This window comes from Uranotaenia lowii, chromosome 3, assembly GCF_029784155.1.
Source record: "Uranotaenia lowii strain MFRU-FL chromosome 3, ASM2978415v1, whole genome shotgun sequence".
NCBI classification, from domain to species: Eukaryota; Metazoa; Arthropoda; class Insecta; order Diptera; family Culicidae; genus Uranotaenia; species Uranotaenia lowii.
In genome coordinates this window covers 281,622,926-281,835,382 of record NC_073693.1, presented here as the reverse complement: position 1 = coordinate 281,835,382, position 212,457 = coordinate 281,622,926, and the positions used below count along the sequence as shown (strand labels likewise).

Genomic DNA, 212,457 nt, shown 5'->3' with positions numbered 1-212,457 from the left:
TCGATTTGTCCTTATAAAGCTTGGAACATTGCTGGTCCCACCATGGATTAGGAGGCCTTCTAGGAATAGATGAATTTGGGATCGGTTTTGTTTGAGCGCAAAGTGCACTTTCATGTATCATACGTGAAAGAAAGTTATACTCCTCTAAAGGGGGTAAAACATTCATAGAATCGATGGATTTTGTTATTTCGTCCGAGTACTTTTTCCAGTCGATGTGTCTTGTAAGGTCATATACCATATTTGTTGAATTTGAAGAGCTGGCCCCATTGGTGATTGTAATTTTGATTGGCAAGTGGTCACTACCATTGAGATCAGGGATTACCTTCCACTGGCAATCCAATGATAATGAATTTGAGCAGAGTGAGAGGTCAATTGCACTTGGTCTTGCAGGAGGTTTAGGTACTCGTGTTTTTTCACCCGTGTTCAAAATTGTTAAATTGAAACTGTCACAAATGTCATAAATAAGAGAAGAACGACTATCGTCAGTTTGTTCTCCCCAAACAGTTCCATGTGAATTGAAATCACCCAGGATCAACCTTGGCTCAGGAAGCACTGAGCAAAGGTCCTCTAGATGACTTCGATCCACTGCAACTCTATGAGGCCAGTACAAACTGACAACACATAAGTCCTTACCTCTTATAGTTGTATGACATGCAACAGCTTCAATTCCTCCTGATAAAGGGAGGTGGATTCTATAAAAGGAGTGGCGCTTATTGATCCCCAAAAGCACCCCTCCATAAGAATCGTCGCGATCCAGACGGATAATGTTAAAATCGTGGAAAGAGATGTTTGATTGAGAAGAAAGCCATGTTTCAGAAAGGGCAAAAATATCGCAACTAGTTTCATAAAGAAGAAATTTGAACGGATCCAGTTTAGGGATAATACTACGACAATTCCACTGTAAAACAGTGATATCTCCGACCTCTCGGCGTAAATTAGCCATCGAGAGAGATAAACACTGAAAGAATGGGCCAAGTTTGCATCAACTGCTTTAAAAATGTCTTTACTATAGGGAGCATCGCTGATACGATGTCTCTTATCGATTCAGATACGTTTAAAAATGATAATATTCCATTTAAGATGTCACTCAACTTAAAAATTCCCGATTGAATAGATGGATCAGTCGAGACTGCGGTAGGTTTTGGGGTTTTCGAACTCCCCGCTACTTCTGGTTTGTTCAGGGGTACAAAATTCATGGAAAATCCTGGCGGGACTGCTTTTTCTTTTCCTGAAGTAGATGGTTTTTGTCTACCGTTGATTGAGGAGTTAACTGTAGGTATTTTTTTTGGAATTTTAGGGATCTTTGGAGCTGGTTTAGAGCGTTTTCGGGAGTTGGCTACAAAAACAATAGGATGATCTTCATCAGTCGTGTCAGTATCTCCATTGTCAACTGGCAGTACTGAAAAAATATTACTAGGCTGAGGCTGAGCCGGGGGAGAAGCGCTCTTCAAAATAGCGGCGTAAGAACGATTTGATCGTTCTTTCAAAGAGCGCCTCTCCTTATCCCAGCGACTCTTAAATGCCTCGCACACAGAGATATCATGAGGAGAGCCCCCGCAATAGATACATTTCTGCTCTAATGCTGAGCACGCTCCTTCCTCATGATTCTCTCCGCAACGAGAGCACCGTGCTTTGTTGCAACAATGGGACTCGGTATGGCCCAATTTGATGCACCTTTTGCAACTCATTGGGCGAGGCACAAAGAGTCGCACAGGAAGCCTCAACATTCCGTCAATCAAGACGTAGTGAGGGAGGGCGGTTCCCGCGAAGGTAACACGAAATGAGGCTGAAGGCGAATACCCTTTAACTCCATTTACGACGTTGGCAGTTTTAAGTTGACGACAATCCAAGATTTCGACCGAAGTCGAATCAAGGCCTTTAAACTTACCAACGCCCTTGGATTTAATGTAGTCTTCCTCCAGACTCATTTCCGTTATCACACCCTCGATCTCTACGTTTCGAGACGGAATGAAAACATGGTACTCAAGCCGAAAGAAATTGCTGGCAACAATTTCATTGGCAGCTTTTCGATCAGCCACAACAACGCGCAACTTGTCTGGTCGCACCTTGGTTATGCTGGTCACGGAGGTCCACCTCGCCAGATCTCTGGTTATCTGAACCACGTTAAGTCGTTTTCCACCGGTTTTGGGCCGGATGAAAACCACCCAAGGCCCATTAAAAGTTGAACCATCTGTGTAGGTTCGGAGCCGGGTAGGTCTACTGTTAACTGTGGGTGATGCAAGATTATCATCCATCGGAGCATGGGAAGCATTTGAAGGACCAGCAACAGCTGAATCCTCCAAATGCTCCTCATCCTCGTAGGTGACACTTTCGTCATCCACAGTTAACGGGTGGGGCCCCCCGCCTTCGCTCATATTTTAAAACAGAGACACGAAGGCCTTCCGTGATAAAAATATGAGCGAAGCAAAACACGATCAAAATATAAAGGGAAAGAAGATAGCAAGTAGAAAAAGTTAAAATAGAGTAAAATAAACTTACAGGTTTTCAAGCACTTCTTAAAGATAAATTATTTTCAGTGTTTTTTCTTCTTTGTTGTAAACAAAACAAAACCACGTGGTCCTCCGTTGATCGATATTGGCTTCGGCGATGACAACGATGACAACGGCAACGAATCTTTGGCGAGCCGGGCAATGCACCCGCTATCCGTTCACGGTAGACAAATTCGGATCCGCCGGATAAACACCCAAACGGTACACAAACCTTCTTATTTGTTGTTGTAGTTGATCCAGTGATGATGATGTGGCTTTGTTTGGTGGCCACCCTTCGCTTGGTTGGGTTATATCAGCAGTCACCAAACGATGGCCTTGACCAACCACGTGGTTTGGGAGGAACAATACCTTCCTCGGTTGCCACTAATTGGATCAGCTCCAATGGTCCTTTGGGTAAACGGCAACAGCACGAAAATCCGAACCCAATGGTTCGTCAGCAGGAATGCCCAAACGGTGCGAAAAAGTCCGGATGTGTCGGGCTGGAAACGCGACGCGTGAAAAACTAACCACACTTATTGCACTATTGTTTTGAAGAGCGGGTAAAAGTGCGACTGCACGCTTCGACGTCAACGTTTCGAATGATATTATAGGGTTTTTGATTACGAAAAAATGGGATCTTTCCAGCGATTGCAGATCGGAAGGAAAAAAGAGGTTTCCGTACATGTTTTTTTAGCATAAATCGAGTATTAAGTATTAAGTAATAGAGACAATAGAATATGAGGCAGGTTGTTTGCGTACGTATCATTTGAGACCCTCACTTCAATCTCGAAAACTCATAAGAAAAATGGAACGAAATGTTACGTTGTTTAGATACTAAACATGTGTCTATAGTAGTTCGTGAGCCCTTTCCCCCTCTTGAAAGAGGTGAGTATCCATACCAGTAAAACATTCATTTTGAAATCATTAAATAATCAATGTAAAGCCTTTTAAAAACAGAGCAAAAAGGCAGATATTTGAAATCTAATTTAGAGATCAAGTTTCAGAAAATTAGATTGAATCATTCGTAACTCCAGTCGAAGCTCTTATTTCAGAGCGGTTGCTTCTGAACTATGTTGAAATTTAATTTAAAACGATTCTTGAAATCAATTAAATTTTAATAATTTCCAAAAAATACATTTATTTTCAAAAAGTGTAGCAAAGTACACTGGGTCAGCATAGTTATTCAATAAATTTTGAGTCCGCTCTTTTGGATTCAGCCTGTTTTTTTTTCTCTCGCATATACTGATATCTTAACGTCAAGCTGTAATCAGGCATGGATAGCCTTAAATGGACCGGCTGATTATTTTGCAAATCATCCCTTTTTATACCCCATGCTGAAATTTTCATCATTCGAAAGAAATTTCATCGCATCAAATATACCTACTATTTATAGCGAAAAAAACAGTCTCATAGGTCATGCACATACTTCCCATATGATTGTTGGAGTCCAACCAAGCTCAACGTAAGATCGTTATTTTGCTACCTAATTCTCAAAGTTCGTTCATTACCTCACTTACCTTGGGGTGGAGTTGATTCAATTTATCATAAGAGCATCCCGGTAAAAAAACATCAATCATTTCGTCATGCATCAAAACAAACCAACCAATTTTCACTACCCAAAACCGGCTCAGTTCCAAAAATCGACTCAGTTGTTTTCGTGAACTGACCGAGCAAAGATGGAGATCGGGCTGATAACGCTTGGGTTAATTTTAACCGCGCTTGTGCTTATCTATCGGAGGATTACCCACAAGAATGACTACTTCCACGATAAACCTATTCCGTCGATGGCGGTCCAGCCAATTTTCGGAAGTACGGCTGGGCCAATTTTGAATCGGACTACCTTCAGCGAATTCATCGGGAAGATCTACAACAAATATGCGGGTGTTAAGTGAGTTAATAAATCACTAATTTGAAAATATAAGAGAATAATATGCCTAAATTGCAGAGTTTTCGGTTTGTTCGACATGACCATGCCAATGTTCGTGATTCGAGATCCGGAACTTATAAAAAACCTCGCGGTCAAACATTTCGACCATTTCGTTGACCATCGGCCGTTGTTCGAGACTTCGAATGAAAGTCCGGATATTTACTTCAACAAGATGCTGATCAGTCTGACAGGTAAGAGCCATTTGTATCGTGTCAATCTAGAAAATTCACATGCTATCCAGATGGTTGAGAAATTCCATTGGTGATTTGAATTTGCGCTAAGGGCGTCGACTATTTCATCATGGGTAGGTACAAAGCACTTCAGACTTAAAAGCGTGATTTGCACATTTCAAAATCATTCATTCGGATAGCTTCATAGTGATGGGATACCATCCATATCATCGTTAGAATCATCATTCATGACAAAATAAGCTTATCAATTGATTTAAAAAAAAATAAAAACAAATTTCTCTTTCTGCTAAAACCCCTTTCATTCACGACGTTTCTTATACGTGTACGTACATGGAAATTTGGAAAAATGGTAAAATTTTAATATTTTGAATTCAACCAGTTCCGAAAATAGTTGTTGAAATTATTTATATATTTCAATACGATTTTCAATGTTTCTACAAAACGCAATTTTATTTTAGTGCAAGAAGATTTTTATGACTTATTGGGACTTAAAAGTTTCTTAGAATACCAAATCTGTTGAAATATAGGCTATTTTACAAAAACAGCTTTTTTTCAAAAAAAAAAAAGATAATAATAAATAAATAAATAAATAAAATATCGACAATTTTTTGCATATCTTCTTCGATGTTTCACAAATGTATTTAAAACTGTAAAATAACATGGGTATTAGACTGCCCCATAATATGTATGTAGATTTCAAGCTTGTGAAATGTTATGCGCTGCAGGCTTAAATTGATCTTAAGCCTAGTACAAGGTCTCATACCAAATTTGGGCCAGATCGGATCACGGGAAAGGGTCGCTCAACGAGAAAAACCGTTTTCAAAAGAAATCGGCCGAAGGGGACAAAAGTTATTCATGAAAAACTGGATTTGTATGTTATTGTATGTATGTATATTGTATGTATTTGTATGTAACCAACAAGGTTCTCAAATGACGAAAATATTATAACTTTTGAGCACCGGAAAATAAGCTCAAAGTTTTTTTCATTTTGTCACTACAATCAATTTCAAAACGCGTTTCTACTTTAACTTATTGACTTGGGGCGTTAGAGCACAATTGATCGGGGTACGATGAGCATTTTCTGCCGTAGCATCTAAAGCTATGATCATTTAGTATCCGGGCACTTAATTTCGGTGATAGCACTGACCACACTGACATGACACTTAGAACAAAAATTCAACGATTTTCTGTCTAATTTTTTGTTGTCAGATTTTGCAGGTTCGCTATATCGACGGCAGGTGGCGAACCTGAAATATTTGACCAAAAATGCCCTGTAGGAAAAATCGTCCTGTTTAGCCCGATTTTATCGTAGATTTTGCCTTTTTGTTTTTTAAAAGTCGGGTGGCATTTCCTAACTGGGATAGCATTTCTTCAAATCGATCGATGCGCACTCTGGAATCGACATTGCGTACTGTTGGAAAAATTATCCAGAAAACGAAATCGAGTGTCCAGTCAGTATGGTCAGTGGTGATAGTTACGTTACTGGAGCTCGGATATGCAAAACTATAGCAGCGTTGAGCTAGTTATGAAAAAGATTATATAGCCTATTTTTATCAGATTTTTAGTAAACGTGTGTTTGAGATATTTTCGATGAAAAGGACATGGTAAAATAATTTTGCTGAATCGCCTCGAACATTCTTCATTGTCAACTTAAAAACTAATGAACTGTTGATTTTTCTAGTTTTTTTTTGGCTCAAAAGCTACAGCTTGACTTGTTTACATCTGACGATTAAGCCTATTGGTTAGGAGTCGGAGAGGTAATTCAAAGACTGGAGTTCGATTCCTGGTCGAGGTGATTTTTTTCATTTACCCTTCATGATCGATTATTTTGATTGTTGGATTATACTAAGGTTGCCAGAATTTTTTCCACTCCCATCCGCGCTTAGCAATTCCAGGCATTTTTTCAAAAAAACCTGGCAAAATCCGGGCATGGATTTCAATTTTTCAAATTCAAAAACCGGGCAAAAACCGGGCAAAAACCGGGCAAAAACCGGGCAAAATTTAGATGTAATTATACATAAAAGCAAAGAAAAAATGCAAAAAAAAAAAATGAAATTCATATTTTATTAATGTAATTGCAGACTTCCAAAAACTTGTTGGAACACTTAAATATTTAAAGCTTTATAAAAGTAAAACAGTGAAATTATGTGAAATAACCGTTGAAAATTTCCATACCGTTAATCGATTTTGCCAAAGCTTACTCAAAAACTTTGATTTTTTTTGGTTTCTCTGTGAAAAATCCGGGCAATATCCGGACTTTTTTCACGATATCCGGGCAACTGGGCCGGACCGGACCTTATCGAAATTTTGCATCAAATATCCGGGCAAACCCGGATAAAACCGGGCAATCTGGCAAGCTTACATTATACGGATAATAGCATCATCTGCCAAACACAGCATTAGAAACATAATGTACGTGTGTGTATGGATTTTTTGTATTCTACAAACAGACATACATATTTCTATTATTGCTTTGTTTGATAGATCTACGATTCACCGTTTAGTGCAAAATGCATCGATTATGAATGGTAAATAAAAAAAATCAACTCGACCAGGAATCGAACTCAAGTCGACTGATTACCTCCCCGACATGTAACCAATAGGCCAAAACGTGAGATGAAACAAGTCAAGCTGTAGCACTAAAATTCAGTTGACTTGATCGAGTTGAATTTGCTGCTTGATTCGACGGCAGAAAATGCTGATTTTCAGCTTCTGGCAAAAAAAAATTAAAATGCACTTTCAAACGTTTTTATCGACTTTTTCAAGTTTTAGCCCGTTAGGAAATAGACTTTTTTAGTGTCTAAACACGAAACGATGAAGTCACTGACAAATTATAGCTGTTTTCTATGGTTAAATTTGCGTCCTTAGCTCCCTTTTGACTCAAAAACACCAAAGCGTTTCCGAGATAATTTGATATTAGTTCGTATTGCCTTAAAACTTTGCATGAAATACAGTTATTTCTTATTAGATATCTATTTTCAAGATAAAATTGGTTCAGTCTGGAACTTAGATTTTAAATCAAATTATTTTTCAAATGGTTGAAATATTTTTTTTAGTTTAAGTAGAGACACTTTACCATCTTACCATCACTTATGGCATTCGTGTCTTGATAATGATTATGATTTGGAGTAGGTACAAAGATTATGAGATTTTGATTTAAAATTCAGATTGAAATTTAAGATCCAAATTTAACATTCCAATTAATCTATTAGCAGCATCTAACATTTAAAATTTTAAATTCTGATATGGAATGAATTATTAGCGATGATATTAGATATATTCGTCCGGCCAAATACTGCCAAAAAATACAAATGAGAAATAACACAAAATTGATGCGATGCATCATAAACTTAGTTTACGTGATAAAAACTGTAAAATGAATTTCAAAATTATTTTGCGTGTATGGAAAAAAAATTTTAAAAAAATTAATTACGGCAATTGGTTTATGCGTTATGACATCACCCATTCCTTTTTCTTTTTATTTTGTCTTTATTTGAGAGGTTTTCAGCCGCAGGCTGTTTTGCCTCTGACCCCTTTTTCTTAGTAGGGTTAAAATCACCTGTTTTTGTAAGTTTAAAAATAATTTGTGGAAACTAATAGTTTTTATAACTACGTTTATTTGATGTCCCATCAATCTCAAAACTTTTGAAGTGCAAGCGGTATGATAAGTTAACAGCTTTTTTGAACCAAGTGAACTGAAGATCACTTTTAATGTGAAATCGGGCATGGAATCCGAACATGAAATTCTTAAAATTCTCAGTAGAACAGTTTTTAAGTTATGCTCCAAATATGATATTTTGGAAAAAAATTAAAAAAGAACTTGAACTTGACTGCGTAACATTAATTCGAAATCTCTTTTCTGCATATCAAAGGGGAATAAATTTTCTATCGATCATCTGAATTTCACTTTATGATAGAACAAATGATTGAAAACGCATTTAAAAAAAAAATTTTATCCGCGAAAGTTTTAGAATTGAACGAAACATTTAAAAAATCTAATTTTCATTTATACTTTAATATCAATTCAAAACACAGAGGTTATGTATAAGAATCGATTGAAAATTGAAGAAATTATGTTTACTTTACCATACCAGTAGTTTTTGCTATTTGGAATAATTTAACAAAAAGTGATGTAGGGCTAAGTGCGGTAATTATGAACAAAGGGGAATTCCGAACAAACGCCATAAGCGCCGTTAGGTTCATAGTAGGGTCTCAAATCTGATCAAATGTGCTAGTCTGTCATTCTATTGATAACTTACAGTAATAACTTGCAAACTAACTATGTAAATTATGTAGTTACAGTTATTAACAAAATTCATGTCTCTGAGAATCGAAAATCATTTTGAGACGTGGCTTATCAATTGACTCCCTCGTCAATGTGAATGAAGATAAAATGTTGTTTTTTTAAAGTTTTACGTTTGGTAATTGATGGTACATGTGATGTGATATGATTTAATGTTTAAAAAAATTTCCACCCACGCCCTAAGAAGTGTTTATATTTTCCCCATACTTTTCAAGATGCAGGGTAATAATTAACACGCGGTTTCTCAGCATTCGTTTATGATTAAAATTTAATTTGGTGGTAAAAATTACTGGTATTCCTATTGCTTTTTATGAATAGTTTTCTTCAAGCCTAAATTGATACAAATATTTCACTTGGAGACTGCAACACGAATGGAATTGGAACAAAAAAGTTATAACGGTTCAAAGATTATATAGGGTGATACGGTCAAAATTTGGTCAATATCAACTTGACGTATTTCTTTCAATTTTGCATTTTAAAAACCTGAACACCCCTCAGGTGTGTGTGTGTGTGTGTGTGTGTGTGTGTGTGTGTGTGTGTGTGTGTGTGTGTGTGTGTGTGTGTGTGTGTGTGTGTGTGTGTGTGTGTGTGTGTGTGTGTGTGTGTGTGTGTGTGTGTGTGTGTGTGTGTGTGTGTGTGTGTGTGTGTGTGTGTGTGTGTGTGTGTGTGTGTGTGTGTGTGTGTGTGTGTGTTTTTCTGGGCCCCAACGTTTTATTTAACTTAAAAAAAAATTAATGAAATTTTTGTGGCTGTTTGAAGTATAAACTACGAGTTTTCACGAAAAAATCCGCCATTTTTTATCTGTTAAAAAACCCCCCAAAGTAAAAACAAAAAAAACAACGTTGGGTACTTGTATTTTATATTTAGAAAATATGTTCTTAATTTGAAAAGAATCGAATAAGTACTTTTCAAATGACGATGTCCACGGACTTTAAAAATGTGCTTCCGAGAAAAACGGGTTTGAAGTTTCTGCTCCTGCTTTCTTGCAGTATTAGATAGGAGGAGATAAAGGCCTGTAATTTCTACAGTTTTGCTTCAATTGACTTGAAAATTTGACACAACATTCTTGAAATGTTTTACAATAAGAAAAAAAAAATCGATTTTTGGAAAATGTTTGACTCTACCCCTCCCCCTTAAGTCCCTTACAACGTACATATTAATCACTTTTACAACTTTTAAGTTCATTCATGAGAACATGTAGTTCACTCATGGGAATTGGGCAAAATAAGTCACATATATGGTACATATTAATCACTATTGCAACTTTCAATTTCGTTAATGAGTACATAGAGTTCACTCAAGGAAATTGGGCAGTTGATTCTCTTTATCAGTCAATATGTAACTTTCAAAGCCTTCATTCAAGTAAATTTGTGACTTTTGGTTGCTTGAGTAGCGAAGAAAAAAGTTAATAATGAAAAGCCAGTATTTTTTATTCCTCCTGAGCACAATATCTTTAAATTCTATTCACGTTTGAAACTCAAGATACCCCTCCCCTGGGTCATATCTTTGGCATGTGACCTTCTGGTAAGATAAGTATTAATTTTGACTTTGAGTGAGTGAGATTTATCATGTTTAATTCTTCCTATACTCGAAAAGTACACCACAGTTCGTTAAATTATTCAAAAAGGCAAAAACTACTGTTAAGATAAAGTTAACATAACTTCTATCCACTTGAAATCATTGTTTTGAATTGATATTTAAATATAAATGAAAATTAGATTTATGAAATTTTACGTTTGAGTCTAAAACTTTCGCTGAAACAAAATTTTCTCTTTAAAATTGCGTTTTCAATATTTTTATCTATCATAAAGTCACTAATATCAACAATATTGTTGATCATAAACAAGAGTGAAGTTCAGATGATCGAGAGCAGATTTTTCCGGAAAAGAGATTTCGAATAAATGTTATGCATTCTAGGATATTTGATTCTGAGTACCAGTATTTTTTTAGTTTTTCAAAAAGATCATATTTGAAGCATACATCAAAAACTGTTCTACTGTGTTTTTTTGAATCTCATTTTTGGATTCAGTGCCCAATTTTACATTTAGAACATGGGTCAGACAATAAAGTTCACGATTTTTTTTTTTAAATTTGTAAACTAGTGTTATCTGTGGACATTGAGTTTTTAGAGGCCATTGAAGTTGAAAGTGTTGCATGATGCCCCAGTTGACGGTACTTGAGATTTAAGCTTATAAGAAAAATTTGGAGTAAGCTTCATGGAATAAAAGCGTCATAATTCAGAACTATGGTGATTTGCAAAATTGTTAAATTATCTAATTCATTTTCAACTTCTTTACATTGCAGGACAAAAATGGCGAGATATGAGAGCCATGTTGAGTCCAGCTTTCACCGGCACCAAAATGCGTACGATGCTGGGACTCATGACGGGATATAGTGAACAAGCGGTTTCCATCCTGAAGCAACAGGCTTCTCGTTCCGGGGGATATTTACATTACGAAATGAAGGATCTCTTCATCCGGATGGCCAACGACATCATCGCAACGTGTGCCTTTGGACTGAAGGTCGAATCAATCGAGAACAGCGAAAATGACTTTTTCCGGATGGCACAGCGCATGTTTAATTCGAACAAACTTAAAATGATGGCACGCATTTTGACCTCTAGAATCTGGCCCGGTCTGTTGTCGAAGTTTGATATCGACTTGTTCGATCGGGACATTACCAAGTACTTTTCCCAAATTATTCGGGAGGCAGTCCGGACCCGCAAAGAGCAGGGCATCGTTCGACCGGACATGATCAATATGTTGATGCAAGCCCAGCAAGGAACGTTGAAACATGCCCAAGATCCCGCCACCGAAGCGGACCAGGATGCAGGATTTTCAACTGTTGAGGAATCAAATGTTGGCAAACAATCGATTTCGAGAGCAATCAGTGAACCGGAATTTATAGCTCAATGTTTGCTATTCTTCGTCGGTGGGTTTGATTCGATTTCTTCGATTTTAACGTTCGCGTCCTACGAGCTAGCCGTGAATCCAGATGTTCAACAACGGCTGTACGAAGAAATTCAGGAAACCAATAAAAATCTTCAAGGTAAACCTCTGGACTACGATACCCTCCAGAAAATGAAATACATGGATATGGTCATTTCCGAAACTTTGCGTCACTGGTGTGCTCCAGCCCTAGATAGAATTTGTGTGCAGGACTTCCACTTCGACGATGGCAATGGGCTGAAGTTCACCATTGACAAAGGAACCAGCATTTGGATCCCGGTTCATGGACTTCATCACGACCCGAAGTACTTCCCCAATCCGGAAAGGTTCGACCCAGAAAGGTTCAACGAAGAGAACCGAAAGAACATCAACATGGATGCCTACATACCGTTTGGAGTTGGACCTAGGAATTGTATCGGATCCCGTTTCGCGCTGATGGAGATGAAAGCTCTGCTCTTTGCGGTACTTAAGGAGTTCTGTCTCGAAAGAACTGCAGAGACCCAGGTGCCGCTGAAACTAGCCAAGGGATTGATTTCACTTAACAGCGAGAAGGGAGTTCATTTGAGATTATCATTGAGACAGTAAATGTTTGTCTACGGAACATTCATCCATATGCATTTCTTTTTCAAAAACATGTTTACTATCAAGACTTTTGAAATGTTTGAATGTGTTAAAAGTTTGTGAAATCAAATTGAAGTGATAACAAACATATTTTGACCAATTGTAACTGAAATTCAATAGATATTTACTTTTTAAAATATGTAAAGTGATTTTTAAACGCAATTTAAAATAAATTCATTTCTTATATTTTATTCATTTATTTGTTTTTCAGTTCTTTTTTTTTTAATGTTCATACGATTGTTGGAACCATAGGGGCATAGGGTGATCTTATTCCGTTTTCATTTTTCATCATACAATTTTGGAAAAATTGTCGCTGCCCGTGGCGTAGAGAAAAGCGTTCATTTTCTATGCCAACGGTCTTGAGATCGAATCCCGAACACGGCAAAAGTAGTGCACTTTATGTGGGTTGGTGGTTTTAGCATTTGTTAGATGCTAGCCATAATACCCTCGAAAGATGTACGCTTAGTGTTAAGTTAATGGAATGTCTTCGAGGAAAGATCAAGTCTGATTGAAATCGCAGACATCAGATACCATACCCAGAAAGTTTCTTCTTGCGTTGTTTTCTGGTTATCGGTATTTTTGGCATTTGTTTTTTTATGGCTATCGTTATTTTTGACATTTGGTTTTTTATAATTGTGTTTGTGTAATATATCTAATACTGAGGCAAAGAAGGTGTTGAGATTGTTTACATCTGTGCGTGCGTTGGTTGACTGTATTCTTGGTGTTAAATATATGACACATCTCTAGAAAGTTTAGAGTGTGTTTGTTGAAGCTACTATCCAGTCAGATGGCGGCAACGTTACACGATTTGTCTATGTATCGTGTGACCAACATCGTTTAAATAAGTGGTCGTGAATCTTGTTTTAAGCTTTTTTTTTGCTCAGGTTTAAGCTTTTTTTTTGCCTTGAGAGCATAGGAGATGAAAGCTCAAATCTGAAGAAAAAAGCTAAATCTGTCAAAAAAAGGGGAAATCTGAGAGATGTGCTCCATACGGTTTGTATAACATTGCCAGGTCTTACTAAGGTTGAATGTGTGCCCTGTCTCTAAACTGTGTTCGATGAGAGCTGTGTTGTCTTTCTCTTTCTGTCTATTGGTTGCTGTGGTGTTGTTGACATTTCTATCTTGTTTTGTCCCAAGTACTTTCATGTTGCTACGATGTCCTGAGAGTCGTTGGTCAAGCGTCTAATGTACAGGGTGACAAAAAAGTCCGGTCACACACGCAAATCTCAATATTTCAAAGAATAAGAAGAAAATCAGAATCTGGTTTTCATAGCTTTATTCAGTAACTCAAAAAGATACTTCACAGACGGTATCTTGGAATTACACCACCTTTCTCTGATCTAACCAGCTTCAGACGTCTCGGAAAGTCGTCGCAGGCGGCGCACACGTGCTCCATCGGCATCTCGTCCCAGATTTCCCTGATAACTCGCTCGAATTGCTCCAAATTTGTTAATTTATAGTCGTTCGATTTGACATCATATATCCCCACACGAAATAATCCAGTGGATTCAGATCCGGAGACGACGGAGGCCATTCATTCTTTGGAATGAAATCTGTCAAATTTTCCTCACACCACGCCTGAACAACCTTTGCGGTGTGGGATGGGGCACCATCTTGCTGGAAGCAGTAGTAATCGTCTGCAAACAATAGTTCAGCTTGAGGCAGAACATTTTTCTTCAAAACCGTGTCCAAGTAGTACGCTGCGTTGATTTTGACCCCTTTATCGATAAAAATAAGAGGCAGTTTACCTCTCTTGCAAATGGCTCCCCAAACCATCACTGACGTCTTATTTTGGAACCGGGAAACGTTCAGCTTGTCCGCAGGAGCTTGCTGGAGGCTCACACTCCAAACTCGATCATTTTGACGATTGACTGTTTGCTCCAAAACGAACAGTTTCTCGTCCGAAAAAATGATCTCGTCATCTGCGCGCCAACCGAGCAATTCCCGCGACCGTTGATACCTCTTGTCCATTGTAGCTTTGGTACCCCATGAACCACCTGTTTTTTGTACGGTGTACGTTTTAAATCCTTGCGCAGAAGCAGGCGGATTGATTCTCGGTTAATTTTGAGGTTCCTGGCCAGCTTCCGTGCAGATTGGGCGGGATTCCGTCTAATCCGGTCTCGAATAATCTTTACCAGCCTTGGAGTTCTCACAGACCTTGGTCGTCCAGATCGTGCCTTGTCCTCGGTGCCTCCGGTCTCTAGGTACCGATTTATGGTCCGGTACACGAATTTCCGGTTGATTCCGAGCGGTTTTAGATGTTTGAATATGTGTCCGGGTTTGAACCCTTTCACATATTCAGCGATAACAGCTGCTCTAAACTCTGCCATAGCTCACAACTCAATGTAAACAAACTGCACAGAAACGAAACTCTGCCACTTTGGGCAGCGAAGTTAGCCCTTTCATTTGACATATAGAAGGCACCAGAGAGATGCAACGTGTAGGCTACAGGCGACCCCAAAAAAGTGTGACAGGACTTTTTTGTCACCCTGTATACGCATGGACAGGGCTCTTCACATGGGATCTGGTAAACAACATTGGATTTCTCTCCGATACTCTTTGGGTCTTTCACACGTGTGTGTAGATCTCCTCCAGTTAGGTTCCTCCTGCTGGCGATTCTGACGTTGGGGTAGTCGGTGGCTAGACATTGGAAGAGTCGTTCGGTGAGCACTGGAATATAGGGCACCGAACGAGAAACTTTTTCTGTGCTGGATATGTGGTTGGATGATTCTTCATTTTTAACAAAGTTTAGAAACAGGGCACTTAAAGATAATTGTGACTTAAAGATAATTGTGATGATTTTGCTAGGATCCTTTGCCAATGTTTTAACAAAATAATAAATACAGGACGGTATCCTGATACCCTAAAAAATATCCAAAGTAGTACCTATTTTCAAATCAGGAGACAGCTTCAATGTTAATAACTATCGCTCAATTTCCACATTAAGTGTCTTTAATAAGGTTTTCGAGAAAATTCTGATCAACAGAATAAACAAACTTTTAAACAAAAATGACATAATATATCACCTAAAAGGTAATACCCCAGACAACCATTTGGTGGGTATATCAAATTTGCAACACAAATATACGTGCAAATATACGTGTAAACATATCGTATATACAGATCCCTGCAACGTTACACGATTTGTCTATGTATCGTGTGACCAACATCTTTTAAATATGTGCTCGTGAATCTCGTTTTTAAGCTTTTTTTTCCTCAGATTTAAGCTTTTTTTTGCCTTGAGAGCATAGGAGATGAAAGCTCAAATCTGAAGAAAAAAGCTTAAATCTGTCAAAAAAGGGGAAATCTGAGGGGAAATTTGAGAGATGTGCTCCATACGGTTTGTATAGCATTGCCGGGAAGTGCGTATATAATGCAGCAAAACCAGTATATACATACGTATCATTTGGAGGCCATATAGGTACATTACCACACATATTTTTGATTTGGATTGTATTGTCGTAATAAAATCATGCAATGTATTTAAATACGCTAAAGAATATGCATGGGACGCACATTGTAGGCAGCGTTACCACATATACAGATTTTTCAGTAAACATACAGATTTTTTTGAAATTTTCAAACCAAGAATCTGTATATACAGATTACAGATAATTGGAAATTTATACAGATTTTATACAGATTTTCAGCAAATGAAAAAAAAACAACGATATTTTGATTATGCTTTGTGTTAATCGAGAATATTCTCCTTTGATGATCCAATGTTCAAGCCATCAATTGTCATGCTCACAAATGAGAAAAATCTTCCAGATTATAGTTCGGAACTGCATCAATGCAAGGGTTTGAAAACAGTTTTCAAACCTGTGTTCGAAAATCATATACCAAGATCTGACATTGCATTACACGAAATGTAACTTTTAATGGTACCTAGTTGAATATCATTGACTTACTTCAGCTGCTGTGAATATTTTTCTTGCAGTATACAGTGATTACAACTAAATACAGAAACTGATCAGAGACAATTGACACAATTTTCAAATCCCATCTGATTGTTAAACCCCGCTTGGACAAAGATCGTTGCGTTTTACGAAACATATCCACTTTAAAGTTGGCGTGACCTTATTTTTTACATGTAGCGGTAGCGGATATGTATTTTGTTCGTTGTACTGGAAATTGGATTTCGTGCAATGTTTCGAAGTCGCAATTATTTGTACAAACAAACTAAAAAGCGGATTGCATGTAGCAAAATCACAGGATTAACACTGATTTGAAAGATCGCAGATATGTCGCAGTTCGCAATAATGAAGAGGGTAACTAGATTAGCGTCCCACGCATTATAAAAACGGTCGTCGTAGTGCAATGTTAGTATCTGGAATCAAAAGTTAAGATACAGATTTTAATACAGATTTTTGGGATTTTATACAGATTAAAAAGATTTTTTGCCTCGAAAATACAGATTTAAATGTGGAAACGCTGATTGTAGGTGCAGATATACGAAAATGAGTTCAATTAACATTCATACGATATAATCTGTAGAATAATATACGACTTCTGGTTGTCTGGGACGGTCAAAATTTGGTCGAGGGAAAACGCGTGTAAATCGGTTAAATCGATTATTCAAAAAATAAAATTAAATTTCTTTCTCAAGTTTAATTAGTATAAAATTCAGGAAAAATATTCAGTCAGGCTTGGTTGCTGGGCCTTACGCTTAACCCCTGCCATCAGATTTTGTACAGCCACCCTGTCCACCTTCTTCGCCGCAGAAAGCCAGTTTGCCTTGAACTGCTGCCCGTCCTTAGCAGTTTTTTTGGTCTTCTTTAAATTCCGCTTGACAATAACCCAGTATTTCTCAATTGGGCGGAGCTCTGGCGTGTTGGGAGGGTTCTTGTCCTTGGGAACCACCTGCACATTGTCGGCGGCGTACCACTCCATGGCTTTTTTACCGTAATGTCAAGATGCCAAATCCGGCCAAAACAGTACGAAACAACCGTGTTTCTTCAGTAAAGGCAGCAGACGTTTATTCAAACACTCTTTCACGTAAATTTCTTGGTTGACAGTCCCGGAAGCTATGAAAATGCTGCTTTTTAAGCCACAGGTACAGATGGCTTGCCAAACCAGATATTTCTTCGCGAACTTTGACAGTTTCATGTGCTTGAAAATATCTGCTACCCTTCCCCTTCCTTTTTCCGTATAAAACTTGTAACACGGAGTTAGCTCAGTGGGTGGAAATTTGGGAAAGGTAAACAAATGGGAACTCAGGGTCGTTTTGATGGTTTATGCAACGCGACACTTTCTTTCCGCGGAACTCGCAGCAGAGTGATCCAATTAGAATCGAGTCGACCAGGGGCGTACACGGGTGATTACTTCGCATGCTAGAAACCAGTCCAAATTTTTAAAAGATATTAACCGAGGCGGACAAAGCATGACCATTCATGAAAGTGAACATTTAAAACGATCAATGGATGGGTATTTATAAACAGGTGTAAATCAACTAAATATTTCTAACAAAATTACTAAAGCCGTAGATTCAAATTTACATAATTTTGGGGTTTATTGTTAACAAATTTTGGGTGTGACGTCACAATTTCTGTTTAGCAAACTTGCGGTTAGTTTTCTGTGCACTTAGCTGCAGCTGCTGGAGCTGAGGAATCGATGAAATATGTTCATTTACGGGAACCATGAAGAACCAACGGATTTCCATTGGATGGTGTTGCTGTTGTTGTTGGTGTGATCGACGAATGCAAAGTCCTCAACAGGCTTCTTTCCGGCGTCCCGGAAGAGCCTTAAAACTTGTCGTTGGCACTTCCGGCCTTGTGACAAGCACCGGGAGGACTTCGTCGATAACCTTGAAGTGGCGTGCAAGGTTAGGATGTTGGTCTCCTTCTGTCTGCTGTTGAATTGGCTTTTTGGTGTCGCTGTGTGTTTAACTGGACGATGTAGCTGGTGAATAGGCATAGAAACAAAAAAGGCCCTCTTGGACCTGCCAAGTAGGGTTATAAAACCTGCGACTAATAACATCGTCCACGTGGTTCACAAATTGTTTTGTTTTTGTTTTACAATCATTTACCTTTTCTATTAACCGTGTTTTTGTTCGGCTTAATGTTCATAATATGTTGTTCTTTTAACGATCTTTAGGCTATAACAAATTTACATTAAGATTTTAACATGTGGTTTTTCGTCGTTATCGTTCCGTGTTAATTTTACTAACCGTACTATTTTCCGCATTTTTTTTAACATTTACACCATACTAATTATCGTGCTTTTAATACGTTTTTGTTTTTGTACTCTAGAATAAGTAGAAATAAATTAACCAATTTATACCACAAACTTTAACAAATTTTACATTACTTTTTACACAAGACGCGCACTTCTTTACTCTAACGAGATCACAGACAGAAAGGACATGCTTAGCGGTGCCGATATTCGCGAGACCTCAAGTTTTGGCCGACACCCATACTTCCTGCAATATTACATGGTGCGTCGTTCTCTGGGTGCCCACACTTCCCCGCGACGACCCTGGTTGAGCCCGACACCTATGGATCACTCAGAGAAAGAGAGTGCCTGTGCGGAATGACAGTTGGGTGGGGTGAAGTTAGCCGTTATTTTGGGTGAAATTTGTTGTTTTTTTCGTCAAGGACAGGGATGATTCGATTTTGTGCCACACAAAAATATGTAACAGACGGTTACAAACTCCTGCCCCGGAAGCTGCTTGTAGTCGGCTTTGACGTAGGTTTCGTCGTCCATTACCACGCAGTCAAACTTCGTCAGCATCGTCGTGTACAGCCTCCGGGGTCGCGCTTTGGCCGTCGTATTTTGTTTATCATCGCGGTTTGGAGTCACTACCTTCAAAGGTCGGCATTAAAACGCTATTCGCTAGTTAGTCCGCTAGATTTTTGATTTAATATTTATTTTTTAACTTTATTTCTAGAGAACTTACGGCTTTAAAAACTGCATCACTTTATAGAAAATAAAATTTATCAGCATTCCTGCTTGAATAATTGCACCTAGTAAAGTTTTTTTTATCCTTTTTTTCTACAGAAATCCCGTGAGAAAATAAATTTATCGACAAAAAAGTAGCGGACTAATTAGCGATTAGCGATTTAACGCCAGACAATTGGAAAAGCATGTATCAGTATTCTTCTTTGACTGATTTCTTGTAGTGACGTTTGTCTATCTGCTAATACAAAAGTTTGGTGAATAAATGAATGAAAACGATAATTATCTAACAAAAACGGAGCAGACAAATTAGCGATTAGCGCTTTAATGCCGAACGCTGACTACCTTCTTGTAAGTCGATAGTCCGGCTCGTTTTTTGGCTCGTTGCACGGTTGTAGACGATACACCCAGCTTATTTGCGGCATCTTGGAGAGAGGTTAGGGTTTCGCTTGAAACTACCGGCAACTCTCTTTGTCGTCTCAGCGGCTTCCGGTTTTCGATTTTCCCCCGATCCAGACTTCCTGGCTGTCGAAAAACGTTCTCAAAACACTTTAATTACATTTTTAACGGTTGATTTGGCATGTTTTAGCGATTTTGCCAGCTTTGGGTGCGAGTAGCTCGGATTTTCGCGATGCGCGAGCAAAATTTTGATACGCTGCTCTTCTTCCTTGGACGGCATTTTGACAACTGAAGAGTGAATTCCAAAATCAAAATAGGAGCAACATTCTATCTAAAGAAAGCGTTTGATACACTAAATCATGACATCCTGTTGCGCAAACTTGACTTCTATGGGATACGTGGAATCGCGAATGATATAATTCGCAGCTACCTAACATGTAGGAAACAATATGTTTCCATTGATAACACATATAGTTCGTTACAAAACATAGATACGGGAGTTCCCCAAGGAAGTAATATTGGACCATTGGCTTTTTGCTGATGATACAGCACTTTTTTATCCAGGAAAATGTCCAAGACATATTTTCAAAAAAATCGAAGACGTCCTTTTGAAGTTTTTCAATGCGAATCTCCTCACCTTAACCTTTCCAAAGACTAAATATATGTTTTTACATTCCTCTCGTAAAATCGTACCTTTTTACGATGATCCAGTAGTCGTTAGATATTTAATCGAAAAAGTCTCTCAAAAAGTCTCAAGTCTCTTGGAAAAACCATATTACGTATTTTTAGAAAGTAAGGTCTCATCACTTTGCGGAATCCTTGGCGAATCAAACAATTTGTACCTAGTCATATACTATTAAGAATTTACTACGCCTTCATTCATTTTATATTTAGTTATCTTATATCATTATGGGGAGAAGCACCGATTTCTCTTCTTCCACGCCTTCAATCATTGCCAAATCGTTGCTTGAAAATCATTTTTGGTCTTCCTTTACTATTCTACCACTAAATAAAATGTGTGATCTACAAACCCTATTATTTGCTTTTGATAATTCACATTCAGAAACGAATAGAAATATTAGCTTTACCATCAGAGAACGATTGCATAATACTCGTCAATCACGTCACCTTTAAAGCAGTATTTCAACAACAACTCTAGGTCAATGTAGAATATCGTTTATTGGACCTACTAAATACAATACATTGCCAAACCATATAAAAATTATAATCAATCGACTTGCCTTCAAATCCAAATTAATACTCTATCTCAAAGAAACTCAAGTTTGATAACCATCAAACATCATATTAGTTTTTGTTATTTTTATCATTTTTTTTTTGTTTTTACCTTCATCTATTTTTAAGACAGCCTTAGTTTAATTTAGTATAACCTTTTTTTTAACTTTTTTAATCTAGTAAATATTTGTTTTGTTGTGGATCTCTTAAAAGAATATTTTATCCACTGAGATTCACATATAACGTTATTATCGTGTTTATTCTCATCCATTCTCTCGGAACTAGTTTAAAAAAAAATCATTGGATCCCAGCATGAGTAGAGTTTTGTTCGCGTTTGTTATTGTTTTTGTGCTGTCGACATGCTGGGAACAGAAGCGTCCATTTCCAGGGAACTCAAATGAGTTTTTTGGTGTAGGGGAGTGTGGCGGGCAACTTAAAGGAAAAAAAAATAAGTGTCGGATCATAATGAATCTAGATACGGTGGTCTCACATGCCAAATCGTACGTTCAGCCATATTGAAAAAAGTTTTGACACCTGGCTGAAATGTTTACGAAAAGCAGAGGACGAATGACTGCAATGGTTAAAATCCTCTATAAATAAAGAAAATTAGAATAAGAATTAGTTTGCAAAAAAGGGAGTCCAGGAACGCCAGGTGTTTGAGATACAAAATCAAAGAAAAAAAAGTCTATGTAGGTCTGTGCATGTCGTAGACCAAAGATTAAATGATTTAAAATCAAATTGGGTTTTAGTTTATTTCCTTAACTACAGTACACTCCGCACTTTTCGGATGGTCCGAAATAGCTGTGATTAACCGTGATAATACGAAGGATCTTTTGAGGATGCACCAAACAATCATAATCCTAAACCGGATGTTGCTTGTCCGATCGATGGCATCAAGGCCAGACTCAGGGTGTTCACCATCGAAGCGGCAGTCGAGGCTACATCATGCACTACGACACTGCCACCGGTTCCCTCGTTCAAAAGGGCCAAAAATTCCATCTGGTTTTCCCAAATGGTACCCATCAGATCCGAATTACTCTATTGGATCTCTGGAGCAGCGATGGCAACATACGGGGGTCCTTATGAAGCAGCTGTTTCATCTCGATGAAGATCAGATGTTCCTGCAGGAAGGCCAGCCGCTTCTCGGACTACGGAATGTCATACCTCGCCATACCATCCGATTCGATGACATTCTGCTGCTTCCAGACTGCTCTTGGAAGAAAATTGTGTTGATATGTTATAAGTAATGGATAATTAATGTTACTCACTGCTACCGACAAAACTGGCACCGTCGTCTATTGGTCCAACGTCTTCCAGCTTTGCTTACCAGCCCGGAATTCAGCCGGAATAATTTTTTCGATTCTATGGATTATATTTGCCAAAAACAAGGTGAAATCTTTGTCTGAGCAATATCTTGATGATTGGCAAAACTCCGTGTTTTACAAAAATCAGAGCAACCCTCCAACCCTCGTCTACTTTTTGCCAAAATGAGATCACCATGTGTCGGATAAAAAAAGGGTTGCCGATTGCCGAGGCGTTTGATGAATTTTTCTTCGTCGCTGGTTGACAAGGTTGCAAATTACCAACACGAAAACTTCGAATTTCAACTGCAATATATTATTTTGATGATCAGCAAAAATGAACGATGTTTTAACAAACATATGTTTTTATTTTGATCAATTATGCTCTTGACCCTCTTTTTTACAATATAAATGATATAAGCTATCTTTTTGACAAAACGTTGATTCAAAAGAACAAAAACAGTATAAATTTAGCTTTGATTCATAGTGCAAAGAGGCACCCGTCGAAATGTGGAAAATCACCGACAGCGGAAGAGGCAGCGAGTCCGACTTTTCCAGGAGAAAAAGCGCCGCCTGGAGGAGGAGGAGCTCCAGGAGCTGGAGCAGCTGCATCGTTCCCAAGAAACACGAAAGTTCTATCAGAAACTCAACGCATCCCACAAAGGCTTCGTGCCGCAAGCCGAAATGTGCCGGGATAAGGATGGGGGTATCCTGACGGACAATTGTGAGGTGATCAAAAGGTGGAAGCAGCACTTCGATGAACACCTGAACGGCGCACATGCAGGAAATCAAGATGGTGGTGGAAGGTACATCGCCGGCGTAGCCAACGACTAAGAGGAGCCACTCCCAACGATGAGTGAAGTTAAGGAAGCCATTCGCCAGCTGAATAGAAACAAGTCGGCTGGGAAGGATGGCATCGCAGCTGAACTCATCAAAACGGGCCCGGACAGGTTGGCCGATTGCCTACATCGGTTGATAATCCGGATCTGGGACATAGAACAGCTACCGGAGGAGTGGAAGGAGGGGGTAATATGCCCCATCTACAAGAAGGGCGACAAATTGGACTGTGAGAACTACCGAGCGATCACTGTCCTCAATGCCGCCTACAAAGTGTTGTCCCGAATCCTACTCCGCCGCCTAACGCCACAAGCAAACAGATTCGTGGGAAGTCATCAGGCCGGCTTCATGGAGGGACGGTCTACGACGGACCAGATATTCACATTGCGGCAAATCCTCCAAAAATGCCGTGAACACCAAGTCCCTACGCATCATCTATTCATCGACTTCAAAGCCGCATACGACACGATCGACCGTAACGAGCTATGGAAAATCATGGACGAAAACGGCTTTTCCGGGAAGCTGATCAGACTGATCAAGGCGACGATGGATGGAACGCAGTGCTGTGTGCGGATTTCGGGTGAATTGTCGAGTTCATTCGAATCGCGCAGGGGGCTTCGACAAGGTGATGGTCTATCCTGCATGATGTTCAACGTGGCGCTAGAAGGTGTTATTCGACGAGCGGTGGGCGAAATGCGGGGCACGATTTTCAACAGATTCAGTCAACTTATCTACTTTGTGATATAGTCGGCAGATCATCTGCGGCGGTGGAGGAGATCTACCGCAAACTGAAACGCGAAGCAGGAAGGATTGGGTTGATGATTAATACGTCCAAGACGAAGTACATGCTGGCCTGCGGATCCGAGACCGACCGAACCCGCTTGTCCAGTAATAACAAGGTCACGATCGATGGCGACGAGCTGGAGATAGTCGAAGACTTTGTCTATCTCGGCTCACTGGTGACCGCAGACAATGACACCAGCCGTGAGATCCGGAGGCGAATTATCAGCGGAAGTCGTGCCTACTATGGACTCCACAAGCAACTGCGGTCGAGAAGACTTAGCCCTCGCACGAAGTGTAACCTGTATATGACGCTTATTAGACCGGTTGTTCTCTACGGGCACGAGACATGGATATTGCTCGAGGAGGACCTACGTACACTCGGAGTATTCGAGCGACGAGTGTTAAGAACCATCTTTGGCGGCGTACAGGAGAACGGAGTGTGGAGGCGAAGGATGAACCACGAGCTCGCGCGACTCTACGGCGAACCCAGTATCCAGAAGGTGGTGAAGGCTGGCCGGATACGCTGGGCGGGACATGTTGCGAGAATGCCGGACGACTGTCCTGCAAAACAGGTGTTCGCTACGAATCCAGTAGGAACAAGACGAGCGGGGGCGCAACGAGCGAGGTGGTTAGACCAAGTGGAGCGTGATTTGGCGAACGTGGGGTGCCCGAGAAATTGGAGAACGGTTGCTATGAACCGAGTGAATTTTAGGAATTATGTTCGTCAAGTTATGTCGTGAGACGGAATACTATGTAAATAAAATAATAATCATGTGAAAGTATTTAGATACAAACGATGAATAATAAATTTAAAGATTTTTTCTAGAGTTATTTTGTGTCTTCAATTTCTCAACTTCAATCGCAAGTGGACACCATTTTCACTGTTCAGCGAAACAAAACCTTTAGCCAGCTGGATCGGCACTTGAGTTTTCTCATTCCTTTCGATGCGAAACTCCAACAACAGCGCGTACACTAATGTCTTCATCTCCATCAGCGCTAATCGGGACCCGATACAATTCCTAGGTCCCACCCCAAAAGCCATGAAGGTATCCGGGTTGATGTTCTTCCGATTGGTTTCGTTGAACCTTTCCGGGTCAAATCTCTCCGGGTTAGGATAATATTTAGGGTCTCTATGGATTCCGAATGCAGGAAACCAAACACAAGATCCTTTGTCGATGGTTACTTTCAATCCATTGCCTACATCCAGGGTGTAATCTTTAACACAGAGCCTATCGAATGCTGGAACTGGCCATAATCGAAGAACTTCCGAAACAACCATGTCCAGATACTTCATGTGTTGTAATGTTTCGTAGTCTAGGGGTTTACCTTTTAGGTTTACATGAGTTTCGTGGATTTCTTTGTACAACCGTTGCTGAACCTCGGGATGTAAAGCTAGCTCATAGGTCATGAACACCATCATAGTTGAGATTGAGTCAAAACCTCCAATGAAAAATGATAAACACTGCGCAACAATTTCCGACTCTGTCAAAGCCATGGTTATAGTTCTTCGGCCAATTTCTGACTCCTGGGCAGTTGCAAATCCTGCTTCTGGTTCTCCTGCCGTTTCTGCGCCGTGTTTCAAAGTTCCTTTTCCAGCTTGCATCAACAGGTGAATCATATCCGGCCGTACAATCCCTTGGGCTGACCGTGTTCGAACCGCTTCACGAATAATGTCCGCAAAATATTTTGTATGACTCTTATCGAACAAATCTATTCCGAACAGAGTCAACAATCGTGGAAAGGTTCTGGAGCAAATGAGTCGCGCTATTACACCAACCCGATTGAAGTTGGTCAAATTTTTGCCCATCAGATAGAAATCATTTTCGCTATTCTCGATGGACTCAACTTGCAATCCGTAGGCACAGGTGGCAATGATGTCGTTTCCCATCCGGGTGAACAGGTCTTTCATTTCTCGATCCAGATAGCCTTGTGAGCTTATGGCTTGTCGTTTCAGTATCGGAATCACCTGGCCGCAGTAATCGGTCATAAGTCCCATCATGAGACGCATTTTACTACCGGTGAAGGCAGGACTCAACGTTGCCCGCATGTCCTTCCATTGTTGACCTGCAATCAAATAGATATGAAAACAAATGATGCCAAAAATGTTTTTTTTTGTTGTAGAAGGCAAAACTGTGAGGGCTTTTAAGATCGGAATAACTACAGGCAACATTAAAAGCCTTTGTCTATAAATTTTTTCTCCGCTTTCTTCTAATGTAAGGTTGCCAGAATTTTTTCCACTCCCATCCGGGCCTAGCAATTCTGGGCATTTTTTCAAAAAAAACCTGGCAAAATCCGGGCATGGATTTCAATTTTTCAAATCCAAAAACCGGACAATAACCGGGCAAAATTTAGGCGTTATTAAATATAAAAGCAAAGAAAAAATGCAAAAAAAAAAATGAAATTAATATTTTATTAGCGTAATTGCAGACTTCCAAATACTTTTTGGAACACTTAAATATTTAAAGGTTTATAAAAGTAAATCAGCGAAATTATTTGAAACAACCGTTGAAAATGTCCATACCGTTAATTGATTTTGCTGAAACTTACTCAACAACTTTGTTTTTTTGGTTTCTTTATGAAAATTGTGAAAAATTCCGGGCAATATCCGGACTTTTTCACGACATCCGGGCAACCGGGCCGGACCGGACTTTCTCGAAATTTTGCATCAAATATCCGGGCAAACCCGGATAAAACCGGGCAATCTGGCAAGCTTATTCTAATGCGCATTCATGTGGAATTTTAGTTAAGCCTATTTGATTTTGTGTGAACCAATCTAATTCAACCAGCCAATTATCAAACAAATGAATGATATCTTACCCGTCAGAGCTATTATCATTTTGTTGAAATATACGTCTGGATTTTCGTCCGAGCCATCCCCGAACATACGCCTTCGGTCGGTAAAATGGTCGAAATCTTTCACGGCAATAGTCTTGATCAGTTCCGGATCGCGGATCACAAACAGCGGTGTGGTCATATCGAAAAGGCCAAAAACTCTGAAATCGAGTCCATTTGTATTTAGGAATTACTTCCAAAATTTGTATTCAATTCCCATACTCACTTGACGCCGGCATACTTATTGTAGGCAGAGTGTATGAAATCGAAGAACGAAACGCGCTGCATGATCATATCCGAGGTGCTTCCCAGTAACGGCCGAACGGCCATTGACGGAATGGGTTTGTGATGGAAGTAATCATTATTACGTGTCAGCCGCCGATATATCAGACCTACGACAATCGCGACTAGCGCTAGGGTAATCAAGCTTAGATCCATACCGGACCGGAGTAGCCGAGTGACTGAGGGTTCTCAACGAGGCGTTGTTTTTTCTCTATCTTATCTGAAGAAGCTAGGAATACGTAAACCGTATGTGAAATATTCACTCACAGATTCCATAGCGATGTATTGTTTCGATCAAGTGTTGTTTTTAATTAATAAAATACCGGTTCTTGGTTTGGAACGGAGCAGTGTGACATCAGCTAGGTGGCGGTGAATGGATATTTTGACAATATTAAACAGGGAAATAATTTAGGGAGAAGTGTACAGAACACACTTCAGTAAAGGTGGATTATTCTACGAATATTGTTGTATCAAACTTTTATCAAATTAGATGAAAGTACAAAAGTTTTTTGTTAATCGGAAAATGATTCGAGCTCAGACAAAAAAGTTTATCAGAGTTGAAGGGAGATGTCTACAGCTAAACTGCCTCTATTCGCATATGATTCTTTTTTTCTCAGGGATTTGAAAACAAATGTGCCTTTCCATCGTTCTTTAGTTATCGATGGAAAACGCTTCCTTGTAGTCCAATTAACCTATAAAACAGGTTTTTGTTCGAAGTTTGTGTCCAAAAATTTGAAAGAAAAATGACCCCTGGTGTGTCCCATGTGAAGAATATTCGCATATCAGTCCCATGATCAAAATTCAGCGCTAGAGCATACAATTGAAGGAAACTGTATAGTTAGAAAATGAAGTAAATCAATCTATCTACATATATATAAAAAGCAATTTCTGTGTGTTTGTTTGTTTGTTTGTCCTCTATAGACTCAGCCGTCTTAAGAGCTAGAGAGCTAAAATTTGGCATGCGTTTTCATTAGGACCAGGAATGATGAAAAATGTTTTCAGATATTTTTTTCCGGTAAATCAGTCAAATTTTAAAGAAAAAAACGATATTGATTTCTATTCCAACGTTTCGGTGTCGTTTAACATCATCCCCAGGGACTCTACAAGTGTTATAATGTGTTTACAAATTAATAAATAACACTAATTAAACCAACAAACACTATTTTTAATTTGTAAACCCCATTATAACACTTGTAGAATCCCTGAGGATGGTGTTAAACGACACCGAAACGTTGTAATGGAAATAAATATCGTGCGTTTCTTAAAAAATGGGACTGATTTGCCGGGAAAATTAACATTAAAATATACAGTCGACATCTAAAAAATAACATGTTTTCAGATTTTCGGATGACCCCTTATGAAGGGGGTCGTCCATACAAGACAAATATTGTTTTAGCGATAATGACGTTGATATAACATCGGATTGTGATGAAAAATAACACATGAGTGTTAGGAGGGACGAGCAATCGATTCCAGGTATCAAATTTAGAGTCAGAGGTCGGCCAAAGGAGTCGTTCATACAATACAAATACTGTTTAAGCCATACCCAAGTAACAATTTTAGCTTTATTATGGTCAGCAAAATGTCGTTTGGACTATCTTCATAAAAAGCTAAAGCGCATTCTATAACATCACCTGGACTCTAATAAAGCCAAAATCAGGCTAATTGGCCCTACCCTAGGAACGTCATCAGGACGTATAAGTGTTGGTCATCAATGTTGGTCACCAAAATTTTTAAAAAGCTATTATAAAACATGTTATAAAACATAATTTTTGTTTTTTTCGGTTCTGTCAGTTCTCGGAGTTTTTTTTTTAACTTTTTCCAGCAACCATAATGGTTGATGAATGATGATTGCATTATTCAGATATGATCTGGTAAAATTAATAGCTAAAAAAAACCAATGTTTTAACCATATATTGAGCTTCTTTTCTACTGCCAGTCAAGATTTTAGGTAAAATGTATATGAAATAGTATCTTAAAATAAATGCGCCTCGTCAAATCTGATGGTCAATCATGATGGAATTGATGGAAAAAGGCCTGAAAAAATATTTTCCAATGCTTGCATTGTGAATCCATCAACATGGCGTCATTTTGTGCCCTTCGATTTTGCAAGCAACATGGCGTGAGTCAATTCATAGTTTTATTATGGTTTAATGATGACCCCAAAAAAAGCTACGATTTGACGTTTCTCTCGCAAGCCAACCAATTACACGCTAAGGTTGAGTTCCTCATTTCTGAGTTGTTAATCATTAGTACAGTAAATGAGGACAGACTTTTTGAATGAAAAGGGATTGGTTTTGAATGACCCGTGGAATAAATCATGAGTTGAAGTCAAATTTCGTTGTCTGACGCCATCTTGAAATCCAAGATGGCGGCTTCCGCTGAACTTTAAAATGGTGTAAATGACTTGAAATCGCATGAAACCCCAACAAAATGGGTATCGGGTGAAAGGGCTAAACGAGTAGAAGTTGAATTTCGCTATCAAACGCCATCTTGAATTCCAAGATGGCGGCATCCGCTCAACTTTTAATGCTTAATGCTGACAAAAAGTCGCATTAAACCACCACTATACGGGTATTGGGTGAAAGGGCTAAACTAGAAGTCGATTTTTTTCTTTTCGACGCCATCTTGAAATCCAAGATGGCAGCTTCCACTGAATTTAAAATACTGTTAATCAATGAAAATCGCTTGAACACAACTTTTTTCACGAAATACTACATTAAAACTACTATTTTAAGACAATTCAGATCATTTTAAATCACTTTTATTATTTTTTCATTATGTTTCTAATGCATTTAGCACTTTTCTTGTTTTGTTTATAGTTTTTGTTTTTTTTTTGCCATTTATGTAATTCTATTATTCCTATCATGCTATTATGTTTAAATTGTATTGGTCTTATTCTTGCGAAAACTATAAGGTTATGTTGTTTCTGTTAACCGTCTGATTTAAGCACATATCCCAAATTCGATGTTGCCAAAATCGAATGTTGCCAAAAACGAACGGGGTCTGTATTGTGGTGGTTTTTGTGGAATTTTCAGTCACTTACAGATTTTCAGAGAAACGCGAAAAGAGATATTTGACTTCTATCATTTAGCCTTAGCACCCAATACAATATATTTGGGAGTTTCATGCTATTTTCATTCATTTACAGTATTTTTAAGTTCAGCTGAAGCCACCATCTTGGATTTTAAGATAGCGTCAGAATGCAAAAATAAACTTTTTATAGCTTATCCCAATTGACAAACACCCATATTTTGGAGGTTTCATGCGATATTCAATGATTTAGAGCATTTTTAAAGTTTATAGAAAGCTGCCATCTTGGATTTTAAGATGGCGTAAGATAGCAATATTCGACTTCTACTCGTTAAGCCCTTCCACCCACTACCACCTGGGTTTCATGTCATTTTAAGTCATTTACTACATTTTAAAGTTTAGCTGAAGCCGCCATCTTGGATTTCAAGATGGCGTCAGATAGCGAAATTCAACTTCTACCGGTTGATTTCTTTCAACTTATACCCCTATAATATAGGTTTTATGCGATTTTCAGTCATTTACAGTATTTTCAAGTTGAGTGGTAGCCGCCATCTTGGATTTAAGATGGCGACGGGCAACGAAATTTGACTTCTACTCGTTTATTACTTTCACCTAATAACCATATTGTGAAGGTTTCACGATATTTTCAGTAATTTACAGCTTTGAAAATAAAAGCGGAAGCCGCCATCTTGAATTAATGATGGCGTCAAGCAACAATTTTTTTCCTACTATTAGGGCCCTTTCACTCAATACTCATATTGTAAAGATATTCATACCACTTTCGGTGATTTCAAGTTTTCAAAGATGTATTTTTTTAATTTTAACTCAAAACCAACACGCATAACTTACCAAAAATGTGTAAAAATGGGAGTTCCAATTCAAATATGTGCTATCTAATCTGAGCGCGTCCTGTTTTGACATCTTGATCGAGAACTGTCACTAAGTTTTATGGCGGTTTAATAATCATGCACTGAGTGCTATTATAGAACATGCAAAATACAGCTTGGAGCAAACTTCTAGGTTTGTGTTTTATTATAGTTTAAAAAAAGCATTCACAACTCTTTCAAAATAACTAAAACAGCATGTTTAATAAAAGTTTTATTAGCGTTTTCAAAACCATCTTAAAACATATGGTCGAAAAAAAATTATAAGCATTCTGCATGACTACATTAAAACCGCCATAAAACGAGCTGCACAAAAAATGCCATAATTAAACCATAATAAAACTTCCTAATGCTAGTTGGCATAATCTGTGTTACTTGGGTATTAACGTAATTATATACATTGGATTGAGTTGAAAATTAGTACACGGGTGTTTTTAAAGACGGGCAATCGATTTCAGGTATAAAATTTTGTGAAAGGGACCGGCAAAAGGGGTCGTCCATGTTAAACAAATACTGTTTTAGTTATATTGACGTCATTATGCATCGGAATGAGATAGAATTTGGCACATGGAAGTTTTCAGGAATGATCAATCGATTTCAAGTGTCAAAATTTGTGTATGGGGTTAGCAAAAGGGGGCGTCCATACTAACAGTTGACTGTTTTTGTGATATTGACGTTATTATACATGGGGTTGGGCTGCAAATTTGTGCATTAGGGTTTTGAGGAATGATAAATTGATGTCAGGATTCAAACTTTGGATCAGGGGTCGGTTGAAGGGGTCGTTCATATAAACTTTCCACAATTTTAGCGATATTTTCGTTATTATGTACGTGGGAGTTTCAAGAGGCAGGCAATTGATTTTGAGCATTCAATCTTAGATCAGGGTCGGAAAAGGGCCGTCCATCTTGATTGTTTATTGCTTTTTCGATATTGTCGTAATTATGCATCGGATTGAGATGAAACTATGAACATGAGGGTTTTGAGAGACGAGCAATTTATTCCGGGTATGGAATTTTGGGTCGGCGAAAGGGGTCGTCCATGTTTCAAGCGAAACCGTAACCTCTCTCTCCGAGATGCCACAAATAAGCTGGGTATATCGTCTACAACCGTGCATCGAGCCAAAAAACGAGCCAGACTATCGACTTACAAGAAGGTAGTGACTCCAAATCACGATGATAAACAAAATTCGACGGCCAAAGCGCGATCCCGGAGGCTGTACACGACGATGCTGACGAAGTTTGACTGCGTGGTAATGGACGACGAAACCTATGTCAAAGCCGACTACAAGCAGCTTCCGGGGCAGGAGTTTTATACGGAAAAAGGAAGGGGAAGGGTAGCAGATATTTTCAAACACGTGAAACTGTCAAAGTTCGCGAAGAAATACCTGGTTTGGCAAGCCATCTGTACCTGTGGCTTGAAAAGCAGCATTTTCATAGCTTCCGGGACTGTCAACCAAGAAATTTACGTGAAAGAGTGTTTGAATAAACGTCTGCTGCCTTTCCTGAAGAAACACGGTTGTTCCGTACTGTTTTGGCCGGATTTGGCATCTTGCCATTACGGTAAAAAGACTATGGAGTGGTACGCCGCCAACAACGTGCAGGTGGTTCCCAAGGACAAGAACCAAGAGCTCCGCCCAATTGAGAAATACTGGGCTATTGTCAAGCGGAACCTAAAGAAGACCAAAAAAACTGCTAAGGACGAGCAGCAGTTCAAGGCAAACTGGCTTTCTGCGGCGAAGAAGGTGGACAAGGTGGCTGTACAAAATCTGATGGCAGGGGTTAAGCGTAAGGCCCGGCAATTCGGATTTGGAAAAGCGGAAGCCTAACTGAATATTTTTCCTGAATTTCATACTAATTAAACTTGAAAAAGAAATTTAATTTGATTTATTAAAACGATCTCACCGATTTACACGCGTTTTCCCTTGACCAAATTTCGACCGTATCACCCTTTAAACGTTTGCTTATCACAAACGTATCCTTAATTTGGGAATATAAATCTTAAATTTAATGTTTTTTAAAATAACAAAATATTTGGAAAGTTTTCAAAGTTTTTCTTTTTTATTTCATAAATTTTCAGAACTTTAAAAAAATCTTTATTCTATGAGTTTTAAAAGGTTTATTTTAAAAATCGACATTTCCAGAAAACATTCACTAAATCTTGAAAATATGTAACTTTTGAAGACAAATTTTAAAGTTTCGTTATCCATCTTTCATAGTGTCGACTCATATCTGGTAATAAAATTCCCTGATTTTCCAGTCGTTTTTCCAGAAAATTCCAGGTTTGAAAAACACCCTGAGGAAGCAACTTAAAGTTATAAAAAATATATTTCCCCCGGAAATAAACGCACAGAACGCTTTGTGTCGAGAATACTAATTTATTACGACAATTTTAATGGAAGTATTATTTGTGATATTAAACATAAGTCAGCCAGTTCGGATCCACTTGTAGGAATTCTTATGATTTCAGCAAAACAATTTTCTCTTGCAAGCTATCAGCCTTCTTCAGTGCGTTTTCCAAAATTTTCCTCCGTTTCACCTCAAGCGATTTCGCTTCCGCTTCTCGATGACGCTTCATCAGCTTAGTTTGATCTGATTCAAGAGCTTTCTTTTTGCGGCGATCTTTGTCTTCGAAATACAGAGCATGGCTGCTAAATACTTAATGTCCTCAGATAATCATACCGATTGGTCATCTGTCAAAATGTGTTTGAATAAAAAACCATAAGGGTGCTGCATACCTTTAGGGGTAAAAAAATACTACAAAAATTCTTGTAGCTGAAATCATATTCCATAGTATTCCAGCATATGGAAACGAGATTCGAAAGGTGAATCTTTGATTTGCAATTTGATGCATTAACTGGATTATTAAATAAATTATTTAAAAAAGTTGGTAACTGTCCGAAAAATATTTTTACAACAACAGTGTTGGTGTAGGATAATAAAAGCAATATGAAGTTTGTAGGTGATATGATTAAGTCAATCCGTCATACTGGATAAAGTATTCTACGGCATCGAAAAATGTATAAATTTGTACATCTGTTAAACTTTTTTTTTAATTTTCTGTGAGAATCAAAAACTTAAAAAAAAACTATCTCACGAAGTGAGAATCTATGTCATCATCATTTTGTTATCAATAAATGATAACTAACGAACATCGAATGCTTATCAATAAATTCTACCCGCTCATTTTTACCAACTTTTATTTCTTCTAACTTTCAATCTGTCTTTAAAAATTTCATCTCTTAAGATGTCCTTTCTAAAAACTTTGTCATTTCTGCTAGCATCCTAAAAAAAGGTTCATGGAATGTACCTGAACGTAAACGCAATACTCTGCAATAAATTTTACCTGAGAAGCACAACGCTGACAGACGCAACTATTCACTAGATATGACTAGCCGAATCTCATTTCTTCCATAAAATCAAAAAAAAAATCCAAATCGCGGCAATTTCCATTTGATAAAATATGCAAGTATATGGCAAGTTAAGATAAGCCATAACACTTCACCTAGGAAAATGGATTCGTCAGCATGGTATTGGAAAAGAAGCAACATTTCGGATTATTTATACCAATAAAACCCAACATGCACATGTTTTACATACATTTATAAGACTTTATTTTGATCGTTCGATTCCTAGCAAAAAGGAAAGTTATAGTGTGTACAAGATATTTGCAACCATCGTCATCTTGATCATTAGCATACACAGTTTCAACCGTTCTGTGTGTTTTTTTCAGGATGATCATTGATCAGGTTTACTTTTTTTCATACCATAGTTTTTTGCTTTTCCAGGAGGGATACTTTTCATTTCTTTTGCTTTTCTCTTTAGTTCCATAGTTGTGGCGATATCAGTAGATCGCTTTTAGTTTTGATTCCACTTTTTCGATTAAACCTTATGGAGATTCGAACTCTCCAAACTAGTAGGGCTGTACCGTCATTCATTTTCGTACAAATATAACTGCAACCTTTAGATTTTTGCTAAACTGTTCGTAGGTTTTTTTTTATTTCTAGTTTTCTTCTTTATTTTCCATCGGTCTTTCTAAGAAATAGTTTTGATAGTTTCATGCTTTTTAAACCACATTTTTCGGTAAAGGTATCTTTTTTCATGCACTTTTTATCTCTCATTTCGATTTTTTTTTAAAGTTTTGTTTACATCTACGTTTACGACGAAAAGGTTTGAAATTTCTTCTAAAGATTGAAGTTTTCGATAAATTGTTTGTTCAGTGTATACTTGTGTGTTTATTTGTGTGTGTGTTCAGGATCTGTGAATGTCTTATCATATCTCAATAATGTGTTCTTAGCTGGTATCAAATCGAATTTGACATTAACTTGACGTTGCATGCAGCATAATGCTTCCATCAGCATAATGCAAATTGGTATTGTGAAGGTGAAAGTTGAACGAATCATTGTAGGATTTCGACGAATTTGTGAGAAATCAAATAGATCACGTGGTTCGTTGTTGAAAGCTTTCATAATTTGAAAGCGAAAACAAATGAGTTACATTTCATTCGAACAAACCCCTAACAGCAATTGATAAGAACGTGTGCAGCTTCAAACGAAAATAGTCTAAAATTAAAATCAACTTAGTGTGTTCATGTCGATAAAAAATGTGGTTCTCTTTTATGCATTAGTGACACTGTTTTACTTAAAAACTTTCATTCAATTATCTTCATTATTTTATCACAGTTCTTAGAAAATACACTTGTATTCTTACGTTTGTATTTTTTTTTACACAAATATTTAATAGGTTTTGATAAGAGTGATTGATGTTCTGAAAATTTTACTTATTCGTCACCTTTTCAATAAGGTTTTTTTTTTATAGGTATCCTACGGTATAAGATTTCTTATAGTTCACATCTTTTGAATATTTAGTTTTATCTCTTCCGTTTGAGGATTTCAACCGACATTCATACTAGTCGACGATCTTTAAGTTTGCGTTTATAACTTTCCTTTACCTTTCTGTTAGAAAAGAAACAAAATGCTTCCAAATGATTTCACTAACTTAGAGTAGTTTTGTTTTACGTACACATCAGATTATATAATAATTATTCCCATACAAAGATTCTTCTTTCATAAGATGGACGGTCAATAAGATTAGTTTAAAATTGCACAGCTTACTTGTGTAGTGGTTTAGCGCTAAACTGGTTAGAGTTTACGATTTCATTTTTCTAACAATTTCGTTTCCGTTATTGTTTCCTTCTCTATTGAGCGTACAAATTGCAACTAAAATCGATCGGTGCCTGTTTGTTGTGATGGATAAAATTTCATTACTTAGAACAAATTAGCAGCAAAACAATACAAACGGGAAACTTAACTAATTGTACATTTCATAAATGCTTACAGTTGTATTTAGAAACAAAAATATCAAGAAAATGAACCAAGTTAAGAACTGTTTGTTTGAGAACCAGCTTCAACTTTTTTTTGTGTTAGCCTCACTGCATTTGTTTGTTTGTTTTCCTTCTATGTTCACACAACTTGTTCATCTGGAATTATTGTAACAGAACTTTAGCCTGTTTCTTCTTGCATTCTTTAATTTTATTCTTTATTTACAATAAAAGTGTGATCTTACACCTCTTGGCTTAGTTTTTAAATGCTGTCTGCTGTCTTAAGGTTAGTTACGAACGAAAAAAAAAATCTAAGGAACATTTACACCTCTTAGGGCCTCGTTTTTTTTGCCAAGTTTGTGTCGTTTTTCTTTTGTCTTTTTCTCAAATTGCCTTAATCGTATAACTCGTGTTAAATAAATCGTGTTTGCTGATTATGATTTCGTATCTGTCGATTCAGGAACAGAGACTTTGGAAAGGAATTCTGTCGAAGAACAGTTAACTGGGTCAGAAGATCAATGAAGATGAACTAAAAAGTCCCGGAATAACTTTAAAAGTAAAAAAAAAGTTTAAGGTTCGTAAAGTTTTACAGTTACGATGTGTTCTAAATGACATTTTAACCGTGCGATTCTAGTGACTGATGGAACTGGCCTTTAAAGGAGTGAAATTGTTGAGATTCGTCTCATCAAAGCAATCGTTGAGGTGAATAGCAACACTCGCATGGTGGTGTTATTAGAAATAAACAATTAGGAAATGTAACTATAGAGATGATTTTTGTATAAATAAGACACAATGTATTGTAATAAAGTATTCCAAGTTTTACCTCCAAATAGTAAAGTCTATCCTTTCAACTGCCCAAGTGCTGCACAACAGGTTATAAGCCCAGCACTAGTTGAAAGGAGGAAAAGCGGAATCAACAGTGGCAAGAAGTGCCAGCGCCGATGGAAGGGCAACAAGCCGAAGCCCGAAAGGACAACGAACCAGGAACCATTTGGAGGTCATCGAGGCAGGAACCAGAGCCACTGGAAGGTCGTCGGTACAGAGCCATACGCAGCTCGTTGAGCCGGAGCCACTGGAAGGTCGGCGAGCAGGAGACCATGGAAAGTTGTCGGACTAGGAACCAACTGGAAAATCATCAAATCGGGAAGCTAGGTGGAAGTCGACAAGCTAGGAAACACGGGAGGTCGTCGGACAGGTACCACTGAAGGTCGTTTGGTCGGATCCTTAGAAGGTCGGCGAGTCGAGAGCAAACGGAAGTGCGGAACCAACAAAGTCGTCGGACCGGAGTCACTGTGAGATCGTCGGACCGGTTCCATGGAAGGTCGCTAGACAACGAAGCAGTCGTCGGGCCAGATTCACTGTTATGTCGTTGTACCGAAAGCCATGGAAGGTAGGCGGCGGTATCATGGAACACCGTCAAGTCAGGAACCAGGTGGTGGTCGTTGGGCCAGGAGCCTCTGGAGGACTTACGAGCGGGGTACCACGGAAGATCGTCAAGCCGGTTCCATGGAAGGTCGTTGGACTGGAACGCCAAGTGAAGGTCTTCCTGCTAGACCACTAGAAACATCAGGCCTCAAGAAAGGAGTCGAGGTGGAAGGGAAGTGTCAAGCCGCAGGAAGAGCGCCGAGACCAGAGCCATGGAAGGTCGTCGGGCCAGAGCAATTGGGAGGTCGTCGGATCGGAAGCCACTGGAGATCGTCGTGCCAGATCCCGGTGGAGGTCGTCGAACTGGTCCTATGAAAGGTCATCGAGATGCAACAGGGGCGAGCGCGTGTTCCGGTACGTCCGGTAGCTCCATCCTCAGGAGGAGACGCCGAAGGCAGTCAGGAGACTGCGAATGCGTTTGTTGAGGAGGAGTGCTGAAATTCGTCTCATTGAAGCAATCCATGAGATGAATAGCAACACAGGCATGGTAGTGTTATTAATGGTACCATAGAGATGGTTTTAGTATAAATAGGATATAATGTATTGTAATAAAGTATTCCAAGTTCTACCTCCAAATAGTAAAGTCTTTCCCTTCAACAACAGACATCTAGTGGGAAAAAGGTAGCGCAAGCGTTCCCATAATGCTGAAGCAATTGCTGGAGGCTGACGAATGATTCGTAATAGAATGGAGAACGCGAAAAGAAAGGTCGTCATGAAGCCAGAACCACCTCCAAAACTCAAACCTAAACGGGTAATTTCCAGGAGGCAGGCCCTTATCGTGAAAACAAAAGAAGGCACAACGTATGCTGACCTATTCCGGAAGCTACGCGCAGAGCCAAAGTTACTGCTCTTGGCGAGAGCGTCACCAAAACAAGACGCACCCAAAAAGGCGAACTGCTTTTCGAGCTAAAAACAGACCCGTCGGTAAAAAGCGCCGACTTCAAGGAGCTTGTTGAAAGCACTCTAAGCGATGAAGTTACTGTCCATAGCGCTTGGATAGCGCAGGTCGCATTCCTTGGTCGCAGGTCGCAGGTCCTGACATTTACCAAGGATGAGTTTACCACTGCAGAGGAGCTCGAGGAAGCACTCTTCAGCATACCTGGCATGAGCAACGAATCAGTAGTTATAAAACTAAGAAAGGCGTACGGTGGAATGCAGATTGCGAAGATTGGTCTCTCATCAACAGCGGCCAACACGCTACCCAGAAAACAAAAAATCGTATCAGAAAAGATAAACTAAGTCGTTTACTATGGTGATGCGAATCGCAATTCCAACTGCATAGTAAAAAGATCGTATAAAATGTCGCCTGAAGTCAGTTTAAATCGTATATGAAAGAAAATCTGCCATATTTTCCAATTTTGAAATGATTTTGCTCCCGCGCGTGCTGCAAGTGAGAAAATCATCGTTACGTTCTTTCTGCAACCAGCAGTGCAACCAGATGGCAAAAAATCAGTTGGGAATTGAGTTATGATTAGCCAATAAGAGAACTGGAAAATATTGTCTCTGCAACGATTTCAGGCCATGAGAGCAAAATCTTGCGTTCTCTTACATTCTTCCGTCAGGTACGAATAAGGTGTCGGATAACGTCCAGTTGGTGTAGTTTTCGTCGCTTTAGAAAGAAATAAAATTTAATTATGTATATTGCTTCCACTTTGGTATGTAAATGTATAAACTTTAATACGATCATTCAATAATGTATATGGAACGTATATCAAAACAGAATTAGAATATAGCTACAAAAATGTTTGCTGAGTTGCCGCCAGTATTAATATTTGCTGCTTTTCTCATTGGACAATTCTTTCGAATACACTGTCTAATTTGCAGAGAGAACAATATTGATGATTTCTCACTTAAAGCCGATGCGGAAGAGCAAATTGAGCGATATGGTCTTCAAAATCTGCAAACACGGCGGAATTTTTATCATATCCGACTTTAACCGACTTCAAGTAATCATTTTTACGATTGTTTACTCGTTTGGATAGAATTGCGATTCGCAGTAACGCTGTTAACGACATGATCTATCATTTCTAATGCGATTGTATGTTTACTAGGAGCGTCTGCTACAGCAAACGGTAGGAGAAAAGAAATGCGATTCGGTGCTTTTGTCAGAATCATACAGAATTCCGTTTGGAAATGGTAACTGGGTTTGGCTGGTCTGGCTTAGCTGATGTCTACCTCACCGGGCTTTTTCCATTCAGGAGTTAGTGACAGGTTCGTGAGTGCAGAAATTAACGGCATCTTCTTCTGCAGCTGCTACGCTCCACCAAGATGGACGATCGGGGAGATCAACACAATGTTGGATGAACTCGCTCACAAATTGACAGGGAAGGCCCCTCTAGTGATAGGAGAAGACTTTAACGCTTGGACGGATGACTGGGGTAGCAGGTGCAATAGCCCTAAAGACCACAACTTACTAGAGGCATTCGCTAGACTGGAGGTTGAGCTGTGTTACACTGGAGTTACCAGCTCCTTTCGCAAGCATGGAATACCTAACACAACGTCAGTGATTGATGTCACATCGATCACCAAGTGATACGCTATAGCGTAAGACGCCGAAACCTTGTTGTTGCGAGACATCCGCCGGTCCAAGAGCGGAGATGGAAGACAAATGCTTTTGATCAGGAAGTCTGCGTCGAAGCTATAAACATGCAGGGATCATCGCAAGTGCAAAACGCTGAACAGCTTACGACAATGAAAGTAGTGGTGTGCGACATGACCATGTCCAGGGTCAAGCCTATAGAGTTACACTAGCGAGATTTGGTGGCTCGAGGTCGCCGACCGAAAAGTGTCCGACGCGGGAGTCCACGATAGCAAGCCAGTAACGTACGAGGAACTTGTGGACATTGCTAAGAAACTTACGGTTATGAAGGCCCTTGGCCCGGACGGAATCCCGGATTAAGTGATGAAAATGACGATACAGACCATTCTAGATAAGGGAATCCAAAAATCGTTATCCTCCGATAGAATTTGCCGATCAAAACACCCGTGAGAGAGATTTTCATCCTCAAGAACACTATACCTAACGCTTATCAACTTCAATTTTGCTCTCGATAAGTTGTGCTTACCGATTCAAATTTATCGTCTCTCGTAACGTTAAGGATATGCAACAACAATCTGCTGGCACCCAAGGAGGACACTCACAATTGCTTGATGCACAAGGTGCCGGCCGACCCGACCGGTAAACGCACCAACAAAATTACCAACAATTGCTTGATGGCGCTCAAGGTGCCGGGCCGGGCCGACCCGATCGGTAGACGCACTAACAAAAAATACCAACAATTGCGCGGGGCGCACATCAAGAAATCTGAAGTTCGAACGAGTTATCTTGATCGGCATTGGAAAGGAATAAGAAGTCATCACGTTCTCATATTTATCGCTAAGTGTTACACAAGTGATAAACCAGTTATCGTTATAAGATCGGTTCGATTTGCTTCCCTGTTCTAGATACTTTCAGAGTGGTGTTACAAAAGTGTCTCGACGAGGAATCTTTCCTCAACCTGTGGAAAACTGCGAAGCCGGTGTTACTACCGAAACCGATAAAACCCCCAGGGCATCCGTCATCTGTCTATTGGATACCCTTGGTAAACTACAAGAGAGGTTAGTCTTGTACAGACTAGCTATCTGCACAGAGGGTGAAAGTGAACAGTTGAACAGATAATTCGGTTTCCGGAAAGGGAGATTCACAGTAGACGCCATCCGAATGGTGCCAGAACACGCGAAACGCGCATATCAAAAGAAGAGGAAAGGTGTTCGTCATTGTACCGTTGTGACGATTGATGTTCAAAATGCCATTCATCAACGCTGGCTGGGAAGCTAGTGTCAAAGCGTTTCACAGAATGCGTGTTCCCGATGAGGGTATCAGGCAGGATAATAGAAAGCATTTTTGTAAATCGCGTCTTAACCTTCTGTGGAAACCACATAATGCCAAACTGATATTAACCTGATTGGTGACCGGGTGGCCACAAATAAGGTCTGTTGTAATAGTGATGCATAACCACGACTAGCGAGTTAGGGGGAAGGGCGCTCATATATGCATAGGGCATTAGTAGTGTTCAGTATAACCCACACATTCACCCTCCTCTCCCAAAAACAAAAGTACTGAAAAAAACAGTAGTATCTTTCGGTTGTTGTAATGATGGTTGCAATGCAAGGAGGAGTTCACCAATATCGAAGGTGTCCATCCAAGCTTCGACCGCTGCACTGGTTGTTTCTCCTTTACCCGCCGGAGCAAAGGGAATAACGAACCATGATTGCTTGCCGTGATGATCATGGTGTGCTGCTATAATCAATGTGAATTATCGAATGGATCATCAATGCGCTTCAAGAATGACTTAAACAGCGCAGTCCTTTGTCTGAACAGTGCCAACTAACGACCCACAGTCGTAAACTTTCATTCTGGATTCTTGCATTCCCGCATAGCACTCTCTTGCCGGCATGAGCTCGACGCTGGCAAAATTGACGATAGCTTCATTCAACGAACAACCTCTTCGAGGAACTGTGTGGGACACCCTAATGTAGTGATGAGACCTGAACATACATATGGTGAAAGCTCGAGGCACGGGCCCTTCTAATGAGCACTTTTGCTCCGGGCTCTTGGTAACAGTCGCCATGCTGAGGCGGGCTCTTGATTCCCGACGACCGACGAGGCAAGACGTGTGGCCCGAAGTTGCTCCTCTAAGCGGTCCCTTTCCCGGCATAAATCAGAATTGCACAGGAACACATAGGACAAATGATCGAGCGATCATCACAAACCATGCACGTTTAAGTTTGAATGCGCCTAACAAAGTATCATGCACGGAAGCTATATTATAAATTTCTCTGCGGATGTTTGTTCAGCTTTGACCACATTGACCGAGTTGTTTGGTATTTGCATGTTGAACATCCAGTTGCAATTCTTTTATATTGCAGATTTTGACGTTCAGATTCGCGTCACCTCCCTTTTCCCAAGACATGCTTATTGCACAAAACTGTGCATCATGCAGCTGTTCAATCTAGGTCTAGCGCAGTCATTCAAGCTCGCTTGCTACGCAGCATCTCTAGCTCTAGTTGGCTCATTTGTCGCACAGCCACTTAAACACGCTTATCATGCCGCAATTTAAACTCGCTAAATTGCCACTGATCACTTAACGCACAAGCACTCCACGGCCACTTAGACTCTTAGACCACTTGAGTTTGCTTAACGCGTAACTACTGAAGCCCGCCACATGCGCAGCCATTCAGGCTCGCTTCATGCGCAGCTACTTTAGCTCGTTCAATGCGCAACCGCTCCGGGCCGCTTAACGCACGGCTACTGAAGCTCACTTAATGCCAAACAACTCGGGTTCGCTTCATACGTAACCACTCGGGTTTGTTTAAAGCGCAGCTAGTCAAGCTCGCTCCTTACATGCGTATGTATTCTGGCTCACTTCATGCGCAACCTACTTGCGCAGTCATTCAGGTTCACTTCATGCGCAACCACTGAGGTTCGCTCATTGCGCAACCTTTCGGGTTCGCTTAACGCGCAGCTATTCAAGCTCGCTGCTTGCGCAGCCATTCAGGCTCGCTTCATGCTCAACCACCGAGGTTCGCCCACGCGCAGCTACTCATGCTCGCCCAATGCACAACCATTCGGGTGCGCTTAACGCGCAGCTATTCAAGCTCGCTACTTGCGCAGCCATTCAGGCTCGCTTCATATACAATTTGAAATATTGTACTTTGTATTTAAATTACATTTGGATTAACCATTTTCCATCGACCATTTGTTTTTAACTCAATAGTTGGCCCAAAAATTTGGTTCCTGGAAGGATCGCCATTGTGGAAACCACATAATGCCAAACTGATATTAACCTGATTGGTGACCGGGTGGCCACAAAATAAGGTCTGTTGTAATAGTGATGCATAACCACGACTAGCGAGTTAGAGGGAAGGGCGCTCATATATGCATAGGGCATTAGTAGTGTTCAGTATAACCCACACACCTTCGAAATCGAAACCGGGTTACAATATGGTCTAAATATGGAACCACAGGGTTCCATATTTAGACCCATGCTCTGGAATACAATGTATAACAAGGTGTTAACGCTGAAATAACAAGCAGGCACGTAGATGGTCGGATTTGCTGACGATATCGTGCTAATGATCACCGGCGAAACAATTGAGGAGGTTGAAGACATTGCATCGGTGTCTGTAGAAAGGGTTGGTATAAGCATGGAAGGAGTCAAGCTTCAGATAGCTCACCATAAAACCAAGGTACTATTCGTGACCAACAAACGAGTTGTGCCGCACATAGAGATTACTGTTGGAAGACACCCCAACTCACTCCAACAGTTGAAATACTTCGACAGCCGCTTAAATTTCGGTGTACATGTCAAATACTGTTGTGATAGTACGTCGAAAATCATCAACTCTCTGGCCTGGATTATGCTGAACTGCCATAATCCAAAGCGTAGCAGGTGACGTCTCCTTGCGAGCGTGACACTATCGAAACTACGATAAGGAGGAGCGGACTGGAGCTTAGCTTTAGAGGTGGAGCGCAACATATATAAATAACGGAGCACACATCGGCTGATAGCCATGCGAGTTTTCTGTGCATATAAGATCATCTCAACAGATGTAGCTTTTGTCATCGCGGGCATGATTCCCATCGACATCACTCTGGCGGAGGATTAAGAATGTTGCGTAGCAAGAGCTGTTAGAGGAGTGCGTAGAGCTCAACGAGCAGCATCAATGCTCGAGTGACAGGAGCAATGGGACGCATCGAGCAACGGATTTCAGACTGGGTAAACCTGAAGTAGGGATAGGTCAACATTAGGCTGACGCAGTTTCTTTCGGGTCAAGCAATACTTTCATCGGTTTAAGCTTATCAGCTCGCCATATTGCCCGGAATGCGTTGATACGGAGGAATCGGCAGAACATGCAATATTCTTCTGTCCCAGGTTCATGTCGAGGCGGAATAAAATGTGTCACGACGAACGTTTATGGCGGACCATAAACGACGAGATCTCGTAGATCATGTGCGATTTGTTACGAATCAGGAGAGAGGATGAACGGAGAGATAGTCAATCTAACTTAATAAGCTAAAGGAAGGTCTTGGGCCTCGTATGACACTACGAATCAAAAGCAACGCAATTTTAGGGCGCGGTTTAGCCCTGATCAGGACTCATACGTTCGGTGAGACTTAAAAGGTCTCATCTTTTCTGCAGCAAGAGGAAGCGGAGAAACTATCCGGGGTGGTCGGGACGGGATTCTAACTTGGAAGTTTCCCAATCGGCCATGCCCTGGTGTTTGGAAATGCTGTGACGGGCGCGAGTTATTTTGAAAGTGTAATCTACTCGGTACATGTTTCGGGATTCTACATACCAGTCTGAAGTTGGCGAAAGAGGGAAAGTAGAAGGAGGATGAAGTAAAAAGGGTGAGATGTATAAGTGCATGAGCATACCCTACCCCTTGATGTAGTATCATAGGATGAAACGGTGAAACCAAGGGAAATATCTGGTAAACCAAGCATAAAGTGGTTTTAGTGGGACGAACCCACTCACGGCAGTAAACAACCGGCTGTGATGGTTTAAAGTCAAATTTCCATGTTGTAAAAAAAATGATGAAGCAATTGTAAAGTTTGGAGGATGATAGGATAGTAATCTAGAAAAGACCAATCGATGGGGGAAAAGTTTTAGATTCAAAGTTTGTATAGTACCAATGTTGCTGAGTCGGGCGAGAACGATTTATCTTACGAACCCGACCGCCTCCGTTCGGGATGTGGATAAGAAACTGCACCTAAGTCGAAATTTTGTGCAGAAGGCAAAAACTAAGGCTGGGCTTCGAACGTTCAAGGTACAAAAAGCCTCTTATTGCGACGAGAAGCAGAACAAGTCCGCCAAAACCCGTGTCAGGGATTTGTACCTCAACATGCTGACGAAATCATGGAAGTACTGGGCGATTATGAAGCACCACCTTTTTAAACGACCTAAGGTAGTGAAGACAGTCGAGGAACTGAAGAAAATATGGGTTTTCATGCAAAAAACGGTTGATTCACAGGTTGTGCAGAATCTTATGGCCGGGGTTAAGGCCAAGATGCGGGCATTTGCGTATGGACTGTAAATAAAATACGAGGAAAATGGTAAAATGAAGTTCAATAGTTATTTTTCAATCCTTAAAAATTCGATGGCCATCGGATGAAAACTCCAATTTTCCGAATCAATTTTGTGTGTGGCAATTTCATCGTGGACAACATTTAGCGAACAAAATTGATGGTGTGCAAAAGTTTTTGAACAAATCTTGAAGTTTTCAATTCTCCCTAATAGTTTGAACCAATATCAATTTCTCAAATCTGAAGCATTTTTTTTTGTAATTTCAGATATATTGATTTTCTGACCCAGTACAATCTGTTACAACTTAAAAAATATAAATTTAAAAAATTCTGCTTTGAACTTAAAATTTTCAACATCAATTTACAGTTTCACATTCCATTCGAAATTTCGCCACTTGTCTCTAACTGCCGGTGTATCAACGCGCCAGGTTTCTAACCCTTATCCTTTCCACCGGCACCTACGGTCACTCCCAGCAAATTCTCTCCGGTGGCCATCAATCCTCCACCCGGTTGATGGGCGTAGTTACGGATCTGATGCAGCGAGATCAACTGATTCGGAAAGCTAGCTCCGGGACCAGTTTGATTTCCACCTCCTTGGTGATTCAAGCCTCCGACCTTGGCCTGCGGATTACCACTACCGGTAGGAAAACCGATGGCATCGTACAGATAAGCCGGTGGCCTCTGAGCCAGCTGATGGTGAACCGAGGGATGGTGATGGTGCTGCAGGGTGTTCAGATGCGGTGCCATCGCGTTGATCGGAGTGAAAGCGGAATTGGTTGGCGCAGACGAGGACGTGGCCTTCACGGCTATGCTGTCGTAGCTGGTAGCGGACATTGGCGTCGAGGATGGTGGGAGCGAGATGGTTCCGTTGGGCGTTGGATTCGGTCCGTTCATGGTTGATGAGTTCTGTCGACCTCCGGACGATACCAGATCTTCAACGTTTTCATCCCGGTGGTGGTGCAGGTCATTGCTGTGCCCGTTTGGCGTTTGATTGTTGCCGTTTTGATTCAGGTTGAAGTCGTGATGGCTCGGTTGGGTTTGAGATTGTTGCTGTTGAAGCACATCCGTCATGTTGGCCGCTGAATCGGGACTCACTTTTGGCCAGTACGGGTTGTCTCCTCCCGTTGCGGTGCCTGTGCTAGTTGGCATCGAAGAGGCCGGAGTGACCGTGGTAGTGTTGGAGTTGTTATTCGTGTTCAAGTTGAGAGTGCTGCTACTACTTCGGGTTCCAATCGGTGGTCGCTTATCGGTTCTCTCAGCATGTTTCTGCATGTGCTTGGATAGGTACGTTTCCTGCGTGTAAGACTTTCCACAGTACTGACAGATGTGTGTCTTTAGGTGTTTCGATTCCTTGTGCTTTGGAATGTGATCCAACAAAGCAGATTCATCGGTAAAACACTTGTAGCAGGAATTGCATTTGAACGGTTTATCGGTCTGATGACAGCGGGAATGTGACTGCAGATTGGATAGTTGGGAAAATGCTTTCATACAGTTCTGGTGACGACATTTGTACGGTTTGTCTCCGGTGTGCGTTCGGATGTGCTGCTGTAGGTGCGACAGCTGGGTGAACTTGCGTTGGCAAATTTCGCATCGGTATGGCTTGATGCCCAAGTGTATCCGGGTGTGCTGGGACAGGTAGCTAGAATTTGCGAACGCTTTCTGACACTGGGAACATTTGTAGGGTTTCGCCTCGCGCATATGAATCTGTGTGTGCAGCTGAAGATCGGCTTTCGATGTGAAAATCTGGAAATGAGGAAATGGAACTTATGTTAACAACAAGTTTTAGGACCATATTTACATTGGCATTAATTATCTCAAATTGCTAGCGAAACACGTTTTATTTCTCAAACTTAAGTTCACTTTGGTAATAAATATTAATAAGTCAGCAGATAGTGTATGAATCACACTATTTATAGTGTTTTTAATTGTCACCGTGTCAGATTGTCCTGGAAAGTTCCAATAAAACCATGTGGCATTACCCATGGTTACACCACAATTTGTCATCTGTTGAATCTAATATGCAAAACAATACCAGATGATACCATTTCCATCAAGATCCCAAATTAATTATAACAACTACAATTAAAAATTTTTGATAATTGTGAGCCCCGATAAAGAAAAGATTGAAACCTCAGCTATTGTAAAACATAAGCTCGAGTTTCACCGCTCTCACTAGCATTGAAATTTCTTAACCCTTTGAAGCATCCGGGAATAAGCTGAATTTCCATTTGTTTATCCCAAGCATATGATATCGACTCCTTCTCTGGTCCTGCCATACTAAGACTTGTTAAAAAACTCTCATTGGCCCATTTTTTCTCCTATATCTGGTTGTCTACCATCCACGAATAAGTTTTAAAAATTTCCTCGAACTATCATCCTTCACTGGATAAAAATTCTATCAGCCAATAGAACAGCTCTGATTATCCGAGCGCTGTTCCAACTTTTCTCAAAAATACCACCCCCACTCCGGTTGTATGAAAAAATTCCTCCCCCACTTTGATTGTATGAAAAAGGTGCTACTTTTCCTATTTTAAGTGCTGTAAACGGGTGCCGTCGATGCACAATTTCTCATTAGCTAAAATAAACTAGGCAAAATTTGCACCAATGAGCGGCGATGCCTGAAGTTTGCTTCCCCGTCTCATGGTTTCTTATTTCAATCTTTTCTAGCAAGAGAAAGGGAAGTTTTCACAGCAATCCGTCATATACCTACATTGTAGCTACCTATCATGGAAGCAAACTCGCTATCCTATTCATCAGTAGCTGAATGAAAATGTCGACACACAATCCTTTCGTCGAGGTTTCGTCTAACCAAGCTAGGCGTTACCCAACGAGATGATTTAATTATTCAAATTTGCGCAGACTCTTTCTTTTAATTTTTTTCAGGTAAGAAAAGCATTGAATTGAATGCCTTGTAAATGCTTGTGTTACAGTATTTTTTATTATTGGAATATGTAAGACCAAAATTTTTGTATTCTACAGTTTAAAATGTAATTTTTTCTGTGCTTTGATGATTTATTGCAAGGAATAGATTTTATCTTTTATAAGCAAACAAGTCGTTTCTACAATGGCAACTGAGGTCGAGAAGACTTAGCCCTCGCACGAAGTGTAACCTGTACATGATGCTCATTAGACCGGCTTTCCTCGACGGGTACGAGACATGGATATTGCTCGAGGAAGACCTGCGTACACTCGGATTATTCGAGTGACAAGTGTTAAAAACCATCTTTGGCGGCGTGCAGGAGAACGGAGTGTGGAGGCGAAGGATGAACCACGAGCTCGCGCGACTCTACGGAGAACCCAGTATCCAGAAGGTGGCAAAGTCTGGACGGATACGCTGGGCAGGAAATGTTGCGAGAATGCCGGATGACTGTCCTGGAAAACATGTGTTCGCTGCAAATCCGGTAGGCACGAGACGAGTAGAGGCACAATGAGCGAAGTGGTTAGACCAAGTGGAGCGTGATCTGGTGAATGTGGGATGTCCGAGAAATTGGACATGGACATGGAGAACGGTTGCCATGGACCGAGTGAATTTTAGGAATTATCCCAAGCAACTAAAAGTCTCATATCTACTTAAACTCCTGCCTCCAAAGTTCGAATTTTGCTGAACAAAGGTTCCAAAGGGATTTGGTACCGAATTTTCTCGAATGTGAGCATGAAAGTTACAAAAGGTTCCTCAAATAGCACTCTATGGCCTTGAAGTTCCAAAAAGTTCCTCAAATATCTTTTTTGTGACATGTCAATCGCACCGACACAGTATAAAAGTTACAAATTAGGGCTCAAATAGCCTTCTGTGAACTTCAAGTTCAAAGAAGTTCCTCAAATAGCCTTTTTTGTGACATGTCAATCACATAATTCAGAATAAAAGTTACAAATTGGGTTTCAAATAGCCTTCTATGGACTCGAAGTTCCAAAAAGTTCCTCAAACAGCCTTTTTTGAGACATGTCCGCCATTTCAGGAATATGAAATGTGAACGAACATCACGAAAGGGCATGTAATAAATAAATCATTTTTTTGAGCTTGAAAATTGTTTTAATGTATAATTTATATTGAAACTTCAACTCAGAACAACTTAAAGCTAGCTAACTCGCAAATGTTTGTTTTTGAAAAGAGTAAATATTTTGACTTTATAAAATTTTGTCCAAATGTATTTACTTACAATTCATTAATTAAATATCAAGATAAACTCAAGAATTTGAATAATTTTATGCTTAACAGTAATACAGGAACTCATTTTTTTTAAAAAACCGATATTATAACGGATGATTGATTTATACGCCGTTTCGTAATGTTTCTTAGTAATAATCAACATGCGTCTTTGCTGCTGGCCGCTGACTACCCTTGCGGGTATTCTAGGAACCTTATAACCACTTTGAATTTTAGCTGCCGGCAAGGCAACATCTTGGCGTGGCATCGTGGCAGCGTGTTTGGCTATCATCTCGGAGGATCGGGTTCAAATCTGGTACCAGGACTAATTTTTCCATTAGGTTGTTTGATTGCTTCAGTAAGCGAATCAAATAGTTGTGTAACAGAACTGGCGTGCGTGCTGGCATGTATCGAACAAAGTTAAAAACAAAGCAATTAAGTAAGATCAATTGAGGGAGGTGATGGGAGGAATAAAGATGGATGCCGAGAAACCGGCAGCACCACATGGGCTGGTGGTGACCAAAATAAGAGAGGAGAGGAGAATTATTTTTTTGTTTTTGCTGATTAAACTTTTACTTGTGGGCTGAATAGAAGGCCGTTCATATTTGTAATGGAACTTCAAAGTTTCAATAAGAGCTTAAATTTTGGGCTGAATAAAACGAATTTCAGCACATTGATTATGCCGATTAAGCTGTGTTCGACCTTTTTAACGAGACTTCTGGTTGCTTGGGATGTTCATCAAGTTAGGTCGTGAGCCGGAAAACAATGCAAAAAAAAATAAACAGAGCTCTCGTAACTGTGATGAAATACATCATGGATGATGTTTTCGATATTTTTCTTTCAAACATTTTCACTGTTCCTCCAAAACAGTGATATTGCTGTGATACATTGAATGATGATAATGATAAATCTTTGTAAAGCCAAATGGCCCAAAGTGTGTTACTTGGGATGGTCTAATTCTCCACCTGAAAGGCCAGCTTCGGTTCGAGTATCTTGTGCTATTTCAAAAGCGGTTTAACCGTTTGTAACGTAGTGTTTCACGACTGCTCACTTCATGCTAGCGCAAGAATTCATTAAAAACACACGCTACAAAAATTTAACATCTGTGCGATGCAAGTCAATAGGATACCTAGGGCAGATAAGGACATAATGGCCACCTTAAGGAAGACGCTTATTTGACCATAGAAAACAGCTATAATATGTGACTTACATCATTGTTTTGTGTTCAGACACTAAAAAAAGTCTATTTCAGAACTGTATTATATTTGAAAAATGAGATGAAACCGTTTAGAAATGCATTTTAAAATTTTACCGAAAGCTGAAAATCAGTTACTGTAGGGGCATAACGGGAACCCCCACTGGGGCAGTATAAGCAACATTAATCGGGGCACGATGAGCGTTTTCTGCCCTGGAATCTAGCAGCGAATTTTACTCGATGAAGTCAACTGAATTATAGAGCTACAGCTCGATTTGTTTCGTCTGACGATTTGGCCTATTGGTTAGATGTCGGAGAGGTAATCAGTAAGCTCGAGTTCGATTCCTGTTCGAGATGATTTTTTTTTTCATTTACCATTCATGATTGCGGCATTTTACACTAAACGGTGAGGCGTAGATCCTCAAACAAAGCAATACTAAAATAATGTATGACTTTTTGTAGAATGCAAGCAATTCACACACCCGTCAAAATGCTACTAGTCATATAATCCAACAATCAAAATAATCGATCATGAATGGTAAATGAAAAAATAATCTCCTTGAACCGGAATCGAACTCGAGCCTACTGATTAACTCTCCGACATCTAACCAATAGACCAAATCGTCAGATGTAAACTGATGAAGCTGTAGCTCTATCATTCAGTTGACTACATCGAGTTGAATTCACTGCTAGAAGCTACGGCAGAAAACGCCCATCGTGCCCCTATAAATGGTGCTCGCCTCGATTCAACAAATTAAAGTAAAGGTGGAGAAGCTAGGATTACATCACGTATTGACATACTTGTCGGAAGCCTTGGATCTTCCTAATAATAAGTAAATTTTCGAAAAATTTGAGGAGCTTGAAAATTCTGCGTCAGTTGTTGGCGATGATTACTCCTCTCACTTCATGCCAGCACGAGTAATCCACTTAAAAAGCATGCCACAAAAATGTACCTGCTGTATCACGTTAGCCCTACTTTTTTCTTGTAATTCCTTCTTTTTAACGGCTCATACATTGAGGCTATAAGGAGCCAAATTCGTTTTGTCAGTTTACAATTTCTTGTTTAGGTCTTGATCATCACTTTTTTAAGAGAACAGGAAATAGATAGCGAAATATTTGCAAATAAAAAGAATTATAGACGAAGATCAGAAGCTTTTAGGAAAAGGTATATTTCAAACATGTAATCAGGGACTATCGCAAGTAATACATCTCTTTCAGGGGTGCAGGAAGGTTTTCCTCGGGCCGAAGGGAGACTTTTAAATACGCTCTAGCGGCTATTTAGGTGGACCAAAGGACCCGACCAAAGAATACCTACTAGACCAGTGGTCGGCAACCTTTTGAGTTGAAAGAGCCAAAAACTTCAAATTTTCATAATTTCAGAGTTTTAAAGAGTCACATTAAAGATTTATGGTTTTTGTTTTTAATTAAAAGAAATCAAAATACACAATTGAATGATCAATGAACATTAGTTTTACGAAAATAATTCTAAGCCCCTCTAACTTTAAGTTTTTTTTTTCTAACTCTTTTTTTTCTTTTGAATCTGTCTCTGATTACGATTAAGTAGGGTTAGTTGCCCTACTTTGGACCCTTTAAGCGGCGGTTTTTAAATAATCACGCTTTTCTCATAAACAAACGGGAGCTTTCTACCTTTCAAGAAATTTATTTATAGTTCATTATCTTATCAACAAGTTTCAATGAGAATTTTCAACACAGGTTGCGCGTTTATTGAAAGATATGCATAGATATTGATGATCAAAATTTCCATCTTTGAACCTACTGTTCCGATTTTGGTACTGTACTTGTACCTTTAATTGGACCTATATCTAAAATGCTTATAAAATGTATGATTTTTCGAAAATAAATAAAAAAAATCATTAAAAGTGTAATCTTTAATTAAAAATTACCATAAAATAGTATTACAGCTTTTTAACGACTAAAAACTTTCATTTCTGTCATGAATATTTTGAACACTTTTATTCTCCGTTAACTCTTTCAGCAAAAAATATCTGAAACTTTTATAAGTCTACTAACTTATAGTATATTTGCGTAAAGCTAACAAAAAACGCAAAAAATGTTCAATATTGGTTCTGAATTAGGCCCCAATTAAAAATTCGCACCTTTGTTGATTTGTTTGGTATTCACATAAAGTTTTTGTGATAGGTCTAAAAATGGAACATCAAAGTCAAAGTCTCCTATATTTGGACCCTTTACAAATTTTCCGGGTTTTCCATTGATTTTCATTTATTTTAGGAAAAATAGGTAATCTGGTTCATATTCTCCATAGTGAAAGTAATTACCTTTTAAACTTTGGCTTGGACACTAAAAAAACGTGAATTTTCCTTATTTCCTCTCATTTCTCAAAACGCGCCCCACTAATTGAGCTGTCGAATTTACCACTGAATAGGAGGCACATTTCAAAAATCGTTAAAAATTTTATCAAAAAGATTTTTTATGGCAAAAAGCGGCATGGAAGGATTCAGGAAGAATAAGAGTTCCTTGTGCACATAGCAGCATCTTTATCCTTTGCAAGCAAAATTAATTATTTACAATTTTTGGTATTTTAGGACTAAAGTAGGCTCTAGGACCAAAGTAGGAGCACTCACCCTACATGGGTTTTCACCTGAATCATTAACTCTTTTCTAGGTTTGATGTTATATTAATTTTAATACGTTGGCAAATATCGAGTGTAGAAAATTTCATATAAAGCTTATATGAATACTTTGCATGACGTAAAGTGAAAGATTTTAACATAACCACATAGCAGACTATTTATAATTTCTTCGTCAAAGAGAAGCTTAAAAAAAGTAAATGGAAAATATTTTCTTAAAATTATGAAACTTTTTTATTACATTCTTCAAATAGCCAATCCTTTACAAAATCTAGAAGTATGAGATAAAATTCAATTAAAATGTATGTAGTCGAAACCTTAAAAAATTATGCTCCTGACAACTGGCAGAGTTTTCAAAATTCAGGACATCAAATGAAGGTGTCTTCAAAATTTTATGCATCTGGAAAATCCAAAATCTCATTTTATGTCACATGTGATTTTCAGTATTGTGCGTCCAATTAAATAAAAAATGAAATTCAATACATTGTACATTATTCAGCAATGCCTGCTAAAGCTTAGATAATAGAAAAAATAAACTTGTGGTTCGACCAGTATAAATCTGTATAATGTAATTTTAAATGACAAAATCAATTCAAAGATTCTTTCATAGTCTCAAAACAAAAATTAATAAAAACAAATCGACGGTGATTAACTCGTAATTTAAAAAAAAATGTGACCGTTACGGGAACTTCATTGAACATTTCAGTGCTTTTGGTAAATATTGGCTGCAGGCATCACACTTAAAAGTTTAAATATGTTCAAAGACTCAAAGGTTTACTTAAAAAAAAAATGATGATGATTTATGATTTCATTTTAAAAGAGAATGCTTCGAGGTGTAAAGGTCAATTTTGATAATGATTACAAGTATTTAGCCTGTGATTTAGTTTTCAAATATATTTTCAGAATTGAAGTTTTCATTCATTCTCAATCCTGATACGAGTTTTAAAAACTACCAAACTTTAATTTTAAATTCTCAATTCTTAGTTTTGTATTTTGTATTTGAATTTCGGGTATCTATTGATTTTTTAACCCGATATTTATTGAGAATGCATTCCAAATTTTGGCATTGGGTTCCTAAATTTTAAACTCAAAACCGAACAGTATCCGGGCAAATCCAGCCAAAATCTACGCATGTTACATTAAAAGGCAAGAGAAAAGTTGAAAAATGGGCAAACGAAAATCTTCATAATAATCATTTTACAATTTCAAAAAATGCATGCGCTGAAACAAGTTAAAATTTTGGAATTAGGAAAACTGTGAATAATTCTGTAACTAAAACAGGGCCTTTTTCCTCGATATTCCATTCTATTTTTTTTTTGAAAATCTGGGAAAGCCCGGTTAAATTCGGGCATTCTGGATTGCTAATGAGTTATCTTTATTGAATTCAAATTAATTATATAGGATTAAAGTGGTTTTTCCAATATTTTTATGTTGTGACGCGTCAAAGTTGTGATTATTTTTCAAAATGGTTGATCAATTCTAAGACGATTTTGGAAATTTTAATTGATCAATTTTCATACGTTATTGCAAGTGCTTAAAATATACAATTTGATGAGGGTTACGCAGAGGCTGTATAACAATAAACACAAGTTTTGGAAATAAATAATTTTATTTAAGTTTTCGTTGCTCTAAAACAACAGTTTTTCTTTGCATTCACGGTTATCGATAAATTAAATCTTTATCTCTAAGCTGATGCAACAAAAACAGTGAAAATAAAAAAAATGCAAAATTTTGTCGAGGACTAATGACTTTAATGGAATAGATCCCTATCAAAATGAAAATAAAAGTAAAATTAGGCTTCAAAACTCTATTTTGCCATTTGGTCCTTTAAGCTTGTTCCTTCAGCGGATAAAATCTTAAAATTCACTTCTGGACCTATGTAAATATGTGTGGCAGGTCACAAGACTCACTTATCGCATCAGCACGATATTATAAATATTTTATTCAAAAATTCATATAATATTAGCGCAGTGAGCTAAAGAGCCGCAGCTTTACATCAAAAGAGCCGCATGCGGCTCGCGAGCCGCAGGTTGCCGACCTATGTACTAGACTAAAAAATGTCTGAACTAACCAAGAATACTTCCTCAGAAAATGTTTAAGGAAAACTGTTGCAAAGACAGCGTATGATATGACCCAATTGATATAACTGCATGTTAACAAATTTAGAATGGTTTTTTTGCAACAAATTGAGAGTGTTATAATGAATTTTTAATGACATACGTAAAGAAATTAGGTTCATTCTTTTGGAAACAATACGTAGAATAGAAGATTTACCTAAGTACAATCCAATAAAATTTCGATTAAAAAAATCTATTGCGTAACCATGAATCATTTAGAGGTTTTATGTCTATAATATATTTTCCCGGTTAGGGAAGATAATACGTGAAGAGTGAGACAAAAGCAATCGCTAATGAATTGTGTAGTTATGTAATAACTAGACTGACGAAACATGATTAAAGATAGCTCGACCACTGAAACCTGCGTTGAATTACTCGTTTTCAACAACATCTTTTTTTTTCGGACGGAAAGTTGATGACTCTGAAGGCGACATCGAACAAGCAAAATGACTGTGTTCATGGAGCATATTTTTGTGCTTACCAGCCGTTAAAAAGCAGTCGAGCGAATGTACGTCATTTGGTATGGTTCGGGGAAGAATTTCGACAATAAGGAAATTACTACCTATAACTTCTTATTGATAGTGGCGTGAAAATAAATAAGAAGTATTACTTTTACACATTTTTAAAGGCCAGTTGCATCCTTGCGCCATAATGCTACAGTTTTTGCTTTCAGTGCATAATCAGCTATTTCCTAGCTCGTCGAAAAAAACAGCTGTCAAAAATTTTGTAAACAATGATAAATCTTATTTACAAAATATTTGATTTATGATGGTGCGCTGAAAAACAATAACATTAAGCGAGTTGTGAAGATTGAAGCCAAAATCAAACGATATGTGTCACAATAAATTTTTTTTAAAGAAGATTTGAATTTTTCTAGATTCATAATGAAGCAGGACGATGTTAAACATTGAAGGTTGAACACATTTAGAAACGTTTGGTGAAGATTTGGGGTAAAATGCCATACTAAGTCATGCGTGCGGCTAGCAAAAGTGCCGAAAAGCGTCTACGGGGCGTTACCAAGGTGAAAAATCAAAATTTAATTACTAAGTTCGTAATCTCATTACTTATAGATGATAATGAAATTGATTTCGTATAGAAATAACAAATGGTTTGAGTTTTATGCAATAAAAAAAGTCTTCCACATTCACGTTGCCATCCTGTTAACAAATGCATCGGACTGCTTTATCGAAAAAGCTAAAACAGGCATGTCAAACTGGCCTTTACGGCCCGCTTTGCTTTGCCTTATAAAGAATTAAAATATTCGAATAGTTAATCAAATGTTTAACAATGGAACAATGAAATATTTCTAAATAAACAAATATACCATATATTTAAGAATAGAAATCACCGTGAATATTTTTTATGAAATTAATTTGCGGCTTTATCAGTGAGGGTTAAAGAGTTGAAATGAAAGGCGGATAGAAGATCAGAAGAAAATTCTAAGGTGGTGAAAAGAGCGAAGAGCATTTGAAATAGAAGCTTGGCCACATACTAAATTATTTGTCCCGCACCAATTAACTGTATTGAAGACACATGTACATTCACATGGCCGTCGAACCATCCATAAATAACTGTATCGAAAAACGTAGTGCCTCCTCTATTGGGTACTATTTATTCAATACAGCTTATTGGTGCGGTACAAAGAATTTAGTATGTGGTCAAACTTGTATTTCAAATGCTCTTCGCTCTTTTCACCACCTTAGAATTTTCATCTGATCTTCTATCCGTCTTCATTTCAACTCTTTAACCCTCACCGATAACGCCGCAAATTAATTTCATAAAATACCATATATTGTTGTTAATCATCATATTGCTTCAAATCTACAAGGAAAATCAAATCTACAATGAAAATCTTTCTATTGATCCCAATATGCGGCCCGGTTATCCTCTGCTGAGCTTGACAGTTGCGTTAATAGCTCCTAAAAAGCAGCATCCATTGAATTTTCACCTAAGAAAAGGACACAATTCATTCCCTCATCCCACTATTCGAACAACCCACCCAAACCCGTCGGATGCTCACCTTAGAATCCTTACTGTCGACGGTCCCGGGATTACTGGTCCCCAGACCACCTGCCCCACCGGCAGATTGGTGATGCAACAGGTTCATCCCAGAGGACCCGGACGGCGACGAGGGTGACGATTTCAGTTCCTTCTTTTCCACGATAAAATGCTTAAGCTCTAGGTCAGTGCCGTTGCCACCGCCAATTGCCCTAATGTTTGCGGCAGCTCCGTTTCCGGCTGTATTCTGTTGCTGTTGATGGTTGCCCGTTCGTCTGCTATTGCCATTTGAATTAGCCGTCGCGACCACCAGGTGATTGTTGTTGACACGGTCGTCTATTAAATTATTCCCATTGACACCTGTCCCAGTTGCTGCTGTTCCTGCTCCTACTCCTACTCCTAGGATATTCGACGACGTGTCAACGGAAATGCCATTGTTGTTATTGTTGTTGCTGCTGCTGCCGTTGCTTGATTTGTGGGTGAATTCGATCCGATCATGGTTGCCATTGTTATTGTTATTGTTCGTCGCGTTATTCACGCCGGTGTTGTTTGTGTTTCCGAGCGCACTGTTTGGGTGATATGTTTTGTGATGCTGGGTAAGTTGCTGTTGTTGTTGTTGTTGCTGCTGGGTATGATGGTGATGGATCTGTTGTTGGTGATGCTGGTGATGTTGCTGTTGTTGTTGTTGTTGCTGTTGCTGATGGTGGTGTTGTTGGTAGTCCAGAATAGTGGTGGCCGCATTTCCTCCTCCGGCGGTGGCGGTCGCTTGCAATGGCGTGAAAGTAACCGTCAGTTGAGCGTTTCCGGTGGCGGCTGCAGCCGCCGCCAGAATGCCGCGCTCATTGAGAGACCGTAGCTGGTCGATCGACCGATGGAATTGCGCGTAATCCGGACCGCCAGCTGCGGCGGCGATTTCGCCGATGAGCGGTGAATTGTGGTAGTCCAAACCGCCGCCGGGACGGGAGTACTCAACCAGGGTACGGCCTTCCAGTTTCGGTCGTTATGTAGAAGGAGCTGTGATAATGCTTTTCACCACCACTTGTTTTTTTTTCCGAATGTGGAGTTGTTTTCACACCTTTTCTGGGTCACGATTTTCACTTCGATTTACGAAAGTTTCTTGAACTTAGTTTTAAACACTGGATGTTTCAGTTGATTACTAAAATGTCTTGTTCAGATTTTCTGATGACATTCAATATGTTAAAGCACTATAAAATTATGTATTGGTTAATTTGAAATCAGACTCTAGGTTTACAGTAAATATATTGAACTTTTTTTTCGCACGTTCAGAAAACACGGTAGGTACTTCATCACATAATGGTTAAACATGATCCAATTTTCTTTATGAAATAATAAAAATTTCAAATTAAATTTAAATAGCAGATAATTGTTACGCAACCTTTTAATGTGATTATAGCAAAATAATCTGGTTGTTTTTTAGTTAAATTTATTCAAACGATTAAAACCTATCTCACTCACGATTATTCAAATGTTTGATTGATCTTTGTCGATTTGAAAAAAAATTCAACTGCTTCAAAATTTTATAAGTTAGTCTAAAATGCGGAAGATTATTCATTCTGTTAAGAAATCAAAAGAGAAATGTTCTTCTGTTAAGTAAAGTAAATAAAATTAACTTTGTTTAAACTGGTAATTTTCTTCCTCAAAAATGATCACCATATAAAATTTAAAATCTTACTTGAAGAGATATTATATGAAGGTTTAAACTATGTTTCCAAGGAACTTCTTTTTCAAAAACACAGAATTATTTGTCACCTGTTTTGTTTTTAGTTTAGTGTGCAGACGTGTGAGCGAATTGACAGAGTTCAAATTAGGACTTAAATATACTTTAGACCTATTGTTTTCCAGATTAAAATTTTATGAAAGTGATATAGTGGAATCAACGAATGCAAAATTAAAATTTCATAAATTTTGGAAAAAAATGTTTCAGTCCAAAGAATTCTACATTCACTAAGCTTAAAACCTTCTTGTTTAAAAAAATAAATTGTGTGAAGAAGTGTTGAATTTTTATTCGAAAATTTATTACTAAATAAATTAACTTCAATCGATTTGCAATCAAATTTTTAAAATTTTGTAAAGATAAATAACAAAAAGACATATTTGTGAAGAACATTTGTTTATTGGATGAGCAAAACAGCGCCTATAAATCGCATTAAGGATTAAGATATACCAAAGGGTGAATTATCTTCTAATGTTCTGATTTTTTTTTTAGAGAAACACAACTTTTTAATTATGTTTATAAAAATCTTATCTGATGGTTTCAAATGCGGAAAATTGTTCATACCGTTAAGAAAAAAGAGAAATGTTCTTCTGGTAGAGTTCAGCTTAAGTGAATAAAATTGACGTTGTTTAAACTTTTGAATTTTTTGAAAGCAAAAATTATCATATAACATAAAATTTTCAAATCTTGGTCAAAAATTTATTATATTAAGGTTATTAATCTGTTTATTATTCACATTATTATCCACATTATTATTCACATGTTTCTTTAAAAGTTTAGTTTGCAGACGTGTAAATGAATTCAGTTAAAAAGTTTATGAAAGTGATTTGTTGGAGTTAACGAATGAATAATTAAAATTTCATCATATTTGGAAATAAATTCAATTTTTTCAATTTCAAAGACAAAGTTTTGAGGACATTATACATTTTATTGGATGAGCGCTTATAAATCGTATCAAGAACTTAGATATATCACCGTTCGATATTATATGTATAGTGAATTAAATGCTACAGCTCTGATTTTTTTTCCGGAGAAATCGAACTTTTCACCATTGTTATTTGGCATCAAGGAACTCCAAAATCATTGAAATGTCAAAATCAAGCCGGCAGAACTTGTTTTCGTATATTTGTTTATATTTGGTTGCAAAACAATAAACAGTCGTAGAATTCCGTTGAATAATAGTGTAAGATTTCTACAACACTTCCTAAAAAATGTATGAATACCTATCAATACGGGATGAAATGACTACGTTTTGAAATACTTAAAATTTTTAGTCGTAATTTAAAAAAAATAAGATGTTAAGGCAATCATATAATAGAAATAAAGGACTTTTCATTTACCTTTTTTTTTATTAGCCATATTTTCATATCAAGAAACCGGTATTATAAAAATCGGGAAAATCAGCATTTTCACTGGGAAATTTATATAATTTGTAAGTTCAAAATGATGTATTGTTAAAAAAAACCTTATCAGACGAATTAAATAAAAATGGATGCTTTTAAATTTTACTTGACTCATTATTTATTTGTCAGAAAACACGTAAGCCACATTCGTCAATTATCATTGCTGTTTTCTCAAATCCTGTCTGAAATCAATGTGTAGTTTGCTGTTTAGCTAGTGGCGACCGTCAAAAATGGACAATTTTAACATTTTTAATTACGTTCTAGCATTAAAGACGGTCGCGACCGGTAGACAGTAAAAAAGTCTACCAAAAAAGATTCTGCCTTTTAAGACCTTCTTCTACGGGATTTTCATACCGAAAAATATCACTTTAAACCGTTGATAAAAATCTTATCGAAGACCAAATCAAAGTACAAATGATGAACTTCATCCATTGAACGAATTCAAGAAATCATCATTTTTTAAATAGTAACAAGGTTTGAACGATAGATTTTATTCTAGAGATGTACCGAATATTCGGTACTTGCTTAAATTTATACAATAACAGACTTGTCAAATTTTTCAAATGATTTTGAATAATTTATAAAATATCCAAACATAATGATGAAAAAGCTACACAATCATAACTATCCGTGTATCTTACACTGTAGATAGACCGTACAGAAGAATGCTGACAAGAATCACTTTATACTTTGATTATCGTTTATTCCAGGTTTTCATGATATATCCAAGCTTGCTCATAAATCCGATAAAGAATTCGAGATAGGTGAAATCTGGTCCACATGCTCAGATATTGTTTATTGCTTACCAGATTTTTACCGGGTTTATTCAAACTAAATTTTTTTTTGAAAATTTTTGATTTTCTGTTCAAAAACGATTTATAATTTAACTTTAAATGATTGTACATTTTTGGATTTATGGGCAAGCCAGAATATATCCAGAAAATCTGGAATAAACTCTAATCAAAGTATAAAGCTGTACTTTTCAGCATTCTCCTGTAAGATCTACAGTGAAAGAAACCCGGATACACCTTAGATGTTTTGCTGAAACCACAAGTTTTTAATAATGGTGTAGCTTTTACAATATAACTTTTGGATATTTTATAAATTTAATAAATTATTAAAAATTATTTGAAAAATTTACAAGTCTGTAGTAGATATTCGGCCTATTCGGCCTATTCGGCCGAATACTTAGCTCAACTATTCGGTGAGCCGAATATTCGGCTTAACGGGTTTTCGGCGATATTCGGCGCCGAATATTCGGCCGACCGAATATTCGGTACATCTCTAATAAAAACTTTAAATTTCAAGCAATTTTCTTTCTTTTTTCTCTAGTAAGTTTTGGAATAATGCCTAGATTTTATCCAGTTTTCTTTCTTTCTTTTCGAAAACCGTCCTGAACTGCCCAATAGACTGAGTCGATTTGGAGTCATTTTTGACTTTCTCAAACCCTGGGGTCTAAAAATCTTTGTCTTGGTCCAAAACTCATCCATGATTTTTTGTAGAATTTTAAAGTAACGTTTACATGAGTAAATTTGAACTTTTGGGTTTGTATGGAAAAATTGAATATTTTGTACTGAAAATCAACATCATTTTTGTTTCTTTTGTGGAGCCAAGCCATCTGACAGTTTTTGTGCCAATTTAAAAAATTCCAAAGAAAAAATTTTCCGCTGAACAATTTTACCGAAGACCGTAACTTCGTATCTTATCAGGCAAAATAGTTATTAGCTTTTTAACAGAGGTATGTCTTTTCACATTGATAAACAACAAATTCAATTGACACCACTGCTGAAGCCTCGCGAAGTATTGCAAAAAAAGTAGTCATGCAATACCTCGCTAGAGGCCCTGCAGGGATATCAATTATGTTTATTGTTTATCAATGCGAAAAGACATATCACCATTCAACACCTAATAACTTTTTTTCATAATAAGATACGAAGTTACGGTCTTGGACAAAGTTGTTCAGCGGAAAATTTACCTTAGGATTTTTTTTTAAATTGGCACAAAAACTGTCAGCTGGCTTGGTTCCATAGAAGAAACAAAAACGATGTTGATTTTTCAGTACAAAATATTCAATTTTCCCATGCAAACCTAAAAGTTCAAATTTTCTCATGTAAACGTTACTTAAAAATTCTGCAAAAAATCATGGGTGAGTTTTGGACCAAGACGAAGCTTTTAAGACCCCAGGGTTTGAGAAATTCAAAAATGACCCCAAATCGACTCAGTCTATTGCCCAACCAACTAGTAGAAAGTATACTATGCTCAAGAGCAAGTTCACTCTTGTTGGGAAAGATTGGTAGAAGTTTCGACACTTTGAAAATTTTACCATGCAGAAATATTTTCAAGATCTTTGGGCGTTGATTTTTAACTTGAAGGCCGCAGATCTTCACCCTTGAAGCGACAAGTTACCTGATGTCCTTTCAGTTATTGGTAACATTTTGAAAATCAGAGAGACCCCTACTTGAAAAAGATTTTGTAATGCATCAGGTTCAAAATAATCGACTCAAAAACAAGGGGGGCATTAAAATGAAAAAAAAATTGAAGGAAAATGAAATTGTTGGCCGATATTTGTTTGACCGAAAAATTTAAAAGGTCAATATTAGCAACATCTATACTTTTTTCAAACCAGTAAAAACAACTATATGCAGTAGTTATGCTTAGTTATTGATTCGAAAAGTAGTCCAATTGATTCAGTGAAAGCTTGCCAGATTGCCCGGTTTTATCCAAACTTACCCGGATAATTGATACTAAATTTGGGAAAAGTCGGGTCCGCCCCAATCGCTCGGATTTTATAGAAAAAACCCGGATATATTCACTTTTTTTGCCAAACTAAATGAAAAAAAAAAAAAACAAATTGAGTTGTTAACTGTGCAAGTTTATAAATACAATCATTAAGGTGTTTTTGAAAGTCTTAAACACAACTTAAAATCTGCAAATATTTTTTTCTGAAAATACAATTTTATTTTTATTATTGTTGAGTAATTCCTGACAAAACTCGAGCAACTTTCAAACTGTTTTGATAAAATTTGGCTCTCATATAATTTTTATATTAATAAGATGGTTTAAAATATTATTAAGCGTCAACCGTTTTTTTAAGGCGGACACCCATACAAAATAGACAAAAATATGATAAAACTCGAACCATTTTGTGAAAATTTTCATTAAAAATTGATGTACATTTAAGTTTTGACATGTAGATGATTACTTGAACTTTTTACACACCTGAACTTATTCTATCGAAAAACTTTTGTTATTTTAAAATATTAGACTCGAAAATTACTGGACCGATCAATATAAATTTTTAATAGGAGAGTTTTTGGGGTCGGAGATGGTTTATATAACTCTTACCTCGAAAAGCTCAGAATATTTCCTATACAAAAATACTCTGAAAAATGACAATATCCGAAAGGGTTTAAAGTGAATTGCATTTAACTTGCAACTTTAACTCATTTTGACATTATGAGATGATTTATCACATTAAAAGACGAGTCATGATATAGTTAGACAATTTGTAGCTGTTCTGTAAGATCATTTTTTTTTTTTTAGAAAAATGAAGGGGCTCTTGTACGATTTCTGTTTAATATATGACAGAACTAAAACAAATTTTAAGTGGTTGTGTTGTGATCAAACTTGATTCACATGCAAGTTTTTTTTTATGTAATGAGATAATTTACTGTATTGAAATACGCTTGAAACGTTTTGTGGATTCGCTCATACAAAACGAAATGAGATTTTACATAAATCGAAAGAAAATCAAATGTTTTGCAACAAAAGGTTCAATTAACGATTTTTTACATGCTGAGTATTATAGACAAATATTGTGTTGTGTGTTGTGACAAATATCAACTAAAACAATTTCCATGTTCTTTCACGTGTGGTATACAAGTCAAATTTGATAAGGAGCTGATTAAGCCTATGCACCTATACTCCTTAAATTCCTAGGTGTCCTATTGAAACTCCTATTTGAGGAAGAATTTATGAACGAAAGGGATTTTTTATTATCTGACAGGTTTGTGCCGGGGGTCTCCAGATCTTCCACGAAATTGAAAATTTGATTTATTTTTACGACTTAAAAATACATGTATTTTTCAGATTACTAACATTTTTGTCTTTTCGAGTTAGATTTGGTTGGATTTCTTTGTAAATAAAATAAAGCAGCATGACCTTTGCAAAATTGGATGAAACTTAAAGTCAGTTTAATGCAAACACTTAACCAAAAAATAGTATTTTTACTTGCTTTGATAAGTATTTTTGTTCCAATGTTGTTAGAAACGCGCGCTACCTGCATATGTGAGTGCAGATGTTCGACAATTGTTTGTTTTCGATACAAAAACGAGATTTAATGTCACTATTTTTTTCATAACTCTTAAAGGAATTGATGGCCCACTTTGGTGCCTTCGGGCGAAAGTTGCATCATGAATTGGGCCATTTAATTGTATTTTTGCAGAATATTCGGTGATGCAAACGGTACTGTAAGAAACCGCTTGAAGCTTATTTTCAATTTTTCATGTTAATTTTTTTTATATTTTATTTGGAAAGTTGATAAAATTTAAATGCGTTTAGATGTGCTATTTGATGATTTCCGTTGAAAAATAACAGAGTTAAGCCGCCTTGAATTATGGTTTTATTTTAGTTGAAAAAAAAACTAGCCCAATCTAATTCGATAAATAAAAATGTAAGAAATGAATTAAAACATGGTTTGTTAAGTCGTGAAAATGAACCAAATTTGCAGTTTTGGGAAAAATCTTTAGACCTCCGGCGCAAGTTGTCAGTTATTGGAAAAATATACATTGAACTCTTTTTAAACTATATCGGTAAATTTTCAGTATTCAAATAAAAATAATAAACGTATGATACCTCGCATCAAACGAATTATTTCTTCTTACGCTGCATATTTATAAAATTCCTTAACTTTTATAAATTTTATAAATTTTATAGAATTTTCAATTGGGTCTGCGGGGTAAAGAAGACCATTCTACAAATTACATTAACTCAGGAAATTTATGAGAATTAATTATCAAAAATCTTTATTGAAATTTACCTAATTTTATCTGATATGATCACGTTGAGCTCTAAACGATGGCTGAAGATGAATTTTTAAACCGTTATCTTAAAAATTCATCAAGCTCAACATCTTCAATAGTTCAGTTGCAGTGTATTTATCTTGCTGAAATAATAAGGGTAACTCTTTAATAATACTAAACTGAAAAGGGATAACAAAAAAATCATATCTCATAACCGCCCCTAAGAACTGCTTTGTATTTGTTGTATTAATTTTAAATTGACCAAATATTTTTAAATTTTGATAAAAAAAAAGATAAACTACGAGCATTAATTTTGGCATATGTCAAAACCTGGTGAAACCTAACCACAGAAAATTTGAAAGCTAGCAAGCATATTGAAATTATAAAGCAAATTGGAGTGATTGTTAGTTTTGTTATAAAAGAATTATTAAAAAAAATACATCTTATGCCACGTTTTTCTTCCGAACTACAAAGTTTTTAGTCTGAGATTTACGTAGCTGTGCAATTAAAAAGTTTGACTTTTTATCTTATCTCCTATAAAATAAACTGTCACTAGTAGCGCATAATGAATTTCAAAAGAAATTAGATAAGAAAAGATTAATAGTACTGTCTTGTCTGAAAATCTGAGGAAACAAAACATATTTGTAAACTTTAAAATTTATTAAATAAATTACTTTCTTGCTTGGCGCAATGCTTAATTTTTCTTATTATTTTGGAGATTTAGCTAGCAGAATTTGAAATATTTTAACAATTACAACGAAAATCAAACAGTAAGCGTTCAAATAACTTATCACTGAAATTTTATTATAATAGTGGAACTAATTTTTGAAGTAAAAACATGTTGCTCAGATTGCAAGTGAATACTTAAAATATGTTAATATGTTAGCCATCTTTAACCAAAAACGAAGCATAACTTTTTTCAAATTTTTACAACATATTGTGGTATTGGAGTTAAATGAGTGTAACTGATAATAAAAATCTATTTTTTTGATTACTTACCCCTTGAGATGCTATAAGAAAATTTGAAACTTGGTTTCGAACAGATGAAGTTTTCAGGGCATATTGTTTTCAAAATCCGGTTTCTAAATCTTTAACTTGAAATTTCTTTCAGAACTGTCACACGTTTAATCTATCTTTTACAACAGCGTGTTTGCAGTGTCATTTTTTTTCAATTCATCTTCCAAAAAATTGATATATAAATTTTAAAATCTCTTTCGTTGTGGTAGAAAAATTTGTATTCATTAACCCTTCAATGCATAGAGTTGTTTTGAAACAACACTAATCAAAATCTGGAACGCATGAAAATGTTTGAATTATGTATTTAAAAAAATATTTATAAGATTTAAAGAATTTAGCCGATGGTATTTTTATTACGATATTTTAATGTCTGTGTGAGATATCGAAGAAAGTATGCAAAAAAAAAAATGCAAAAATGAAATTTATTTTCATTTCAAGTTGTTTTTGGGAAATCGCTGTTTTTTTTTTCAAATTTGTAAATTCTTACAAATGTTTTAATCTCCATCAATCGAAAACATCTTTCTGCACCTAATGATCAATGTCTGGAAGATATTTGCAAAATCATATCGGAATAAATCAACAATTTCAAATTTTTTTGTTCAACTTTGATGGGCCATAACTCTCATAAGACTCAACATAATGGCTTAAAACCTGTTCAGTTGTGTAATTGAATTAAAATGTTATCATTTCATAAACTCAATAATTGCTGTTCTCATTTTTAAAAAAAGTAACATTTTGAAACCAGTTATAGGTTTTTCATTTTAAATACAGTATGTTGAGGCTAAACTCAAATTCAAAATTTGAATGAAGGTTCATTTTTTTTAACTGAGAAACGCATCAGAAACGAAATTAGCTCCAGTGCCTGAATGTATACATTAGACCGCTGCAAGCTTTGTATGAAAATTTCAAATCCTTAAATTTTAACACCTCCCATAACTTTTTTTGGTTGTTTTTGCTGCCAGAAATAGCAATAAAATTTTTGTAAGCGATCCATCCAGTCCTGAATTAGCGCAACGATTTATAATTTTGTATGGAAATTTGTATAGGAAAACAAAATTTTTCATTCAAAAATCGCCAGAGATGTTCTGAAAGTTCCAAAAAATAAAACTTTGGATGAAAAATGTTCCTTGATTCTTGCAGTACATTTCATGTGAACAAAGCACAAACCTAAATTGTACCCCAGGAAAGATATTCAATATTTTATAAAATTTTTGTTTTCAAAATTCATTTTTTTTAATTATATCGTTTTTCACTGCTTGTTTGAAAGCTGTATAACAGTATGACGGAAATAAAAAATCTCAAAAAACTGCTTTGCATTGCCAGAGAATTTATTGACATATAAGCCTTTTGCAAAAACATTTCATGCAATTATTAACAGCTCTAGCAAGCAAAGTCTGCCATTTTTTAATACTTTTCAATGAATTCAGATTTTTAATTTTGAAATGGTTATAACTCTTTTCATGAAATTCTTAGCTGCTTGTCATGTAAGCAAAAAATGAAGCTTAAGAATAGTCAAAACTAAAAATTAAAGACCGACTTCATTTCAAGCTTTTTTGAATTTTCTGGATGATTTAATGTGCAAAAATTTCTTCTTCCATACAAATTTCCATACAAAATTGAATCGCGTTGCGCTAACTCACGAATCAACCAAATCATCTAAAATTTTACACTGATGCTTGGTGACCCAAAAGGCATCGAAAAAACATATGGGAGCAAAAAGTCATTTTTTGCAGCGGTCTAGTATACATGCATGGCCGTAGGAACGGGGGGGGGGGGGGGGGGGGGTTTTTTGGGGGTTAAACTCCCCCCCCCCATGAGGATCCAAAACTACTCTACACTCAAAATTTCAAATTCAGAATCAAATTATGATAATAGAGTAAGGTTAATCAAGAGCAACAATCTAGACTAAAAACTCATGCAAAAATCCATCCCAAGTCCAAAATTATGCTTTACTTTTTCAAAATTTTCTCACATGTTCATCGAAATTCAGGCCTGAATATTAAATTCTGAATTAAATTAAATCCATTCCGGAGGTTCTGATGCCATAATTCTTATAACTGAAATTGTATTCCTATTTTCGTAGGTTGGATTCTTTATACAGTTTAGGATTCTTGATTTTCAGTTCGGATAATCATTAGAAATTAGAAACGAAAAGCTGATATTTTGAAAATAGTTTTCCGAATATGAAAGAAGAGAAATTTTGTTTTATATTCAAATTTGAAGTTCTTTACCTTCTTACACAAAATTTAAAAATTCAAAGCTTCGAAATGACAATCCAAAATTGAAAAGTCAGATGCAGATCTTTGTAAATGGAAACTCGGATACAGATTCAAAGCGCAATTTTTGAATTCAGTTTCAGAATACTAATTGTTTTAATGGGTTGATTCTCGGCTTTCAGTCTCAAGAGACTCAAGAGACTGAAAGCCGAGAATCAACCCATTAAAAGTAAACTAAACAGTCGCCCCAAAAAGAGAATACTAATTCAGAATGCAGATTCAAAATTCAGCAAAAGGTTTAACTTGTGTATAAATTTTACAATCAACATAAATTATTGAGGAATTTAAGAGATCATGAACTTAATACATTGCGGACCAAAAACGAGATATCTCGTTTTTTTGCTCGCCAACAGAGTGCTACACATTGAAGAAATAATTCAAATGATCTGAATTTGTGTGTTAAACTTTATTCGACAAAGTGTAACACAATATTTGCCTTAACTAAAAAATCCTAAATTTGTGAAATTTATTCCAGTGGGCTCTGAGATATAGAATGCCAAATTTTGGTGTTTCCAATTAAAGATTTCTTTCCTGTCCTTAATGTGTTAAGATTGCTTGTCATTTCAATTTACAGATTTTAAATTATTAAACAAAATTAGTTTGTAGACCCAATTGAATTGAAAATCTCAAATCAAAGGTAGAATAAGAATTCATTGTTAAATCCGAAAACCTCAAATTTTATTTATTTTATTTTAAATCATACACATGAATTTCATTATGGAATTGATTATTTTTGAAAAATACTTTTAAAAATACTGTTGAAGAAACATCTTCACTTACTAAATCTGCAGGAAATTTTATATTTTTCCAGTGTATTGTTAAACATTATTATTACAATAAGGACAATAAACATTGGCCATTTAAAGTTTCCAATCAATAAGCAAAATTCAAATTGCTAGTCTAATAGAAATATTTGAGTAACGGGAAGCGAAAAAAACGCAATGTGTTAAAATTGCAGTTTTTTTAAAGCCAATTTTCATACTTTTTTCATTAATTTGGCTCAAGTTTCCATTAAAGAAATTTGATCCGAAAATCTGAAGATTTTTATCTATTACTTTTATTTATTTTCATCAAAGGTTAAAGAAAATTGATTTTGCAAAATAGTTTGGAAGATTCGGCTGGTTTGATTTCAGTGTAGAATAAGTATTTTTTTAAGAAAAGGTAGACTGTCCTTAAAAAGTTCATTTTATGCCCAAATCAACTAAGTTTTATCTACCAGACTCCTTAACAAATTTAAAGATTTTACCATTGAGAAAAGCGAATTTAGATCACATTTGAGGTTTAAGACCAATCTTCTAAAGTTACAGTTTAATACGAAAACTTTTAATGTCAAAGTACTCAAAAATAAATAATCATAAAGTCACAACCATAATTTGTTTTTATTTTTTTTGTATTCAGGAATTGTTGGGCAAAAAATCATAGGTAAAAATCAGTCATCAAAACCCCCCCCATGAGTCGGTTCTTCCTACGGCCCTGTATACATGTAATAGTTTGAATGTTATGCAAAATGATCATACATGATATTAAAAATTGACAAAAAAATCCTCAAAATCAACAAAAAAAAAGTAATAACATTTTAAATGTCCAACATCGGCGAAGATTTCTCGCTTGCATCACATAACAGCCCACCACAAAGTTTCGTCAGTCTCGGTCACTTTATAGCATTTTTCATCCCTAGGACTCAGCTGAGGTTTTTTTCTAAACGTTTTTTTATATCAATTGCATGAGAACTTCACGAGATTTTTTTTCTTCAATTTGTTATTTCCACTGCTTCACTAGATTCTTCCGGCGGACAGATTTCCTAGCTGCTGTTGGTTGTGATTCGCTCTGCGCGATTTGTGGATCCGAATACAGATCTTCGTTCGTTTCCGCTTTTCGCTGACCTCAAATCCTAGTTCATCGATGTGTTTTTTTCTGTGTGCCTCCTCCTTTTCCAAGGATTTTATTTCTTCTGTGTTTGCGATTTTTGTTCACACTTTCTTCCGGTTGCGGTCTTCTATATCCGGGTATTTCACTGCTTCACATTCCTTTGTTTTTCACTTATGCCGCCGCCGGTTTGTTTTTTTACCGTTGAAAAACACAGCTGAGTGAGTTTATGTGTTTTTCTCTTTTGTAAAACGTTAGGGGTTGAAATTGAGAAAACGAAAATCACAACAAACAAACATATGATTGGCACACGTGTGGGGAAACTCAACGGTCAAGCTAGGAAAAGTGGTTCAGGTTCGAGTTCCGTTTTTTTTCTATGTTTCACGGTCATGGAACGATTGGGTTTTTATTTAGAGAGTTTAGAAAAGAGTGGAGCATAGAAAAAATCGGGGAGCCTACAATAGATCTAACTCAATCATGGAATCAACACACTGCCGGGTTTTCGAGAATCGAGACAAAAACTTCCGGGCGCGGGCAAAAATATGTGGCACAAACCAGCTAACCTAAATTCCACTGCGATTTTTCCTGGACAAAAAACTTCACCGAATGGCCGCCGGATTTGGAATATAGCGGCAAACGAGGAAAAAAGTACGGCGAGCTGCCGTCCGATTTGGAATCCGACTCGTTTTCCTCTTTTTTGCGACAACTGTCTTTTCAACTTGAATTCGATTGCCACTTGGCGTCACGACGCGTTTTTCGCGGCGTTCCGGATGACGGCAAGTGCGGTTGTTTTGGGGAAAAAATCTTGACCGATGAAAAACGGTCAATTAATCTCTCTCGGCAGCAGCCGCCTGGACATAGATCCAGTCCAATTCGTACGGCAACTGACTGACTGGCGTGTTGGCCCCCTTCTAGGTCGCGGCCTGGAAATCGAGTCGCGGTTTCGCGCTTTGGGTATAGGAAGAAGAATTGGCGCGCGCCAATCACACTTTTTACTTCACTGGCGCAAAATATTCCTCTGTAGAGCCAGAAAAATCCTCCAGAGTCTGGCCAGGGCCCCGATGAAAGTCTACCGCGCGCGTAAAATTTTATGTGTTGTTACTCATTAGAATGTAAAAACTCGACTGATTTTTTGTGCGAAAAATTGAGTGTTTGAATCGGTGTGACTAGGCGAGTTCTACAAGCTTCCCTATTTTTCCGCACGGGAATGTCCTTCCAAGGAGAGCCGACCGCCCCGTTTGGTGGCAGCAGAGGAAAAAAGGCCCGTGCCAGGGGGAGGGAAAAAAATCGGTGTGCATTTTTTCCCTTGCCGACCAACAAGCTCCGACGTTTCGAGAGCAGGACGAAAAAAGCAGATCCCTCACACTCCACCTTGCCATGAAACCAAAAAATGTACCAGGCCCTAACACGAAATGAGTGAATGTAAAAAAAAAACGATGCTGTCTAAAAATGTCCCCTCCAACCTCCTGCCACGGAACTTCCAAAGCCCATGGAGTGCGCGAATCCAAATTTCAACTCTCCCCCAGTTGCCGCCACTCAACAACAACATCAACGGTCACGACTAGAGAGCGTGTAGAAACACGAGTTTATGTGATACACCGGGCTCTCGTCCTACCACCCACCACCCGCGGGGGCTTTCACGAGCTGAAAAAAAATCCAAACTGTGCGAAAGAGAGAGACACCAACAAAACCCGCTACTATTTTTTTCCTCTAACATCTCCTTCCACTTTTCCACCACCCAACCGGCAGCAAACGACGACATAAAGGGAAACCCACAGTAGGTATCATCTGCATCTGAGTTTCGACTTGAACGGACCAACGGCTCCAAGTCTCGATTTTTTATACTTTTTTCCCAAGCAGACATCATCTAGCACCGGACCAGTTGTACCAGCATTCGCCCACCCATCTCGACCCACCCACACGCACACCCTCCCAAATAGCCGATGCGATTTTTTCCTGGCGTAGATTTTTTAATTTCTCGCAGCCGCAACCCTTTCCTCTGCCAGTCGGACAGGCAGCTTCTCGTGTCGTTCAGGTTTGCTTCCTATCCTGGGGAATCGGTTCTTTTCCACAAAGCGGGCAGCATCCCACCTACCCCCACGATGAAGGTGTGCCAGCCAGGCTATGTGCCTTCGAACGGGGAATAGTGTTGACGTGCATTTGGTCCAGGGATGAAGCTGTTACGAAGTAAAATATTGCACTAGCGATAGCTAAGTTGTCACTATAGCTAATGGTACTCTCGAATTCTGATATAACCCTTTTTTTACTGTGCCGCACATGACATGAGGCTCCAATTTCTGTTTTTTCAACAACAGACAGATTTCTAAACATATTCATATGATAGGTACATTGAACAAGAGGTTTAAATTTTGAATTTCTGCATGATCCTTATGATATTCAGAATCCAATTCGGGCACTGACGCATCGTCTGCAGATATGAGTCAGTGCGTGAATTGGATTGGTGGTGATCCAATTGGTGGTGATTGGATGTGAATCCAACCATTTTTATAAACCTCACCTTACAATGGCTGTCAATGCTGTTCAATCAATCGTCCGTGAGATTAAAGGGTGATACGGTCAAATTTGGTCAAGGGAAAACGCGTGTAAATCGGTGAAATCGTTTATTTAAAAAATGAAATTAAATTTCTTTTTCAAGCTTAATTAGTATGAGATTCAGGAAAAGTATTCGGTATGGCTTCCGCTTTTCCAAATCCGAATTGCCGGGCCTTACGCTTAACTCCTGCCATCAGATTTTGTACAGTCACCTTGTCCAGCTTCTTCGCCGCAGAAAGCCAGTTTGCCTTGAACTGCTGCTCGTCCTTAGCAGTTTTTTTGGTCTTCTTTAGGTTTCGCTTGACAATAGCCCAGTATTTCTCAATTGGGTGGAGCTCTGGCGTGGTGGGAGGGTTCTTGTCCTTGGGAACCACCTGCACGTTGTTGGCGGCGTACCACTCCATGGCCTTTTTACCGTAATGGCAAGATGCAAAATCCGGCCAAAACAGTACGGAACAACCGTGTTTCTTCAGGAAAGGCAGCAGACGTTTATTCAAACACTCTTTCACGTAAATTTCTTGGTTGACAGTCCCGGAAGCTATGAAAATGCTGCTTTTCAAGCCACAGGTACAGATGGCTTGCCAAACCAGATATTTCTTCACGAACTTTGACAGTTTGACAGTGCTTGAAAATATCTGCTACCTTTCCCTTTCCTTTTGCCGTATAAAACTCCTGTCCCGGAAGTTGCTTGTAGTCGGCTTTGACGTAGGTTTCGTCGTCCATTACCACGCAGTCAAACTTCGTCAGCATCGTCGTGTACAGCCTCGCGGATCGCGCTTTGGCCGTCGTATTTTGTTTATCATCGCGATTTGGAGTCACTACCTTCTTGTAAGTCGATAGTCCGGCTCGTTTTTTTTTTAGCTCGATGTACAGTTGTAGATGATACACCCAGCTTATTTGCGGCATCTCGGAGAGAGAGGTTAGGGTTTTGCTTGAAGCTTCCGGCAACTTTCTTTGTCGTCTCAGCGGCTTCCGGTTTTCGATTTCCCCCCGATCCAGACTTCCTGGCTGTCAACAAACGTTCCCCAAACACTTTAATTACATTTGTAACGGTTGATTTCGCAACTATTAGCGATTTTTTCAGCTCTGCGTGCGAGTAGCTCGGATTTTCGCGATGCGCGAGCAAAATTTTGATACGCTGCTCTTCCTACCTACCTTGGACGGCATTTTGACAACTGAAGAGTGAATTCCAAAATTAAAATAGGAGCAACATTCTACACACAAACACCTTCAAAATGAGGGGTGTTCAGGTTTTTTAAATGGAAAATTGAAAGAAATACGTCAAGTTGATATTGACCAATTTTTTTTCCGTATCACCCTTTACTACTAAGAGAACTACAAACCCATTTGCAGGGTTTGCTTTGACTACGAATTAGAAAAATAAATTTTATGGCAAAATTTTTCACCCAAAAATGAGGTTGCGTCATATCCAACGATATTAAATTATGTTGAAACTTATGGTTTTCTATCGATTCCTCTGGCATCCGGTAACAGAAGTAAACTTCTGCTGTCACGAGCAGTTTGTTTGTTTTGGTTCTTCTTGCTATGTCCAATTTGCAATCGAGAATAATGAACCAATGATTGCTGATGACAGGTGATGATGATAACCGCGGTACCTGTTTACATCATCACACGGTTAAGCGATACTACTCAAATTGGGTTCGTGGTAACACAATAGTGTTGCCAGATATTCTGGGTAAAAGTATTAAACTACTCATTGATTAATAAGTACTTTCCCGTCTAGGGATGATGATAAGAAGGGAGTGAGACAATAGCAATCGCTAATAAATTGTGCAGTTATGTAATGGCTAGACTAACGAAACATGAATAAAGATAACTCTATTCCACCACCGAAACTTGCGTTTTTCTCGCAACAATATCTGTTTCTTTCCTTTAACTTGCCATTTAAAACGCATCACATCCAATACGCAACTTTAAACGAATGTTATCATTGCATGCTCTGATGCTCTGATGACGTTTAAGATTAGACACTAACAAAAAAGTGTAGTTAAATTGCTGTAGCAAAGAAAGATTAAGAGATAGAAAAATGTACGCTGAATTTTGCGATGCACAAGTCCTTAGATTTTGTATGTTTTCAATTCACATAATTAACAGATTTAGATTTATTTTTAAATCAGCACTATTCAGTGCTAAAAATATTTTCATTTTTTTTTATTCATCAATTTCTATTTTCTTTCCACAGCATGGGGAAGTTATCATTCGGTGCAATAGCTGGAAGAAAAATTCAGATTTAAGTTGAAATTTCCAATTCATTCGATGTCCTTTATACCGTCGGTGATAAGGAAATATTCATATTTATTTCTAATAAGAATAATAAGAAACCTCCTTCTTCTAATACTCATCAAAATGAAAAGGTTCCACCAATCACGGCCGCGATTTCTGACTTTAATGCCTTTCGGAAAGAAACCGTCGCTTCCGACAAGGATTTCTTTTCAGATCGGTCGAAGAGGAACTGCTCGTATTTTGGCGGAATCTTTTAATGATTTTCAAAAAATTTTATATTATTTGAATAATAAAAAACACCAATTTTTAACATACGACACTAAAAGTGATCGTCCTTTTTAAGTTGTACTTCGTGGTGTCACCGGCGACCACACACCGGATAAAATCACAACCGAATTAAATTCTTTGTTAGATTTTTCTCCGATTCAAGTAATTCAAATGAAGAAAAGAACCAACACAAATAATACCAATAGTGTTGATTTTGCTCCTGAGCTTTATTTGATCCATTTTAAAAAGGATCAGGTTAATGATTTGCAAATTCTTGGAATGGCTCGCCTTTTGTTCCATTATTGAGTCAAATTTGAACCGTTTAGAAAAGTTTCTGCCAATTTTATTCAAAATATTGCGCAATGTCGTCGGTGTCAAGCTTTTTGTCACGGCACTAAAAATTGTAGAATGATACCAGATGCATGCTTTGCGGCTCGTTCGATTTAGCGGTGATAAATCATAATCTGAATTCTTCAAGTGTGCAAATTGCGTAGGTAATCATTCCTCCAATTCCATCGGCTATTCCGTTAGAATTTAATAGACCTCTGATCATTCTTGCAAAGAATATAAAAACTATTTGCGTGTTTCATCAGGGGCAATTTAAATTAATTTTTATTGAGCTTTTAAAACAAATGCTATTTCTTATGTGAGATTTTAGGCTATTGGAAGTTTGGCGGCTTGTAACATTATTCGAATGCATCCAAATTAATAATAAATTCTTCAGGAACGCTCAATGAATTATTTAAGTCTTTAATTTTGCATTATTATTTTCCATATAGACGCACCCTGAAAGCCCTGGATAAAAAATTCCTAATCAGACCTTGAGTGTCATTTGAAAGTCCTCGCATAAAACCGCTATACATCTTTTGCTTTTTACATAGTTTTATAGTATTAGCAACCTCGTAACGTAACTCAAATATGTTTGCCGGACAATATTTACCCTCAAAACTTCAGTTTTCCGTTATTCAAAGTCTAAGAAAAATAAATCAGATTAAACATGCTTCGAAAAAAAGACAGTGAATCAGCTAAGGAATGCTTAAAAAATACTTAGTGTCCAATCACAAAAATCTTTCAAATGAAGAGCAAAAGTTGACTACTGTAAGTTTGCTAACGATGCTTTCTTATTATCGATTTTTGTTGATATTTTTCGGTGAAAATTAAGTCAAATTCAAACAACTTCTTTATGTTTCGGCTAACAATATTGTTTCGGCCATCTTCAGAAAAACTTGTATTTCGAGAAAAAAAAAATTTTAAAAATAAAATACAAAAAATTAGAATGCAAGTTTTACACAATTTTCTGTCACTTTTATCTACACTATATGCACTTACAAAAGTTTCGTCGTGTGCTTTCTTAACGGCTGTCTAACTTACTTTGAGTCAGATGAATTCTTCAACTACATTCTGAAAAAGAGGGTAGATGTCATTTACAATTGAATAAGTAGAAAACCCACCGAAAATAATGGCGAATATGTATGTATGTAGAATGTATATACTTATGTCTCACTAACATATATCCCAGGACTTAGCGAAAAAGTCAGTTAAATAAAAAAACTGTTCACTAAAACGAAGGGCCAGATCCCAAAACCTCAACAAACAAATGGGATCTCAAGGGATTTTATTAAAAATTTTGATGTTTTTCGAAGATTAAAAAAATTGGAAGATCGCAGGTCAAACTGTAGAGAATGGGAATTACATCACCTTTTGTATTCAAGATTTTTTTCTTCTAATTTTTTTTAAATAACTTGATTCTTCGATGTGCGATTGAAGGTTGCATGAAAGTTTATTGCACGCAAGCTTTTGTCCAATTTTTTCCAATCTATTGAAAATTTGGATTATTATTTACTATCCACTAAACCCCCCCCCCCTCCTTCCCCACCTTGTGCTGTTTCAACAACTAGTGACAAAAAAGGATTTCAAATTTGTTCCAGCCTTATAACGGAAGCAAAAGTTTTACCAATAGTGGCTCTAGAGAGTACAATTTTCCTATAATATCAGTTTAATATCCAATCATTTGTAAAAATTTATTACAAAATATTTGTTTTTTTATCTTGCTATTTGAAAATTCAATTGAGGTGCTTTGCCATATTGGCAATATATGCAGTTTGTGACTCAGGCCCTTGCTATTGACCCGTCCTTGGGGTGGGGTGGGTCGGTTGGTTGTTTCGAATTCAAATTCACCTAGAAACAAAAACAATCGAATTTCTAATTTTTGCTCGACAGATGAAAATTTCACAAGTTTTCACAAGTATCCTCAAATAAAAATACTGACGTGCAAAAAATTGCTTGTGTAAGCAAAATTAAGAGATGGTTTGCTTAGATTTCCACGAAAACGTATAAATTTTCCAATATGTATAGTGGATCACAGGTGATACACTGGGAACAAAACGTACTTTTCATCTTGCTAAGTTTTTATCAATACTCATGAAAATCATTAAGTCAAAAGTTTTTTCTCTTCAGGATATATGTATATTTCATCTACTAAAATAACCACTGGTCTGAAAAAGTATTGAAAGTTATGTGAGTTTAAAAAAAAACGTAATATTCAGTTTATTCTCTCGCCAAGTGTCATGGTGGCCATTGTTCAAGGCAAAAACAAAAAAATAAATCTCATTAGTTCGACTTTTGAGGGATGGGTACACCCAAGAAATCTATATAAACAAAAATGAGTTTCTGTCTGTCTGTCTTTCTGTCTGTTCCCTATAGACTCGGAAACTACAGAACCGATTTGCGTTAAACTTGGCAGGTGGGGGTATTGAAGGCAGGGGAAGGTTCCTATTATGGTCTGAGACCCCTCCCTTTCTCATGAAGGGAGGGAGGGGCCTGCCAAATAAAAGACTATTTTTTGCATAACTCTCGAATTATTTATTGGTCACTGTCTACGACAATTTAATTTCATACAGACTGATTACTTAATCTTATCTTAAAACTATCCTTTCTTACATTGAAATCAAAATATACATACACTCGGTTGAACAATTTACAAGATATGTCAAACGGGTTATAAAATTCGTTCCTACCATAGTTGTTCAATCTCAGAGGCTCAAAACCCCGTAAGGAACAAGAAGGGACATGAAACGGTATCATTTCCACGAGGCTAGCACTATCAATATTACCGGATATGACGTCGAATATAAACAGACGACGAAGTAGTGTAATACGTGAACCAATCGGTTCGATGTTTAAAACTCATAAACCAATTAAGCAAATGGTATCAAATTTGGTATGGGGTGGTATTTGGGAACGAGGAATATTTCTATGAATATAAGGTACCCCTCCCTCCTTTCAGTGGGGTGATAGGCATGGAGGAGGGTGGCTACCTTACAATTTTTCATATAACTCGAAAACTAATCAAGATTATAGACCCCCACGCTTTACAGTGGGGAAGAAAGGATTTAAGTCATATTTGTGTTGCAATTTGAAACTCCAGCTGTAGCTCTCATTGTATAACGGTTGCTTTTGAATTATATAATAATTTGGTTTAAAATAATACTAAGAAAACTGTAAAAATTTGAATGATTTCTGAAAATATCATTTATTTTTGAAGGGTGTAGCAAAGCACACCGGGTCAGCTAGTATTTTGTAAAATAGAACTTTTTTAGCTTGTGATCAATGAGGTGATGAAATTCCATGTATTTTTGCCGTTATATCTTATTTTTCATTTGCACCCTCTGTGTTGTTATCTTCCCAATGGAGCATATAAGTAGACTAAAATTATTCATCTTTTGTTCTAGAATTTAAGTCGTTAATCAATATTTCTATTTTTAAAACGTGAAAAACCTGTTGGGAGGGAAAGGGTTAACAAGATGGAATAAGACCAACAAACTTGAAATTCATTCGATTAATATCAATTTTCGATTTTAGAAATAGGAATCGATTTAACAAACAACAAAAAAAATCGAAAATTTGATAAATTAGTTTAGTTTTTTTTAATTTTGACAGTTTCATTCTATGAAATACGATCTAATAGTTTAAACATTTTTTGACAAATAGTCTACTAAATTGTGATTTTCACCAGGCCATGAAAATGAAAGCAAACATTTTCTCACGAATTTTTTTTCATTTGACTGTAATGTGGACCAGTCTGACTGGTTTCATAGCAACCTGAAACTTGTAAGTTTTCTTTTAGCAACAAAAAAAGTTGTGGCTCCAGAGAGTTCCATTGAGTTAGACATACATATATACAAAAGACAAATAAAAACATGATGTTGTTTTTTCAACAAAGTGAATGATTTTAAATTATTTTCCAGGAAATAAAACTTAAAACTCTCGTCATTACAGACAGGATTCAACCCATCCAAACAGATTCCCTGTTGTTATCGTCCAAGACCTACACCATCGTCCGTCCGATGATGAGAAAGCGAACGAACGAACGAACGAAAAAACTCATCCTTGGAAAAAATCCAACAGCATCCAGCGGCCCCTCGTTCTCCCGTTTTCCCACTAATACAGAGCATTTTTTCCCAATTTTTGTTAACCGTTTTTTCTTTTACCCATTCATTCACTACGAATCCTCGCCCCCTTCCTCAGATGCAGGGCTGGAAAAAAATCCCGAGGTTTCGGTCGAAAAAATGCTAAGCCCCACCACGAGACGATGGTGAGTGGACAATCGGTCGGGGCGGAAGGAAAAAAAAGTCTCACAAAACACCATGTACACCAGTCAGGCAGGCAGTGGTGGCTCCATCGAAATGCAAGGAAGGGAACACATAAAAGCCAAGCCAGCTCCAGCTCGATCCAGAATGCATCTCCAAAGTCTTCCCGAACGTACAACGCGCGGTGGCATTTTTTTCCGTTTTCCACATCCTGATTCCCCACCCTCAGTCTGTTTGAATCATAGCGAGACAGAGCGAGTCAACCGATAGTGAGAAAAAGTTGGGTGGTTGAAAAAAAAAACCAAGAAAAAAGACTAGATGGCCCCGCGCAACCCTTTTGCTCCATTCATACTTCACCCGCAAAACGTAAACGACTCCTCGGTCGAGGGGGAGGAAAAACTCCTCGGAGGAACGAGACACGCACACTTGCATTTTTTTAAATTTCTGTCCGAAACCTGATGACTGTTGCACCACAACACCAGCACACGCCTTGCCACCCTCATCTGAATTGGGTGGTAAATTGAGGGTGGGATGCTGGGAGAAAAAAAATGAACGAGCACGAGCAAGAGAACCTGAGAGAGAGAACCAAGCCATGCTTTCTTGTTTTCGTTTTTTATGTTTTCGGCAGATTTTTTCCTCTATTTTTGAAGGATTTTTATTTTTACGATTTTCTTTCACGGTCGCCAAATGGGAGGTGGTGGGTGGAAGTTGGGAGACTCAGCTGCAGTGAAATAGCATGAGGGATGCAAACGCATTTTGCAAACAGGACTAACTACGCTGCTGGAACCGATCGGGGAAAATACAGATGCGAATTCGACTCGACACTGACGTTGCTGTTGCGGTGATGATGCTCTTTGGGTTTGGGAAAGTGTGTAGCCTTTTGGGATTTTTTTTTGTTTTTTCATTCACATCTCTCTTTATTTTTACGAAACATTTTGTGTTTGCTTTGGGCTTATCGAGTGCGATGCCGGGACTTGGTTGCACTTCCTCGCACTAAATGGATTGAAAGAAAATAAAAGTCGAAAAAGCGGAAATTTTTCGGCAATGCATGACCGTCGCTGGATTCCCAGACGGTTGTGGAAACGGAAATGGGGGTGTTTTCTTGCTGGTAGAGTTTGAAAAAAAAAACGAATTTGAAAAATTATCCGTTCTTTATTCTCTAGAACAAATAAAAAGGGAGTTTGGACCGATCAATACAATAGGAGTATGACTCGAATTGAAATTACATGATAGAAACATTCAACAATCACATTTGATGGAACTTTCTGGCATTTCAGACTATGATTTGGAGTCAAAAATTGAGTAACACTGTTCACAAAACCATTTCTGCTTTACTAACATCTATCAACAGAACCAAATTTGAGTGATCTTCGAAGATTTTGGACAAAAAGTGATATTTTTCCATGTGTGGAACGTATTCTCCATCATCATTTTCCAATTTTCGATAAATAATCATCAAGTAAAATAGAGGTACAATAAAAATTTGTTTCTTATAGATTAGTCTTGATCCCTTTGGCTTGAACATCTTTTTCCCAATTGAATGGAATAAAATAAGATTAGTTTAAGATAAATACGAAAACTAGTGGCTCCAGAGAGTGCGATTTTCTTATACAGTGAATCCCCATTTTTGTCACCCTCATGACGCATTTCAAGGTAACAAATTGGGAACAGTAACAAAATTGGGTAATTTTAAAAAGCAAAATTTTAATTAATCCTGATGAAATTTATCTGCGAACATTATCTGTAATATAAATTTTAAGATAATTGTCCTGACAGTTTGATTAATCTTATTTATTTCAACAATTCATTTCAATAAGGCTGGAACAAATATCAATTTCTTCTTATGTCACAACCCCCCTCCCCCCTTCTTACAAATTTCCAAAAAACCAGAAGGGAAGACAAAATAAATTTAAAGATTTTTTTTGGAAATTTTGAAAAAAAATTCCGATAGTTTTTAATACCAAAAATCGAATTTTGGAAGATGGGAGTTATATCACTTTTTGTATTCTTGATTTTAATGAAGTTTTCGATAAAAATTTATAGGTGTGCAATGATATAGTATGAGTACAAGCTTTCGTGCAGTTTATTCCAATTTATTTGTTTTTCGCATTATTTTTCAATTTCCCCACTTGCGATGTTTCAACTCAGAGTGACAAAAGAAGGATTTGAAATTTGTTCCGGCTTAATTTATTTTTGCATTTGAATTGAAATGAGATAATGAAGCTATTTTTGAATGAGTTACGGTTAAATGGAATTTTCCGTGTTCAGTGTTATCGTCCACAGAAAATTGATCAAATATGATTTATCCAATCATTTATAAAAATTACTTACAAAATAATTGTATTTCTTTTACCTTGCTATTTGCAACTTCAATTAACTTCAACCAATGTTGCGTTAATTTTGTGAAGTGTTAATATTTATATTCAAAAGTTAAATATATTTTATAGGGTAGTTCTTAGCTAAAAGGAAGCCTTTAAAAGCGAAAACTTCAGTGATTCCACACCCTAATGTTGATCCATTTATCAAGGTTACAAACTGTACAAAATTTCACTTGGATTGGACAACTCTAAGGCTTTCTTCAAAAGATTCTAAGTTGAAAAATTTATGAAAAAAATTTCCATTAAAAATTGTTATGAATTCATGCAAAACTGTAAAAATCCGTTAAAAAATATAAAAGTGAAAATTTTAACCCTTAGAACAACTTTTTAGAAAATCAACAAGTAGTTTTGAGCTAAGCCACTGGGATGACTTTTCTTAGCAATATACTTTAAATTTGAATCTCTTACAAAGTATAAATCTTTAACAAACAATCTGCCAAATAGAAAGAAGCAACTATGTCGTCGGCTCGTTAAGTTTAAACAAATAAACTATTTGAATTAATAAACGATGGAAATTTAAAAAAATCTGTCTTAAATATCATTAAGCGATTATCATACATGAAAAAATAGCCTTCCTCTCCGTTTAAAAAAAAGCCATTTGGCCAAAATTACTATTTAGGTTGTATCTTCAAAACCGATGTTCACAAATTATACCATTTTGGATTCGTCTATATGTTCACTATCAATTCACGACGAAAGAAATGCATTATAATTTTAATGACGCCTGGTAATTGAGCCGAATAACAAAATGGCCGAATAAGGATGGCCTTTTTGATCGAGGCAATCCCGATTTTAATATTGAAATGTCTTTATGTCAGCAAAATTTAAGCTGATTTCAAGATTCATTTGAAATTGCTAATATTTTTGGTTTCTTATGTCATATCTAATGTCTAGAAATATGAAGAAAAATTAAAAATCGTTAATGTTTCTTTGGAAAACCATTGTATTTTTTACTACATAAATAGAATAAATAATAAAACTGAGTCAATAAATTATTAAGTCTTTTAAAACATGAAAACCAAAGGAAACTGATTAAATTAATTTTTTTTGTGATATTTCTATCCCATTAAGAACCGCGAAAAGCACACAATAAGAGATTCCAGAAATTTGCTGAGCTGCTGAGTATTTAAACAAAAAATAATTAACTGTGCAGATATCAAATTCTTGAGTTAATTGAAGTGTCATATTTGATTTCCTTCAATATTATTTTAAAATAAATTTCACATTTCTAAGTATGAATTTTCAGTGTAACAAAAAGCGTGGAGTAAAAGTTGATAAACCTCAGATTTGGTCCTCAATTTGTTCAAATTGACTTTGGGTTTGACTTTGTGTGACGATGTGTGACGAGAGGGGGGGTAGGGGTTCAAGTAAAGCTACGTAGCTTTAATTAAATATCGAAAAAAAAAACCAAAATTATTTTGAGTCATTTAAAAGAGGACACGAAGTACTGGTCATCACTCCGGAGGACGATAGAGAGTGGGTGGAGGCAGTTGACATCGCAGATGCAATTATTTCAGTCGAACAGCCGAGGGAGGAAAGCTGCTCAACGATTTCATTGGAATCCAGAATGGAGATAATTTGGACCGACGCACACAGGGGTTAGGCTGTCTGGCAGCCGCCAAAAGAATACTGCCACTGGGATACTGGTCCATGTCGTACGAGGCGACTTATCCAGTACTTCCGTGATACGTTTATCTCATATTTCTGTCTATTGGAAATCAATTATATTAAAAATTAAAAAAGTTAGTTTTTCTAACTCACTACTAGGTGGATTAATCAATTTTTCAAAAAAAAACCAATTTTTTAGCCCTTGTGATGTTGGTCATTTGTTTCGAAGACACTATAGGTCAAAAACGTACCGTTTCGGCAGAAAACAGTTTTGATCCCCTTTTTCATGTTTTACCCCTGTGTGCGACGCAACTGATTGAATACTTAAATACTAGCTATCCTGTTTGTTGAAAGGTAGCTTGATTTTTTTTGACGGATTGATATGCTTTTTTAAAATTCCATTTATAACTTCTTTCTCTTTTTTTTTTTGTTTTTTTGTATTATTCTTGCAAAATGCTTTTTTGTCCCCCTCCTCTCCCTCCGTAGACAAGTGTGGACATTTGGCAAACCCCTACCCCCCTCCACAGATGTGTGGACAGATTTAAGAATGTTTTTTTTTTTCTAAATCTAATTTGACCGTTAAAAAACACTACTTTTAGCCGTTTTGTTATTGAAATGGCTGATTTAGAAAAAAAACAAATAAGCATTTCCTGATAAAAAATTATTTTAAATTATCATATTTATCACTTGCTTTTAAATGGCTACTAATTGTTGAAACTTAAACTGGATATTTAAGTGAATTATTTCGTTATTTTGATTTAAACATCTTAATATCTATTCAGCTTCGAGTCAAGTTCAGTATTTCGACGTGCACATAACCCAAACCCCAACCCCCCTCTCCGTGGACAAACGTGGATATTTTCATACCCCCCCCCCCCTTAAATTGTCCACGTGGTATGTGAACAGCCCTTGATAATAAATGTAAAAATTAAACACCGATTTTTAAAAATGGGGGGGGGGGGGTGTTTATTAAAGCTTCGTTATTACCTAAGGGGGGGAGGTCTATGACTTTGTGACGAAATGATACGAGGGGGGAGGGGGGGTATAAAAACTCCAAAAAAAGCTACGTCATTTATGGATATTCCCTAAGTCGTTTTTGAATTTATGAAAAATCAAGAATTTTATGATCTACAAAAATGATACTAATTCAAATATGGGATCAAGTTTTGTCCTAATTTTTTATGCAAAGTAACATGGAATTACTCGCTGATAGAAACTGTAGAAAACATCGAGTTGCTAAATTTACCTGAATAAAATGAATGAAAGAAAATTGAGTCAACTACTTCATTCTCGCCTATCATTTTCAACCAATTTTCTGAAAAGGTTCAAAATATTTATGGCAGAATTGTTTATCATTTATGAGCATCAAATGTTAAGATTTTTTTTATTAAATTAAATAAGAGGAAAACTAACAAAAGACAACTATATTCAGAGAGACATTTTTTTTAATACCATTTGTATGCTTCACCCAATCGTAGTAAAGTTCAAAAGTACACTGACATAATTAATTTTGCGCTTGATTCATAGAAATTGATCCCTCTTTTTTTATTATCATAACCAGCTGACGCAGTGTGCTCTGCTACACCTTCCAGAAAAAAATAAACAAAATGTGTAAATTTTTTTTATTTAAATTGTAGGTGAACATCTATTTTAAAGTAAGAACTGCAGCTAGAGATGATTTCATCTTGTTGAGTAAAACTTCATCATTAACATTGTTTTTCAAGGTCTGAAATTTGTCTGTGTTTTTGTAAGATTAATGAGTTCTGTAATAATGCCATAATGTATGATTTGTTGGTATGGATTATCCACTCTCTTCCTCTTCCAAAGTGGGAAGGGATCATGAACTTTTCATTTTCTTGGGCTTTTGTTGGCTAGGGTGGCTCATGAACATTTGAATCCAATTGTTTGATGAGTTTTCGAGTTATGCCAAACAACCTCTCTTATAAAAGATGGTCCCTTTTGATTGATAAGCTAAGGTTGCCAGATTGCCCTGTTTTATCCGGATATTTTATACTAAATTTAGGAACAGTCCTGCCCGGATTTCATTGAAAAGTGCCCGGATTATTTCCCTTTATTTGGCAAATTAAACAAATCAAAAAAAAAAAAAACAACAAAAACCTCCAAAGCGAAATTTTTTGGGGCAAGTTTTATAAAAATAATCATGAAAGGATTTTTGAAAGCCTAAAATACGGTTTAAAATCAATCGATGAGTTTTGATGAAAGAAATTTTTTTTCTTGATTTTTGTTGAGATATTTCTGAGTTTTGACAAAATTTGCCCGGATATTGCCCGGATTTATAGTCGTCAACTTGTTCGCCGGTTTGTTCGGCCTGGATACGTGCTGAAAAAATTCTGGCAACCTTATGATAAGTACCGTAAACCGGGGGAACTTTGATCACTTTTTATATTCGTTTTTGAATATTTTGGAAGGGATTGCTTTTTCGTAAAACCTGAAAGTATTAAAACACTTACTGAGGTGAGGATTATAAAACGTGATCATTTATTGCAGTAAATTCAAACGACATTAATGGTTATAATTAAATATTTTTTGCAAAACCAGATTTTGATTTTCGGAGTAACTTTGATCACTATGATTTTTACGTACCTCAACATCTTCAAAATTATTGTTATGGTGCCATTCAGCACAGAAAGCTTAAAACTTCAATAACAGTAACTTTTGTGAAGAGTAAACTGATTTTTTCAACGTTTTTTTATTCAAAAACATTTATAACCAAAAAATGGACAGTGTTGCTGAATACATCTAGGGGTAAAAATTATAAACATTTCTCAAAATTTTTTGTCCTCAAAAACAATTCAAATTTTACCAATGACCATCAAAATAACACTTAAATTAATCCTTAACCAAAAAAAAAAATTAACTTTCACATAAAACAACCCATTTGTTCCCAAATGCCTAAATTTGTTCAGGAGAGATGTTTGTTTGTGAGCCTTCGAAAAACCAGATATTTTAAGCTTTTAAAATAACATTTTTAGTAAATCTTCTAATAACAACCAAATTCAGCTTATTTGTAACTAAATTTATAGGCTTTCTAACGTAGTAAATAATTTTCAGATATTTTTACTTTATACTTAGTTGATGATGATTATCTGCAAAATTTCATATTGATCATAGTTCCCCCAGTTTACGGTACTCGATTTATACTAAAAATAGCTTTATGGGAGCACCCCTCCCCTTTTTTCCCCATCTTCCTTTACTGAAAAAAAGTAGGCGTTTCTTATAATCATGAACAGAAAAACCCTCCATTTCTAAGATAAGTTCTCGAGTTGGGCAAAAAATTGTATAGGAGCCTTCCTCCTCCCTTTCTATCCTCCCAATGGAGAAGGGAGGGGTCTCAAATTATCATACAAATACTCCTTGTTTTACTTTTGCTTGAAGAGTTTTCCAGTTATTTATTATAAATACAGAAAACTCCTCCCTACCCTTCACACTGGAAGGGTAAAGAGATATCGAAGATTCAGGGAAACATTTATCATATCCAAATACCTTTCCATGCAAAATTTGTTTCCATTTGCTCGATTTGTTATTCAGATAAAAAAATTGTATGGAAGCCCCCTTCCTCCTCTATTATTTTTCCACTGCAAGGAAGAAGGTGTTCCAAATAATTTTAAAACATTTATCGTTCCCAAATATCCTTCCATGCCAAGTTTGGTTCCATTAGCTCGATTAGTTTTCCAATTATGCAAACAATTGGAAGACAGTCCCGCTCTCCTCTATTATACTCCGCAAAGGAAGTACATAGTGATGGGTGCCAAATATTCATTTAACCATTTCTCGTATCCTAATACCATTTCATACCACATATGGTTCTATTTGCTTGATTAGTTTTTGAAATACGTAGAAAAATGGAAGAGAGGCCCTTTCCTTTTTTCTTTCTCTCAACTGGAAAGAGAGAGGGATCTCAAATAATCGTAGAAATATTTCTAGTACCCAAACACCTTCCCTCGCCAAATTTGGTTGATCGGTTCTCGAGTTATGCAAACATTTGTCTAGTAAGTAAGTATGTAAGTAAGTTAGTTAGTAAGTAAGTAAGTAAGTAAGTAAGTAAGTAAGTAAGTAAGTAAGTGAGTAAATAAGTAAGTAAGTAAGTAAGTAAGTAAGTAAGTAAGTAAGTAAGTAAGTAAGTAAGTAAGTAAGTAAGTAAGTAAGTAAGTAAGTAAGTAAGTAAGTAAGTAAGTAAGTAAGTAAGTAAGTAAGTAAGTAAGTAAGTAAGTAAGTAAGTAAGTAAGTAAGTAAGTAAGTAAGTAAGTAAGTAAGTAAGTAAGTAAGTATATAAGTAAGTAAGTAAGTAAGTAAGTAAGTAAGTAAGTAAGTAAGTAAGAAAGTAAGTAAGCAAGTAATTTAAGTAAGTAAGTAAGTGAGTGAGTAAGTAAGTAAGTAAGTAAGTAAGTAAGTAAGTAAGTAAGTAAGTAAGTAAGTAAGTAAGTAAGTAAGTAAGTAGGTAAGTAAGAAAGTAAGTAAGTATCAGAATGGGGGTAGGCTTAATTGTAGCACGTTATCCTAAATATGATTTAAAAATCGATTTCGTCTTTGTTTAGAATTTGATGCTTTGGGGTAATATTGATCAGTCTCTATTTCGACGGTTTTAATGAGTTATCTTGATCATAATGAATACAAAACACCTTCAAAATATTTACAAACGCTAGTTTATCAATTGCTAAGGCAGTTCGGAACAAGCTCAAATGATATAAAAGTAATCATGAAACTCTACAAAATTGAACACAACACTTTTGGTGGCTCAAAAATACTGAAATTGTTACTTTTGGTCCAGTGAGTTCTAAGATATACAATGCTGAATTTCAGTGTTTCTTGATTAAAGTTTCATAGCGGTCCACAAATTAAAGATAAAATACATCGCGGCCCTTAATGTGGTAAGGCCGAACAACAATAAAAATCGAAAGATGGGCAAGGACTTACTCTTGGAAAATGTTCCTTTTTTTTAAATATATAAAATTTGAGGTTAATTTTTGATATTTCAAAAAAGGAACATTTTCCAAGAGTAAGTCCTTGCCCATCTTTCGATTTTAATTGTTGTTCGGCAACAAAATCACTGCAAAACTCTCACATAAATAAATTTTCCTGCTTCTAGATGCTTTGATTTCATTAGGAAGGGCATTTGTTTGTGAGCCTTAAAAGATAGATATTTCAAGATTTTGAAGATACATTTTTACTTACATTTGGAATTTTCAAAAACAAACCAACTTTTTCCGAAATTGAAACTCAACTTATAGGTTTTAAAACGTGGGAAAAAGTTTTGAGATATTTTGACTTTAGGCCCTTGCTCAAGAAATTTCAATCGTGCTTAACCTTTTCGTAGTTTTTGAGTTTAAAATTGTTGAAAACAATTTTCAGATATCTAAATTTGGTTGATGATGAAAAACAGTGATTATGCCCTGTTTTTGTTCTCAAGATATTTATACAACTAACTGCGTTTAAGGTTGATATAGAAGGTACTTAAACACTATGGAATGTCCATATCTTTCGGTTCTGGTCAATATCTAAGCATTTAAGCTTAACTAATTTCATTTTAGTTCCCTGTTGAGGTTGCTTTAGAATTTTGTTTCACAAAAAAATAACAAACGTTTACTCGACTCATCAGAACTGATAAAAGGCGCGAATCCAACGCGTCGAGTGGGTGAAACGAGGGTGGCCTGGAAAAACAATTCTGCCGATGTATTGGTGGAAAAAATCGCATCTCAAAAGGATTGCGGAAGGGTGGGTAAAAGATCCCGAAAACGTGAGAGCCGGTAGGTTGAGCTAGTTTGAACTGGTTGGAAAAAATCCCCCAGCAGATTGAGGAAAAAATCTCATTTCGATGGTAGTGCGGTTTGGAAAGGAAAAAATCCTGCAGAATTTTTTCGCGGGAGTTCGAACTTGCAAACGAAGGTTAGGTGAAAAAAGGAAATTTCGCCGACTAGTGAAACAGAGCAAACGAGACGGAGTACGAGAGTTGAAATAATCGGCAGCCAGCAGAATGATATGCAAAGTAAGAAAAAAATATTGCGTCAACCTCCCAAGTACATGATGATGATGATGATGTTGGTGGAGATGATGATGACGAGGGTCAGTAGCGAAAGAAAAAATACATAATCGAAAATAGGAGCGATCCTCCCAAAAGGATAAGATATGTTGCATTAATTTAAAGTTTGGACTTAAAATTTTCAACTTTTAAGAGTCTGAGATTTTAATCAAACAACTTAAAAAAACCCGACGTTTCGACCTTTTTTGTGTTCTTTTTCAAGGAAGTTATGGTCTGAGAATTTAATCAAACATTTTTTTTTATTTAAAATATCCGACATTTCGCCCATTTTTTTTTTGGTCTTTTTTAAGAGATTTATCTGTCTGCTGTTATTGTCAATAGCATTTTTTTCCAACGGTCGTACACTGGACACCTAGCCGTTGATTGAAAAAAACATATTGACTATAACAGCAGACAGTTATACAAAAAATTGGATGGATACGCTGTTATAGTCAATATGTTTTTTTCAATCAACGGCTAGGTGTCCAGTGTACAACCGTTGGAAAAAAATGCAATTGACAATAACAGCAGACAGATAAATCTCTTGAAAAAGACCTACAAAAATGGGCGAAACGTCGGATATTTCAAATAAAAAAATTGTTTGATTAAATTCTCAGACCATAAAAAGCCGAAAATTATAAGATTAAAGCATCTCCCCGGTTGGAAACATAAATTTATAATTTAAAATCTTAAAACAAATTTATTCAATTGGGGTCAAAGATGCAAAAAGTTATCGTTAAATGAATAAGGTCTCAAACAAAAAAAAAGTCATCATTTCAATGCGCAGTTTTAACGAAAATAATTCATAATTTTGTTTAACTTTTACTCAGTGTAACCTGAACTTTAAAAGCACCAATGGCAATAGGAAGCGTCAACGACAATCAAAGCTAACACCATTGTTTTATAAAGTTAATTTGAAAAGAGCCCAGCACTTTTCCAACTGCATTTGAAAGCCAACCATACTGGACCCGAAAAAATAGGGAAAACCTTGGCCGAGAACATGTAGGAAAAATTTCGTCTAAAAATCAAGAAAAAAAGACAGTGACTCTCCTTCTGCACTTTTGCTGCTGCTGCTTCACTCGCTGTTTGTCGCACGACTACACGCACAAATGCAACAACTCAACTTCCACCGTTCGGGTTCCAATCCAAGTAAGTTGTTATGTAGGAGTGGGCAAAATTGGGGGTGAATTTAAAAAGACATAAAAATACTGAAAAAAAAAGAGTTGAAAGCGGCGTTGAGGTTGGGAGGGAGACACGCTAACCACATTCCGACATCGTCGTCCCCTTGGAAACTGACCAAGCCGGAAAACCTAGCCGAACAGTCAGCCAGCCAGAGGAAAAAAAATCGCTCACGTTTCACGCTTTTCCGCGAGCATTCCCTCTTTCTGGTCCATTGGATTTGGTGCTGGAAAGGGTTATAAAAGTTTGCTGCTTTCGAAATGTGTTGTGTTCGTCCGTTAGTGGGAGCTCACTTTTTTTTCCGCTGTGTATGTAACCAACAGAGAGTACCAGTGTAAAGCGTAATACTTCCACAAGAGGATGAGAGACTCCGAGAGTGAGTCGGTCCGAGAGGAAAACAAAACAACTGAAAGGAATTCCCCTTTGCGAAACAAAGGGTTCAAAGGGAAATTAATCGTTCTATTATTTCTTGATTTTGGCCTATTGTTCTGTGGTAGCTTCGCTTCTCTCGGCTTGCGTTCGTGTGCGATTGCTGTGGATTTAGTTGTGGGTGGCCGATGAGGTTATGTGTTTCGCATCGTAAATGGTACTCAGCTCATTTGCTAGACGATGCTTTTGAATAAATGACTGATAGTTTCCCCTCAAAATTTTGAGAAGTCATTAATGTTCCTTCTAATCTCAACGCCAAGTATGGCATACCAGCTTAAAGTCACAATGAACCCAAAAATGGTATAAACTTTAGGTTACGAGGAAGAATGACCTTAATGGGTTAAATTCCTATTAAAAAGGAAAAAAAAACTTCAGGTTATTCATTATATTGTATAATCTCCTAAAAAAGTGTTAGCTACACGGAGAAAAAAGTATGGAATTTCCAACAATTATCCACTTATATTCAATCATATATCTGATTGATTGTCGACTAACATGGCCGTAGGAACGGGGGGGGGTTTTGGGGGTTAAACCCCCCCCCCATGAGGGTCCAAAAAAGCAAGTGAGGTATTATACTCTACACTCAAAATTTTGAAATCATAATCAAATTATAATAATAGCGAGAAGTTTTTCAAGAGTAACAATCTAGACTAAAACCTAAAGCCAAAACCTCAAAAACCCATCCCAAGTTCAAAATTCAGCTACAGTTACTCAAAACTTTCTCACTTGTTCAAAGGTTGCCAGAATTTTTTCATCACGTATTAGGGCCAGATAAATCCGGGCTAATTTATATAAAAACCTTGCTAAATCCGGGTAATTGATTGAAAAAATTGTCGACCAAAATCCGAGCAATATCCGGGTAATTTTGGACAAAACCCAGGAATTACTTATCAAAAATCAAGAAAAAAAAAGATGAAGAAACCAAAAATTTGGACGCATAAATGGAAAAAATTCAAACACAATTTGTTTTTTTTTATTTGATTTGAGAATGAGATTTAAGCCGGGCAAAATCCGGACTTTTCTAATGAAATCCGGGCAACCGGGTCGAACCGGACTTTTCCCTAATTTTATATTAATCATCCAGGCCAACCCGATTAAAATCGGCCAATCTGGAAACCTTATCTTGGAATTCAGGTCTGAATACTAAATTCAAAATTAAACCCATTTCCATTTTTGAGGTTCTGGTTTCATATCCCCACAGCCAAAATTGTATTTCTACATATTTTCGTTTTTTGGATTCTGTATCAATTTTAGGATTCTTGATTTTCAGTTCGAATAATCACAAGAAATTGGGAATGAAAAGCTGTTTTTAAATCCTGGTCAAATTTGGTTTTGCATTTCATATCAAATTTGAATCATGTTTTCGAAAATCTTATGCATTTTCTATGTTTAGATAAAAGATTTCCGAATATGAAAAAAAAATTGTTTTACATTCAAATTTGAAGTTTTTAAAGCTCTTAAGTGGAGATCCGAAATTGAAAACTTAGATTTAGATTCATCATTTGAAATTCACCTTCTAATTCAAATTCACAAAATAGATTAAAAACAAATAATTGAAATAATGAATGAAGATTAAATCAACTCAACAGAATTTAAATAAAAGATTCACGAATGAGTGCTCTTAAAACGGCTTACAAAATTCTGATCTGTAATTAAGATTCGTAAAACGTATGTTTTGTACATTTCAGAAATCGTATAGAAATTCGGAAAGAGATTCAAAGTTCAATTTTTGAAATCAGGTTCAGAATTCAGGTTCAAAATTTAGAAAAAGATTTAGCTTGTGAATGAGTTTTTCAATCATCTAAAAATCACAATTATAATGTTTATTTTTTTGTTTTGATCACCGCACTTCCTAATGATCCTTTTGCTTCCTTTTCTTTTTTTAGTAATGATCACCGAGAAACATCAATAAAAAAAAATCGTAAATTTAAGGTAGAAATTGAGTTAATTTTCTAAGTTTTGTTTTATGCAATATATCCCAAATAATATTTAAAAAAACCATCCACACGATTTTCATAATGGAATTGATTCTTTATGAAAAATATTTGCTGTTAAAGAAATGTGTACCTGATCTTCACGTAAAATATTTGCACAAAATTTTATATTTTCCCGGTGTATTTTAATATTTTCACGGTGTATTTTTTAACATTATCAATATTGTAGTTTTTAAAAGCCAAGTTTCAAAATTAAAACATAATTTAAGTTAAAGTTTACACCAAGCAAATTTGATCCGATTTTTTTATCTCTTACTGTCTGTTGGGAAAATTTGATTTATTTCATGAAAAGTTAGAAACTTGGAACTTGCAAAAGAGTTTGGAAGATTGGGCTTGTTTGAGTTGATCATAATTTTTTTTTTTAATGGCAAGCTTCTTAAAAAAGAGCTTATTTTATGCTTAAATCAAATAACTTTGATCTACCAGACCCTTGAACAAATTCAAACATTTTACCCATCGTTGAAAGCAATTCCATATTTTGTTTCTAAGAGTCTTATTATAAAAATTTAGCTCACCTTTTAGGCTAAGGACCACTTTTTTAAATTTGATACGAAAACTATTAACGAGTACTTAAAAATAAATAATCATATAGATACAAACATAATTTCTTTGAATTTTTGTTTGTATTCGTTTATTGTGGGAAAAAAATTATAGGTAAAAGTCAGTCACTAAAACCCCCCCCCATGAGTCGGTTCTTCCTACGGCCCTGTCGACTAACTATAACTATAAAAATTTCAACAATACATATTATAGACATCCTGATTGATTTTGTACATTCAACAATATATATAATTCATTCAACTATGATAGTATGATTGATTCTGTGCATTCAACTATAAATATAATAGATTCAACTATAATGTACGATTGATGTCATACATTCAATATTAATCATAGTAAATTCAACTATAATAGTATGATTGATTTTAATGTAAATAAGATAGATTTAATTATAATAATATGATTGATTCAATTGTAAATCTGGTATATTCAAATATAATAATATGATTTATTACCATAAATATGTTGGATTCAATAACATTTATATGATAGATTCAATGAAGTTAACTATAAATATTGTTAATTTAAATTCCGTTTTTTTGCCACCAATGTCAAGAACTGCCGGCTGAGCCCTTAAACACAACCACGATCGCTGCAAAAAACACGTCTCACATTTTTTATTTTTTCCTTTTTGCTAATGAACAAGGATTACAATATGGTATTCAAGTATCACACAATCAATCATGAAAATATTGTTGAATTTACTTTATTTAAAGTTCAATGCCAAGAATCAATCATACATTTGTAGTTGAATCTGTAATATTTACGGTTTAATCAATTATATTACTACAGTTGAATATATCATATGAGGTTTAGAACCAAAGGGGTATAAGTGACAAAATGGTCAATTTTGAGTTAATGATGCCAAACGATTTTTCATATTTCAATCTATATTTGATGGTTTTTTTTTGTATTTTTTAAATTTTCTTTATATAATTTAACATTCAAAAGAATAATAATTTTTTTCGAAAAATGTATGGGAAATGGACAAATACAACAATTTTAAAGAGTGTTTTCTCGAAACAAGCTTTTATGCACTTATACCCTTTTGGCACCAAGAGCCTCATATGTATAGTTAAATGTTAGGGGTCAACCAGATATGTACAGTTGAATCTATTATATTTAAAGTTGAATACCGGAAATCAATCATACAATTGGAGTTGAATTTAACATATTTTCAGATGAATCAATTATACCATTACAATTGAATCTATCATATTTATAGTTGAATGTGAGAGGTCAACTAGCAATGTATAGTTGAATCAATTATAGTTATAGTTGTATGACTAAAATCAATCATACAAATGTAGTTGAATTTATTGAATATTAACAATTGAATCGATTATACCATTACAATTGATTCTATTACATTCATAGTTGATTTGCAGCAGTAATAAGGGCTATCGAAATAAGTTTATACAAAAATGGGTTAGAACTTTTAAATTTCTTCTCTTATTTTGCATTTTTTACAAAATATCTATTCTATTCTATTTTACTTATTTAGTGAGGATTTTAAAAATCTTGGTCATTCTTCCTCTTGTCACAAAATATCTCTGATTAAGTTCAATAAGATCAAGGGAGAAGAAGTGGTAGTGTTGCAGAACCCTCCTCCCCTCATCACTCCTTTTCGAAAGATATTTACGTTCCATTTTATTGGTTGATTTTTGAAAATTTGATCATAATTGAGGACCAAAAATTCGGGCAAATTTTGCCAAAACCCATAAATAACTAAACAAAAATCAATAAAAAAATGGAAAACAAAATCTTTATCAAAACTCATCGACAGATTTTTAAACGTATGAATGACTTCCAAAAAACGTTTCATGATTATTTTTAATAAAACTTCAAAAAAAAAAGGCATAAAATAAAAATTGTTTAAAACACAATTTATTTATTTATTGTTTGATTTTCCTAATGAATTAAATTCAAGCATTTTTCAACATAATCCGGGCAACCGGGCCGGGCCAGACTGTCCCCAAATTTTGAATTAAATGTTTTGGAAAAATCCGGATAAAAAAGGGGCAATGTGGCAATCTTAAATTATTTGTGGTTTATGTTTTAAAACTTTGAATGATTGTAAAAATTTCTAGATTTAACTCTCTGGAGCCACCCTCAAACCAAAATTTTCCTTAATATCCAAAAAAAAATTTTTTATTTTAGTTTGTTGAGTGATTTTTAATATTTTCTAGAATTAATTTTGGTGCTTTGAAAGCTTTCCTGATTTTTTTTTATAAGCTCTGTATCAAGACGGGGGTAAAATCTAGTTTGATTTTATTTTTTTGAAATGTGATAAGGGAAGTGAAACGACTCTCTGGTAAATAATCTAAAACGGTTAAAATTTTCAAGTTTCTTGTAAGATAAATCAAGATCTAATGAATCTACAACTTAGCCAAATGTCAAACAAACTTTAGCTGTGCTTTTCTGTACAACTTAATAAGTATATTTACTTCACCCTTCCAAATAAAAGAACTCAAATAAGGTCACTTAAACTCATATTTTTATCAGCCTTTCAAGTTTTTTTTTATCCGAAAGGTTCTTTGTACCCCTCAGAACAATCAAAACACTCATCGGCATAGAGATTGTTCCCCGAAGTTGTGAATCTGAATTTTAAAGTTTTAATTATTTCTAGTTAAAACAGCTTACATACTGCAACACCAAACGGTCACCAAATGGAGCCGTCTTGTGAAGTGGACAGTTCGTTCCATCAAGTCTCATTCGGTGGTTTTTGAAGGTAGGATAAAAAACAAAACGGGAACCTTTTTCCCATAACCTCAGATAATCCTTTCGTTCAGTTCCCTCGAGCGTTGGACGTTTGGTTTTACCCCCTTTCTCTATTCAAAATAATGGAAACAAAAAGCGTGATCCAAACTTTCCATTTTCGAGGATAAACTTTTGGTTAACGAAAATATAGCCCCGTGTGGTGGGAAAACTTTCGCCCACACACACACACCGCAAGCTCGTTTGATTTCGATGGTTGCAACCAACCGATTTTTTTCGCTGTTGTTAATTCTCGCTTCATTCCACCTTTCCGAAACAAAAGGATAGAAAAGTGTGACTTTTTCAATGGGATTTTTTTTCCTGCACAAATGAACAAATTTTCAAAGGCTAAATAAGCAAACGAAGGGTGAATAAAAGGAAAAAAAAATGCTCCCAGCACCGGGCAGAGGTCCTTCAGGCTGAATGTGGCAGCGTTAGAAGGGAAAAGTTCACAATTCCAATTTCAAAGAATTTCGCACACAACTCAGGAGAGCAGCCATCAGCAAATTTTTCACTTCCCTTTCATTAAGGTTGATTGAGTGTTTGTAATTAGTTGATAATGAGTTTTTTTTCCTGCTCTTGCTTGCTTGCTGCTGGCTGTCACTGACTGACTTGCACCTTGTGAGATTTTGTGAGTGCGAGTGACTTTGCTTGGTGACGAATGGCTGCACTGAGCCTGATGTACTGATGTCGATTTTCGGTGGGGAAAGATCGGCTTTATTTCCGGTGAGAATAGAAGGGTACCGTTGCCCATTCAGGTGTGCAGTGCGATGGAATTGATATCCGGTTTTGTGATGTCAGGATTCGAGGAATAATGACATGAAGGCAGGTATTGACCTTATATCAAAAACCGTAGGCTCCAGCCACAATCAAACGACATTGGTTTAATTTCGGAGTTTTCGAACTTTGCTTTCAGATATTTTTTGTTTCAGTTTAACAGGTTTTCAGTCGAATTCCTTGAATTTATTTTTGTAACTCTATTGCTGCTCTTTCTTATTTGGTAAATGTTTGTTTTTTTTTTGGAAATTTTTGTTGATATTTGTAAATGCAAAGACTCAAATCGTCCTTTATAGAGGCATTTTGGGCTCGAATCGTACCTTGGTCTGCCAGCAGGCTCAAAAAAAGACACAGGGGAAAGTCGGGTAAAACGGACACTTTCAACATTTCGAAAATTATAATGTTTGGCACAAATCTAATGATGGGAATATGTTTGCCCAAGTGAATCAACACATTCGAGACCCTTGGTTTATTTACATCAGACAAGGTCTCAAAATAGTAAACAAAACAAACAAAAACTTTGTGGATCCATTATTTGATGTAATTTTCTGAACTCAGAAAATAGTTCATAACTCGCAACATTTGTGAACATTTCAACCGTTTTTATAATGGAGTATTTATCAAACTTCTCTTTAGCCAACTTTAGGAAAATCAGCCAATTTCGCTTGAAGGGCTTGAGCAACGAACGTTTTGAAAAAAAAAATCCTAAGGCGGGTAAGACGGACACATAAGTTTCTTCAGGTATTTCAATTTTTTCTTCGGTTTGATCCACCATGTACCTTCAAAAGACTTTGGCAAAAACAAACGTGGGTTGGAAAGCGCTCAGCATCTCAAACAGGCTACAAAACTGTAAAACTTGGATCCCCGGACGGCGCCTATATGAAACAGAATTCCAAAAACCACACTGTTTCGCTTCTGGACTCGTACCTTTTCTACGCAGTATCCGTTTTACTCGACCATTTTTGAAAAGTGTAATTTGCATGTTTTAGAAAATCAGATATTGCTTTTTTGCTTTTTGCAGATGGCAGTTATGGTTGTTTGCTATCGCATTCACCATTGGAATAAGAAAATTTTCTTCATCGATATTGCTTCCATAGCATTTAGAACAAGCATAAAAATTAAAGTTTCCTGAAATGGTCGGGTAAAACGGACACTGCTTAAACAAAGTACATTTTGCCAGAAAAAATGTTGAAATAGTACATATTTTTGTAAGAAAAGTATTAAAGAACGTGTTTAAACCAAAATAGAATCAGCTGGTCCTAGTCCAGAAGCGAAACAGTATGGTTTTCGAAATTCCGTATTTTATAGGCGCTGTCTTCACCAGGGATCCAGTTTTTACAGTTTTATAGCCTGTTTGAGACGCTTAGTGCTTTTCAACCGACAATTGCTCTTGTCAAGGTTTTTTGAAGACATATGGAGGATTAAACCTATGAAAATTTTGAAATATCTGGAAAAATTTGTGTCCGTTTTACCCGACCTTGGAATATCCGTTTTTCCCGCCTTAGCAACTTTTTTTTTCAAAACGTGTGTTACTCAAGCTCTTTGATCGAAATTGGCTGATTATCCTCCAGATGGTTATAGAGAAGCCTAACAAACACTCCACCTTTGAAAACGGTAGAAATTTTCGAAAATGTTGAGAGTTATGACCAATCTTCTGAGGAGAGAAAATTACATCAAATAGTTGGTCCTCAAAGTTTTTGTTAATTTTGATAAATTTATGAGACCTCGCTTGATGAAAATAAACAAAGAGTCTCGAAAGTAATGACACACTTATAAGAACATATTCTTATCATTAAATTTGTGCCAAACATTGTTAATTTCGAGATATTGAATGTGCCCGTTTTACCTGACTTTCCCCTAGGTAATTTATTCTAGTTTATTATAAATTTCAAAATTAAGTAGATATGTCTTACCATGGCCGTAGGAACGGTGGGTGTTTTGGGGGTTAACCCCCCCCCCCCTCATGAGTGTTCGAAAATGTCATAAAAGGTTCTTCTGTAAACTCGAAATTTTAAATTCATAATAAAATTTCGATGAACGACTCAAGTAAATCAAAAGTAACAAGCTCGACTCAGAACTAAGACCAAAACCTCGAAATCTTATCCCAGGTCCACAATTCTACTATAGATTTTAGATAACTTTCTCACTTGTTATCTTAATGACTGTACTCAAAAGGCGCTATCAAAAGTTATACACATAATAAGTTGGTGTATAAATTTTGGGTAAAGTCGTTAGTCTCCAATATCGAATTTTTCGAATATCGAAGATTAGATTCACTATGGTTGCCTGATTGCCCGAATTTCGACCGAAAATTTACTTATTTATTTTTTTTAATTTAAACTCATTTACAAATACAAAGAATAAATTAAATTGTGTGATAACAATCTTGACTTTTACGTCAAAAACTTTTTTTTTAACAAAGTTTATCCAAATAAACTGGCTGATGTGTTTCGATTAAAACAAACTACTTTTCGAGTTTTTTCTTCTTGATTTTAATTGAAGAACTTACAAATCTGTCCGGATATTGCCCAGATTTTGGGTTGTAAACTTTGAAATCGTGAGCCCGGATTTTGCAAGGTGTTAAGATAAAATAGCCGAGATTTTTCCTGCCCGTATAAGTGCGGAAAAATACCTGGTGAACTTAGGTTTAGATTATTTCCAAAGCTCTGGTACCGTTTTTTTTCATAAATCTAAATTTGTTGCCCGTGACCGGATTGTGGAATCTGAATCCAGTTATTGTTCTTGATTTCCAGTTTGGTTCATCATTGAAACAAAATCATGATCCGAATCTTGGTTTTGCATTTAAAACTAAAATATGATTCATATGAACTCATTGTTCCGGAATATAAGAAATATATTTAAAATAACAAACCAATGCTATAAAATAAGATCTTAACTCATTTTCTAAATTATGTTCCTTGAAAAATCTATGGTTCAATTTTTTACAGGATTTCATTAATGAAATAAAATATTAAAGATAGATTAATGTTGATAAAATAACTTGTACTTCATCTTCGAGTTCAGGAAATACATTTCATTTTTTTGTTGTTAAACATTATTTTTATTAAAAAAAAAAATAAAATAAAAAATACAACTAAAATCGGAATGTATCGAGTATACAAGAGTTAAAAATAAATCTGTTTTGAACCCCAAAAAAGTTTCTTTGCAAATAAAGCCATCAAGATACCATATGCATTTTTAAAAATAAAAAAAACTTATCACTTTGAGGACATATTTTTGAAAGTTATGGTTTGAATTGAATAACTATTAATATATAAGAACTTAAACCCGAATAATGAGATATTTTTAGTGTCACTTTTTTCACTATTCTTTATTTTTATTTCGAAATTTATTATAGTTTATGATATTTAGCTTTATTTAAAATATAAATCTATCCTATATTTTTATGTTGGGGTCCGATTGAATACTTTGACCGCTATCCCGAATTTTCCAAAAAAAATCTAACTTTCAAAAAATGATATCAAATTTCGGCTTTGCTTCGCAGTATCTCAGTTCTCAATAAACCGATTTGTTTTGACTGAAATTAAAGTTTTTTTTTCGTTAACCCTTATCCAATCTTGAGTGTCAATATGACAGAATTAGTAGTGCCGCGGCACCTCAAAAACACCTCAAGTACAAAATTCTGCTAAATCTTTTCTAAATTTTCTCACTTTTTCATAGAAACTCAGGCTGAATATTTAATTTTAAACCAAATCCATTTCGGAGGCTCTGGTTCCATATTCCCATATACAAAATTGTAAATCTATTTTCATATTTCAGATTTTGTATCCCGTTAAGGATTCTAGATTTTCAGTTCAAATAATCACAAAGAATTAGAAATGAAAAGCTGATTGGAAATCCTAGTTAAAATTTGGTTTTGCATTTTATATTAAATTTGAATCATGTTTTTCGAAAATCATATGCATTTTCAATATTGTGATCATAGTTTTACGAATATGAAAGAAAGAAAAATTTTGTTTCATATTCAAATTTGAAATTCCTAAACTTAATTCTCACACAAAGTTTAAACATTCAAAGCTTCCAAATGGCGATCAGATTCAGATTTATCATTTGAAATTCATATTTTAATTCAGATTCACAATATCTAACATGTATCTGATCTTCACCTGTAAAATCTGCATACAATTCTATTTTTTCTAGGTGCATTATTTAACATTATTAATATCGCAGTTTTTTTTAAGCATAATTTCAAACAAAAATCATAAATTTTTTTCAAGTTTGAATCAATCAAATTTGATCCGTCAAATTTTTTTTGCTTACCCTTTTTTTGGAAAAATTTTTCCAGCCGTTTTCATCAACAGTTAGAAAATGGAATTAGGAAAAGAGTTTAAAAGATTGGGCTTGTTTGATTTGAGTATAGAAAAAATATTCTGAAAGAAATTGAAGGCTACCCTAAAAAGAACTTATTTTATGCTCAAATCAAATAAATTTGCTCTATCAGACACTTAAACAAATTCTAAGATTTTCACCATCGATGAAACCAAAATCCACATTTTGTTTCTTAAGCTTAATTTAGCTCACCTTTTTAGGACCATTTTTTCAAAGTTTAATACGATTTTATACGAAAACTACTAATGGGTTCAAAGAAATGAATAATCATATAGTTACAAACTTTTTTTTGTGCATTTTTGGGCAAAAAATTATAGGTAAAAATCGATCACCAAACCCCCTCCATGAGTCAGCTCTTCCTACGGCCCTGTATTAAATTATACCATACTGAGAAAATGTCTTAATATAATCCCAAATGGTCTCAAACACTAAACCAACACTAAACTTATACACCTTAATAAACCGACATTTTAACGCTAACGTGTTATTTGCTTCATTAAACCCATGAAGGATGTGTTCAACTAAATGTGTTTTTAAAGCTTTGCTTAGTGATTTATCTCTTATTTGTTCAATCCAATTTTGGAAAGAATTTTTTTTTCTCATGTTGTTATTCGAAAAAAAATAAAATAAACGGATGAGCAGAAATGCGAAGGAAAAATACCCAATATTTTCAAAACTCTTTACTAGGATTCATCATGATGTTAATAGTTGGAATTTTTCAGAATTTTTCAGTTATATTAATTTTGTTGTTGTTATGTTAATATGTCATTCCGAATGATTATTAACCAAACAGTTGGCGACCTGGAATTGGTTACATATCTGGTATAACTACATGCGTGATGCTTTTTCTTGGAATTGAACTTCGTAGCTATCAGCTGAAAGCAAGGGTTTTGCAAATCGGCCAACAATTTGAATTGATAAATAAGGACAGACAGTTAACTAACATATTCTAACATTTTCAATTTTTTCCATTTTCATATTTTCTAGAACTTCTTGGAACGAAATATTATGAAACAATTCTTTATATATAAAAATGAATTTATGTAATTAATTTGCGTTTTTATCGGTGAGGGTTAAAGAGTTGAAATGAAAGACGGATAGAAGATCAGAAGAAAATTCTAAGGTGGTGAAAAGAGCGAAGAGCATTTGGAATAGAAGCTTGACCACATACTGAATTCTTTGTCCCGCACCGATTAACTGTATTGAAGATGTAGTACCCAATAGACAAAGAATTTAGTATGTGGTCAAGCTTCTATTCCAAATGCTCCTCTCTCTTTTCACCACTTTAGAATTTTCTTCTGATCCTCTATCCATCTTTCATTTCAACTCTTTAACCCTCACCGACAAAGCCGCAATTTAATTTCATAAAAACAAATTTACCGTGATTTCTCTTCTTAAATAAAAATGAACTTCTATCTGTCTGTCTGTCTGTCTGTCTGTTCCCTATAGACCCGGGAACTACTGAACCGATTTACGTGAAACTTGGCAGATGGGGGTATTGGAGGCTGGGGAAGGTTCCTAATATGGTTTGAGACCCCTTCCGCTAACAGGAAGGAGGGAGGAGGTCTCCCAAACAAAAGAAACGTGTTTGAATCATGCGAGAATGAAAATGGAATTTGGTATAGGAGTGTATTTGGTATCGAGAAATGTTCCTAAGATGGTTAGGTACCCCTCTCTTCTTCCAATGAGGAAAAAGAAAGCGAAGAGGGAGGCTTCCATATAATTTTTCGCACAACTCGAGAACTAATCATGCAATCAGAACCAAATTTGGTATGCGAGGGGATATGGGTAGGAAAAATATTTTAAAGACAGTTTGAAACTCCTTTCTCTTTCCAGTGTGGAGATAGAAAAGGACATACAATGTTTTGTTAAATTTGAGAACTTCAAGCATATGGAACCAAATTTGACATGGGTGGTTATTTCGGGAACGAGGAATGTTTTTATGATAATTAGGGACTCCACTCTCTTCGATTGGAGAGATACGAATGGGGGAAGGAGGTCTACCTTACAATTTAATGCATTATTTGATAACTAATCATTCAAATGAATCCAAATTTCACATAGGAAGGCATGAGGCTACGAGTCAAGTTTCTACGATGTTTCTCCCTTCTTCTTATCCACGCCATCTGTCCTTCCACTGGCGGGATAAGAAGAAGGGAGGGAATCTCTTTTCTATGCATTACTCGAAAACTAATAGAACAAAAAACCAAATTTATCATGGAAGTATATTCGAGTACGAGAAATGTTTTTTTTAATGTTTTGAGATCCCTCCCTCTCTTCAACGGGAAGAAGGGAGGAGGGAAGTTTTCATACAATATTTTTGGATCACTCGAGAACTTATTATTCAAAATAGCAGAGGTTTTTTGAGTTAAAATAAAGATTGTGTAAATCTTTTTCTTCTTTTCACTGATTCGATAGGAAAGGGGAAGGGGAGCTCTCATACCATTTTTTAAAATGACTCCAGTGCTAATCTGGCAAATTGTAAAAAATTGCGAAAAGTATGTAAATACCAGAGGTATTTCTCAGATGATTTGGTTCCTCTCACGGGTTAGAAAAGAGAAGATAGGTTTCATACGTTTGTTTTGATTTGAAGAGCTCATCGAATAATATTAACCAAATTTTGGAGGGGAGAGTATAAGGGTACGAGAAATGATTCTATGGTTATTAAAAAGAGGGGGGGAAAGGAGATCCGTACAATTTTTTGTATAATTTGAGAACTTATCCAGAAAATGGTGAAGCAAAGCACACCAGGTCAGCTAATTATTTTTATAAATTTAACTTGGAGAAATCCGTGAAAGATTTGGTAGTTTATCCTCTCTTTCAATTTTGGTTTCTGATTTCATCGGGCTTAAACATGCTTCATTTGCTCGATATGAACAATTCATTTCACCACCCAGTAATTATTCATCATCATTACTTTGCATCTTGCCTTTTCAAAGTTCAGGAGAAAGATTATCCTTCTTGGAAGGTCAATCAACGTCCGATGGAAAAACTTTGGATATGTTTTTTTCCCTCTACTTTGCTAGCTAAGTAGAAGATGAAGTTTGGGTGCCGGCGGCTTGTCCGTCCAGTTGAGCCGTCCCTTTAATTAGCGCACTCTCGCAGCCCGATTGAAGGCTGACCCATTAATTATGTATCGAACGTTCATTTCCCGTAACCGGACGAGGGAAAAATCCCAACCCCGGTCCCATTTGCCCATTGAGGTGGGGTTGGTAATGACCACTGAACGAGCTGATCCTATTTCTCAATTTTTAACAAGAGAAGAAATAATTTCGCAAACGCTAGCAATTTCATAATCACTTTGATTCTTTCGTTTAGATAAGAGTTTAGTTAAGCTTACCTGAGGGCACATTTTGCACTGGTACTTCCGGCCTGTTCCATTCGGGAGGCCCGGTCCGAGCTTGGTGGCGCTGATGGGTTGAGGAACTACCAGGAGGGCTGCGGAGTTCGGATGCACGTGGTGACCTCCGGGGGATCCGTTGGCTCCGGGAGCTCCTCGGGTTCCATAGAGTTGGCTCATCTGAGCCGCCGATTGCATTCCATGGTGATGGTGATGATGGTGGTGGTCCAGCAGCCGGCCATCGTCGATCATGTGACCTTTTTGAAAAAACAAGACCCAAAAAAGTTTTTTTTAGTGAAGTTTACGTTATCGACTGTTTTTTGATGTTTAATGTTTATTTTTTGGCTGTTTTTCGGACTTGGAATTCAGGCTGTTTGCTTAAAATTAAAGACCGAAAAAAAGCCAAAAATAAAACTTTTTTTTAATGATGCATGCTATGTATAAGTAATATTTAGAGGCAAACTACCGATGTTCATAAACTCAATCAGAAAAAAAGATGAGTTGTTTTGAAAGTCCTAAAATAATATTTAATGGGATAAGTTGATGATAATTGGCTACCTTTTTGTAGATTATTGTGATGATGATGGTCAACCGCGTTCATTTTGGCCTAGAGTTGAAGAAAAAACAATAATTATTAATATTGCAAGTATGTAATGTATAGATGTTCTTTTTCTATTGACTAGTAAAGGTACCGTTAACTGATAAAAAATAATCGAAAAGTGATATCCTTTTTTACCTTCTTATGAAAATATGCATTTTTATCAACAACAATATGCATTTTCATCGACAATCTACTTAAGATATTATTATATTTTTTGTCAACTTATCAATCTGGTTGACTTGAACATGATACTTTTTGACACAAATTTTTAGCTACAATTTCGAAGAAAATAGTAAAAATAAAATACAAAGCAATTGGAAAGTAACATACAACGCCTCTTCTACATCCTTATAACTTCAACATATGATTCCTGTTGATTGCATGATACTCTTCATTTGCATTCACGCTTCTTAGTAAAACTGTACCAAAGTTTCTAGAAAAGATAAAAACCAAACAGGAAAAATCTTCACTAACATGAACGCTTACATATCCAACAAATGGAGGCATTTGAAAGCAAAAAGAGATAAAAAGCACCGGAAATGGAACATGGTTCAGATCTAGGCGTTTGGTTGGCACACACTCAACTGAAAACAAAAATCTTCAGGGAGGAAGGGAAGTTGGTAAGAAAAAAAACGGGTCTGAAGCTGTGATTGCAAAATAAGAATGCAATTCTTGGGCTGGAATGTTTTTTTCCGTCAAATGGTTTGAGTTAAAAAAGAAACAGGACAGACGGAACACACAGAAAAAAAGGCTAGAAAACGCAAAGCTTAAACCAAACAGAATATGCCACAAAAACGTCTCACTCATTCCAGAAGGTCTGTCTCTATCTACTGAACATACATAGCTTCACACAACATCAATCGGCGTGGGGGTCCTTGGAATATGATGATTCGATGCGAAAGGAAATTGAGGTTTTTCGGGATGCTTCGCCGGGATGTTCGGGAAAATGCATTTCGAGTTTCACCCCCACACAGGAACAAATGAGTCGATAGAGCAATTTTTAATAGAGCTTCACCGGAAGAAACTGAAAAGAACTGAAAGCTGGTGATTTGGTTTTTTTTGCCGTTTCTGGTGCGTGGTAGGTCTTTGAGGATTGGAAATTGGGTTGGTCGTTCATAAATTGCGTGAAAATCGAAGAAAACAGATCGAAAGGGGTTTGAAAGTTAACATTTAAGGCTTAAATGTAAAGTTGCAGGTATGTGTAAGTGGTTAAATTGCGAAGGAAATTTTAGGTCATTGATAATACTTATGAAACTTTAAGCACAATTTTCCCGTATGTTTGGATAACGTGACGCTATTAAATCGCACCCATGTATTTTAAACTTGGCTTTAAAAATGCCTTGAGTTGTCGCAATTTATGTAGTTATCAAATTTATGACCGGGCGTTAACTAAAGTGATTGAAGATAAGGTCAACTGATATGTTTAAGAATATTTTTTTATTCTGACTTCATCTTACAAGAAATTGTTTAAATAATTTCTTAAAATTTCTGAAGAATAACTATGTAGGCACAACCGTTATTTCACTATTCTAAAGAATCTCAATTCAGGGACTCACTCTGTTACGTCTGTCGCTCACAAGAAAATATCAATGACTGACTTTCGTAACCTCTCTTCCAGTGTTGCCACATATTTGTTTTATTTATTTTCATAACTTCTATTTTTCATTTTGTACTTCTGTGTTTTCTTTTCTACATCTATCTTTTACCACTGGGAGGCCAAATCAAAACAAACAGCAATCTAAAAATCTGCGCTTCCTAAGCCAATCTGTCTCTTCTCAGCGAAAGGCGAAATCACAACAACCAAACAGCAGCAGACTTAAGAATCTGCATTTCCACAGCCAATCCGTCATTTGCCTCCGGAGAGCCAAATTAAAACAAACAATCATCAGCAGCAGCCTTGAAAAACTGCGCTTCCTAAGCCAATCCATCTTATTCCACCGGAATTCTAAATCAAAACACATCATCAGCAGCAGCATCCTAAAAAGTCTGCGCTTCCTAGACCAATCCGTCTTATTTTCACCGGAAGGCCAAATCAAAACAAACAGACAGCAACATCAGCCATGAAAATCTGCGCTTCCTGAGCCAATCCGTATTTTTCCTCCGGAAGGCCAAATCAAAACAAACAATCAGTAGCAGCAGCCTTAAAAATCTGCGCTTCCTAAGCCAATCCGTCTTTTATCACCGAGAAGCCAAATCAAAACAAACGAAGCTGCAGACTTAAAATTTTCACTTTTTCAGTCGTTCTGTCTTATTTACCAGAGGAACAAACAATCAAATCAGCAGCTTCAATAATCTGCGCTTTCTAGTCTCTCCGTCTTATTTCCCGGAGGAACAAACAACCATAGCAGCAGCCATAACAATCTGCGCTTTTCTGTTCGCTCCGTTTTATTTACCGGGGCTGGAAAAATGTCCAAACAATCTGAGCATCAGCCTGGCCAATCTGTGCTTATCCTATTCCTCTGCAGGTAATTATTTCTTCAAAAAATATTGCAGAATGCGAAAAAAAAATATTATAGATAAATTTATCTTAACATTTTAAGATATTACGAAATCAATATCTAGCTTACTGGTGATAATAACATTTCTTAATATTCTATGCATTTAGAACGAATTAACCACTTTATTACTATGATTTTGCGACATATAGCAAAGCTTTAGCTAGAAAATTTCGTAATAAGCTCCATGTATTGAAAATTGATTGTACTACATTGGAAATGAGAATAAAATAAAATTTAAAAAAACTTCCAATGGCTATACTTGACATTCTTCCATATAAAATTTAAAATCGAATCCCAAAAAAAGTTTGATAATAAACATAAAGAGTGAATTTGACACAATCAAATGGCTTAATGACAGCAGATTCCAGCAAGGTGTCATATACATATGCAGAAAAAACGTCTGCCTTCCAACAAGTCCTTCGAGAGGTGTCTGATCACTAGGGTGGCCCAAAATTGTACCATGTCTGGAATCTTGGGGGCTCAAGCTTCAAAGGATAGCTTAATGTGTTAGAAACAAAATTTTATATGGCGGCGACTCATAAAAATGATGTTTAGAGGTCGCACCGATTCACTGTTCTAATAACATTTTCAAAAATTTGAGAAAGTTTCAAACATGTGTCTCTAATATTTTTAAAAATTTTTTATAATGTAAATTTTTAACTAAAAATTAATTGGGGCTGTTTTGGACTCTCAATACGTATGTATGATTTTTTAAATGACGCAACACCATGAATTTTTGTAAAAAAAATAATCAAAATTAACAAAAAAGAGCACTTTGGATTAAGATTTTTATCAACATTGAATTCAAAAGATGCGCGACTTTATGATGTGCAAAATCCCAGACGTAGTACAATTTTGGGCCACCCTACTGATCACTCTCTTAATTCATTTGGGGAAGGTGGACTACAACGTTCTGGGCAGCCACTCATCTAGTCGGAATGCTGGCTGGTAAAATGCAAAAAAATGTCAAAAAGCGTCAAACACAAGACCCAGTAAGGTACACTTTTGCTAAGGTGGCGCAAGTGCACGCACACTATTGCACGGCCGATATAAAAACGAAAAATGAACAAAAAATAACCAGTGTCATGACGCGGCGTTGTAAGGAAGCTTTACTTATTCAAAGCAAAATTCGTCGTTTGTTTGAAGTGACGTCACCTTAGTCATGGTAACTATGTTTAGAAGAAAAAACTTTACTAGTTCAACGGAAAAATATTTCGGCATTTCAAAACACCTACTCTTCTTTTAAGAGGAGAAGGTGTTTTGGATCCGTGAATTGACTGGAAAAGCCGAATTATTTCCTCATTGTAAATTTCACTAGTTGAACTACTTTAAACTTTTGCAAAGCTATTTCTTCATCACCTTCTTCCACCTCATTGACCTTGGCAAACTTAGGGATCGGGTAGAGACGATCTTATTTAAAGCTCTAGGAGAAACGATCGGCGACGTCTTCACGCACATGAGAACAGATGAAAAACTAGCTGGGTGGGTGAATTTACTCAACAATTAAGCAAATTGCCCAACATCTTGTTGCATTTGAATTTTTGCATTATGATATTTTTCTGCCCTGATATGATACGATGAGCAATAAGGCAACAACTTTTTTTTAAGTAAACCATCCCACACTAAATCAACATCACCGTTCGAAACATTGAACAGGCTTACGCAAGAAGCAAACCCATGCAGAAAATTTTCAGCATACAAATAATTTCAAATAAAACGTTAAGCGTGTATCAGAGGAACTGTCATCGTCATTCCCGCGTGACATTGGAAGAAAAAAGTAACCGCCGAGTGAACCACCACGTGTAAATAGTTCATTGTAACGAGTTTCCGTCTCATCCAAATCGGGATTATCGTCTTGAAAAATGAGAAAGCGTCGCGTGTTCCGATCACATCCGGATAGTGTTAGGCAGATCTAAAAGAAGATCTTTAAGTTTGATCGGTAGGTGGTGTAAAGCCATCATATTAAAACGTTCGTCGCTACGCTCTCATTTTGGTTGTTTTATTTGCCGGGCCCAAAGAGCAAAAAAGCAATCAGGGTGAACTCCACTATTCGTAACTTGTGTCTAAACTGAGCGGCTAACTTAAGTGAGAGAGCGTCACATGCTTTTTGATGTGACGGGGTTTCCCAGGAAATACAGCCGTCACCCGAATATGGATGCCATGGCGACGTGTTAATAGCCACCCAATCCAACAACTACCTGCAACAGGAAGCCAAAACGACGACCCAGGGACAGTGAGTGCAACTCAGTCCAGAAACCGGCACACACACAAGCTACCTCGGAAAGCAAAAGCGAAGCAACTTAGCACCACGGGTACGAACACATATGCCACAGAAGCCTCTGGAAGTGTTTTAATTCAATTCTCTCAGAGCACTGCAGTCGGAAGGCCACCAAAAGGAACGGGCGGAAGGAAGTACAAACTACCTTGGAAGGCAGGAGCAAAACCACTAAATAGACTACGCCGTTATGAGTTTCTGGGCCTGCCTCTTCTTCGATGCCCATCTGGATTCCAGTCAAGCGCCTCTCTGCAAATCTCGTTTTCATTTCTTCGCAGCGTGTGCCCAATCCATCTCCACTTAAGTTCACGAATCTCGATCTCCAGCGCCCCTTGATGACACCGGCGATGAAGTTCCACGTTTGAGATCCAATTGCCAAGCCACCAAGCGCGGATGATGTTCCGCAGGCAGCGGTTCACAAAATCTTGCAGTTTTCGAGTCGTCTCCGTATATGTCACCAAGTTTCGCACCCGTACAACAATACGGATTTGACGTTTGAATTGAATATTCGGATTTTAGTTAGAAGAGAGATCTGGCGTGAGCGCCAGATGTTTCGGAGACTCGCAAACGCAAATCGGGCTTTTCTGATTCAACTTTCGATATCTTTCTTGGTACCACCATCAGGCCTAATCTGGCTACCAAGATACTTGAAGCACTCCACTTTCTCAACCTGTTGTCCAGCTACCACGAAATTGAAAGGATTTACTGTGTTGATTTCCATCGACTTGGTCTTTCCGACATTGATTTTGAGACCTGATGCCTTGGAGCTTTCAGTGAGGTCGTCGAGTTTACTCTGCATGTCTTGTTGTGTTTGGGCGAGCAAAACAATATCGTCTGCCAGGTCAAGCACTGGGTCAAGGTCGTTCAGTTACTCTATTGGATTCCACGGCAACCCTCGGTTCGAACTACAGTCAATCGATTCAGTCAAGATCTCATTCATTACGATGAGAAAGAGTAGCGGTGATAAGATAAATCCTTGTCTCACTGCAGCAGTTACCGGGATTGGTTCGGACAAGACACCGTCGTGCAAGACCTTGCATGAAAATTCCTCGTTCTGTGCTTTGATCAGATGGACTAGTTTCGCTGGGACTCCTCGTCGCCTTAGAACCGCCCAGATGTTACCGTGGTTCAGTCGGCCAAATGTTTTTTTTCGAAATCAACGAACGCCAGCAGAAGAGAGACCTGGAACTCAATGATTTGTTCCTGTATTATTTATTCGTAGCGTTGTCATGTGGTCTGCACATGATCGTCGGGATCGGATTCCAGCTTGTTGCCGTCGGAGTGTAGCGTCGATTTTCTCTTGGATCATGTTCAGGATCACTTTGCAGAGTACTTTGAGAGTTGTACAGATCAAAATTATGCCACGCCAGTTACCGCACTTGTCAGGTCTCCACAAGGATACCTTGCATCCGATCGGCCGGGAATGTTGCATTATCCCAGATGTCAGCAAAAAGACGGTGCAACATTTGTGTTGACAGGGCAGGGTCGGCTTTCAGCATTTCAGCAGGGATGCAATCGATCCCAGGTGCTTTGTTGGATTTCATGTTTTTGATTGCCGCTTCTATTTCAGCCAGCGAGGGCGCTTCCGAGTTGATGCCATTAATGCGATTTACTGTGGGTGCCTCGAGCTGCGGGTTCTGTTGGCCATTGCTATTTGTAACTCGGAAGAGTTGTTCAAAATGCACAGTCCAACGCTTGAGCTGATCTGTTCGATCTGTCAGCAGCTGACCTGCTCGGTCTTCCAGCGGCATTCTTGCATTAGTCCTTGCACCACTAAGGCGGCGAGAAATATCATACAATAATCGGATATCTCCAATAGCGGTGGCTCTTTCTCCCTGTTCGGCTAGGGAGTTTGTCCAGGCTCTCTTGTCTCGTCTACAAGCTTGTTTAACTGCCAGCTCCACATATCGTAAGCAGGCGACTGCTTTGGCTGACCCGGTACATGCCTGCTGAATTCCGATTTTCGCCTTTCTCCGATCATCGATCATCCTCCAGGTTTCATCCGACATCCATTCACTTCGTCTTCCACAAACTTTACCAAGAGTACCATGGCTCGTCGTGATAAAGGCATTCTTGATTCCACACCACTGTTCTTCGACTGTTCCGTCTGTCGGCAGCTCCGAGGCTCGGGATTCTAGCTGTTCAACGTATGCCCTTTTCACCTCTGGATTCTCCAACCGGCGGACGTCGTATCGAAACCTGACTTTCTCCTCTCGCCGCTGGACACGCGCGACTCTCAGTCGTATCTCACCAAGGATGAGGTGATGGTCAGATGCAATGTCTGCGCTTCGTTTGTTGCGGACATCAAGAAGGCTCCTTCTCCATTTTCGGCTGATGCAGATGTGGCCATCTCGGGATACCCAAGTGACCTTATGTGCTGGTCGATGGGGGAAGAGCGATCTACCGATCACCATGTTGTTGTTGACACAAAATTCTATAAACATCTCTCCGTTTTCGCTCATCTGTCCTAAAGCATGGATCACGATGAATTAAAAAGGGTCTATTTCAGAGCTATGTAAACGAAATAAAAATATTTTGTACTCAAAATGTAGGGTTTTTATTGCACTTCAAAGGAAAAATAATAAAAAAATATTCCGATGTTGTTTTGATGAAATTTTGAAATTTTCGTCGAGTACCACTCACCATAGTTTGGACACCCTATTCGCTGACCTCAGCGGCCATTTTTTTCCACACTCTCTTCAGCTCTGTTGCATCCCGTGTCGTCCTACCATTCTTCTTCATCTTCTGCTTGACAATTGCATACAATTTTTCGATAGGGCGAAATTGAGGGCAGTTGGGTGGGTTGATGTCCTTTTCGACAAAATCCACCCGTTGTCCCGATATCACTGTTAGTACCTCTTTGCTGTAGTGGCAGCCTGCCAAATCTTTCGAAAACTTTATTGGTCCTTTGTGAGATCTAATGAACTGGGAAAAACGTTTTTAAGGCACTCCTCCTTGTAAATTTCGGAGTCCATGGTCTTGTTTTTCACAAAAACCGGGGTTTTTCGTCCGCAGCTACAAATACCTTGCCACTCTCTTGCAAACTTATCGGAAAAAACGAATTTGAACTTGGCGGGGACATCACCCCAACCTTTGTAAAATTTTTGGCCAGGAAGCCGCCCAGATGGACCTACGTTTCGTCATCCATGAGGATGCATCCGTCGTACGTATGAGTGACGTACGTCGGATTTTTGACGTGGGTGTCCAAAATTAATTTTCGACTCACGGCTTCCATCACGTGTAACTTTTTTGGAACAAAACAAATCGTGTCATTCCATATCTGACAACTAGGAGCGCTATTGTATAACAAACTGTGCGTCCAGATTCATTGTGATCCATGCTTTAGGCCATGGCGCCCCATGATGCGCTCAAGGTCTAGCCAATCTTTGCGTTTAAATGGATTTGAATGTCACCCTTTGGAATTTTCTCTACCACGCTGTTCAGTTGACTGTAAAACTGCTCTTTCTCCTGCAAATCGGCATCGTCAGTTGGCGCATAACTCTGGACCATTGCAAGGTTTCTATCCCGTGTTCTGAATCTGGCTAATTCGTTTATCTGTTCCCCTCTTATGAGGGCCGCATGGGCCTGCTGGCTTAATAGGAAACCAACTCCTCGTTCCCGAGTAGCATGTTCTCCACGGATGCCAGAGTAAAGCAGGACTTGCCCGGACTGTGTCTTGTGTTCTCCAGTGTTTGGCCAACCGACTTCGCTCAGTCCCAGAATTTCAAGCTAGCTTCTCTAGCAAGTTGAGCCAGCTTGCCTGGTTGGGCAAGGGTTAAAACGTTCCATGTTCCAATTCATGTCCGTGCTTTCATGCTAAAAGTCGTCGCCAAAGTTCCAGGTCGGTCATTTCTTTGGCTGGTAAATGGTGAATAATGTGCAACACGAGACCCCATAGTGGTCATATCACCTCTTATTCACAACTCCTATCCCTACCTCCCTGTGGTACCGGCTGTGATGCGAGTAACCTAAGCGGAGATCGGGTGCTCAACCCCGGTGGATGCTTTGGTCGCATGCAGACTGAGAAGGTGGCCGCACGCGTCTGTCCCCCAGGTCAGGGGCGGCGTGCAACAACAACCGAGCGTCTGTTCTCCAGGTCAGGGGCGGCTCAAACAGCGTCTGTCTCGCAGCGAGCGGCTGAATTTATGGAATGCGGCTCCCGCCAGCTAAGTCCAAGATGGCAGCACCAGACAGTTATAAGCGAGGGAAGTTAATTCATCGTTTGGTCCCGAACGTCTACACGAAGCAGTTCCTGACTGGTCGCGAGTGCTTCATGGAGTGGGGTTCAACTTTCCAAGGTACGAGAATGCTTGAGTCAATATAGTTTTCGCTTACAGCCTCTAATGTGGTGCAGAGAATGTAATTAATAGAGGGGTGATAGCTCCGCCCGGATAGCGAAAGTTCTGAAAATGAGTTGGAGTCCGCAGTACAACATGACCAGTGTATAGGATGACTCCATCGGAACGAGCTGTCCTATAGAGTTCGTTCGATCCCACGGTTGAAACTACAAAGTAAAGGCGTCATCGAGCGCGTAGTTGAAGCCATGGGTAAGTAATCCGAAAGACGTCATAATCACGAACCATCCAAGTCGTAGCGTGGAGAAGTCTGGAGCGTGTGCTGTTACAGAGTGGGTCCAGGATTGGCGATACTCATTCTGCACAAGACAGACAGGAAGTTACAGGAATCTTCATCGACTCAAAACCAAGTAGAAGATCGAAACTGGAGTCATCAAAAAGAGAGGTCAGACCACAAATCGTCACGTAGAATTCATCAATGAACATACGCTGAAGGTAGCTTCGTTAACTTCTCAATTTCAATGAAACATTTCATTGTGGTTTTGGGCGAGATCAAGGTCAGATGTAGATTTCAGGGTTCTGAGGAAATAGATAAAAAATCAAAATTGACTAATTCCCCAAGTAACTAAAACCCCATTGAATGTAAAAAAAAACAGTTCAATTCATCGTTTAATTAAGATTTTTATTGAGAGAGCCAGATTTAACCGAAACAGAAAGTAATGCGTGAAGTGAAGGTCATTTTACTTCAAAACTACATGTAATTTTCAAAGTAAAAATCTTACTGACTCACTAAGAATTTCTGAAAAATATGGTAAAAGATGTCAGTTAAGTGTTAAGTGGAAAATAAAAGTATACGTTATCTATGAACGAAACTTAATGCACACAAGAAACAGGTTTGCCCAAAACCGACAAAAAGATCTGAAAGAACGTAGTAGTTTGATAGCTACAAGCTGGAACTAAAGACACATTCAAAGGGGTCCTCAGATAAGAGATGAAAAAGCGTCACGTGCGTGCGTAGGCGGATGGTTTTGGTCAAGTTTCGGGTGAATTTAGATCAAAAGTGGGCGAGTGGGGTACCTCATATCCTTGCTTCATGGACATGTGGTTTCTCGGCGCTGGCCAGCCGCTGTAGGAGTCCATATCCTTGGTGTGTTGGCCGCATTGCTGGAGGAGTTGTCAGTTTGAGTAGTTTTTTTTTTCATTTTTCGGAATCGATGACGATGGGAAATAGGTTCGTATCGTGTGTTTTTTCAACCCAGGAGTTCATTGAAGGAAACCCGGTTCGAGGACAGTGATTATTGGAATAATCCAGGATATTGGCATGGGAACGCACAATTCGCGTTCAAGGATCGGATCGAAAACCAAAATGGAACGTTGAGGCAACAAAAAAAATAAAATCGAATGGGGGAGGAATCGGGAGAAAAAAAGTAATCGAAAATCCAACGGCAGTGCGAAAGCAAAAAGAAAACAGAAAGGATTAGTGATTTTTGCGGTGTAGGAGAGATTTGTGTTTGATGTTGTTTCCGGTTGGTTCCGGGAATATTTTTTCGTTCATCAGTTAGAGTTAGTTAGCAGGAAGATGCAGCAATATCCGAAGGTAGCAGCAGCAGTATCAGCCAGCAGATGATCACCATGGTTAGAAATTGAAAAGGCAGTCAGCGATTTAGTCAGGCAGCGGGCAGCATTTTGGTGCAGCAGGAAATAAGAAAGAAAAGAAATGGAATTTGAATTAATGTCAATAATTTGAATAAGTTATTAATCCAAAACTAAGCACAAGAAATTAGAACAAAAAAAAATCAATAAAGGTGATTTTTGATATATTTTTGTGTGATTGGCTCATTTAGAAAAAAAAAAACAGTGTCTCATAACGGACTTCAAAAGTCCTCCCAATGGAATCAAGTTGTTAAAGTTTATTCATCTTTTTTTCCTAATTATAAAATGCCAAAGTAATTTCTCATCATTTCATCAAGTTTGTCCAGTGAAGCACTTCGTCAAAAATTCTCCCGCAAAAAAGCAAGAAGATTAATCATATCGAACCAGAGTGAGTGGGACCGAAAAATTTGTTCAACTTTGCAAACAGTCCAAAATCATATCTGGTTCGCTATTTTTTCGTCTGGCGAAAATTACGCTATGAATTCAACTAAAAAAAATATTAAGTAAACTCTTTCTCTAGCGAAGGGCTGTTTTGGACACTCCGCGGATAATAGTTGACCAGCAGCTAGCTGCAGCCAGAAAGCCCGTTTCCTTTGGCCAGAGCCAGAGCTAGTTGAAAGCGCTGGAAATAAAAATAAAAATTCTCGCCTGCAACGACGGACACCACCGGCCGGTCGGGCGCAGGAAAAAAATCTAATTAAAAATGTTCCGCTTAAAATTCGTTCAAGCAAATATTTTTCTTTTCCGCATCTCGTTACTTTGCTTTGATTCAATTTTTCCCGCCGCGCCCTGTCGATGTGTGTTCGGAATAAAGCGGGGAAAATTTGATGGACGCCAAACGAAAAAAAATTGGACGCCAAAGAGTTCTGGTCGCTACCTCGAGTAAAAATGTTCGGGTGCCGAATTTTTAGTCCTTCCCTACAGCTTTCAATGTTTGCTGAATTTATGCTTTTAGAGAATAAATTCGTAAATTTGTTCATACATTTTACGGATGTCACTTTGAATCAATAAAGTTCAACAGTTGTAGCAAGTTTCAAGTTTCAACTAAAAAAAAAGACGTTGGATCATAATGAACAAGTTATAATATTAGAACTTTAAAGAATATTTTTAGAAACTTCACTTTGGATTAAAATATTTTATTAATGTTTAAATGTTAAAAATGGAAATGTTAAGTAATTTGAAAACTATTAGAATGTTTATTGATTTTTTTTTTAAATGATATGTAACTTTTCTCATAGTTTTCTTATGCTGTTGCAGACTAGCGGTCGAAAATTTGAAAAATAGCTGTTGTTTAATTAACAATATTTTCTGTAATGTTTCAAAACCAAACCTTCTCAATCCAGTTTTCACCGAAGAGTAAGAACTTCAGGGTTGGAATCATGTCGTGTTCTTCACAAAATTCTAATTCATTCTGAGAATGATGCTCTGTTTTCTGCCTACCTTTCGCAAAGATGGTGTTCTGCTAGGCTCGGATCTCTTGATCTCTTGATGAAAATGATCAAAAATCTTCTGAATTTTTCAATCCGTAGCCTAGCATTTTTTGCCTTTTCTTGCTGTATCTTATGATACGAACGTATTGTTAGTTAGAAAATTGAACATACAGCCGTTATCCTCTCTTGATTTTTGAATTTTTAGGCATTTAACTATAATTGAATCGAATTTCATTTCTTTTAGAGAAATTCTTCATCATTCAACGCATGAGAAAAAATTTGAAAAAATCATTTTGGATTGCAATAAGAACAAAGGTTCGAAAAAAAATACAGTAAACGATGTTGCGAAATCAACTATTACCGTATGAACGGTGGAGAGGATCATGTTAGCAAAGATAACAGCTCCGAGTAGTTTTGAATTTGCGAGTGGAAAACAACGTTCATTTTACTCCTTTCGCCTATAAAACTCGCAGGAAGCACTTCTTGTTTCACGTGATCTTGAAAATCGAGCTTGCGCTCGGAGATAATCTTCGCCTCTTCCTGGAACGATCACATTTTGCGTCCCGACGTCTCGCTTTCCGAAGCATCATCACCGCCAACTTTTAAAAGTTTTCTTTCCCGTTTTTTTTTGCTTTTTCCTTCTTCTCCACTTCACGCCAATCTTTGCTCATACATTCTTCAGGCTTATCTACATCCACTAGATCCCGATCGACGTCGTTTGCCGAAGCGATGTTTGGATCAACAGTTAGAGAACGGCGATCCCTATTTTGTACAGATAAGCTCACGTTGTCTTCAATTTTGTTGTCGGTTTTATCATCAGCAGTGGTTGAACTGTTCCGTGTTTCCACTGCGGTTGTAGTCGAATTCACCAGCCTTTCCACGAGTGATATCACACTGTTTGACGTTGTTGTTGGATCGTTGCGGCCACATGCCACAATACTGGCATATGAACCAACCTCTCTGCTACTCACCAGCCAATCGTTTAGGTTCCCTTTTTTTGGGCAGTTGACCTTGACATGATCTAAGGCCCCGCACACAAAGCATTTATGACGAAGACCTTCGTAATAGATTCTCGCTTTAATATGTTCAATTTGAAGTTGAGCAGGTACCTACTTCTTTTTCCACTTCATATAGGCACCCCTGATACCGTTTGAAATCGGAAACCCAGAGTCAACGGAATAACGTTCGTGAACTAACTGCTGAACTTTTCCAAATTTCGATAAAACCGTTAAAATTTTATTGTCTTCAACCTCTGGTGGAAGTCCGAAATTTCGGATATACTTAGATAAGCCACTAGCTTCTGAAACCGTCACGTTTACTTCATTTCCATCCGCATATTTGAAGACAATCTGATGACCAAGTTTTACTAGAACCATTCTTCCGTTTGAAATTTCACAAACAAACTAAAATCCTCACGGTACATGGCATTAAGGCTATCAAAGTTCCAATCATGTTTACGAAAAAAATCAAACACTTCATCATTGGTAGGATTACGTGTCTGATTCCCGAAACGGAGCTTGATAATATTCTCCCTCTTCGGCTCCATTTTCTGTACCTGATACTTCCTTTTTACTAAATCAGCAGACTAAGCAATCTAACAACGCGTCCGAACTGCCTCGCAACTGAAAGCGAACTGCTTCGATATACGTAGATTTCGCCAAGATTTTCGGCAAAGTACCTCACAGAATCGTAAGACAAAAATTTGATCAATATAAAGATATAGGTGGATATACTGATATAGTATAGAAGTTAACGCCGAAAAATGTTAGTGTAAAAGCTTTTTTACCTCTGTTGTCTACGACTTGGATTTGAGTGGCACCAATCTCGAAAGACCTCAGAATAACGTTTGATCAAAAGCTCTTATTCGTTCAACACACCGCGATCCCCGCAGCCAAAGCCTTTGCTTTGCTCGGTTTCCTGCGTTGGAATACAACCAGCTTTGAAGATACGTATGCTCTGAAAAATGCGGTACCAGTCTGGAAACCCTATCATTCTGTCTACAGCGAAAACCTCTAAAGGATTCAGAAAACATTCCTCCGCTACGCATTGCGTCGATTACCATAGCAAGATGCAGTACGGTTACCAACCTATTCTGGTAGGTGTGACTTGCTATCAATGACGTCTTTGAGCCAAAGAAGGACATTTCTACAGCGCACCCTTGTCTACGACGTCTTGACAAATGCCGTTGACTTGTATGTTCCAACTCGCCGACTGCGTAACCAAATAACATTTTGGCTGCCAAGAAGCAGGACAGTCTTCGAATAGAATCACCCCCTCTTTCAATGTTGTGAAGTTTTCAATGATGTTTCGCGCATGTTTGACCATCATGTTACTAAATTTAAATTTAAATGTGCAATCCGTGACGTCACTTAGTCAAAGATTTTAGAAATAAATAAAAATAAAATAAAATATTTGAAATTTTAGTTTTCAAAGTTTAAAAAAAAATTAGGATATTTTTGGTAAAACTATATGAAAACCAACCGCCATGAATTCACAATAACATTCTTCAAGCAAAATGCAGCAATTAAGGAGAATATCATTCTTTCGTTACTAAATAAATGTCAAACAAAATAATATCTTCAGACAATTGTGCAGTATTTGAAAAACAATTATCCTTTGAAATTTAACGTGAAAATAAATATGAATAAAATAAATAATATGTGCTAGATAAATAAATGCAATATAAGAAATGCAGATAATTCTGAGGGGCAAAGTTTAATATTCACACTTATTTCACTACATTATATGCCCAAATAACTAACAAAGCTCCATGTTTATAGAGAGTTTCCCCCAAACGGAAAACCATCGTGCGATATGACCTTCATATCTCAGAATCTAAAATTAACGTAGTTTCAACCTTTTTGAGTTCATAGGTAAGTTCTCAGGACTAGTGTGTTTGAAGACGAGGAGCGATTTTTTGTTCTTCTAACTTTAATTTTTGCAAATTTGGTTGATGGACACCTTTTTCTAAGGACCTTTTCTCTACATTTAGATTTATCAATCCATTTATTGCTACTGATTCTATCGGTAAACTGGAATGGTTTTGTTCATTTGACTTTTTTTTTATCTTTTATTCTGGGACCATTATGTGAACGTAATTCATAAGAAAAAGTAAATTTATCAAATTGTGCAAGTTTTGTAGAGGATAAAATGCACGAAGAAATTGCCTCGGGTCGAAAGACCTATCAGCCACTGGTGGGTTTCCACACATACATACATACATACATACATAAAAATGCACGAATAAATTCGTAGATCTGGACTCGCTTTGTGTGGGTAGAGTTTTGGTAGAAGAGAGTTTGATAGATTGAACAAGAGTGCAGAAAACTTCGAAGTTCAGTTTGCAGTGACGGTTAACAGATCTCATGAAAATATTCGGTCGGTTTCGACAATAACGAACTGAGAATCAAGGTTTGATTTGGAGATTTATTTTTATTATCTGATGGTTTGCACCGCTTGAGTCTTCAGACTTTCCCCAAAATTTTCAGTTTTGTTCGACAATGTTCGTTTAGTATGGGCTATAGAATGGTATTCTTTGCATGTGTGTGTGTGTGTGTGTGTGTGTGTGTGTGTGTGTGTGTGTGTGTGTGTGTGTGTGTGTGTGTGTGTGTGTGTGTGTGTGTGTGTGTGTGTGTGTGTGTGTGTGTGTGTGTGTGTGTGTGTGTGTGTGTGTGTGTGTGTGTGTGTGTGTGTGTGTGTGTGTGTGTGTGTGTGTGTGTGTGTGTGTGTGTGTGTGTGTGTGTGTGTGTGTGTGTGTGTGTGTGTGTGTGTGTGTGTGTGTGTGTGTGTGTGTGTGTGTGTGTGTGTGTGTGTGTGTGTGTGTGTGTGTGTGTGTGTGTGTGTGTGTGTGTGTGTGTGTGTGTGTGTGTGTGTGTGTGTGTGTGTGTGTGTGTGTGTGTGTGTGTGTGTGTGTGTGTGTGTGTGTGTGTGTGTGTGTGTGTGTGTGTGTGTGTGTGTGTGTGTGTGTGTGTGTGTGTGTGTGTGTGTGTGTGTGTGTGTGTGTGTGTGTGTGTGTGTGTGTGTGTGTGTGTGTGTGTGTGTGTGTGTGTGTGTGTGTGTGTGTGTGTGTGTGTGTGTGTGTGTGTGTGTGTGTGTGTGTGTGTGTGTGTGTGTGTGTGTGTGTGTGTGTGTGTGTGTGTGTGTGTGTGTGTGTGTGTGTGTGTGTGTGTGTGTGTGTGTGTGTGTGTGTGTGTGTGTGTGTGTGTGTGTGTGTGTGTGTGTGTGTGTGTGTGTGTGTGTGTGTGTGTGTGTGTGTGTGTGTGTGTGTGTGTGTGTGTGTGTGTGTGTGTGTGTGTGTGTGTGTGTGTGTGTGTGTGTGTGTGTGTGTGTGTGTGTGTGTGTGTGTGTGTGTGTGTGTGTGTGTGTGTGTGTGTGTGTGTGTGTGTGTGTGTGTGTGTGTGTGTGTGTGTGTGTGTGTGTGTGTGTGTGTGTGTGTGTGTGTGTGTGTGTGTGTGTGTGGGTGTGTATGTGTGTGTGTGTGTGTGTGTGTGTGTGTGTGTGTGTGTGTGTGTGTGTGTGTGTGTGTGTGTGTGTGTGTGTGTGTGTGTGTGTGTGTGTGTGTGTGTGTGTGTGTGTGTGTGTGTGTGTGTGTGTGTGTGTGTGTGTGTGTGTGTGTGTGTGTGTGTGTGTGTGTGTGTGTGTGTGTGTGTGTGTGTGTGTGTGTGTGTGTGTGTGTGTGTGTCTATGTGTGTGTGTGTGTGTCTATGTGTGTGTGTGTGTGTGTATGTGTGTGTGTGTGCCGTATCAAAATTTTGCTCGCGCATCGCGAAAATACGAGCTACTCACACGCAACGCTGCCAAAATTGCTAATAGTTGCGAAATCAACCGTTACAAATGCAATTTAAGTGTTTGGGGAACGTTTGTAGACAGCCAAGAAGTCTGGATCGGGGGGAATTCCAAAACCGGAAGCCGTTTAGCCGACATCCGAGAGTTGCCGGTAGTTTCAAGCGAAACCCTAACCTCTCTCTCCGAGATGCCGCAAACAAGCTGATTCTATCGTGGACTATCGACTTACAAGAAGGTAGTGACTCCAAATCGCGATGATAAACAAAATACGACGGCCAAAGTGCGATCCCGGAGGCTGTACACGACGATGCTGACGAAGTTTGACTGCGTGGTAATGGACGACGAAACCTACGTCAAAGCCGACTACAAGCAGCTTCCGGGACAGGAGTTTTATACGGCAAAAGGAAGGGGAAAGGTAGCAGATATATTCAAGCACATGAAACTGAAGTTCGCGAGGAAATATCTGGCAAGCCATTTATACCTGTGGCTTGAAAAGCAGCATTTTCATAGCTTCCAGGACTGTCAACCAAGAAATTTACGTGAAAGAGTGTTTGAATAAACGTTTACTGCCTTTCCTGAAGAAACACGGTTGTTCCGTACTGTTTTGGCCGGATTTGGCATCTTGCCATTACGGTAGAAAGGCCATGGAGTGGTACGCCGCCAACAACGTACAGGTGGTTCCCAAGGACATGAACCCCCCCCCCCCCCCCCCCCCAACACGCCAGAGCTCTGCCCAATTGAGAAATACTGGGCTATTGTCAAGCGGAACCTAAAGAAGACAAAAAAAAAACTGCTAAGGACGAGCAGCAGTTCAAGGCAAACTGGCATTCTGCGGCGAAGAAGGTGGACAAGGTGGCTGTACAAAATTTTATGGCAGGGGATTTGGAGCTTGAAAAACGGAAGCCTAACTGAATATTTTTCATGAATTTTATACTAATTAAACTTGAAAAAGAAATTTAATTTGATTTTTTAAATAAACGATTTTACTGATTTACACGCGTTTTCCCTTGACCAAATTTTGACCGTATCACCCTTTAATTATTTTATGATAAAAATATATCTAATGAAAAAGTTAAATGGTATGGTTTACTACATTCCCAGCAAACATCTATCTTGGTATACCGCAGAAACAACAGGAATATAGAAACCCTTATTCCAGAAGGAATAATCGTATTAAACTTACCAAATTAGCATATACAGTTGCGTTCAAAAAAGAATGAAATCGCATGAAGCTGCGCACCCACTTCCAACTTTGACAAGCTGCCATTTCTCTTTCGGTTTATATTTTTTCATGAAAACTTCACACAATCTAGTTCAACTATCCAACTAACACTCCACAAAATTTGAAGTCTTTTCAATGACGAGAAACAAAGATACAGCTTTTCCCGTAAAAAAGGGAAATTTGGAGTTGCTTAACTAAATTTGCTGTATCTTTGACAATTTTCATTGAAAAATCTTGAAATTTGGCCCAAAGATTTGAAAATGTTTGATCTAATATCAGGCCAAGTTTCGTCAAAATCGATGAACGTGATCAAAAATGGTGCCGGATTGAAAATGAGGTTCATTATCGCCCAGCAGACGATTTCATTCTTTTTTGGACGGATGTTTGTATGGAAAACATCGTAATCCATGTATTCTTGGTTTTTTCTTACACAAAACCAAAAGTTATCACAAAGAATGTTGTAAATTGCTTACAACTTCATTCGTACTTTGTTTCGAAAGAGAAAATGTTTCAACAGGGTTCAAAATAAGAAAAACAGGGTTAAAGAAATGACCTGCTAATTATACCGATAAACAAATTTGATCCACCATTAAAGCGAGTATTCTATTCGCTCTTATGTTTCAATACCAGCTCTGTTGGAACAATTTCTATTTCTAAACAAAGCAAGGATGAAGTTCCTATCAATTTACAACATTCTTCGTAATAAATGTTGGTTTTGTGGAAGAATAAGCTAAGGATACATAGATTACGATGTTTTCCATACACACATCCGTCCAAAAAAGAATGAAATCGCCTGCTAGGCGATAATGAACCTTATCTTCAACCCGGCACCGTTTTTGATCACGTTCATCGATTTTGATGAAACTTGGCCTGATATTAGATCAAACATTTTCAAATCTTTGGGCCAAATTTCAAGATTTTTCAATGAAAATTGTCAAAGATACAGCAAATTTAGTTAAGCAACTCCAAATTTCCCTTTTTTACGGGAAAAGCTGTATCTTTGTTTCTCGTCATTGAAAAGACTTCAAATTTTGTGGAGTGTTAGTTGGATAGTTGAACTAGATTGTGTGAAGTTTTCATGAAAAAATATAAACCGAGAGAGAAATGGCAGCTTGTCAAAGTTGGAAGTGGGTGCGCTGCTTCATGCGATTTCATTCTTTTTTGAACGCAACTGTAGCTACAAAAGTGGAGGCGATATAGCGATAATGACTAGATTCCAAAAAGGATTTACGATTTCTTTACGTCTACAACAAGCAAATATACAATCAAGAAAAACTTGAGGCAAACGAAAAAAAATGATCAGACCGAGAATCGAACTTCAATCCTCCGAGTCAGCTCGCCAGCACCTTATCACAAGGCCAACTCATTAGTTGCTTGAGAGTTAAGCTGTAGCTCTATGAGAGATGTTAAAGTTCCATCACACACAATTTGTTTGAATCGAGAAAAGAGGAAGAGACCCGATCGAGTTTCAATTTTCTGATATGTGATTTATGTTCGTCTCTATCGCATGGAACAAAATTCACAGCATATTTTTCATAACTCTTAATTTGGCATAAATAAGCGTAAGCAAATGAGCATATTTTTGTTTCGAGCTTTAGGTTTTCCGCCAATGCAATTTTTGAAGTGCTTGTTTATAATGTAGTTAAATATTTTTAGCTAGTTACAAACAGGAAATATGTGATGCGTACACATGTTAGCAACTTTTAAGTATCTCAGAAACCACATGACAAAACGTCACAAAAACTAGAAGGTAGCTCACTGAGAATTTCATCAATTTTCATCTACGTATACAAAAGTTATTAAAAAACCAAAGTGTTGCATTTTTTTCGAATAGACTTCTTAGTATCAAACAAAACAAATTTGAGAGAACAAAATTGTGCGTACCATAGAGTACGGTGTGATATGATACCAAATAAGGTCTTTTCATTTTTTAAACCAATTTGACAAAACGAATTTCAATCCTTAGGCGAGTTATCAGCCTAATCTTCCAAGTTTTACAAGCCTTTGGAAATTTGTTTTGCTTCCCTCGAGCAAAACTTCAACCCTTCGAAACTGACGCGCGAAATTCTGCCTTTTCCCATTCGCCTCCATCAGCATCCACGACTTCATTTCATCTCATTTACTACACCGTACCGTAGTCGGACAAACTGAATTGTCCACCCGGCCACGTTGATGAATCAGTCAGTCAGTCCTATTTCCCGCATTCTAGGCAGGGAGAGAGAGCCCGCGCCAAGTACAAGACGGACAGACCCGGCTTGGTCTGGTCTGTTCCGGTCCGGTTTCATGAAGCAAACGAGCGCCGGGAGAACGACGGCAGAAAAAAATCAATTAAAAAATAACTTTGATATAAAAATTTTCCACCCTTGAGCTAATTTTTTAGTATTTTAACCATTTTTTTTTTGTTGCTTTACCTCCTTCAACACTTCTATCAGCGCTCACGAAAGCGTTCATTTTCCCTTTGACTGATTCTGGGGTAGAATGGCGCAATTTTTTTTCCTACTTCTGCTTCTTCTCTCTTATCCCGGTCTTCCCGGTGTTGTTCCGTTCCCGGTTCCCTGTACTCTCTTAACTGGAACTGGACTAGCTCACACCTCCAACCGGGCCCGGATTCCCTCGCGGACAAACGTGTCTTCCGGTTCCCTCCCTTCCCAGGAACCAAACAGCGAATGGCTCGAGATATTTTTCACAACACGAAAGTTGAAACTCTCGAGCATTTTTCAATTAACGCTAGCCTCTGTATGTTTCGTCCGACAAGTACACACTTACAGAGGCATCCACACACCCACAAACACACACCCACACCCACTTACAGGCAAGGCACCTTCATAGTAAGGATCCTGGGCCGGAATGTCCAGCTCACTCACTCGCTCATTCTTTTTTCGGGCTGCTAGTGAAGATTGCTTCAGATTCATGTTTTTTTTTTCTTTTTAAAATTCACGCTAGTTGCATCGGGTTATGATTTTGAATTTGGTTCTCCCCGTTGCTTTTTTTAATTCAATGTAGGTACCGACTAAGCTCGTCACAGTTTTTGATGAGTGTTGCTGCTGCTGCTTTATCTTCTGCTCAACCGAAAGTTGACAGGTTTTTTTTTTCGTGAGCATCTATTTTGTAAAGATGGAAATTAAGCAATCACTTACTTGTCAGCTGAAGCTAGCGGATAAGTCAATTAACGAGTTGCGTTTTTTTCTGCTGCTGCTGTTGAATGAATTTTGTTAGATAGTTCTAAGGTTTGACGTAGATATGGGTATGCTTGAGAGTTTTTTTTATACGATGCAAACCAGTAATATAAAATTTTATTTCTAATCAGATCACTGAGTCAACAGTAAAACTTATTTATAAGTGATGCTCTGTTTTTTTTTTCAAATTTGGATAGAAAATAGAAAATTCCTTCTACCATAATTCAATGAAAAGTTCTGATGTTGATTTTGTCATCAACCGACCTTTCTTTTTTCGCTGAAAAACTATGCCTTTCCTGTATGTTTATAAATGTTAAACTTCAGTACAAAATTGCGTTTTGTCATACGGAATAGTGTGGGTGTTTCTAATTTGCCATATGAACCTAATGTTAACATACCGTTTGATTTTGACTCTTTGTGACTACTACAAAAAAAAAATGTAACGGATCATGTGAACTTAAATTATACATACGAATTATTTATCTAACTCTCAAGATATCTAGTAAATACCGCATTGTTTCGAAGTTTGTCCAAATTGATCGGGATTCTTAGTATTTTGCTCTAAACACGTTTTTGTTAATGGAAGATATAAACTGAATTTGCCAACCATAATTTTTGAAAAAAAAATTTCGTATTGTTTTTGTCATGATGTTTGTTATTAGGATGATAACAAATATATTTGAAACCAATATTCACCACACTTATTTTCTTCATTTAATGAGAAGGCGACACCATAAGCACCCTCTAGCGGACAAAATGGAAGCACTAATTCGAGCAATTCGTCTAACTTGTGAATAGCGTGTATTTCGGACTCGACTTGATCAGGGATGCCAGTTTAAATAAATTCAATTATTTATTTCTATTCTTGCACCATAAAAATTTAAGTGAATCAACAAACAATCAAAAAGGGGTTTAGGAAAATATCTTCATTCCATTCTTATCAATATTTCTGAACAAAATATGGAGCGGAGTAATTACTTTCAATGAAATTCTTTATTTGATTATTTCAAAAGATAGATTTGGATCGGCATAAAGTGTTTTTTAAGAAAAAGATTTCAAATTTAATCGGTCAGAATAGAAAGAACTCTTTAACTGTTAAAAAATTTTTGCTAACAAAAAGTTAGAGGAAAAAAAATAACGTTGAAATATCGTTATTTTTCTATACTAGATGACGGGTTTCGTTTTTAAATTTGCAAAAAATGGGTTTTTCGACGATTCGTATTAAAAGATGGTATTGTTATTATCTCTGCTAGATGTTTCTTATTAGTATTCGAAAATTTTCAAACATATTCGTTTATCATTATCAAAATATGAAGTTTGTTAGAACATTTACTAAATCCAGATTTGGTCAAATGATATTATACGAAGCTTTTATCCAGCAATGCCATGACAAAAATTTCTTTTTTAATGTTTATAATTAATGAGTTGATTAAAAAAATCAAAGTTTACAAATCGTTTCCGAAGTGACAGTGCTCCAAAAAAAAAAACAAAACAAAACAAAAAGCTAGCAATTTATATCCATGAACTCTGATAATGGACTTGGATTTATGCCTAAGAGACTTGTAACATATTTTTAAGTTTCCGAAAAACATGAATGAAGTGTAGGATGGTGGTGCGAATTTTGAAATCATTTCTCAAATGAGCGGATTTTTTTTTCAAGTGTACGTAAACAAAAAAGTGATGAAAATATGTTCGTACGGCATCACTGATCAGCATTTTAACAGCTCTAGATTAGCATTTTGAAATGGCACAAATTGATTTTTTTTTATTAATAGAGACAAATGTATGCAACAGAAATGCTATGAATTGCTTACGGTTTTCCCATCATTTATTTGGGCACAAAAATTTGAACAAATGAAAAATAAAAGCTGAAAAAGTTTCACAGAAACGATTATCGAGGAGATAACAAAATTTCAGTACATTTACTTTAAATTAACACGAAAATTGAGTGTACATTAAACATCATGTGATTTGTTATTAACCAGAAGTTAAAAATCTGTTCCCGCCATGGAATGTGACGAAATTAAATTAAAATTCATCTCAGGTTCTGAATGACATGTATGTTGGTTTTGAAATTAAATATTTTTATTATTGCTTTAATTTCTACTATTACAAAACAAATGGTAATTCAAAAAAAATAAAACTATTTAAACACAGTACCGTCCATATTTGTATAGAAATTGGAAGCAGGCGCACTGTCACTTCGGCTTTGAACTTCCATAAATTTAACTGGTTGAAGAATGTAAAATATGATTTTCCTATGGAAACATTCGTCCAAACTTCTATGGAAATAGGTTCACGTCTGAAATATTTTACCTCGCGTATCTTTTGATCCCATGTCGTGTGAATGTCGTAATTCAATGGATTTTTAGTTATTTATGAAGTCATAATAAATTAGTCATTTTTTACAAATGCTTAACTTTAACGTTTTTGAGTCTAATAACATTCCCTTTTCATTCTTTTTTCAAAATTATGCGCTTAATCGATAGTAATATTACAATCACGATGTTTAAGGGTTTAGATAACGTTTTAAGAATTGTAAGAATTTGCGCTGTTAATAATTTATAGTTACTCGAAAAGTATTCATTTTACTTCTGCCTATTCGATATGCTACGCCACACCTTTTGCGATTGTCAATTGAAAAATCAGGACACCTGGCATCTCTGATCAAAACTCCGAAAAAATTCACAGTGTAATACTTCCATTTCTGTCGCCAGATGACGCTATTCGTGTCTCCCGTTTTCCCGTTAAGTCGCAGACACCAGATACCCAGACTGATCAGTGGCGCTTGAATCCATACAACTACAAGTCGTCCAGAATCATACGCCATCTGTCGGGGCATCGTGAAACTACTGTGCGTCATCAAGAAAAAAAAATTACACTTGATAATTAACAAGCCAAATGAAAACCGTCTTGATTGAATCACCTATAAGTATTTGAAATTCTATCTCAAATATTTTCATTATCGTTTTTGTCTTCAATGTTAATTGTTTACTTTAATTTACTGTATCATAATAAGAGATGAATGTTATACAAACAATGACTGTTGATCGATTGAGATGAAAAAAAATACAAACGCAACGTTTTAGCGGTTCTTAATTCAGAGCCAATTAATTTTGAGATTCAGTTTTGATTTCAAAATAAATTTATCCGGCTGAGTAACAGTATGAAAATCATAATGTCTGTTATAAATAATTCATTGAGCTCGGAATTGTTCGTCTTAATCTGAAAGGTTGACTGCGACCAAAAAGACAAACTACATATAACTCCTTGAAAAACTTGAATTCTAATTTATCTTAACTTTTTCTTGGCTGGTACCTATATAGGTTTGAGGAGTGAAATAAGCTATTGACATTCTCGTTGGGTTGATTGGAACGTGTTTAGACCATGTAAAAAAAGCTGAATAATATTTAAATGTGATGAATGTATTGATAAGATCTTTAATACTATTTGCCGCTGGAAGTGTTCGTGATATAATGCTGGTAGTTTCACTGAAACTTATAATTTTAGAAAAATAACCTCAGAAACGACCGTGTTTGTCGACCGAGTATTTTTCCCTGCTCAAATGTGCGCGAGAAATGTCAAAAAACAACTGTAATGACCAATATTTTGGCATAATTCTGGACTGGAACATTAACCTTAAAAGCGACCATTTTTTTAGACTTTTTCCATCTTAATCCGTACACGAGAGCAAATGCGCGTGAAAAATGAAAAACTTCAAAATTATTTATTCGAAAAAATTCACTGAATTTGGAATATTTCAAAATGTATGTTTCAAATCCATTTCTCTTTTCTTCCGAAATTTTTTCACCTTTTAAATTCAACCAAATTTTTTGATTCAAAGTTTTGTTAAAGCCTAATTACGAAAGTAATTAGTTGACTAAATGAATCCATTCTTCAAAAAACTATAATTTTGAATAAGGGTCATTTCAATGTTCCTTAACCGCTGCCCAGTAAATAAGAAATAATTTCGCTGTAACTAAACTTATATATCGATTTCAATGCTTTTCCACTCCACCAAAACGAATTTTGAATGGTAAAAGAACAGTACTATCTTGATGCAAACGGAAGGCATTTTTATTTTCTTGTCGTTTTATGGAATGTCAAATATCGTATGGCTGTGTGAGTGAATTCATTTAATGTTTTGATTTTGATGTGACGAATTCACGTTTGTTTTATTTTACCCGTGGATAAAATCAATTACACGTGCGATATTCAAAAAATGGTTCGAAATTTAATCAAAAAAATAATAATGAAAAATTTACTTAACAACAGAACAGGAGAAGCTAAGCTATTCGTACTCAACAGACTCGGATGATTGAGATTGTTTGTCAAGAATCATGATTATGTCAACCTACGCACTTTGTTAGAAATTGTTCTAAATTTGCAGGAAAATGCATCATCTCGAAGCCAAAAATATTGTTTCCACAACTGCCTCTTCCAGTGGGCGGTAAAAGGGCTAGTTTGATATCCAAGTTTAGTTAGATATTTTGAAAAGAAGACATTTTTCGAATGTGACTAAATTTTTCATAGAAAGGCAAGTTTTAGGGTTTATCGGAGATAAAAGTAAATAAAAATCTGACACCGGCTTTTTTTGGTGAAGATGGTGACTTAATGGTATATTTCGTTGTTGCCATTTTCATTAAGCTTTTTCTATTAACAAAACATTGCTTTACAAATTTTGAAAATATCTCCTCTACTTTTGTGTTATTCAGTTTTTGTAAACCTCTATAAATGCGGCAATTCGGCTACGTGAAGGGTTTTGAGAAACTCTAACTGAAACAGATAGTTCAACAAAATTTTGTAAGAATCTCGTCCATTCAACTGATTTCACAGTTCTATTCTAAACAGTAATTTAATTTAAAGCCACATTCAATACACTGTAGTTTTGCAATATACAATCAGTGGAATGTTTTTACGATGCCATTTGTCGTTTTCTCAACAAGTCCTAGATAGTTTTATAAGTATTTACAAATAATTGGGTGTCACAATATTTTTCTACTCGCGAAACTTGAACTTACCCTTGACGGAAGTTTCAGGGTTAACGAAATCTTGTAGTTGAAAGTGATCTTCACAAATGAAGCCAAAGATGTCATAAAATGGTTATTTTTCAACCACATCGCAATAAGGAAGTGGAGCAGAAAATCTTAAGTTTTCATTCAATTTTCATTTCTGTCGAAGGCGATGTATTTTTATAAGCTTTATGGTTGAATTCTAACCACATTTGGTTAAAGCGCTCCAATTCAAAAACGGCTCTTTAGTGGTTTTCGAAATATATCGTGTTATTTTTTTCTATCAAAAGTAGGTAAACAAAAACGACCGTGTTCATCGCTAGATGTAAAAAAATAAATAGCACAATGCAAATGTGTGTATGATATATCGAGATTTTTCCTTTTGTGTTTTCGGCCGTTAGTTTCACGATAACCCGTAGATAGCGCTGCGGAACAAGCGCCAAAATCAGCCTTCAGTGGTCAGTCTGGGTATCTGGTGTCTGCGGTTAAGTGGTGTATATCGGTTCAAGTATATCTGATGATAATACCATGTGTTTTTCAAGTAAAAACTAATAAAATGTTAATGTCAATTATGAAAAATTTAATGTACGGCAAAACAAGCTTTTTAGCGGGCACCTGGCAAGTTTTCAGCCAAAAAATTTTTGTTGACAAATCACGCTTGGGTGTTCCGGAGATAAACGAGGAGAGAAAAATGGAAATATTTGATGTTTAGAACTTGAGAAGACTGATGATCTGTTGAAGCTGCAATTCAGTCGATGTTTCATAAATATTGACTCGATGAATTTCTAAATAAACAAAGAAGACTGCCTCCAATCGCGACCGTCTTACTGGTCTTATCTCCATAGCACTTAAATAGGTTATTCTCTGTTTCGGCTGGATCTGGATTCGTGCAATTACGCATAAACTGTGGTGGAGTGATAAAAAGTCAAACATATTCTATTTGTGCTGAAGGAGGACAAACGGCAAAATTTGTCAAAACTTTTACCAAATTCTAAATATTGAGAAGTTTTGAAGGTTTGAAGGTTTGAAGGCTTCTGGAAACAGAAAAAATTATCAAAAATAGCATTGATTTGGAAAAATGGTGGTTCACAATTTACATTATGCGCGGTGCCCAACAACAAAATTTAAAGTCGAAAAATGTCTTCATTGAACACTATTTTGGAAACCACTAGTCAGAACGTCACACGTTCACCGAAGTGAGTGCTTTACAAATCAAAGTAATGCATTTTTTTCGAATGCACTCTTTAATGTCAATAAATTTAGTCTAATTTGTGACTTTTTCCTCAACTTTTCCAATTAAGATTTTAAATTTTAATCGAGACTTTACAAAAAGTGCATAAATTTCTCAAACGAATTTTTATAAAATTTTCAAAAAGTATCTCGAAAACGAGAGCTGATAAAAAACACTAAATGCATTTTTGGGAGCTGCACCCTTGAAAAAGTCTAAATTTACTCTAAATATGAATTTGTTGTCTCGAGATATTCATTGTGATCAACAGTGTTCGGCAAAAATAGCGCCGCTAACTAAACCGCTGCCTTATTAAAAATTAACGATCGCTAATTAAATACGCTAAATGTTTTGAAAAAGTTATCGCTTCAAACTTAAAGCACTAATCGCTAACTGTTGACCAACAACTGAAAGAAATTTCAAATTCTTATTTTTCACCTATTTTTTTTTACGAAAATGACCCAGGTTGTTAAACTCCTTATAAAAAATAAAGAAAAATATTTTTTCTCGTCTCCTTCGATATTTATGAAAATCCAGAAGGGGTATTAAATATAGTTTTAAGTGTATGGTGTGGAGGAATGACCCGAATGAGCCTTAGGGACCACCACAAAAAAAGCATTTTATAGAAATTTGAAGATACCCAGCAAACATTCTTGTAGCTATATTTTTATGCTGTTTTGATATACGTTCCATATACATTAAAGAAAGATCGTATGAAATTTGGAAAAACAGCATTAACCTACCAAAGTGGAGGCAATATACATACATAAATTTAATTCTTTCTTAAGCGACGAAAATTGCATCAATTGGGCGTTAACCGACACCTTAATCGTACCGTTTGGAAGAATGAATGATTTTGTTCTCACAGCCTTTAAATCGAACATGACGATAATTTTCTTACTTGAAGCCTGCGCGAGAGAAAAACCATTCCAAAATTAACAAACATGGCGGACTTTCTATCATATCCGATTTAAACTGACTTCAGAGGACATTTTATAGGATTTTTCACTATGCAGTTGGAATTACGATTCGCAACATTATTGTTAACAACTTAAGTTATCATTTCTAATACGATTTCTTGTTTCCTGGGAATTAATCAAATTTTCAAACAAGTACTTAGTAGAGCAAAAAACAAAATGTGGAAGATGAGAATTATATCGCTAAACGTTTCTTAGATTTTTTTCTAGTGTGTCTGAAAAATTACTCGATTTATCAGATTTGTGAAATGCAGATTGTTTATAATTTTTTAATGTATTCTTTTGTGAATGTTGTGAACAGAAGTGCCTAAAGAGAGAAAAGTGAAGACACACTGTTCCACTGATTCCAGTACGTATTCCTTCAATGAGACCATAAGAAAAGGGTCAGAATGATACCCTGGTTATTCAGGTTACTCAGGTTTTGGAGATGTTATTTTCTATTTAGATTGAAAAATCGAAAGACACAAAATAAAACTTATTTAAAAACTTGGAATCAAATTGTTCGAAAATTTTGAAAGTATAAGTTGATGAAGTAGACTCTAAACATTATAGAAACTTGCATTATAGCAAAAATTTAAGATCGAATCCTTCGAAATTCAAAAATTAACACTTGAGCTTGAGCTTGAGCTTGCTATCAACTACGGTCCACCTGCGGCCCCTCCTGGCCAATGGCATAATGGTTGCACTCCGTGATTGGTTCGAGATAATCAATGTTGTACAATGAACTAAATGAAAGGTGCTGGGAACAAACATCACAATCAGAGATGTTAAAATCGCGAGTCTACATACTCGCACTTTGCCCTTCTTTGCAGAACGATTTTATTTCGTTAAACTCAATCTGCAATGATGCTATCTAAAGTTCAACTCGGAAAGCATCAGGAAGTAAGCTTCGGGTAAACTCGGCAGGAGTAAACAGCAATCGGGGGAAACATCAGCGAAGCAAACGAACAGTTCAGCGAATTAAAGAAAAAATCGTTTTCGTTCGGCAGCCGAACACATCAATCGGACAACGCATGGGGGCGTGGCTAAAAGTGATAGATACAAGGGAACGGGAAACGAGCGAGAGAAGGGTGCGAGGAATGTTAACTCGGTCCGTCGGGCAACGATCGCTCGTGAGCATTCGTGTACGGTAAGCTTCGTTCTGTTGTTTCATTGGTGTGATTTTATTCCTGCGAGGAGGGGAAAACATCAACTCGGAACTGTTCTCTTCGTTTTGTGTGCAATCACGTCATGATTGGAACAAAGATAAAATCAATCTGCACACAACAAGTTAAACTCGGAAAAAATCAGCCGAATGATTCTTTCCGAGGCGAGTTTAAACACCGCTGATCACAATCTCACTGTACACTTTTGAGAATCTCTTACTTTAAAATGAACCAATAACGACGCCGGCCAAGTGCAGCACATGTGGAGATATGTTTAATGGAGACCGGCTGTACACCATCCCTCCACAAATCTCCACGCTGAATATTTTGGGAAAAGGTAGTGCGGCATGGAAAATCATCTTGGTAGACGAATAAGCCACTTGAGACCTAAGCTCCTAATATCCTAAAACACCTACGTTTCCTATTAAAACTCCTGATTAAACCTAGAGGCCTTAAACAGGTATAAGTTTACAAATCGGGAACTGTACTTAGGCAGTCCTGTACTAATGTGTCCCTAGCTGATCTGGGCCTCATTTTATTCAGTGTTCAGATTTGGTGTTGTTACCAAATCTATCCCTATAAAATTCATTCAAAATGGTTTTGTGATAACACCGTAGCACATTTTTTTCAAAATATATGCAAAAATCGTCTGGCTGTACTAAGTATTTACATTTAAAATCAAAAAATAGGTGTTATGCTATATAATAGTGATTAAGATGAAATGTTATAAGTTTTTAGCTACAAATTCACAAGGAGTTTAGATGTTCGGAGTTTGATTAACCTAATTATCGGAAAAAATGGATTTAAAGTAAAATGACTGTACAGTAGACAGCCCCAAATTTGTATGGGAAATTTAAAACCTGTAAAATGTTATACGCTGCAGGCTAAAATTGATCCTGGGCCTAGTACAAGATCTCATGCCAAATTTGGGCCAGATCGAACCACGGGAAGGGGTCGCTCAACGAGCCTGAAGTTTGTATGGGATTTTGAGACATTTTGTTCGAGAGGAACATGAAAAACCAGTTTTTCGTCAGTAACTTTTGTCTCCCTCGGCCGATTTCTTTCAAAAACGGGTTTTCTGAAAGCCTAAAATATGAAAAATATTTCATATGAAGGTTGCATTTTAATTAAATTTAAGATAAAAAAGTTATTAAGTTTCAAAAATTGGTTAACTTTTTTAAGGGTGATATTCATCACTTTTTTAATAAGGCGAATAAAGTCCGACCAGAGCACTCAATGTGAAATGCATGCCGTTTCGTCAAATAATGACCGATTTTAACCATTGTTGTTGCGCTCGATTGCACTTTTTAATGTTTTTCTAATATTTGAGTTTGGATGATATTCACTTGATAGTTCGGAAAGAAGTAAGGGCGGAAAAATGCTTGACAATTTAAATAAATTGCATAACCACAGGGGCTTAGGAACATGACTGGACGATTTGTGATGTCAATAAAAAAACAGTTTTTCATTAATAACTTTGGTTCCCGTCGGTCGATTTCTTCCAAAAACAATGTTTCTAAAAGCCTAAATTATGAAAAATATTTCATCCGAAGACTGCATTTCGATAAGAGTTTAGATAAAAAAGTTATGAGGCTTCAAAAATAGGCTAACTTTCTACGGTGGTATTCATTACTGTTAATGAGGCGTCAATATGTTCGACCGGCCCAGCTCATCAACAGTGATAAATACCATCCTTTAGTAAAAACCGTTTTTGAAAGAAATCGGCCAATGGAAACCAAAGTTATTGATGAGAAACAGGTTTTTCATGTTTCTTCCGAGCAAAATGTCTCAAAATGCCATACAAACTTCAGTCTCGTTGAGCGACCCCTTGCCGTAATTCGATCTGTCCCAAATTTGGCATGAGATCTTGAACTAGGACTAGAATCAATTTTAACCTAGAGCGCATAATATTGCACAGGTCTTAAATTTCCCACACAAATTTGGGGCAGTCTATTGTACATATATCCGCCTTTGGGCGGGGTTTATGTTTCATCTTTTCTACCTAACTCAGAATCTTTTTTTTCTCAAAAAATCTATTCAGAATTGTTGTTTTTCTTAGAACCAACCGCCAACATTTTTTTAGATCGAAAAACACATGGACCAACGCTTTATGATGCCAATGAAATGATAATTTTTCGAAAAAAGGTCCTTTTATATTTTTCTCACGTTTTTATTATATTAGCTGTAGCTTTCTTTTGATACAGGCAGAATGAAGGTTAATATTGTTAATTGATTTCAACAAAGTATTTTATTCGGTTTAGAGTGAATTGTGTTTAAGTTTGAAATTTCTTTTTTTTTTAATGTACGCATTACGTTTCAAAGAAATTTATTTGGAACTCTGTTACCGTGCATGCTTCGAAAAGAAGCAATTGCTACGATGTTGTGTATAATTTGAACTTTGTTAATTACTCAATGAATAAAAATAAGATTTTGAATAACTTCACGTGTCAATCTCATTATTTTTTGTAATAAAAAACACTCTAAACATCTTTTAATTTAAATTTATCTTTTAATTGGCATCACAAATCGTACAGTTATGTTCCAAAGCCCCTGTGGTTATGCAATTGTCAAGCATTTTTCCGCCCTTACTTCTTTCCGAACTATCAAGTGAATATCATTCAAATTCAAATATCAGAAAAACATTAAAAAGTGCAATCGAGCGCAACAACAATGGTTAAAATCGGTCATTATTTGACGAAACGGCATGCATTTCACATTGAGTGCTCTGGTCGGACTTTATTCGCCTCATTAAAAAAGTGATGAATATCACCCTTAAAAAAGTTAACCAATTTTTGAAACTTAATAACTTTTTTTTTTTTTTTTAATTTAATTGAAATGCAACCTTCATATGAAATATTTTTCATATTTTAGGCTTTAAGAAAACCCGTTTTTGAAAGAAATCGACCGAGGGAGACAAAAGTTATTGACGAAAAACTGGTTTTTCATATTCCTCTCGAACAAAATGTCTCAAAATCCCATACAAACTTCAGGCTCGTTGAGCGACCCCTTCCCGTGGTCCGATCTGGCCCAAATTTGGCATGAGATCTTGTACTAGGCCCAGGACCAATTTTAGCCTGCAGCGTATAACTTTTTCAAAAGTCGGGTCATTTGGGGCAGGCTACTGTACAGCGTACCATTTTTACGGATTTCCTGTAACCTTGATATCAAACCTGAAAACTAAACTACTGAAAATATAGAAAACTCTATCATTTACTGTACTTGTACAATTCCAAATGCTTCTGAATGCTTGGAATATCTTGAATATTTGGTGAAAAAAAACTGAAAATTTTGCCTTGTTAACATAAAACTTAACAAAATATATGCATACATGTAAGTATTTTTCGAATATTAATAATGCATATTTATAAAATTTTAGCTTCCTGTTTTACTAGTGAACCTGCATATAAAAGAAGCGACATCTGATCCTTCTCAAAATAAAATATCTGGTCACATCTCTCTCAGCACTGTTTTGTGACTTAATGTTCAAGCTCTAAAGTAAACGAATTTGATGCCCGAAGGATCGGAATAAACGATATGAATGACTTAAAAAAAAAACCTTCGGAATCTTAGGGTTCCTGAAGATGTCTGATAATCACTAGATAGAGTCCGAAATAAAGCAAAAAAAAAAAAGAACTGGAAAGCTCTCACCAGGTTTTTTTGCCTCGACGTCCCTGCCGACTGCCATCTTCCGTTTTATGGCATCTATGTTTGCTCGGACGTCTAACTATTCCTGCCACAAATCACTCAAAAACATTCTAATTTCATTCCGCTCATTAATTCTTATGACACGACGAAAGAAATTAGAGTTTTCTTGCAAATTCCACTACAATTTATTCCAAAAACTACTGAAAGTTGTACTGTTAAGGAGAAAAAAACCAGAAACAAAGAGACAGAAAAACGCGTCCGCACCCGGGCAAAGCCTACTTGGAACTCCCCTTCGCAATTCAAAAATAAACACTAGGAAAAAAATTACACAAAATTTAAAATAAAGCTCAGTTCTTTTATAAATGGGACGGTTATGAATGCGTGCATCTCAAAAACCATTCGTTTGATCGAAATACTTTCATGAAGTAAATGAAGGTAATCTTATGATAATTCATGGAAAACAAAATAACATGTACAAAACAACCAGCAAATACATACTTTTATATGCTAGGGACCTTGCCACTAGCAGACATGGTATAGGAATCAAACGTTGGAATTTGTTTGAAATAGGGTTTTCAATAAGTTTTGTCGTTCATCAGAAATCATCTGTCTCATAGCTTCGGTACTAGCTGTACAGCTTAGGGGCCGTTCACATACCACGTGGACCACTTAGGGGGAGGGGGGGTATATGGAAATGTCCACGCTTGTCCACGGAGAGGGGGGTAGGGGGTTTGGTCATGTCCACGTGGACATACTTACTGTTTGAATCTTAAAATTACAAAGCTTTCCAGTTTAAGTTTGAACAATTAAAAACCTCTTGAAAGCAAGTAATAAATATGATAATTAAGAAATTTAAAAATTTAAAAATTATTTTTTATATATATTTTTTAAATCAGCCATTCCAATAAAAAATAGTCAAAAATAAGTGTTTTCTAACTGTCAAATGAGTTTGAAAAAAAAAACAATTTCAAATCTGTCCACGTGGACATCCGGGGAGGGGGGTAGGGGTTTGCCAAATGTCCACGCTTGTCCACGGAGGGGGAGGGGGGTGTCGAAAATCTCATTTTTCTGTCCACGTGGTATCTGAACGGCCCCTTACGAGCTTTTGAAATTGCAAACATTTGTTGTTTGAGGTAACGTTTGAATGACTCATAACTAGGCAGACCAAAAAATTTTGGCAATTCAGCGATCTACACTTGTTTTTCGCTTATTGAAACTTAAAAATGACTTGACTTCCCTGATGACCCTTACTCGTAGTTGCCGATCTTGTGCTTCACTCCAACGCTTGATTTGAACTTTGTGGACATTTTTGACAGTGTTTGCATACTTTTACACCGCCTACACCCAGTAATTCGTTGAATATTCAACGGTTTTGTCCGATTACCAGTAAATGAGAAAAAAAATCCCATTTCTTAAAGAACTAAGCTTTATATAGCTTAACTATGGATTACAATTTTTAAATAACAAATGGTTTTATTAAGGCATTTTACTTATCAAGCTTTTATATGTAGGGAGTAATTTTTCTATCTTTGGGTTAGTAAAAGGAGACTTTGAAATACATAATGTTGAAAATTTTTTCGGGATTTTAATTTTCATTATTTTTAATTTATTTTATTTAATTTAGTTGTTTTAATTTTTAATTTCCATAAGTAAGTTAGATAATAATTTGTGGAAAATCTGAGCTTAAATCTAGAGGATTAAAAATTTATTTAGAACAACTTATATTAAACAAATACAAGAAAGAATTTACTCAAAAATCTATTGAAATTGAGCATTGTGAAGTTTGCAATATGAAAATTCTGTTCAATTTTCAATAGATGAATGGACTTGTTTTACTAGTCAGGATGAAATAAGAAACAAATTGAAGTCACACTTTCAAAACAAAGTAAACAGAAATGTTGATTTGTGTGTCTTAGGGCCTCCTTGATCATAGGCATTAAAATAACAATTCAGGGGGCCCTTCAGAAACCTTTTATAATTACCAGGGGTCCCCTGAATTGTTATGTTTGACATTTGATATGTCACATTTTACTAATGATTTTTTATTTTTATTTCTTGTTTTTGGATTTCAAGTTTTCTGCTATGAGCAACATACAGTTGCGTTCAATAATTAAAAAATAAAAGTCGCGTGAAGCGGCGCACTCGCTTCCAACTTTGACCAGCTGCCATTTCCGTCGGGGTTGATATTTTTTCATGAAATTTTCACAAAATCTAGCTCAACTATCCAACTAACACTCCACAAAATTTGGAGACTATATTATAGCTGGAGAAAAGATACTCAAGAAAAAGGGAAATTAGAGATTGTTTTACAAAATTCACTGCATTTTTTACAATTTTCATTGAAAATACTTCAAGTATTTTGGCCAAATTATGCAAAAATGTTTTTTTTCCATTACCTGACAAATTTTCGTCAAAAGCTATCATTATTGGTGTAAATTTTTGGTTTTGTGGAAGAAAAATCTAAAATGCTTGCCAGGCCTGGCCAGGTCTAGTAACATTTTTACATCTTTATGGCAAATTTGAAGTATTTTCAATGAAAATTGTCAAATATATAGCGAATTTTGTGAAGCAATCTCTAATTTCCCTTTTTCACGAAAATAGCTGTATCTTTTTTTCCTGTCATAGTATTGTCATCAAATTTGGTCGAGTCGTTGGATAGTTGAGCTAGGTTTTGTGAAAATTTCATAAAAAAATATCAACCCAGACAGAAATGGCAGCAGGTCAAAGTAGGAAGCGAGTGCACTGCTTCACACGATTTTGTTATTTTTTGAACGCAACTGTATGTATATATTTTTTTTTTCTCGGGGGGTCCTAAATTCGGGGGCCCGGAGCCCCCAATGGTTCTCCATTGCTCCCCCACCTTAAATTCGGGCTTGGTAAAAAATTTGGATATAAAAAAGAATGAATCATCCGCACAGGATGAAAATCCCAGAAAAAGAAAAAAAGATCTGGTTATAAAACTCATGATTAGATTTGATGTTTTGAAATTAAAGCTTTGTTTGAAAATTTCGTCTCAATAAATTCCGATTTTTAGTTTGAAAACGCAAAATTATTTGATAATTTGATTATAAGTAGGTACATTGAAATGATTCCATATTTTTTTTTAAATTTTAACCAATGAATTTTAGGTGCGATTTAACATTTCGAAACGATAGTATACAAAAAAAATTCACAACCAAAAATGATGTGAATCAATCAATAAATTGTATTCAAATATTTAAAAAAAACGATAACGAAATATCAACACGGCTAGCGCATCGATGGAACCATTGCGCGCAATAGGGAAGCTTTCTGGAGCTTAACGTACGCCATATTTTGCCCGTCCGGAGTATACGTGTTCACCACATGTAGACTTCGGACCAACCAGATTTCATTGTATAGGTTAAGGTAGTGCCACCTCTATCCCGGTACTACTTCTCCTAAATAATGAAATGTTGCAGGGTAAAGTATGGTGTACGTTAATAAGTTTCCTCGCAAAAATGCTCTTTCGCTCTTTTCAACATCTGTAAATTTTCTCCTCACTTCTCTATCCATCTTTATCAATTTCAGAACTACTTTTCACCGATATGCCGAAAAAATAAATTTACAAAATTTAAAAAAAACTTTTAGTAAGATTTAAAAATCTATCTATATGACTGAATCACTCCGTTAAGCAACCCATTTTCTTCAAAAATATTAAGAACATTACCTTTCCATTTTTCTATTATTTTTCTCAAAAAATATTAAAAACTCAAAATTTGTTGTTTTTTTCCTAATCTGTTTGAACCATTCTTCTCACACAACGTTTTCAAGGTCGGCATAAACTCAAAGCTTTGAAAATTTAGGCCAAAAATAAAATTCAATCATTTTTATACTTGAAAAATAAAATATGGATTTTTCAAACTGGCATAATCCTCATTTCAAAAGTTCGCAAGCAAACATTCCTTGAAATATACATTGGATTCAAACATCGGATAGCTGTATGCAAATTTGACACCCAGTCAATTTTTTATTTTGTATTTGTCCAAAAAAAGGTTTATTTCGAATTATCATTTCTAAAAAAATTATTATAGGGACTCATGCATGACTATCGATTACTTATCTAACCTTTTTATGAGAAATATTTGTCCTTTTTTTATTCAAATGTGCTTTTTAGATTCTTCTAGTGATATTCTTTTTCTGAATAGCTGAAATATTGTGTAGTTAGGAATTTTCAGTATTGGACATATTGGTCGTTTGAAAGATTATTAGAAATGAAACCACAATGGGCGATTCTAGGAAGTTGAAAGAAATTCAAATTTCATCTCTCTTTTAAGAGTTAAAATTATAAAAAAAAATCAATTGACAGTAATTTTTATCCTTATTTCTACACAATCATGCTTTTTCAAAATTTATGCGTAACTGAAAAAAATGTACCGGGAATTAAGAATTGAACAAGTTTTTCTACAATCTTAGATGGGGTTTGATGTTGAAAATTTGAATGCAGTATCTCAAGATGATTAAAAATCTCCAATTAAAAATCCCTTACAACATATTCGGAAGCTACAAGGAGTATCAAATAAAAATGGTAGGTACCCATATTTGAAATTTGTGATCCAGTGATTTTAATGACTGGAAAACATCAGTTTTAGTTTGGTGTTCATTGTAATTAATTATAAGTCTATAAGGTCGCTGAAAAAATGACTTTCTGCGGTTATATATGTTTTCGATGTATTTTGGGTCACCAAGCGTCAGGGTAAAATTAAATATGATTTGGTTGTTCCCTGAATTAACGCAAAGCGACTCAGTTTTGTATGGAAGAAGACATTTTTAAGTATTAAATCATCCATAAAATTTAAATAAGCTTGAAATGAAGTTTGTCTTTAATGATTGGTTTATCTTATTCTGAAGTACATTTTTTTGGTATTTAACATGAGAAGAATCTAAGTCAAGAAATGTTTTTTTTTCAAGGTTAAAAAAAATCAACAAATTCATTGGCTATGCATTCTATTATTTTCAGCCTACGGTTAAATGAGCAGTCAAAACGTCAAAATATATGTGACAATACTATTTTTGCAGAACATCGAAAATCATTTCTGGGAAAAAAATTTAGGTTTAAGGTTTGTTTACATGAAATGTACTGCAAGAATCAAGGAATGTTAAAAATCCAAAGATATATTTTTCAGAACTTTCAGTACATCGCTGTTGGTTTTCAGTGAAAAGTTTTGTTATCCCATTCAAATTTTCATACAAAATTTAATCTTGTTGCGCTTATTCAGGACTAAATGAATTGCTTCCAAAATGTTTATTGCTTTTCGTGGCAATAAAAACAATCAAAAAGCTTAAGAAAGGTGTAAAAATGTATTAATTTGAAATTTTCATACAATGCTTGCAGCGATCCAATGTATAGCTTTGGAATATTTTTGCTTTAGTTGGTAGATTTTCAGCTTTCATCAAATTTTAAGCAAATTGCAGGTTCCGATTATTAATTAAATCATTTCGAAACATTTTTAGGGATCGTTGCTAGGGACCGTAATCAAATATCCATTGATTACGAAAATATAATTAAAACGCGTAACTACACTCAGTTCGGTTCTGAAGCTTCAAAATAAGTTACACCATTACCCGCTGCTAAGGTTTCGCGTAGCAGCCATTTCATTTCCCATCACCACCAGGCAGCAGCGTAATAGAATCGCCTAGGGCTCCGTCCCGAAATTCATCCCCCCTTACCAGTATCGGTATAGGTAACCTCATCAAGACAAAAAGCAGGAAAAAAGTGTCAAAACCCTTTCTTTTTTGCCGTTGCTGGAGCAATCAGGAGAAAAAAAATCAGAAAAAATAGATCCAAGTGCAAGGAAAAAATCGCTTTTTGGTCCAGCGACGGCGGAAAAAAGAAATCCAATAAAAGGTACAGCGGCTGACTGGAAAAAATGAACGGAGAAAAAACCATTCTTCTAGTTTGGTATATAATGGAGAGAGTAGATTTTTTAATGTGTTCTATCCCATCCTTCTACCCGATCCCCCAAAGTCGGAACTAGAGAGTTTTTGTCTCTTTCTTTCTAGTGTAAAATAAAAAAAGGCAACACACTTCCCACGCGATTGTTGGCATAGTGTTGGTTTGGCTCAACTGGAGGAAATCGTTGGAAAAAAATTGCCAAATCAACGCCACCGAATGGAAAGGGTTAATGGGTAAGTGGAATGCTAGAGAAGAAGGAAGAAAACCATTCGGAGTAAGGGGGGATGATGACGATGCTGCTGCTGATGATGACGAGTGATGATTGCGGTACATAGAATCATCGTCACATTGCACTTTGAACGAGCTGCATTGTTGCTGGCGCTAGGAAGAACAAAAATTTCTGAAAAAAAAATCCCAAACGCATCAAGGAATAAAACCAGAAAAAAAATCTGCCCACCAAGCACCAGCAACCGATGTCCATTCTGAACCGGAAATGCTGCTAGGAGCAAATCGCCAACTTCCAGCTTCCGGAAAAGAGTGTGAGGTCAGGAGCAAGTAAATGGAATCGTTACCCGTATGTGTGTGAGAGAGAGAAAGGGTAAAAGAAGTGTTGGAAAAAATACCATCATTTTTTCTTGGTGTTAAGGTTCCGATTTTTTCTCTGTTTCATCCTTTCAGAAAAAAGTGCCGATTTTTGTCCTCCAGTAAAAGCGAGAAAGAGAACGAAACAATGATTGAACGGAAAAACGATCACCCACTCGAAAAACGCATCATCCCCCCTTTCCCCATACTGTTTCGATCGACTATTGCGCTGAAAAGTGGTCGTGAAAATAGGTTTTCTTATTTTGTCTTTTTTTGCACCGACCAGCATCATCAGCCTAACGCCTCGCGACTATTTTTCAGGCTACGGATGACTGCTTTCACGTTACTTGTTGGTTTTTTTTTTTGTTTTCGTCGCTTTACCCCTTCCTTTCTTCATTTTTCTGAGCTGAAGCTCACTGCCACAATCAGATTTGGTCACCTCAGGCCTTTCGGTTGATGAATATTTTCGCTGCCGCTGCTAAATTTGAGGCACGGTGGGTCAGATTATGCATTTTTGGTTATTTTTTTCCAGCGTAATATTTTTCTAGCTGTAAGTCGGTTTTGCCGAGAATTTTTGAGAAACAGATTTCATAAAATTTCTCATTTTCCGAGAGTTTTTTTTAAAGCAACAGTAAAAATATGTTTGCATCGAGCTTTTTTTTATAAAAAGAGCGGAAAATATGTTGAAGTTTGAGTGAACATTGTTTTTGACATGGCAAAGCTGGAGCAAAACTTTCATGGATTTACTAATACGGCTCGAAAAAAGTAATGTCCCTCTGATGGTTAGAGATTAACTTTTTATGGTCATTTATTTACGTTTTACATAAATGATCTACTAAGAGAAATTTGTTACGAATTAAAATTCTCAAAATTGATTTGCAAACGCATTTAAATGATTGACGGTCGCTAGAGTAAAAGAGAGGGTAATGATTCCGAATCCGATATTTAAAAAAATTGCCAACAATTGTCTACGAGAACAAGTTTAAAAATTTCTCAAATAACAAACAGGAAATGAAACTATTTAACTCTAACGATTTATCTCTCCTGCTCAGGTATAAAAATAGCATCCTTCTTTTACCAGTGTGACGGTGCAGTTAAATCCTAACCCGCTTTTGAGTGTCAATATGACACTAAATATTGGAAGTTTGGTGGCTTGTTTCTTTATTCGGGTGCATCCGAATAAAAAAAATCTTCGGGAACTCTCAATAAATTCTTGAAATCTTTAATTTTGCATCATTGCTTTTTTAAGGACTCACCCTGAAAGCCCAGGAAAAACAACTCCCTAATCAAACCTTGAGTCAATTTGACACTCCTCGCTTAAAACCGCTATATCGTACTTGTTTCTCAACCGATTTTTACAAAATTTATAGTTTTGGAAACCTTGTAACGTTATGTGAATTTTTATCTTAGACTTTAAAAAACGGAAAACTGAAGTAATGTAGGTGAATGTTTCTGAGAAACAAGGAGGATCTACATTACGAGATTTCCAAAACTATAAATTTTGTAAAAATCGGTTGGGAAACTAGAGACATATAACGGTTTAAGTTAGGAGTGTGAAATTGACACTCCAGGGACTGCAATTGGTCAAAATTTCCGGGACGGATGAGGGTTAAAGGATTGAATTCTCCTAAGGTTATTATTGTCATCTCCAGAATCAAGTATTTAATCATGAATGAAAGACACAGATAAGAGAGCGTCAATTACCAGGGGGCTAAACTGAGCCTTTTTGTGTGGGGGAGTGTGATGGATCGTCTTACAAAATTTAAATAAAAAACCCAACAGCTTCTGCAAAAAAAAGATCGATTCAACTATCGAATAACAGTATTACTTCAAAACTAGTTTTTTCTTAGTTTGAATACCCCCTTTTTGAAAATAAGATCTCAGCTTTCTAAAACTAAATGAATTCATTGTACTTAAAGTGTTTTATGTATTAACTGTTTAAGCTCTCTAGCTTACAAAAATATGGTGTATTAGAGAAACCTAATAAGGCTAAAAACTTATGCTGTGAGACACTGCTCTTCTGGAATATGATTTTACACTCAATACAATCTGTTTGTTTAAATAAAAACAAAATTAGACATGTTTACTAAACTTAAAATAGTGACATTTCGGTATTTACTAAAACAACTCAAAACTAAAAAAAGTCAAAAATTAAATGAATGAAGATTATGGATGCAAAACTACCAACCGCAGATGAAGTAAGGTACCGTAAAACGGGGTAACATTGATCACCGGGGTAGTTTTGATCCACATGAAATTATGCCAAATAATCATCAACAACTAAGACTATAGTTTGAATTTTTGAAAACTGTTTTCTGCGTTTGAAAGCCTATTAATTGAGTATCAAAAAAGCAAAATTTGGTTTGTATTTGAAATTAGTTTTCTGTTAGTAAAAATCTTATTTAAAAATCTTAAAACATCTATTTTTTCCAAGGTTCGCAAACAATCAGCTCTCCTAATGATACCAAAAACCATTTAGAAGCAAACGGGTAGTTAAATGTGAAAGAACACCTTTTTTTCTTTGTGTAGTTATAGTGCTATTTTTATAGTCATTTAATGATAAACTTTGTATATTTAAAAATAAAGGACGTTTTCCTAGAGTAAGCTCGTAATGGAAAAATGGATAGGAACCCTATCAAATGGTTAACTTTGAAGAAAAAATGAAAATGGTAATAATGGGAAGGCCTGAGAGAACGTATGAAGGTAAAATATCATTTGTATTTTGAAACTATAACTATTTAGCGATTGTTATAACTTTTGTCCCTAAATGTATGCAGTATCGTTAAAAACTAAGTAAAATTGATAAAAAAGCATTTGTAAATATTATGATGGTACTTTGTATCCTTTACGATAGAGAAAACTCGATAAAACTGCCGATAATAGAAACTGATCAATGTCCCCCCAAAGCATCAAATTCTGAACAGAGACTAAATCGATTTTTAAATCAAATTTAAAGTAGTCTAATAAATTTCTGCAACCATGTTTTACGTTCATAGGAGCCCAGTACTGGTTTTAAAAATATTAAACATGCCACATTCCCCTTAACTGAAAAAAATAATCGAGAAATATTGAAAAAAGTGATCAACCTTACCCCGGATTACGGTAGTCCAAATTTTCCCCGCACTTAACCGGGCCAGGCCAATTTGAGCCGAGGCCGTAGGAAGAATCGCATCAAGCCGAGGAGGGTGGGGGAAAATACATCAAATCTTTGGATTTATAGAAGGAATCCTTTAGTAATAAAATAAAATCTTGGAATTTGCTAAAAAAAAAGGTATACTTAGCTTATTTGATTCGAACATAGAATAAGTTAAGTTGAAAGGAATCTTTCAAAATGAATAAAATTTTCAAGAGAAAAAGTAATAGATTGAAGTTTTGTGGTTCAAATCTGATGTTTGCAAGGCCTTTTTAAGTTTTAGATTTTAATTTGAAAGTTGGTTTTTGAAAAACTGAAACTGGAAATGTTATAAAATACATACAAAAATATGGAATTCCCTGAAATTTGTTTTAGAGGAAGATTACAGAAAATATTTTTCAACGAAAATCAATTCCAAAAAATGTCAAAAAAAAATTTTCATTCAATCATGACAAAACAAACTCAAATTTTATTTCAAAATTCAAATTTGTAATTTTTTGCTACATTTTGTATTCAAAATGACTTTTTGAAAAATTTGAAATTTTCAAATTAAACTAACAATCATGGTTATAAGTATGCAATCTCTTGAAATATAAATTTCTCATCGAAATAGTCATCTTGATAATTTTATTTTGATTGTGAAACTCTTTTACTAGCTGAATCTGAATCTAAATTTTCAATAATAATTTCTAATCTTAATTCTGCACTTGCACCTGCACCTGTACCTTGAAGTTTTGTTTTTGAATTTCAATGTGATTTCTGAACATAAGAAAAAACTGTTCCTGAATTTGGATCCCAAATCAGCATATCCATTACAAACCAAGATTGGAAATTTGTTTAAGACTCTTAACCAGGAACCTAAATATATGTTATTTAAATTATAACGTTTTGGGTTTCAATCTGAATTTTTAATTTTATTTTTATTTCTTACACGACTTGTGAATTTTGAATAAATTTGAAATTAAATAAAAATAATGATGAATCAGATTTCAAATTTTAAATCCTGGATCGCCAATTTAAAGCTTTATAACGTTTGGATCTTGCAAAAGAAATAATATTTATTTTCTTTTTCATTGGATTTTTAAAGAATTAACTTTAAAAATCTCGAATAAAAACCATTTAAAACCCAGGATGGTTTCTTATTTTTTTCAATATTTGAAAAATAATTATCTAAATATTAAAAAAGCATATGAGTTTCGAAAATCATGAACCCAATTTTTATTTTTGCAATGATGGTTCAAACCGAAAATCAAGAATCCCAAAATAGATACAGAATCTGAAATATGAAAACAGAAATGCAATTAAGATTTAATAATTTGGAACCAGAACTTCTGGAATGAATATCATTTCATTTAAAATTTAATGTTCAGAAACGAATTTCTTTAAACAAACAAGAAAATTTTGAAAAAGTTGGAGTATTATTTTGAACCGGGGTTTAGTTTTCAAAGTTTTGAGATTATCTCTGAGTTAAGATTATTACTCATGACCAACCTTACTCAATGATCAAAATTTGATTAGGAATTCCAAATTTAAAACATTATTAATAATTTGAAACAAAATAAAACATTTTTTATGATTATTTGTATAAATTATCTCAAAAAAGGTTGGACTCAAAACTAATAGTTTGAAATTTCTGAACTCTAGTTTTCGGTTTGGTTTTGCAAATAAAACGAAAAAATCCGAACATAATTGGAGATTTTTTTAGATCCAAATTTCACCAAATCTTTTATTAAGTATCCGTGCAAGTTGGGATAAAACCGGGTAATCTGGCAAGCTCAACATTCCAAAGCTTTTCGCAAAATATCCGTTTCGGGTAAATTTGACTTGTAGTTTGATGGCGTGATCCTGGTCGTCAATTTTAACCGTTATTGATGATATTATATTCATTGTGTAAGTAATTTGAAGGTTGGTATTCAACACTTCAGAATAAAGTCGAAATTTTTTACCAGTTTATTAGAAGCTGGTTCAGAAAAAAAAGTCCCTAAATTCAACTTTATTTTCAAAATAATCATAATATCTGGAAGCTTTGCTGTATTTAAGTGTTGGGGAACATGGTTCAATGAAAATTTTGACTGCCATCACGAATTTCCCGAAAAAATCTTACTAGGAAAAAAAAAGATGTACAACTTACAATTAACTTCTCAATGAACCGATTTTCTAAATTCTAGTTTTAGTTTTTTTCGTTTAATTTGATGATCAATGTTTTCAAAGTTTCGGTTTTTAACTTTCGAAAATCTTTCAAAGGAAATCGGGAAAATCTATATTTTGATTTTGATGCCAAATGACTTAGAAATGCATGCAATGTCGAGATCCAAAGTGAGCTCGAAAAAAAAAGTTTGGCCAAAAATTTACTTTCTGGAACTTTGCGTTCTTCCCAGAAAGTAGATTTTGGCAAAAATATTTTTTTAGATAACATCGAATCTCAGCGTTCCATGCTTTCTTAGTCATTTGGTGAATTTATGAAATTCAGATTTTCCAAATTTGCTTTGATCACCCCTTTGGTGTTTTTGATGATCAAAACCGAAACTTTGAACGCTTTGGGAACCCCTTAATGAAGTTGGAATGAACTGAAATTTTGCATGGGTCATTTTTTGGGACAATCTACAAAGTGTATATAGTCAGTTTTCAAAATCCGATCATGATTTTTTCCCATACATCCATTGCCAACCTAATGTACCCATGCAGTGTAGACATAATCATTTGAAAAAGTTATTTTTCGTAAAAAAATTTTGAAAGGTGTTGAAAATTCAACTTTTTTTGCATACTTATCGATTAAAGAATACAATTTCACTTTTAATAAATTGAAAATTGCCTAATAAGAAAACGTAGGTAATAGGAAATGATTATTCTATCGTGTGAATATCAATTTTTAACTTCTTAGTTTGATGTTGTCAATTTTTTATCTGCAAAATTTTGAACGGTTATTATGAAATCAGTCTTTTCTTTATGAAGGATTTGGTACTAATTGTTTGCTTTGAAGTAAGATTTAAGAGGGGCTCAAAGTCAATCTCAAACACTAGTTTTTCAAAGTGTTCTACCAACTTGTATCTTAATTTTTCAAATAAGTTATTCTTGTGTAAAACTATAATAACAAAATTCACATTTTTTCAAAATGTTAAGAATTAAAGATCAAATTTGGGTTTTTTTTAACAACGCTGATTCAAAATAGCTCTTATTTTCGAGATAAATAGAAAATATGGTGAAAATTCGTTTATAATTAGTGCGTATTTTAGCAAAACTGAACAACTTTTTAAAGATTCTTCAAATCTTTAATTGCAAATAATTACAGACTAGAGATTCACTTTTCAAAAATAACGAATTTCAATCTTTGAAACCTTGTATCTGTGAAGCTAGAATATCGAAATCTTTGGTTAAATGAAAGATAATAAATAGAATCCAAATTCGTTTAAATTTTTCATGAAGGTCTGTTGAATCATCAGTTATCAATGATTGGTGAATACCATTCTATTTTGAACGGACATTTGTATGAAAAATATCACACTGATTTTTTTTTAAACCTCCTTTCGAAAAATCTCAATTTAATACCAAGAATGCTGTAAACTAAAAAACTTTAGTTTTGTTTCGTGAAGACAAAGGAAATGGTTCAAAAGAGTTGACATTCAAACATTAGAGCAAATAGAATGCTCGTTTCAAGTTTGCTTCAATTTTTTTATCAATATTTTTCCTAAGTTGTTTCTGAAACTCTGTTATTCTTATTCTAAACTCTGTTGAAAATATTTTCTTTGCCCAAACAAAGAAGGGATAAAGTTTCATTCAACTTTCAAAATTTTTGTTGTGAAATTTTACATTTTTGAAAGGAAATTTCCAAAATACTTTAAGTATGATATTTTCTATACAATCATCCGTCCAAAAATTAATGAAATCGAGTGGCGAGCGATCATGAGAACTGGTCCCATTTTTAATCGCATAAGTCGATTTTGAAGAAACTTCGTCAGGTAGAACTAGATCAAGCATTTTTGTATCTTTGTATAAAATTTCAAGTTTAAAAAAAAAACAGCAAAAATTAGTTAAGCAATCTCAAATTTCCCTTTTTTACAAGAAAAGTTGTATCATTTTTCAGTCATTATAAAGTTTCAAATTTTGTAAAGCATTAGTTTGACAGTTAAACTAGGTTGTGTGAACATTTCATGGAGCAATATCAATCGGAAGAGAAACGGAAGCTTGTTAAAGTTTGGAAGAGAGCGCACTGATTCACGCGATTATTTTTTTTTAGAACGCTACTGTTAGGTGTAGGTGAACACAAATTTTGACGAAATTTTCAACCATTAAATTGATAAGAGAAGAGGCCTCGTAAAATCGGTTGAAAATGGTCAATTTTAGCATCGTTTTATTTAAATAAATGTTGTCCAACTTAGACACGGTTTAATTAAGTTATATATTGAAAGGGTAAATAGAGGAAAAAAACATTATTCAAATTTTAAATAAATCAAATTTGTTCGTTCGATTTCCCATGTGTTCCATTCGAAGCGTTTTCCCAGTAGATTAAGCTTTCCAGATTGCCCGGTTTTATCCGGGTTGGCCCGTATAATCAATAAAAATAAGGGGAAAAGTCCGGTCTGTCCCGGTTGCCCGGATTTCATTGAAAAATCCCCGGGTTTGTATCAGATTTATTCACCTCTTTCGCCGAATTAAACAAAAAAAAGTGTGTTGTAGATTTTTTTATTTATGCGTCCAAAACGAAATTCTTTGAAAAAGTTCAGAATAAATTACCATGACAATTTTTATGAAAGCCTAAAGTTCGATCTAAAATCTTTAGTTTTGACGAAAAAAAAATTCTTTTACTAGTTTTGATTTTCGTTGAGTAATTCCTGGGTGTTGTCCAAATTTTCCCGGATATTGCTCGGATTTTCGGTCGACAATTTTGAAACAAAATGTCCGGATTTTGTAAAGTGTTTAGGTAGAATAGCCCGGAGCTCGAAAACCTGTTGAAAAACTTCTGTATACCTTGATTTGATGATGAAGATTATGTCATTGGTCAAATCAACACTTTCTTAAAAGATTCAGCGTTCTTCCGTAAGCTGAACGAGAAATTAGTAGAACTTAGCAAGCTCTCTTGAATTTTAGCTGGCTTAAATTATTCATTAATCTCAAGTTAACGGAGTAATTAGCAATTACTCGGTTTCCTTTGTGGAAATGCATGACTCTAGCTACATAAATTTTGGCAAACATTATTTTTAAATATTTTCCATCATTGATCGAAATCGATTTCTTTTTATTTAATAATATTTTAAAATACTTTACCCTCATTGCTAGAAATTTTTAAATTTTAGATTCAAATCGATCTTCCAAATTCGATTTTAGCAGATCTTTGCTACTGTGAGGGCTGTGAGATATTCGATGTTCATCTTGAACAAAATGTTACATGCACATTAAATTGACAAGAATTTTCCTTCAGCTGCTTATTTCTTCGCTTTTAAAGGTACAGTTCAGGATTGTGACAGTAAATAGATTATGACAACAAAGTGTAGTTTTTGTAACCATGAAAAGCAATTTAATAAAAATGTTTTGTTTTCTTGAAATTTTGAATCTTGACTGGGACCAGGTGAAGACGCTGGCTCCGGATCATCAACAGTGGAGGTCTTTTACGACGGCCCTATGCACCGGAGGATCGGCGCGGGATCATTAAGTAAGTAATTTTGATTGTAGATTGCAAACTCTTGAGACCACTGTCCACCCTTGACCAACCCAGGAAGATGAGGAGCATGGATAGTTGTATATGTGCATGCTGCTAGCCCAGTCTAGTTTCAGTTTTTTGATTTCGTTGTTTTGCTTAGTCTGTCTCCGGGATCCGGAAATTGGTCCATGCAACAGCATCAGCATCATGAGTACCAATACGTTGCATTTTTTTTTCTACTGAAGAGTAAAACCCACACACATCGACCTGGACAGGAAAAACGATACTATTTTTTAAGTCTTTTTTTCTCACGACCGAACACAGAAATCGAATTTTTAGTCGCAACCACCTCGCCAACTCATCCCTGTGGAGCTGTTGCGAGTTAATATTGGAGGTTCGGGGGAATATTGCCAATAATCCCGTGCTCTCCAACCACGTTTTTCGTCTATTTTACTTCATGGTCTGTTGATGTGTTGGAGGTTTTTTTCCGTCCAAAAATTAAAAAGTGGGCGACTTTAGTTCGTTTTTGGGTGGAAAATTGGTAGTGGGATTGCGTGACAAACTTTTTTTTTCATCTCATATGTTTCATTACCTTCCACTAAACCTCCTACTCAACCAGGTTTAATTCTATGACATTAACAGCGAAATTTGGGGCTTTTGAATATCATCAACTACGGCAAGTGAGTTTTTTCGTCGCCGAAAATCGGGTGTAGGAGGAGGGTTGAAAATTAAGCCACCACCCTTCCCAAATCTCTAGATAGTGGTAACCAGGGAAACTTTATCTACCAGTATACGCCCGGATGAATCCCCGGCCATGTAGATACCTACAACTGTACTGTACAATCGTTGGTTTTAATTTGAAGTTATGATTGGATGATATCAAAACGAACAGGTAATGCTTGCTGGCAGAAGCACCCAAGTGAATACATTTGGATTATCGGAAATTGTTCTGCTGAAACAAAAACTAAAACCCAGTGACTATCGGAAAATTATACCCTGATGGAAGATTTCGGCTGAACGAAATCCGTATATCGAAATTTCATTCAAATGATTGAAATTTGAATTTTTCAGGATCTGGATCCAAGTTCATTACAGTTTGGAAAATAAGTGCGATTTTAGCTAAGTTTGGATGAAGACATCACACAAAAAACAATAATTCCAAGGTTGGAAAAGCAGTTTTTTTTTCGCGTTAAACCAAGAAAGACTCGACCCAGCTAACATGAAATCGTAATAGAAATGATAATCCAAATCCGATATTGAGACATTTTCAATAACCATCGTAAACAAGTTGGTATGGATGGATTTTCTATCATTCATTTATGACAAGCTTTGCCCAAAAATAGCTGAGTCGGATAGCAGTTGAGGAAATTCGTAAATATGTCTCCAAAAGGAAGGGAATATCCTGTTACAACAATTAGGGGAAAACTGTACAAGACGCACCAGCTAAGCATAATAGCTATTTACAGCGATACCAATCATTTAAGAACCAAATTGAAAGTTGACGACGATTCAGGGATCAGATTTACGTATTATCGAAAAGAAAAAATATGATAAAAACACGATTTTGACTATATTTTTGTAAAAAACTAAAACAGCCAGAAAACAAACCGCGGGGTAGAACGCCAAAGCTAGTGGACAGAACGCACCAAACATGAAGGGTGGTAAGAAATGGAACAACGATTATACGGAATGTAATTATTGAAACATCAAATGTTTGATTACATGTTCATCGTATTTTTGTAAACTAACCATCCTTTGGCTAAAAATCATTTAGTGTTGCTAGACTCTACGAAAATTTCGCTTTTCAAAATACACTTTTTAATATCCTTATATATAAAACGCCTTCAAGTAGGCAACGAAATTCAATTTTTTGGACTGATATGGTGATATCGTAGCAAACATGGCGGCCGATAATTTTTTTCGAGTCGAAAATTGGTGCACCGTTTTAACTCGAACAAGGACGAAATTTGTTATAATTATGCATTGTTATCGTAATTTGGGAGTCAGCAAATAAAAAGAATGGCATTTTGTTTTGATATTCGGGATTTCTCAAAAGTTAACAGCATTCAAAATTTGAGCGTAAAACACGTGGTCTTGTGGGCATTCTGCCCCAATTTTCATCTGAAAGATTTTTGATAAAATTTTGTAGGAAGTTAATAAAAAACAACAAAAATTTTATAGTCTTCCGAAAGTGCACATGAGTGGATAAACGATAAGCTGTAGTTTTATAAAATTGCGCATGCTGTTTTACCATAAAACCTTATATGTTACTTATGAAAAATAACAAGTTTCACGCTGATTTTATTAATTCTTCTGTTTCTAAGAACTGAAAAAGTTTTTGTGAACTTTTCATCTTTTGAATGGTGAAAAAGCTTGTTTGCTACAATATAAATAAAGAAAAACATCATTTGAAGCCGTTGGTTAGTGTATATTTCAGAAATAATGGCATCGGCCGTCTTACCCCGCTGGTGCGTTTTGTACAGTTTTACCCTACGATTTGAGTGAACTAATTTACGATAAAGGGGCGGTCGTAGAAAAAAATCTCACCTATAGAGCTATAGCGTGGATCATATCAAGTGATGAGTTGGCATCGTGGTAAGATACCGGGCTGCGAACTCGGAGGACTGGAGTTCAAATCTCGGTTGCGGCAATTATTTTTTCTTTTTGCTTTTTGTGGAAAATCGAATCGTTGGAATCTTGCCATTGTAGATATATCACCTCCACTTTTGTAGCTATATGCTATTTTGGTAAGTTTAATACAATCCTTTCATCTGGTATAATTGTTTGAATAATTTTGTTGTTCCTGCGATATACCTTCTGAAATGTTTGCTGGGGAAGGTGTAACAGAGTTTTCTATTGCAAAGTGTGAAGCGGTTCACGGAACATGCATAAGCATGAAGAGGAATATACCAAACAAAGTTTCATTCCCGAAATTCTTTTGGCTGGTCAAATGGACGGATTTGATGGTTTAGTCATAAGTGAATCAAGTTTTGGTGGTTCAATAAACTTTAAAATAATTTTTTACCTTGAAAGGATGTCTATTTCTAGATAAATTTTCAATAAACAGAATTCTCAAGATTTACTATTCCAAAAGGACAAATTTAACATTCAATGCATTTCGCCTGATTTAAATTTAGATTTCTTATACCTTCTAACTAGGGACATGAAATCAAGCGAATTACACATTTTTTATAGAAAATTCAGTTTAAGATTTTCAAAAGGCATAGTTAGAAAATGAAATATCTTATGTTTAAGAAAAATTAGACTGAAATACTTCTAGAAATATTGAGATTTTGGTTTGGATTAAAGTTTCGGAGTAGGAATAAGGTTTTTTTTTATTTAATGACTAGCTGGTATTCTGAAATCAATTTGAGTATTTAGAGTTGTACAAAAAAAGCTTAAAAAATTAAAAATTTTAAAATGAGGGGTCTGAATTTTTCATTATGAAATTTAAAGTATTAATTTTATAAAATCCAAACAGAGTTCCTTTTCCTTAAATGCTAATATGTTGAGGAATGGTTGAAAAATATCTAATCAAATATAAAGTGAAACTGAGCCGGTGAGATTATATAATTTTAACTAGCAATGCAGTATGTGAAGAATTTACTTAACTTTCAACTTTCCTGGAAACATTAAATTCCGTTCTTGAATATTTAAAAAAAAATCGGAATAAAAGCTCATAAGACACAAATTTATTAAAAAGTTTTTCAGCTCAAAAAATTTTGACGCTGAATAATAAGGTTAACAAAATTTTTGATTTTCCAAAATTTTTTGATTGTACAAAAGTTGATCGTTTTTTAAATATATGTGGAACAAATGAATTCTTAGCTCAATGGTTTAAACCAGGGTTGAGCAACCTTTCGATCCAACGGGCCAGTTTGAATTTAAATTTTTTTTGGGGAACCGTATTCAAAATAACACACAAAGCAACAAATCGGCAAAAGGAAAGATAAAACTAATCGATGTTTTTGAAGGAATCTGAAACTTTACACCGATTCCCTTGGTACATCAGTGTCGTTTTATGATAATCAAAAATTTTAGTTGAATTAAATACCTTTGTGGCCTTCATCGAAAAAGTTTTACTTGTATTTTGAGAAAAAATTCTTTTTTCCTCAAATCGATGATACGATTAATAATTTGAAAAAGGTCAACAATATGAACAAATAATTGTGGGGCAAATGCAACTCCAAACAAATGAAGTGCATATTTGATCAAGACGCTAACGTATCATTATACGGACCAATTAAGAAATAAATTCAATTTGAGGAAAGCTTCATGGGCCGCATAGGAAGAACTCGAGGGCACATTTATGCTTAACGATCGGAACTTCATTACATCGGATTTTTAGTTTTAAAATTTGAAAACTTATTTTTAATTGTTTTTAACCTATTCTGAACAAATTTAGGAATGAAGAAATTTAATCAGGAGAGTCTCAAATTCAACGTGCTGTATATCGAAAAAACTGGACCAAGTAATACTGCACCCGTAGAAGAGGTTCGATGCTTTTTTAGAAAATCTCTGTGCCGAAAATTTGCTGAAAAGTGTACTGTATCAAAGATGGTATGATTGAAAAAGAACTACTGGCATAAAGACTTGAGCTCTCAAGCAAAATGTTGAATGACCAATACATTCAAGTGAAACGAGAAAACCATTTTATGGGATTTTCATCCTACTGGATAATTCACGCCAGAAAAAATATTGTGAATCGAACTCACTTCAACAGTTTTGTATTGAATATTTGAATAATATGGAATGTTCAAGGTACATATTCTGACGTTTTAAAAACAACTTCAAAATTTTTGCTATTTCGGACTGCCAATTTAGAGGATTTTAAAGCTTTATGGAACGATTTAAAAGAGTTTACACAGCAAAAATTATTTCCTGTAAAATTACGCAAATGTGCTGTAACAAAAAGGAGCAGGACATTTACAGTATTTTTGCAGGTCGAAAACATGATTACGTGACATTTAATTTTTAGTGTACAACTTTTTAAAACAATTTAAAATTACAGGTTTTGTTAATTACAGGTGACTTATTTTTAAAAGTTGCAGTTTTCAGTGACACGTAATAGTCAAATTTTTATTTTGTGTACAAGAGTTGATTTATAAAAGATTCAAAACTATCGAAGATGTAAGCAATATCAAAATACTACTGAGAGTACCTATTATTCAATGACTTATTTAGGAAAAAAACACTTCAGAGATGAAGTATTTGATAAATTTGGTACTTACGAAATAAATCATGTTATGTATAGTTCACACTTGCTACGCTGTGATTTGAATTTTCCGTTTGACATTTAGTAATCTATTCGATATTTTCCTGCTAAATTGTACCCCAGCGGACAGTTTTAAGCTGAAATTTTATGTTTAAACGATCAAACAGTTGTGTTCTCTTTTCTTGATAGGCTTGTTTTCACCTTGAAAGGCATTTAAGATAAGATCTTAGATTCTTTTATTCCATTATTTAAAGATTTCATTCTTTACTCTCAGCTAAAAAGGGAAGAGAAATTTCAGAAACATTTTTGTAAACTACCTACATTAGGGTGGCAGTCGATTTATGTATAGGAAAAAAATCATGATCGAATTTTGGAAACCGATCTTTCTTGCCTGGAATATACCACTAGATGGTATTCTTCCCTAGCTTAAACCTACCATGTACTTTTTATAGATTATCCCAGAAAATTGTCCTGTGCAAAATTTCAGCTCCATCGGACTTGATTTAGGGGTGCCTCAATGTGCTCAAAGTTTCGGTTTTTGACCCTCCAAAATCACCAAAGGGGGTACTAATGGATATCAGAAAGAATAAAATATTAATTTTTATACTACATGACTTAAAATTCATTAAACGTCTAAATATGGTGTTATTTCGAATAATTTTGGTTTGTCCAAAATCGACTTTAGAATTATGAAAATCACGGAATGGGAAAAAAATCAGAAATCCGGAAAATCGAGAGGGGGGTAATAAAAATTACTAAAAATTTTCAATAAATTGGAACAAGTTGAACAAAAGTTTGCATGTAAATAAAAACTTTCATACAATCTCCATTGAACAAAATAAAAAAATATCGAATTCTTTATAATCAAAAATTTGATTCAAATCTCGAATACAAAAGGTGATACAATTCCAATCTACTACAGTTTGATTTTAGCTCTTTCAACGGTTTGAGTTTTCGAAGAAGAATTTATCAAGTTTTGCAACAAAAATCCTTCGAAATCTTCGAAAAAATCAAAGGGGGAGGAGAGAAAAAAAAGAATTTTATATTTCTCATAAACAAAAGGGATGTTTATAGGTTTCGCCATAATTGAATGATTTGCAAAGATATTTATGATCAAAATTTAAATCTTGAAACCTACTGTTCCTATATTGATAATGTACTGGTACCTTTCATCGGATTTATAACTATAATTCTTATAAAAAGTGTGATTTTTCGAAAATAAATGAAAAAATTCATTCAAAATGTAATCTTTTATTGAATATTATCATAAAAAAGTATTTCAGCTTTTTAACGATAAAAAAAACTTACATTTATGTTATGAATATTTTTAAAACATACTTTCACTCCCCGTCACTGCCGTAATGTGGCAAACTGACATATGCGCCAACATTTCCGATTTATGTTTTTTACAGTTGAACGATAGAAGATACCAAACTCAACCTAATTACATAAAAATATGTTCAGAATTGTTTAAAAATACCAGCATAACATTACGAAAACAAAATGACGTATGCGCCATTTCTATTCAGTGACGTAAGTTTAATAAAAAAATATGTTTGCAACGCTTTGATTACGTCTCAAAGTAACAGTGAGTGTGAGGACCATAATAAAAAACTGTCTTTGTCTAATTCTTAAATTCTATGAATTAAAATTACTAGTAAATTACTAGTGGCAGCTTCAGGACTTATAGAAATGAGGGACAAAACCATTATACCATTATACTTGTAAAATGATTATTAATTTAAAAAGGTGTCAATGGCTTTACCTATTCACGAAGAGGTTGGGAAGGGCGGAAGAACGTGGGTTTGGGTCGCAATTAAGTCCTTGTGTTTCATATTTTTTGCATTATGAATGACGCATTTTTGTGCGGATTTTCTTTTTGCAAGGAACAAACATAATAGGACTTCATCATATTGACAAGCTGGTTAGATTATTAGATTTCAAGATCTTCCCAATACTGTCGTCTTCCGGCATCAAAGGACTGAGTTTCTTAATAATGTGTTCCTTTCTTGACTTTTCGATACCGCTATCCATGCTATTGAATAGGAGAGTTGATTGAAGACTGAATGTTGGCTTTTGTACTTCCTTCAACTGCGATTGAGTAAACAGTAGACCGCTGCAAAAAATGACTTTTTGCTCCCATATGTTTTTTCGATGCCTTATGGGTCACCAAGCATCAGTGTAAAATTTGAGATGATTTGGTTGATTCCTGAGTTAGCGCAACGCGTTTCAATTTTGTATGGAAATTTGTATGGAAGAAGAAATTTTTGTACATTAAATCATCCAGAAAATTCAAATAAGCTTGAAATTAAGTCGGTCTTTAATTTTTGGTTTTGACTATTCTTAAGCTTCATTTTTTGCTTACATGGCAAGCAGATAAGAGTTTTATGAAAAAAGTTATAACCATTTCAAAACAAAAAATCTGAATCCATTGAAAAGCATTCAAAAATTGCAGACTTTACTTGCTAGAGCTGTTAATAATTTCATTAAATGTTATGCCAAAGGTTATATTAATCAATAAATTCTCTGGCAATGCAAAGCAGTTTTTTGAGATTTTTTATTTCCATCCTACTGTTACACAGCTTTCAAACAAGCAGTCAAAAACGATATAATTAAAAAATGAATATTGAAAATAAAAATTTTATATAACATTGAATATCTTTCCTGGAGTACAATTTGGGTTTGTACTTTGTTCACAAGAAATGTACTGCAAGAATCATGGAACATTTTTCATCCAAAGTTATATTTTTCGGAACTTTCAGAAAATCTCTGGCGATTTTTGAATGAAAAATTTTGCTTTCCCATACAAATTTCCATACAAAATTAAAACTCGTTGCGCTAATTCAGGACTGGATGGATCGCTTAAAAAATTTTTATTGCTATTTCTAGCAGCAAAAACAACCAAAAAAAGTTATGGGAGGTGTAAAAATTTAAGAATTTGAAGTTTCCATACAAAGCTTGCAGCGGTCTAGTAAACAGTTTAACTTTCCAGAATTCTCCTCCAAAGCGTGTCTTGTAACTGAAATCGAAACATCCTCGCGTGAATTGGACCTGTTTCACGTCGCACAGTTTCGGGCGAGGTTTCAGTTTGCTCAGAACAGATTGTTTCATCTGAATGCTGGGTTGAAAGAAGTCGCTGCAGCTCACTACGGTTACAAATGGTTCCATTTCAACATTAGACTGCTTTACACACTCAACCAAGTCCGAGAACGTGTAGAGTTCACCTGACTGATATTTCTTCAGCTTCGCTCGACCGCCGCATAAAGGTATGTCCTGTTTCCAAATATTTGAAGGTGACCTGATCAATTTTGATGAGCGATCTAACAATATAATATGCATCATCAAATTCCGGTTTTTGTTTTGGCTAGAGCGATTGTCTAGCCAATACAAAACTCGACTTGAAGAAGCAATCGACATCTGTTGTTTCGTGATAACACTCGCCAAATGCATTGCTTTCCTACCGCTTATGGTTTCATTCCACAGAACAGCGTGGACTGCTCCGTTCTTTCCCCCTCCAAGAAGCGCGAAAGTCTCATTAAGAGCAACGATTCGCTTGGAAAATATAACGTCCTTGAAATGTTCCATTAGCTGAAGTTGGATGATCTATTAAAGAATACGCTTCGTTAGTCCAGGCACCTGTTCTATTACCGGATTATCCTCAGGCTCACTCTCGCTCATGCTACCGTACTCAGCTGTGAACTCCATTTTTTTTGGTTCGAATACAGCTCCAAGAGCCGCGAATATTTGACTGTTTGTGAAAGAAAATATCTGGAAATGGTTTGTCGGATGCTACGATGGATGTACGTCATTTGGTCTTGGAAACAGTGAAAAATTATAGCTGTTTCCACAACAAAATGACGTTGGAAACATAACTTCCGTTAATAAACTTTTTTCCACAAATTATGTATTTGGCCATGTTTTGTCATCGTTTAAACTCATAGTGTACAGATTTGATTATTGAACTTTGCTCGAAAGCTCAATAAAAAAATGTTTTTGCAAAAAACTCCGTACTGAAAATTTTACTCGCTGGCGCATACGTCAGATTGCCAGATTACGGCAGGTTAGCTCTATCATCAGAACAAAAGCTGAACTTTTTTATGTTTATTTACTTTTAGTTTATTTGCGTTAAGCTGACAAAAAATGTTAGAAATATTCAATATTGGTTTAGAACTAAGCTCCTTAAAAATGAGCACCTTTGTTGATTTGTATGGTTTTCAAACAAATTTTAGGTTATGTCAGGTCTAATAATGGACAATCAAAGTCGAAAGTCTCCTATGTATATTTGGACCCTTTAAAAATTTTCTGAGTTTTCCATTGTTTTACATTAATTTTAGAAAATAATAGATACTATGGTGCATATTCTTCACAGTGAATGGCAAAAGCAGGATTTCATTGATAAACGTACAATGTATCGATTAAAAGTTTTTCATTGTAATCCCCCTCGAGCATACGGTCTTCCCAAAACTCACAAAGACGGTAGACCACTTCGCTTGATAGTTTCAACAATTGGCACTGCTACTTACAAAATAGCCAAATATTTAGCAGGAATATTAAATAAAATCGCCGGTAAGACCGACCGTCATATCAAAAACAGCTTTGATTTTGTTGATGAAATGAGAATGATTTTTCTTCCCCCGGAGACGGTTTTATTTTCGTTGGATGTCGATTCGCTTTTTACGAACGTGCCTGTCGATTTTGCAATGGAAACTATTGAAAACCGTTGGGATGACATAAAACAACACACGAATATTGAAAAATGTAGTTTTTTACAACTGTTAGACCTGGTGCTAAAATCTACTTTTTTTTTTTATACAACAGAAAGTTCTACGCCCAGAAGTTTGGAATCCCAATGGGTTCACCACTGAGTCCTGTGGTGGCTTCCATAGCTCTCGATCGGATCGAGCAGTCTGCGCTTGCTGAGCTGCGAGGAAAAGGAATCACGCCGGTGTTCTTCAAGCGATACGTCGACGATTGCTTGGTTGCTTCCGAAAACGAGCAACAAATGGAAATTTTGTATACTTTCAACAGTTTTCATCAAAGGCTTCAATTCACCATCGAGCACGAGACTGACGGTAAAATTAAGTTCCTAGACACAATTTTGCGCCGAGAGTAAGATGTTATTACGACGGAATGGTTCCCGAAGGATGAAGAAGAACGATATCTGGATTTTAATTCATTGAGTCCTTTTTCACACAAAAAGAACACGGTTGTAACACTAGTAGATAGAGCAATAAGACTCACACAACTGTTTAAAGGGAATAACATTGAGCACGGTTAACAAAATTCTAAAACTTAATAACTGTTCACGGAATTTAGTTTCTAATATTATAAAAGAAAGAATACATCAAATTTATAATAGTTTAAGTGTAACGAATGAGATTATGAATAATTTTACAACCATCCCCTACTGTGCAGGTTTAGTAGAAATACTGGCCAGATATCTAAGGAAATTTGATATTAATGTTGCTTTCCAGCCATTGGACAAAATAAAAAACGTAATTTTCACAAAAACCAAAGATTAAATTTCAAAAAACAAAAACATTAATGTGGTTTACGAAATAAAATGTGGAAAGTATAAAAATTCATACGTTGGTGAAACGAGCCAGTTTTTAGAAAAACGAATCAAACAACATCAAACAAATGTATCAACGAAACAAATGAACACTGGTTTAGCACAACACAGCTTAGATACTGGTCATAATTTCGATTTTGAAAACACCAAAATTTTAGAAAGAGTAGCAGGATACAACGCAAGAGTAACTACAGAAACATTTTACATTAAACTAAGAGGGGACAACAATGTTGTAAACACACAACGAGATTCATGTAATTTTAAAGCAGCATACGACCCCGTCATTTCCAAATTAACAGAGACACTGACACACAAATGTAAACGCAAAACAAAACAAACTGAGCCAGAACAAATTAGTATAGACGAAAGCCAGTAATTTAAAATAAATTTTAGTGTCCACTGAAGAGGAACGAATACCACAGTATCTGAAACGTCTAGACAAATGGTATAAAAACGTTTTTAATTTGTAAAACTCGCCAAAAAACGTCGATAAAATTCAACAACAATTTCCAGCATTTTAGGACTAAAGTAGGCTCTAGGTCCAAAGTAGGACCACTCACCCCACCCTTTGAAAATAGGTTAAAATTATTTAAAAAAGCTCAGCACTTTTTGACAAAACTTTAAAACAAAAACAAAAAAATTTAAATTAAATTTTTAAATCAATAATCAACTTTACTCAAGCCTTGAAGTAATTTTGTGTTTAGCGAAAAAAAATATAGAAATTTTCTGTTTTGACTTTTCCTCATTTAACGAATTTTTGAAGAAATGTTAAACCTATTTGAATTTTAGAAACTTTTTAAAGCAAAAATCTAATTGTTTTGCAGGTTTCAACAATTTTTTTAAATGAAATCATGTTTTTTTTTAAATTTTCTGCAGTAATTTCAAAAATACTTGTACCTATTCACATATTTTCAAATCCTTGAAATGAGAATATTTATTTCAAATTTTTTAAAATAGATTGCATAGAAATTATTTTGAAACAAATTTCTAGTTCAGAAAAAGAAACATCATTATCAAAAATTTATCAATGACTTACCGAAACTATAAATGATTTGAAACCTTCATTGTGCATTGTTCTGGAAGTTTGGATTTATTTTATCAGCAAAAGTTATTATTTTTTGAATTTGTGTAATGATTATGAGTAAAAAAATGATGTTAGAAATTCATTTCATTATTTATTGTGTATTTTTGGTGTTTGAATTTTTAAACCCGCTCACCATTCCTTGCACGGGACTGAGCAGAATGATTAAAGTTATGTTTAAATTTAAATTTTCCTCGCCGTCGACCGGTGCAATTGCCCTTCATTGCCCCCTCCCCCTTAATACGGCCTTGGTAACGAGTTTAGTTTGTGAAATCTATTTAACACGTTTTCAGAAACTAATCTGACCAACCCTGACATAACCCTAAAAATCTTTTATAGGAAGGCATTCGGTCACTCTGTGAATAATATTGAAAGTTTCAAATTCAGTTCAATTTGATGTATGAAAGTAGGGTAAATGTTCCAATAAACAAACAGTGCTTTCATTTTAAACATTTTTTTCTGCCCAAAATTCTGATATTGAATAATGCCACCCGTCAAACGTAAAATGAAAGGACATTTCACCAAGAAAATCGTGCTTCCTCAAATTTTCCACGAGCACGAGAGCGCGAACAATGAATGGGCAGCTCAAAACGGAAATACGATCTTTGAGCCGCCCCCCAACTTCACCACCTTTTTTTCATTTTTGGGCAAAGGATGGGTGGCTTAGGGAAAAAAATCATTCCTTGCTCCCGTTTCTCGCTTTTCTCGAGTTTCATTTTTTATGATACACTCACACTCCCGAGCTCCCTTCTGAATCGCTTCGTTCCGTTGGAGGTTTTCCTCACATGATTTCCTGCGCTCCCTTTTGAATTATTTTTTAGCTCTCGCTTCCCCTCATCGGCTTCGGGAGGAAGACTAAAACGTTTGGCTTTTGTTGGAGCGACATGCGGCAAAAATGGCGGGAGAGTGTGGGAGGAATAAAATCGGGAAGCTTAGAAAAACAACACAAGTTAAAATAAGGAAAAACTGACGGCGGCGGCGACGACGACGAATGGTGGAAGCAACAAATATAAAAAAAAATCTCACAGGATGTATGTTTGGGGTGTTTTGTGAACGTATGTATGTGTGTGTGTACGTGTATTTTTTATGCCGGTTTATGACCATGGGTGGGAAAAAGTATGTAAAGAAAAGTCTCAATCGTCTGGCTATTGAGTCGGGTCAGGTTCGTCGACGGCTGCTTTTTTTTTGTTTGTGTGCTCATGTTTTATTTTATGTGGACGGATTTTTTGTTCCGTAGAACGTACGTTTTGATTCGTTCCTTATTCCTGTGGCACTTTGTTGACGTTGTTTCCTTTATTATTGGATACAAGGCGGACTTAAGTTTCTTTTTTCTTTGAACAAAAAACTGATTGAAAGATAAGAATGCTCAGAATAAAAATTTATAATATCAGAAACTAACTGACCCGGAGTGCTTTGCTACACCTTCCAAAGATAAATGAAATTTCTAAATTATTTATATTTCAAAAGGTTTAAATAACGTTATCATAATTTTTGGTAATTTTTTATGCATCATTTGAATCAAACTTCAAGATATTCCAGAAGCAATCGCATGAAAATAAAATCTTATTTTCTAAAACCTGATCTCAATTTTTTTTCTTGAACTGACAATTTTACTCGGTTTTATAATAAGCTTCATGTATTCTGAAATTATGGATAAACCCCTTTCCAATACTGAAAGGGTTCATGAACTACTTTAAAAACATTTTCAAGTATCTTAAAAACATCTCAATAGCTCCATTTGTCTAAGAATTTCCGAATTATGCAAAAAAAAAAGAATAAAAAATTGGCCTTCTTCCCAACTCTACCCTGAAAAAGCGAGGGCTTTGAATTATTCGTACGAAACTAAAATCTATTATAAGAAATGGTATTTTTCGCTTGATAAGTATTCGATTCGTGCCAAAAACTTGTATGAAGTCCCGCATTCCCTTTTTTTATCCCTCACTGCGGAAGAAGGTAGGAGACTTGATTTTACCCATTTTTTTGTTATCACAAAACCTCTCATAATTTTGTTCCATTGGTTCAAACTTTTTAAGCTATACAACAAAATTTATATGGAATCCTCAACACTTCTTCCTTCTTCACATTGCAGGACAGAAGGGTCTGTAATAACCGTAGAAATATATCTCGTTCAAAAATACCTAAACCAATTTTTCCGCCCACTGTAAAAAGGAGGGGCCTTATACAATTATAGAAACATTTATAGTTTTCATATATCATCCCTTGTCAAATTTAGTTTCATTTGCTTGATAAGTTTTCAAGTTATGCAAAATGTAAGAGAGCCTTCCTCTCTCTTCTTATCTTCTAATTAGAATGTGAATCGAAGTAAATATTCATACAAACATTTTTCGTTCTAAAACTACCTCCCATGCCAAATTTGAAATTTGTTTCTATTTGCCCTATTAGTTTTCGAGTTATGCAAAAAAGTTTGTATCGAAGCCTTCCTTCCTATTTCCCGCTGGTTAAAAGCAGGGGTCTCAAATGATCATAGAAGTAATTCTCGTACCCAAATACCATCCCATGCCAAATTTGGTTCCATTTGCTCGATTAGTTTTCGAGTTAAGCAAATTGTATGGAAGCCCCTCAATCTCCCTTTCTCGTCTTTTTATACCGGAAGGAATCTTTAAAAATTATAGAAACATTTCTCGAACTCAAATATCCACCCATACCAAGTTCTAGATTTGTGTATTTTTGGCATTGTTATTATGTTTAGCTAAATTTGAATTATGAAAAATGGCTAAGAGCAACAAAATAAAAGCGTGAGATGAGATTCAGTGAAGCTAAACCAAAGTTGGATGTCTTTTTCTGGAAGTAACCGTTTTTTCCAAAAAAGTTATTAATATGCTCGACACTGAAAAGTTGTCCGCAATTATTGGTAAGCATTTTTTGGATGCTTTTTTTTAACTTCGGACCAGTAACAAAACTCGATATTCACTTCAAACTGATCAAATATTGAAAAACAAGAATTAATTACCTAAACGTTGAATCTGATATCATTAAAATAGGTTAGCATTCACAGACAGGAAAACACCACAAACAACAAAGTAAATATTCTCCAAATAAATTTGAACGGATTGTTTGCTAACAGCTTAGGAAGGTTAAGATAAAAAATATTAATTTTTTTTATGAAAGTGTTATCAGTTTTCCAAGATTGAACTCATAGTGATGTTACAAATTCTTTATGCAGTTGTAACTTCCTTTCAATTTAAAAAATATTACAAATAATTAAGCTTTTTAAATTTCAAAAGGGTCGTAAAAACTGGTTTTCATGCAATAAAAACATGTTTTTTGAATACGATACTTTTAAATCATTCTTGAAAATTCAATTTAGGTAACAAACAGTTCAACAGTTAAATAAAATGAATGGATAAAATTCAATCCAATCTATCAATTTAAAAAACACACACTTAAATTTTGCAACTACAATTTCTAAAACTGCAATTCAACTCCAAATTTTAAATATTTAACAGTATGATGGTAATCTTATTATTCATGAAAATCATCAGTTCGAGCCCAAATGTAAACAGTTGTAATGGATAATGTTTTCAGTAACTGTTGTCAACGTTGATATAAAGTCGCAAATGTCATACAGATAGTAAAACTAATTTAAGCAAAAAAAAAAATTAAAACAATTATTAATAGTTATTTTGCTAGAAATATTTCTACATTCTTCTTGATATCTGAGATCGACCGGCGCAAACTTTTATCAGTCATGATGTTGATCAGTTTTTCCCACTTATAAATACTTCGTTTAATCTGTATTTTAGGTGGCTTAATCTTCCTCCTTCAGTTCATGCTAATTTTAGGCCCAATACTTCTCTTTAAAATGAAACTGAGGTCAATTTAATGAATACAGCTGTTTTGAAATTAATAAAATTTGATTATTTTTGAACAACTTACAAGCATATTTTTTGGATTATCTGTTGGCAAAATCTGATAAAAACGAAATAAAACCATATTGAAATTGAAGTTATAGTATAAGGAGTGTATTCAAAAAAATGCAACACTTTGTTTTGTTTTTAGCTTTTGAATGCATGAATAAAAACCAATGAAATATTCATCGAAGCTGCATAGTAATGTAATGTCTATATGTGCAAATTTTTGTAACGTTCTGTCAAGTGGATTTCGAGATAGCGTCCAATGAAGAAGTTTTTAGACATTAATTTTAGAGCTCCACGTGCGCCATCTATAATATATCTATTATATAATATATCTGTAATATACTATAATATACTATACTTTGAGTCACCGTCTTAAAAATCAAGGCTATTTTTGATTTCGTTTTCTATTTCCTGATGCTTGACTTTCGAAATCATTAAAACAATTTAATTTGAATGAAGTTATGATAAATTTAGCCGACCCTCCTACTTCGGCATAAATTACAATATTAATTACTTTTTATCACTACAGTTTTCAAATAATGGCATAATTCCAGATCCCACCAAAACAAAGTATAAACTTTATGGAACATAGTGAAGTGCTCTGAAGAGAAAACGGTCGCATTCTAAGGCAGTCTTTTTTTAATATATTCAGCCATTCATCGTGACAATCGTTATGAAACACTGACTTATTTACCGATCGTCAGCCTCCTCAAGTACTAGACGTCAAATTTTTCAATTCTTCTCCTTGTTTATCTCCGAAAAATACAGGCGAGACTTTTCAATGAAATTTTTTTTCCTGGGAACTTGCCACGTGTCCGTTGAAGGGCTCGTTTTGCTGTCCATTACGAAATTTTTCAAATTATCCTCTCATTTGCGTTTTCGCACGATTTAACTACCGAATTATGTTCATTTCACCGGTGAACGGATTTTTTTTATCTTGTAGAAATGAAGGCAGGTCTGTTTAATATTCAGCTAAACGAGCCAGAATAAGAATTTTCATTCATTAAAACCCTCCAAATCGAAATTTTCGGTTGGTTTTTGATAAATCCTCTATGTACGCTTGATAAATTCCTCACATTTATAATTTGAATCATCTTCACTTTTATTAAAATGTTAGCTCACTGTCAGATAATCTAGACGATCCTTGAATGATGTAACATACGAGCTTAGGTCGAATAGTTGATTTTTAGCTGTTCTTGGGTCTCCCACACTGGGACTTTCCTGATTTTTCTCGATCCTGCCCAAAAAAATTTGTCAATTATTTTCTATATTGGACTCTATCTTAGAAATCACTTGACAGAGTGTCACCAAATTTTGCACACATTACTAGGTAGTTTTCCTCAAAACTTCCCCAATTTTCATCCATGCTTTTTAAAGTTATTTACAAAACAAAGTGTTGCATTTTTTTCGGATACACTCCTTAATCGGTTAGTATAGATCGTAGGTTGCGAAAGGTACACATACAGGATAACTCTATTTGGTTTTTCAAAACAACGAAATACAAAGTTTTGTTTTGAAAATTGTTGTTTGTTTTCCACAGGAAAAATCATGTTATTTTTTACAAATCAACCAGCAAATACACACTTTAAATCTGCATACTTTAATCTGCAAGGGACCTTGCCACGAGCAGAAATGTTATAGGATTCAAACACTAGAATTTGTTTGAAACAGGATTTTTCATAAATTTTATCGTCTTTCATAAATTATCTCTCTCATTGCCTCGGTACCAGCTATACAGTTACGAGCTCTGCAACTAGCAAAAATTTGTTGTTTGAGGTTAAGTTTGAAAGAATCATAACTTTCAAGCTCTACAGACGATAAAAAGTGGGATATTTCTGCGATCTACACTCAGTTCAACCCTTAACTGTAGTTTTCGATCATGTGCTTCACTCCAAAGCTTGATATGAACTTTGTGGACATTTTTGGCAGTGTTAAGTTAAGTTGGTTATTCAAAAAATTACTGTGTGTGAATGGTGCAAAAATATGGTAACCCTGTTAAAATATTTTTACACTACTCCCACACAGTAATTTTTTGAATAACCATCGGTTTTGTCAGCTATTTGATAATGATGGATTTTGAAGGAAACTGTACACAAATATATTTTTCTTTTTCTCTTGCATCGTAAATATTTCTAAGGCGCGTGAATTTTTAATTTTGAAAAAAAATTGTCGGATAAAAATTTTCACAGGCAACCAAATGCTAACTAAATTTTGAATGTCTGATTATTAGGAAATGAGCCAAAAGCAAAAGAAATTGTCCCATTTTTAAAAGAACTAAGCGTTAAACAGAGTTTCAAATCTAAATGCCTTATGCCAGCACTTCATCAAAAAACCCGTAATAAAAAAAAGTTACAAACAAAACATATATAAATTTTTATTTTGAATTTGAGAAATCCAATTTTTTTAAATCAACTAAATAGGAACTCAACCAAATAAGATTTCTCAAGCAAAATTAACAGTTTCACCGACTTCTTCGATCAAGTTTCTGCTAATTGACAATCACTTATTTCCAAAAGATGGTAGAAATTGAAGATATTTCAGAAACATGCTACATTTAAAATATTTACAACACTTTTTTTTAATTCGTTCAACTCAATAGGAAATAATAGCAGCTAAAACAGTTTTTCAATTGAATTTTAATTATTGGGGATTTTTATGAAGAAAAAGGTTATATTTTTGGTGGCGTCTGAAATTTGAGCCGAAAGACAAAATGGCCAAAAATTAAGGCATTTTAGAAGAAAGATTGCTACCGTCCCGGTTCGAATACTGAAATTTCTGTATGACTGCTAAATTTTAGCTGATTAAAAGAATCATTTAAAGGTAAAACAAAGTTATGTATCCAATATCATACGCCATAAATGTCGCGAAAAATATTTATAAAAGTACAAAATTGTAAAATATTAAAATGAATAGCAATGGTACCCAAATTGGTGTAATATATTGCATACTAGTTTTGAACATTGCATTATTTTTATCCGGTTATCTTAGAATTTGGTTTGAAACTTTTGCTCTTCACATGATAGAACCGTCAATTTTTGCATCCAATCTTTGAGTTGTATAGAGAAAAACTTGGAGAGTGTGATAGCAAAATTTGATTTTCATTTTAAAATCATTTTAACAACACCAACCAATTAATTTGCTTGGATGCAGAGGTGACTTCGGTAAAAAAAACGCGATGTTGATCTTTCATTCCTTTCTACCTTTTCCAAACTTTCGTTTGACTTCTAGAACGTGGCCAGCGCCTTTATTGACGGTTGAAAGAGAGAGCATCGGTTTTGGTTTTGAACATCGTGAATGTGATGTCAATCCCAGACACAATTCTTTCAACCTAAATATGAACGAAATTGGTGGTCTCGGTCAATCGCGGAGTAGCAACCATTAGCGATGTGGAACTCGTTCTTCTGAGCCATGCCCGCAATCATGGAATTCGAAATGTACATATGTAACCTCAATCTTGGATCCAATAATTAAAACATAACGAGATTTATTTTGATAATTTTCTTTATGCATTTCGGGCTCAACAGGTCCGGATGGATGTGAGTAGTCAATCAAGCTAAACTAAGCTAAGCTATTTATACAACTCAACAGAAAATGTAATATTAAAATAATTTGAAACTTTGATTAATTATTGGTTTTATCACCGTCCAAGTTATGATCATTCCTCTAGTCTCCTAGAGACTAGAGATATTATGTTCCAAGTTATAATGATGTTTATCTTGAAACAATATCGATAGAGGCTTAATAATGCTTTCAATTTCAAAACAGATAAAACTTGAGCTTACTATCGTGAACTGGTCATTTCGGATCTTTATTTTTCAAAATTTTCTTTACACCTCATTCTCCCACAAAAAAGATCAATAAATGCCTTTTATTTGTGAAAACCATTGTTTTTACTCAGTGTTGTCCAATATAATGTTGCATCAAAGGTTTATTTTTCAAAATCCAAATAAATTCATTGTTAAAAAAAATCACAGTCTCCAAGATTCTAACAAGAAATGAAACAAACGAAAATAGTAAAAAAGAGATATGAGGCCCTTGGATCCAATTAGTTCTTAAAAGCCTATTTTGAGGAAACACGCTTTTGAATTGTTGTGTTTTCCATATATTTTTTGAGAATTTTTATTTTTATTTCGATTTTAAAAGTATGTAAATAAAATTCTAAAAATACAACGAAACATCGTTTGAAATATGAACCCAATTGACAAATTTTTCACTTCTACCCTTATGGCTCTGAGGGCCTCAAAGCTAAATATGATAAATTTATCATTAGAATTATTAAAACTTTTACAAACCTCCACCGGTCCGTTCCACATGTAGTGCATCCCGACGGCCGGATCGTGGTGCGAGTTCCCGGTCATGTGTTCGGCCATGACGGCGCTCATCCAGTGGACCAGCCCCTGGGTCGGGTTCTGGCCCTGGACACCCCCCGGGACGGGCATCTGGTTAAAGTTGGGAATGGCTGCGGTCGCCGTGGTGCTGCTGCTATCGGGGGTTGCCCCGTCCGAGTGAGGATGAGAAGAGGAGGACAGCTGTCCTTGCTGCTGCTGCTGTTGTTGTTGGTGGGAATGTAGCCCTGGGCCTTGGATTTGATGATGCTGCAAGTGGTGATGCAGATGACTTCCGGAAACTCGAGGGGATCCGAGGCTGGATTTGCTGTCTTCCGGCGGATGACTTCGACAGTTGTTGTTGTTCGCCTTGCTGTAGTCGTTGTTGTTGGTGCTGTCCGAGAGCCACGGGAAGGATGATGGCGTTTTCTGGTGAATAGAAGATAGAAAATGCTTATTAACAAAAGCATGAACATTTTGAATTTAAGTTTGCTAGAAATTCTTAAGTATCTGGGAACATAATGTAATATGCTATGCGTGTCACACGATAATGTGCTGAGAAAAAAATTTGATTTTTGAGATGAAATGTTTTTGATTTAGGCTTCTATGAAGTGATTCTTAAAAAGCAATCGGCCAGTAAGAGGTTATAAATGAAAAACCAGTTTTTTTAGTTCTTTCTAGGAAAATGACTGAAAATCATTATCGTATTCGAATACAGAATTAAAATCTGATCTCAATTTCAATCCAAAATCAACAACCAAAGATCAACTTCTGATTTAGATTTCTCCAGTCTTAACCAGACATTTGATACAAATTTACATTTTGTCTGCAGAATTTTGATTCAAAATTTAGAATTTATGTCCAGAATCAGGGCCGTAGGAAGAGCTGACTTATGGGGGGATTTTGGTGATCAATTTTTTTCATTACATTTTTGATCAAACAATGCATGAATTAAAAAAAAATCAAAAATACCCATTATTTTTAATTACTATTTGATTATTCATTTTAAAGTTCGTTTATCTAGTTAAAAAAAAACTTGTTTTTCGTGTCAAATAGAAACTTTTGAGAATACATCCTTATATCTTCCAAATGATGATTAGGATTTATTTAAAAAATCCTTTAGCACCAAAATAGGAAACTTACTTTCATCGATGGTTGAAATCTTAAGTTTGCACCAAAATCTGGTGAACTTAGCTTTAGATTGTCAGAAGTTCTCCCGCACGTATCCGGCTGGGCAGAACCGAGCTATTTCATTTAAAAATAGACAAATTTTCAAACTGGTAAATTTTTGGGTAAATTTGACAAAAATCCAAGAACTATTCAACAAAAATTAAGGAAAAACAATATTAATTTTCTTTATTCGTCGAAAGACACAATCAGATTCCATATTTCAGTCCCCAAAAACCGTTTCTGTTTATTTTAATAAATCTAGCTTTAAAATTTAAATTTTGGACGACAAAATTTAAAATCCTATGATGCAAATTATTTTTTTTAATTTTCCTATAAAATGTAAAAAAGGGATTTTTTAACAATGAAATTTAGGCGGTCGAACTTTTCTCTATTTTTAAAAATAAAATACCCGGGCAAGTCCGGGTAAAATAAAGTATTCGCCAGCTTAATTTTGCTTATTTGATTTTGTTGAAAACGCAGGTTTCAGTGGTGGAATAGAGTTATCTTTATTCATGTTTCGTCTATGAGGTCATTAGATTACAACTATATTAATTAGTGATAGCTAATTGTCACTTTCCACTTTTTATATTCCCTAACCGGGAAAGTACTCATTTCTCCATGAGTACTTTGATATTCTTACCCAGAATATCTGGCAGCACTGTTGTGTTACCACGAACCTAAGTTGAGTTGTTTGGCTTCACAGTGTGATGATGTAAACATTTGTACCGTGTTTACCATCATCAGCTGTCATCATCAATCATCACCGCTATTGTTTCAATTGCGAATTGACTCAAAGCATGCGGAACCAAAACAAACTATTTTGGTTTCGCCGACGGAGCGGCATCGAAAACCGTAAGTATCAACAGATTTGAATTTAAAATAAGTTTTTTTAAGAAAGCTTTCAATTCCGAAAAAACCTTCTGGAAACAAATCTCATTTTCAAAGGTGAAAGTGAAAGATTAAAAATTTAACAGTACAAATTGGTATTAAGCAAACTCGGTTTTTGTTTGATTTTAGTTTGAAGTTTGGTCCTTGAAAATACTGCAATATATAATAATACGCCAAAACAAATAGAATTCCTTAAAATTTCTTGAAGAGAATTACCCAAATCGTGTGAATGGATTTTTTTTTGCAAAATGAACTATAATTTTACTAAATTTTTGTAATTTTCAGTTGAATTGTGCAAATGACTTTGAATGACAAATTCTGAGATCCAATTATCAATTAGAATTATCATCCTGTAATCTCTTGCAATTTGAATCCTTGCCGAAATAGTCATCTTGATAATTATATTTTGATTATGGAACTCATTTACGAGCTGAATCTGTATCTGAATTTTGAACTCGAATAAAAAAAAATTGAATTTTAAAAGTTTTGGGATTTCAATTCGTTTTCTGAAATGTTCATGCATGAAAACGGTTTCTGAATTTAGAAATATTATTCAAGAATTGAAATCAGCTTTGAAGCCCTGAATCATGAATACATAATAATAATTCGGATGTTTTGAGCTTCAATGATTATTCTTTATTTCAATTATGTATTTCTTATCCAACATATTCGAAAAAAAAAAATTAAATGTGAAAAAGGTGAAAAACCGTATAAGTTTCGAAAACCATGAATCAAATTTTGAAGGAAATGTAAAACCAAATTTAAACGTCGATTTCAAACACAGCTTTTTATTTCAATTTTTAATGATTATTCGAACCGAAAACAAGAAACTCTCACTAGATACATAATCCGAAATTTGAAAAACACAAATACAATTTTTATTTTGATTGCGAGGAACCAGAATAAAATTTAGTATTAACATTAGGAAATGAACTACTATCCAAAAATGAGAACGTTTTGAAAATCTTTAGCTGAATTCTGAACCTGGGATTAGTTTTCGAGGTTTTGAAGTCAGTTTTGAGTCAATATTGTTTCTATCGAATAACCTTAATCCATCATCAAAATTTGGTTGAAAATTTTAAATTTTGAGTGAGTAGAATTCCTCGCTTGCTTTTGATGAACCCTCATGGAAAAAAGGGGGGTTTAACGCCCAAACCACCGCCCCCCCCCCCCCGTTCCAACGGCCATGTCCAGAATACAATATGCTGATTTAAGAATTTAAAATTCAGCTTCAGACATAGGAATAAAGCTTTTACCATCAGACATATTACACAAACATTTTCCAGATATTTTATAGAATCAATGTTAATACAGAACTCAGATAAACTATTTTGATTTCAAATGCTCTAAAACCGAAATTCGGTTACCGATGAAAAAGACACAGAAAATTGCTCCAAAATTGCATAACCACAGGGACGAAAAACTACACTCAGAAAAATCCTTTTATGTATGCCATAAGATTCTCTCATGAAGTGGCGAAGAAAACGTTATTAAATTCATAAGATTGTCTTATGAGAAAATGAACTCAAGGGATGAATACTGGTTCCAACGAGAGGAAGTTGCTTTTCATAAGATATTCTTATGGGAAAAGGATATGTCGCATAAAATGAAAATAAATGAAGATTATTTTCCATTTAAATTTATTTTCTGCTTAGTTTGTATGAAATTACATCATGATGAGATGACAATCGGCTGCCTTTCAATACCCAATTCCATAAAAAGTTTTATTGCGCCCCCGACCTTTGACTTCGCGCTTTCTCCAGTAACCAATCTGAAAAGTAAATAAAACATGAAATGTACCTATTAAGAAAACAAACATTTTACACAAAAAATAAATTCCATATAAAACTTACCATTTTGGAAGATCATAATCACATTGAAGTGATGAAGAAAAGTAGTAAATTTAAAACTGATATTGTTCTGACGACGATAAAGTTAATGACTGTGTTGAATGTGTTCATTATTTTTACACAATGCCGTTTTATCTATTTTCATAAAAACTTCGTATGAAAATTCAATGCATTTAATAAGACTCTTATAAAAAACCATTTTACACTCTAAAAACCAGTTCATAAGAAGCATCTTATGAAATTTATAATAGGAATTTGCCTGAGTGTAGACTTTCCGTAATTTTTCGGTAGGGCTTGTGATATAGCTCAGTTGGCAAGCCAGTTGCTTCCTGAGCCGATGTCCGTGAGTTCAAGTAAACATGGATCACAATTGTACCGGATATGTTTTTTCATGACAGTCCGCCAACTGCATAGTTGATATACATAATATAAAGATGTTAAAACGACTTTAATCGATTACAATTTTTACTATCTTCAATTATTTTTCCACCATTTTGAAACATATTAAGACAAACTCATAGCTATTAATGCAGCTTTTGTCAAAATTGCTTCACAAATAGCTGAGATATTTCCTCTTAAGAGAAAAGTAATTATTCCATTTGATTTTCGATTTGTTGCCGTTCTTCGGAACTCCGTGGAGCCCCATCTTAGACGGAGTTTATGTGTCAATTCTCCTATCTAACTAAAGATAATTTTATTCTCGAAAATTTGGTCCGTGATCTTCTTTAGATAATTGATGTTTTTCGGTGATTTCAACGAAAAAAAAACTGCTGTCAACTTGGGTTAAAATTTCTTAAACATTTCGTCTCAATTGCCGTATTTTGCAAAATTCCGAAAAATAAGCTATTAGAAAACGTTTAAAAGTTTATCTCACAGGAAACATTATTTTCCATAATTCTTTCAAAAAAAGAGCTGATAGAAAACTAAAATAATTCCATATTTGACATCAGCGCACCCAATTTGTTTAAATCTGTGTTCAGTTCTTTGCACCTCGGAAAAATGTAAATTTTGTTGCATTGTGTAATGCTTCTAAAAAAATTCTTCCAGATCATTTTCATCATCTTTCATTTTTTCTTACTTTCTATCCCGCTATGAAATTTTCATTACCTTAAGATAGGGTTGCCATCCGTCCCGCAAAAACGGGACATGTCCCGCTTTTTTGTTGAATGTCCCGCTGTCCCGCTTTTTCCTCAAAATGTCCCGCTTTTTTTCTTGGAAAACTTTTACAAAGCTAGCTGATTAACACTGGAAAAAATAAAAAATATCCCCAATTTCAATTCTTTAGTTCAACACAAAAAATCTTTCGAATACGTATTTTTTCAATACAAGCAAAACAACTCAAAAAAAATCCAAAAAGGTATTTTTATCATTAAATAAGAATCAATTTTCAGATTTTACATAAGACAATACTCAATAGCCCTAAAGTTACAATAAGAATCTGATTCAGTTAACCGTTCTTGGAGCATGTCAAATTAATTCCATATAAATAACTTTGGAATGAAGAAAATATTGTTCAAGTTGCTTCCAAATGATCAAAGATCGTAATTTCCTACAGAATCTTAGACAAGTTGCCATTAATACACCACATTTTTGGCTCATTTGTCCAAAATATATTTTCTATTGAAATATTTCTCTCAAATAACGTGTAAATTTGCGAGAACCGTGGAAAATAACCGTGTTTATGGAAAAAATCGTGTAAATAGAAATCATGTAAGAAAAACTTATCAAAATCAATCCGCGTTAAAAAAAACTTTAGTGTGCTTTCTATGAATAACTTTAGCTGATGTTATACGTACAAATTTGGCAATACAATTAGAGTATGGTGGGGTAAAAGTACGACCGTAGTGCCATCCTATTTTCAGAAAAAATTGCTGTTGTTTTTCCTAAAAACCAAGAACAGTATTTGATTCCTTAGACTGTTATCACTTTTCTAAAAAATTACGAAGATAACCAATTGACTCATTTGATAGCAGTAGTGAAAATGTCTAACTGCTATCGAAACGTACTCTTACCCCACCTTTGGGGCAAAAGTTCGAATGATGAGGGGTAAAAGTACGACCACATAAATTCCACATTTTTTCATGAAGTCAAGAGGAAAATTAATTTATATTAATCTTCGCTTACAGCAGCAGCTTTTGTGTTCGCTTTTGATACAAATCCTATGAATGGGGAAATAACCTGCACGAATTCGGAAACCTGCACCTACATATTTGACAGGTTTACAGAATCCAGTTCTTATCGTATTTGAGCAATTTTTAGAGCGATTGTAGAAACAAAAATACGCGCTTATGTTTCCAGTGCATTTGAAAAAAGTCAGAAAATTTGCGTTCAGATTTACTTTAGTTGACCCTGTATATTATTCGTACTTTTGCCCCATTTGCAGTTCGTACTTTTGCCCCTTCAAGATTTCCTGTGATTTACAGTTTATTGTGTAAAGCAGAGACATATAATTAAAATTCTTTCTTCAGCATTTGATAGTGATTGAAAACAACTAAACAGACACATTTACACTTTCATTGAAAGCTAGAATTTTGATTGCTCAAACATGTTTGCCGATATTTTAAATATTACATCAGTTATGCAAAAATGCTACTTTACATAATTTTTCGGAGTATTTTCAACTTCTGCGAAAAAAAAATTAGGTCTGGATGAAAGCTTTCGAAATCATTATCAATCACGCCAGAGTTTTAAATTTTGCTTTCCTCAGTTTGTGATAATCTCAAAACGTACTTTTACCCGACTCGTACTTTTACCCCACCTTACTCTAAGCTTTTGTTAAGAGTTTCTTAAATGTCCCGCTTTTTTCGCCTGTGTCCCGCTTTTTTGACGTGAAATGTCCCGCTTTTTTCTAAAATTATCTGGCAAGCCTACCTTAAGATGTTCTTACTTAAAAAGGGCATCACTTTTCACCGATAATCCCGATAAAAAAGTCATGCTTCTAAAAACTCAATATGCACAGATAATCATACTACATATACATCCAAAGTTTGAAGGACATCAAATTGACGTAGTCAGAAAAATTATTGGTTTCACTAGTTATTTTTAAATTTACAAAAACATGCGACTTTCACCCCACTTAGAAATAGGGGTAAGTTGCAACAAACTTTGCTTTAATGAAAAATGAATCAAAAACGTTGGAACATTTAAAGTTTTTGAAAAATTTGTGATGTCATAACGCTTAAAGTATCAATTGCCGTAATTATTGGTTTTGTTCGAATTAAATTTTACATTTTTCAAAAATGTTTTTAAAGAAAAAGCATAAGGATGCTGCATACATTTAGGGGTAAAAAAAATACATGAAAGAATTCTATTAGCCGAAATCATACAAATTTCCTGGGTAAGAGTATCAAAGTATTCATTGGTGATGATGGTTGGAACAAAATACGATTTCAATAGAATTATGGACAGTTTATGGGAACAAAATCTTTTCCATTCACAAATCAGTCAAAAAAATTCTGACATAAGCAATAATGAAGAAAAAAAATGGAAGGAATGATTCATTTGTGTTCGAGTCAGAATCTCACGATATTTTATATGGTTGAGATTAAAATAGATTTACCTACTGGTTGTTTGACGTGAGGAGTGTATTCGAAAAAAAAAATTGCGGTTTTGCGATCATTCGGATTGATGACCATTCGGCCTTACGAACATTCCGCCATACGAAAATTCGGCCATACGATCATTCGGCCATACGAACATTCGGCCTATCGTCCATTCGGCCTGATGGCTCAGCCGAAAAAGGAACTTTAAATTTACCTGGATTTCCACGTAGTCACTTGTTACGTGATTTTTTGCCTGGTTTACGTGAAGCACTTAGCAGTTAATAAAAAATCACTTGATCCTTACATGAAATTCATATAGTTGAGTGCTGTCAAAACAAAGACACATTCGATTTACGTGAGAATCCAGTGATCCGCCAAGTACAGAGGGATTTGGTGCATTTTATGTGATGTTCACGTAAACCTGTATGGCTCATTCGCGTAAAATCTGTATGAAGGAATACCTGTTCTCAATATGGCGCGGATCGAAAAGAAACCTGAGTGATGGAGAAGCTGATATTCATTTCGTAAGTAATAGAATTTTTTGTTTGGTTGCTATTTACATCTTTTTTTTTTCAACAGACTTTGAAATTGAGGCAGCTGAGACGGCCAAGCAACCGATAAAGAAAAGAAAAAACACACAAAAAATAACACCGAATTAGTGTTCAAGTGTCAATTTAAAAGTGGAAATTAAAAGTGCATATGTTATGCAAGTGCAAGTGTTACATTATTTTGCCGAAATTTTCATTGAAAACATCCGAAAAACCTCCCTACGTTAATATAACAATAAAATCAATAATATCATACCTACCTACATTCGATCTACGTTGATCCCACATACAACTCATATGAAAATTACGTGAATTCTGCTTGCTGCGCGAGCTCTGTTTGCTACCTGAAATTCACGTAGGTTTCACGTGATTTTCATGGTGGCAAATATCTATGTACATTTTCACGTAGTGTTCATGTGAGAAATTCTTTCGGTGTAACATGCAGACAAGTTTAAACAAAATTTATTTGACCTAGCAGCCATTCATTACGATCATTCAGCCTTATGAACATTCGGCTTAACGACCAAACGGCCTAACACTCATTCGCCTCAACATGCAAACGAGCGTTAATATGTCTTATCGGCCTGGCATACATTCGGCTTAACGTTCTTTCGGCTTATTGTCTATTTGGCCTTACGACCATTTTGCCTGACGATCATTCAGCCTGACGACCAATCGGCCAAATGATCATTCGGCCTAGTGATAATTCGATAATTCGGCTCGACATACTGTCGGCCTAACAGCCTTCGGCTGAATAACTCATTTGGCCTAATGGCCTATTCGGCCTGATAACCTATTCGGCCTAACGTCCATTGGCCGAATGGCTTTTAGCCTCATGACTTTCGGCCGAATGACCAAGCCTCCAAATTTTTGTGACGTACTGTCGAGTGGTTTTTGAGATAGAACCTCCAATGAAGAAGTAAATCGACTTTAACTTTAAGGCGCCACGTGCGCCATCTATAATGTTGACTTCGAACGATCCTTTTTCCAAATCAAGGCTGTTTTTGACTATTTTTTGTTTTTCCTGAAGCTTGAGCTTCAAAATTACTCAAAATTACTCAAAATCGAAGTTACTGCGAATGTAGCAGATTGTTCTCCTTCGTCAAAAAATAAACTTAAATATTTGTCTTTTTATCACTCCACCACTGTTTTCGCCTATTTATTGGAACGATTTGTGCCAAAGAAGTGCTTCATTAGGCATATTTCTAAACAAATTTGTCAGCTCCATATTCTTGGAGTGACTCGGAGAGCTGAACTTAAATTTAAATAAAATAAAATAAAAACTAACCTTATTACTACTATCAATATTCGTCTTATACATAAAAGGCTTGCATAAAAAAAAACCCTCTTGAAAATTTTTTATTTATCTTTCAATATTATTTTTTTAACAATATTTATCAATTTGCTTTCAACTGTCCAACTCGTTTCCGGAAAGCAGGATGGCTCTAACTATAGCCAGCGTCCAATCTCTGGAGCAACGAAAAAAAAATAAAGAAACGCCGAACACGTGATAGCCAACTAGCGTCTCGATTCCTTTTTTCTAGAATAGATGGATAGAAAGATAGATAGGAGATAACTTCCTCTCCCTATGAGCTCTGCTAACCTCACTTTGCTGCCTTCCCTGGCCTTGGTGATGTTGGGATTGTTGCTGTTGCAACTGCAGGGATTGAAGATGCTGCTGCTGCTGTTGTTGATGATGGTGCTGGTGGGATTGTTGATGCTGCTGCTCATTGGAGCTGCTGGAAACAACATTTTTCACATCCTCCCCGGTCGCCAATAACAGGGAGGAGGATGTGGAGGAGCTGGGTCTGTGTGGGGGTGGGGTACTGGGTGGTGGGTGATGTTTGTTGCTGCCGGCCCCCGCCGATGGTTGATCTTCATCTTCGTGGGTGGTCGAAGTTGGTGGTGAAGCAGGCGAGAAGAGGAGATTCCGGGGGAAGTGTGGATAGGGTGATGGACCGGGAGTTGAAAGATCTTCCGCTTTCTCATCTTCCGGGGAGGGATGATGTTGGAGGTGGTGATGATGTTGGGAGGGCGGATGGGGGGATGGAGTTTGAATAGTTGTTGCAGATGGTGGTTTTTGTTGTAGAAGCGAAGCGGAGGCTGCGAAGAGATTTTTGTAAAATTGAGCTGGGAACAAGGAAAATGGGGGCTTCTGAGGATCGTCGAGATTCGGAACCGTTGGTTTGGAGTAGAGATCATCCTTAATCCTAAGGTTGGACATTGAGACGACTTGGTTATTCCAAAAATCTGTGTTATCCAATTATAATCCGTTCAGGGAGTGGTTTCCGGTTCCCTATTTGTTTCCGGGGAAAAGTTTTCCCTAGTCAACTTTCACTAGTTGGCACTGTTTGAATCAACTGGTTCACCCTTTCCCTCTTCAGCTGCACACTGCCCCGTGAACACTTGCTCATTCATGCATCCCAAAGAGTTGGGTAATTAGGATTTCACTTTCTTCTGCTCGACGAACGCCGGATGCGCGACGCCATTCACAGGTATATGGCTTTGCTCGGTGCCAGAGCTAATAGCCGCCTTTCAGGGGCAACCAGCTTTTCTTTTCACTATCACAAACTTTTGAATAAATTTTGACTTTCTTTTCGTTTCAGAAACAGAAAAAAACTTTTACCAGACAGATTTGAGTGGCACAAAACTTTCACTTGCTGTTGCTGCTATTTTGTTGGAGACTTTTTCTCCGATGAGCTTAGAGGAACTTTCGGTGTTGACTTGACAACTTATTTTCTATACAACAAGCACACTTTGGCCTACATTTTCTTATTCTTTGCTAGCTTAAGGAACTTTCGTTACGGGAAGCATCTCACAGCTTCAATTCACTATACACATCTATACAGCATCGTGTTGCACTTCGATAGGAACTTTAAGGAATAACTTATCCATTCGTCGCCTCCAAAGGGGGACACAGGACAAGGCCGCTATTGGTTAGGACACTGATTCGGACATTCCGCCGTGGAGCCGATTCCCTGGAACCTGGGCCAGATCCAGAACGAGGGCTTCCAAGGAAAACTTTTTAGCGACACGCTCAACCCGGACTTTGGAACTTCTTCGCTCCCGGTTGACGAGACGACGCCGAATGGAGCCTTCGAAACTGGAAGCAAACGTCTTGAACGGGTCTCCCGTAATGTGCACACATACACAAACATACACACACATGGTAGCACGTACACATACACACATACACACGAGGGCCACGAACCGTACATACAACTCGCTTGCTTGCTTCTGGGTTTTCGCCGTCGCCGCCATCGACGGAGGTTCCTTTTTTTCCTGTTGTATTTTGCCATCTTCCTTCTAAAGCTGCTTCCTTTTTCCTGATCACAAACCAAACCTTGCCGCCGTTTCCTCCCCTTCATTTCCTCTCCTTTCCGGATATAATAAAAAAGAGGAACATCAACACATCCACCCACAAATACACTATGCATTCAATCCTTGGACCCCCCCATCTCCCCACAGCATTTCTTGAGTCGCGCGCTTTAACCCACCAACAAACACAATTCGCTGCTTCCCGATACGGGGCCGCCAACGAAAATAAAAAGAAAGCAAAGCAAAAGAAAAAAAAACAGACGTGGAATCGGAAAAACAGCGCATAAGAAAGGAAAATGCAATGGGCAAAAAAATATAACTTTTATATGTGTATATACTTATACACATATCTCCTGGCTAAGGGTTTTTTTTTTGCTTTTGCCCATCTTGCAGCTCCTTGCAGCGAGTGAGTGGGTCCTGGCTCTGCATGGCTGTTTCTTTTGGCTGGCTGGCTGGTTCCCGTTTTTCATCCTGCCAACCCAGTTTCCGAGAACCGTTCTTAGCGGGACGCGATTGACCGCGGAAAGGTACTGAAGTTTTGGATTTAGAAGTCTTTAATTTTTCTTAACTTGTGAAACCAGTAGATGTTAAATCTTACTATACACTCTCTCCCCCTTCCTCCATCTCCACATCATGCGTAAAGTATGGTCATTTGAACCAAAAAGTTTGACAAGGATAAGTTTGCAAAAAATAATTGTTACTCATTTTAGGATGCTTTCCGAAATTCCGAACACATTTCAAGTTCTCGTTAGAACCGTTAAATTCAATAATACCAATTCCACCCCCCTCCCCCTCCCCCTCCCCCTCTCATCTTTAAAATTACTCAGCAAAACAATATGTAATACCCATCCTACCCCTAGACGTGTTGCATACTGATTCCAGGGAATCTTTTTATTTTATAAGATCGCCTGTATGTAGGCTAAGTCCAAATTTCGAATGTACTTTTATTAAAACGCTAGCTGATCCCAAACGAACTCCGTTTCGCTTTCAACTTGGAATATGTAATGAACAGTTTGTATGAGAGTCAATTGTCAAGCATTTTCCAGACGCACTTCTGAATTCATTGTTAAGTAATAATTGTAAAAATATTGGACGATCACTTTGTCTGTCGTCTGCTACTAAATTTGAAATCAGGATTCGGTTGACCGTGCCAAAAATCCCCGTGTATAAATTTCGACTCAATCGCTGTATAACAACGCAATTATTGCCAAAAGCCGCTTTTGGTGGCCTCTTTTACAATCTGAAATCGATTACCCTTCCCTCAAAAGTCCCGTGTGAAAATTTTCAAAGCAATACATTGTATAATAACGTCATTATTGCTGAAAACAGTGAAAAATTAATTAATATGAACGACCCCTTTTGTCGACCCCTGGCAAAACATTTGACATCTAAAATCGGTTGCCAGTCTCTGAAAACAACCGTGTGCAAATTGTCATCCCAATCCGATGCATAATAACGACGATATTGCAAAAATATTGAAAGGTTGATATGGACTATACTGAATCTAATACCTGACATCCATTGCTCGTCTCTTAAAACTCTTGTGTAGGGTAAAACTTACAAGACGCACCAGCTAAGCAAAATTGCTATTTACAGCGATACCAATCATTTAAGAAACAAATTGAAAATTGACGACAATTCAAGGATGAAATTTACGTATTATCGAAAAGAAAAAATATGATAAAAACACGGTTTTGTCTATATTTTTTGTAAAAAACTAAAACCGCCAGATAACAAACCGCGGGGTAGAATGCCAAAACTAGTGGACAGAACACACCAAACAGGAAGGGTGGTAAAATAGAACAATGATTATACGGAATGTAATTATTGAAACACCAAATGTTTAATTACATGTTCATCGTATTTTTGTAAACTACAATTCTTTGGCTAAAAAACATTTAATATTGCTAAACTCACCGAAAATTCCGCTTTTCAAAATACACTTTTTTATATCCTTATCGATAAAACGCCTTCAAATAGGCAAAGAATTATAATTTTTTTGACTGATATAGTGATATCGCGGCAAACATGGCGGCCGATAATATTTTCGAGTCGAATATTGGTGCACCGTTTAAACTCGAACAAGGACAAAGTATGTTATAACTATGCATTATTATCGTAATTTGGGAGTCAGTAAATAAAAAGAATGGCATTTTGTTTTGATATTCGAGTTTTCTCAAAAGTTAACAGCATTCAAAATTTGAGCGTAAAACACGTGGTCTTATGGGCATTCTGCTCCAATTATCATATGATTGATTTTGGATAAAATTTTTTAGAAAGTTAATAAAATACAACAAAATATTCATAGTCTTCCCAAAGTACACATGAGTGGTGAAACGATAAGCTGTAGTTTGATCAGATAGCGCAGGCTGTTTTACCATAAAACCTTATATGTCACATATGAAAAATTACAAGTTTTACGCTGATTCCATTAATTCCTCTGTTTCTAAGAAATAAAGTAGATTTTGTGAACTTTTCATCTATTGAATGATGAAAAAGATTGTTTGCTACAATAAAAATAAAGAAAAACATCATTCGAAGCCGTAGGTTCGTGTATATTTGAGAAAAAATGACATGGGGCATCTTACCCCGCTGGTGCGTCTTGTACAGTTTCCCCCTACCAATTTTCTTCTGAATCCGATGTATAATAATTGATATGAGTTTGGATAAGTTTGTTTTTTTTTTGTTTCGATTATAGTCGTTTTACCATCTTTATGGCATTCGCGACTTTATCAACGTCGCGACTTTATTCAACGTTATTGAAAAACTTATCCGGTACAACTGTGTTCGATGTTTACTCTTGGGCTCGAATACGCGGACATCGGCTCAGGAGACAACAGACTTGCCAACTGAGCTATATCACAAGCCCCAGTTTGGATAAGTGAAATCTGTTGTTTGTCCCTAATAACTCCTATGTGCAAATTTTCACCCCAATTCGATGGATACAATCGTCAATATCCCTAAGATACTAAAAATTTAATATGGACGACCCCTTTTTCCAACCTCTAACACTGAATTTGATACCTCAAATCGATTTGTTTATTTGTTTATTTGTTTATTTGTGTAAAAACATCGTCAAAACTATCTTGTACCAATTTTTATCTGAATACGATGTAAAATAACGTCAATATCGCAAAAACAGCGAACAGTCAATATGGACGACCACTTTGGCCGACTCCTTACACAAAATTTGACCACTGAAATCGATTGCTCGTCTTTCAAAACACTCATGTGGAAATTTTCAACACGATCCGACGAAAAGTAACGTCAATATCGCGAAAACAATGTTTGTCTTCCATGGACGACCTCCTTCAAGAGGGGTCAACCGAAAATCTTTAAAAAAAATTTAATCATTCCTGGTCCTAATCCATGCCAAATTTCAGACCTCTAGCTCTGAATACGGCTGAGTCTATAGAGTACAAAGAAACAAACGAACAAACAAACAAACAAACAAACAAACAAACAAACAAACAAACAAACATACATACATACAGAAATTGCTTTTATATATATATAGATTTATCAAAATTTTTGCTGCACACAAGAAAGTTTTTTAATTCTGAAAGCTAAAAAAAACATTCAGGTTTTTTATAAATATGGGCCGGCTTCAAATGCCGTGAAGTGTGTTTTGAGAAGATCATTATTAAAGTGATCTTGAGGATAGCTACAGGACATATAAAACACCATTTAAATAAAAAAAAAATTAAAACCCTTCGTCGTTATATCGGTTTTCAAGTTAACGTTAAAGCACAATACAATCAAAACCATAAATCACGTTTGCTTGAACAAGTCAAAAAGGTCTCGAAAAAAACATACCAAAAATGACATTTTCTTAACTTCAGCTTGCCACAAAAAGAGAAGAAGAAGATGATGATGATGAAGAAGAAATTCGAACTTAGGGTAAACAAGAAGATGTGTTTACAATAACTCGAAGTAAATTTTCACTTGGGGGCCGTTCAAATATTACATAACGCAATTTTCGGTAATTTTCGACCAACCCACCCCTCTACGTAACATATTTTTATCTGATTTTCGATTAAAAATTCACAAACCGTAACATACATCTATACCCCCTCTCTCACCCCTTAATGCGTTATGTAATATTTGAATGGTCCCTTGGGGCATTTCCCCATTTTATCGCAGAGCATGCAGCAATTATCTGGCCCGAGACACCAAGAGGACCGGACTTTTGTAGCCATGCTTGTGGAGGCCGATTTTGAGGAATATACTTCATTAGAGAGTCGACAACAATTTTCGAGCAGTAGTTTAGACTTCTGGAAGCCATTGCGTATCAAACTTCTCTCACCCACTGCAGTCAATATATGGAACTAGTTGACTCGGTGTGCTTTGCTACACTTTCTGAAATTGATGGAAATTTAACAAAAGAGATTAATTCTTGTTTTCTTGAAAATTCTTTTCTGTTTTCAAAATCTCTCGAGTTTTTAATAAAATTATGGTGCATCCTTCTCCCTTTTCAAACTCCCCACTGAAAAGAAAGGGAAAGTTCTAGATTCTTATTTTCATATACTTACCTATGACGAGTTTTACCCCATTTCCTTAAATTTAATTGAGTTAGGCAAAAAATGTAAGAGAGCCCTCCTCTTCCCTCTTCATCCCCCCCCTACTGAAGGGTTCCCGAATAAGCATAGAAACATTCTTCCATACCAAACACCCCTCCCCCCCTACTAAAGTTGGTTCCTTTTGTATGACTTAATCTATAGATACGCAACAAAAATGTATGAAGCTCCTGTCTCCTCTTCCTATCTCACTCAATGAAAGAAGGAAAGGGTCCCAAATAATTATAGAAACATTACTCGTATCAAAAGGCAACCCCATATTAAATTCGTTGCCTTTCGACTGACTATATCCCGACATCTTAAAAAAATATTATGGTGCCCCCCTCTTCTCTTCCTATTTGTTTACATAGGTCGAGGGGTCTCAAACAACCATAGAGTCTTTTTTCCGTATCCAAATATCGTCTCAAGCCAAATTTAGTTCCATTCCATTCAGTCATGCAAAAAGTTGTATGGCTGCCCTCCTCTTTTATGTTTCTTTAATGAAAGGTGGAAAGAGCTTCAATCCATCTTGGGATTGTTTTGTTCGCCCAAATTCTCTGGCATACCAAATTTGATTCCCCTCGCTTATTTAGTTATCGAGTATTGCGAAAATTCTTATGAACTCCCACCCCTCTTCTTATCTCCCAATGCAAGTCGGGAGGAGTTTCAAACAATCATAAAACCTTTTTCCATATCCAAATATCCTTCCAAGCCAATTTGGATTCATTTGCTCTAATAGTTATCGAATTTTGCAATAAAAATTGTATGAAAGCCCCCTCCTCCTTCCAATCTCTCCACCGGAAGAAGAAAGTGATCTTAAATAATCATGGAAACATTTTTCGTATTGAATTATTCTTACATGCCAAATCTGGTTCCATTTGCTTGACTAATTCTCGAGTTATATGAAAAATTGTATGAAAGCCCCCCTTCCCTCCTTTATATTTCCTTTCTGGAAAAACGAGGGGTACCAAACATTCATATAAATACTTCTTGTAGCCAAATCCCCTCCCATACCAAGTTTGGTACTATTTGCTTGAATGGTTCTCAAGTTATTCAAACATTTTGTTTTTGCTTTGGAGACTCTCTCCCCCTTCCTGAAAGGGTGAGGGGTCTCAAACCATAATAGGAACCTTCCCCGGCCTCAGAAGTAGATATTAGGCCGGAACAAATTTTAATTCCTTATTTTGTCACTCGGAGTTGGAGGACAACGAGGGGTGGGAGGGGGAGTGGGGGTTAGTGTGGATAATAACAAATAATTCAAAAAACTCATAAATTGGAATAAATTCCATGAAAGCTTGCTTGCAACAAAATTGCATACTACATCATTACACAAAACCTATACATCAAGAAATTTTCTAAAAAAAAATTCAATCCTTCCCTTTTCCACAGTTTTGTTTTTCGTTTAAGAAATTTTTAAGATATATGATTTTTTTTTTCAAAATTTCCATAAAACACTTTAATCATTTTTTATTCCCCCCTTCAGATTTTTTTTTGAAATTACGAAAGGGAGGGGGGAAGGGGGGTGGATGTGACAAAAGAAGGAATTGATAATTGTTTCGGTCTTATACATGCATACACGCTCGTTTTTTTAACCATGTTGGGTTTGGGTTTTCGAAATTCAAATTTAGCTATAAATAACAACAATACTAAAAATGTACTACAAATAAGCAAATTGATGTGTAAAACCAATTTCTTGCTCATGTATGATAATGTCACATAATCTTAAAAATGATGAGTTTTACTTATACGATTCACAATCAATCAAAATACGAAAAAAGGGACTCAGACCCCTAAAGGAAGGGAGGAGGGGAGCTTCCATACCTTTTTATTTCATAACTTGAACACGATTCGAGCAAGTGGAACAAAATTTGGCTTGAAAAGGTATTTGGTTACGAGAAACGGTTCTATGAACATTTGGTGTTCTCCTCTCCTTTCAGTGGAGAAATAGAAAGAGAGGAGGGGGCTCCTTTACAATTTTCGGCATAACTGGAAAACTTGTCAATCAAATGGAACCAAATTTCATATGGGAAGATATTTGAAAACGAGAAATGCTACGATGATATTTTGAGAACCCTCCCATTTAATTGGTTAAATGGAACCAAATTTAGCTTGGAAGGGTATTTGAGTTCGTGGAATGTTTCTATGAATATTAGGTACTACTGTCTCCTTCCAATGGGATGATAGAAAGGAGAGGGGGAGGAACAATTTTTCGCATAAATTTTGAGCTTATCGAGGAAATCGAACCAAATTTTGCATAAGAGGGCATTTGAATACGAGAAAAGGTTATATGCCTGATTGAAACTCCTTTCTCCTTCGATTGGGGATAAAGTTAAGGAAGACGGAGGCTCCCATACAATTATTTTGCATACACCAGAAACTTATCTAACAAATGAAACCATGATGATTTCCCATGTCAAATCATTTGGGTACGAGAAATGGTTATATGATTATTTGAAATACCACTCTTCTTCCAGGGAATAAACAGGATGTAGGGAGGGGGCTCAAATCAAATTTCGTTGGTATATCTGGAGAAGTAATAAGGCAAATGTAATGAAATTTGACATGGCAAGGTACTCAAATACGAAATATGTGTCTATGAATGTTACGAACCCTTCTGCCTTGCAGTGTGGAAAAAAAATATGATAGGGTTTTTAATTACGAAAAAATGGGATCCCTACCTCTTTTCAGTAGTTGTAGATCGGAGAAAGAGAAAGGGGGGCTTTCATTCAAGTTTTTTGGCATAAATTGAACTTATTAAGCAATAGAGACCATATATGAGAGAGGTTATTTAGTTATCATAAAACGGGGTAACTTTGACCATCAATAAAGTTTTCCTCATTATCATCAATAACTTAGTCTACACAGCAAGAAAAATTCGTGCAATTTTAGACCGAAAACGATGCACGAAATCGGAACATCGATTTTGATGTAAAATTCTATCACGATGTATTTTTTGAGGCGTGTAAATTTAGATCGAAAACAATGCACGAAATCGGACGACGAAAGCTGTCGTGTAAAAATAGACGGGGATGTATATTTTAAGATTTATTCTCGTAAATATTAGAAATCGTTGCTAAATATTCATGTTTTGCTGTTGTCTATGAATGAATACGCTGCTTTTAAAATTTTAATTTCGCATATATTTCAAAAAAAAAAACCTAAAAGATATTCACCATCACGCACAGCGTCAGCCTGGTATTTTTGTTTCATCCGATGATTCCCAGCACGGTGATGTTGAACAGATGGCCGTCACCAGGATCCTCGATTCGTCCCAGAACACCATTATTTTTCGGTCCGCGTCACCTCCGCCTGACGGAAATTTCTCCGAAAAAACACTGCCACTGCGAAAAATCTGATCTTGCTGCAATGGAGAGAAAATTGATTAATTCCAACAGCATTCTTTTTTTCAATATGACATTATTTTGAACCTACCAGCTTTTGGAAACCAGGATTATGGAAATGCTAGAGCTACGCCTACGACTCGTTTTCGAATAATTTTCTTATTTGTTTACTTTGTATCCGACGCGCGCCACACAAGTTGCACATTTTCATTTAATTTTAAATCAAACATACAATTTTACACTGTTTGTGATATAAAATTCATTGACCGCTTGATTTTTTCATCACGGAATGTAAACGTATAGCAAAACAATGTTTTTCTATTCACTTTTTGAAAAAAGACTAAAATTACATCAAAAGGAGTTGAAAATTACATCGTCTTCGATTTACACTTGTAAAAAATTAGACTACTCGTGTTTTAGATTCCGTATACTTTTTGAAATTTTTTGCTGTGTGTAGTTTGAATTTTTGAAAACTGATTTCTAAGTTTGAATGCCTGGTTATTAGATATCGAATAAACAAAATTTGGTTTGTATTTAAAATTATTTTCTGTTAGTTAAAATGAAATTTCAAAACCTTAAAATATCTATTTTTTCCAAGGCTCGCAAACAAACAGCTTTCCTGATGATACCCAAAAATATTTGGAACCAAACGGGTGGTTGAATATGAAAGAACAACTTTTATTCTTTGTATATGTAAAATTATAGTGCTTTTTTTTATAGTCATTAAATGATAATTTTTTTATATTTAAAAAATTAAGACATTTTCCAAGAGTAAGCTCATATTGGACAAATGGATAGGAATCCTATCAAATGATTAACTTTGAAGGAAAAATGAAAATGGAAATAGTGGAAGGGCCTATGGGAATGTGTAAAGGTGAAATATCATTTGTATTTTGAAGTTAAAACTATTTAGCAATTATTATAGTTTTTGCCCCTAGATGTATGCATTGTTTCATTGTTTTTTGTTCGATTATAAATGTTTTTAGAAGAAAACGTAAAATTAATAAATTAGAATTTATTAACAATTATGAAGGGGTTTTGTATCCTTTATGATCAAGAAAACTCGTTAAAACCGTCAAAATGGAGGCTGATCAATGTCACCCCAAAACATCAATTCCTGAACAGCGGTTAAATCGATTTTTAAATCAAATTTAAAGTTGTCTAATAAATTTTTGCAACCATGTTTTAAGTTCATAGGAGTCTAGTACTGGTTTTAAAAATATGAAACATGCTACATTCCCCTTAACAGGAAAAATAATCGAAAAATATTGAAACTTATCTTTGCGCGTTAAAATTAAGCTTAACAGCTGCTACTTCGAGCCATTTTTCGAACTTTTCACAGATAAATCAAAAATACCTAATCGATTCAAAGAAGGTGACGAAAAACAGTGAAACATTTTTAATTTTTGAGCTCGAGTTTTATTGTCTAAAATTTTAAGCTCTGAATATTTGGTCACCGTTTTCTGGAATACTGGCTCAATATAATTGGCTCCTGGACGGGACAAAATGTTGAAAGTTTGTTTTTCTTGTCAAAAATTTAGATTTATAGGCTTCCAAGAAGATTATATTTTCATAACATTAAAACTAAGCATTAAAAAACTTAGACAAACTTATTTAAAATATTACAAAAAGTTAAGATGATTGAATAGGTGTTTTATGAAATTCGGTAATAAATTTAAACACAATATGAAAATGAATCCGATAAGTTTTTTTTCTAAAATTTAGAAGGAAATTTTGTAATTAAAATATCCTAACATTTTAAAAACCTTCTTTCAAGAATTTATAAATTAAACTCAAGGAAACAGCATTTTGGAGCCCATGTTTTTAAACTTTGGTAGAATATTGCGTCCAGACTCTAATCTTTTGTTCAGTTGAGATGAGTTCTTAGTGAAATCGATCATTGATAACTTATGAACTAACAAATCTAAATAAAATAGATAAAACCGATTGTTAACCAACTTTATTCAATAAAAAAATAACATTTTGATGAAAATAATGAAAAAGGATAAAAAAAGTTAAATTCTAAAGCTTTGAAAAATTTGAAAACAATCATCAGCAGTATAACTAACATTAATGGAAAAGGTTTGATAAAAAGGTTTTTTTTACATTCAACCAATATGATAAATCCTGCGAAACGATTTAATGTTTGCTTTGATGTTAAATTTGATTTACAACTTTTCAAAAAATGGTTAAAGTTATCGTATTTTACAAAATGGGGTATAGATAATCAAATTTCCAGTATTTTTCTTACAGAAGTTGAAAGTACTTGCGGTCTTGGAGAAATTTTAAAATAAGTTCAAACCTTGATTTTAAATTTTTAAGGATTTTTTTTTAAATGCAGAAATTTATTAAATGATTAATTTTAAAAGTTTAAAAAAAAATTAGATCTGATAGAAAATAAAAACTGTTTAAACATTTTAAGTCAGGGCACCTCTATTAATCACAATAAGCTCTTAAATTCTTTGCACCTTGGAAAAATGTGAATTTTGTGATCTTGTGTAATTAATCAACACCTTTTTGAACGTGAAGTTGACCATTGAGAACAACTGGAAAAATTTTAATGTTTTAAGTCTGAAATTGGTTTCTCAAAGTATTTTTTATGTAATGGCACAAACGATTGTTTTTATAATTAGTAATAAAGTAATTAAGAAATGGATACTAGGTCTTAGATTTTTTTTGATAAATCTTTGGACTATTGTGAGTATTGTACACCTGTCACATGGATCAAATGGCAAACTTGTTGATATGTAAAATTAGTAGGTACTCGATGTTTGAAATTTGAAGTTAAACTTCTTAATAAAAACCCATTCTTAAAGGGTTCTTGTGTGTCAAGATTTGAGTTTCAATGCAAAATTTTTAATGAGTTGCAATTCTTAACTTACAACTAAAAATTAGTTTTAATTCGTAAAGGTCATAAAGTGTTGTAAAACAAAATGCTTTGGCCTATAGTGATGGAGCACAAAGTTTCGCCGGAGTCGAATCAATTTTCTGACATGTTTGTTTCACCTTTGGAAAAAAATCTCCATGGGTTACTTGCCTCAGAACTTCCTTCGATGAGACTTTTCACACTGATAAATGTTTTAAAAATGTTTAAATGGGGTTAATATAACTAGGGGAAAATTTCATTTAACGCCCCATGTGAAGAATTTGAAATTGACTAAATAATATGAAAATAAAAACTACAATAAATATATGAATTTGTCACAAACAGACATTACAACGACCAAAAAATGTTTCACGATATTATGGCAAAAATGACAGATACAACATTGAAAGAAAAATAACACTTAACCATTTTCAAAATAAAAAAAATCAACGAAACAAAAAAAAAGAGCAAAAATAACACAATTTAGAAAATGGCTTAAAACAACCTTCAAAAATTGATAAGAGCGGTATTTGACTTGGAATCGTTTAGTTGTACTCCCGAAGTTTATAAATGAAATTTGGGTTTTTTCGCCTTCGCTTACTTATCAATGTTACAACAACGAATATAACTGCAACGGGGATACATTCTCTATTTTATTAGTTTTTTTTCTGTCGACCATGCTGCTGAAGCGCGAAGTGCAGTTTTGTCCCGATTCGTATTACATTTTTTTTGCCTTTCCGTGTGTCTCTCCTCGAAGCTCATCTTATTTTTTCCCATTTCTGATGGTCTGAAGGTTGTGAGTTGCTTTTCGCAAACGTATAGTTCTTTTCCGTGTTTTTCTTCTATCGCTTCAATTTTCCCAAACCCCCCAGTACAAATGCTGAGGTAAGATCGACTCGGTGTGGGAGGAAAAACTAGTTCTCAGGTGGTGGGGTCTGGTGATCCTCGATTTTTCTTTATTCTTCCTGTTTCGGGTTCCCCTTTGCCTCGTTGCTGTCTCTCTGCTTCTTTCAGCAAGCGTTTTCCCATTTCTTGGAGCAACAGTGGTACCTCAACCGAAGTCCGATGGAACAGGCAAAGAAAAATCGTAAAAATAAAATAAAATAAACCAACCACCGTTCGTTGCTTGCTGCTTTTGTTAATATTTTTTCCAACTCCTTCTCCTCCCACCCGATATGGTAATAAATATGTAAGTTTTTCTTACCGGGATTTCTATCTGAATGGGTATTGAGGAAAAGTTTCACGAAAACGAAACGCTTTCCAGCAATCTTTTGCTTATTGATTTACCCAATTTCGGAGTTTTGTTTTTACTTAATAGACACAAAGCTCTTATTCATAAGATAGTATCTTTTATCCTTTAATTTTTTATTTACCTTCAACTAAACAAAAGTGCATTTATGCTTCTATCTTATTTAAAAGAAATTTGCTTGCTATGAAGACTGATTTTAACTTTCAAAGAATGTATAGAAAGTGACTAATTTCAGTTCTTTTATGCTCTCTCATATTAACAGGTTAAACTAGCATTTCTATCACGATTTAATACATCGGAGTAGAGACTATTTAATTAATTTCAGATATTTGCTCACTTTAATCTCAATTGAAAGTTGACTCAGAAATCTTTAACATTGTTGATTCTGATTTATTATTCTACGAAAAACAAACTTCCGATGGAAGAAAGAAATTAAATCGATGGATTGCCTACGCAAAGGCGGAAAAATTTTACCCTTTGTATGAACTATAAAAAATTGAGATGCATTGTAAAATTATCTGGCTCAACAATCATAGAAAACACAGGAATTTAAATAATATCACCTGCCCCTGTAGATTGTTTGTGAGTTTATCAAATGGAAGTTTTTATATTTGTTTCATCAAAACCTGAACATTCAATATCCGTGCAGAAAAAAGGGTAAAAAGTTTTATTTTAAAAAGCTCTTGAATTTCGGAAATGTTGTTTCTTGTTGAAAATGTCTAAAAATAGATATGATGAAACTATTGATCTTTAAAAAACATACACTCACAGCATACCAAAATATTACAAATCATTTCACATTCACTTCAGCATCAATAAAATCTTCTTACTAAAATTTTACCACTTTAAAATATTAATATTTCTCCAAAAAGGATTCATTTCTGGATACTTAATACATTAGACTGAGTTGATTTCGGATCAATTTAGATTTTCTCAAACCCTGGGGTCATCAAAGGTTCGTTTTGGTTCAAAACTCATCCATGATTTCTTGCCGGATTTTTCTAGTACCGTAAAACGGGGTAATATTGTAAACTTTTCTACAATATTATCAATAACGACAATAACTCAGTCAATAGTTTGAGTTTTTGAAAACTGTTTTCTACGTTTGAAAGCCTATAAATTGAGTATCAAATAAGCTAAATTTGGTTTGAATTCAAAATTTTTTTCTGCATGTAAAAATCTAATTTCAAAATCTTTAAATATTTATTTTTTCCAAGGCTCGCATACAAACAGCTCTCCTGATGATACCAAAAAGCATGTAGAAGCAAACGAGTTGTTTTATGTGAAAGAACAACTTTTGTTCATTTTTTTTTTCAACAGTTATTGTGCTATTTTTATAGTCATTCAATGATAAATTTTTGATATTTAAAAAATGAGGACGTTTTCCAAGAGTAAGCCCGTATTGGATAAATGGATAGGAACCTTATCAAATCGTTCACTTTGAAGAAAAAATGAAAATGGAAACAGTGGGAGGGCCTAGGGGAATGAGTGAAGATAAAATTTCATTTGTATTTTGAAGCTCAAACTATTTTGCAATTATTATAATTTTTGCCCCTAGATGTATGCAGCATCATTGTTCTTTTTTCGATTATAAATATTATTAAAATTAAACGTTAACAATCAAAGTAAATTGATAAACTAGCATTTTTAAATATTCTTAAGGTGTTATGTATCCTTTATGATCAAGAAAACTCGATAAAACCGTCAGAATAGAGACTGACCAATGTCACCCCAAAGCATCAAAATCTAAACAGAGATGGAAACGATTTTTAAATAAAATTTAAAGTAGTCTAATAAATTTCTGCACCAATGTTTTAGGTTCATAGGAGTCCAGTACGGGTTTTAAAAATATAAAACATGCCACATAAAAACACTCTTAACATAAAAAATAATCGAAATATATTGAAAAAAAGTGTTATCGGATTACGGTAACGTTTACATGATTAAATTTAATCTTTTTGGTATGTGTAGGACAATTGAATATTTTAATGACGCCATATTGATGGATTCCCAATGTCAAGAATTTGAAAATAATTTTCAGGCTTTTTTCCAATAATTCCATTATGATTGATCATAAGATTTGACGAGGGGCATTTATTTTAACATACTGTTGTAACATGCTTTATGACAGCTTTATAAAAGCTTTGGCGACCATAAAATTCTTCAAGATGACGTTTCTAGTATAGGACCAAATAGCCTTTTAGCTTTATTAGAATGCGCCTTAGCTTTTTATGAAGAATAATGCTCTAGCAATAACGAAGTTTTGCTGACCATAATAAAACAAAAATTGTTACTTGGGTTTGTTCAGAAAAATCAACTTTTTTTTTGTTTCTTCTGGGGAACCGATCCTGGAACAGAGTTTTGTGAAAATTTATAAATTCTCTTAGGTAAATGTTTCGCTGAACAATTCAGTCGAAGATTGTAACTTGGTATTTTTCAAGACAAAACAGTTATTAGCCGTTGAATAGGAATATTTTTTTGGCATTGAAAATCAGTCAATTCATCTGACATTCATGTAAACGTTACTTAAAATTTTTGCAAAAAAAATCATGGATGAGTTTTCAGTCAAAAAGAACCTTTTTAGATCCCAGACTTTGAGAAATTCAAAAATAACCTCATTTTATTGTTTATTTACATCGTATTTACATAGTATACCTCATTCTATTTATCTTCAATCATTATTATTAATATAAAATTCAAATTTTCGTTTTTAAAAATCAGTCTGCTATAAAAGTTTCAAATCAGATATTTTAAAATTTATTTTTTTGTTTTAGTTTCTAAATTTTTTTATTTTGTAATTAAATTTTCATAGCTGTGAGTTCTGCGATTTTCCTTATTCTGCATTTGAAATTTTGATTTTGTTTTTAAATGTGATATAGTTTTGAAACAACTTTTCAAATAATTTTCATAAAATTATTTTATCGGCTAAGGCTATGATCATTTAGTATCCGGGCACTTTATTTCGGTGATATCTACGTTAATAGAGCTCGGATATGTAAAACTTTAATAGCATTGTGTTGGTTACGAAAAGGACAATCTAGCCTATTTTTGATAGATTTTTAAGTTAACGTGTGTTTGAGATATCTACGACGCAAAAAGACATGGTAAGAATAATTTTGCACAAATTTGCTCCTTTTACACATTTTGTGCCTCGAAAATTCTTCATTGTTGACTTGCTCATTTTTTCTGATTTTTTTTTTAACCAAATGATTAAGAAGTATAAGGAGCCACTCTAGGATGCTCACGAGACTCAAACCAAGCATCTTAGTGGAACCCTCTATCTTAAATATGGTAAAAAGTCTATGGTTATTGGGGATAACTGAATGCAGACTCCTTAAAAAATGCAAAAAAAAATCCATTTCCGGCATGCAAAAAGTGTTGCCTAACTAGTAGACACCAAGTAAATAACTAATAATGATCAGTTCCAAAGATTGAAATCTGTGCATCCGGTTTTTACGCAATATGACAGATGTGTTCTGATGGACAAAAACAATTATGTTAAAACCGGATTTAAGAGATCAAATTCTTTGAGATGCCTACTCATGAAAAGGTTCCAACACGATTCCAATTGCTTTTTCCAGGTGAGTTTGTGTAAAATATCATGATTTTGCAAAGGTTTTGCTTCTGTAGTAAAAATAATAGATCAATACATGACTGAAAAAAGTGTGCAAAGATAGAAAAAAGATTTTCTAAAAAAGTAAGAGTATTTCTTGAAATCATTGATAAATAATTTTATTTATATTTTTATATTAAATGTCATATTAACACCTTCATTTCCTCCATAGAAAGTTTTTCGATCAAATGAATAGTTTTTAAAATACACACGTTTGTAACTGCCCGGGTACTAAATGATCATAGCCTTATATCGGTGCAATTTTTATATTCTTTGAGAAAGAATATTTAAGAATTTTTTTTTTTTTTTTTTCCTGTTGGGGAGAGAGTCCACTGCGACCATTAAGTTGATCTATTGTGGTATTACCCCGCGTTACTATTTTTACTTTGCTATGCTACTTGACACCCCTGCACTATTGGTTGAAGCTGCAGTTGTTTACCGGTAGCACTACGAGCACACACATATCAAGGTAGGATCTCCAAGTGCAATCTAAGTTCCCTTGAAAAGATCCATCCACATGCATGTGCTGCATTATTGAGGCGTACAATTCCAAGGTATACACGGCTAGCATTTCACTAATGCTATAACCGCCAACCTTCATCATACTATGTGTGCCAGGTTATGTCACGACCGGGATTCGATCTCATGAACGTTTAAGAATTGGAGGATTATAGACGGATAGAAGATTAAAATAAGGTGAAAGATGTTGAAAATGAGCGGAAGGGTAATTTGAATTTAAAAAACTTTTCAGGAGGAACAAAACGATGAAATGTAATGAAAACTTTTTCAAATTAAAGTTACCCTTTCGCTCATTTTCAACATCTTTCACCTTATTCTAATCTTCTATCCGTCTATAATCTTACAATTCTTCAATATTCTTTCTCAAAGAATATAAAAATTTTACCGATATAGCCGATTAAATTATTTCATAAAAATAATAGTTTTACGGTGATTAACTCTCCATTTAAAAAAAATTACAATAATTTTTTTTCCAAAATAACATTTTTTTCTTAAGATTTAATCCGTAAGTACTTAAATTGTCAACATTGAAAAATAAATTCTTCTTTTATTTTTTTTTAACTCCGAGTCTTAATTCTTAACTCCCAGGGAAAAAAAATCTTCAATTTAATTTGAGCTACGAATGATTTCAGCAATTTTCTTCGATGCTGAAATGCAGCGATAGCAATTGAGTTTTGCATCCACGTTCTTAATTTTTCCTTTGCTTTATGACATAAAGTCAGAACAGCTCTTTCTTATTTCATTGTTGAAACGGGTGATTAAATTCATTGACTAGGTATTTTCTTTTCAAATGAGACGCTTGAGATCAGAGGACTCAAATGATAGTTTCGTGAAAACGCGCTTCTTAATTGTCAAAGTGCTCGATTATTCATATATTTTCGAATTTGAGAAGTTTTAATTTTCTGAAATCGTATTTACAATTCTGATCGTGAATTTTTATTTAAACAGCTTTTGTTTTTGTTTGTTTTCTCTCCTGACAAAAATTCCGGATATTTCCGGAAACTTGTTGTTTATTTTGATTCTTGTAACTTATTTTCCAATTTGGATATGATAATTTTTTTTCTCAAGTCTCTAGATTTTTTGTATCGCCGAAAAATCCACAGAAGTTCAGTTTTATGATAACAAACAACTTTTGTTCTACGAATAACTTCAAAGATGGGAACAAATTTTTTTCCATTTTTTTCAATAATTGCATAAGCACAGGGGCTAAGATGCTTGACTTCCAGTAGGAAAGAATGAGGATACTTGACCCTGGGGATACTTGATTCCTTAGCTATAACTCGAAACTGGAATGACTTACAAGGATCAAATGTTCTAGAAAATTGTGCTAAATGGAGCGAAACAACTATGCTATATTCTCAAAAAATTTTAACAAAATTATTTTTTGAGTTATTCAACTTTGTTTGAAAAGTTTCACAAAATGCGACTTGAAGATCTTTTTTTATCACTTTAATATATTTCTGACATAAAAAAATTAAAACTAAAATAAATATTCCAAAACATAAATCGTTAGACTGTAATATGAATGTCAAAATACCATATTTTTTAAACTATGGTAAACCCTCAACAAGGTTTTTTTTTCTTCTAAATAGATTGTGATCATTGCTGATTACAAGATTATGATTATTATCCAATAACTGATATTTGTACTGAAATTGTTCGAAAAAAGGGGGTCAGAAAGTTGATTTTCTCTTAAATTCAGAAAATAGCGCCTTAACGTATGTAATGACACAATGTTAGTATTGGAATTTGCTTCTTCTGACATTTGATCTGAGAAACAACATGACCAAAACAGTCAATTGACATTCTTTTTCGAAATTTTGTTTGATTTTTTCCTAGGACTAGGGCCCATGGAATGAAGGATCCAGAAATATCGCCATTTTTTTACTTCCACGAAAATGCTTCTAGTTCATCTGCGGGTTCATGTATCGTTCCAACTTTTGGAGCATATAAACTCGAAATTACACGCTGTCAGAAAATGCAAAAGACGACGAGAAGCTGAATTTTTCCAAAAAGATATGATAAAAATAAGAAAAGGGGATCAAATATCCCCACTCTCCCCTACTTTTCGGTTGTAGTTTTTACACACCTCAACCAATTTTTTTTCTAAATTTTGAGACATATAAACACTGATCTTTAGTTTTATTTTTAGGTAGTTTTTGTTAAAATTTGTCCACAATTAACTGGAATATTTAAAGTTTTATGAAAAGTAAATGTTGAGCATGTTCTCCGAATTGTTGGCGAACTTTCCCGAACCAAACCTTAAGACGGGGTTCATGTTTCATCCTTGCTTAAAAACTTAAGATAATTTTTTTTTCTCTAAAAATCAATCCAGAAAGGTGGTATCTCTTTGACCTAACTGCCCATCATTTTTTTAGATCAAAAAACAAATTGGCCAAGGACTTCGTGGGCTACCAAATTGATCATTTTTTGAACACTAGGTCAATTTTCAGTTTTTTCATGTTTTTAAGCTTCTCTTAGCTGTTACTTTTAATAACAGTAAGTCAAACTGTTTTCAGAAACAAGGATTGATAGGTTAACATATTTTCAATTATTCAGCGAAAAAAAAAAGTAAAACCAACTCTTCGATGTGGTCTTATGACTATTTCAAAATACCCCACTTTTCGAACCACGCAAATTGGAGGATCCCTGTGTGAGACCGGTTCCGGAGTCTACTGGAGAACCGCTAGGACGGTCTCGATGATGCCTTCATCCGGACAAACGGATGTGAGTCGCGCGGAAAAACTGCGCGACCGTCGAGGTGCGCGAAAGACGAACGAATGGCGGATTGGCTGGACCTGTGACGATGCGCTGGAGAGAAGGAGAAGGATTGGAGCGAGATGGATATCATTAGTGACGTTTGTGACAGATCTAACAATGCTGGCAAATAGTGATGCCAGCTGCACTGTTTATCTTAATCAAACATTCACATGATTTATTCACTGATATCCCACACCCTGATGAAGGTATTATACGACATCGAAACGTAGGATTAAAATTTTTAAAAAATTTGTAAGAAACTGGACTGATTTGCCGATAATAAATTCAACAGTCGAAAACTCAACATCAACACGTCCACCAAAACATCTAAAAAAAATTCAAATATATCAATTGGTCGAAATATATATATATATAGGGGAGATGGGGGCATAATGGCCACCTTAAGGAAAACGGTTATTTAACCATAGAAAATAGCTATAATATGGAGGTTACATTATTGTTTCGTGTTCAGACACTTGAAAAGCCTATTCCCTAACGGGCTGAAACGTGAAAAACTAGATGAAAACGTTAAAAAATGCATTTTAAAAAAATTTGCCAAAAGCTGAAAACCAGCCACTGTGGAGGCATAGTGAGAACCCCCCCTGAGGCAGTATGAGCACCATTAATCAGAGCAAGATGTGCGTTTTTGCCGGGGAATCTAGCAGCGAATTCAATTCGATGAAGTCAGGTGAGTCGTAGATTCATCAAACAAAGCAATAACAAAATAATCTAGGTCTGTTTGTAGAATACAAACAATTCACGCACGCTCATACATTAAGTGCTTTGTTTGGAGGATGATGCTACTAGCCGTACAATGTAACAATAAAAAAATCGATCATGAATTGTGAATGGAAAAAAAATCACCTCGAACAGAAATCTAACTCTAGTCTTTTGATTACTTCTCCGACACCTTACCAATAGGCTAAATCGTCGGATGAAAACTAGTCAAGGTGTGGCGCTATAAAACAATTTTAATTCGCTGCTAGATTCTACGGCAGAAAATGCTCATTATGCCTCGATAATATGGTGCTCTATATGCCCCCAGTCAACAAATTTAAGTAAAAACGTGTTTTAAAATTGATAAAAGTGAAAAATCAAAAATTTTATGATGGTAAAAATTGAGAAACAATGTGTACATCATGTTGCAGTGCGTACATTATTGATCAAGGTTATTTTAAAATCATAAGAGCTTATTTCGTGGTGCTCAAAAATTATAATATTTTCGTAACTTTAGAACCAAGCTAGTTTTTTTTAAATATCTCTGTAAAGATGATAAGGAGATTCCTTTTTTTGTGAAAAATTAATACTATAGGAAGTACGAAACAAATCCTCATGAAAATTTATTTAAGAAAATACGCACTTTCGTAGAAAAGCGTAGTTCTCATTATGCCTCGGGTGCTCGTTATGCCCTCATCTCCCCTATATATATATATAAAATTATTAATTTTTAGGCACCAAAAATCCTAGAAAATCCTTGAAAATCCTAGAAAAAAAATCATTTCAATCGAAGACAGATTGTTGTTTTGAGTTCAGTGAAGAAAGCTACATTAAATTAAATATTTCAATTCATTCAAGAGCTTTGTTGAACATTCTTACTTATGGTCTCAGAAATATCTCAGAATCAATTTTAATTAAAATTTCTTAAAAATTTCGTCAAAATAGCAGTTTTTTGAAAATTTTGAAAACAAAATAAAAAAAAACTGCTGTAACTTTTTTCTCAGAAATGAAAATTACTCGCGATCTTCGGGAAAGTTGATCATTGAATAAAAACCTTCGATTTCTAAATCTTTGTAATGTTCAACAGTTTTGCCCAAAATGTGCCTAAATTGATGAAATGAATTTTTACCCATTTTCGAAACTTATCTCGAAAACAAGAGCTGCTTTTTTCAAGCGTTGCATTTTTCAGCGTCCTTGAATTATTCTAAATCAGTTCTCAAGTTCCTTGCAGCTTGAAAATTTTTAAATATTGTTGCCTTTTGGAAAACATCTTTATAACCCAGCTCTTGTTAATTTGCTACGCTGTTGCCAGTTAATTTAAATGCTTATTCTTGATGATTTATTATTGTTATTAATTCTCAATTTTTGCAATAATTTTTGATTGAAAATCATTTTTGTCTAAATTCACAAGTTATTATTTATTTTTGAAAGAATCTTAACACATCGAAGCTCAAAAACGTAAAATTTGAAGTTCTTAGGAAAAATTATAAGCGTAAATTTAAAAGTTTTGCCTAAATTTCGTTCGCAAATCTCCAAAAAAAAGGTTTTCGAGACCCTCCGATCAAATTTTTTCCTGAATAGTGCGTTGGATAGAGGGGAGTCTATTCTAAAATTTGGCAAATTTTCAGAGATGCCGATTTTTTCTTCCTAAAAAAACTCATTTCAATTAAGTAAAATTCATTTCAAGTAATTTTTCTCATGTTTCATGTGAACAGTTTCAAATTCACAAAATGTCCCACATACTAACGCCTCTACCGGAAATAATAAGAACTACTACTGCTGCTATAAAACTGTTTTAAAATTATCGCATCTCCACCATGGTTTGAGCATTCGCTTGCTATAAAATAATGTATCACGAAGAACTGCTATAATAATCGTTGATGTCACTCCCGTCTAAGACCAGAACCATGTCGCGTGACATTTTCAGTAAGATAGTATCAGAGGTAGGTATTTCATTTTGTAGCAGAGGCATTTGTTTCATGTCGCACTCCCTTGCTGCATTTCCCAAGATGCTACGATTTGCTTTCTTATGGACAGGTTTCAAATATAAATATGTAGGTACATATACCTACCTATTGTATTTTTAATGAGATGTTGAAATTCGAGTGTTTAAATTTGTCAATTCATATAAGCATTTTAAGTGATGTAGTTCCCAGGAATTTGATTTTGAATTGCAGAATATGGAATCTGTTGCTAAATTTCAGGTTACATACGTCAAAAGTTATTGTGAAAAGTTGTGATTGTTAACTTATTTTTGTACAAAAATGTATCGATTCAGTACTGAACTTAAAAAATAATTTTTGTTTCAGAGACACTATCGTGGTTATAATACTTAAAAAAAAATATTTTTGTTTCGAAATGGGGTCGATGAACAAGGATGAGCAACAAAAAGAATAAGTTTCAGTTTTATTTTCGCACATCTGTATTAAATTTTAGTTTCATGAGTATGTTTAAATCATTTGGATCTCTGAACTTATTAACAAATCTTAAGTTTTTATTTTAAGATAACGTTTTTGAGATGTGGCTTCGAATTTCTAGGCTCTGGATTACGATGAATTTCCACTTTGAAGTCTGAAGTACTGTAAACTGGGGAAAATTTATCAACATGATATTTTTTCATATAACTAAGTATGAAATTAAAATATCAGAAAACTTTTTTCTACGATTGAAAGCCAATTAATTGAGTTTCAAATAGGCTTAATTTGGTTCATAGTTGGAGATTTTTTTTATATTAGATACTTAAAATATAGTTTTAAAATTTTAAAATGTCTGTTTTTTTCGAATACTTATAATCAAACTCTTCTCCTGATAAAATGATAGCATTAAGAAGCAAATGTGTTATCTAATATGGAAGTTTAACTTTTTTCCTTTGTATAGGTATAGTTTTAGAGTTATTTTTATGATCATTGTATGATAATTTTTGGATATTTAAAAAACGGACATTTTGTATGAGAAAGCCTGTATAGAAAAAATGGCTAAAAACCCTATCAAATGGTTAAGTTTTAATAAAAAAAAAAAGAACATAGAAACAGTGGGAGGACCTAAGGAATTGCATGAAGGTCAAATTTCATTTGTTTTTAAGGCCATATTGCAAAATGTTGATAATTTTTGCCCCTAGATGTATGCAGCAATATGGTCCATCTTTTGAGTAGATTTGTTTTTGATAGAAAACGTTGAAAAATTCGATGGAGTGCAAAAAAAATTACTGTTATTAATGTTTTAAGCATTCAGTGCTTAATGGCATCAAACCAATAATTTTAAAGATGTTGAAATACGTTAAAACCATAGTGATCAAAGTTACCCCGGAACATGAAATCTGGTTTTGTAACAAGCATTCAAAGAGTTTACCAATTTTGAAACCCTCCTTTACTGAAAATTTTATTCCATTTTACTTTCTCATTTTGATTCTAGAAAAACATTTTCTCGTAAAAAAGATTAAATTTTTCTACCAGATTCTCAAAAGAAAAAAAAAGTTGTTCAATCGTTTGGATTATTTGAATGTCTCAATAATCATTTTAGTTATAAAAAACAACTAGGAAAATAATCGTGAGCATAACACATTCTACTAAGCGACTTTTTCTTTAAATTCAATTCACTGTTTTTTGTCGTCGGCTGGCACAGCCATAAATTATCATTTAATTCGTTTCCTTGATTTTCCCACTCTCACACACAATAATGCATTCAAATCACACACATTCATCATTCATTTATTATTGTTTCCACCCTTCTTTTCTGCTGGGGTCTGTGGGGTCGGAAAATTTTAAACGATCCATTTTACTTTTCAACACTTTCCCTGCGTCTCCCAACTACCCAATTTCGTCTCTTCTTCTAACGGTGGAATCTTTAGGCTCCCCGGAGCCTATTTTATGGGGTTGCTGCTGAAACAATCGAAACGCTCGTTTTTCACTTGATTTTTTTTCTTCCTTTCATTAAATTCATTCATTTGTTTATAACATTTCACGAAAGTCGCGACGTCGTCGTCTGCGTCGTTTTGTCTTGGGTAAGTTTTATTGGTGTTCTTTAATGTTACTGTTTTTCTCGGTTTTTTTCACTTTTGCGTAGGCTTCTAACTTGGGTCGATTGTTGTTTTGCTTGAGGTGGCACTTTGCTTGGTTGATCATTTTCAATGGTGAAAAAACCTTCATCAGATGGCAAAGTGATAGGGTCCATGTCTCAAACATCGGATTGTTTTCCTGGCGGAAATAATTTATTTCTTCAATTGTTGTGCGGAGTGTGACGAGGCTTGGCGTGAATGGTTTAGCTCATTTCCTCTTTCCCCGAGGCTGGGAAGAATGTCAACGCCTGTTAAAGGGAAATTAAGCCAGACAAATTTTCTTGGGTGCAATTTTCGTCATGGAAGCATCGAGTGCTCCAAAATTAGAAGAAATGGTACAGGTTTCTTTAGTAATTTGCAAGTTAATTATTCGTTCTTTTATTGTAGTTTGGATCTCTTAATTTAAAAATAATTGAAAAAAAGGCAATGTTAAAAATGTAAATTATCACCTTCCTTACGTTTAAACTTAAAACCAATTATTGCGTCGATCTGAGATTCATGGATCAGTTTTTCTGACGCATTTTTAAATAGATAGTATTCCTGTTTTTTATTGCAATCTATGTCTTGAGATTTTATTTTTTTCTGTCTTAAACAAATGTTGCTTTCTTTGTGTTAAACTGAACCCAATATCACACTTAAAATTCACTTGAAGATGCACTTAAAAAAGTAATAATTCAGTGAACTATTGCATTCCAAGTAACTCATGTACATTTCACTTGCCCCTCATTTAAATTTAAAGCGAGTGAGACAATATTCACTTACTCATCATTTGAGTTTTAAGTGACTTTCACTTGAATTCTACTGGATGTGCATGTCAACAGTGTTGGGATTAAATATGTTTATTGTGGTTTGGAAGGGAAACGAGCTGTGCTCGCAGACGCAGAAAATGTTTTATTTATAAGTATTAAAACAATTTTATACTTTCAGAGCTAGATGATAATATCGTATAACATTGCAATGATGTTATTTGTTTGTTATAGAAGGTAAATTGTGATGAATGAATCGTAACTATAATAATAAATTATATTTTTCTTTTATTTCTCATTATTCTGACCATCATGATCTGGAGACACTATCCAAATATATTTTTTGGGATTTTTCAACCGCAATAAAAATAAAAGTAAGTATGAAATCAAGTAAATACTCATAAAATATTTTATTTATTTATTATTATTTGCGGAAAACATCAACAAAAATGTCCTGTTTGAGTGGAAAATTAATAGTTTTTTTCAAGTCAGAAAATTTATTTGGACTCAATAAATTAATTAAAAAAAACTGATATTTTTTCATTTTTAATTTCAATAATAAATTGGTTTGAATCACAAAGTTCATTGATAATTGAAATGCCGAAATTCCCCCGGGAAGTTCTCATTACTAAAAGATATAAACGACTTGATCATGCGTTTAAAATTCACTTAGCTGCTAACTTAAAATCCATTTTGCCGCTCACTTGCAATTCACTTGATGGTCATTTGAAATTTCACATGAATTGACAAATGGCCAAAATTCACTCCATCGTCACTTACATTTTAAGTGAAAATTATTTTCAGTGTACTGATCTACTAAATAGAAGCATGAAAGTGTTGCACAAATCTAGCGGCGAAAGTATAATAATATCAGTTTTTTTGTGACTACGAAAAAAATATGCAAATATGGGCTTCTGAAGGAGGATATTGTGTGGGACCGATCTGTTAGCCACACGCACACTGCCTTGACCACTGTTGAGTGTGTCGCCTTTGTCGGAGTTCAACCCGATTCTCACTCTCTGCTGCACGTACACGCGAGGCGAGCAACGCTGCCCCCTTTCGCGGATCAGCTTTCGGCCAAGCAAGTCGCGTGTGTCTCGCTCGCGTATGGGGCGATTCGCTTACTTTGAAGTGGAAGTTGCACATTGGCGACCGTAACAGTGAATGTTGGACCCAATTTTAGTTGCTTAAGTAGTGAATCACCCCACGCGAGCTTCATTTTGTTAGTTTTTAT

General features: G+C 35.6%; 3 protein-coding genes across 6 annotated transcripts; 1 reads left to right on the top strand and 2 right to left on the bottom strand.

The window, feature by feature from the left end:
* The first annotated feature begins 4,057 nt into the window (after nt 1-4,057).
* On the top strand, nt 4,058-12,612 carry LOC129754631 (probable cytochrome P450 9f2). The gene is made up of 3 exons (XM_055750793.1): nt 4,058-4,377; nt 4,435-4,607; nt 11,215-12,612. Exons 1-3 carry the CDS (start codon nt 4,166-4,168, stop codon nt 12,441-12,443), a joined length of 1,614 nt encoding a protein of 537 aa, XP_055606768.1. The 5' UTR covers nt 4,058-4,165; the 3' UTR covers nt 12,444-12,612.
* Nucleotides 12,613-20,935: 8,323 nt separating this feature from the next.
* Nucleotides 20,936-27,221, bottom strand: LOC129755303 (probable cytochrome P450 9f2). Of its 4 annotated transcripts, none has more exons than XM_055751730.1 (5): nt 26,988-27,221; nt 26,747-26,922; nt 25,256-25,993; nt 21,499-21,598; nt 20,936-21,440 (listed from the first exon to the last, which is right to left on the bottom strand). In XM_055751730.1, the coding sequence occupies exons 1-5, from the start codon at nt 27,197-27,199 to the stop codon at nt 21,290-21,292; spliced, it is 1,377 nt and encodes a 458-aa protein (XP_055607705.1). In that variant the 5' UTR covers nt 27,200-27,221; the 3' UTR covers nt 20,936-21,289. The 4 variants fall into 4 exon arrangements, 3 of the variants coding, with proteins under 3 accessions (XP_055607705.1, XP_055607706.1, XP_055607704.1); XR_008739226.1 differs by lacking the exons at nt 20,936-21,440; nt 21,499-21,598 and adding exons at nt 21,612-22,215; nt 22,277-22,615; XM_055751731.1 differs by lacking the exons at nt 20,936-21,440; nt 21,499-21,598 and adding an exon at nt 21,612-22,615.
* Nucleotides 27,222-34,540: 7,319 nt separating this feature from the next.
* On the bottom strand, nt 34,541-186,708 carry LOC129750792 (zinc finger protein rotund-like). Its single transcript, XM_055745866.1, has 6 exons — nt 185,088-186,708; nt 175,454-175,915; nt 116,956-117,042; nt 106,768-106,816; nt 106,210-106,466; nt 34,541-47,509 (listed from the first exon to the last, which is right to left on the bottom strand). Exons 1-6 carry the CDS (start codon nt 185,706-185,708, stop codon nt 46,199-46,201), a joined length of 2,787 nt encoding a protein of 928 aa, XP_055601841.1. The 5' UTR covers nt 185,709-186,708; the 3' UTR covers nt 34,541-46,198.
* Between the last annotated feature and the right edge of the window lie 25,749 nt (nt 186,709-212,457).

Excerpts from the sequence above, each read along its gene's own strand:
- LOC129754631 (XM_055750793.1), top strand. The coding sequence starts at position 4,166 with ATGGAGATCGGGCTGATAACGCTTGGGTTAATTTTAACCGCGCTTGTG. Across the intron at positions 4,378-4,434 it reads AACAAATATGCGGGTGTTAA|AGTTTTCGGTTTGTTCGACA; the intron begins GTGAGTTAATAA and ends CCTAAATTGCAG. Across the intron at positions 4,608-11,214 it reads GATGCTGATCAGTCTGACAG|GACAAAAATGGCGAGATATG; the intron begins GTAAGAGCCATT and ends TTTACATTGCAG.
- LOC129755303 (XM_055751729.1), bottom strand. The coding sequence starts at position 27,199 with ATGGATCTAAGCTTGATTACCCTAGCGCTAGTCGCGATTGTCGTAGGT. Across the intron at positions 26,923-26,987 it reads AATAAGTATGCCGGCGTCAA|AGTTTTTGGCCTTTTCGATA; the intron begins GTGAGTATGGGA and ends ACTCGATTTCAG. Across the intron at positions 25,994-26,746 it reads AATGATAATAGCTCTGACGG|GTCAACAATGGAAGGACATG; the intron begins GTAAGATATCAT and ends ATTTGATTGCAG.
- LOC129750792 (XM_055745866.1), bottom strand. The coding sequence starts at position 185,708 with ATGTCCAACCTTAGGATTAAGGATGATCTCTACTCCAAACCAACGGTT. Across the intron at positions 117,043-175,453 it reads TGTGGAACGGACCGGTGGAG|CAATGCGGCCAACACACCAA; the intron begins GTTTGTAAAAGT and ends CAACTCCTCCAG. Across the intron at positions 106,467-106,767 it reads TCACAATAATCTACAAAAAG|GTCACATGATCGACGATGGC; the intron begins GTAGCCAATTAT and ends TTTTTCAAAAAG.